This window comes from Podarcis raffonei, chromosome 1, assembly GCF_027172205.1.
Source record: "Podarcis raffonei isolate rPodRaf1 chromosome 1, rPodRaf1.pri, whole genome shotgun sequence".
Classification (NCBI taxonomy): Eukaryota; Metazoa; Chordata; class Lepidosauria; order Squamata; family Lacertidae; genus Podarcis; species Podarcis raffonei.
Window position 1 is genome coordinate 6,783,694 of NC_070602.1, and position 229,571 is coordinate 7,013,264.

The 229,571-nt window shown below is 46.8% G+C and overlaps 1 protein-coding gene and 1 long non-coding RNA gene across 5 annotated transcripts; one reads left to right on the forward strand and one right to left on the reverse strand.

Moving 5' to 3' along the window:
- Positions 1-42,024: 42,024 nt before the first annotated feature.
- On the reverse strand, positions 42,025-128,835 carry LOC128416038 (uncharacterized). Of its 2 annotated transcripts, XR_008331123.1 has the most exons (5): positions 128,515-128,835; positions 72,670-72,888; positions 71,553-71,641; positions 44,261-44,347; positions 42,025-42,532 (listed from the first exon to the last, which is right to left on the reverse strand). It is a non-coding gene; the product is annotated as an uncharacterized LOC128416038 (long non-coding RNA). The 2 variants fall into 2 exon arrangements; XR_008331124.1 differs by lacking the exon at positions 72,670-72,888.
- Positions 128,836-132,805: 3,970 nt separating this feature from the next.
- On the forward strand, positions 132,806-154,918 carry OTX2 (orthodenticle homeobox 2). Of its 3 annotated transcripts, none has more exons than XM_053393264.1 (5): positions 132,806-133,046; positions 133,181-133,281; positions 141,708-141,959; positions 143,436-143,587; positions 152,880-154,918. In XM_053393264.1, exons 3-5 carry the CDS (start codon positions 141,863-141,865, stop codon positions 153,498-153,500), a joined length of 870 nt encoding a protein of 289 aa, XP_053249239.1. In that variant the 5' UTR covers positions 132,806-133,046; positions 133,181-133,281; positions 141,708-141,862; the 3' UTR covers positions 153,501-154,918. The 3 variants fall into 3 exon arrangements, with proteins under 3 accessions (XP_053249239.1, XP_053249328.1, XP_053249420.1); XM_053393353.1 differs by having other exon boundaries at positions 133,181-133,277; XM_053393445.1 differs by lacking the exons at positions 132,806-133,046; positions 133,181-133,281 and adding an exon at positions 136,829-136,900.
- The last annotated feature ends 74,653 nt before the right edge of the window (positions 154,919-229,571 follow it).

Genomic DNA, 229,571 nt, shown 5'->3' on the forward strand with positions numbered 1-229,571 from the left:
AATGTGCAACCACACCCTGTCTTGCTCCAGTGGCGAGGACTGAGCTGGTATCCTCCCCACCTGCTGTGTGCTTGCCCTGGGCACCGACAACCACTGCTATGCCACTGATCACGGGAGTAGTTTTCTTTAATCCAGCACTGTAAATACACCCACAAAAGTTAGTAGCATGCTAAGGAGTGGGGTATGGGGAGCTACTAGCCTTCTACCAAATGGGTTGGTCACAAGCCCTGGGCCACGCTCTATATGGGGGTGAGGAGTCAGGATCCTTGGACAAGGCCAAAGAGGGCTGTGGGCTCTCCCATGGGTGAATTCATCCAAACAAGCAGGGAGCTCAAAGGGGAGGTGGCATCTTGGATGCCAGGCAGAAAATGCGAGATGGAGACTCATCCCATCAGGAGAAGTGCCCAAGTGCAGGCAAAGACTCCTCAGTTATCAAGGTCTCCTCAAGAGTAACACACACAAGCACCCTTCTCAAGGAGACGTCCTGATGAGAACATCTAATAGGTTGTTGTTGTTTAGTCATTTAGTCATGTCCGACTCTTCGTGACCCCATGGACCAGAGCATGCCAGGCACTTCTGTCTTCCACTGCCTCCCGCAGTTTAGTCAAACTCATGCTGGTAGCTTTGAGAACACTGTCCAACCATCTCATCCTCTGTTGTCCCCTTCTCCTTGTGCCCTCCATCTTTTCCCAGCATCAGGGTCTTTTCCAGGGAGTCTTCTCTTCTCATGAGGTGGCCAAAGTATTGGAGCCTCAGCTTCACCATCTGTCCTTCCAGTGAGCACACCCATTTCTTTAAGAACTTGCCATAGTTTGCTGTGGTTGACACAGTCAAAGGCTTTTGCATAGTCAATGAAGCAGAAGTAGATGTCTTCTACTGCATAGTGAATGAAGCAGGAGTAGATGATCATAGTGCATGAATCACTGTGGCCAGACTATCCCTGCCCAAGAACAACTGCATATGCATACCAGCTGCAGCTGGTCAAAAGAAATCCTAGACCCTGATGCTTCTTCAGCCTCTGGTGACGAAGATGGATCCAAGCACACCCTCATATTCCAGGCCTGTTCTTTAAGAAAGAATGCGTCCCCGTATCTCCCTCGCTGATAACAAAAGAACTCGTGGACGTTTGATAAAGCTGGATGATGGAGATTCAGGACAGATAAAACAAGGGTGCCAGACACAGCCTTCAACGTGTAGCAAGGGTCTATGGGACTCTGGGCAAGGGCACAGGTGGCTTTTTCATCACAGCTTCCTGTTGAAGGTCATGGCCCCGGAAAAGAGAGTGAAATACTGGAAGTAAACCACTGGCTTCACCACACCCTGAACCCATCTGTGTGCTGGTCCCGTGGGTTATCCGCAAGGCGAGGTCCAAGTCCGGTCCATGGTCAAAGGTGCAACGAGGAGGCAGTCCATAGTAGCTGAAGCTGGGTGCAGGACAGGGAGTCGGGTGAAGTCAGGAACAGGCTTGCAATCAGGGAGCCAGGGCGGGTCAGGAGCTCAAGCAGGAACTAGCAACCAACAATGTTACTCCCGCAACTTGGGACTGGGGCTGGCCAGCTTTTATCTGCCCCGAGGCATAGGGCGGACCCGATCCTCCGGTGACTCGCTTCTCCTGGCCTGGAGGCAAGCACTCCTCCTGCAGGAACTTAGTTCCCTCCGCTTCTCTGCCCTGAGCCTCTGCAGCTCAGGAGAGGCTGGAGGGTCACCGGACCTAGAGGCAACCTCAGCTTCCTCTGACGGGGCTGAGAGTGGAGCACCTGCAGGCAATGGTTCATCCATCACCTCAGGAGCCAGAGCAGACTCTGCTGGTGCCTGCACCTGAGGATCCAGCACAGGTGAGGACCCTTCAGGCTCATGCCCCAGCCCCGGCTCAGCTGGTCCTGGAGGCGGGGAATCCTGTGCAGGCTGGGATCCCTCAGGTTCAGCATCCGAGTCCGAATCCCAGGCCATCACAATCTGGTCACCCTCTGTCCCCTGAGAAATCCCCCAGAGCATTCACAAATCCATCCGGTTCCATAAGTCTCCGGGGGCAGACCGTCCACATTGGTCCCTCACTTCAGTGTGGCAGGCCCTGCTCTGTGGAACATCTTGCAACAGGTGTTCAGAAGGAGTCTTTCCTGCTCTCTTCCAGATGTCTTTTAAAAACTATCTTGTTCAGACAGATCTTTGGAGTGCAATTTTTTTTTTACCAACAATATTTTATTGATATGTTACTGGTGTTCTTACTGTTGTTGCCATGGTATTGTGTTTTTTCTGTTGTAAAAATGTAAAGGTAAAGGAGCCCTGACAGTCTAGTCACGGATGACTCTGGGGATGTGGCGCTCATCTCGCTTTACTGGCCGAGGGAGCTGACGTTTGTCCACAGACAGTTTTTCCGGGTCATGTGGCCAGCATGACTAAGCCGCTTCTGGCAAACCAGAGCAGCGCATGGAAACGCCGTTTACCTTCCCACCAGAGCGGTACCTATTTATCTACTTGCACTTTGAGGTGCTTTTGAACTGCTAGGTTGGCAGGAGCAGGGACCGAGCAACGGGAGCTCACCCCATCACGGGGATTCGAACCGCTGACCTTCTGATCGGCGCCACAGTTCAAGAAGGACACTGACAAACTGGAACGTGTCCAGAGGAGGGCAACCAAAATGGTCAAAGGCCTGGAAACGATGCCTTATGAGGAACGGCTAAGGGAGCTGGACATGTTTAGCCTGGAGAAGAGGAGGTTAAGGGGTGATATGATAGCCATGTTCAAATATATAAAAGGATATCACATAGAGGAGGGAGAAAGGTTGTTTTCTGCTGCTCCAGAGAAGCGGACACGGAGCAATGGATCCAAACTACAAGAAAGAAGATTCCACCTAAACATTAGGAAGAACTTCCTGATAGTAAGAGCTGTTTGACAGTGGAATTTGCTGCCAAGGAGTGTGGTGGAGTCTCCTTCTTTGGAGGTCTTTAAGCAGAGGCTTGACAACCATATGTCAGGAGTGCTCTGATGGTGTTTCCTGCTTGGCAGGGGGTTGGACTCGATGGCCCTTGTGGTCTCTTCCAACTCTATGATTCTATGATTCTATAAGCCCTAGGCTCAGTGGTTTACACCACAGCGCCACCCACATCCCTTTTCTGTTGTAGATGCCTGTATTTTCCATGAAAGTGCTGCTTATAGATATAATATAATATATCCTTATCCTGATTTTGCTTTAACCATGAGTGCTCTCCATGCAGAAGGTTCCAGGTCCAATCCTTAGTATCACCAGTTAAAGCTCCTCCGTTTTCTAGATGAACCAAGAGTCTGTATAAGGCAGCTTTGTATGTTCCACTGATTCGCCAGTGAATTTGTTTTCCAATCTGAGGAGCACAGAACAGCTTTCAGCCTGGGCCGTGCCTTTCCACTATCTGTTTCCGAACGTTTGTTTGCACAGGGAAAGGGGTTAAACGAAGGCTCGCATGATGTCCCTCTAATATTCCCCTGCAAAGTTAGTACAAAAATATTCTGTGCCGCCAAAGCCCATTAAATATTCAAACTTTAATATATATTCCTCAGTAACAAATGTACAGTTAGATAACACATAAAGAATTATGAATGACTAATTATATTTTGCATATTTACAGCAAAGACAATTAGCAAATAGCTTTTATATGCAAAATAAATGAAAAAGTAATTAAGATGCACTAACTAGAGCAGCAGTATCAAGTCTGTTGTCTTGTGATTCACTCCTAACAAACATAATAATTATGCATTCATTGTCATATAATTAAAACAGCTCTGTCCTTTAGAAAACTGGTTATTTACTGTATAATAACCTGAAGAGATGCAGAAGTTCCTCATAATAGTGAGAAGGGTAATTAAAACATTTCTGCATGGAGTCTGCTTGCGCAGTCAAGTTTATTATCATAAACTTGAAGTAAGAGACCAATTTCCAATGAGATTCAAATGCCTCCCAAGCAAGCCCTGTGAGTTCTGGAGCACAAAAGTTGTTGACTTCATTGCATGGGTCATCGACAGGCCACCACCAGTGTGTGAACCAGCGTTCACCAACCTGGTGCTCCCCTGATGTTTTGGACTAGAATTCCCAGCAGCCCAAGCCAGCACAGCTAATGGTCAGGGAGGACGGGAGTTGCAGTCCCAGAATATCTGGAGGGCACCAGGTTGAAGAAGGCTGGCATGGACAACAAAGCTGTCATTCTACATGCATGTAGGAGACATTGTGGAGGGGTGCTCAGGTCAGGATGAGGGATGGGAGGAGCTGGAGAAGATAGAGAAAGATGATCCTAGGAGAACATCCAGCACAAAACATCTTAGTTGCCCAGGGATGGAGGGGACCTAGCAGATACAGAATCCAGTCCTGGAGAGGGACTCATTGGACTTTCACCCAGCTGATTCATGGAGGCCCAGCCCACAGCCCCGGTACTACCTTCCCTGCCGCCAGAACTGTTATGTACTGAAGTTCTCACCCTGGGCCAGCAGGGGGATACTGTAGATAGTTCAGGTCCACATATGCAAATAAGGGATCGAAAGTGACGTTCAGTGATTGGATAGTTACAGAAAATGGTTACTGTTGCGTTCTAGTGCAGCTCTATATAAGCAGGCTGGCTGAATCCTTCAGTTCAGTTCTGTTCTGGCCTCTGCATAAACAAGAGCTGTTTGAAGAATCGCTGTGTCGTCTGATATGTTCACCCACAACTTAACAAGAACTTACCCCTTCATCCAATCCTGATGCCAAGCTTCCACCTTCGGAGGAGGCCTTAGATACCAAGTCAGGTTCTGGTAGCCTCCTCCTTCATCACCTAGGTCAGGGGTCAGCAAACTAAGGCCCACGGGCCGGATCAGGCCCAATTGCCTTCAGGATCTGGCCTGCGGACTTTCTGTGGATCGGCGTGGGAATTCTGTTCGTTCGGGCTGCGCCATTTCCCCCCCTGCGCCATTCCATTCCCCCTTCCTCACACACACGGTGGTGATGGCGGCTCCTCCTCCCTCCCTCCTCCTGGCTTCTCCCCGCCCTGCCTAGAGGAGGCAGAGGACTGGGCTGAGCTGGCTGAGCGCCATTTTAAGCAGCGCCTCTCCGGAGCCTTTCACACTGCTCATCTTCCCTCCTCCGCCACTGCCCTGGTGCTCCAGTAGGCCAGAGAGTGGAGAGGACAAGCTCGCTTTGGCTACCACAAGAAACTAGAAAAATGCAACCTGTGCATAGAAGTCGTAGGATTCATGCAACATGTTGGCGACTAATATACACACAATAATTACCACATTCTTTATCAATCTTCTGAGAAAAATACAAAACCTTATGCAAAGCCACAGAGACTTGCGAACTACCCAACCTAAGATGAACTTATAATGTCTGGTTTCGATGGATCCATAGTCGCCAACGTGTTGCATGAGTCGTAATACCCACAAGAATGGCAGCCCCAGGGAAGGGAAGCACAGCATCTGGGGCTGGGGCTTGTGGGGTGTAAAACACAGGAGCAGTCAATGACAACATTCCTAGAGTGTACATGTTAGAACATGGGGAGGGATGTCTGTCCAGCAAGCAGGTAAACTTCCTGGGACAGACTTCCTCCGCATGTGACCAGAGGTGGGGGTGGCCTCACCTGTGCAGGTAAATGATAAAAGCACAGGGCAGGCAGCCATCTCTCTCTCTCATCTTCATCTTTCGAAGAAGCAGGATGCCCTCTTGGCTCTCAGCCAAGAGAAGAGGAAAGGACTATCTTCCTATAAGATAGATTCTGTATGTATTTTACCTTTTTAAGCCTGTCTGCCTTCTGGGATCATATTGTGAACAGAACGTGAGTAAACTCTTTTATACTTTTATAAAGACTGTGTCGTGTCTTGTATTTTAAGAGGGAACAAAAGGGGAAATTACCAGAGTGATTATTATAGAGGTTCTAGCGAACCTGTGCAGACGTTACCGTTGCAAACTTAAAGGGGAATGTTATAAACTCTGCTGATATTTTGGGAACTTGTTAGCACAAGTTGGATTAGGAGATAATCTCATAATACATCCTCTCCTGCACCCCTGAACATTCCCACAGGGCTGGGGGGTCAGGAGGAGAACTACTTGCCCCCTTGCTTCTTCTTCCAGCCTCCCCCCCCCCCCGGTGCTGCTTCTCTGGCCCACCACAAGGTCTAAGGGACAGTGGACTGGCCTGCAGCTAAAAAAAATTGCCGCCCCCTGACCTAGGTCATGGAGACGCCAGTGCTAGTGTGAACAGACAGCTCAAGCCCAACCCACTAGGAGGAGCTCCCGTTTGCTTCTCCAGTCCAAAGATGTGCAGAGGTTATATTTTCTGAGAATCCTCCGGAAAAACAATCTCTCAAAGAGAGCCAGTGTGGTGTAGTGGTTAAGAGCGGTAGTCACGTAATCTGGGGAACCGGGTTCGTGTCTCCGCTCCTCCACATGCAGCTGCTGGGTGACCTTGGGCTAGTCACACTTCTTTGAAGTCTCTCAGCCCCACTCACCTCACAGAGTGTTTGTTGTGGGGGAGGAAGGGAAAGGAGATTGTTAGCCACTTTGAGACTCCTTAGGGTAGTGATAAAGCAGGATATCAAATCCAAACTCTTCTTCTTCTTCTTCTTCTTCAAAGGACCTGTTGATGACATTTTAGCATTGTACTGTGGAGAGTGTATTCACTTATGGTCTGTGTATGTGGTTTGGGAGCTGCACGGTCAGGGGAAAAACAATGCTGTCCAGGGTTGTAAAGTCTGTGGAGAGAATAATTGGGTGCACTCTTCCCACCTTGGATCAAATCTACGCTTCCAGGTGCCATAAGAAACCTGCAGAGATGGTGCAGGATAGTGCGCACCCCGGAAATGATCTCTTTCAGCTTCTTCCTTCTGGAAGAAGGTACAGGGTTATAAAGACTAGGACTAGCCGTCTGAGGAACAGTCTTTATCCAAATGCGATTTTGGTTTTAAACACAGTGTAAGGAGTCTCTATGGGAGTATATTGTATTTAAAAATGGGGTATCAGAGTTTTTAGGGGGCTAACCAGGTTGGGATAGCTGGGGTAGCAGGCTTGTTGGGTTTTCAATGTTTTATGTAGATTTTTCAATTTCGTTGTTCTGTATGGGACAATGACAATAAAGATTATCGCATCGTATCGTATCTCACTTGCTGCACTGAAGCCATCCTTATAGCATGGAGTCTTGGGGGCACGTCAACCATTGGCTCAACATCTTAGCTTGCTTAGCCCTACCTTGCGCCTGTCATGCCTTTGACCTGTGCATTGACTACAGTATGTGCTGATTTGAGCATGGAAGTTTCTGGGAGAAACTGAAATCCAAGGTCAAGCTGGAAGCAGGACCAGGCCGCTGGTCACTTCTTGACGTCTGCCCAGCTGGCATGGCAACCTGCTCCATAAATGAGCATCATAATCCACAGAGAAGATCTGTAGCAATTGGATTTAAGTAACTTTAATCCTGTTGTTGTTGTTGTTGTTGTTGTTGTTGTTGTTGTTGTATTTATTTAAATCCTGAATTTTCCCCAGACTCAAGGTGGCTTACACAAATTAACACAACACAGATAAAATACACACACACACACACACACACACACACACACATATATATGAATTTTATTTATTAATTAAAGTTCTTATGTTACATCGGTAAACATTAAACATTACATGGGTAAATATTACATCACAAGGCTTATTATACTATAATTTTCAACATGTATACAAAGTTTTTATACTAAAAGAAAGAAAAAAGAAGGGGGGGAAAACAAGGGCAAAAAACTATTGCAAAATCATATGTATACTAACACTTTGGACTTCCTGTCTATCCCGTTGTATATTCTTTTTTTTACAAATGAATGTACTCTTATTATTGTATATTTCTTTACATTTTATCTAATACATTCCTATATCAATATGTACCCTTGGTCTTATTTCTCAACTCTCTCTCCAACGTCAATTGAATGCTAGCATTAAAAAGCTAAATATATATATAAGCCAATTGTTTAAAAGTAAGTCAACTGTAATAAAATCGAAGAAAGAAAAGAAAAAATCTCTTGAAATACAGTTAAGAAAAACAGTGCAGTGCTATTAAAAGCCCTTTCCTTAAAAATAGTCAGTTGTCTGTAGAAAACAGTTTTGGCATGCTGGTGGGAGGACAATAAGGAAGAATCCTGTCTGGTTTCTATAGGAAGGGAGTTCCAAAGTTTGGGAGCAGCCACTGAGAAGGCCCTGTTAACTTCAGTAAGAACAATTCATCTTCAATCCCAGTGTTACATTTTAACAGGGTTCCCCCCTCACACACACACAATGGACCTCAGTGGCTGAAGTGAAGAGCTGGTTTATAAAACTGGTTTGATGTGCTAGGTGTTACTAACTGCGACTGGGCTCTTTACATGATCACAGCGAGGAAGAAGAAGAAGAAGAAGAAGAAGAAGAAGAAGAAGAAGAAGAAGAAGAAGGAAGGAAGGAAGGAAGGAAGGAAGGAAGGAAGGAAGGAAGGAAGGAAGGAATTGGTGGTGACATGGCACCAGCTGTGAATTGTAAGAGCACTGCAACAATCCCATAACCACATCATGGGAAGCTCTGAAGTCAGTCATAAACTCAAACCCTGAAACGGTTCTGCGAATCAGTCTACATGGTATTTCTGAGCTGAAATCTCTGAAAGGACATTTCTGATAATTTTCTTTTCCTCACCTGTCCCCCCTCCTCCTCTGCTGCCATTTGTTGTGGTGGCTGCCATTTTGCTCCCATAAGAAAATAATAAGAAGCTACAGGACCAGGGCCTGGTCCATCCGGCTCAGCATCCTGTTCTCACAGTGGCCACCCAGATGCCTGTGGGAAACAAGCAAGCAGGATTTGAGCACAATAACAACTCTTCCCCATCAGCGAAGGTAATGCTCTTGGTAATAATGTTCTTGGTAATAATAATAATAATAAAATTGTTTGCTTGTTTGTTTGTTTCCTACCCATGTGGCTGGATTTCCCCAGCCATTCTGGGCGGCTCCCAACAGAAGATTAAAAACACAGTAAAACATCAAAAATTAAAAACTTCCCTAAATAGGGCTGCCTTCAGATGTCTTCTAAAAGTCAGATAGTTGTTTATTTCATTGACATCTGGTGGGAGGGTGTTCCACAGGGTGGGCGCCACTACCAAGAAGGCCCTCTGTCTGGTTCCCTGTAACCTAACTTCTCACAGTGAGGAAACCGCCAGAAGGCCCTTGGCGCTGGACCTCAATATCCGGGCTAAACGATGGGGGTAGAGATGCTCTTTCAGGTATACTGGACCGAGGCCGTTTAGGGCTTTCAAGGTCAGCACCAACACTTTGAATGTAATGTAAGCCAATGTAGGTCTTTCAGGACCGGTGTTATACGGTCTCGGCAGCCGCTCCCAGTCACCAGTCTGGCTGCTGCATTCTGGATTAGTAATAATAATAATAATAATAATAATAATAATAATAATAATAATAATAAATTATTTATACCCCAGCCATTCTGGGCGGCTTCCAACAGAATATTAAAATACAATAACCTATTAAACATTAAAAGCTTCCCTAAACAGGGCTGCCTTCAGATGTCTTCTAAAAGTCTGGTAGTTGTTTTTCTCTTTGACATCTGATGGGAGGGCGTTCCACAGGGCGGGTGCCCTACAAAACTACAGCAGTTGTAGTTTTGGTGATGGGATGGAGGTCAGCTGCTGTGGCTCTTCTTCCTCCAGCTGTCCAGCCTCCTCTCCTGGCCGCTTGACCTTCTCCTCTGTTGCTAAGGAATGTCTCCACTCCATGGATGGAGCCGGACAGGGAGCGAGTGGATGTCCTCCTTGCCCTCTTCTGACAGCTCATCTGACAGTACCTGCCTCCTCCAAGCCAGTTGGCATCATGGAGCCCACGATAAATGGTTCTTTACTTAGATGCCAACCAACCTTCTCCAGTAATCTCCTAAATGTCTTACTGGGGCTACAGACTGAGCAGACACACAGAGGACCTGCTCACAATCTTCCCCGTTATCCCGAGACATAGTGTTATTTCTATTTAAATGTAAGGAACCATTTCTGTGGACAGGCGGAGTCCCCCAAACCCTGGGCGCCCCCCCCCCCCGTGTGGAATAACGACTCAAAACAACGTGCTATGGGATTAAAATTGGCCACAACTTTATTAGATTTCAGATGTGGGTAGACCTTGGCTCAGGCATGGGGTGTTTATCCTTCCCAGTCCCCCACCGGGGATCTGGGGAACATCAGGGTTATCCAGGGGGGGGGGAGGATGGGCTGGCTCTGGAGAACATATGTTCAAGCTGAGAGAGTCCGCCCCCGTTACGCCGCCGTCACAGGGGAGAGCAATGACAACCTCTAGGCGTACAGCCAAAGCCTCCCCTCAAAACAACCCCTTTAACGGGGAACCCTGGTATCGCTGTCACAAAGAGAAGGGGGGCTACACGCCCACCCCCAATTTAGGGAAGATAGACTAAAGGATTCCACCCAAGGCCTGATACCGCCAAAGTTGTGACGTTTTGCTACGGGAAAGGCAAACCTGCCAATGCAGGAGAATTCCTTTCTGGACCTTCAACAGTGACCTTGACGTAGCAGCGCCCACGTACCTGTGGAGAAAAGGTTAACCTGCAAAAGAAGTCTTAACTGAGGGTGGGTAGGGTGGGAGAAGCTCTGGAGCCAACTGACGATTCCCAGGTAAGATCATCCCTCTATTGTGTGGGCAGGTAGTCCCTCCCCCTATGTGGCCTGGTCACCTTGGCAACGCCTCCCCAGGCGGGATTGGACAACTGGCTGAGGTAGGCGGAGACCTCCAGGTATCCCACCTGGGGAAGGCGAAGCCAAGCCTGTGCTAATGGAGCCGCATAGGGTGCAGGGGCTGTGCGCAACCACGCAAAGGGCGCCCCCCGTTTAATGTGGGGAGCGCTCATTTCAGTTTTGCATTTGTACATATAAATCAGCACCTGAAAAATTTATGCAAACAAGAATTATTTCCTTCGTTCCCTTTTCTGGCAAAGTTTGAATGGTCACCCTCTCGGCAATTGAGGCAGCTGGGCCTGATGGATCCACAGGTTTGACAGATGCAGAATGGCTTTTTTTAAAAAAATTAGAAAACCAGCAAGAATCTCAAGGGAATGACCTGCTATTTGCTATGGGAGATAGTGTTAGTGAGCATCTTAAGCATCCTGCCTCTTACTGAAAAATCGTGCCAGTGTTAAAACGGGCTTATGCAGCCCATTTTATAGGAAGACAGTGTAGCATCTGAAAGGGCCAATTTTAAAAAAGAAAAGTTTATTTCTGTTTTCGGTTGGCTTGCAGAAAGTTGTAGTGGATAACTCGATGAAGATGCTGACCCAGAGTCTGGCAGAAATCTGTGTTAGGGACCATTAGGGAAAGGACGGAAAATAAAACGACCAGTACCAGAATCTCTTTTATTCAAATCTATGGTGTAAATATTCTTAGAATACATGGTGCAGTCTGGGTTACCTCACCTCCAAAATGAAATTGAAGAGTTGGAAAAGGTTCAGATCTCCAGGGCCCGAGGAGCTGCGCCCAAGGTTGCGAAAGGAGCTTGAGGATGTAATCTCAGAGATTCAGCCTATATTCTCTGAGAATTCTTGAAGAACAAGTGAGGTCCCTGCAGACTGGAGGCAGGGAAATATTGTCCCCATCTTCAAAAAGGGGGAGGAGGAGAAAACACATGTATCTACCGACCATTGAGCTTGATATTGATACCAGAACAGACAATTAAACAGTCATAGAATCATAGAATCATAGAGTTGGAAGAGACCACAAGGGCCATCGAGTCCAACCCCCTGCCAAGCAGGAAACACCATCAGAGCACTCCTGACATATGGTTGTCAAGCCTCTGCTTAAAGACCTCCAAAGAAGGAGACTCCACCACACTCCTTGGCAGCAAATTCCACTGTCAAACAGCTCTTACTGTCAGGAAGTTCTTCCTAATGTTTAGGTGGAATCTTCTTTCCTGCAGTTTGGATCCATTGCTCCGTGTACGCTTCTCTGGAGCAGCAGAAAACAACCTTTCTCCCTCCTCTATGTGACATCCTTTTATATATTTGAACATGGCTATCATATCACCCCTTAACCTCCTCTTCTCCAGGCTAAACATGCCCAGCTCCCTTAGCCGTTCCTCATAAGGCATCGTTTCCAGGCCTTTGACCATTTTGGATGCCCTCCTCTGGACACGTTCCAGTTTGTCAGTGTCCTTCTTGAACTGTGGTGCCCAGAACTGGACACAGTACTCCAGGTGAGGTCTGACCAGAGCAGAATACAGTGGCACTATTACTTCCCTTGATCTAGATGCTATACTCCTATTGATGCAGCCCAGAATTGCATTGGCTTTTTTAGCTGCCGCGTCACACTGTTGGCTCATATCAAGTTTGTGGTCAACCAAGACTCCTAGATCCTTTTCACATGTACTGCTCAATCAATCTGTGAGCGCTTAGAAAATGAAGTTATGATTACTAAGACCTAGCACGGGTTTCTCAAAAACAAGTTATGCCAGACAACTCCCATTTCCTTTTTTGATAGAGCTACAAGCTGGTGGATCAGGGGAATGTGGACATAGTGTTTCTTGATTTCAGTAAGGCTTTTGACAAAGGCTCCCATTATGTTCTTGTGGAGAAGCTACTAAAATCTGAGTCGAATGGGATGACTGTTAGGTGGTATTTTTTAGCTGGTTGACAACTAATCCAGAATGCGGCAGCTAGAGTGGTGACTGGGAGCGGCCGCTGAGACCACATAACACCAGTCTTGAAAGACCTACATTGGCTCCCAGTACGTTTCCAAGCACAATTCAAAGTGTTGGTGCTGACCTTGAAAGCCCTAAATGACCTCAGTCGAGTATAACTGAAGGAGCATCTCCACCCCCATCGTTCAGCCCAGACGCTGAGGTCCAGCACCGAGGGCCTTCTGGTGGTTCCCTCATTGCAAGAAGCAAAGTTACAGGGAACCAGGCAGAGGGCCTTCTCGGTAGTGGCACCCGCCCTGTGGAACACCCTCTCATCAGATGTCAAAGAGAAGAACAACTACCTGACATTTAGAAGACATCTGAAGGCAGCCCTGTTCAGGGAAGTTTTTAATGTGTGACATTTTGATGTATTTTTAATCTTTGTTGGGAGACGCCCAGAGTGGCTGGGGAAACCCAGCCAGATGGGCGGGGTACAAATAATAAATTATTATTATTATTATTATTATTATTATTATTATTATTATTATTACTGTGCTGGGCCTGTTGCTGTTCGACATCTTGGATGAAGGAATTGGGGGGATGCTCGTCCAATTATGGCCAACTACAGAAGACTTCCCAGAGCATTTCCAGAGCCATGGAGCACCTTGTTGGTGTCAGTGGCGGAGCAGTTCATGGGGGAAATTCAGGCCCTACAAGAACTGCTGAAGGAGAAACTTGACGTGGCTAAAGCAAATAGGGACAAATGTAAGGTTCTGCACTTAGGCAGGAAGAACCAGCTGCACAAATCTAAGGTTCCATTCTTTGCCTTTCTTAGCTCCCAGCACATGGTCTGTCATGTATTGTATGCAAATCTGTGTTCTCTTCTGCTCTCTGGTGATCCATTTATTCCTTTTGGTGATATGTAAGCTGCCACCCAACTCATGCTGTGTGTCCGTAGTAAGAGTTTTAACGGATTGCAACCCTGGCTAGTTTCCACGGCTCCCAATAAAGGGGCTTTGGGAACTGTTCCTTCAGGGGGAGCGAACTACAAGAAAGAAGATTCCACCTAAACATAAGGAAGAACTTCCTGACAGTAAGAGCTGTTTGACAGTGGAATTTGCAGAGGCTTGACAACCATATGTCAGGAGTGCTCTGATGGTGTTTCCTGCTTGGCAGGGGGTTGGACTCGATGGCCCTTGTGGTCTATTCCAGCTCTATGATTCTATGATTCTATAATGCAGAACAGTGGCTGAGCAAATTTGCAACAGTTTGCAAATCAGGAAATCTCTAGCTCAAATCTTACCTCTGCCAAAAATTCACAAGGTGACCTTTGGGTACTTATTTTCTCCTCCGCCTCTGTCTGCAATAAAGGTAAAGGGACCCCTGACCATTAGGTCCAGTTGTGGACGACTCTGGGGTTGTGGCGCTCATCTCGCTTTATTGGCCGAGGGAGCCGGCGTACAGCTTCCGGGTCGTGGCCAGCATGACTAAGCCGCTTCTGGCGAACCAGAGCAGCACACAGAAACGCCATTTACCTTCCCGCTGGAGCGGTACCTATTTATCTACTTGCACTTTGTGCTTTTGAACTGCTAGGTTGGCAGGAGCTGGGACTGAGCAACGGGAGCTCACCCTGTCACGCGGATTCGAACCGCCGACCTTCTGATTGGCAAGTCCTAGGCTATGTGGTTTAACCCACAGCGCCACCCGCATACTAATACAGACCTACCTTGCAGGGCTATTGTAAGGTGATGTAACCCTCTAAATGTGTTATATGAATTAATCTGGCCTGAAATTGAGGCAAATAATTTTGTTTGTCCGTAAGCATACTGACCTTATTCCCACCTCCTTATTCCCACAGAGCAGAACATTCTTATCCTTTGTATTTTCCACTTCTGTGAAAGGAAATGCATGAAAGAAATGCACTTGGTGGAAGAAAATGCCCATTTAAATTCAAATTTCATGATAAAATACAATGGCAGGTTGATGTGCAACAAACAGGACAAAATGGACTTATGAACCTGGGAATATGCCCTGGAACAGAAACAGCCTTCTCGGCCCATCTGTATTTGAAACCAGCTTGAAATCTGAGATTTCAGATGCTGTGCTGCTCCTTCTTCACTGGGAAGACCCAGAGGGACCCAGAGGTGGTGCCGGTTGTAGAAGCACTTCGCTGATCTAGAATCATAGAATCATAGAAGAGTTGGAAGAGACCACAAGGGCCATCGAGTCCAACCCCCTGCCAAGCAGGAAACACCATCAGAGCACTCCTGACATATGGTTGTCAAGCCTCTGCTTAAATACCTCCAAAGAAGGAGACTCCACCACACTCCTTGGCAGCAAATTCCACTGTCAAACAGCTCTTACTGTCAGGAAGTTCTTCCTAATGTTTAGGTGGAATCTTCTTTCTTGTAGTTTGAATCCATTGCTCCGTGTCCGCTTCTCTGGAGCAGCAGAAAACAACCTTTCTCCCTCCTCTATGTGACATCCTTTTATATATTTGAACATGGCTATCATATCGCCCCTTAACCTCCTCTTCTCCAGGCTAAACATGCCCAGCTCCCTTAGCCGTTCCTCATAAGGCATCGTTTCCAGGCCTTTGACCATTTTGGTTGCCCTCCTCTGGACACGTTCCAGTTTGTCAGTGTCCTTCTTGAACTGTGGCACCCAGAACTGGACACAGTACTCCAGGTGAGGTCTGACCAGAGCAGAATACAGTGGCACTATTACTTCCCTTGATCTAGATGCTATACTCCTATTGATGCAGCCCAGAATTGCATTGGCTTTTTTAGCTGCCGTGTCACACTGTTGGCTCATGTCAAGTTTGTGGTCAACCAAGACTCCTAGATCCTTTTCACATGTACTGCTCTCAAGCCAGGTGTCACCCATCTTGTATTTGTGCCTCTCATTTTTTTTTGCCCAAGTGCAATACTTTACATTTCTCCCTGTTAAAATTCATCTTGTTTGTTTTGGCCCAGTTCTCCAATCTGTCAAGGTCGTTTTGAAGTGTGATCCTGTCCTCTGGGGTGTTAGCCACCCCTCCCAGTTTGGTGTCATCTGCAAATTTGATCAGGATGCCCTTGAGTCCATCATCCAAGCCGTTGATAAAGATGTTGAATAAGACTGGGCCCAAGACAGATCCCTGTGGCACCCCACTAGTCACTAGATCCTAGCTCCTGGGCAGCCGAGAGATCCAGCACGGCGAATGCTCCCGGTTCACGAAACGAGAGTCGTGCGAGGGTGTGCGCCCCAAAGGAAGGTCTGGAAAGAAAAGCACGTTGTTGTCGACGAGAGGGAAAGGGGGCGACGCAAGGCCTTTCGAGAGAGCCTGGCACAAAGCGCCGGGAAGGCGGATATGTGTTTGTGCATGTGCGTGCGTATGTAGTGAAAGTGTCAGGATCAAACAAGCGTTGCCACAAGCCGGGCTTACGATCCCTCCCGCAATAATCCAGGAGCGAACACGGATTCTGAAGAAGTCGCTTCTTCAAACTTTCATGCAACAATTAAGTATTCCATTGTCACGGCTCAATTAAATGGTACGGCCTGAGAAAATTGGGGATTGTAAAGTGAGGACGGAATGCGCTTTGATCCTCCTTCCAGGGTTATTGTTTCATTAATAAATGAACATGTCATTTGTCTCACCAGAGGGAGCCCATGCCCTCCAGGCACTATTCCCTTTTTTGTTCAGGTTTTATAAAGATGAATTTCCAGTGCTCAGAAATACCATGGATTAGAAGTTAAGCCTGACAGCACTTCGGGGAGCTCTGAGCTTAAAGAGCCCCACACAGGTCTCCAAAGCAGTTGTTTACTAATAGAGGGAACTGGAGGCTGTCTGCAGCTGCTGATATCGTATTACCATTTGGAAAGACAGTAGCTGAGATAACAAATCACACAGTTTTAATAATTACTCCTGCTTTCCCTCTTTTTCAGGGGTTTCTTTCTCTCCCTCTCCCTCTCTCTCTCTCTTTTTTGTTTCCTGCGTGACTGCGGAGGCTGGACTCCATCCAAAAAAACAGATAAAAACAGTATGGAACTTTTATCTTTCCGCGATAATGACAACACATCATGTTCCGCGGAAAAGTTTCCTGCTGGATTACGTCTTCCTCTCCCCGCCCTCCCCTCTATTTCCCTCAAGTTTCAATAAAATGTAATTATACTTTATAATTCTGCTCTTTTAATCTTCCCTTTTTTTAAAAAAAGAAATAAATAAAAGGAACTTCACACCCACAACGTTCTTAGGTTTTGGGGGGGCTTTTTTGGGGTGGGGGTGGTGACACTGAATTGTCTTCCCCCCCATTGACAAAATGCAGAAAACACCCCTTCTTTGGGTAGACCTGCCATCAAAACTCCATGCACAAGCAGAGCTGTTTTGCATTCAAATTAATACCTACTTTAATTTGGATGCAAAATAGCTGCCCCATTATTTAAACACACACACACACATACACACAGAGAGAGTTAACTAAGTCATTTGGCAATGAATGGGTACTAAGATATGATATTTCTTCTTGTTGTTGTTGTTTTTAATCCTAAATTGAGCTGACATTAGGATTGGTATATTTTAATATCAATAGATTAGCCCTAAAGAGTGGAAGCCTTATTTAGAAAATCTGCATTTTTAATATGCTCTCCATGAATCTTTTTTTTTTTTTTTAAAGTGTCCATTTAGACGAACACTGGATTTGACTGGGGCTGTTTTTGCTTCTTCCTGGTGTTTCAGAGGAAATCGTGTATTGTTGCAGCAGCAATCTCCATTTGCCAGACAATGGCACCGGCTAATTTCTGGCAGTGGAGGAAAGAGATAAATGTCCTATAATTATATCTTCGCCGTGAAACCTGAGGTCTAGGAGCGTCAAGGTAACCTAAACTTTTCCCATAGCTTTCACTGCGCTTCTGATGAGGCCGTGTTCCATTGGATGATTAAAGGGGGCTAACACTCGCTCGCTCGCTCTCGCTTTTTCTTCTTCTTTTTCAAAAAAAAGGAAAAAGAGAGCATTATTTCAGAATAATCTTAATTGGCGAAAGGTTGAGGCCTTTCTAGGAGGGGAGGGAAAAGGTTGAATAGTCTTTTCAAGTCACATGAAAGTTTCTGGGATGAATGTACGGTAATTAGATTAATAAGTAGCTTAATTTATCACAGCTGAGGATTTCAGCAACCACACATTAGAGCAAGGAGGGGAGAAGGCTAGGGTGGTGGTTCGAGATTTTTTAAATTTTTGGGGGGGAGGGGTGGTGGTGAAAATGTGCGGAAACTTGTTTAACCTTACACATGCAGTGTAATTCTTTGTGTGTGTGTGTGTGTGTGTGTGTGCGCACGTGCGCAAATTCAGCAATTGCGGAAGAAATTAGCACACATCCACACAAATAACAGAATGAGGAAGGCCCTGTTCTGGCCCTTTGTGCTCTCTAGTTAGTAAGAGGTATTAAGATTTGTCAAAGAAACTTTCCCCTGTGAAGTTATTCCATACCCTCCGACATTTATCTGATGAAAATAGGGATGTCCTATATTATTATTATTATTATTATTATTATTATTATTATTATTATACCTCGCCCATCTGGCTGGGTTGCCCCAGCCACTCTGGGCTGCTTCCAACATATATAAAAACATCATAAAACATTAAAAATTTAAATTGGACAGGCTGCCTGGAGATGTCTTCTAAAGGTTGTATAGTTACTTATCTCCTTGGACCAGGGGTCAGATAATTCCATACCCTCCAACATTTCTCTGATGAAAACAGGGATGTCCTAAGGGAAAGAGGGACATTCTGGGATCAAATCAGAAACTGGGATGGCTTCTGTAAATCTGGGTCTGTCCCTGGAAAATAGGGACACTTGGAGTGTCTGTTATTTTGAGGGGAGGAGTGCAGGAACTGCTGGGTTAGAAAGGAACTCCACAGGGTCCTTGTTTGGGGCACCAAACGTTTCCATCGCAGAAGATGCGACGGGAGGTTCTGGTTACGTAGAGATCTTTGCTCAGCTCACGAGAGCCATGCAGAACTCTGCCAAGGGCAAAGCAGTCGGGCCCCGCAGGTATCGAATGTTGCCATGCGCTGGCTTCTGCGTGCCAATGGAACAGATGTACAACATCACCGTGATGTGGGGTGTTTCGTGTGCCGAGAAGGCCGGACCAATGGGCAGCAGTCACCCCGCAGCAAGAGGCAGCGCATGTACACCGTTGCAGAACTACGGCCGACCTCTTTACAATGCAGAACAAACAGGGTTTCTTTTCCATCGCCTTGCGGGGTCTACATCTTTCTATTGTTAATGGGGCACAGCTTTTCTTCAAAACAGGCTGCTTCTTGGCTACGCAGAACTGGATGGCACACAGTTTGTGGGCTCACGGTGGCATCGGGAATGTTCTGGTCCCTCCCTCTGCCCGCCTGCCCGCCCCCCAGGTCTGAGTTTTATTGTGTTTTCGGAGGACAATTCTTCCCCAGAATTTTGATCCGCCTGTGCCGTTTTGATGTTGCCATCCTGGAAAGAGAAAGCTTTGTGTCTTGTCATTATTTATCAGCCCGGATGCCTGATCTCATTAAACTAACTCCTTAACTCTTGTGTTCCTATAAATGGGGGGTGGCAGGCAGGGAGATTCCCAGTGCCTCTTCATGAAAGCTCTGGCACTGGTGCAAAGGAAATCCGGCGCTTGTGTCTCGCAGCCCTAGTGCGACAGTAGCTGTCAGGGCTCTGCAGCCGTCGTCATCTTGAGGAGGCCCTAATGAAAACCCAGCAGTCAAGAGAGCCTCTTCCGCTTGTGTCGCCTGGTTCTCTGCAAGTATTGCCTCTTTGAAACGGGATGATAAAGCCAACTCTCGATATTGCTTTCAGCCATCTCCAGCGTGGCATCAGCTCCCTGTCGCCTAGAGGGGAGAGGAGGCGAAAGAACCCAAATCGGAGCACCCAAACACTGTCATGAAAAGGGGAACGACACAGCAAACTGTTGCTTGCTCTCTCTTTTTAACGAGAAGAAGAAAATATATTATCTGACACTTAAGAGAGGCCTGTTGGAAAAGGAGGCATGGGTGGGGAACTGTAATTATGGCGCAGATAACCCGTCCATAAAGCACGGCTGTGTCTGAGAGGGCGGCTTTGGGAAAGGGAGAGAGGATCAAAATGCTGGGAGTGGTTTTTGGATCACGCCGGCACTCGCCAGCTTGATAAGACTGATAAGTATAACCAGTGGCTTAGGACGATCGATTCCTCTCCATAGGAGATCTCTCGGAAAGCTCACATCTTCTCCTCTGTTTATATGAAAGCAGTGCTTTCAAGATGTTTTATCATCTAGTAGCAAATATGACGTGAATGGACGAACGGAACCTTTCTTCTTCTTTTAATCTTGAAGGGGAGAGACTGAGGAAAAAATTAAACAGGACAGCATTTAATTATGCCTATCGAACAAACCCGTAGAGATGAGGAGAAACTTGGGTTCCCCGCGCATGTGCGGGTTTTCCGCTTTTTCTTCTGATGAACCCAAGTGTCTGACTCTAATCTGAAATGGATATCTAATTATTGTTTAACATTATTTGTTTAGTTGGCATTAACGACCTCTAATTTGCCTTTAAATGATTCATTTGGTGTTTAAATAAAGCTCCTTTTACTTAATAATGTTTTCTTTAACCAATCTTTGCTAATGTCAATACGCTCTTTGTTTAACCTTCTTAAAGGAAACATTTTCTCGGCTCCAAGACAATTAGGAATTATTACAGCAGTATTGCAGCGGGGGTGGGGGGGGGGAGAGAGCCACGCAATCAACAAATGGTATTGTGATGATGAGGCTAAAATCAAAATATTCCCTCCAAATCACAAAATCAGGAAGAAGCGGTTCCTCAAATTTGCCTTTGAAGCAACCCCAAGGTGGAACTATGTGTGCGGGACAAAAAAATCTCTTTGAGGTTTCAGGATCAGTGTTTCCTCTATGAAACCAAGGCATGCATATCTTAGTACATCATGCACAGTGGAGAATCAGCGAGCGTGGGACCAGCCCTACTATTGACCAACCTGAGGCGTCTGACAATATTCAGAGCTGTGGGAGTGACAGCAGATTTTGATGAGGGTCCGTCTTCTGAAAATGATTATGAGGGTGCACCTAAGATCACATGGGGTGGTCGTTTGCCCAGGTGACTGCTCACTGTCCTAGTAATGTTGCATGGCAGGTGGGGGCACCATTTTCTGGCTCACCTCAGGTGGCAAAATGTCTTGGGCTGGCCCAGCTTGAGCAAGAGAGAGTGCTTGACCCCTGCCACCCCGATGATTCTTTCCTGCAAATAACCCCCCCCCCCCGTGTAGCTTTTAATTGTGCCCCCTTCAAGCTGGTGTAGGACACTAGAAACTTTTCTGCGGTATGCATCTGGCTCCCGGTGGAGTACAGGGTCAGATTTAAAGTGCTGGTTTTGACCTTTAAAGCCCTTCATGGCCTAGGACCCTCGTACCTATGGGACTGCCTCTCCCGGTATGCCCCACGGAGGACCTTAAGGTCCATAAATAGCAATACCCTAGTGGTCCTGGGCCTCAAGGAAGTCAGATTAGCCTCAACCAGAGCCAGGGCCTTTTCAACACTGGCCCCGGCCTGATGGAACGCTCTGTCTCATGAGACCAGGGCCCTGCAGGATCTGATTTCTTTCCGCAGGGCCTGTAAGATGGAGTTGTTCTGCCTGGCCTTTGGCTTGGAATCAACTTGATCCCCTTCCCCTCTTTCCTTTTTCCTTTCTTTTTCTGTGATGGAACTCCTATTTGGGGACTTCCCTGGCTTTTTTCTGGCCCACATAGGACCAGTCTGGAAAGTTAGCCTTGGTGAAGACTTGACGTTTTCATCCCCCCAAAAGTTTTTGATTTGAGTTTCCACTGAAATGAGGCTGTATTTTAATGTTGTAATGTTGTATTTTAATCTTGTTTTTAAGTTGTATTTCAATCAATTGTTTTTATATCGGGTGTTAGCTGCCCTGAGCCCGGCCTTGGCTGGGGAGGGCAGAGTCTAAATAAAATTTATTATTTTTATTATTAAACAAACAAATCAGTACGTAAGTACGAATGCCTCCCTGGGAAACATTTCAGGGAGGAAACTGTTGGTGGGGAAGGGGTTAAGCACCCTCTTCCCCTTCTTGCTGGCATGCCTCTTCAAACACCTCCACATCCATCCCTTTTCAGCACAGCACAGGTTTGGGACCAAACAAACAGGTGTAATTTTCCCCAAGGTTATTTTAGGGCAGGGGTGTGTGGTTTTTTCCTGAGCTAGAGGGTCCATGCCCTTCTAAGCAACCTCCCAGGGGCCGCATACCAGGGGTGGGCAGGGCTAGGGGGAAGTGGGTGGGGCAAGAAATGTTCATTTTTCCTTGGTACGGTAGGCTTGCTCTTCACACACGCCTCTCCAGCCTCCATTCAGGCAAGCGAGAAGCATGATCAGAGCTCACAGACACATTCAAGTCAGTCAAAAGCTTTCAGGAGTGGGAAGGGGTGTGGCCTGGGGAGAAGGGGTTTGGCTAATGAGGTGGGATGGCCTGTGTCGAGTCCTCGGGACCAGAGAGACTAGCTTGCAGGCAGGAGCAGCCAGCCAGGGCAATGTGTGGGGACAGTGTTACTTCCCCATATTGAAATCACTCTGATAACCAGGAGGTGACAGCAGCCACGAAATTAAAAGACACCTGCTTCTTGGGAGAAAAGCAATGACAAACCTAGGCAGCATCTTAAAAAGCAGAGACATCACCTTGCCAACAAAGGTCTGTATAGTAAAAGCTATGGTTTTCCCAGTACAGTGGTACCTCGGGTTAAGTACTTAATTCGTTCCGGAGGCCCGTTCTTAACCTGAAACTGTTCTTAACCTGAAGCACCACTTTAGCTAATGGGGCCTCCTGCTGCCGCTGCACCGCCGGAGCCCGATTTCAGTTCTTATCCTGAAGCAAAGTTCTTAACCTGAAGCACTATTTCTGGGTTAGTGGAGTGTGTAACCTGAAGCGTATGTAACCCGAGGTATTACTGTAGTGATGTATGGAAGTGAGAGCTGGACCATAAAGAAGGCTGATCGCCGAAGAATTGATGCTTTTGAATTATGGTGCTGGAGGAGACTCTTGAGAGTCCCATGGACTGCAAGAAGATCCAACCTATCCATTCTGAAGGAAATCAGCCCTGAGTGCTCACTGGAAGGACAGATCCTGAAGCTGAGGCTCCAGTATTTTGGCCACCTCATGAGAAGAGAAGACTCCCTGGAAAAGACCCTGATGCTGGGAAAGATGGAGGGCACAAGAAGGGGACAACAGAGGACGAGATGGTGGGACAGTGTTCTCGAAGCTACCAGCATGAGTTTGACCAAACTGCGGAAGGCAGGGGAAGACAGGAGTGCCTGGCGTCCTCTGGTCCATGGGGTCACGAAGAGTCGGACACGACTAAACGACTAAACAACAACAACCAGGAGGAGGAGGAAGGAAGCAGTGGGGAGGTCAGGACAGCGCAGGCACAGTAGGAACACTGCTGGCTGCTGCCTTTGGCCCTTGAGACTGAGCCTTCCCTTGAGCAGAAGGTCTCAAATTCAAGTGAGGAATCTCCAGGTAGTGATGGGAAAGACCCCTGCCTGAAACCTGGAGAGCTGCTGCCAGTCTGTGTAGGCAATGCAGAGCTAGATGTGTGGCAGGGGTTATAATAGGTTTATTGATTTATCCCTCCTGGCCCCCACATCCATGAGTTGAACACAGTTTTAAAAATTCCCCTCCTTAACCTTGTTTTGAGCAAGTCCATCTACAAAGAAAGCTGACTTCTCCCTTTGTAACAAAGAATCAGCCAACAACTTGTGAAGCAAATTTAAACATGAGATTTACTTGCTTTATAATCGTGCATTGGTTCACAGCAACAGTAGCAGTAAAGAACTATGCAGGTGAAATACTTATATTTACAGTATAACCAGCTTCAGGAGCGGAAGCAAATGGAGGCATGTCTGCATCCAATGCTGGTCAGAGGAAAAGAGGTAGTAACAGGAAGTACTCTATGTTCCTTCCTCTCCAGGAGGGGGAAGGGAAATGACGTCACACAGAGCCCTCTCTATCAATTGTATTTCTATGGTCTGAGTATCTGTTTACCAGCAATACAGTTGCATGGACTTAGCCCCTTCTCATGCTAACTAGCAAGAATATGCATTTGTTAGGTTTGTCTGCTCATCTCCCATAAGATGGACTAATGGTCTGACTCATTTTATGGCAACTTCTGATGTTCCTAAAATGACATGGCCAAATCATGTGACTACTCTCATCCAATGTGGGGAGAACCTGAATTCACCCTTGGGAGGAAGGACCACAGCTCAGCGGTAGAACATCTGCTTTGCATGCAGAAGGTCTAACATTTAATAATAATAATAATAATAATAATAATAATAATAATAATAATAATAATTTATTGATTTATACCCCACCCATCTGGCTGGGTTTCCCCAGCCACTCTGAGCAGCTCCCAACAGAATATTAAAAATATGACAAAACTTCAGACATTAAAAACTTCCCTAAAAAGGGCTGCCTTCATATGTCTTCTGAAAGTCAGGTAGTTGTTTATGTCCTTGACATCTGATGGGAGGGTGTTCCACAGGATGGGTGCCACCACCGAGAAGGCCCTCTGCCTGGTTTCCTGTAACCTCACGTCTCGCAGTGAGGGAACCACCAGAAGGCCCTCAGAGCTGGATCTCAGTGTCCAGGCTGAACGATGGGCGTGGAGACCCTCCTTCAATCCTCGGTAGTGTTTGTAGCTGCATAGCGGAAGATTCAGGAAAGAACAAAGAAAGCGCTTCTTCAAGTGCAGTGCCAAGTTAAACTCTGGAACTCGCTTACATTGCAGGCAGTGATGTCCACCAACCAGGGTGGTTTTAAAAGTAGATTCGACAAATTGATGGAGGAGGTGACTGTTGATGGCTACTCAGCATGAGGCTTATGCTTGACCTCCGCAACTGGAGGCAGTAATGGGAAGGGAGAGGGTTCTGGTGCTCATATGCCCTGGCTTCCAACAAGCCACTGTGAGAACAGGATGCTGGACTAGATGGGCCACTGGCCTGATTCATCAGGCTTGTCTCATGTTCTTATGCCATCCCTAGGAAGGGTAGGAAATGGTCCTTGTCTGAAACATCATCACCATCATCATCATCATCATCATCATCATATATTATTTATATCCTGCCCATCTGGCTGGGTTTCCCCAGTCACTCTGGGCAGCTCCCAGCAGAATATTAAAAACATGATAAAAACGTCAAATATTAAAAACCTCCCTAAACAGGGCTGCCTTCAGATGTCTTCCAAAAGTCAGGTAGTTGTTTATTTCCCAGGAAGAGACGACAATGAATTTAAGGAAGAATGGAAGGTGTTTATTGCACACATACAGAAACATTGTACACAGATTAATACATTAGCAGGGTTTTAGGATCCCTTGTAATTTTGTTATGAATGGACTTAAATGATTTTCAAAGTTAACAATGGGCATGCGGTACATTGACAAATAATTGAGCCAAGGAAGGGACTAGGGGGGAGTCAATTTGTTGTGGATTATTTTGATTTCGTGTTGTTGTTGTTTCTATTTTTTGGGGGGGGGTAATAAATTGCTATAAAAACCCCAGATAGTTGTTTATTTCCTTGACATCTGACGGGAGGGCATTCTGCAGAATGGGTGCCACCACCAAGAAGGCCCTCTGCCTGGTTCCCTGTAACCGCACATCTCGCAGTGATGTGAGGTTACAGGGAACCGCCAGAAGGCCCTCGATGCTGGACCTCAGTGTCCGGGCAGGACGATGGGGATAGAGACCATAGAGAGCTGCTGCCAGTCCGTGGAGACAACACTGAGTTAGATGGACTAATGTTCCACCTTCCTTGAAATGGCCGCATGTGCTTGAGCACACAACGCCTGAAATAAATGGAAGAGGCTGAAAGTCTGTTGAAGGGTATGGAGTTGCAAAAGAAAAACCTTAGGATATTAATTGGCCTGGAAAATCTTGAACAAAGGAGCCTCAATTTCAGCTTGATTTGTGTTGCCATTACGAGTGCAAGGGTACCAACTTGAATACAATATTGGGGGGAGAGGCTGCATAATCAATCACATGATGCAGGGCAATGCCCATCAACTTTGATGTGGTCCAGCCCCCTTAAATATTTTATGTTTGTTTGTTTAGTCATTTAGTCGTGTCCGACTCTTTGTGACCCCATGGACCAAAGCATGCCAGGCACTCCTGCCTTCCACTGCCTCCCGCAGTTTGGTCAAACTCATGCTGGTAGCTTCGAGAACACTGTCCCACCATCTCATCCTCTGTCGTCCCCTTCTCCTTGTGCCCTCCATCTTTCCCAACATCAGGGTCTTTTCCAGGGAGTCTTCTCTTCTCGTGAGGTGGCCAAAGTATTGGAGCCTCGGCTTCACCATCTGTCCTTCCAGTGAGCACTCAGTGCTGATTTCCATCAGAATATTTTATAGGAGAATATTTTATAGGAAGGAGAAACCCCCTCAGCATCTAGGAGTTGTCTTCTGTAGTCCTGCGAGTTTCCCCGATCTACAACCTTCCCTTCCTGCTTACTTTCAGCAGGATCTGTGCTCATTTTCCTCCATCTCTGTGCGTGTTTTGTGTGTGGCAGCAGCCCACAGGGTGAAAGCTGTGGGTCACACATCTGACTCGATGTTGTTCAGCCTCCTGATGGTGCTTTATGTACAAAACAAATCCCTTCTCCCCCTCCCCACCTTGATTTATTGGAAGAGCTTCGGGGGAAAACCAAACACACACACAAAAAACCATCTAGTACTAGAAACACATTCTTCCCCCCACAGGGATAAGCGAGAGTTTCGACAAGCAAAGTTGGAAGCTAATGTGTTGTATTAGGTCGATCTGCACGTGTGTTTTAGGGGCGAGTGTGACTGACACTTTCTGAGATAAGGGAGCTCGATTGCAATTGCCTTCATTTACAAGAGGCTGGGAAGTTCATAATTAAGGTCAGAAAGGAATACGAGGGAGGAAAATACAGAGAAACTGCGATCCCCCTTAAGCACAGACAAGGCCTGGGGAGAGAGGCAGTTGACCCAGGCAACTGCATAGGGGACACCGGCTACTGGGTTGGTTTTACTGAACGCTCCTGTGTGTCGCCTGTTTACTGCGCTTGAGAATTCCTGTTCTGACTGCATCTACTTATAAAAAAATAAGTGCATTGGCTGCACCCACTTTATGCCCCTGAACCAGGGTTTGCCATGGGCCAATGGGGCCCTTAGTACAATAAAGGGGATTCCGAAATCTTTCTGGCAGTAAGAGCTGTTTGGCAGTAGAACGGTCTCCCTCGGGAGGCGGTGAACTGTCCTTCCTTGGAGTCCTTTAAGCAGAGGTTGGAAGGCCATCTGTCATGGGTGCTTTAGCTGAGATGCCTGCATTACAGGGGGTTGGACTAGATGACCCCTGGGTCCCTTCCAACTCTATGATGCAAGTCTAGCCATCTCTGATTCATGCCATTAGGCTGCATACACGCTATACAGTAGTACCTCGGGTTACTGACGCTTCAGATTACAGACTCCGTTAGCCCAGAAATAGTACCTCGGGTTAAGAATTTTGCTTCAGGATGAGAACAGAAATCATGCGGCGGCAGCAGGAGGCCCCATTAACTAAAGTGGTGTTTCAGGTTAAGAATGAACCTCCAGAACAAATTAAGTTCTTAACCTGAGGTACCACTGTATATCTACTTAAAGGTAAAGGTAAAGGTACCTCTGACCATTAGGTCCAGTCGCGGACAACTCTGGGGTCACGGCGCTCATCTCGCTCTATAGGCCGAGGGAGCCGGCGTTTGTCCGCAGACAGCTTCCGGTTCATATGGCCACCATGACAAAGCCGCTACTGGAGAACCAGAGCAGCACACAAAAACGCCGTTTACCTTCCTGCCAGAGTGGTACCTATTTATCTACTTGCACTTTGACATGCTTTCAAACTGCTAGGTTGGCAGGAGCAGGGACCGAACAACAGGAGCTCACCCCATTGCGGGGATTCGAACTGCCGACCTTTCGATCGGCAAGCACTAGGCTCTGTGGTTTAGACTACAGCACCACCCGTGTCCCTTATATATCTACTTACATTTATGTATATCCCGAGGGGCTCAAGGAGGCGTACATGGTTCTCCCCTCCTACTTCAATCCCCGCAACAACCCTGTGAGGTCGGCTCAGCTGAGAAAAGGCAGTGACTGGCCCAAGGTCATGATCATAATTTTATATTTATTATTTATACCCCGCCCATCTGGCTGGGTTTCCCCAGCCACTCTGCGTGGCTCTCATCAGAATATTAAAAACACGATAAAACACCCAACACTAAAAACTTCCCTGAACTGGGCTGCCATCCGATGTCTTCTTAAAGTCAGATCGTTGTTTATTTCCTTGACATCGGATGGGAGGGCATTCCACAGGGCGGGTGCCACCACCGAGAAGGCCCTCTGCCTGGCTCCCTGCAGCCTCACTTCTTGCAGTGAGGGAACCACCAGAAGGCCCTCGGAGCTGGACCTCAGTGTCTGAGCGTGGGGATTTGAACCCTGGTTTCCCAGGGTCCTAATCCGACACTCTAAGCGCTACGCAACCGCTGGGTCTCACTAGCTAAGTCTAAGGCAGGTGGTTAGGCCTTTCCCTGCCCGAGAGAAAATCCTGTTTTTATTCCTCCCCTCACAGCACCTCAACCTGCACCATCCCCGGACCCACCTCCATGTGTGGCCCCCACTGCCTGTGGAGAGGCTCCCCCACCCCAATGCTAATTTTCACTCTCTGCTGTGGCAATTAGAAATGTGTGCTTAATAGAGTGTCATGTTAATTGTTGCCGAGTTAACCAATTTCTCCCTTTAATTGGTGATTGATTAACCTATTGAAATGTTAAGTGACTCAGTTTCCTTCCAGAGTAAAGTGGCGGGGGGGGGGGGGGAGAGACTTCATCTGCAGCCACAGTCAGGCTCTCTCTCTCTCTCTCTCTCTCTCTGGGAGTCTGTTGGTGTGTTTTTTTTCTTCCCTCCTCCTCCTCCTTCTCCCCACCTTCCCCCAGCTTTCTAATTAGATGAGCCAATTTGACATGCATTTGTCTGCTGGAAAGGTTATCAGCTCTGGAGGTGACCTGCGGAGGCAAGGTTGCACAGAGCATCCTCGCCAGAAAAGGTTTTAAGGGAGATGGTGGCTGTAGTCAGTTGCATTGTGATGGTAATTAACCAGATTTTTTGCCTCCCCTCCATGGAAGGAGATGATTCCTGGGCCACATATAGGCACTTTTTAAACCCTCATTGGCTTCCCATAAGCGTGCAAGCGATCAATAATTTCTTAAGACGGATCTCTTCGTTCACTTGTTATTAATTGCGTTTTTATCCCACGTTTTCCTCCAAGAACTCAAGGCAGTTTACGTGGTTCTTCCCCGCTTTGTTTAATCACAACAACAACCCTGCGAGGTTGGTAGGGCTGAGAGGGAGTGACTGGTTCAAGGCACTTCATGGCCGAATGAGGATTTGAACCCTGGTCTCCCAGGCCCTGGCCCAACACTCTCCTCCTCCTCCTCCTCCTCCTCCTCCTCCTCCTCCTCCTCGGCAATCACTTGTAGCCAATTGTCTTCCATGAACACAGTCTTAACAGTGAGTCCATAAGTGACTGTGGAGGCCAATTCTGGATCCACACGTCCATCCACAGTGGGGACATGGGTTTCCAGGCAGGAGTTGATCATGGTGAGGGTTTGCCAAGCGTGCCTTCCTCTCAGCACGTTTCTCCCTTGCGTCCTGAGTTCGAGTGTCTTCAAAGCCCGTGACACCTTTAGTAAAGGCTGTTCTCCAACTGGAGCGCTCGCAGTCCTGTGTTCCCCATTTGTCAGTGTTTATACTACATTTTTTAAAGATTTGCCTTGAGAGAGTCTTTAAACCTCTTTTGTTGACCACCAGCATTACGATTTCCATTTTTCAGTTCGGAATAGAGTTGTTGCTTTGGAAGACGATCATCAGGCATCCACACAACATGACCAGTCCAATGAAGTTGATGTTGAAGAATCATTGCTTTGACACTGGTGATTTTTGCTTCTTCCAGTACACTGGCCTTAGTTCCCCTGTCTTCCCAAGTGATGTGTAACATTTTTCGGAGACACCGTTGATGGAATCTTTCGAGGAGTTGGAGATGGTGGTCCACGTTTCACAAGCATACAGTAAGGCTGGTAGTACAATAGCTTTGTAAACAAGCATTTTGATTTCCCTGTGAATGTCCTGGTTCTCAAACCTTCTAACCACTATGCCACACTGGCTTTATGGAGGTGGATGACCATCTGGTTGCTATGAAGTCAGTGTCTAGCAGAATTTCTAAAATATGGCCCATGCAATGCACTGTCAAACATCTCTAACTGCCAGCAAGTTCTTCCTAATGTTTAATTGAAATCTACTGTCTTACCATTTGACTTCATTGGTTCAGGCCAGGCCCTACTCTCCAGACAAGCAGAAAACAATCTGGCTCCATCTTCCACTTGCAGCCACCACGTCCACCAATGGCAGAGAAGCACCATTGCCATCAGCGCCAATTTCAGGCAAGAATGTGCAGATTTGGGGTGAGATATCACACAAAATGGGCGCAACCTTGCCCATAATGCAGCCTGGGACCCACGTACCTACGGGACCACCTCTCCTGTTAAGCCCCGCGGAGGACGTTAAGATCCACAAATGACAACATTTTGGAGGTTCCAAGTCGCAAGGTGGTTAGGTTGGTCTCAACTAGGGCCAGGGCCTTTTCAGTACTGGCCCCGACTTGGTGGAACGTTCTGTCACAAGAGACCAAGGCCCTGCGGGTCGTGACATCTTTCCGCAGGGCCTGCAAGACAGAGCTGTTCCGCCTGGCCTTTGGTTTGGACTCAGTCTGGCCCTTATGTTTCCCTCCCCTTATGGTTTTGATGAGGCTGCATTTTAAATTGCATTTTAACATGTATTTTAAATTGGTTTTTTCCCCCTATTATGTTTTTACTGTAATTTTACTGATATTAGCTGCCCTGAGCCCAGCTCTGGCTGGGGGGGTATTATTAATTATTATTAATTATCATCATCATCATTATCATTATTATTGGTGCCAGCAGTGGTAACGCTTCTTTGCCAGAGGTGAGGCATGCCTAATGACTGGGCCAGCTCTGTGACACATGGCCACCCCAGTCTTGAGTACAGCCTTTCTCACACCCAGGTTGGCAGATGTTCTTGGACTACAGATCCCATCATCTCTGACCACTGGCGATGCTAGCTAGGAATGATGGGAGTTGTAGTCCAACAACATCTTGGAGCCCAGGTTTGAGATCAGCAGCTGTAGTGTCTGTGTCTAGACCCCATAAAACAAGGGACATATCTACCTCCCTGGGAGTGAGTTCTACATATGGGGGCCCCTGCATAATAGGCCCTGCAAGAGTTGGAGGGGGCTATCCTGTAAATATAAGCCATACAAAGACCACTCACTTATACGGTAAGGGCATTGGCTCAATGGCAAGAAGATAAGAAGAGCCTGCTGGATTGGGCAAATAATCTGTCTTCTCTCAGATAATCCCAATCTCAATCCCCAACTAGGAGTGGAAGAATGCATCTATCTGAAACCTTGGAGAGCCTCTGCCAGCCAGTGTAGACAATATTGAGCTATAATAATAATATTCATGCATTCATTCATTTATACATAATCCCGCTCATCTGGCTGGGTTTCCCCAGCCACTCTGGGCGGCTCCCAATAGAATATTAAAAACACGATAAAACATCAAACATTAAAAACTTCCCGAAACAGGGTTGCCTTCAGATGTTTTCTAAAAGTCAGATAGTTGTTTATGTCTTTGACATCTGATGGGAGGGCATTCCACAGGGCAGGTGCCACTACCGAGAAGGCCCTCTGCCTGGTTCCCTGTAACCTTGCTTCTCGCAGTGAGGGAACCACCAGAAGGCCCTCAGAGCTGGACCTCAGTGTCCGGGCTGAACGATGGGAGTGGAGATGCTCCTTCAGGTATACTGGGCTGAGGCTGTTTAGGGCTTTAAAGGTCAGCACCAACACTTTGAATTGTGCCCGGAAACGTAGTGGGAGCCAATGTAGGTCTTTCAGGACCGGTGTTATGTGGTCTCGGCGGCCGCTCCCAGTCACCAGTCTAGCTGCCGCATTCTGGATTAGTTGTAGTTTCCAGGTTACCTTCAAAGGTAGCCCCAGAGAGCGGTGGCCTGACTCAGTATAACACATCTTCCCTGTTCCCTGAGCTTTGCAAAAGCGTCCGGCTGTCTCCCTGGCATTAGTCCTGTGCTGCCCATACAGCATTTGGGACTTGTCTGTGTTTTAATAACTGACAACCCCCCCCCCGCCCCAAAAAAAGGCCCACCGCATGCAATCGAACAATCGAACATAGGCAGGCACGGAAAACGCTGGTCGCCGGCGAAGGAAACAATGAGATTACCCAACAATATTGTGCTTTGCGGTCACTGCAGAGGATTTCCCAAGTGGTGGGGGGCTTGTAATAGTTTTGGTGATTCATGTGACGCGCAGGGTGTTTGTCCTTTAAAAAGAGGTGTAGATTAGGAGACGTTCGGGGTTAGGCCAATAATTCGGGGCTGAAAATGGCCGCTCGCCATTGTGCCAGCGTGTTCCCGTTGCCGCCTGCCTCCTCTTCTCCCCCCTCGCCTCCCTGGCACTGGGGGCAGCTTTGGCCCCGGTTGGTAAACAGCTTAAGGCCAGGCTTCTTTACAGTCTTTTAAAATGACGCCTCGAAATTATAAAAAAAAAAGGTGTGGGGGGATTGCACACCCCCACAAAACACATCTAAGTGGCGACTGCTTGGCGATCCCCTCACAAAAGCCAGGGGCATTATGCAAGGGTATTTACATAGGCCTTAGCGGAGGAGAGGGGGACAATTAATGATTTGTGGGGGGGGGGCACACACATATCAGGAAAGTTTGTTCAACCCATTCTCCGGTAATAGAGCTTTTTGTAAAAAAAAAAAAAAAAAAGTCTATGGAAACTCATCAAGTTCCCTCCCTCCCTCCCCACACAAATCACTCCAATTCCCCCGACCCACCCCCAAAAGAGAGATTAAGGGCTGGAACTTAGCAAGAAATCCTATGTTTCCTCTCCCCGCCCCCTCCCCGAACTTACTTTCTTTCTCTCTTTTTTGACACCTTACACTGGAAGGGCAAAAATTGGTGAAACTTTCTTTTAAAAATAAACATTCGTTATTCTATATTTAGATTTGAAAGGAATTGAAAACAGGACGGGGGAGGGGGGGAGAGAAGGATGCGGAATCTATTTTATACCGCTTTGTTGGACCAGAAAGCCTTCATAAAAGAATCCACCCCCTGGCAGTCCAGCCTGCCGGACACGGGGGGCGGGGGGGGCTGGAAATAAAAGGGCGCTTGCAAGGTCTGACTAGTCTCTTTTAGGACAGAAGGCTGAAATTTAAGCTGATTTGTAAGTGTGGGGCAGGGAGGGGGTGTGCTAATTCCCTTTGTGGTTGGCCCAACTCTGCCAAAGTTACCCCATGGTTTTGCAAAAGCAGCCGAGATGGTGTGAAGGATTCTTCCGTAATCTTTGCGGCCTCACTGTGCACCAGAACCATTTTAAACCATGTTAATAATAATTGTGATTGTGCCTTTCCATGCACTCACCTGTCCGGAATTCCTGGTCGCCTATGGCTACCAAGGGTGTTGATAAACGCAAGGCTGAACTGTAGGCTTCTCACTCTTGAACAACAATTGTGTCTTTGGTTGCGGAGCAGATTTCCAAAATCTTCAAGTTTAATTTCAAGTTTTTGCGGAGGGCAGCTCTTTGCCAAATATTCCCTGCACTTCTTCAATTAAGATCATTTTGGAAAACTGAAAACAATAATAGTTGTGATGGTGCTGAATACTTAATGTTCCACCTCAGGGAATCTTCCTCACAACAGGTTCAAAGTTTTGTGAAGCGTTTCTGAAAGCTAAGAAGCCAGTGTGGTGTAGTGGTTAAGAGCGGTGGACTCGTAATCTGGGGAACCGGGTTCGCTTCCCCGCTCCTCCACATGCAGCTGCTGGGTGACCTTGGGCCAGTCACACTTCTCTGAAGTCTCTCAGCCTCACTCGTCTCAGAGTATTTGTTATGGGGGAGGAAGGGAAAGGAGATTGTTAGCCGCTTTGAGACTCCTGAAGGGGAGTGATAAAGCGGGATATCAAATCCAAACTCTTCTTCTTCTTCCTTTTAACCCAGTCAGGCCAGTGTTCCAGCTAGCTCAGCACTGCCTGTTCAGCAGCTCTTCAGGGTTTCAGACAGGGTACATTTTCTTCCCTACCTGAAGATGCTGATGGCTGAACCTACGGCAATTGAACCTAGGTGCTCTGCAACTGAGCCACAGCCTTTTCCCAAAATGGGAGATCTGTTGTGCTGGTCCCAGGGGCTAACCGAGAGGCAAAGTCTGAGTCCAGTCCGAGGTTGAGGGTGCGGTATGGAGGCTGTCCATCAGAGCTGAAGCTGGGTCCAAGGCAGGGAGTTGGGTGAGGTCAGGAACTCTGGCAGGAGAGCAGGACAAGGTGCAGGCAGGAACAGGCTACCAACAACGTTGCTCCCACAACCTGGGACTGGGCTGGCTGGCTTTTATCTCTCCCGAGGCATAGAGCGGCCCCAGTCCACAGGTGACTCACCTCTCCTGGCCTGGAGGCGAGCACTCCTCCTGCGGGAACTTAGTTCCCTCTGCCTCTCTGCCCTGAGCCTCTGCAGCTCAGGAGAGATTGGAGGGTTACCGGACCCAGAAGCAACCTCAGCTTCCCCTGACGGGGCTGAGAGTGGAGCACCTGCAGGCAATGGGTCCTCCATCAGCTCATGAGTCAGAGCAAACTCAGCTGGTGCCTGCACCTGAGGATCCAGCACAAGTGAGGACCCTTTGGGCTCAGGCCGCAGCCCTGGCTCAGCTGGTTCTGGCGGCGGGGACTCCTGTGCAGGCTGGGATTCCTCAGGTTCAGCCTCTGAGTCCGAATCCCAGGCCATCACACCTGTGCTCAACAGTAGTATATAAGTAAGAAAAAAACAAACTATTGTAGGCTGTAAGTTTCAGTCTTGTAGACCCATCCTTGGGTTAACCAGGTCCACTGGACCGCACCTCTCCATTCTGACCACTTTGAAAAGAAACAAGTCTTAATGCACCTTTGAACACAGGTACAAGGGTCGTTCAATCTTCAGACTTGAAGCATAGACCATGGACACATAATTGTTTACTCTGATTCCTGCGTATTAACGTTTAATACTTCAATGTGCATTTAAGTAATACATCTTTAAAAAAAACATTTGTCTCAATGTATGGGCAGATGGGCTCATCAACCTGGGAAGGTAGACCATTTAGGAGAGGGAAAACTCTGATCCTAAACCTCCACTGGCTTGCAAGATATCTTCAGGAGAAGAAAAGGCCAAGGAGTCAGTGGAACCTCGGTTCTTGAATGTCTCCGTTGATGAACGATTCAGAACCTGAACGTCGAAAACCCAGAAGTAATTGTTTCTGTTTTCGAACGTGCCTCGGAAGTCGAACGGCTTCTGCTGTGTGTTTTTCCATTTTTAAGTAGATTTTGCCGACTGCCCATTGATCCTTGGTTTTTGAACATTTCAGAAGTCTTCCAGAATGGGTTACGTTCGAAAACCGAAGTTCCACTGTACTCCCTAAGATGGTTGGATCCTGAGACACCTCCTTCTGGCAAATCCTGCAGCCAAGATGACACCAAACATATTGCTCTGCTTTCCTTTGGATCACATCAGTGAGGCTGAGAGGGGGTTCTTATCATCTGGGCAGCCCAGGACCCCCAATACACACTTCCCAGGCCTGTGCCTCAGGGAGGTTGCTTCAGTGTTGATATTGTAGCAGTTTGGCTTCACCCCTGGAGACGCACTCCATTGTCTCTCAGGACAGATGGATGCCAACATCAAATGCATTTCCAGATTCATTTTATTCCAAAATACGCAATTTGCAATGCACTTCCGCACACTGTTTGATCTCAGAACTGTATTGCAAAATTCAGAGGCGTGTGAAGTCCAAAGGAGAATTACCGCTCAAAGCAGACTTTTACTCCAGAAGGTGTAAGTCAGAATTCAGAGGAACGTGAATGACTCAGGTTCCCACAGGTCACGTGGTGCCTGGTTCTTCAGGTGAGCTTCTCTTGGCTGACTGGGGTACTGAGTAGAGCCAGGGCAATTGATGGAGACTGCATCAGGTAAGCATGTATTTATTGGGAGCGTTTAAGCCTGTAGCCCAGTCCAAGAAGTATAGGCAGGTACATATCTAGTGACTGGTTGAACTTCTTCTTCTTTGTAGTTTCAGTTTGTGGGGATGAGATCCAGTTTTGGGGGTTCAGTTGGGGCTGATAGGAGTTGTAATCCAAAACAGCTGGAGAACCCCAAGTTGGCCAAACCTTGTACTCTACCACAAAGTTCCTGACCTTCTTGTTATTTCTTTTTCTAACTACCCTCAAGCTGAACCTTAGCATTGCCCTTGCAATGTAAAGATAAGAATTTTGCTTACTTTGAAATCGTTATATTTTTCCGAAAACCTTTTTTCCCCAACTGTTGCATTTCCTTCTGACTGTGAGGCCAACATCGCCAGGTATTTAAAAGCAAGAAAAGAGCAAAGAGGTTGTTGGATCCAAGGGCTAGCAATCATAGTAGTTTGGAGGAAATGTCTATTTTAAAAAGAATGCTCTAGCTGTGGATATCTTTAAAAAGGAAAAAGATGATATTCCCACACCTAGAAGGCAGTTCTGGGCCAGGAACAAAGAACACTAATAATTTGAAATTTACTCCTCTGCTCTACGTTCAACTTCCACACCCACCCGAGTTTGAGGAATACATTGAAAGGTGAGCAGTATGAAACACCTTAGCAGCAAGAACCCTTTTAGAAAAAATAAAATAAGGGCAAAGCAGAGAGTGCATAATTCTTTCCCACTTCCTTGAGAGGAAGAGGGGAGGGGGGAATTAAACCTCCAGAAATCAATGCCTCATTCAAGGGTATTGATCAGGACTAAATTAATTAGACTTCAAGGCTTATAGTAGTTGATAAGACAACTTGTTTATTTAGTCAATGCGGGAGTTTTCCCTACAGCAGCAAATACCCTCTTCCTTGGAAAAGACATTCGGAACGCAAGATATGTCCGTGTGTCTGTGTGTAAAGGAGAGGGAGGCAGCACTCCCAAGAACCTAGTTTGGGTATAAATGAAGGCAGAAGTAGCCAAAATGACACACACACACACACACACACACACACACACACACACACACCAGGTGTATTGGGCTAAAATTATCTACTTCCAAGATTTTTTGCCGTTCCACTTGAATTAAAATTGTGCCACCTGACCCTTATGCCTTACTCTATGCTGAGCTGTAAAATGTAGACCGATGATGAATAGCTGCTAGGAGGCCGCTGCCCACTCTCTCCAAATGCATAAGCTGCAGCTCCCCCTCCAAGACAATTATAAGTTATTCTGCTAAGATATCTGTCCTGCCTTTCTCCTGTCATGAAGCCCAAGGGTGCTGCAGACCCTCCAAGTTTGAAAGACTTTGAATTGTGCTCCTGGTGGCCGCTCCCAGTCACCAGTCTGGCTGCCGCATTCTGGATTAGTTGTAGTTTCTGAGTCACCTTCAAAGGTAGCCCCACATAGAGCGCATTGCATTAGTCCAAGCAGGAGATAACCAGGGCATGCACCACTCTGGCCGGAGAGTCTGCGGGCAGGTAGGGTCTCAGCTGGAGTACCAGATGGAGCTGGTAGACAACCACCATGGACAGAGAATTTATCTGTGCCTCCATGGATGGCTGAGAATCCAATATGACTCCCAGACTGCACACCTGGTTCTTCAGGGACACAGGTTCATTCAGGACCAGGGAGTCCTCCACACCTGCCTGCCCCCTGTTCCCCAGAAACAGTACTTCCGTCTTTTCAGGATTCAATCTCAATCCGTTAGTCACCATCCACCCTCCCCCAACCACCTCCAGTCACTCACAGAGGCTCTGGCGGGATCCTAGAGCCCTCCCACCTCCTTCCCAAAGTCGGGAAAGTGCTAACTAAGCTTTAGGAAGGAGGCATAAGGACTTGAGGGCCCTGTCAGAGACCTCTCACCTCCTTCCCAAAGCCCAGTGCGTCACTTACCTGGAAGATGGTGTGAGGGCTTGGGCATCAAATGTTGGACCACCCTCTTCTAGTCAGTTGCATGGTTGCCTCTGTAGCTGATCCACAGAGATGGATGGGCAATTTTGTCAATTTCAGTTTTCCCCAGTCTCTTATTTTTCCATAGTTCAGTTCTTCGCATCAGTGTGTGATTGTGTAAGAAAAAAGTCCTTATGTAATTCATCAGCTTTTACATGGAGATTTCTCCTAATCAGTAGCGGCCACTGAGGTGGGACACCATTGTTCTCCTGGCTTCCCAAGGCAGGTCACTGGTGGCAAGAGTGAGGCCCTGTGCGGTGCAGTTCAGACAAGCCAACGCTCCTGCCATGATGTGCCACGGAGGCTCCCCGCAAAACACGCCTAACTCTACCATCACCGCTGCCACTGGAGATTTAACTTCTGTAAATCCTAGAGCGGAGCAGACCCACCTTGCAGCTCATGCTCACAATATTTTAACCAGGGTTCCTCAAAGACAAAAACAGAAGCAGATGCAGAAGGCATCAGAACCAATTTCAAGCCAAGTGGCCCTGCTAGTAAAGGCCCCTACCCAAGCCCCTGGACGGCAAAGATTCTTGTTGTTGTTTAGTCGTTTAGTCGTGTCCAACTCTTCATGACCCCATGGACCAGAGCACGCCAGGCACTCCTGTCTTCCACTTCCTCCCGCAGTTTGGTCAAACTCATGCTGGTAGCTTTGAGAACACTGTCCAACCATCTCGTCCTCTGCCGTCCCCTTCTCCTTGTGCCCTCCATCTTTCCCAACATCAGGGTCTTTTCCAGGGAGTCTTCTCTTCTCATGAGGTGGCCAAAGTCTTGGAGCCTCAGCTTCAGGATCTGTCCTTCCAGTGAGCCCTCAGGGCTGATTTCCTTCAGAATGGAGAAGTTTGATCTTCTTGCAGTCCATGGGACTCTCCAGAGTCTCCTCCAGCACCATAATTCAAAAGCATCCATTCTTCGGCGATCAGCCTTCTTTATGGTCCAGCTCTCACTTCCATACATCACTACTGCGGAAACCATAGCTTTAACTATACGGACCTTTGTCGGCAAGGTGATGTCTCTGCTTTTTAAGATGCTGTCTAGCTTTGTCGGCAAAGATTCTAGTGAGGGCCATTTCCCCTTGCGGTTAATCCCTTGGGGGCTGCATGCTGGCAACGGGTAGGACACGAGGGTGACGTTTTGCTGCTGGTAGACAAAGAGGATGGGAGCCTGTCGATCAGGCAAAGTGTTGATGCGATGAAGGTATCCCAGAAGGCTTTGGACATGGGGCAGAACTTCCTGCTGGCTGGAATAGGGGGGCTGGGAAGGACAAAGGCCGGACGAGGGTGGCGAGGATCCCACCAACAGTTTCCGAAGGCAACAGTCTGCTATCAGCTGTACTCCAACCCTGCGAGAATGCTAATAAGCCGGTGAAGAGCCTGGCTTCCCCGCCATAATTCTATAGAGGAGCTGAGTACCCCATAGTGTTCACCAAATAAAGACAACTAATTGAGAATTTTTTGCACATTTGGCTGGGGGGGCCGGTGGACTCGTTCACACAGCTCGTTGTGGGAGAATGCAGACCCTCGCCCGTGAGAGGGGGACGGCTGCTCCAAGGACAGGATCCCCGTTAGCTTTACTCCCCCCAGACTTTCAAAGTATGACAAAAATGTCTAATTTAATTTCGAGGCCATTTCTCCCTCCTCCTCAGCAACACACTCTCAGCTGCATTGCCAAGAACCGTTTCGGCGTCTCTGCCAGAGAGTCGATTCGTCTAGTGTTTGTATTAATATCATATTCGTTATTATTATTTTCTTTTTTTAAAAAAAAAATGCTGACGCTTATTTTTTCTTTTATTTTCTCAGAATTAAATGCTTTCTCTCTCCAACCCCCCCACCCCCTTTTGCTGTTATGTTTGGAGGCGAAGTCTGCATTTTTGTGTCTGCAGGTGACACGCTTTGATTGAAACTAAAATTAATAAATCAGCGGAAAAGCACACACCTAGGGTTCACAGCGGGGCCCACAAACACGTTCATAAAAGGAGCTTTATGCCCTTGTACAAAGCAGGAATAAATTACGGGAACACTTGTTGCCTTTGGTCTCCGTTTTGCTCCACAGACCGGTATCTTATTTTCGAAGGCTTATTCGTAATCAACAGGTTCCTTGGCGCTTTAGCAGGTGACTTTGTCATTAATCTCTCATTTGACCATTCTGGCATATTAATGAGGCAGGCTCCTCTCTCTCTCTCTCTCTCTCTCTCTCTCATTCTGGCATAAGGAATTAGTTTAAAAGGTGCACTTGTGTCTAAATTGCTTACAGCTCGCGAGAAGTGCCGCCGCCGACCAAATGCAAAAGAGCATTTTTTCCCCCAGCTTGGGCTGCGCTAAAGCACATTTGACTAACATTATCTTCCTTGCTGTGCTTTTCTTAAACCACATACTTATTTCTTCACCATGGTGCAACTATTACCCGGCTGTGTCAATCATTTTTCCTTTGTCCCCCCTTCTCTTTCGGAGGGGGTGGAAATCTCTATATATTATTACATATTTCCCTCGACCTTTCCCAAACAAAAAATCCAGATTTTATATCCATGTCGCGCAATAATATCCTTTCTGATTAACGGCGTGCCTCTCCCTCCCCTGCCCCCCACCCCTTCCTCTGTTAATTAAACAGTTCCAGCCCTTTTGGGGAGAGGTTTTTGGTGCGCGGTTTTGGGTCTCAATGGAACACCGATGCTCGTTCGTTTCAACATTTCTTTTCAGAGCGACTTTAATAAATATCATTATATTTAAAAAGTGCTGGAATCCACCTGGTATTTGGGGTCTGCCGGAAAGCCCAAAGTGAGAATTCCTATGGGGCCATTTAAGAGCATTTAAGGAAGGGGGGGGGCAAGGGAAATGCTTAAGATTTAAGTCTCACATTTGTGATTACTACGATCTGCCAAAATATATAATATTATGACTTTAGGCTGATTTGGGGGAAAGGAGCCGCCAACCACCACCAGAACAACAGCACTAAAAAAAAAGCCTTTCTGACACTGCGATAAAAACAGTTTTGTGGCAATACAATAATTTGCGCATTTCCAAAGAAAGCGCCTGCCAATAAATCTGTTTTGTTGCAGGGTTAGGATTTTGTGTGTGTGTGTTTCCTAACTCCGAGACAAGCAAACAGGCTCCCAACCAAGGGCATGTCTGTTTAAATTTCTGAAAAGTGACGCGTTTACATATTCATATTTTCAGTATGTGTGTGTGTGTTTTAAAACCTGACACCACAAGCCAAGCTGCTTTTGCATCAGGGGTGTCTTTCCGCAATGTTTTCGACATCTTTTTTTTTAGTCTTAATAGCCAAGTGTCTGTCTTTCATGGATTACAGTCAAAGCCATCACGTCATTTGCGGCCTGTCGCACGGAGAGGTTGCCTCGCTTGTACCACTGTAGTGTTTAAAAAAGAGAGAGACAGGCGAGAATGGAGATAAACCAAATCTGGAGTTTGATGGAGAGGTTACTTAGATAGCCAGCTGGGGCTGTCTGAGTATTCGTGTTGAGGCGGACTCTTAAAGCATCAGCCAGCCCAGCTCTGGAAGGAAAAAATAAACTCTGGGATGGGGTGGCTGGTCCATTGCCTGCCATCTGACTTAAAAACTTGCCAGGGCCACAGTCACCTCATACATCTAAGGCTTCCTGTACTGGAACCTGGACTAGATTTCCCGCAGGGTCTCTTCCAACTCTACAGTTCTATGATTCTGAAGCACTATTAAACAGTCATGGCTTCCCCCAAAGCAGTACTTTTTCTGGAAAAAAAGACGGGGAAACTCATCACAAAGTTTGTTTATTGGGGACCCGGTTGCAGTGCCACAACCAGCCATCCCACAAGATGTGATTAATAAACTCAAGCAGACAATGGTCTGGATTAGAAATGGTCACAACTTTATAGATTACGGAAACAGGAGGATTTTTGGCTCGGGAATTGGGTGTACCGTATTTTTCTGTGTATAAGACGATGCTTTTTGCTTTAAAAAAAGGCAAAAAAAATGGGTGTTGTCTTATACACGGATAGTGAATGCACGGGGGGAATGTGCAATTAATGGCAGCAGCAAGCAGGACATTGGCAGCGGTGATTGGACAGGCGATTGGCGGCTGTGGCAAGGGGGCGGGTGGGCTGGTGGTGGTGGCGAGCGGACAGAAAATAGGCGGCTGTAGCGAGGTGTGTGATCAGCAATGGCTGTGGCAAGCGATCGGCAGTGGCAGGCAGGCGGGCGAGCGATTGGCAGAAGTGACCTCCCCCACCCACCCCAAAAAAGCTAAACAACTTAATTTCTTAATTTTGGGTTAAAAGGGGGGGGGCGTCTTATACATGGGAGCGTCTTATACACGGAAAAATATGGTATATCCGTTCCAGAGCCCCATGCACACACAAATATTTGATTTTTAAAAGGTAAGAGAACTCAGCTGCCAACATTTCTCTGATGAAAGTAGGGACATCCTATTGCATAATAATAATTGTATTATTTCTACCCCGCTCATCTGACTGGGTTGCCCCAGCCACTCTGGGCAGCTTTCAACATATATAAAAACATAATAAAACATTAAACATTTTTTAAAAAAACTTCCCTATACAGGGCTGCCGTCAGGTGTCTTCTGTTTTTGTTTTGTTAAATATTAATTTTTCCTTGATATTAATCCAACGCATGCCACATTAATACAATACCAAATCACAATACAATTAAGAAAACCAATTCTCCAATTCCAAATTAAACATTCCTTCAGATGTCTTCTATAGGTTGCTTAGTTACTTTTCTCCTTGGCTTGAGGGTCGCATAACTTCATACCCTCCAACATTTCTCCGATAGAAATCGGGACGTCCTAAGGAAAAGTGAGACATTCCAGGATTAAATCAGAAATTGGGCCGGCATCTGTAAATCCAGGACTGTCCCTGGAAAATAGGGACACTTGGAGGCTCTGCTGGGAGACTCCTGTTCTCCTCAGAGTCTGTCTCCATTTTAAAAAATTGTAGTTTCTAGTGTGTATTGGTCATATTTCTTTCTTGCTCGTCCTTCAAGGGAGCTCAGGGCTTTCTGTATCTGTTTTATTCCCCCCATTTCATCCTCACAGCAACTATCCCGATGTCTTGAAGCTGAGAGATGGCGACTAGCCCAAAGTGACTCTGGGCAAATATAATTATCTGTGCTCTGTGTTCATCAAAACGACTTGGGAAGACAAGGAAAGCGTTGATCTGGAGAATAAAATGTAAAAGTGAGGGTGCCCTGCTGGGTGACTCTATCTGAGAAGGCTATGCCACAACCAGGGCCTTTCCTCTAGGACAGCCTTTCTCAGCCTTGGGTCCCCAGATGTTTTTGGCCTACAAGTCCCATCATCCCTGACCACTGGTCCTGTGAGCTAGGGATCATGGGAGTTGTAGGTCAAAAACATCTGGGGACCCAAGGTTGAGAAAGGCTGCTCTAGGAAGTCCCTTTCCAGCTTCCATTGGCCTTGCCTCTGAAGGCCCTTGCGGAAAAGTGCCTCTGCTGCCATTCTCAGCTCTCAGGTACGTTCGTGCGGAAGAAAGTAAGTTTTGGGCATGGTTAGTCTGGAGAAACGGGTGCTTTCATTTTGAGTTTGTTGTTGTTTAGTCGTTTAGTCGTGTCCGACTCTTCGTGACCCCATGGACCAGAGCACGCCAGGCACTCCTGTCTTCCACTGCCTCCCGCAGTTTGGTCAAACTCATGCTGGTAGCTTCAAGAACACTGTCCCACCATCTCGTCCTCTGTCGTCCCCTTCTCCTTGTGCCCTCCATCTTTCCCAACATCAGGGTCTTTTCCAGGGAGTCTTCTCTTCTCATGAGGTGGCCAAAGTCTTGGAGCCTCAGCTTCAGGATCTGTCCTTCCAGTGAGCACTCAGGGCTGATTTCCTTAAGAATGGAGAGGTTTGATCTTCTTGCAGTCCATGGGACTCTCCAGAGTCTCCTCCAGCACCATAATTCAAAAGCATCAATTCTTCGGCAATCAGCCTTACTTATGGTCCAGCTTTCATCCCTGGAAATAGGACACTAAATCTGGAGAAGTGGATTGCTGTGTTTTGCTTTCTTCCCCTTCCTGCAAACAGGTATGGTTTAAACCAGGGATGTGGCCCTCCAGATGTGGTTGGACCTCAACTCCCATCAGGTTCCGGCCAGCAAGGCCAGTGGCCAGGGATGATGGGAGCTGGAGTCCCAACAGCATCTAGACAGCCTCTGATTTCAGCAATTTTCCTTCTATTCATTCCCAGGGTGTAGCCTCTTCCTTCCTTCTCCCATTAAACAATGCTTGTGATTTTTGTTTCTCTTTTTTTAGGAGTGCAATGTTAATATTTGAGCGTCTATAATGTGTCTCTTGAGCAAAGGCTTAAACTTTTGGTGTTCTCTCCCACATGGCCCCTGTTTTAGCATGGATGGATATCTTGAAGCCAGCCAGAAGTTGCTTTATCTTTACCTTTCGAGGTTAAAAAGAAAGAATTTTTTAGTCTAGTTGGTTTTTTTTATTATAACGGCTTGGCAATTAGCTAATAATAATAATAAGTTTTACAATTATAATTTTTCCTTCTCAAATCACTCACCAACTGAATCTGTGGCCTTGTCTATCAAGGACTGGCCCATAATGATTTTGTTGTTTCTGTTGTTTTATTTGGCTGGCTCCGCGGTCCCTGAAATGCAAGATTTATCATTAAAATACTGGCAGGTACTTCACTGAAGTGGCACTAGCAACGGTTGTCCTAATGCGTATTTATAAGGAGTGACAGCCAGTTGAGGGTTTGTTGAAATGAGGCCCTTCCCCCCCCCTCTCTCTCCTCCCTTCCTCCCTTCTTCCTTGAACAACTTGGAAGGTTTCGACTCATTTTGTCTTTTCAGGACTTAGCTAAGATCAGACACAATTCTGCAATGCATATGCAGATTTTGCCTCTTGTTACTTTCTCTAATGAGCCTTCACTTAATCAATTTGACAGTAGCCTTTGTTTTTCCCCCTCCCCAACACCTCCTTTCTGACACATACATTTACCAAGGAAAGTATTTCAGGAAAGAGTTTGAGGAGTTTCAGGGGGTATTAGGAAAAACGACGTCGTGAGGGAGCCATTTTTAGGGAGGCTGGTGGAGTGTTTCTTTTTAAAAGGGAGGGAAGGGAGGGCAAAGTTAAAACCGAGGAGTGGCAATAACCATGAAGGTATGACTTGCAAAAGCATTAAAATAAGGACATGATTTGAGTTTAATTAAACAGCCACCCACATAAAGCAGCTCTCTAGGAATGGTTAAATCCTTGTTTCCGTTACGGGCCAGTTGAGGCATGTGTCCTAATCATGGAGCACCAACAAACTTGGGGGGGGGTCTACGCATGAGAAATGGGGTTATATCAGCAGGACATTGCTTATGAGAGCACACTGGGGCATGTTCAGACTTGGATCACAGCCACAATTTTGCTCCATCATTCGGCACATCCTCTTGCCAGTGGTCCACAAGGTGCAGCCTCCCTGGGTGCCTGCACTTTAAATCCCGAGGGAAGATATAGTGATGTAATTCCACACGTGCAGCTGTCTCAGATCAGGAAGAACAGGGCAGCCAGGGAGGCTTCAGTGTGCTCGAGATACATTTACTGGGAGAAAACACACACACATAAACTCCCATCAGTCCCAGGTGAACTCCCAAAAGTGGATCTCGTTCTCAAACATTGGGACCTCAAAGAGGAAGAAATGCAAGAAGTCACCAGATACCTGCCTGTACCTCTTTGACTGTGTCTCAGACTTAAAATACTCCCGATAAATACTTGCTTACCTGAGGCAGTCTCCATTAATTGTCCTGACTCTACTTAGTGCCCAACCAGCCAAGAGAAACTCACTTATAAAGAACCAGGCACCATGTGCACTATGGGGGCCTGAGTCATGCGGTTTATCTGAATTTTAAAGTATAGTGGTACCTCAGGTTAAGAACTGGAGGTCCGCTCTTAACCTGAAACTGTTCTTAACCTGAGGTACCACTTTAGCTAATGGGGCCTCCCGCTGCTGCCACGCAATTTCTGTTCTCATCCTGAAGCAAAGTACTTAACACGAGGTACTATTTCTGGGTTAGCAGAGTCTGTAACCTGAAGCATCTGTAACCCGAGGCACCACTGTAAACTGATCTGATTTACACCTTCTGCAGTAAAAGTCTGTTTCAAACGATAATGCTCCTTTGGATTTCACATTCCTCAGATCAGATAGTGCGCCAAAGCACATTACAAATCATGTATTTTAGAATAAAATGCATCTGGAGATGCCTGCATTGGATGGAATGTTATTTAAATATGTATTATTCAGATACATAGCTAGGTATTCCAAAATACTATGAAATATTACTCAAGTATCTGCATTTTCATGCTTCTCTTTTTAAAAAACAAAATAGGAGATTAATGCAGAACAAAACAGAGATGTGAATGAACACGTGTCACTGAGGCACACTGGAAATAGAATGATTTGTCCATTCTTAGTATCTGCTGTCTCCTCTGCCCATTTGGGGAGTTTTGGAACTGAGATCCATTTCACTTGTCTGATGCGATTGCCCAACAGCCATTTGTGATAGGAATGGGTGTTGTCATGTAGGTTTGCTTCCTTTCCCATTTTTTTGATTCCCGATATAAACCATGAGGAATTCAGATGAACTCGGCCTAGAAGGACTCAGAATCCCTGGAAGCATTTGTCCAGACAAAGGCAAGCGAAAACAGCAGCAGGAGCCACAGTAAGGGAAACACTGGGTGACAACAACAACAACAACAACAACAACAACAACAACAACAATAATAATAATAATAATTTATTATTTATACCCCGCCCATCTGGCTGAGTTTCCCCAGCCACGATGTGTCGAGAACTGGCAGGAGAGTTTCAGAGTTTTTTTTAAGTGCTTCATTTGCATTCCTTCACCCTGGGCCACCTTGGACCTCTTCGGAGGAGAAAGAGAAATCTTTGCAGACATGCTCTGCTCTTCATACACCCAGCAGCCAAACTCTTGTTTTGCAGCCAACCGTTTGGAAGATGGGGCCTTTGCCACCGTGGTGAAGACGGGACTTCACACCACGACAACTAGGGTGTGCTTCCAGCAGCTCCTGGTTTTGCTGTGACCAAGGCGCAACCATCCCATGGGGGAAATGACCTTTCCCGTTCTGGAGTCACAGGCAACCCGGAGAGAATTTGCTGCCATCCTTATTCCCCCCTCTCTCCCCTCCCCTGAAGCAGAGAGCTGCTCCTTCTCTCCCTCTTTTGCCCCCTTCCGTCTGCACCCAGAAACCTGTGGGCTCCATGCAATCACAAATACGACATTCCCCACATCCTTTCCCCCACATCAAGTTTCTTGGTCTTGGGACCATTCCTGCAGCCATTTTTGTTTTTATTTCCGCGGGTGACTATCCGTGATATATGCGGGCTATTTTAAGAATGTAGGACAGAGCGGAGGATTAACATCCTCCTTCTCTTCTCTGTGTATCAGAGCTTCTTAGCCGTAATTAATTGGGACACAGGGTTTTGTACTTTGCGATCAGGTCATTTGACTACGAGCTGCCCAGATAGATTTTCTTATTGTGTTGTTTTCTGGGGGGATATTTTTTTTTTGGTCTGTTTCACGAAAGCACATGTTTCCTGCGTTCCTGGGTATATTTCTACGGGGAGATTTAAACTTGCCATTTGAATAAGTCTTTGCCACAAGTGTTTGGCCCCCGGGCAAGAAAGCAAAAGGAAAGGAAGGGGGAGGGTTGGGAAGAGAGAAAGGGAGAGGGAGAGAATCCGGTTTGCTTCGTGCAACCATAGCCCAGAGGCTCCCGTCTTTCCGAGTTTGATGCAACTGGCCTCACACCGTCACATGGCTGTGATGTCAGCGCAGGAGGGCCTTGTGTCAGACAAATCTGGATTTAGGGGAATTATAGCAGATGTTGCAAAATGGCAACAGTTTAGCGAGTCCCTTTCATCCCACCGGCGAGGAGGCAGGTCCGCTAAGTGTACCAGACAGAAAAGAATGTTATCTTTGATCCCTAACACTCGTGGGGGAAAGGGGGCGATGGTGGGGCTTTGCTCGTCAAAAAGAGAAAAAAACCGCACAGAAGCGCTCAGAGTAATGTTGATGTGGAGGAGGCGATGGGCGGCAGATGCGAAGGAAGAAAGGGCTTCTTCTACACAGGCCGGGTACAGGGCTTCAAGTGGGAATCCTGATTTGTGGAGTGTCTGCCCTGATTATAATATTTAATGAAGAAGAAGAAGAAGAAGAAGAAGAAGAAGAAGAAGAAGAAGAAGAACAACAACAACAACAACAACAACAACAACAACAACAACAACAACAACAACAACGTGTGGGGATATATTAAACAATCCAGACTTAGCTAGATCAAAAAGCAGAAAAAGATGGCCTCCTACTTTCTGAAGATGTGTTGACAAGCGTTTTAAGGAGGGTGGCTGGAAGGAGTGGAGGAGAGCAAATCTTTGAGTTCAGTGACTCTCCGCCCAACTGCCATGATTTTTTAACATATAGGTATCAGGGACTGGCTATCTTCTCCAGTTCTGTTAGCTTCCTTTGGCACATAAAATTGGACCCTCTTGGTGAGAGGAAAATGATGAGGTGGGATTTTGATTTGATTCATCAAGGCTGCTCAACACTTATGTTTAGCTCCTGTCAAATTCACCCCAGATCCACTCAACCCCTGCCCTTGGGTGTTTGCAGCGGCTGTGAATCGGACCTTCGTCTGGACTTTAATTTGTGTTTGGGCATACCTGCATAGATAATAGAATGAAGTAGTGTGTGTTGGTGTATGTGTTTTTACAGAACGGACTGTACTACTTCAGAATGCAACCAGGGAATGCAGTTTTTTTTTATTTTTAAAAAATGTTCTCCTTGCATATATATATATATATATATATATATATATATATATTCTCCTTGCAATTAAAAGATTAGCAACTGCAGAGTAACACCCTGGAGGGCTGATGCCCATCGAAGCATACAACACTGGGCTAGGAGGATAAATAGTTTTACTTGGCATAAAGTAGGAATGGATCAGTCTCTCTCCTGCCCACGCCCATTCACACGTCTGTTCCATCCTGCTTTCACCTTAATCAATGGACTTTTCAAACATCTGTTCAAAAAGTTGTATTTAAATATGCATTTTATCACACAATCTCTATTAAGTGTACATTTTATCTCGGTGTAAACATTCCTACATTTCATCCGAACATATGTATTCTGGGACATACCTGAGCCAATCTATGCTTAATAAAATTTGGAGAAGAGTGAGATCCAATGGATAATTATGTTCCTATCTGCACATTAGTCCAGAGAGCATAAATCAATTAACGTTAGAAGTCACAGAAAGCAAATTCCTCAAATTCCTTTCTCTCGGTTTTTGCTTGGAGGCAGTTAGGTTTCCCCTCTGTCCCAATAACTGCATCACCCATCTGTTATCAGATGGGGTTTTTTACATCCTCGGGATTACATCAGCTCTCTCTCTCATGGATGTGCAGGCCAGACCTTTTTGCTGAATTTGTTTAGCAATCTAGTCCATTAGAAGAGTTCTGTTATGTGCACCCCACTTCTCTGAACAGTGAGAACTTGCAGGGGCCCAGGACTTACCCAGATTTGGTTTCCTTTGGAAGGAGGCCACTAGAGGCTTATTTGCAGTTTTGTAATATTTGCTTTTATTTACAAATACACAGGTTGAGCATGGAAGGGAGCACAGCTCAAGTGTGTCATCAGACAGCCATAATCTACTGCTCTCACGTCAGATCTCCAGGGAGATAGGCAGCCTCCTCTTTGCAAAAATGCTGTTAGCTTCCAGAGCCTACGAACTGAGATCTTTGTATTTTTCTCAGCCTCTCTCTCTCTCAACCTGTAGTCTATTGTTCTTTCCACAGGCAAGACACCTGGATGCTTTCATCTTTAGCTGTGAGAGGGGAAGGTCAGACCATTCTGCCAAATGATCCTGTACCAAGAAGCAATCGGCCAACTATTTAATTCCCATAGCAACATATCATCACTAGTTTACCTAACAAAGAATATGCCAGGCCAGACCTGCAACTCTCCTCTCCCCAAAGCTTACAACAGTTCCCCCATCATACCTTTTCTCACTGAGGTAGTCAACCTGTGCTTGGTCTGTACCACTTCAGACACAGATGATAATAATAATAATAATAATAATAATAATAATAATAATAATAATAATAATAATAATAATTTATTATTTATACCCCGCCCATCTGGCTGAGTTTCCCCAGCCACTCTGGGCAGCTCCCAATCAAGTGTTAAAAACAGTACAGCATTAAATATTAAAAACTTCCCTGAACAGGGCTGCCTTCAGATGTCTTTTAAAGATAGGATAGCTGCTTATTTCCTTCACATCTGAAGGGAGGGTGTTCCACAGGGTGGGCGCCACTACTGAGAAGGCCCTCTGTCTGGTTCCCTGTAACCTCACTTTTCACAATGAGGGAACCGCCAGAAGGCCCTTGCCGCTGGATCTCAGTGTCCAGGCTGAACGATGGGGGTGGAGACGCTCCTTCAGGTATACAGGACCAAGGCCGTTTAAGGTCAGCACCAACACTTTGAACTGTGCTCGGAAATGTACTGGGACCAATGCAGATCTCTCAGAACTGGTGTTATGTGGTCCTGGCGGCCACTCCCAGTCAACAGTCTAGCTGCCACATTCTGGATTAATTGCAGTTTCCGGGTCACCTTCAAAGGTAGCCCCACGTAGCGCGCGTTGCAGTAGTCCAAGCGGGAGATAACTAGAGCATGCACCACTCTGGTGAGAGTCTGCGGGCAGGTAGGGTCTTAGCCTGCGTACCAGGTGGAGCTGGTAGACAGCTGCCCTGGACACAGAATTAACCTGTGCCTCCATGCACAGCTGTGAGTCCAAAATGAGGTGTTGGAGGTGTGGGGACTTACATGGTCAGTGGTTCCTTTATGTGAATGAATGCTCCTCTGAACCGAGGAGGAATAGGAAGAAGAAGGGGGGAGGGGAGAGGGAGGAGGCTAGCCTAGAACCTTTGCTCTGACATACTAGTTTTCATACAGACATCCATCCATGTTTGTTCGTGTAGATGAGATGTGGGGAAACGTTGGCCCTCCAGATGCAGCTGAACTACAACTCCCAAAAGCCTTACCAGGCATGGCCAATGGCCAGGGATGAGGTTGGGAGTTGTAGTTCGTGTGGGGAGCCAAAGGTTCCCTACACCTGACGAAGATAATCATTCAGTCATGCGAATGCCACTAGCAGTCGGAAGTGGTACAGTCCCAGCCCAGTGGTACAGCCTGGGCCTGAGTCTCATTAGGACTTCAAAGACCAACATTAACAAGTGGCCGAACTGAACACACTGAAGCAGAATTTCTAGCCTAACCCAAAATACTGGGGCAGCAAAAACATCTGAGTTCATCTCCTCTCTGTCTGCCTGTTGCTGTGCCCACTTTCTCTTTCCAGCGTGGGTCCAGTGAGGTGTAGTGGTTAAGAACAGTGGACTCGTAATCTGGTGAACTGGGTTCGCTTCCCCACTCCTCCACATGCAGCTTCTGGGTGACTTTGGGCCAGTCACACTTCTCTGAAGTCTCTCAGCCCCACTCACCTCACAGAGTGTTTGTTGTGGGGGAGGAAGGGAAAGGAGAATGTTAGCCGCTTTGAGACCCCTTAGGGTAGTGATAAAGCGGGATATCAAATCCAAACTCCTCCTCCTCCTCTTCTTCTTCTTCTTCTTCTTCTTCTTCTTCTTCTTCTTCTTCTTCTTCCTTTTCTTCCTGATTTCATGCAGGGAACATTAGACCCAAGAGCCAAGCATGGACCTCCAAACTTCTCCATCTGGCCCTTGAGACTCTTTCCCAGGCCACACCCCTCCCCAGCCCTACTTCGTACTCTTCCTTGGGTGTTTTTGCCGGACTGGAATGTGTCCTTGAACAAAGCCCCTTGCTAGGTCAGGTGGATGAATGGAGAGTGGGGTGTGCAGAAATGCCCACTGTGCAAATGTGCATTTTCTGTTGGGATACTGCCAGGGAGGCAAAGTCCATCATAGCGCTCAAGCCGGCTGCCGGACGATCCAGCGATCTCCCGTAGACACGCAGTATCAGCAATTAGCAACACGAAGCCTCAGAAAATAGATTGCCACATTCTTAGGCTGGTGCACACTCTATCAGCAGAATTCACACAGCAAAAGATGCACAGCAGGAGAGCATATTTACAGTTTATTTAGCGTTGGTCAGAACAAAGAAAACCATGACCGCCTGCATCGGTATGCTCAGGCAAGAAGGAATAAAACGAAAGCAACTGAAAACATAAACATCCTGTGAACAGGAAATACGCAGACTCTGTGACTCACAAAGCCTGCTCCCTTTTAAGGTGGAAGGGAAATATCCTAACATTTTCAACCGCTTATTCCACTTAGGATTGCCTCTAGCCCCATGCACCATTGGGACATGGCCACCAGAAGGTAACCCAGATGGGAATGAGACCCCTGGACTAAAAGAAAGATTCCCCACCCTTGACCTAGTGTAATAATAATAATAATAATAATAATAATAATAATAATAATAATAATAATAATAATTATTTATATCCCGCCCTCCCCAGTCAAAGCCAGGTTCAGAGCGGCTAACAACAATAAAAATAGCACAATTTACATAAAATCACAGTCAATTAATTGAAATACATTCTAAAATCAATTCAGAATCAAATTAATGGCAACCATTGGAACAGCTCTGTCTTGCAGGCCCTGCGGAAAGATGTCAAGTCCCGCAGGGCCCTGGTCTCTTGTGCCAGAGTGTTCCACCAGATCGGGGCCACAGCTGAAAAAGCCCTGGCTCTAGTTGAGGCCAGCCTAACCTCCCTGTGGCCTGGGATCTCAAAGATGTTTTTGTTTGAAGACTGTAAGGTCCTCCATGGGACATACCAGGAGAGGCGGTCCCATAGGTACGAGGGTCCTAGGCCGTATAGGACTTTAAAGGTTAAAACCAGCACCTTAAACCTGATCCTGTATTCCTGTACTTGCAAACCGTTGCTGGTTGGAGAATTGCATTGCAAAATTCAGATAAGCATGAATTTTGAGGGAAGGTACAAATTTGATAAATGCAGCTCTTAATGTGAACTGAATACAAATTCTCTTAGTTCTGGAAGCCAAGGCCATTTAATAGCAGCAAGTGTTCTTCCTCTGTTTGATGATCTGCATTCAGGTTGGTAGCTGTGTTAGTCTGACGCAGTCGAAATAAATTTTAAAAATACACACACAAAAAAAAATCCAGTAGCACCTTAGAGACCAACTAAGTTTGTTCTGGGATTTGCAGTTTGCCAAACTACTAGGATGCACATTGCACCATAGCCAGTTAAGGGAAAGTGTTTGTGTCAGAGTGTTTGTGTGTGTGTCATAATTGTTGCTCTCTGCAAGGTATTTGGGGGGGGGGGGAATGATTCATTAAGCCAAACATACCTAATTCCTGCTTTCTGAAACAATACGTGAACCAAAACTCAAGTCATTGTTCAAAATTTTCACTTTGAATTTTTCAGTGCACCTCTCCAGCCAATTAATACATACAACATTGTAAGTGTGCTGTAGAATGAAGGTATTGGTGAGGACAGCATGCAGGAATGCATTTCAACAAGGGAGATGACTTTGTAAGAATGAAAAAAAGGACACAGACAAAATTGCACACATATTAGAAAAAACTATCCGCAAAATGCCAATGAATGTGCACGAGGACTTTCTTTTAAAAATTGTGAACTTCTGAAAATGTGGAGAACTGAACTTTTGCAGAATATTTTATTATTTTTGTAGCAGGGTGTGGAGAACTGAATTTAAGATTGGAAAAATAAGGAACTGGGAGGAACCGAAATGAGGAAGTTCGCCTGCACTTATTCCCTGCACACTCAGATACTGAATTCAGCTGACAGCATGTTATTCCTTTGTCAGACGTTTGTCACCTTAAGATAGGTGTGTGTTACTTTCGCTGAGCATCCAGTCTGAAGAAGACTTCTAGAGAACCTGCACGCTTGCTCGCAACCTGGGGATATTTCACCTGGTCCTTAATAAAGGGAGCTCTACCCGCAATGTATTGACACAGCCTAGCAGCCTACTAATAGAGTAATTGCTTATTAATACTTGCCAGCAGTTACGTGTGAATCTGGTCTTTTGTGTAAGCATCTTCAGTTACATCTATTCATTTTATTTATTAATTAAATTTCAATGCCGCCCCCTCACCCGAGGATCTATAGGGAGGCAAATATCTAATATAGGAGCAAACTTGAAGAGGGAGGCGTTCTATCTCTTGCCCCCCCCTTCCCCTTCCTCGGACCCCCACCAGCAACTCTGCCACCACCACCCCACCCCACATTTGTCCAAGCGCACCCTTGTCTTAATTGGAAACGCAACAATTGTTTAAAAAATGGCATTGTCCCTGAAAAGATTTAGTGAGGGATGAAGAAATCTCTTGAACCGAAGGCCATAATCTGCTGCTCCAGTTCCCTTGGCTGGGTTGATTCCTGAGGAGCACCATTCCCCCTCTGGCAATCCTCCCCGGCAACTTACGTCCCACCTAGAAAATCTCCTGGGATCCCTATATTATTCCCTGCTTTTCTCTCCCCGCACCCACCCTTCCTCCATTCAGCCCGAACAGAAGAACAAGGGACCAGGTTCCAAAAGGGCAGGGAGACATCAGGAGCCAGAAAAAACGCTTGAGAATAAGGTCAGGGCCTGACTCCTTCTGCCAACAGTTACCGGGGAGGGGGCTGCGGCCCCCCTCAACAGTGTTCAAAGGCTTTAGTGGGCTTTGTTCAACTGTGTAGGGATTAGGCCGGGCGGTCTGAGAATTTGCCTTCTAATTAAAAAGGATAAAAGATAGAAGTAGCATTAGAACTAAAACACCGCAATGATACTTCACAAGGTTGAGCTCCCTCTCTCTCTCTCTCTCTCTTTTTTAAACACACGCACACAAAACACTGTTAGTCACAAGACAATGTAAGAAGTCACCATCAGGCTTGCTTCATCCTTTTTTGTTTTCTGCTCAAATTTAAACAAGGGTGGGGGGAGAAAGAGAGAGAGAGAGAGAGAGAGAGAGAGAGAGAGAGAGAGAGAGAGAAGGGGAGGAAGAGAGAAAGCGGGGAAGGAAAAGTTTGGAAACTCTTCCCAGCTGTTCCTGTGTGAGGACAGAAGACTAATTGTATGGAAATGATCTGTTTACAGTGCGGGGTTTTTTTGTTCTTAAAACCTCTAGCGGGGTTAGGCGGGAGGGGGCATTTGCACCCCAGACGCTGCATTTAACGGGACGCACCTCAAAGGGAGACGGGGGCCCGTCAAAATGGGCTCACTACGAATTTAATTTGATTCGATTTACCTCCCTCTTAAATAATACATTCTCTGCACTTCTGCTGTGTGAACAGGCGCCAGCTCTCATTAACATCTTTGCCCAAATTGTGTCTGTGCCATATGGAATATGGGCTACGAGGTTTGGATGAACTGTTGTTTTGGGATCCTCTAGTTAGCTGTGAGCATTTTTTTGCCGGCGGGGGGTGGGGTGGGGCAGAGAGGGAACCAGGAGATCTTGGGCTTGAAGAGATGAAGATCTGGCCTCGGTCCTCCTGCTCGTTCATGTGACTGACCCCGACCTCAGGCTGATAAGATGCCCAGCTGAATTCAAGGCAGACCTATATGACTTTATGTATGGATTTATTTGTCTTTTTTGGACCAGGAAACAGGCCTGAAGAAGACAAACAGAGATGGTCGCTGGAATGTGAGCAACTGACACATAAAAACTGTTTATTTGTATGTCGTTTTTTCCATGTTCAAGGCAGCTCCCAACATAAGAAAGCTTACATTATTCACTCATGGCAAAATTTAAATAAGCTAATGAGAACATCTCCAGCCATTGAAGAGACAATAACATAAATCCATCTATGGATAATTCAGAATGAGGTCTAACAATAGAAATTCAAGAATGTAGTCTGGATTTATGTCAGGTTCCCAGGTTCCCAGCTTGATAACACAGTAAGCGTAGATAATAAAAAAGGAGGATTTATTGCAAAAACAAACAGATAGCTTCGGACGGCTCTAATGAAGCAGCATTACTCAAGATGACCCTTCTGAAGACTCCTTCCGGCCTCGCCAGCAGATATTGAACTTACAAACCTTACGTCTCTTGCTTTGCTTCCTATCTATCAGCCCTCCCATTCGCTTGCTCTTAGGACTGAGTGGATCAGCTCCCACCTCTTCCTTTTCTGAGAGGCTGTCTCTGAGTTCATTTGCTCCTGTTTGTGCTTCCTGCAAGCTTTGGCTGCGTTCTAGCCTGCTCTCAGCTACTACCTTATCTGCCGGCCCGTCAAGGTCAGGAAGTCTGCAGCTGCCAGCTCTCTCCTGCCTAACATCAAAGCCCCTGTTCTTGGCTGCTTTCTGCAGTTGGCTGCAAACCTTTGCTTTGAGCTGGCTCATTCCTGACAATTTACATCCAAAATAATGCATCTGCAAATCTTGACCCCCATCAACAGCCCCTAAAGAGTACCACACTCTGCTGTCCTCTAGACATCCTGAGGAGTAGAAGCCTGGAGTCAGACTTGTCCTTATCTTTCCAGGTCAGGTTCCGATAGTTTAGGCTTAGCAAGGAGCAGGTCTTGCAAGATGATAGTCTCTTCCCAATGCCATAGCTGTCAACTTACAGATTTGAAAATAAGGGACCAGCAGTCAAAATAAGGGACCTGCAGCCTCACCTGTTCCAAGCACTCCAGTCTTCCTGTCCTCCTGCAGTCTGGTCAAACTCATGCTGGGTAGCTTCGAGAACACTGTCCAACCAACTTTGTAACCAGAGGTTCAACTGAATAGAATCTGAATCACATGCACCACAAGGCCTATGCAGCCTCAACTTAAGATGGCTCCCCGGCCTGGCTTTGCACTGCAAAGTTTGCAGCAGCACGTGCAACAAAATGGCGTCCAGCATTCAAAAACCCCCTCAGCTTGCATTAACTAGCCACAGACAAGGCATCCAAGCTCCACCCCCCAGTCGTTCTTAGACTTCTTATTGGGTGAGCAACACAGCCAGGCAACACAGTTGGAGCCTCCCTCCTCCCTGGCCGGCAGGGAGGGAGGGAGAGGAGCTGCTTCCTTTGAAATTTAAGGGACATCATTTAAGGGACATTTAAGGGACATCCATCAATAAGGGACAGCAGCGGGACATGGCACTGGAATAAGGGACTGTCCCTTCAAATAAGGGACACTTGACAGCTATGCCCAATGCCCCCTTGGCTGTGGAACTGGGTCGCAGACTCCAAAAATCTATGCTAGAACTCTGTATAAGCCATTGGTGATGTTGTCCCAGGTACTATGGTTAAGCCCTGTGGTGCAGTTCTTTTGTGGGGAGAGGGCAAGGAACCCCAGAGTTGGCACAGCAGCCTAGGGCACTGAATTTTCCAGCTTTCAAATTCCAAAAATGAGGGGGGCCAAAAAGTTGTAACGTAACTTGGGGATTCAAAAATATTTTGGTTAAATTGATAGGTTAGTTTTGCTTGGTAAGTAAAATGTGCGTAAAATTGCACAGAAATCATTACAAATGGTTTCCAAGTTCATGCAGTTATTATACATTAATATCATTATTTACTACTACTACTACTACTATTATTATTATTATTATTATTATTATTATTATTATTATTATTTTGCATTACCTGACACTTTCAGAAGGTAGAATTAAAATCATTTGGTTTTTCTGAAAGCAGTTTATGTGCTTATTTGTCAAACATAGACTTACCAAGCTAAATGTTGCCCAGGCGCAAAAATAACAGCAGATTTAAATTCTTCATACCCAAAAACTTATTTTTAAGACCCTTAAGTGAAGAAATTTCACCCCCTAAAATGACACACCCTACTACGGCATCCCAAGGGCTGTCAGAGCAACCCTTGATCCCTGGTAGCTGTCCAGAATTTCATGGGCAAAGTGATGGAGAACATCAAGATAGCTGAGGAACTTCTCTAACACATAGAAATCTGGAGTTTGGTTCATATATTCTCCAACAGCCCCTGAAGACTGGACTTCCTTACACCTCCCTTTGCCCAGAAAAGGAGACCAAGGGCAGGGGAACTTTGTGCACCGCATGACTTTTCCTCATGAGGAACATCTGTTATCTGTTTTGAATAATTTCTTTTATGTAGGACAGGTGGGAAGTCAGAAGTCTTTCTTATCTTTCTCTTTCTTCTTCTTTCTCCCCCTCTTTCTGTTCTTTCCTTCTTTTGATTTCTTCTTTTTCTTCTTCTTCTTCTCCTCCTCCTCCTTCTCCTCCTCTCTCTCTTTGTTTTGTTTTCATTGGTGTTGTCTGCTCTGGGGTCCAAGGATCACGCACACATGAAGGTGATGGATGGTTGGTGAAGGACCCTGAGAGAGAGGCAGAGAATGGAAGATCTCCATGGGTGAGAGGCTGGGAGAAGAAAGGAGAGGTCCCAAGTGAGAGATGGGAGGGCCCATCTCTTTATGTGCATGACAAGGGTGAAGAGCAGGCTTCCTCAACCTTGGCCCTCCAGATGTTTTGAGACTACAATTCCCATCATCCCTGACCACTGGTCCTGCTAGCTAGGGATCATGGGGAGTTGTAGGCCAAAAACATCTGGAGGACCAAGTTTGAGGAAACCTAGTGAAGAGGTACCTTTGAGTGAGGACTCTGCCGTTTCTTTTCCTTTTCCTGTTTTTGTTTAGTTTCTTCTGTTCTATTGAGCACTCACACTTTACATTGTGGGTGCCCTTTGCAGGATCGCACGAGCTGCTTTGGACCTCAAGGAAGTTACCGGTTGTACGGGCTGGCCTGCCTCTCAGTGTTATTCTTTGGAGGTTCACACCCAGCCTCCGTTAGTCAATCTACACTGCTGGGAGGTGGGGCCAGTCCCATAAGTAGGGGGTGGAGTCAGCAGCAGCCAGGCAGTCGGCAGTCGTAGCTTCACCCACCCACCCTCCCACCCCTCCCTTTGTTTAATGTTTCTTGTTTGCAAGCTAACCTTTCTTCTTCCTGTTTAGCGGGCGCTGCTACGGTCTTTGACTGGTTGCTGTTGAAGAACCAGGAAGAAATTTTCCTGCATTGGCAGGTTTCGTCTTCCCCGTAGCAATTCATCACAACTTTGGCAGTTTAAGGCCTTGGGCGGAATCCTTTCGTCTTCCCTAAAATGGGGGGGGGCATGAAGTGGTGACTCAACCCCTCCCCCCTGTGGCAGCGATTCCAGGGTCCCCCTTAAAGGGGTTGTAATATGGGTGCCACTGGCCATACACTGAAAGGTTGTCAGTGAACTACCCTGCGTGCGGGGATATGGGGGGACTGCGTGCATACACATGCATCTTGCAGGTCACCCCCATATACCATTTACCCTGGGGAGCCCCCAGTTCCCCCAGTTGGGGGCTGGGAGGGATACACGCCCAATGCCTAAGCCAAGGTCTTCCTACATTTGAAAGTTTAATAAAGTTGTGGCCAAATTTTAATTCCATAACACGTTGCCACGAGTCATTATTCCTTTCTGGTGGTCCCTAGGGGCTGGGGCGGTCGCCGCCTGGTCACGCAATGTATTATGGGAAAGCTTTAATGAAATATTATGGGGAATGAAAGGAACAGCATCCTGCACTCACGGTCGCCAAGCAGTTTCTTCAATGGGAAGCCCTCAAGGAGAACATGAGCACAACAGGGTTTGTTTAGCAGCCTCTTTTAACATTGATTAATTCTCTGAGTTATAGTTGATTGCGTTTAAATTAAATTGGTTAATTGAATTGTGTGCATTATGGTTTATGACTGCATTCGAATTTAGCGGATCAGATGAATTCTCTGTCACAGTTGATTAATTGATTGCACTTGACTATACAGTCATGCCTCATGTTATGTTTGCATCATGATACGTTTTTTCAGGTTACGTCCCGCAGTGACCCAGAAGTACCGGAAAGGGTTACTTCCGGGTTTCGCCGCATGCGCAGAAGCGCAAATGACATCACGCGCATGCGCAGAAGCACTGAATCGCAACCCGCGCATGCGCAGACGCGCCGCTGCGGGTTGCTCTCTTTTCATGTTGTGAACGGGCCTCCTGAATGGATCCCGTTCGCAACCAGAGGTACCACTGTAGTTGATTAACTGAATTTGCATTTATAAAAAAACTAAACTAAACTAAAACAAAGGTGCTTATCTTCTTTGCTTTTAGGTGATGTACACATTTGTCGCAGCAGACATCGACCTAGAAAAGAGAGAAGGGGCAAATGCCGCTTTTGAAATGGTTCAGGCTGTCAGCAGCTTTTATAAATACTTGCAAAAAAGAATAATAGTTAAGTAAAAATAACGTAACCTATTAATCTAGACTTTTAATCAATTCATAAAGTGAATATTGCCATGGATGTCCATAGAAATTTCTTTTCTTTTGAGGGGGAATAAAACCCAGAAAGAGGAGAAGGATTAGTTTCTCTCACACACAAACAAAAAATGAGAAGAATTGTGTTTGTACATTTTTGCCTCATATCTCAGGTTCTAATAACTTTCTCTTTTTAAAAACTGAAAAGCTAGGACTCTGGGGATTATGGTTCATCCGGGCGGAGAGGGGAGAGTACTGCCCCCATTGCGGATGTCCATGAGCCCTACTTGCTATTAATGGATGCTATTGCTTTTTTATCACCACTTAGAAGCTCCAAGCTTGTAATCCATTTCCCCGCTTCTTCTTCTTTAGTTTAAAGGTGGGTTGTGTCTGCAAAGAGTGCGGAGCTCAACCTTCTGTGGGTGCCTGCAAAGCTGTTTCCGTGTCCCCCCCCCCCTGTGTGTTTTATGTATTTATTTATAAATGTCACTTACATCCTTCTCTTCCTCCGAAACCTTGCAAAGTGGTCCAAGCAACATCTTCCCATCCAAGAAGCCGACAGAGCCAGCCCTGTTTAGCCGCATCGTAGTTCTGAAGGTGATGCATGCAGACTCCAGCAAATTAGCAGCGGAACAACAGGATGGGAGGAAAGGAACCTGAGGAAGAAGAGGGGGGGGGGAGGAAAAACCAAACCGACCAGCTTCGTGACGTAACGTGAGACGTGTGAGAATGAAGAGGCCATTCCTTTTGCACTTGCATGTGCAACCAGAGCTACACTGCTCTGGAAGCTCGGAGGGCTGTGACACAACCCTCCCACCTTGGCCCCTCAAAGTGCAATTTCGATAATGCTGTCAGCCACTCATGGAGAAGTGTTCACCTCCAGGTCCTTCTTCAGAAAAGGTGGCTTGGGCTTATTGCCAAGAGCATAAGTAGGCAAACCAAGGCCCAGGGGCTGGATCCGGCCCAATCGCCTTCTAAATCCGGCCCGCGGACGGCCCGGGAATCAGTGTGTTTTTACATGAGTAGAATGTGTGCTTTTATTTAAAATGCATCTCTGGGTTATTGGTGGGGCATAGGAATTTTTTCATATATTTTTTTCGAAAATATAGTCCGCCCCCCACAAGGTCTGAGGGACAGTAGACTGGCCACCTGTGAAAACGTTTGCTGACCCCTCGCCAAGAGAAGAAGAAGAAGAGGAGGAGGAGGAGGAGGAGGAGGAGTTTGGATTTGATATCCCACTTTATCACTACCCAAAGGTGTCTCAAAGCAGCTAAAAATCTCCTTTCCCTTCCTCCACCACAACAAACACTCTGTGATGTGAGTGGGGCTGAGAGACTTCAGAGAAGTGTGACTAGCCCAAGGTCACCCAGCAGCTGCATGTGGAGGAGCGGGGAAGCGAACCCGGTTCACCAGATTACGAGTCCACCGCTCTTAACCACTACACCACACTGGCTGGAATTGTGAGGCCAAAACAAACACCTTATTCAGGGAGCAGGCAGGTCACAACTGCCTCTTCTTGACAAGGTTGGTCTCAATGGACATGTACCCTCCAACATTCCTCAGATGGAAATAGGGACATATTATAAATGCAATAAATAAATACATAAAGAGAGAGCATCCGAAATTAGGGCACTTCTTGGCTGCTGCTAATTTCAGGTAGGATTCTATTGTGCGCCAGCAAATTCAAGATGTGCAATTAGAGCTGGTTGGGTGTTCTGTCCCAGAAAGGTCTTCTCTGAAAGATCAGGAAAGAGATGAGGAAATGCCCAGGGAAACAGTTGGTGCTTGCTCTGATGCAACATCATCTCTTCTCCCCACAAACAAATCAGAGCGGATGCTGCTTTAAATAGCCAACATCCTCTAAGCTCCCTGCAAGCAAATCAGGGTGAGTGATGAATAATCAGGCTGCCTTTTTATTGCCTGGGGAAATAAAACGCTATTTGCCGGGTGTCGAAAGGATAATAATGAGTCACCGAGAAAGGCAGACAGGAGACAACTTTGCAAACGGTGAGGTGCCACCCCCGAAAAGGCCCTCTGCCATGTTGCCACCCAGGATACTTTAGAAAGTGGCAACATTTATGGGAGAGTGTCAGATAGTCAGTGGGGCAGTTAGGTAATTTTAGATGCCAGACCTAGGCCACATTCACACCACACATTTAAAGCACTTTAAACAGTCATGTCTTCCCCCAAATGATTTGGGGAGCTATAAGTTGTGAAGGGATACATTTAAATCAAAGCTAAAACCCTAACAAATGTACACTTGTGACAATGACCCAGTCACCCACCTGAGAAAGCCTGTTTGGCGGGGGGGGGATGTTTTCAGTTGCTTCCCTGGGGTGCAGATAGTGGGTATCTGTTGTATTTCTTGACGAATATTCCACAGAATAGGGGCCACCCCAAAGAGAGCCCTGCTCCAAGTTACTTTCTGGTATCTTTCGAATTTGCAGAAGAAGCTCTCCCTCAGACAGCACTCACCTACGGCATGGGCAGTGTTACATTCTGCTAGTAGTTCGCCCCTCCAAGCAATGTAGCCAACACATTCTGCACCAACAGCGACCTACGGACCATCCGCAAGGGGTGCATAGCCTTATATTCTCCTTTAATGAATCTTACAAACATTACGCTAATATGCATCTCCTATTTTTATTGGTTTTTGTGCACTCCTTCTTATAGTTTTGGAACTTTGACCATCCACGTTTGTGTTTGCGTGATTACCGTACTTCCACACATACACACAGGTGAGTGATGGGATAGCAAAGCGGCCTTTGAGGATACAGAGAAGTTTGCCATCTCCGAAATAAATCCCTGCTGCTTATCGGAGTTATTGAGAGATAATATGATCGCCGTAACACTTGTCCAGCAAATGGAAATCCTTGAAAGGCTTGTGTGTAATGTTTTCATTCTCCCCCTTCCCCTGTCCCCCCTTCTCTTTTTTTGGCCTTCAGAATATCATCTTGAAAACACACCAGCCCTCAAACAGATTCCTTTGTCTGTTCGCCAGGTTGGAGTCTTTCCACTGGCTCTGAATCGAAGGCACCTTGGTCTGATTTTGAACGCTGCCATCTCTCAGGATGGCAAGCAGAGATGGAACGTCGGCTCTGTGCCTTAACCTAACCCCGGATTTCTCCTTGGCAAAGGGATGCCAGGATTGCCAAATGACTTGGGAGAACAGGGGGTGGTGTAGGGGAATCAAGGATGGTGCTTTAGTGATACGGGCAACCGTCTCCCAGCGATTGAGTTGGGAAGGGCGCAAGTCTCCCCGTTCCTTTCGAGTCTCCAATTTGGGCAACGACCAAGGTCACAAGTTCAACAGTCAGGGCTTTATCCTCTCCGCCAAGCCCTTGCTAGAGTGCTTGGCTTTGATCTGAAGAACGAGACTCAGCTCCCTCTGAACTTGAGTCCAAGATGGTGACGGGCAAAGTCTTGGCTTTCACTCCGCCTTGGCTGGCCTGACTGGAGGTTAGATGAAATACTTGTCTGACCCAGACAACAACAACAAAAAAAGCCCAGTCCTTGCCAGTTGTGTTAATAAAAAATGGGAGGGGGAGATCAGAGACATTATCACCAGTAGCACTGCCATACATACACAATGTCTTCATTTCCACTTTAAACAGAGTCACCCCTTTGAACACACAGTTGCCTTGGACCGACCCTGCTTCAGTTAAAGTCAAGATCAAATTTTTCACATTGGCTTCCAGTGTGTGTGGCGGGGGGCGGGGGGGGCGGGGACTCAAACCACACACTTTCTTTTGAAACAACTCACTTGACTAGTTAGCACATGTGGCCTTTTATTCCAATGATGAACAAGGCTCCTGGCTCCCACATAAGAGCACTCCTGGCATGCCGTAAGAAAGTAAGGAGAGCTCTGCTGCTGGATCAGGCCAAAGGACCATCGAGCCCTGTATCCTGGTCTCACAGCAGCCAACCTGAATCGGGATAGGACTAAGCCAGAGAGATAGTCCCATCACTTCCTGGCAAATAGAAGGGGAAGAAATGGAGGCAGTGAGAGATTTTACTTTCTTGGGCTCCATGATCACTGCAGATGGTGACAGCAGCCACAAAATTAAAAGACGCCTGCTTCTTGGTAGAAAAGCAATGACAAACCTAGACAGCATCTTTAAAAGTAGAGACATCACCTTGCCAACAAAGGTCCGTATAGTTAAAGCTATGGTTTTCCCAGTAGTAATGTATGGAAGGGCTGGGCTGGATGAATCCCAAGCCGGAATTAAGATTGCCGGAAGAAATATCAACAACCTCAGATATGCAGATGACACAACCTTGATGGCAGAAAGTGAGGAGGAATTAAAGAACCTTTTAATGAGGGTGAAAGAGGAGAGCGCAAAATATGGTCTGAAGCTCAACATCAAAAAAACGAAGATCATGGCCACTGGGCCCATCACCTCCTGGCAAATAGAAGGGGAAGAAATGGAGGCAGTGAGAGATTTTACTTTCTTGGGCTCCATGATCACTGCAGATGGTGACAGCAGCCACGAAATTAAAAGACACCTGCTTCTTGGGAGAAGGGCAATGACAGGCCTAGACAGCATCTTGAGAAGTAGAGACGTCACCTTGCCAACAAAGGTCCGTATAGTTAAAGCCATGGTTTTCCCAGTAGTGATGTATGGAAGTGAGAGCTGGACCATAAAGAAGGCTGATCGCCAAAGAATTGATGCTTTTGAATTATGGTGCTGGAGAAGACTCTTGAAGACCCATGGACAGCAAGAAGATCAAACGCATCCATTCTTAAGGAAATCAGCCCTGAGTGCTCACTGGAAGGACAGATTGTGAAGCTGAGGCTCCAGTACTTTGGCCACCTCATGAGAAGAGAAGACTCCCTGGAGAAGACACTGATGCTGGGAAAGATGGAGGGCACAAGGAGAAGGGGGTGACAGAGGACGAGATGGTTGGATAGTGTTTTCAAGGTTACCAGCATGAGTTTGACCAAACTGCAGGAAGTAGTGGAGGACAGAGGTGCCTGGCGTGCTCTGGTCCATGGGGTCACGAAGAGTCGGACACGACTAAACGACTAAACAACAACAAATGTATGGAAGTGAGAGCTGGACCATAAAGAAGGCTGATCGCCGAAGAATTGATGCTTTTGAATTATGGTGCTGGAGGAGACTCTTGAGAGTCCCATGGACTGCAAGAAGTTCAAACCTCTCCATTCTTAAGGAAATCAGCCCTGAGTGCTTACTGGAAGGACAGATCCTGAAGCTGTGGCTGCAATACTTTGGCCACCTCATGAGAAGAGAGGACTCCCTGGAAAAGACCCTGATGTTGGGAAAGATGGAGGGCACAAGGAGAAGGGGACGACAGAGGACGAGATGGTTGGATAGTGTTCTTGAAGCTACCAGCATGAATTTGACCAAACTGCGGGAGGCTGTGGAAGACAGGAGTGCCTGGCGTGCTCTGGTCCATGGGGTCACAAAGAGTCGGACACGACTAAATGACTAAACAACAACAACAACAAGCCAGAGAGAACACCACATGCCTGTTGGATCAATCCATCAACCTCTGATGGGTGATTTAGGAGGATTGGGTCCGGCATCACTTTCGCTGCCCGGGTGTGCCATTATCCATTCTCAGCAGAGTTACATCTCAACTCAGCTCCTTCCTTGGAAGTGTCTTCAAGGTTGAAGGTACACACAGTTGTCAATAAACACTCACTGATGCCATAAAGATTCAGTCAAGTGTAGAGGTTTACTTGACAGGTATAAAAGCATATTGGTAGCCAATATACACAGTCATTCCTTGGTTTTCGAACAGCTCAGTTCTCGAACGTTTTGGCTCCCGAACGCCGCAAACCCAAAAGTGACTGTTCCGGTTTGCGAACTATTTTTGGAAGCCGAACGTCCGATGGGGCTTCCGATTGGCTGCATTAGCTTCCTGCAGCCAATCAGAAGGCGCGCTTTGGTTTCCGAATGTTTTGGAAGTCGAACAGACTTCCGGAACGGATTCCGTTCGGCTTTCAAGGTATGACTGTACAGACGTTCACCCCTGTCATGATCAAGGCATGCTTAGAATACAACAGGAGACCAAGACTCTCTCTCTCTCCACTTCTCTCGCCGCAAGAGACTCACAACAAGTTAGAACAAGTTGCACAGAAGCATTGTTATCAGTACTTCCTGTCATACTGCGCGCATCCAAAGAACAGTTCTCACAGAAAGCTTCATTGCACAGACAAAACAAACTCAGCCTTCTGCTGCTTCTTGAAACTTCTGCCCTGTTCTCTGTTTCTGGAACAAATTATTCTCACACACAGAGAGAATATCCAACTATGCCTGCCTACCCTCCAACATTCCTCAGATGACAGCAGGGACAATTCATTCTACATCAGTGTCCCCTCCCCTGGGTCATCTATTTACACCCACTGTCAATGAATATGGGGAAAGGGTGGGGCTGGCTGAGTTGGCCCCATGGCTGTTATCAAGAGGCGTATGTAACAATACCGTGCCGGCAGTTGTCTTGGTTATATGTGGGAGCCTTAGAATACCAAAACTGTGAGGCTTCCATCAGCCCACCTTGAGCATCAGAAGAGGCACCCATGCCAGATGTTTGCAATGTAGCACTTCTCCACCAGCAATGTGGTCTCTATGGTTGGTGGCTATGACTGCAGAAGGGCCCTGCCCCCTCCCCAAGGGTCCCACTATGCTACCGTGAGGGGCCGTGACGCCGACGCCACCTCCTCTTCCCCACTTGCAGAATTCGAGAAGACATCGTGAGAAGTCAGGATGGCTTAAGGGTTTTCATGACCCTGCTCTGGAGGATAGGACTCAAACCCATGGCTTCAAGTTACAAGAAAGGAGATTCTGACTAAACATCAGGGGAAATTTTCTGAGAGGAAGAGCAGTCTCCCTCAGGAGGTGGTGGACTCTCCTTCCTTAGAAGTTTTTAAGAAGAGGTTGGATGGTCATCTGTTGTGGATGTACGTTTCCGAGCACAATTCAAAGTGATAGTGCTGACCTTTAAAGCCCTAAATGGCCTCAGTCCAGTATACCTGAAGGAGCGTCTCCACCCCCATTGTTCTGCCCGGACACTGAGGTCCAGCTCTGAGGGCCTTCTGGCAGTTCCCTCACTGCAAGAAGCCAAGTTACAGGGAACCAGGCAGAGGGCCTTCTCGGTGGTGGCACCCGCCCTGTGGAACGCCCTCCCACCAGATATCAAAGAGAACAACAACTACCAGACTTTTAGAAGACATCTGAAGGCAGCCCTGTTTAGGGACGCCTTTAATGTTTGATATATTACTGTATTTTAATATTTGCTTGGAAGCCGCCCAGAGTGGCTGGGGAAGCCCAGCCAGATGGGCAGGGTATAAATAAATGATGATGATGATGATGATGATGATAATGTATTTATATCCCACCCTCCCCAGCCAAAGCGGGGCTCAGAGCAGCTAACAACAGTAAAATAATACAACATTCTAAAATCATTTCATTATAAAATCAGTTCAAATCAAATTCATGGGCTACAGTTCTGTGAGGATTGCCAAAGGAGGGGGTCAGGCTGTGCCCTGGCCAAAGGCCTGGTGGAACAGCTCTGTCTTGCAGGCCCTGCGGAAAGATGTCAAATCCCGCAGGGCCCTAGTCTTTTGTGACAGAGCGTTACACCAGATTGGGTCCACAGCCGAAAAAGCCCTGGCTCTGATTGAGGCCAGCCTAACCTCCCTGTGGCCCGGGATCTCCAAGATGTTTTTGTTTGAAGACTGTAAGGTCCTCCGTGGGACATACCAGGAGAGGTGATCCCATAGGTACGAGGGTCCTAGGCCGTATAGGGCTTTAAAGGTTAAAACCAGCACCTTAAACCAGATCCTGTACTCCACCAGGAGCCAGTGCAGCTGGTATAGCACTGGGTGAATGTGATCCCGCAGCAAAGACCCCGTAAGGAGTCTCGCTGCGGCATTCTGCACCCGCTGGAGTTTCTGATGATGCTCTAGCTGAGATTCCTGCATTGCAGGCGGTTGGACTGTGTGACTCTTGGAGTCATCAACAAGCTTGCTCCATCTTCCATGGTACAGCCCTTGAGATATTTGAAGATGGCTCTCATATCTCCTCTCTGTCTCCTTTTCCCCAGGCTAAACATACCCAGCTCCTTCAACCGCTCCTCATCCATCTGGGAGTCCAACAGTTATCTCAGTTGGTTAGAGCGTGATGCTGAGAATGCCGGGGTCGTGGGTTTGATCCCCGTACAGACCACCTGCATATTCCTGCCTTGCAGAGGGTTGGACTAGACGACCCTTGGGGTCCCTTCTACGATTCTGTGATCTGAAGGGCCCACAGCGTAGCCACCCCTGGGGTGATCCTGGGTTAGAACCGGAAAGCTTTGGCCTCCCCTTCTGTGGAACGGTTGCAAAGATCAAGCTGTTCACCTGGCATACAAACAAGGTATTAAAAGCAATTCTGGGTGTTTATTGCTGGCGTGGAAACTCTCCATGGTGAGGATCAGAAGGGATGGCATAGTAACCAGAGCTCTGTGCTACAGGAGAGCGAGAGAAAGCGTTATCGCAAGCAAAGGCCTGGGGAGGTGCAGATAAGCAAGAACATAGACTGCTCAGTCCCATTAAAGTTTGTCATGCACCAAATGTTTGTGGGGGGGGGGGAGAACTGAAGTAGAACAAGGGGATTTCTGGACGGCCTTAACTTCAAGGATGTAAAATGAAGCTGAAAGGAATTTGCTCCCCTTACCTTTCCCCCCCACCCCCCAAAAATAATAATAATCCAAATTTCATCTATATTTCTGAAAAGAATGTTTTTATTCATTTTTTCAAATAACCGTAACATGATGATACAGCCCATAGCAAACCAACAGAAAACAAACAAACCAAAATTGGGGCAGAGATTCCAGGAAAAGGGATAACAACCTGGGACATCGTAGGAGTGAGGACCTGACTTTACACTCACACATACGTTGGCTGAAGATGCCAGAGATCAGCTAAGCAAGTCTTTTGATATCCTTCTGGTCATCTTGGTGGTCTTTGATCTAAGGCATGGGTAGCGGGTGGCGCTGTGGGTTAAACCACAGAGCCTAGGACTTGCCAATCAGAAGGTCGGCGGTTCGAATCCCCGCGACAGGGTGAGCTCCCGTTGCTTGGTCCCTGCTCCTGCCAACCTAGCAGTTTGAAAGCACATCAAAGTGCAAGTAGATAAATAGGTACCGCTCCAGCAGGAAGGTAAACGGTGTTTCCGTGCGCTGCTCTGGTTCGCCAGAAGTGGCTTAGTCATGCTGGCCACATGACCTGGAAGCTGTACGCCGGCTCCCTCAGCCAATAAAGAGAGATGAGCGCCGCAACCCCAGAGGCGGTCAGAGACTGGACCTAATGGTCAGGCGTCACTTTACCTTTATGGGTAGGCAAACTAAGGCCTGGGGGCCGGATCCAGCCCAATCACCTTCTCAATCCGGCCCGCAAACGTTCCAGGAATCAGCGTGTTTTCACATGTGTAGAATGTGTCCTTTTATTTAAAATGCATCTCTGGGTTATTTGTGGGGCCATAGGAATTCGTTCTTTTTTCTTTCTTTCTTTTCAAAATATAGTCCGGCCCCCACACAAGGTCTGAGGGACAGTGGACCGGCCCCTTGCTCAAAACGTTTGCTGACCCCTGATCTACAAAATTAACTAACACAACAGAACTGTACCAAACTTTGTAAACTGAGTGATATGCACTGGACTCGTCAATTTCTCCACCAGGGCTTAAGAATATAAGATGAGCCTGCTGGGTCAGGGCCCATATAGTCTAGCATCTGACAATATTCCATACCCTGTTGAGTTATGCAGTCAATGAAAGACCACCCAATACTTGGCTATCTCTTTGAAGGTGAAATATTCTGCAAATATTCTCTGGATGTGTGGATAATATTAGATCCTTAGCATCTGCATTTGACAGCCACAGATTTCGTGGTAGCTCCTAGGTGGCTGCTGCAGTGGACATATAACAGTATCAGATCCATGACTTGCAGTAGAATTGCCTGGATTTTAGATTACCTTCATTCATCCATTCATTTAGCCAATCGAGAGAGCAGAAATTCACATTTTGAGAACTGCTTCTGACTCCAAAATGCGAATGCTGGATTTTGAGGCTAGCTTTCAACAACAAAAATATAGCTTGCAAAATTTGAAATGTCATAAAGTGGCTGGGGCAACCCTGCCAGATGGGCGGGGTATTATTATTATTATTATTATTATTATTATTATTATTATTATTACAGTGGTACCTCGGGTTACAGAATCTGCTTCAGGTTACAGAATCTGCTAACCCAGAAATAGTACCTCAGGTTAAGAACTTTGCTTCAGGATGAGAACAGAAATCGCGCGGCGGCGGCAGCAGGAGGCCCCATTAGCTAAAGTGGTACCTCAGGTTAAGAACAGTTTCAGGTTAAGAACGGACCTCCAGAACGAATTAAGTACTTAACCCGAGGTACCACTTTATTATTACTATTATTATACCACTTCTAAGAGGGGTCACCTGCATCTTCACCATCCCAGTTCTTCAGCAAATCTTGATTCTGTCTGGGCTGTCATTGGGCCCAAACTACGGTACATGTTAGATTTATATTGCATGTCTTTCACCAAAGAATTCTGGAAACTGTAGTTTGTTCTGGGTTCTGGGAACTGTAGCTCTGTGAGAGGTAAACTACATTTCCCAGGCTTCTTTTGGGGATGAAGTGTGCTTTAAATGTATGGTGTAGATGCAACTATAGTAACAAAAGCATCCAAAGGACATCAGGTTGGGGAAAGCCAGTGTGGTGTAGTGGTTAGAGGGTTGGACTATGACCTGGGAGACCAGGGTTTGAATCTGCACTCAGCCTTGAATCTCACAAGGATGACCTTGGGCCAGGCCTAGCCTACCTCACAGGGTAGTTGTGAAGATAAAATGTGGAGGAAGAGAACCATATGCACCATCTTGAGGAAAAAGGGGTATATTGATGTTGTGGTTGGCATTTCTCTGTCTCAAGAGACAATGAAATGGACTTCCAAGAGGCACCATCCAACCATCTTAGGGATTCCACTCTGGATTTATGTAAGGTTTACTCCTGAGCTTTTTCTTCTCTTGAAGGTGTCCCACAAGACAGTGGAGGTTCAGGATCAGAGTTTTCCTTCTCCTAGATGGGCTCCTAGATGGAGAGCCAGTGTGGCGTAGTGGTTAAGAACAGTGGACTCGTAATCTGGTGAACCGGGTTCGCTTCCCCGCTCCTCCACATGCAGCTGCTGGGTGACCTTGGGCCAGTCACACTTCTCTGAAGTCTCTTGGCCCCACTCACCTCACAGAGTGTTTGTTGTGGGAGAGGAAGGGAAAGGAGAATGTTAGCCGCTTTGAGACTCCTTAGGGTAGTGATAAAGCAGGATATCAAATCCAAACTCTTCTTCTTCTTCTCCCTTCCCAGGTGGAAGAGCCCCACCTGCCCCTATATAGATATAATAAATCATAAATAAATGAAGTCTTCTGTCTCGCACCCACAAATTTCGCTACAGGCCTATGAACGGTTCTCAGCTAGACTTGTTTTGGCCCTTCATGGATCTCTGTTGCTTATTTTATCGCCCCGTTTGTACAAATAACAGTATCAAGAGACAATGTCACCGTGGGCAACTCACCTTCCAACACAGTGCTCTTGGCTACTGCAAATAACCCTCCCCGTCGTCGGTTAAGATCAAGTTGTCTCTGTGTTTCTCCGCGCAGCTGTCTGAAACAAACATGAAGGGGAAAACACTCTTTGGCACACTGAAACCATGAAATGCATGCAAAAAAAACAACAACAACCCAGGACTTAATTAAAATTGCCTTTTCAAATTATGCTGCTGGAAGAGGGCAAAGTAACCGCATCCCGAATTGTTCCAACACTGCTGGAGCCCAGCGAAAACTCCATTCATCCTATGTATGGGATGCTACAACATCAAAGGGAAACATTTAGCCCCCTCCCCAACACACACACCAAAAAAAAAAAAAGGCATTTCTTGTCTTTTTGTGCTGTGTAAATCATCTCCAGCATTGGAGCCATTGTCTCCTCTCCCTACATCTGAAGCCTCCTGCGGGAAAGTAGCAGCGAATCGAATCTGAGCATGTAAATCAGGTGGCAGGGGGAAAGGGGGGGATTGGTCTTGCAGCTGGTGATGTCATGGTGGTGACATCATCCACAGGACCTATGGACCATGGAGTAGTGATGGTCTACTGAACTGGAGCGGGAGATGACCAAAAAACAATGAAGCCGTGGGCTTAAGCCAGGGCTGGGGAGATGAAGCAACATGAACCTGCCTGATGAGAATTAGTGCCCCTCCAGTCTAGGGATGGGGAGAAGTTTGGTTCTGCTTGCATTTTGCAGCGAAGTTACGAAATCCGAACTGTGTTTGGAAGGTTGAGGTACTTCCACCATAAAATGTGGAAGCTTTACTCTCGGTCTAGGAGATGCACCCGTTAGGTCCCTTCTGGCTTTCTGCCCTTTCCAGCACTGATATCCTCCTGCTGCTACCAATCTGGTATTTACCACCAACATATGACGGTAGAATAAGCCCTTGAAAAGGCTGGGCAAGAGGGGAGACCCACCCAGAGAGTAAATTCTCTTTTTCAGAAGGGATTGGTGGGTGGGTGTATGTTTTCACCCCCTGAAATAAATCTCCCAGAGCTTTCCAGCCTAGAGAAAGCTTAAAGACAGTCAATGGAGAACAGGGAGAGGAAATGACAAAACATTATGACAGGGGACACTGTAAAACAGACATTGTGGAAATCAGCCGAGAGCAGAACAGGTTTGATGTCAGTCACCGTGTGGGAGTTCATGTCAAGAATAAGATTATTTTCTTTCTAAAGGAAACGCCATTGTAACAGCTCAACTGAGATGGAGAAATCCCTCACCACGCTCCTGACTCAGAATTCTCAAATTCACGCGGAGGTTTTCAAACAGAAAAAGGTACGTCCAAGTGCAGTCCTGGAACCTGTCTAAAAACAGCAAGGGCAAGCCTGAAATCAATGAAGTGGAGAGCACCTCTGAGCATGCACAGAGGGCCGTTGCCTTCGCTGCTGGATTTGTCATGTCTAAGCCGAAGCAACGTTGCAGTTGCCTCCGCTTCGCCTGACCCCTTTCTCTGATACTCACTCTGCCATTGCAGTGGTACCTCGGGTTAAGTACTTAATTTGTTCCAGAGGTCCGTACTTAACCTGAGGTCTGTTCCTAACCTGAAACTGTTCTTAACCTGAAGCACCACTTTAGCTAATGGGGCCTCCTGCTGCCGCTGCGCTGCCGGAGCACGATTTCTGTTCTCATCCTGAAGCAAAGTTCTTAACCCGAGGTACTATTTCTGGGTTAGCGGAGTCTGTAACCTGAAGTGTATGTAACCTGAAGCGTATGTAACCCGAGGTACCACTGTACTCATTTAGAATTAGAAAAATTCCCTAAGTTATGTGATGGACAGGAACAAGAAAAGACAAGACAAGGTGACATGACAAGGAGTTTATAAAATAATGAAAGGCCCAGAGAAAGAGGACAGAGGGGAGTTTTTCTCTCTTTCTCTTAACACTAGAAGTCATAGGCATCCAATGAAACAGAATGTTGGACAATTCAGGCCAGATCAAAGAAAGTACTTCTTTGTGCATCATGTAGTTAAACTATGGAACTCACTTCCACTGGAGGCAGCAATGTTCACCAACCTGGTTGGCTTTCAAAGTGTTGGTTGGCAGGCTTCCCATAGGCATCTGATTTGCCACTGTGAAAACAGGATGCTGGACTGGATGAGCCATGGGCCTGATCTGGCAGCAGGTTCTTTTCCTGTTGTTATGGCAAATTGGGGAGTCTGTGCCCCTATGGGGCAGACATCTTCTCCCCCCACCAAAACAATTTCAAAGGAAGGAAATGCATGTTACAGTCACAGTACAGTCACTTCCTGGGATAATTTATCTATATATCATCTATCTATCTATCTATCATCTATCTATCATCTATCTATCATCTATCTATCAGAGCCAGTGTGGTGTAGTGGTTAAGAGCGGTAGTCACGTAATCTGGGGAACTGGGTTCGCTTCCCCGCTCCTCCACATGCAGCTGCTGGGTGACCTTGGGCCAGTCACACTTCTTTGAAGTCTCTCAGCCCCACTCACCTCACAGAGTGTTTGTTGTGGGGGAGGAAGGGAAAGGAGAATGTGAGCCGCTTTGAGACTCCTGAAGGGGAGTGAAAGGCGGGATATCAAATCCAAACTCTTCTTCTTCATCTATCTATCTATCTATATCTATCTATCTATCTATCTATCATCTATCTATCATCTATCATCTATCATCTATCTATCTATCTTCTATCATCTATATCTCCTGGCTGGCCAAAAAGCTGCTCTAAGGCGCTGCAAACAAAGGAAGCAGGCAGCCTTCAGACCAACTTCTAAGTGCAGAACAGTGGTTTCCTCACTGCAAGAAGCAAAGTTATAGGGAACCAGGCAGAGGGCCTTCTCAGTAGTGGCACCCTCCCAGTGGAACGCCCTCCCATCAGGTGTCAAGGAGATAGAGAATTACACAACTTTTAGAAGACATTTGAAGGCTGCCCTGTATGAGGAGGTTTTTAATGTTTGGTGTTTTTAGTATGTTTTTAGATATGCTGTACGCCACCCAGAGTGGCTGGGGAAACCCAGCCAGATGGGAGGGATATAAATAATAAAATTATTATTATTAATTGTTGTTGTTGTTGTACTTTAGCTGGACTTCCGTTCGACGCAACAAAGCAATTATATTCTGAGGGAAGAGCTGATACTTAGGATCACTTAACCCAGATTTATTATGCCTTATCTGCTGAGAGACCCTGAGTAGGCACTCTTATTTTATCAATTTACGTTAATAACACATCACTGAGCCGCAGGATTTCAGCAAAAAGGAGAGGAAAGGAAAACCAGCAAGACCACACAAGGCTGAAGCCTGCCTGCCCCGGCCTCTTTAACCCTAAAATGCAATGTTTCTATGATTTTAATTGACCTCCCAAGTTGCATTAAGGAATTCAAATAAGCCTCCCTTGCTCCCCTGCCTTCGTCTACATACCAATAAATGGAATGCAACCCAGGCAAAAACAAAACACCCGTATTTTTTGTGGTGTGTTCCCTTGTGTGTAAGGGATTTCCTTCGGAAAGAGAGACACTCTCCAGATAGGAGCTGTGTTAGGTCGCAAGCCTTGCAGTTAAAATAGTGGAGTGAGTTGGCAACCCAGATTCAGTGCTACAGCTGTGTCTGTGTGCCCGATTGCAATGGCAGGGTTAGTACTAATAACAATGATAATGATAATAATTTGGGGGGGGGGGTTTGTATCCCGCCCGTCTGACTGGGTTGCCCCAGCCACACCAACAGAATATAAAAGAGCACAACAAAACATCAAACATCAAAAGCTTTCTGATCCAGAGCTGCCTCCAGATGTCTTTTAAAGGTTGTGTATTTATTTGTCTCCTTGACACGGGGAGGGTGCCACTACCGAGAAGGCCCTCTGCCTGGTTCTCTGTAACTTCACTTCTTGCAATGAGGGAACCGCCGGAAGGCCCTCAGAGCTGGTCCTTGGGGTCTGGGTTGAACGATAGCGGTGGAGACGCCTTAAATGGGGTTTCCCATTGAGACATCTGCTTGGCCACTGTGGATGCTGCTTGGCCACAGGGTGCTGGATTACATGGGCCACCTTTGACCTGATCCAGCAGCCAGGATGTTCTTGTGTTCAATAAGTTATATTGGACAACGTAAGTAAGATCAATTTCTGGACACTGCAAAGAGGCAGCCGCTAAATTGTACCTCTGCTTCCCCTCATCCCAATGGGATCTCCATTGTTGTTGTTTAGTCATTTAGTCATGTCCGACTCTTCGTGACCCCCTGGACCAGAGCACGCCAGGCACTCCTGTCTTCCACTGCCTCCCGCAGTTTGGTCAAACTCATGCTGGTAGCTTCGAGAACACTGTCCAACTATCTCGTCCTCTGTCGTCCCCTTCTCCAATAGCCTCTTTTATTTCTCCCACATAAACAACAGCTGCCATTTGGTGATGCTGGAGAAGACTCTTGAGAGTCCCATGGACTGCAAGAAGATCAAGCCTCTCCATTCTTAAGGAAATCAGCCCTGAGTGCTTACTGGAAGGACAGATCCTGAAGCTGTGGCTGCAATACTTTGGCCACCTCATGAGAAGAGAGGACTCCCTGGAAAAGACCCTGATGTTGGGAAAGATGGAGGGCACAAGGAGAAGGGGACGACAGAGGATGAGATGGTTGGACAGTTTGAGTTTGCGAAGCTACCAGCATGAGTTTGACCAAACTTCGGGAGGCAGTGGAAGACAGGAGTGCCTGGCGTGCTCTGGTCCGTGGGGTCACGAAGAGTCGGACACGACTAAATGACTAAACAACGACAATGTTATGCTACTGAAGTGAGAGCAAGACTTGCCCTCAGTCCCCGATATTAAGGGTCTATCCATATCTCAGTTTAACACAGATTGTGAACTTACTGGGCCTCCTTTAATTCTGCCTCGTCTGTGCAGAATTCTTCTCCCAACTATTTCCTTCCCAGATTTTCTCCTCTCTAAATCTGAAAGTTCCCTATACTCCCCCCCCCCAATAATTTTTTATTGTTTTTCCTTTAAATACAGGAACAATGTATAATTACAGTAACTTGTCCAGTGGTTTCATCAGTGCCGGATTAAACCTGTGGAGGCCCCTAGGCAGTCGAAATCTCAGGTGGGCCCTCACAAACGATCTCCTAGTGCATTTTTGTTTTTACCAACCAACAGGATCAAGATCAAATCAATATTATTTTGTCGTGGGGCCCCGGTGCCTACTCTGCCCATTTGGTAATCCAGCACTGAGTTTATTTGTGCATTAGCAATTTAACTAGCCTCTCCACAGAGACTCTTGTGTTGAGGGTGGAATAAAAGTGTCTTCTGTCTCATTTATAAAGCAAAAGGACGGGAGTCCACATCTCACCCAAAGTGTCTATCCTTGAAGTACCTTTAATTACTCTTCTGTGGCAAGTAAGGCGTTTGGAGAGAGCCACATTCCAAATGTTATTTAACGAGATTTCAATACTTTGGAAATCCAAAAAGGAGAGCTACATCGGTTGCATAGAAAACCTCCAGAGTAAGGAGCAGAAATTGGGGGACAACATCAATTGGAGGAAAATGTTGCATGGATGAGAGGGAACCAAAAGAGACACAAATGATCCACATTCAGCCAAGGTCCCTAGATGGTCCCTCAGTGATCTCATCCCTGTTGTCAGGGATCTAGTTGTTGGGGTGCACTGTGTCCCTAACACAAGCTGCCTTGCTCCACGGGGTGGAGTGTGCAAACAGTCTGTCCGCAGCACCCTATAGCTGACTGCTAGTAAACACTGAACGGACCGTGCCAAATGGTAATCCTCTTTGAGCCATTTATTTCAACAAGGAAAAACTGAAGCCTGCGCTTTCATCTCTCTCCTGCCGAAACCAAAGAGGTTTAATTAAAAGTGCTCAACTTGGTCCAGGCCAGGCTCTTGGTAAATAAGCTGCCATATTTAGAAGCCTTCCCCCAACCTGATGCCATCCATATCTTGCTGGGACTACAGTTCCCATCCTCCTCCTGGCCATTAGCTTTGCCGGCGGGGGCTGATGGGAGTTGTTGTCTGACAACAAGCCTCTGATGCTAAAAGCAACTCCGGGCCCCTGCGGCTGCCACTGACCTTTCTTGCAATGTTGTCGGGGCATCACTGTTACCTGTTTATTCATTACGATACAATACGATACGATGATACGATACGATACGATAATCTTTATTGCCATTGTCCCATACAGAACAACAAAATCGAAAAAAATCTACACCAGACATTCAAAAACCAGCAAGCCTGCTATCCCAGCTATCCCAGCCTGGTTAGCCCCCCAAGAACTCTGATAAAAAGGTAAAGGTATTAGGTCCAGCCGTGGCCGACTCTGGGGTTGCGGCACTCATCTCGCTTTATTGGCCAAGGGAGCCGGTGTACAGCTTCCAGGTCATGTGGCCAGCAGGACTAAGCCGCTTCTGGCAAACCAGAGCAGCGCATGGAAACGCCGTTTACCTTCCTGCCAGAGCGGTACCTATTTATCTACTTGCACTTTGACGTGCTTTTGAACTGCTAGGTTGGCAGGAGCAGGGACTGAGCAACGGGACCTCACCCCGTTGCGGGGATTCGAACCGCCGACCTTCTGATCGGCAAACCCTAGGCTCTGTGGTTTAACCCACAGCACCACCCGCGTCAAAAACTCTGATACCCCATAATTAAATACAATATACTCCCATAGAGACTCCTTACACTGTTTTTAAAACCAAAATCGCATTTGAATAGAAACTGTTTCTCAGGCGGCTAGTCCTAGTCTTTATAACCCTGTACCTTCTTCCAGAAGGCAGAAGCTGAAAGAGATCATTTCCGGGGTGCGCACTATCCTGCGCTATCTCTGCAGCTTTCTTATGGCACCTGGAAGCGTAGATTTGATCCAAGGTGGGAAGAGTGCACCCAATTATTCTCTCCGCATTTATATCCTGCCTGTTCCTCCAAGGTGCTTGAGGCCTAACCTACCTCACAGGGTTGTTGTGGGGAATAAATGAGGAAGGGGAGAACCGTGCGTGCCACCCCCACCTCCACGTAGCAAAAATGCTTGCCTGTGCAGAGGCCACCGGGGGAAAAACACAGCCTGAGCTATATGGCATTTCAGGGCATTACAGAACACCCTGTATAGAGGCTTGCTTATACCAGTGCCACTAGAAAACCAGTCTGAAGGAAGATCTGGTGACAAGGCATCACAGGGGCCCCATGTCATTCTCAAGCCTGGTGGCAGCAGCGTCAGACCCTCCAAGTGTCCCTATTTTCCAGGGACGTCCCTGATTTAGAGAAGCCGTCCTGGTTTCCAATTTGATCCCGGAATGTCCCACTTTTCCTTAAAGGTAAAGGGACCCCTGACCATTAGGCCCAGTCGTGGCCGACTCTGGGGTTGCGGCGCTCATCTCACTTTATTGGCCAAGGGAGCCGGCATACAGCTTCCGGGTCATGTGGCCAGCATGACTAAGCCACTTCTGGCGAACCAGAGCAGCACACGGAAACACCATTTACCTTCCCGTTGGAGCGGTACCTATTGATCTACTTGCGCTTTGACGTGCTTTCGAGCTGCTAGGTTGGCAGGAGCAGGGACCGAGCAACGGGAGCTCACACCATCGCATGATTTCGAACCGCCGACCTTCTGATCGGCAAGTCCTAGGCTCTGTGGTTTAACCCACAGCGCCACCCGCGTCCCCACATCCCCACTTTTCCTTAGGACGTCCCTACTTTCATCGGAGGAATGTTGGAGGGTTTGCAGCGTACGAATTCTCTGTTAGGCATAGCACCCAGTATGTTATCCCGCAACTTTGCAAAGAAGGAAAAGTCTCCCTCCCCTTTCTCTCCCTTTCAGTCTCCTGACTACGCAAAGTCCTCCTGAGGCTATTCCAGTTTCTGGCAGACCCCATCCGACCTCTGCATTCCACCCGCCATCCATCACATGCCGCTGAAGTTTTGGCATGTTTGCAAATTGCATGGAGCGAGGCCCTTCCAGACCAAGGCCTCTGTCGCGGATTCCGAACCATCCCTGCCAAGCAAGCTTTGCCTCCTTTCTCTCCCTCTCTCCCCAGCCCCCCTCCCCCTTTGCAACTCCCTACTTCATCTTTTTCATTGAGTTCTGCGTGGCGACCAACACATTCTTTAGCCCAGGCTGTAGTAGGCATGGAAACTGCTTCCTAGCTGCAAGCTGACTTAAAAAAAAGAAAAGGGGAAAAAACCACACAACTGTGTTTCACACCCATCACCACGTCCTTCCTCCAGGGGCCCCCTCCTCCTCACCCCACCTTCCAGTCCCCCCCCCCCCGCAGCAATTTAAAATGCACCCAGTGTATCTTGTTTGGTGCATGGGCGAGGGATGCCTGCGACAAATTGCCCAGACACAACCAAGTTGCAATAGCCATTGCATTCAGAGACTCTCTGAATTCCTGGGCCGAGGGGGGGGGCGGTTCTGATAGCTGCGACTCTGCGACTCTGAGCTGTTCTCAAAACAGTTGCTGTGTTGACTTTGTCTAATTGCAGGGGAGGGGCTTTGGGGAGCTGTGATGGGCAGCCTTAAAGCCCCAGCAGGGTGGCTGGGAACACCACACAGAGCTGAACAATCTGACTGACAAAGCACTTGCTTGGTGGGGTGGTTTAAAAAAACAAAAAAACAAAACCAGCCAAATCCTCATTTTCCCTCCCTCCTTCCCCTGGCCAAAAAAAAAAAAAAAAGTAAGGAAAATCAAGGCTGCATAACTTTATCCCATGTTGAATTTTCAAATAACTAAGTGCCAACTTGTCTGTCAAAATTAATAGGGCATTGCTTCTTCATATAGGAGTGTGGGGAGGAGAAGGAGGGGGGGTGCTGGTTTCTCGCCTGTCTTATTCATTTATTCATTGCTAACCAATATGATGTGCCTGCTAAATTTTATTTAGGAAAAGAGCGATAGGATGCTAATGTTTGGATTTCAAAGGAGCAGCTACTCAAGCAGTACTAAGAGAGAGAGAGAGAAAGAACCGGGGTGGGGTGGGGTGGGGAGGGCGCCTCTTGCTCCAGAGGACGAAAAAAATGCAGAGCAATCTCAAAATGAGGCTGGTTTCCCCCCAAAAGGACTGGATTTTATCCCATCACACATGCACACCCATCTGTAGGATGTTCCACCCACCCACTCAGAATATTTCTAAACCAATCCACAGTCTAGTTGATCAAAATGGATGGTTTTAAATGTTGCATCCAATGGAGTCCCAGGCCTGGGTGTCTAGGCCATTTTATTACAACTGAGCCGTGAATCGGGCTCTTCCTTTCAAGCATTGATTAATTTGCAGCGTTTTTGTGGGGTGATATAGATCATCAGCTGCATCGATCATTAAATAGACCTGATGGCAATTATTGCTTCCTAATATTGACTGCATTTTAGCTGCCGTGACTGATACAGACGACTGCTGGTTTAGCCATTTTTATGTTTTTTATATGGAACTCTGCTCTCTTTGGGGGGGGAAATCAGATGCTGTATCTCCCATTACGATCTCACTGAAACGTCCCTGCCTCCGTTTCTGCAGATCTGCTTTTTTCCAGTGAATTTCACAAATGATTTTATACTTGCCTGCTGAATCCAGCACATTTCCATTTGCAACCAGTTGGAGCTGGAGGCAGCAATACTTTTGAATACCACCTTCTTCTTCTTCTTCTTCTTCTTCTTCTTCTTCTTCTTCGGCGATCACTTGTAGCCGAGTAAGATCGTCTTCCATAAACAAAATATTAACAGTGAATCCGTAAGTGACTGTGGAAGCCAGTTCTGGATCCACACGTCTTTCCACAGTGGGGACATTGGTTTCCGTTCAGGAGTTGCTCACAGTGAGTGTTTGCCAAACGTGCCTTCTTCTTAGCACATTTCTCCCTTGCGTCCTGAGTTCGAGTGTCTTCAAAGCCCATGACATCTTTGGTAAAGGCTGTTCTCCAATTGAAGTGCTCACAGGCCAGTGTTTCCCAGTTGTGGGTGTCTGTACTACATTTTTAAAGATTTGCCTTGAGAGAGTCTTTAAACCTCTTTTATTGACCAATAGTATTACACTTTCCATTTTTAAGTTCAGAAAAGAGTAGTTGCTTTGGAAGATGATAATCAGGCATCCACACAACATGACTAGTCGAACAAGTTGATGTTGAAGAATCATTGCTTCGACACTGGTGATTTTTGCAACCACAGGAGGGGACAATGCTCTTGTGCTTGAATCCTGCTTGTAGATTTCCGATAGGTACAGTATGTGATCAGGCACTATGAGAACAGGACTAAATGAGGCATGGACCTCATCCAGGAAGAACTTCTTCTTTACTTATTTGCATACCATTGTTTACTTATTTATCATTTATGTACCTCAAGCCTTTGTACACTTGAAATGTATAAAGTGGTACCTTGGGATGCGAACAGGATTCGTTCCGGAGCCCTGTTCGCATCCCGAAGCGAACGTAACCCGTGTCCGCACATCTGCGCATGCGCGGATCACGTTTCGACTGAGACAAGGGCCCTGCAGGACTTGACATCTTTCCACAGGGCCTGCAAGACAGAGCTGTTCCACCAGGCCTTTGGTCAGGGCGCAGCCTGACTCCCTCCTTTGGCAATCTTTACAAAACTTTAGTTTATGGTTACCATAAATTTTGATTTTAATTAATTTTTATAATGTTTTTATAATGTTGCAATGTTTTAGTGTTGTTAGCCGCCCTGAGCCCGGCTTCGGCTGGAGAGGGCGGGATATAAATAAAATTTATTATTATTATTATTATTATTATTTTCTGCGCATGCGCGTGATGTCATTTTGATGGTTTGCACATGCGCGCGCAGCGAAACCCGGAAGTAATGTGCTCTGTTACTTCCGGGTCACCGCGGAGCGCAACCCGAATTTGCCTAACCCAAAGCGTATTCATCCTGAGGTATGACTGTACTGGTAACTTGCATTTATGGACTGCACCAGAAAACATCACAAGGAAGATCAGACAATATATGAAAAAATAAAAATGAAATGCAAAACTTTAAATTCTACTAAGCAGGGTTTGACCTCTGCTCGTCCAAGACCCAGACAGGTACCCACAAACACGCCTTTCCCTCAATCATCCCACATGTGCTCATGTTCATCCACTTGTACACGCCAGCCTGAAGACACATCCTCTTTCTCCATAATTACCAGTTCCAACAATCTCCATGGCTAATATACAGGAAGACTGCGCTGCAATGCTGGCAGCCTAACATAATGAAGCTAGAACCAAATTTAATTGAGGACTTCTCCAACCCAAATAAAAACTTCATGGCATTCACCTGAACATTTGTTCACCTGGCTACTTGTTTCTGTTGGAAACACGCCCTGGACAGGCTACCAACTTCCCAAGTCTTCGGAGCGTCTCTCCGGTGGTCCTCTCTGGCTGTGCATCTCCCTCAGTCCAGAGAGACCAGTGACAAGCAACCCTTCTCTCCTGAGAAGAGCACGCTAATCTTCTGACTTACCATAGCAGAAGAAAGACTCAATCGTAGTTCTAAAACTACTTTTATTTACAGTCTATATACAGAGACTTCACCAGTACATCTGTGCTCTTTGAACACCAGTACAGTGGTACCTCAGGTTAAGTACTTAATTCGTTCCAGAGGTCCGTACTTAACCTGAAACTGTTCTTAACCTGAAGCACCACTTTAGCTTATGGGGCCTCCTGCTGCTTCCACGCCGCCGGAGCACAATTTCTGTTCTCATCCTGAAGCAAAGTTCTTAACCTGAAGCACTATTTCTGGGTTAGCGGAGTCTGTAACCTGAAGCGTCTGTAACCTGAAGCGTATGTAACCCGAGGTACCACTGTACAGAACTACGGCACAAACAGAAGTGAAACCAACTTCCAACAGTACAGGAAGAGATAATACAGACCTCCTTTCTCACGCTTTCTCAGACACTCACATGATGTACACAAATCATAGTACCACAGTACTCGCTGCAGCAGCTCGGATAGATAAAAATCCTAACAATTTTGTCCTTGAAGGTTACACAGCTTCAGTGATTGCCTCAGCTTCTTGCTGCTGTAGGTGCTTTCAGGAGATATTTGGTGTGTCCTGCAATGCTTGGCACCTGATCTCCGTAAATAATAATAATAATAATAATAATAATAATAATAATAATAATTTATTATTTATACCCCACCCATCTGGCTGAGTTTCCCCAGCCACTCTGGGCGGCTTCCAATTAAGTGTTAAAAACAATACAGCATTAAATATTAAAAAATTCCCTAAGCAGGGCTGCCTTCAGATGTCTTTTAAAGAGAAGATAGCTGCTTATTTTCTTCACATCTGAAGGGAGGGCTTTCCACAAGGCGGGTGCCACTACCGAGAAGGCCCTCTGTCTGGTTCCCTGTAACCTCACTTCTCGCAATGAGGGAACCGCCAGAAGGCCCTCGGAGCTGGATCTCAGTGTCCGGGCAGGTAAACAGGACCGAGGCCATTTAGGGCTTTTAAGGTCAGCACCAACACTTTGAATTGTGCTCGGAAACGTACTGGGAGCCAATGCAGATCTCTCAGGACCAGTGTTATGTGGTCCCGGCGGCCACTCCCAGTCACCAGTCTAGATGCCGCATTCTGGATTAATTGCAGTTTCCGGGTCACCTTCAAAGATAGCCCCACGTAGAGCGCATTGCAGTAGTCCAAGCGGGAGATAACTAGAGCATGCGCCACTCTGGCAAAACAGTCCGCAGGCAGGTAGCGACTCAGCCTGCATACCAGATGGAGCTGGTAGACAGCCACCCTGGACATAGAATTAACCTGCACCTCCATGGACAGCTGTGAGTCCAAAATGACTCCCAGGCTGCGCACCTGGTCCTTCAGGGGCACAGTTACCCCATTCAGGGCCAGGGAGTACCCCACACCCGCCCGTCCCCCCAAAAGGGTCCTTCTGTCTTGTCAGGATTCAACCTCAATCTGTTAGCCGCCATCCATCCTCCAACCGCCTCCAGGCACTCACACAGGACACCACTTTCTGGACACGGCCCAGGAGGAAGGAGCGGAACCACCGTATAACAGTGCCCCCAGCAAAGATACCATTGCAGAGCGTGCTCCTCCACACAGCACTATGGAACTTGCCCCTGCTGGAGGCAGTGATGGCCACCAGCTTTGATGATTTTAAAAGGTTGAACAATGGCCTCTAGCCATTGTCCAATCTCAGCTGGAGGCAGAAATGCTTCTGAATACCAGTTGCTGGCAACCACAGGAAGGTAGAGTGCTCTTGTGCCTGAATCCTTGTGGGTTCCTCACAGGAATCAGGTTACCCACTGTGAAAACAGGATACTCGACGAGATGGACCACTGGCCTGACCAGCAGATCTGCTAGGTTCTTGCGAGCAGTGAATGAGCAGCAATGAGACATCAGGTGGCAAAGCTGTGTGCGCTTCTCCTTCAACCTAAGGAAGCAAAATGTTCCAGACTATCTCTGAAAGAATGGTTTCAAGCCATGCTTGATTAAAAGACACTCCAAGTGCCCCAGTTTTCCAGGGACAGATTTACAGAAGCCATCCCAGTTTCTGACCTGATCCTGGAATGTCCCACTTTTAATACTAATATTACTACTACTAATAATAATTTATTAATTATACCACGTCCATCTGGCCAGGCCTCCCCAGCCACTCTGGGTGGTTTCTAACAGGATATTAAAAACACAAGAAAACATCAAACATTAAAACTTCCCTAAACAGGGCTGCCTTCTAAAAGTCAGATAGTTGTTTATTTCCTTGGCATCTGATGGGAGGGCGTTCCACAGGGCGGATGCCACTACCGAGAAGGCCCTCTGCCTGGTTCCCTGTAACCTCACTTCTCGCAATGAGGGAACCACCAGAAGGTCCTCGGAGCTGGACCTCAGTGTCCGGGCTGAGTAATGGGGGTGGAGACGCTCCTTCAGGTATACTGGACCCAGGCCATTTAGGGCTTTAAAGGTCAGGTCCATCACTTTGAATTGTTCTTGGAAACATACTGGGAGACAATGTAGGTCTTTCAGGACAATGTAGGTTTTTCTTTTCCTTGGGACAGGCATAGGCAACCTTCGGCCCTCCAGATGTTTTAGCCTACAACTCCCATGATCCCTAGCTAACAGGACCAGTGGTCAGAGATGATGGGAATTGTAGTCCAAAACATCTGGAGGGCCGAAGGCTGCCTATGCCTGCCTTAGGACATCCCTACTTTCACTGGATAAATTTTGGAGGGTCTGGAGTTATGTGACCCCTGATCCAAGAAGCTAAGTAACTATGCAGCCTTTAAATGACATCTGAAGGCAGCCCTGTATAGAGAAGCTTTTTAATGTTTAATGTTTTATTATGTTTTTATATAAATTGGAAGCCACCCAGAGTGGCTGGGGCTACCCAGTCAGATGGGTGGGGTAGAAAAAATATAATTATTATCATCATTACTATGGAATAGCAAGTCCCTGTTTTCATTGGAGAAATGTTGAAGGGTATGTTATTAACTTCTGGAATTCACTCCTGTAAGATGTAGTGATGGTTTTTGCCATGGAAATCTCTTAAGAATGAGCTGGTGAAATCTTTGGAGGGCAGGTCTATCAATGACTGAACCGCAGGAACAACATAGAGCGTTCAGGGTCAGGGGACAGTTCACCACCAAATGCCAAATTGCATGGAGCAATTGCTTCTGGACTTCCTGGGAGTATTATAGTCCCTCAGTAGCATGGGGGAGGTGCAAGGGGCAGTTGCCCCAGGTGCAAAATTGTTAGGGGCGCAAAATGTCAACACCCGGTGCTGCCTCAGTGCAGCTGGGAGCTTCCATCACCGGGCTCTGTTGAAAACGGCCTCTCCACGTGAACCAGGAAGTGACCTCTCCAGGCAAAGGAAGGACCCTTCTTTTCTTATCCCTGCGACTGCAATCTCCTGGGTGACACGGACACCATTAGGCAGTTGAATGCACATGCATACTCCGTTCCTGTCCCTCTTCCACCCCCTGGGATCTGGCAACCCACGCTATGCCACTGTAGTCCTTTGTTTTACAGATTCCCCACATCTGTTTCAGACTCGTTTTTCAAGACCACATCTGCTGAACTTAAAGCATCCTTCCCTGACTGGGGCTGATAAGAACTGTAGTCTAAAACATCTGGAAGACAGTTCACATCTAGTGAAGGCTGCCTTAAGGAATGGGAGTGCTCCTACAAAATGCCCACCTACACTTGTTACATATGTTATGCCACCTACATATTTACTCAGACACAGTGCTTTTTTCTTAAAAAAAAGTTTAGGGGTACTCTCATTTTGACTCAGGGAAATCACCATTTTATAGCTCAAATTGGGGGAAATAAATACAGTGGTACCTCGGGTTACAGACACTTCAGGTTACATATGCTTCAGGTTACAGACTCCGCTTACCCAGAAATAGTGCTTCAGGTTAAGAACTTTGCTTCAGGATGAGAACAGAAATCGTGCTCTGGCGGCGCGGCGGCAGCAGGAGGCCCCATTAGCTAAAGTGGTGCTTCAGGTTAAGAACAGTTTCGGGTTAAGAACGGACCTCCAGAACAAATTAAGTACTCAACCCCAGGTACCACTGTACAGTAAACACAACGAAACTAACCAATCGCCATGCTAGATTCCAACCCCTACTTCACACATTAAACCAGGCATAGGTAAACTCCGGCCCTCCAGATGTTTGGGACTACAATTCCCATCATCCCTGACCACTGGTCCTGTTAGCTAGGGATGATAGGAATTGTAGTCCCAAACATTTGGAGGGCCGCAGTTTGCCTATGCCTGTTTTACGCAATCAGCGGCAGCGCCCTGAACCTTCTTCCCACAACTCTTGTGCTGAGATTCCACTTTGGGGTTTCCCACAAGCGTCTGGTTTGGCCACTGAGGAAAGGATGTTGGACTATCCCTTTTTTATAAAGAATAATTGCAGCTTGGGGACAATTTGGGGGAGGGGAGGTACAGCTTGATAGGGGAGAGTTGCGGCGAGCAGTTGCTGCCCTTGGTGGTCGGTGTGGTTTGCAAATGGGCCCCCAAAATATCGGCACTCTCTGAAATTGACTGTCAGAGATATCCCGAAACAAGCGTCTTCGAATGCCCAGCACAGAGAATATTTGGCAAGAGTTTGACTCTTCCAGAGTACAACTGGGAAATATCTGACATCAAAATTCTTGGGGAAGCAAAAAATAATTTTCCGGCCCCCACCCAGACATGCCCTGCAAAGCCCCAGTCTGTTCTCCCCACAGCTCCCTGTGAACATTTGGTTCGCTCAGCTTGGCTCATTATTTCGGCCGGAAAAGCCACTATATGAATTAATAGAAAATTTCCCAACTGAAAATAAATGTTTACCAGTTTAATGGGTCCCCCCCCCAACTCCCCGTTTCTGTTTTGGCAGGGATCTGGCTTTTTGTCTGACTGATTCCCCTACCCTGTTCTCTCTTTTTTTTTACTTCCACATCCCTGAGGTGTGTAATTAAAGTGAAAGAATTTACACATAGTGCTTTAGGGGCCTAATGAATAGGAAACTCAGAATATTTCATTGATTTGGTGCGTGCTATACTATCAGGGTGATGCATTTCCTTTGTAAATTAAAAGGGGGAAACGGAGAACAGAGAAGGGAGCCGTAATAATATGTGCATTCAACCCAGTTCAAAGGGGTGGGGGTGGAGAGAGGGGGGGTGGAATAGGTTTTGTTTCGACATCCTCATTTAAATAAAACACACTGGAAAAGAGCAGTTCAGGGCTGAATCCAACTGGCCCTGCGGCTTCAACATGGTGCACAATGTAAGCCATGCCTTGTCACAGAACGGATTTCACTTATTGGAGGAGTGCGGCTCTCTGGCTATAAATCATTATCCATCGCATCAGTGGGATCTCAGATTTCTCTTCACTCTGAGCCCAGTAAGCTCTCCTTACCAAAAAGAAAAGGAAATTGTGTCTGCATGTTTTATGTCTAGATAAGCTGAACATTCGTGGCTGCGTTGCACACTGTACACTGAAAGCACATTTAAAGGATGTCCTCCACCTCCACACAAAAACAGGGGCAGGGAGAATCCTGGGATCTGTAGTTTGTTAAGGGTGCTTGGTGTGCTGGTCCCGAGGGTAACCGTGAGGCGAGGTCCGAGGTCAAGGGTGCAGTAGGGAGGCAGTGTGTCAAAGCTGAAGCTGGGTCCAAGGCAGGGAGTCAGGTGAGGTCAGGAGCTCCGGCAGAGAGGCAGGACAGGGTGCAGGCAGCAACAGGCTACCAACAACGTTGCTCCTGCAACTTGGGACTGGGGCTGGCCGGCTTTTATCTGCCCTGAGGCATAGGGCACTGAGACCACTGGTCCTGTTAGCTAGGGATGATGCGAATTGTAGTCCCAAACATCTGGAGGGCCGGAGTTTGCCTATGCCTGCTAAATGCTCACTTCTGTCTCAGACTCAGGAAACACCATGACAGGAAATGAGACCACCATCAGGGGTAGGAATGGAACTGATGATTCACCGTGCTAGAGAAGAAACTAAAAATTTGTTTTTTAAAAGTTTCTTCTCCTGTTAGATTCACAAAATGTTTAGGGTATGAGTACTTCTGCGTCCCCCCAGAAAAAAAGCACTGTTCAAAAATAAATTCCAGCAGGGTTGTATTGGACCACCATTTACAACCGCCAGGAATGATGTGTCAACACCTTCCACATCAGGAAAAATTTGAGCATCACATAGCACAGGGGTCGGCAAGGCTTACTGGGCATGGGCCGGATCACTCCCACGGAGATCCTCCGTGGGCTGGGCCAGCGCAGCACAAAGCCGGAAATCGCATCTGTGCATGTCCGCAGCACCGGAAATCGCTTCTGCACATGCCCAGACGCCAAAAATTGCACCTGTGCAGAAATGGTTTCTGGTGTCTGGGCATGCGCAGAAGCGATTTCCGGAGCCGTGGACATGCACAGACGTGATTTCCGGCATCTGCGCATGTACAGAAGTGATTTCTCCCGGTATGCCCCGCGGAGGACCTTAAGGTCCATAAATAGCAACACCCTAGAGGTCCTAGACAGCATCTTAAAAAGCAGAACAGGGAACACATGGAGACTTCTAAGGCTTGCTCCTGTCTAGATGAAGTCGTTGCCTAGACTGGCTTGCAACTCTCGCTTCACTCCCTATTCTTCTGTGTCAGGTCTGGGACGGGGAGGGGGGCTGCAGGCTGTTAGCAGAGAAGCTGGTGGAGCTGCCAAGTTTGATTCCTGTCTCTGTCCTGTGCTGGGGCACTTGCCTGCTTCTTCCTTTTCATCCTCCTCCAAGCTCCCAGCCTCCAGTACTTCCCAGCTCTTTCCCTTCTCTGGGGTTTGGCCAGTTTCCCACCACCAGGTTCCAAATACTCTCCCTCTTTGCTTTCCCTGGGGGGGTGGATATCTTGGTTGGCAGCTTCCACCACACCTCCTCAGCCTGCCAGCCCTGCCTGGAGACACCAGGGATCAAACCCGGGACTCTTGGCACACAGGGAATATGCCCTGCCACTGAGTTACAGCTTGCATAAGGCCCTCAGCCAACCTTCAAGGGGTGTTTGGCCAATTTCAGTGGTAGAAGACCTGTGGCCTTCCAGATGTTGCAGGACTCCAGCTCTCATCGTCCCTGATCTTTGGCCATGCAGGTTGGGGCTGAACGAAGCTGGAGACCAGCAACATCTGGAGGGTCATGGGGTTCCCCATCTCTGGAGTAATTTCATGCAGGTGGCAAGGAGTGGGGTAACAGGTGGAAAGGGGTTGACAGAGGGAGAAAAGTAGGTAGTTCCAGCCACTTTGGGGACTGGAAGCCCTGCCCACTTTCAGCTTTTGCAACTGCCCCCCCCCACAGATATGTGACCCATAACAGCAAAGCAAAAAGGTTGCCCAGTCCCATTGCCAGAGCTGGGTTGTGTACAGACCATACATTTGCACAATACTATTTTTAGGAACCTAGAAATATTGTGATTTTTAAATGGGTACTGTAATTTGTAAGTCTGGGCCCATCACATCAATAATTGGGACAACATGAAGGTCACAGTTCAATCCACCATTGAGATTCAAAATGGTGCCAGGTATTGGCTGGGGAAACCCAGCCAGATGGATGGGGTATAATAATAATAATACAAATGGCAATGAATGAAGACCACCGAACCCCTCTCGGGAACCCTTGGGCTGAGTTGATGACGATATCTCTAAGGTAAAGGTAAAGGGACCCCTGACCATTAGGTCCAGTCGTGGCCGACTCTGGGGTTGCGACAGTTTTTCCGGGTCATGTGGCCAGCATGACTAAGCCGCTTCTGGCAAACCAGAGCAGTGCACGGAAACGCCATTTACCTTCCTGCCAGAGTGGTACCTATTTATCTACTTGCACTTTGATGTGCTTTCGAACTGCTAGGTTGGCAGGAGCAGGGACCGAGCAACGGGAGCTCACCCCATCGTGGGGATTCGAACCGGCGACCTTCTGATCGGCAAGTCCTAGGCTCTGTGGTTTAACCCACAGCGCCACCCGCGTCTAGAGGTGGCCAAACCTATGTCATAAAATTAGTGCAGTCATGCCCAAATAACATTTTGGTTGCCATCTTGATTCAAAATGGCACCCGGTATCCAAACAGCAACAAAGGCTGCTGCCCACCTCAACTCAGTAACCCTTGTGATGAGTTTGGCAATGATATCTTGATAGTTGGGCAAACCAATGCCGAAGAACATTTCAGTTGCCATCTTGACTCAAAATGGCGCCTGGTGTCCCTACAGTGGCAAAAAGCACCCTTATGTTGGGGACCCTCTTGCCAAACCTGGCGACGTCATATCGAGAATTGGCAGATGAGAGACAGACAAACTATGGTACTTTCCAAAGTGTTGTTGTTGTTGTTGTTTAGTCGTTTAGTCGTGTCCGACTCTTCGTGACCCCATGGACCAGAGAACGCCAGGCACCTCTGTCCTCCACTGCCTCCCGCAGTTTGGTCAAACTCATGCTGGTAACCTCGAAAACACTATCCAACTATCTCGTCCTCTGTCGCCCCCTTCTCCTTGTGCCCTCCATCTTTCCCAACATCAGGGTCTTCTCCAGGGAGTCTTCTCTTCTCATGAGGTGGCCAAAGTACTGGAGCCTCAGCTTCACAATCTGTCCTTCCAGTGAGCACTCAGGGCTGATTTCCTTCAGAATGGAGAGGTTTGATCTTCTTGCAGTCCATGGGACTCTCAAGAGTCTCCTCCAGCACCATAATTCAAAAGTATATACTGGATTTAAAGGGCATCTCTTCACAAGAATCCTGGGAATTATAATTTACCTCTCACAACAACATTTCCAAGTGTGATGGCCTGGGATTCGGACTCGGATGCTGAACCTGAGGGATCCCAGCCTGCACAGGATTCCCCGCCTCCGGAACCAGCTGAGCCGGGGCTGGGGCTTGAGCCTGAAGGGTCCTCACCTGTGCTGGATCCTCAGGTGCAGGCACCAGCTGAGTCTGCTCTGGATCCTGAGGTGATGGAGGAACCATTGCCTGCAGGTGCTCCACTCTCAGCCGCGTCAGAGGAAGAGAAGGTTGCCTCTGGGTCCGGTAACCCTCCAGCCTCTCCTGAGCTGCAGAGGCTCAGGGCAGAGAAGCGGAAGGAACTAAGTTCCCACAGGGGAAGTGCTCGCCTCCAGGCCAGGAGAGGCGAGTCACCTGAGGATCGGGGCTGCCCTATGCCTCGGGGCAGATAAAAGCCAGCCAGCCCCAAGGTGTAGGTGGCAGAAAAAAACATTTTGTAGGAGCGCTCCCATTTCTTAAGGCAGCCTTCACTAGATGTGAACTATCTTCCAGATCTTTTAGACTACAGTTCTTATCAGCCCCAGTCAGGGAAGGATGCTTTAAGTTCAGCAGATGTGGCCTTGAAAAACGAGTCTGAAACAGATGTGGGGAATCTGAGCCGCCACTCCCTCAAGGTTCATTGAGATTCACATATCATTCATTGAGGCGAGAGCTGGGCTTGATGTTCCTTCTGCCCCTTCCAGCTCTATGGTACTCTAACACGTCTTCACTGTGGAATGCCTCCTTATCTGAAACCCCAGGTAACCACTGCCAGTTAGTGTAGGCCAAGGTTTCCCAAACTTTGGTCTGCAGCTCTTTCTGGACTACAGTTCCCATCATCCCTGACCACTGGTCCTGCTAGCTCGGGATGATGGGAGTTGTAGTCCAAACCCCCCCCCCACACACACACACTGAAAACCCATATTGGGGAAACCCTGGGGTAGACAATCCTGAATGTTCTAAGCTCCCCATGGTATTTGCAGAAGGTTCTGAAATTCCCTTTCATCCAAGACAAACAAAACCCCAACTCGCATTGTTCATGCAATGGCTTCGCAGTTTGCTGCTGGAAATCTGCAAGCGCTCCGTGCGTTCCCAAATCCCTGTTCCTGATCTGTTCCAAATGCTGTTGATGTAGCTGAGTGCATCCCTTTCTCTTTCACACCACAGCCTCCCTCCTCTGTAGCTCCGGTTCTGATGCTTGTATAATATGACCAAATATATGGAGATCAGTAGGTCTGTGCGCATGTGGGAGAATCAGAAGCGGCAGAAGGGGATTTTGTGAAGCGGAACGAAATAGTCAGCATTGAAATGGGACTCAGGCAGGAGTTTTCTGCTTGCATGTATAAAACATCGCGCCCACCAACAGCCTTCTGTCTTGTGCCTTCTGTGCTACTTTGGCGCTCAAGTGTTAAGAGGACATCCTCAAAGGAAAGCAGTTTTGTGTCCAAGGGGAAATAGATGGGGAGTTTTCTCCAATGGAAAACCAGAGTGTGGGGGGAGGGGCAAATCTGTCACTTTCACCTGGGTATCTTTTCATTTTTCCAATATTAAGTTCAGTTCTCCAAATTTCCATATCAGTGGCTTATTTATTTATTTATTATACAAAAATCCTCATGAAAATTCACCAGAATGTTAGTGTGATTTTCTCCCAACATACACATTTTTATTTTTATTTTGCAAGGCTGTTTCCCCGTATATCTTCACTAATTATATGCATTTTAATGCACACTTTACCCCAATAAATGCATTTTTGGATACATCGCTTGGCCGGACAACGGCATTGCAAAATTCGTAGAAGTGAAAATTTCAAAGGATGACTGTGTCTTGGGGGTTTGCGTATTGGTTCAGAAAGCACAAATTTTGTGAAGCTCAGGCTCCAAGACTTTGGCCACCTCATGAGAGGCCGGGGCCAGTGTTGAAAAGGCTCTGGCTCTGGTTGAGGCTAATCTGACTTCCTTAGGGCCTCTTTGTTTAGTCGTTTAGTCGTGTCCGACTCTTCGTGACCCCTTGGACCAGAGCACACCAGGCACTTCTGCCTTCCACTGCCTCCCGCAGTTTGGTCAAACTCATGCTCGAGAGCATGTAGCGAGAGCACTATCCAACCGTCTCATCCTCTGTTGTCCCCTTCTCCTTGTGCCCTCCATCTTTCCCAACATCAGGGTCTTTTCCAGGGAGTCTTCTCTTCTCATGAGGTGGCCAAAGTATTGGAGCCTCAGCTTCACGATCTGTCCTTCCAAGTGAGCACTCAGGGCTGATTTCCTTCAGAATGGAGAGGTTGGATCTTCTTGCATCAATACTTCGGCGATCAGCTTTCTTTATGGTCCAGCTCTCACTTCCATACATCACTACTGGGAAAACCATAGCTTTAACTATACGGACCTTTGTCAGCAAGGTGATGTCTCTGCTGGGTTCCTTAGGCACTGCCTTTTCCTCTATGTTCCTCCCTGTGTGAACATACTGGGAATGTGTCTTGGGAGAGCACACCTTTGTCTGAAACTTCATTCCACCATGTGATAACCAAAATCTTCCTGAGGCAGCGCAGGTAAATGACTACACTTAGGAGCACCATCATGGTGGAGGCAACACTGCCCCCCAGGACAGCGGTGGCATTTATTGAGAGGGATCCCATTGAGGGATGTGGGTAACCAGTATCATATAACCAACACGCTTAAGTCTAATAATGCAAGAAGGGGTTAATACCATAGAGTAAGCTGTTCTGCTAGGCTTAGCTATGTCCACTTCCCTTCATCTTGGGAGGAACTAGGTAATCAAGTCTTTGTTCTCCCCCAGTCCACCTGAGAAGCTCAATTCAGAGGTTTGAGCTTGTTCCTCCAGCTCAACCGCATGGCTCTCAGCAGCCCTTCCTGGCTTCCTATACCAATAATTTAGAAGCTTTCGCCACGTGGGAAGTAAACTAAGTTTTGCTGTCTGTGCGACCTTTCTGACTGATGCATGGAAAAGCACATGAATGTGGCCTTTGAAGAATTTGTAAGTAAATCAATTCTTAACTTTCCTGAAGGAAGAGAGACTATTTTGGAACTCACAGGGGCATATTTATAAGGTCTAACAACCTATATTTCCATGCATATTTTGTGATTTAAAATTTCTTACCAAAGACTGCTTGCCCCAAACTTGAATCTTGGCATCCAGGAATTATCCTTTTATAGCTCTTTTTTACTTGAACCAACATAAAACAGCTTTCAACTTTCACAGAGAGGGCAAGTTGACTTGAGACTTCAAAAGTCTAACATATATCATTAATTTTCAATCTCCTCTATGATCATGAAGACTAGAAACCCACCCAAGAAAGCTGGGTGGTTTTTCTTTCAGGGAACTCTTCTTCTTGCCTACTCCCAATATTAAGGTGAAGCAGAAGTTCAGTGTCCTGGCCTCTGTTCTTTTTAAGGGAACATTCCCTTGCAACCAATTCTGCATCTGCAGCCTAAAATTGCAAGGATTTGTTCCAAACACTGCAACTCTAACAGTGCACAACATGTTAGGGCTGTGTGTGTGGCCGGGAACCAATCATGACATTCCCTTGTGGTTAGACAGGGAAAAAACTGTGTTATTCAAAGGAGCTTGGCCAATTTAACAGAGATTCCCTCTTTGCTTATGGGTATATACAATGGGCATTATGTTTAAGGATCAGTGAATCTCAGCGGGCCAAGGAACACAAACCTGGGTGTGCAGCTTTGTCAGAGGACTCCCGCCTCTCCTTGCCAACAATTCCCTATTAAATTCAAATACTGAAATATTGCAAATCGGTGCAAAACCGTGTTTCAGGTCTTGCTGGATTTGTAGCAGATGTGCTAGCTGACTTTCGAAGCTATAGTGAAATGTGTCCTACAGGTTGGAAACACACCTATGAAGCTTATTGATTCCTGCACTGTACATACAACATGAACTACCGTATTTTTCACCCTATAAGACGCACCAGACCACAAGACGCACCTAGTTTTGGAGGAGGAAAACAAGAAAAAAAAAATTCTGAATCTCAGAAGCCAGAACAGCAAGAGGTATCGCTGTGCAGTGAAAGCAGCAATCCCTCTTGCTGTTCTGGCTTCTAGGATAGCTGTGCAAGCCTGCATTCGCTCCATAAGATGCACAGACATTTCCCCTTCCTTTTTAGGAGGGAAAAAGTGAGTCTTATAGAGCAAAAAATACGGTATGTTTATATCAATGGCTGCGAGCCACAATGGCTATGTTCTGCCTCCACAGCTGGAAGCAGCAATGCTTCTGGAAACCAGTTGCTGGAAACCACAGGAGGAAAGAGGACTCTTGAACTCGGGTCCTGCTTGCAGGCTTCCCGCAGACATCTCTGAGAACTGGATTCTGGACTAGATGGGCCTTTGCCTCGATCCAGCAGGGCGATCTTGTGCACTCCCACCTGAAGGAGCGTCTCCACTCCCGTCGTTCTGCCCGGACACTGAGGTCCAGTACCGAGGGCCTTCTGGCGGTTCCCTCACTGTGAGAAGCCAAGTTACAGTGAACCAGACAGAGGGCCTTCTCGGTGGTGGCACCCGCCCTGTGGAACGCCCTCCCATCAGATGTCAAAGAGACAAACAGCTAGCAGACTTTTAGAAGACATCTGAAGGCAGCCTTGTTTAGGGAAGCTTTTAATGTTTAATAGGTTTTGTATTTTAATATTCTGTTGGGAGCCGCCCAGAGTGGCTGGGGAAACTCAGCCAAATGGGCGGGGTATAAATAAATTAGTAGTAGTAGTAGTAGTAGTAGTAGTAGTAGTAGTTATGGAGCAAACGGCAGAGGTTATGACAGGTGGATTCCTGATCCATGGCTCGCTATATCACGTGGAAGATGGCGCCAGCTTGTTTTCTCCTGCTCGGGAGGGCAGGACTCGACCCCATGGCTTCAAGTTACAAGAAAGGAGATTCCAACCAAATCTATCAGTGATTCTTTAACTGAGATTCCTGCATTGCCGGGGGTTAGAGTAATGGATCCTTGGGTCCCTTCCAACTCTACAATTCTATGATTCTAAAGATCAGACCCCAGGGACGCTCGTGGCACTGTGGGTTAAACCACAGAGCCTAGGACTTGCCGATCAGAAGGTCGGCAGTTCGAATCCCCGCAACGGGGTGAGCTCCCGTTGCTCAGTCCCTGCTCCTGCCCACCTAGCAGTTCGAAAGTACATCAGAGTGCAAGTAGATAAATAGGTACCACTCCGGCGGGAAGGTAAACGGCGTTTCCGTGAGCTGCTCTGGTTCACCAGAAGCGGCTTAGTCATGCTGGCCACATGACCCAGAAGCTGTACGCCGGCTCCCTCGGCCAATAAAGCGAGATGAGCGCTGCAACCCCAGAGTCGGCCACGACTGGACCTAATGGTCAGGGGTCCCTTTACCTTTACCTTTTTAAAGATCAGACACAGGTTGAGATTGCTCAGGTAAGTTGCCCTCCCCTCCTCCACTCCCATTTCCCAAAAGGATATGCCAGGAGGAAGGAAACAGAGGGTACTTAATGAAACAGTTAATGCTATTTGCTGATAATGATTATTCAACTAAAAGGCTTTGAAGCAGCCCAATTAGCACTTCACTACAGTAAACAAGATCTTGAGATATGCCCGATAGGGAAAATAATGTATGCCAGTTTGGGCTCTGATGAGAAATATTTATTGAACAGCTCAGTGTCCTTCCCTGCCATATCGGCACATGGTGTTTAGATTCCGTCACAGCTATTGTTCTGTGGTCATGATGGCCAAAAGAAGTTTGCAGGAAAGGTGATGGCAAACCTAGACAGCATCTTAAAAAGCAGAGACATCACCTTGCCAACAAATGTCCGTATAGTTAAAGCCATGGTTTTCCCAGTAGTGTGTTGAATGGTTTCTTTAAATGTAAAGGTTCATCATTGTTCCACCCGATGTGTATGTCTTTAAGGGGCCAGAGCAAGGGCCAGAGCAAGATAACGAGACCCAGCTTTACAGCTGTGAAACATAGCAGGTGCTGCTGTGTTGTATTTGATTAAGGTGTGTCAGCATTTGGGTGTAGTATATAAGGAGCAGCACCTAGCTCTCCCATTACCCTGGGGGATGGGTTGGTGGTTGGGTCTGGTTTGTTGATGTATTTAGTGTAAATGGAGTTTTTGTTTTTCTTATTAAAACCTTCTTTAAGTACTTTTTGAGTCCCTTTTTAATGCATGGTCTCCCCAGCAAGCTCTCTGCAGCGTTACTATACTGCAAACAGCCAACATAGTGATGTATGGAAGTGAGAGCTGGACCATCAAGAAGGCTGATCACCGAAGAATGGATGCTTTTGAATTCTGGTGGTGGAGGAAACTCGTGAGAGTCCCATGGACTGCAAGAAGATCAAACCTATCCGTTCTGAAGGAAATCAGACCTGAAGGCTCACTGGAAGGACAGATCGTGAAGTTGAGGCTCCAAGACGTTGGCCACCTCATGAGAAGTGAAGACTCCCTGGAAAAGACCCTGATGTTGGGAAAGATGGAGGGCACAAGGAGAAGGGGATGACAGAGGATGAGATGGTTGGACAGTGTTCTCGAAGCTACAAACATGAGCCTGACCAAACTGCGGGAGGCAGTGGAAGACAGGAGTGCCTGGCGTGCTCTGGTCCATGGGGTCATGAAGAATCGGACACGACTAAACGACTAAACAATAACAGGGATCCTATCATTGCAAAAGGTGGAGGTGGGGAATACCCTTCGGAGTAAGCCCGGTTTGTTGGGATGCATTGGCCGCAAGTCACAAGGGGGCCGGTCCAGGTGTTCAAAACTCCAAAGCAGAAGAGAGGGGGACCCTTGTTCACCCAGGGTCAGAGCTCCTTCTGAACAACATGCCTGTGGTGGGCGGGGCCAGAGGCAAAAGTAGGCGGAGCAACAAATGTCAGTGTTCCCTTTGTACAGTGGGCTAGTTTCTATCCAAAGCGATGGGCCACCGTAACTTAGCTTTGATGAGCTGCAATTCCTGCATTGCGTTGGACTAGATGACTGCTTGGGTTCCAGACCCTCCAGTTGTCCCTATTTTCCAGTCCCAGATTTAGAAAAGCCGTCCTGGTTTCCGATTTGATGCCGGAATGTCCCACATTTCCTTAGGACATCCCTATTTTCATCAGGCTATGGAGTTATGTGACCCTGAAGCCAAGAAGATGTGTAAATATACAGTGGTACCTCGGGTTACAGACGCTTCAGGTTACAGACACTTCAGGTTACAGACTCCGCTAACGCAGATATAGTACCTTGGGTTAAGAACTTGGCTTCAGGATGAGAACAGAAATTGCGGGGCGGCAGCAGCAGCAGGAGGCCCCATTAGCTAAAGTGGTGCTTCAGGTTAAGAACAGTTTCAGGTTAAGAACAGACCTCCGGAACAAATTAAGTTCTTAACCCGAGGTACCACTGTACTACTTTAGAAGATATCTGCAGCCAGCCCTGAATAGGGAAGTTTTTTTAATAAAAGTTTCATGTTTCATTATGTTTTAAAATATGTATTGGAAGCCTTCCTGAATGGCTGGGGCAGTCCTGTCAAATGGGTGGGGTATAAATATTATTATTATTATTATTCATTATCCCTATAAACATCAGAGAAATGCTGTAGGGTATATGCCAGTCCCTTCCAACTCTCCAATTCTATTACAGTGGTACCTCGGGTTAAGAACTTAATTCGTTCTGGAGGTCCGTTCTTAACCTAAAACTGTTCTTAACCTGAGGTACTACTTTAGCTAATGGGGCCTCCCGCTGCGATTTCTGTTCTCATCCTGAAGCAAAGTTCTTAACCCAAGGTAATATTTCTGGGTTAGCGGAGTCTGCAACCTGAAGTATCTGTAACCTGAAGCATCTGTAACCCGAGGTACCGCTGTATTCTAATTTACCCACTCTGCCTTCTACTGAACTGTTTACCTACATTATGTCTCTGAGCACTCCCCTATTGCTGCCTCATGGTGCCTCAGTGAAATGGGGGAAACCCTGTAGCTAACCCAGCTAGAAAACCCTGTGACATTTCCTCTTTTTTTATGCAGTCATCTAGGTGTTAAAATGCCAGGATCACAGGGTAGGGGGAATAATAGGAAAGGGGAGAAGAAGAAAGGAAGGAAGGATGGAATCGTGACTTATCTGAAAGGCTGTACACAGAGCAGGTCCTTCCCCCCCCCTCCATTCCTTCCCTTTGTTCCCATGTAATTCTACTTTTTAGTGAAATTATTAAAGCTAATTGCATTATTTAATCCCCATCACATGCAATTCTCCAGTGTTTCCCTAATCAGTGTAATCAAGCCAATCGAAACAGATAAAGGAGATCTTTTTAGCGGGCCTTGATGAGATTTTATCATCAGTCTCCGTGTATATTGCAAAGCCGGGACACACTCAGAAGAAATAAAAGGAACTTGGGAATAGAGGGGTGCAGATGTGGCAGCCAGGAAGGGATCAGAGAAAGGCTGGAGACCCTTTCGCCTGTCGTACTTCTGGGGAAGGAAGGAAGGAAGGAGGGAGGGAGGGAGGGAGGGAGGGAGGGAAGGAAGGAAGGAAGGAAGGAAGGAAGGAAGGAGGGAGGGAAGGAAGGAAGGAAGGAAGGAAGGAAGGGAGGGAGGGAGGGAGGAAGGAAGGAAGGAAGGAAGGAAGGAAGGAAGAAGGGCCGGAAAGAAGGAAGGAAGGAGAAGAGAAGGAGGGAAGGAAGGAAGGAAGGAGGGAGGGAAGGAAGGAAGGAAGGAAGGAAGGAAGGAAGGAAGGAAGGAAGACTAGCTATACAGTTGCCAAGTCTCAGGGTTTGGCCTTAGGTTTCATTATTATTACAGACCCCCCCCCCCCGTGTCCCTATTTTCCAGGGACAGTCCCAGAGCTACAGAAGCCTTCCCAGTTTCTAATTTGATCTTGGAATGTCCTACTTCTCCTTAGGATGTCTGTATTTTCATCAGAGAAATGTTGGAGGGTATGAAGTTATGTGACCCAGAGCCAAGGAGATCAGTAACTATACAGCCTTTAGAAGACATCTGCAGCCAGCACTGGATAGGGAATTTTTGTAATGCTTCATGTTTTGTTACGTTTTTATATGTGCCGGAAGCCGCCCAGAGTGGCTGGGGCAACCCAGTCAGATGGGTGGGGTATTATTATTATTATTATTATTATTATTGACGTCAGAGAAATGTTGGAGGGTATGCAGTACTCCATGTGCAGAAGCGCTTGTCTGGGCCTCCGTCCTTCTGCACTGAACGCCCCAGAGATCACAGTGTGGGAGGTTCTGCAGCCTTGGTCCTGCCGTTGCCAATTCTGGTGCTTCGAAAAGCCCCATTAGGTGTTCACAATAACAGACCCACAGACTCTAATGAAAGAGGAGGATCTTTCCATTTTCTTCCTTGTTGCAAACAAGGCAGCGCGGAAACACTTGATTACTCAGAAAGCAGCTGAACCGTGTGTGTGTGTGTGTTTGTAGCTGTCCGACTGCAGCAACATCTATTACACGCTGCAATTTCGCCTTGTGCTGTCCTTTCTTAGACCATGTTGTGGGATCTTTTAAATGGAATTTACCAAGGCTTCGTTCAAAAAGAAAGCTTTGCTCTCTCTCTCTCTCCCTTTCTTTTATGTACTCACACTTTTCCCACCCTCCCCCATCTACTCCATCCTTGTTTCTCTCCTCACACATCCCAATTCCTTTACAGCAGAATTCTGTTTCTGTATTCAGGGTGGACAGGCAAGAGCTGGAAACACTCAGTGGCTCCTGGCCCTTTAGTTAATACATTAAAAAAAAAAAATTACTATATGTTCTGGAAAGTGGTTTGTCTGTTTGTTTGCTCTCTATAGCTTTGGCTGCCTCTTGAGGGTGCCATCATCAAACTGAGGTATTGGCTGGCAGTAATAATGGCAAGTTTCCTGCTGGGCCCCATTTTCATTCAAGATGGCGGACCAAAACACGACTTCGATGTGACTTCTCCCATTTCTTGGCATAGGTTCATCCGCTTCTTGAGATATCGTCACAAATTTGGTCCACAAGATGTGGGTGGCAGTCTTCATCACTGTGTGGACACCATTTTGAATCAAGTCAGGTAGACCAAAACATGACTTTGGCGTGACTTCACCTGTGGTTTTTTAAAGGCATAGATTTGGCCACCTCTCAAGATACTGCCGTCGTCAAACTTGACACGAGGTTTTCCTGAGCTGGGGGAGGCAGTCTTAGTCCATTTTTGGAAACAATAAACCATTTTCTGAATCAAGATGGCAGACTGGAACATCACTTTGGCATGCCTGTTTTTTGTCATAGGGTCATGTGCCTCCTGAGATATTACCATCAAACTTGGCACAAGGGTTCTCAGGTGGGGGTTGCAGTCTTCATCAACATCTGGGTGCTTGGTGCCATTTTGAATCAAGATGGCAGAGCAAAATGTGCTTTCACCCAATTTATGGTGAAGCGTCCATTTCAAAATCTCTATCTATCGATCTATCTTGGTTCGAAAAATTCCTGGACTGGCCCTGATAGTTGGCGGGGGGCCAGTACACATACCCATAAACTTCTTAGCAGCCCAATGTGTATGTTGACTTTGAACCATTTCTCTTTGTAGAAGGGAGAATCAGCCCCCTTAAGAAGCTGCCAGGATCCTTTTAAGCTTTGCCTTTTCTCTAAGTTAAAAAGCCCCAAACATTGCAAACTTCCTTTCATAGGGCATTTGCTTGTGGTGTTTGCTTGGAAAATGCTGGGCATTCGAGTCTTCCTGTCTCTGTGGCACATGCCCAAACACCCACTCCTGCCAAATCATCCTTACACTTAGTTTCTGTGACTTTGGGTGCCAACTGAGCAGGACATAACCCTGTAGCGCACGTCCATGGGGGTCCTGTCACCTTCCATTCTGCCGACATGGCCAAGCTGGTGTAGATGTCGCTGAGACAGGAGTGCAAACATGCTGGGAGTGTAGACATGGGAGAGCACATCTTTGTTTGAGGCTCTGTCCTACCATGTGATGCCCAAAATCTTCCCGATGCAGCACATGTTGACACATCACTGGTGGTGGTTGTAAGTTGCCTACGACTCACTTCCACAAAGCAGCATACTCAAAACGCAAGCCTGGTAGGTCTTGGTCTTGGCTGTCAGCATCACATTCTCCCAGAACTTTTTGTAGAGGCGAGAGCCATTGCCGTAGCTGCCTTGCCAATAGTCCTGTCCAGCAAGTTCTCTGCTGACTTTCATTCCAAGGAAACCAAACCCTGAGTAACCTCTGGAATTGCTCACTACTTGGAGATTTGGGTGGCCAGTGACATAACATAATAAGCAATATCTCTGTACTTTCTGTGTTTCCCTTCACAATCCCACCCACACACAATGTGTGTACAGAGGAACCTCGATTTTCAAACTTAATCCATTCCGGAAGACCTTTTGGCTTCTGAAAAGTTCGAAAACCGAGGATCAATGGGCTGGCTGCAAAATAAATGGGGGGGGGGATAAAAACACGGCTCGGAAGCCGTTTAGCTTCTGAAAATCGTTCAAAAACGAAAGCAGTTACTTCCGGGTTTGGGGCATTTGGGAACTGAGACGTTCCAAAATGGAGGCGTTTGGGAACCAAGCTTTGACTATAATATATCCTTGCAGCTCAACTGCAAACGTACACTGTAGCTGATGAAAACCTATGAGAATACATGCATTAATAGTTAAGGTGCTGCAAAACTCAGAGCAGGGCCAGTAGAATTAAAGAGAATGACCAACTTCGGCTCATTCATTGCAATGGGTCTATTTTGAGCAGAACCTCATGGGCAAGAACTTTTTGTGGGTTTTGCTGCAGCAGACTGACACAGCTATCCTGCCCTGCAATTAAATATACCCACTGTCCACTTTTCCAAAGCCAAACTGTTGCGGAATAAGCACATCCGTTGCAAAGGGGGGAAATGAGTTTTGCATTCAGTTTTGGGTGTTTTAGGTTGTTGTTTTTTAAAAAAATAAATTGATTTGATTGCCCAGTACACACACACACAGAGAGGGAGAGAGAGAGAGAGAGAGAGAGAGAGATCCTTTCTAAGCCCCCTTTTCAAATCTGAAATGTTAGCAGGAGGAGGGAGTCATTGTAATGGGGTGCTGGCATCCCCTTCATCTCGGCAGGCTCCACCGCTGCTTTTTGGAAGGCGCTCACAGGGCCTGGACATCAAGCTGTGGAAGACTCGTCCTGAGCAACCGGCAGCATCTGGCTTATTGGCAAGCCGCAACAAGCAGCCGAGGACTGTGGCAGCGGTGCTGGATTTTGCCGTTGCTTCTGGGGCCGCCATGCAGTTTGGACGCCGTGCTCTTCTCTGAACTGCTTTGGCTGGTGTTTTTGGCTTTTTTGTTTTTATATATAAAAAAAAATAAAACAGTTCTTTTTGATGAACACACATATACACACCCCCATGGCACAAAATCCGTCTTCTGCTCTCGCCGATTGCAGGCACCAAAACGGCCGTGTCTAGCCCAGATTCAGCAATCGAGTGACAAGTCTATTTCTCCCTCATCTCTGTGTAGTGTTGCCACCTGTGTTATTGGCCCAGCTCCTGAGTCTTTTGAGGAGAGAAACGTATCAGGTAAAATACATATTTTTTAAAATTCTCTTGGAAAAGCTTTAGTTCGATATTTCTAATTTTTAAAAAAACAACAACTTTTAAAACAAAGGTTTTTGTGGGTATATTTGTGGTTTTCACTCTGATCTGGTGTGTTCAGCCTTGCTATGTTTCTATGAAAGTGTGGGTTATGCATTTGTAAACAAATAAGTTAAATAAATAGTTTGGTACTCGTGTGTGTGTGTGTGTGTCAGGATTACTGTTAAATGCTGTATTAAAATTAGAAAAATTGGGCCCTGTTTTGTTTTCCACACTCTCTTGAAATGTCCTCTGGATACACATGCAGGAATCACATTTCACAAAAGGGGATAGTTTTTTTCCTACACCAGCAACCCTCCCTTTTCCAAATTTTAGGTGGGACTTAGACATGTATAGGGACGCGGGTGGTGCTGTGGGTTAAACCACAGAGCCTAGGACTTGCCGATCAGAAGGTCGCCGGTTCGAATCCCCACGACGGGGTGAGCTCCAATTGTTCAGTCCCTGCTCCTGCCAACCTAGCAGTTCGAAAGCACGTCAAAGTGCAAGTAGATAAATAGGTACCGCTCCAGTGGGAAGGTAAACTGCGTTTCTGTGAGCTGCTCTGGTTTGCCAGAAGCGACTTAGTCATGCTGGCCACATAACCCGGAAGCTGTACGCCGGCTCCCTCGGCCAATAAAGCGAGATGAGCGCCACAACCCCAGAGTCGGCCACAACTGGACTTAATGGTCAGGGGTCCCTTTACCTTCAGACATGTATGGGAATGAGGTATCAGAGTCATAGAATCATAGAACTGAAGGAATTTCAAGGGCCCCCTAGTCCAACTCTCTGAAATGCAAGAAAAGTCAATGTAGTAGAATGGGCTGTATCAGTTTGTGATGCGGGGGGGGGGGGATATGTTTTTGGAATGCTTCCCCACCCCTCAAAATATATCCCTGCAAGTAGAATACTAGTGCATAAGTGATAAAGGTCCTAGCCCACCTCTTTGCCTTCTGTGCTGGTTTGCTATTTTCAGAGAGGGTTTTTTCCCCCATGCAGAAGGCCATTCAAATAACTTCTAGAGTGTACCCAATCTCAGAGAAGCCCCCATAGGAAAAAGGCATTCTGGTCGCTATGGAAGTGGAAATAGCAACTAGATTCCTACAACTAGAAAATAAGACAGAAGCAGGGAAATTGCACCCGGGGATTCCTAGTGCCTGTTATCCAAAGAACTCACTCAGACTTTGTTCATTGGCTAAAAACACTGAATGGCCGTCTAATCTCTCAGAAATCACTTCGAAGGGTTCCTCCACATTTTGCTTCATAACTGTCTTTCTGGGAGGGCTAGAGACTTGCTTTTTAAAAAAAGAAAAAGAATGAAAGCTCAGAGTTTGGGGCCTCTGTTATTCATGGGCCCTGTATAACAGTACCGCCCTCACAATGGCCCTCATTCTGCATAAAGCTCTTTCGTACTGTTAAATTGCTTTTGGGTTTCTCATGTGAACCAATCCATAAACTACTATTGCTAATTATGATGATGAAGATGAATGATGTCAAGCTGGAACATGTGCCAGGGAGGGCAATCAAGATGATCAAGGGTCTGGAAATCAAGCCTTATGAGGAACGGTTGAAGGAGCTAGGTATGTTTAGCCTGGAAAAGAGGAGACTGAGAGGAGATATGAGAGCCATCTTCAAATATCTCAAGGGTTGCCACATGGAAGGGCGAACAAGCTTGTTTTCTCCTGCTCTGGACTTGAACCAAAGGCTTCAAGTTACAAGAAAGGAAATTCCAACATCAGGAAGAACTTTCGGACAGCAAGAGCTGTTCAACAGTGGAACGGTCTCCCTTAGGAGGTTGTGGGCTCTCCTTCCTTGAAGATTTTTAAAGCAGAATTTGGATGCCCCACCTTGTCCCTCATACCCTTTAACACCAGCATGAAAATAAAATGCCTGGGGAAGAGGGTCTGGACATTTCCCCTGTGTTCTAGGCACATTAGGCCACTCTCTTGCTGAAGCTACGCAGATCTGGACCTTGTCAGTGATTGGATAGAGCCACATGTTCACCTCCTTGGGTTTCATAATGACTGGAAGGCATGATAGAAATGTAATAATAATAATAATAATAATAATAATAATAATAATAATAATAATTTTATTTATACCACACCCTCCCCAGCCAAGGCCAGGCTCAGGGCGGCTAACAAGCAATAATAAAAACAAGTTGAATAAATACAACTTAAAAACAAGATTAAAATACAACATTAAAATATTGAAACATTAAAATAGAAAAGAAATAGACAAAACAACTTTTCCCATCTCCTCTCCATTTGATTCCAGGGACATCCTGAGCTGTTCTCGAACCATTTCCTGGGCACTTGATGTGGACTAAGGACGCTAAATCTTGATCCAAGATAGAATCATAGAATTGTAGGGTTGGAAGGGACCCCGAAGCTCATCTAGTCCAACCCCCTGCAATCTTTCACCCAACGTGGGTCTCGAACCCACAACCTTGAGATTAAGGGCCTGGTGGTTCTGGTCAGCAACAATGCTGCCCAGAAGTAGGTGTGCAGCTTCGTGGAGCAGGTGTTCCCCTTTGAAGAATCCAGTTGAGAGTGGTTGTGGAATTATGGAACTCCCGGTTTTAATCTCAGAAAAACCGCAAAAGCGCAGAATGGTGGCACCATTGGGTTAGGACTCTGGGACAGAGGTTTGGGGCCCCACTAAATGGAAGAAGCAGGAAAGGCCAGAAACATAGCAGAGCTGGCCTAACAGAACTGAAATAAAACAGATTGACATCGAAACGTGTGGGGCTGCTATCAGGCCATTAAGTCCAGAGTCTCCCCAACATACATTTTAACCACATGGCTTCTTCCTCCAAAAGAATCCTGGGAACTGTAGTTTGCTAAGGGTGCTGGGGTTAATAATAATAATAGTAATAGTAATAGTAATAGTAATTTATTATTTGTTCCCCAGCCATTCTGGGCGGCTTCCAACAAAGATTAAAAATACATTAAAATGTCACACATTAAAAACTTCCCTGAACAGGGCTGCCTTAAGATGTCTTCTGAATGTCAGGTAGTTGTTTATCTGCCTTCAGATGTCTTCTAAATGGCAGGTAGTTGTTTTTCTCTTTGACATCTGGTGGGAGGGCGTTCCACAGGCTGGGCGCCACCACCGAGAAGGCCCTCTGCCTGGTTCCCTGTAGCTTTGCTTCTCGCAGGGAGGGAACCACCAGAAGGCCCTCGGCGCTGGATCTCAGTGTCCGGGCAGAACGATGGAGGTGGAGACGCTCCTTCAGGTATACTGGGCCGAGGCACTGGGTGAGGTGAACTACAATTCCCAGGGTTCTTTGAGGGAACCCATTGGCTTTAAATATTTATGTACTTATTTCCTGCATCTATATCCCACCTGCTTCTCCAAGAAAGGCTCAAATTGGCATACATGGGTCTTCCCTCCACCCCACTCCTCGTTTAATTTTCACAACAACCCTGTGAGGCAGGTTAAGTCAAGAAGCAGGGACCAACCCAAGGTTGTAGCCTCCCATGTTGTAGTCCGACACTCTAACCACTGCACTGGTCACACATATGGATGTGAGCTCAAATTATCCGCCTGCCCTATTGAACCTGAGGCAAGATTTCCCGTATTTTTTGCTCTATAAGACTCACTTTTCCCCTCCTAAAAAGTAAGGGGAAATGTGTGTGTGCGTCTTATGGAGCGAATGCAGGCTGCACAGCTATCCCAGAAGCCAGAACAGCAAGAGGGATTGCTGCTTTCACTGCGCAGTGATCCCTCTTGCTGTTCTGGCTTCTGAGATTCAGAATACAGTGGTACTTTGGGTTAAGTACTTAATTCGTTCTGGAGGTCCGTTCTTAACCTGAAACTATTCTTAACCTGAAGCACCACTTTAGCTAATGGGGCCTCCCGCTGCCGCCGTGCCGCCGGACCCTGATTTCTGTTCTCATCCTGAAGCAAAGTTCTTAACCTGAAGCACTATTTCTGGGTTAGCAGAGTCTGTAACCTGAAACGTATGTAACCTGAAGCATATGTAACCTGAGGTACCACTGTATTTTTTCTCATGCTTTCCTCCTCCAAAAACTAGGTGCGTCTTGTGGTCTGGTGCGTCTTATAGAGCGAAAAATACGGTACTTGTGTGGTAATCACGCATCATGTAGGGGGATAAAAATGTACCCAGCTTCCCTTTCTTTCTTTTTTAAAAAAATGCACCCCTTTGAAAGAGGGCTCAGACCACCTAGAGAACAGCCATCTCACCCCTTGCCAATGTTGTGTTCATACAAGCACACTCCAAAATATCAATTTTGGGTATCAGTTCCCCAGCAGGTTGTCTGAATGAACCCACAGCCGGCCTGGTTGTGTCAGCTTCTGTCACAGCCTGAGAGGAACCCTTTCTCTGCCTAGGGTTGCCATACGTCTGATTTTACTCAAATAACATTTCTGTCCGGATTTTCACTTTTAGAACTATGGCAACCCGAGCCTCTCTGACAAGGTCCTGCCTTAGAGCAGCGTCCATCTGTACGTGAAAAGAAACTGATAATGGAACAATTCTCAGCCTGTTTGTCCGTCTGTGCTGTGGAAACCAGCTTAGCCCTTCTCCCTGTCTCTGAGGAGCAGGTGGCTTACAGCTTGTCTCTCTGACAAAGGCAGAGATATTAATTGGGGCAATATACATCTGCCCGCTTGGCGGTCCATTTCTGGAGGGTGAGTGGCCAGGCGGCGGAAGTGTCGCCCCTTTTTTTCCTCTCCCCGCCCCCAACTCTCCAAAAAGAAACGGGGTTCCTATCTCTTTTATAGCAGCTGGCAGGAATTCTTTATAGACTGGCGGAAATTCACCGGGTGAAGCTTTTCCCTTCCCCCAAAGCAAAGCTGCACCGGCTGAACGTCCGCCTGCCGCGCCGCAAAAAAACAAAGGCAAAAGTTGCCATTCCACCTGGCTGGGGCCCCGTCTGCTTGTCTGAAAAGACAGCTCGGGAAGAATAAAATAACGCCGTTTCCGTCTCTATCCGACTTAATCCGTGAGACAAAGCTGGTTCTAGCCTTCTGTCTGCGAGGAGGGCTGCCCGTCTTTGCTTCGCCGGAGGGCCAAGGCTGCCTCTGCCTTTGCCCCGGGGTCTGGGGAGAGGTGGAGAGGCGGGCGGCTGGGCCTGGCATCCAAATCTGCTGGGAAGAGACCTTGCTTGCTACTCTAGGGATGCTTGCCCAGGCAGCTGGGCAAGGTTTGCAGGCAAGGAGGAAAGGAGGGAGGGAGGGAAACAGGGGCAGAGGTCTCTCTGCTCCTGCCTCCCCTCAGAGATTAGCCTGGCTGGAATCTGGCTTGGCAAAGGCTGGGAGGAGGCCGCCGTCGCCTTTGTGCGGCAAGCGGTGGGGAGGAAAGCTCAGGAGCCAGCATTGTCGACTCCAGACCCGACACATGGCTTCCTCCCTCACTCTGGCGTCAACAAGATGAGAACAAGGGATCCCAGTGGCGGGCTAGAAGCCGAGAGGGCCAGGAGCCTGGCCAGCTGGGTCCCAATCCCGGCAGGGGAGATGAGAAGACCGCCCTCCCCATCCCTGGGGATCCATAGGCCTCAGATGTGAACCCAACTCCGTGGCCTCCAACATTTCTACGACGAAACTAGGGGCATCCTGGTCTACACCAGGAAGTTTCTCCCGATCTCACAGCAAACATGGACGTCATGTGCACATCGACATCAGTCGCCTTGAGTCAAGGGCAACCTTTCCGCCTCTCCTACCTCACAGGGTTGTTGTCAAGGGTTGTCTGAGAGAAGGGATTGTGCTCAACACGTTCCACGGATAAGTGGAATGAAGTGGAATTTTAGCGGCAAGCTGCCTTGAAACCCTGTCAGGGGAAATGGCAGGGTATAATAATAATAATAATAATAATAATAATAATAATAATAATGGAGACTGTGAAAATGATCAAGAACATACCAGAGAGTAAATCCTATTGAACTCAGTAGGACTTGCTTCTGAGTAAAAATCCTTAAGACTTCAGTGTAAGGTTGCCTGGGCTCCACTGAATACAGCGAGACTTACTTCTGAGTAGACAGTGTAAGGCTCAATTTACATAACAACAGAATCAACACACCCCACGTTTCCTAAGAAATTGCTAGGTGCCGAAGCATTGCAATTAAAGAATTTAAAGCGGACTGGTGACCTTTTCCTTCAAAATTATAGAAAGGGCGTTATACACCAGTTTCACCATTTGCTTCATTTGGTGCAGGTATTTTATTTTCAGTCTAAACAGAGCTCCATTTTTCACAACTGCACGCACACACCACGTTTATAATTGTTTTCCAAGATGTGGAGGGGAGATGGAACTGGGATGGCTTCTGTAATTCCCAGGCTGTCCCTGGAAAATCGGGACAGTTGGAGGGTATGCATCACCGACAACTGGGAAACACTGGCCTGCGAGCGCTCCAGTTGGAGAACAGCCTTTACCAAAGGTGTCATGGGCTTTGAAGACACTCGAACGCAGGACGCAAGGGAGAAACGTGCTGAGAGGAAGGCACGCTTGGCAAACCCTCACCATGATCAACTCCTGCCCAGGAACCAATGTCCCCACTGTGGGAGGACGTGTGGATCCAGAATTGGCCTCCACAGTCACTTATGGTCTCACTGTTAATCCTTTGTTTATGGAAGACAATCTTACTCGGCTATGAGGGATCGCCAAAGAAGGTATTCAAAAGCATTGCTGCCTCCAGCTCCAACTGGTTACAAATGGAAATGTGCTGGATTCAGTAGGAAAGCATAAAATCATTTGTGAAACTCACTGGGGGAAAAGCAGAAAAAAGCAGAAACGGAGGCATGGACGTTTCAGTGAGATCGTAATGGATGATACCTTATCGGCTACGAGTGATCACCAAAGAATGCATCCTTACTCATGCTCTGCTGACCCAAACTCCTCCTTTCATGCCTCTGTCTAGTCTTTATGCATTTAGCTCCTCCTGGGAGCACCCAGGACCTGCCCACACAAGGAATCCCTACAATATCTCACCTAAAAGTAAAGGTAAAGGGACTCCTGACCAATAGGTCCAGTTGTGCCCGACTCTGGGGTTGCTGCGCTCATCTCGCTTTACTGGCCAAGGGAGCCGGCGTATAGCTTCCGGGTCATGTGGCCAGCATGACTAAGCTGCTTCTGGCGAACCAGAGCAGCGCACGGAAACACCGTTTACCTTCCTGCTGGAACGGTACCTATTTACCTACTTGCACTTTGACGTGCTTTCAAACTGCTAGGTTGGCAGGAGCAGGGACTGAGCAACGGGAGCTCACCCCATCGTGGGGATTCGAACCGGCGACCTTCTGATCAGCAAGTCCTAGGCTCTGTGGTTTAACCCACAGCGCCACCCGCGTCCCATAATATCTCACCTACTCCATCCCAAAACTGATTTGGGTGTAGCATCACTCGCGTCATCAGTCCTCTTGCATGAGGTACATGGCAGGGTGACCACCAACTCCCACAAGTTTCACGCCAGACGGTAGCACTCTCTCGCACACAGGATTAGCTCCCCCCCCCCACAGAGAGAGAGAGAGAGAGAGAGAGAGAGAGAGAGAGAGAGAGAGAGAGAGAGAGAAATATGGAACATCTGTTTTACACTGTCATGCAAAAAATTTGAATCCTGCATTGCAGAGGGTTGAACCAGATGACACTGGGTCATTTCCAACTCCGCAATTCCAAGATCACATATTTTAAAAGAAAACTTTATGTCTGTCTGTTTAAAATTTTGCATACCAGTGCTGTTAACGTCTTTGTGGGCCATGTATCCAACCAGGCAGTTCCCACAGCTAAAAAGCCAAGCCACCATTTCAGCTGAATGGCAGCTTGTTTCTTCAGCAGTGGGGGATTGCTGTAGCACAAAAGGGAAGCGAAACTCTGGCTTCGCCTACAACCAAGGAACTCTGTAACTCATGATCATAACTGTTAACAGTGCATGGAAGGTGACTGCAATGTGGTTATAAGAACCAGAGTTGTATATTCCTTTCTGTGGAGAAGACATTTTTGTTGAGGGGGAAAAGCAACGAGAAATAAATCTGGGTGATGCTGTTAGAAAACTGGCAGAGGAGCATCGCTGAAGAATCAATGAAAAACAAACGGTTTGTGGGGATTTTGGCACAGCCTCACTCTCAAATGCCATGACTCACAGTGCTATAATTCCTGCATTGCAGGGGCCTGGACTAGATTACCCTAGAAGTCCCCTCCAACTCTACTACAATTTGATGAATCTACAAGGTGTGGCAATGTTTATCCATGAAGTCCAGGATTGTCTATTCTGGCTAACAGTGGCTCTGCATGATTTGTGAAGAGGGTACTTCCATTATAGGCTTGCCATGTCATGAAAACTCCTGACATGTCCTGGTTTGCGGGTGTAAAAATGGCGTCAGGGGGGGATTTTGCTGAATCGGCAAAATGTCGGGGGAAACCCAGATGTGTGGCAACGTGATGGAAAAAGCAGTGGAAACAGCTCAGAAAGCTTAAAAAGCACTATTTTGGAGGTTAAGCTTTCCCAAAAAGCTCAACAACTTTGTGGGTGTCAGGAATTTTACTTTTGAAATATGGCAACCCTATTCCATTACCTCCTACCTACATGTTTTCACTGGACATGCCTAGGGTTGAACCTCAGACTCCTATTATTATTATTATTATTATTATTATTATTATTATTATTATTATTATTTTATACCCCGCCCATCTGGCCGCCCAGCCACTCTGGTCGGTTCCCATGATAAAACATTAGACATTAACAATTTCCCAATACAGGGCTTCCTTCAGATGTCTTCTAAAAGTCTGATAGCTGTTTATTTCCTTGACATCTGATGGGAGGGTGTTCCACAGGGTGGGTGCCACCACCGAGAAGGCCCTCTGCCTGATTCCCTGTAACCTCACATTTCGTAGGGAGGGAACCACCAGCAGGCCCTCGGCGCTGGACCTCAGTGTCTGGGCTGAACAATGGGGGTGGAGACGCTCCTTCAGATATACATGGTTATGTGCTCTACCGCTGAGCCTTGAACCCCCTTTTGCTATATTCGGTGTGGTACATTGAAAAGAAGACACAGATTCTCTATAACCAAAGGCGGGCACATATCACAGTGTGCTCAAGCAATAGCATGGAACACAGGACACTTCCATAGACTTGCATCAGACCATCTCTCTCAGGGTTACCAACACTGACAGGCAGCAGCTCTTCAGGGTTTCAGGTACGGATGTTTTCTGGCGCTACCTGGAGTTGCCAGAGATTGGCATCTGGGACATTCTGCTTGCAAAGCAGATGGGTTTCCTTTAGAGTTTATAAAATGGGTTAAAGTAATGCAAGAAGCAGCTACATTTTGCTTATTTCGAAACCTCAGTCTGGTATTCCCTCCTTGATGCAAACAGTAAATGCTTTTGGTACAATATCTGATTACTCTATTGATTGGTCCAAATTGGAAATGATGCCAATAGATCAAAATCTGATCACACATTCATTTAAGGAATATCAATTCCCAATTTGTTCCGAATATGTTCAACATCTAGGTGCGTAAATACCAAGAGATATAGCAGAGTTAGTCACAGATAATATAAATACCGTATTTTTTGCTCTATAAGACCCACTTTTTCCCTCCTAAAAAGTAAGGGGAAATGTGTGTGCGTCTTATGGAGCAAATGCAGGCTGCGCGGCTATCCCAGAAGCCAGAACAGAAGGGGGATTGCTGCTTTCACTGCGCAGCGATCCCTCTTGCTGTTCTGGCTTCTGAGATTCAGAATATTTTTTTTCTTGGTTTCCTCCTCCAAAATCTAGGTGCGTCTTGTGGTCTGGTGCGTCTTATAGAGCGAAAAATACGGTAAATTAATAAAAAGAGGTGGATATTGACAGGTGGGAGTCATTGAACCTGAAAAGAGTGAATGCTCTCAAAATGAATATTATTCCCAGGTTTATTTATATTCTACAAAGCAGGGGCTCTATTACTGAGCTACAAGCTTTCCTTTAAGACACAGGGACACTGAAGAAGAGTTTGGATTTGATATCCCGCTTTATCACTACCCTAAGGAGTCTCAAAGCGGCTAACATTCTCCTTTCCCTTCCTCCCCCACAACAAACACTCTGTGAGGTGAGTGAGGCTGAGAGACTTCAGAGAAGTGTGACTAGCCCAAGGTCACCCAGCAGCTGCATGTGGAGGAGCGGGGAAGCGAACCCGGTTCACCAGATTACGAGCCCACCGCTCTTAACCACTACGCCACACTGGCTCTCAATCTAGGAGCCCATCTAGGAGAAGGAAAACTCTGATCCTGAACCTCCACTGTCTTGTGGAACACCTTCGGGAGAAGAAGAAGCTCAGGAGTAAACCTTACATAAATCCAGAGTGGAATCCCTAAGATGGTTGGATGGTGCCTCTTGCAAGTCCATTTCATTGTCTCTTGAGACAGAGAAATGCCAACCACAACATCAATATACCCCTTTTTCCTCAAGATGGTGCATTTGGTTCTCTTCCTCCACATTTTATCTTCACAACTACCCTGTGAGGTAGGCTAGGCCTGGCCCAAGGTCATCCTTGTGAGATTCAAGGCTGAGTGCAGATTCAAACCCTGGTCTCCCAAGTCATAGCCCAAGGTCACCCAGCAGCTGCATGTGGAGGAGCGGGGAATCGAACCTGGTTCACCAGATTACAAGACTACGGCTCTTAACCGCTACACCACACTGGCTCTCTAACTCTCTAACTTGGAGTCCAAGTCAAGAGTTTGGGTCCACCCAGTTCAGAGCTGTCTGCACAGTCTGCACTAACAGCGTCTCTCCAGGATTCCAGCTCCTAGCTAAAGTTTTTGGGGAGTGAATCTGCATGCAAAGCAGATGCTCTACCACTGACCTAACAATTTCCCTCCTAACAAACATTATTTGGTATTACCAGGCAGACGGCCTCCTTGGTAGTGTTGCCCTCCCTGTGGAACGCCCTCCCTTCAGATGTCAAGGAGAAAAAGAATTACACAACTTTTAGAAGACATCTGAAGGCAGCCCTGTATCGGGAGGTTTTTAATGTTTGATATTTTTATTATGTTTTTATTATGTAAGCAGCCCTGAGTGGCTGGGAAAACCCACCCGGATGGGCAGGATATAGATAATAAAATTATTATTCTTCTTCTTCTTCTTCTTCTTCTTCTTCTTCTTCTTCTTCTTCTTCTTCTTCTTCTTCTTCTCCTCCTCCTCCTCCTCCTCCTCCTCCTCCTCTTCCTCTTCCTCTTCCTCTTCCTCCTCCTCGTCTTCTTCCTCCTCCTCCACCTCCTCCTCCTCTTCTTCTTCTTCCTCTTCTTCTTCCTCCTCTTCTTCTTCTTCGTTATCTGTTGTAAGTGATTTTCTTCCCCTTATATTCTGGACTGTTGCTGATTGAGATGCCTTATACCAGGGGTCAGCAAACTTTTTAAGTAGGGGGTCGGTCCGTTGTCCCTCAGACCTTGTGGGGGGACGGACTATATTTTGAAGAAGAAAAAATGAACAAATTCCTATGCCCCACAAGTAACCCAGAGATGCATTTTAAATAAAAGGACACATTCTACTCATGTAAAAACACGCTGATTCCTGGACTGTCTGCACACCAGATTGAGAAGGTGATTGAGCTGGATCCGTCCCCCGGGCCTTAGTTTGCCTACCCATGCCTTATACTTTATAGTTGCACCTAAGATGGGTAGGTAGTAACTTACTTTCAGTGTTAGAAACTCAGATATAAAAGCTATGGCTCCTTAAACCAAGATTACAGGCGCCAAAACAAAATGTCCAGTTGCCATTTTGGGCCAAGCCAGCTCTAAAGTCTTATTTTCCAAATGATGGACTGACTGCGGTTGATCTGAGGTTAAATATCTGACTAGTTCAGATGACAACCTTGAGCTAGGTTAAGAGCTTAGAGAACTGAAAGAAGAAAAGTCCCTTGATCCAGAAAAAAGTCCACATATATATTGGTCCATCTCAACCTCTTTTTCTTAACGGTGACTGCTCCTGCTCAGGCTGCACAGAAAAAGCAGTTTGGTTCCAGAAATTCATTCCGGTTGCACAGATCAAAAATAACTGATAGAATTCTACAGGATGGGGTATTAGTGTGTAAAAACAGTAACAAAGAACATGGTCCCAATTCCCTGATTAAATTGCTGCATGCACTTCAGGCACAGACCAAGTTTCCCTATTTTCCAGGGACGTCCCTGATTTAGAGAAGCCGCCCCGTTTCTGATTTGACCCCAGAATGTCTCAGTTTTCCATAGGATGTCCCTATTTTCATTGGAGAAATGTTGGAGGGGATGGAGTTATCCGACCCCTGAACCATCTGAAGCCATAGGGAAGGTTTTAAAATGCTGAATGTTTTATTATGTTTTTATATATGTTGGAAGTTGCTCAGAGTGGCCGGGGCAACCCAGTCAGATGTGTGGGGTATATATAGTAAAATCGTCATTATGGAATGAGACGCCCCTATTTTCATTGGAGAGAACTTTGGCACCCCCAAAAAGCTCAACAACTTTCTTTTCTGTCCGGAACTTTCACTGTTTGAAATATGGTAACCCTACAGGGTACTTGGGACGCGGGTGGCGCTGTGAGTTAAACCAAAGAGCCTAGGACTTGCCAATGAGAAGGTCGGCGGTTCGAATCCCCGCAACGGGGTGTGATCCTGTTGCTCAGTCCCTGCTCCTGCCAACCTAGCAGTTCGAAAGCACATCAAAGTGCAAGTAGATAAATAGGTACCGCTCCGGCGGGAAGGTAAACGGTATTTCTGTGCACTGCTGTGGTTCGCCAGAAGCAGCTTAGTCATGCTGGCCACATGACCCGGAAGCTGTACGCGGGCTCCATCGGCCAATAAAGCGAGATGAGCGCCGCAACCCCAGAGTCGTCCGTGACTGGACCTAATGGTCAGGGGTCCTTTTACCTTTACCTTTAACAAAAATCCTGGCTGTGCTCATGCTCTAACCTCTGCCATGTGAAATCATGCAGGTAGAACCAGCCTTTCTACACCCACATTCCAACACCCCTGAGGGATGCTAACATATCAGTCGGTCCTCTCATGTGCCTTATGCCCCACTCTAATATGCAGTATTTTTCACTCCATAAGACGCATCTGAATACAAGACGCACCTTGTTTTTAGAGGAGGAAAACAAGAAAATAAATATTCTGAACGAAACAGTGGATGTATGGTTTTTGTGGTTCATGCTGTGGCCACAGACATGACATTTGATTTGACGGTGAGTTTGGGGTAGTCCAATGCAAAAATCCTGAGAATCCATGTGGATCTGTGCTTTGTAACCATGTTTTTGCGCCATTGCGGCCCCACGAAACAGTGGGTGTATGATTTTTTTGGGTGCAGGCTGTAGCCATGGACATGCTATGTGATCTGATGGTGAATTTGGCTCCAGGGACCACGCATTTGCTTCATAAGACGCACACATATTTCCCCTTACTTTTTAGGAGGAAAAAAGTGTGACTTATGGAGCGAAAAATACAGTATGCAGTGGTATCAGGCAGAATGCTTTTCCCAGACTGTTTACACTCCAGTAGTTTGGAGGAGGTGTAAATACTATCCTGTGGGAGGAAATGACTGCCCACAGAAAGCTAGCATGTCAGGGACAGGGTTTCAGCTTTACTAGTCTTCTATGTTTATTTTCTGGAGGAATAGCTGGACATGCACACAGGGCAGCAGCGGCCAGAGTTTGAATCCACATGTTGCTTCCTGGGTGGCCCAGAGTCATCAGCTCTTAGCCTGTCCTCCCTCACAGAGTTGTTGTGTGAGGATGTTGTGTGATGATGAGAGGGGGAGAACCGTATACTTGAACTTCTTGGAAAAGTGGGGTGGGAATGGGTTGAATGAGTGAATATATGCGCAGTCTGAAATGGTACAGTTCGAGGAAGAGTTTGACCACTTGATTCTGCTGATTGTATAAACCAAGGTTTCTCAAACTTAGGCCTCCAGCGGTTTGTGGACTACAATTCCTATCATCCCTGACCACTGGTCCTGCTAGCTAGGGATGATGGGAGTTGTAGTCCAACAATAGCTAGAGACCCAAGTTTAGGAAACCCTTGTATGTTGTTGTTTAGTCGTTTAGCCGTGTCCGACTCTTCATGACCCCATGGACCAGAGCACGCCAGGCACTCCTGTCTTCCACTGCCTCCCGCAGTTTGGTCAAACTCATGCTGGTAGCTTTGAGAACACTGTCCCACCATCTCGTCCTCTGTTGTCCCCCTCTCCTTGTGCCCTCCATCTTTCCCAACGTCAGGGTCTTTTCCAGGGAGTCTTCTCTTCTCATGAGGTGGCCAAAGTATTGGAGCCTCAGCTTCACAATCTGTCCTTCCAGTGAGCACTCAGGGCTGATTTCCTTAAGAATGGAGAGGTTTGTTCTTCTTGCAGTCCATGGGACTCTCAAGAGTCTCCTCCGGCACCAGAATTCAAAAGCATCAATTCTTCGGCGATCAGCCTTCTTTATGGTCCAGCTCTCACTTCCATACATCACTACTGGGGAAACCATAGCTTGAACTATACGGACCTTTGTTGGCAAGGTGATGTCTCTGCTTTTTAAGATGCTGTCTAGGTTTGTCATTGCTTTTCTCCAAACGGTTCCAAACAAAGCAAGAGGGGTGTGGGCTGTGGCTGAGGAGGAACAGAAGCAATTGTAGCCTAAGAACAAGACTTTAGAGTAGCCTTTCCCAGCCTGGTGCTCTACAGCTATTTCCCCCAAGCAGGTTGGAGGAGGCAGCTGTAGAGCAGGCATGCGGCAAACTCTTAGAAGCCTTCAAGTAATCAGCTTGGAAGTGGTGAATGAAGTTGGTTGTTTTTTTAAGAAATTGCACCATCATCATCATCACTTTTAATTTGTATACCACCTTTCTGTCTTGTAAACTCAAGGCGGTTTACAAGCTGAAGAAACAAGGAATGTAGACCTTATAACAATCTAATGCAATACAAAAATGTGATAATAAAACAGCTTCGAAATAAGCAATCTACATCAAATAAAGTAACATTCAACAATCATTAGACTAGTATAGAACAATAATATCAGCATATAAAAATTAAACAGAAACCCACTCTTAACAATTACAATTTCGAAACTACAATCAATAAAACAATGGCAAGCCACAGTTCATAAAATAACACAATACAAATTGAGAAGCAGAGACTGGAGGGTGGGGCAAGGCAGGTGGAAGAAGACCTTTCCTGATGGAGTCTCTCCCCATGGCTTAATGGGAGATCACATGTTGCACTTGCAGAAGGTCCCGTGTTCAAATCCTACCATCTCTAGTTAGCAGGATTTCAGGTTCCCAGGTCAGGGAGAGCATCTTCCTGAAAGCCATTTCCCCATCAGAACAGGTAGCGACAGACTACACCAAGGTTTCCCGAATTTGGGGCTCCAGCTGATTTTGGACTACAATTCCCATCACCCCTGACCACTGGTCCTGCTAGCTAGGGGTGATGGGAGTTGTAGTCCAAAAGCAGCAAGTTTGGGAACCCTGGGCTAGACTAACCAATAAGAGAGCTTCTCATGAGATATCCCTTTCACATCTGCAGGAAGGGGTTTCCTCCCTTTCCCTTCTCCCTTTCACCTATTCCTCAAATTAGATCTGGGGGCTCAGAAGGGTTCTCTCCTCCCCTCTAGACCATAAAGTGCCACAGGCAAAAGTAGAAGTCTCCTGGAGTGTGTGTGTGTTGTACTTTTAAGAAAGGCCAGAAATGGCTAATGTCTCCCAGCTCTCTCCTAATTCTCTTAAAATATCTGCCTGAGATAATATTGGTTGGGGAGTGGAACTGGTGTGTGTGCATGTAAGAGGGAGGGATAAACTCATTCATGCATTTTATTGCATCTGCCTCCCACTTTTTTCTCCAAGGTGGTCACATGGTCTTCCCCATCCCCTTCCTCATTTAATCTCCACAACAACCCTGTGAGGTTGGTTAGGCTGAGAGGCAGCAACTGCGGCCCAAGGTTATCCAGTGAGCTTCGGGGCCAAGTGGGGTTTAAGACCACGGTCTCCCAGGTCTTGGGACGCGGGTAGCGCTGTGGGTTAAACCACAGAGCCAAGGACTTGCCGATCAGAAGGTTGGTGGTTCGAATTGTTGGCTATCTGCAGGTTAGTAGCGCTGCAGAGAGCTTGCTGGGGAGACCATGCATGACAAGGAACTCAAAAATAACTTTAACAAGGTTTTAATAGAAGAAGAGTTTGGATTTGATATCCCACCTTTCACTCCCCTTAAGGAGTCTCGAAGCGGCTAACATTCTCCTTTCCCTTCCTCCCCCACAACAAACACTCTGTGAGGTGAGTGGGGCTGAGAGACTTCAAAGAAGTGTGACTGGCCCAAGGTCACCCAGCAGCTGCATGTGGAGGAGCGGGGAAGCGAACCCGGTTCCCCAGATTACGAGACTACCGCTCTTAACCACTACACCACGCTGGCTAACAAAATAATAACTAATAACAAAACAAAAACTCCTTTTACACTAAACAAACGTGACCCGACCCATCCCCTAGGGTGAGGAGAGAGCTAGGTGCTGCTCCTTATATACTACACCCAATTGCTGACACAGCTTAATTAACTCAACTTAGCAGCACCTGCTATGTTTCACAGCTGCAAGACTGGGTCTGGTTATCTGCCCTGGCCCTTCACAACTTGTGAAACAATAATGAACCTTCACATTTTAAAGTGACCATTCAACACGAATCCCCACGACGGGGTGAACTCCCATTGCTCGGTCCCTGCTCCTGCCAACCTAGCAGTTTGAAAGCACATCAAAGTGCAAGTAGATAAATAGGTACCACTCCGGCGGGAAGGTAAACGGTGTTTCTGTGCGCTGCTCTGGTTCGCCAGAAGCGGCTTAGTCATGCTGGCCACATGACCCAGAAGCTGTACACCGGCTCCCTCGGCCAATAAAGCGAGATGAGCGCCGCAACCCCAGAGTCGGCCACGACTGGACCTAATGGTCAGGGGCCTCCCAGGTCTTAGTCCAACACGCTAACCACCATGCCACCCTGGCCTCTATGGGGCTTAAGTGGGGTGACAGGAACTGGGCATATGAAGAGCAACAAAACTGATCCCCTCAGTTCACGCCTGCTCTTTCTCTGAAGGCCCACCCTTGGCTGACATCACCGCAGTCTTCATCTGTTACATTTAACCTCGATTCATGCAATGAAAGGGTAGTTCAATGCTGTACTCTCCAGATCTTGTTGGAGTCTTATTGACCACAGCTAGCAAAGCTAATGGTTTTTTGGGGGGGGTGAAGGTCAGAGCATCTGAAGGGTGTATTGTTGGCTACCCCCACCTTACAGTAACTTAAAGTAGAACCTATTAAAACAAAAAACATTTAATGCATCATCCAAAATAAAACACCTCAAGGTCGCATGGAAACCAGTGGGACCTAAAGGTGTTTCCATTTGCTTGAATTGTTTTATAACCAGTGTGGTGTAGTGGTTAAGAGCGGTAGTCTCGTAATCTGGGAAACCGGGTTCACGTCTCCGCTCCTCCACATGCAGCTGCTGGGTGACCTTGGGCCAGTCACACTTCTCTGAAGTCTCTCAGCCCCACTCACCTCACAGAGTGTTTGTTGTGGGGGAGGAAGGGAAAGGAGAATGTTAGCCGCTTTGAGACTCCTTAAAGGGAGTGAAAGGCGGGATATCAAATCCAAACTCTTCTTCTTCTTCTAACGTGTGCCTAACTTTTGAGGCCTATTTTAAACAAAGGATAAGCAAACCTAACCCTGTATAAAGAGTAAAGGGACCCCTGACCGTTAGTCCAGTCGCGGACGACTCTGGGGTTGCAGCGCTCATCTCACTTTACTGGCTGAGGGAGCAAGTGTACAGCTTCCGGGTCTTGTGGCTACCATGACTAAGACGCTTCTGGCGAACCAGAGCAGCGCACGGAAACACCGTTTACCTTCCCGCCAGAGCGGTCCCTATTTATCTACTTGCACTTCATGCTTTTGAACTGCTAGGTTGGCAGGAGCAGGGACCGAGCAACGGGAGCTCACCCCGTCGCGGGGATTCGAACCACCGACCTTCTGATCGGCAAGCCCTAGGCTCTGTGGTTTAACTCACAGCGCCACATCCCCAACACTATATAGTGCTGAAGAAATACAACCTGTGCCGCTGTATTTCTTCAACCCATATATGCAACCCATATAGCACATAGGCAAGAATTATTCACGCAATTAATATTCCTGTTCAAAAACAATTTTTCACTATTTATCAAATTTGTGAGAATAAGACAACTACTCACAAAGTGCCACGAAAACTTATAAGCTTTCTAAAATAAAATGAGCTTGCAGTGTCCGATTTTACTAAGTTCTTAAAACTTCTTGACTCTTTTTTTGTTTTTTCTTGTTTTTTAGGTAAGTTCAAGAAGGTAGGTTCCCGGGAACGTCGTTGAGCTTTCCTACCTTCTTCTTAGTAAAATCGGACACTGCAAGTTCATTTTATTTTAGAAAACTTATAAGTTTTCATAAGCCTATATAGTGGCAGGGGTATGAAAGCAGATCTCTCTGCTTCGCCCTCCCTCCCTTCTCCTCTCCCCCCTTCCCAATTTCTGTATCACCTTCCCCACAAATCTCTCCCGTGACTGACCCACGGGCAAGATGTTTGGTCTAAAGTCAATTGCTCCCTATTGGACTGAACCGGATTGGTCCTCCAATTCTCTGTTAGCCCATATTTACAGTAATATGCAAACGTTAAAAATTTGGTGGAGAGGGAAGGCTTGCTTAGGGGGGCGGCGGGGAAAGTCTGCTGTCTAGCATGTTACCCGGTTTCGGCGGATCTGGGCTAGGGAATCCGGAGTGTATCAAAGCCGATTTGACTCGACCCGGATTTCCACTGATTCTCACCTCGTCGCCTTGAAGTTTCTAATAAACACGCAGTAGAAGCCGCAAAGACCCATAGGGCAAAATGGCAAGGCGTCGGCGAGGTTTCTGGGGAAGTATAAATGGACCCTAAGGCCTGGGGGGGGGGGGGTTGGGGGACGACTTCTAGTGATCCGGATCCAGATCGCCTCAAAGCATCCCCAAACAAACTTGAAATCAAGTGCCCTTCTGGAAGCGCCTTTGGAGTCCAGAAACAGAGGTTTCATTGGTTTGTGTTTTATTCCTCCCCCAGGGAAGAAGTTAGATATTCTCTCAGAAATATGATTTGCATTGCTGTGTTGGTGCGAAAAGCGTCGGGCAAAGTTTGGGGGATGAAATGGGTTGTGAAATAAATAAAAAATAAATAAATAACAGGTGTAACTCATTTGTAAAAGCAAAATCTCGGAACGCCACAGGATGGGACTTCTCGTAAGAAATGTGCGGCCCCAACCTAAATCTTGTGTGTCCATTCTTTTTCACTATCAAGGCAGGTCTCTGCCCCAAGGAGGCCCCAGATTGCAATATTCATTTTATTTGGAAAAAATGGGGGGGGGTATTTTACTGGAATATTTATAATGGGGCTTACTCACAAATTATTGTAATCCGAGTTGGGAATCCGGAGCGTGCCAAATCCAGTTTGGTTTAACCCACGTTCAGTCCAGACCCGGGAGCAGCGAAGAGAGTTTTGCTGCTTTCTATTTGCTCCTTTCCAGCTTTTCAGAACCGCCTTGTCGAAAGAGCCATTTCTAAATCTGTCCTCAGATCCAATCCGTTGCCTCTCCCCTACCCCGCTTTAAGACCCAACACGAAAGCTTTGCCCGCGCACCCATCCTTTGGTGGCTGAAGTCGATGGGATTTTTGCGCAGCCCCGGAGCGCATAGGATTGCAGCCAAAAGGAAACTCCCGCTGATGGGATAGCAAGGAGTCCTTTCTGAAGGGATCTTGAGCCTGCAATCCTACAACGCGCAGCTTCTTTGAGGCTTATTTCAAGAACAAAAACGCAACACAGGATCCTGCTGCAAGTGCGCTTAGAACTGAGGTCTAAAGTTTGCGCGGAGCACTGGTGTGGAAAATGTCGATACACGTAGTCGCTTGTCTGAACGTTTCAGGAGACTGATGTTATATTTACTCCGGCAAAGGTGGGATTTTTTAAAAAAAATATATATTTTTATATATTTGGCTTAAGAAGGCACATTGCTTTTGCCCAGTGGAGCGATCTCAGTGTGTGGCTGCCGTTGGGCGAATGTAGGATACCATTCCCCGTTGCTTGTTGATTGAAAATGCCCTGTGTATTTAAAGCACGCGCAGCGCGATCCTAAGCAGGTTTGAATGCAAGAGCAAAACAAAACAAAACTCTGAAGCAAGCTTTCCCCCCCGCCCCTTGCCGGCAATACAGTCTTTATAATTTACACTGCCCTAGGAAAGAGCTCCGTTGAACCCAGTGGGACTTACTTCAGAGTAAAGCCGGGCGCGAGGGATCGGTGCCCTCCCTGCCTTGGGCTCCAAAAGAACCCTCTAGATGTCTCCCCAAGCTGATCCCAGAGTTTGATGTACCCTCCTGCGAGGTGGGGGGAGGAGATAGCCTTTAGGGTCTGGGATGAATTTTGAGGGAAAGAGCAAATTTATCCCCGCCTTGAGCTATACTTCACTCGGGGGGGGGGAGAAAGAAAGAAAGAAAGAAAGAAAGAAAGAAAGAAAGAAAGAAAGAAAGAAAAAGAAAGAAAGAAAGAAAGAAAGAAAGAAAGAAAGAAAGAAAGAAAGAAAGAAATGGAGCGAGACAATAAAAGGACCCTGCTAACCTTTTCTTGGCGGGGGGGGGGGAATTGACCATATGCTCAAAATGAGTGGACGTGGATTGCAGAGTGTGTGTGCGGGGGGGGGGGTGCGCATCGCTTCCCCGAGGGCTCAGGTAGGAGCTTCCCTGCCTCCCCCCCGACGGCTGACACCGATGTATCTGCATTAGGGTTAATGCCCCCCCCCGCCCAGCCCTTATTAATTGACTCCGTGTTTGGCTAAAGTCTGTAATCTTCTCCTCCGCCGCACCATTAAAAACAGGTTGCCTTTTTCAATTAAGAGCTGCCTTCAGCCCCACAGTCAATTCTCCTAATGACAATACATTATATTTTCACTGTTCTCTCCCCCCCCCCACCCCCAACTACACGCACAACCCCCAACTCCGAAAGAATTGGAAATCCTACGTTTTCATTAGACGTGATTAGCGAGAAAGTCCAAGAGGGATGGAGATGATTTTTTTAAAAAAGGGGGGGTCTTGTCTGAACTAAATACCGGGGCCTTCTTCTTGTGTATTATTATTAAACCACCACGCTTTTAAATAAATTGGGATTTCGTACAGAAAGCCGGAGGGGCGGGGAGACTGGCCGATGTGGCTCTCTTCAGATTAAATGCAGAATATTGCATGGCATCTATTGCACAGCGATGGTCATTTAACCGACCTGATCAGATCCGGTGTTTGGGGCGAGGGAATTGGACGAGAGGATGATTATGATTTTTTTTTAACCAACTTTCCTCCACTCTTAGCTGCAATTATTCGGGTAAACTTTTTTAAAAAATAAAAAAAATAAAAATTTCCCTCACTTCTCCTTCCCCAAACCCCAATTTAGTTCGCATACATTAAAAGCGCGGAGATCAAGTTTTGAAATGGCCTCTCACTTTTGGATAATGCTCAGCTTTGGAGAACAAATAAACCGGTTTAATCAGGCAGAAACGCGGGATAAATGGGGAGAGCGATCTAGATTTACACATTAGGGGTTCGGGGAGAGGTGGTTGTTGTTGTTGTTTTGATTTTCGCTCAACCACTCCAGGTTGAAGCATTTTGGGGAGAAAGTCCGTTTTTGGCCGACTTCGCCGGCATCCTGAACTCCCTTCCCAGTCTTGCGGTTTTGGAAGCAGCGGACCCTGCGTGACGGCAAAGGGGGGGAAACTCCTGAAAGTCGAGACATTTCTTCGCATGGGATTTAAAGAGCTTCGAAAGACATCTCCTAAGCATTCCTCTTTGCTTTCTTTTCCATTTTCAGGTTTTGAAGGATAGGAGAAGGAACACACGTTGGAAAGAGTTTTAGCTTTTCCCCGGGAGCCGGCATTGTAAATATTTAATTCAAAATTCACCTCTCGACTTTTAATATTATTTTCGACGGGGTGGGAGAGAGTTTCAAATAATTTACAATTGTTGGTGGTTGGGAGAGGATTTGGAAATTGGCAAGAGGTCAGCTCGGAATAGCAGCCCGGGGGGGAAAGGTGAAGAAAAAATAAAACCTCTCTTCTGGCAAAAAAAGAAAAAGGCAAAATTAATTATATAGATATAGAAATTCATTTTGTTTTGGGGTTGTTGCTTTTTACAAACAGCTCTCCCTCCTTCGTTTACTTCTATAAAATAGTGTTTTGTTAGATTAAAAATAAGAAGAAACCTAAACTGAACAGTCCCCTATGCTATCAAGCAGAGGCTACAAAAAAGTTTTGCTCCCCCCCCCAATTTAGTTTTCTGTTTCCCTCCGATTAAACTCTTTCTCATCTGCATTATATGATATCGATTCTCCAAATAAATGATGGGTTGTAATTAGAAAAATAAATAAATTCAAGGATAGAGAGAGAAAGTTTTGGGGGGGCGTTTGTGGGAGACGCGCCTTATAAAGAAACTTTTCTTCGACGTGGAAATAAAGGTTCTGTTTTGGCGGGGAGGGGGAGGTTACAAACGAAAAAGATTAGAGATTGTCTCGAACTGCTTTAAAAGCCTCTCTGGGGTAGCCTTTTCTTCTTCCTCGCAGCCTCCCCCCCACCCCCCTCTCGCTTTGGGCTGGTTAGATCCTTCTCTCCCCTTCCCCCACCCGCTTCCTCTCCCTCTCTTTTCTATAAAGTTTGCCAACACACGCAAATATATTGGACTGTAATGGTTGTTTTATATGGAGACTGGATTATTGAAGGCTGTGGCTGCGCGGAGCCAGACGGGCAGAGGAATCAGGCGAGGCGGGGGTGGGTAAAATAAAATAGAGTAAAGTCCACGCTAAGGGGAATTGCCACCTCCCGCGCGCCCCTCCAAGTCCCGCGCGCAGCCTCCGCCCGATCCACATCTCACTTCAGAGGTGTGCAGAGGAAGGATGCGCTCAGCGGGGCGCGCTCCCGTCTCCAGCCAAAGGGACTTCTTTAATTCGGTCCGAGCGGCGCCCGTCGAGGCACCAGGCTTGGAAGCGAAGCGCGCTGCTCTCAGATCCCAAGAGGAAACAGGAGAATGGGATGCGGCTAAGAACTTCGATCTGCTGTGCTTAGGATCGCGGGGTGTTTTAGGAGGGCTGAGGATTTGCCGGGTCGAGTTAAAAAACAAGGGCACTTGACGAGGAGCGCATGAGCGCACATCCCATCGCTTGAGCTGAGGGGGTTTGTGGGGGGGGGGTCAGCGGTGTGTGTGTGTGTGTGCCAGTCACTGCTTTGCCTCAGCTACTCCTCACAGGTTTTGCACACTCCCTTCCAGTGTGCCTGGAGCATCCGAGGCGCGCACGTGCTTCTGCGGGAAGACCTTTGCATCCCTCGGCCAACGCAAAGCGATTTTCTGATATTAAAAGCGAAGCGAAAGATCGCGACAACTTTCACAGTTGCTTCGGAGTTCATAACTGAAGCGGTAGGAGCAGGCGCTCCGGAAAAGAGACGGTGAGAATCTAAATAATGCCTCTAGCCTTGTCTACACACATATGCTTAGGAAGAGGAAATCCGTGCAAATCTGGGCATCATCTTTGGCACACTGAATTCAAACACACACACACACACTGGCCCCATTCACCCACATCCCACATTTTCCCTGCAGAAGATAGCAATAATAATAATAATAATAATAATAATAATAATAATAATAATAATAAAATAATTAGAACATTCGATGCGCGCTAAAGCTGGACTAGATCTCCTGGGAAATTGACTAGACGCCGCCTCCTCTCTCTCTCTCTCTCCACCACCTTAACCTCAATTTACTGTGGTCGGAAGGCAAGCCGAGAGAGAGTCAAGGGTTAAAAAGAAGAAGTGAGAAAATCTCTGCTCATCTTCAAAGAAAGTTTGGGGAGAGTTTGGGAGGACGAGGTGCGGAGCGAGGCTCTGGACCGCGGAAGGGAAGAGATGCCTTTCGGAGGAGGGTGCGCTCAGAAAGGGGTCTGGGGTGGTGGAAACGGCTCCTGTGGCTGGGGGGCGGGTAATGTGGGGGCGGCTATGTGCTAGAGATGCTGGCTTGAGTTACGTTCCTTCCCTCCTCCAAATAAAAAACACCCCCCTTCCTACTGGACCACTTTTTCCTTCGCCAATATGAGCAGCACTTGACAGGTTAAGTCAGTTAAACTTACAATAAAAGAAAACAAAGACCGGGGCATCATTTGGAGGCGCGCTGAAAAGTCCAAACCGGGGTGGGGCTGGGTAAGATGGGGTTGGGGGGTAGGGAGAAAGAGAGAGGGTGGGGGGAGGAATCCGGATCTTAAAACAGAGACTCGCAAAAGTAACTTACTGCGCGCTAGGAGTGAGCTTTTCTCTCGCCTCCTAGAAGGAGCTGGAACAGCCAAGTTTCCACGGCGCCTTATCCCGAGCTGATCCCGGCTTTGGGGCTGTAAAGATTCCCAACTGGACCAGGAAAAAAATATAGAGAAACTTGCGGAGAGAGGAGGAAACGCTGGCTTTTTCTTCCCCCACTAAAACAAAAAAAAAGCGCGACCCACTTTTTTTCCAGATGAGGAAGACCTGCACCCCCCCACCCCACCCTTTCACCCAACTTTTCCATCAGTTGCAAAAAAAAGCCTTGCCGGTACCAGGCGCTGATCTCCCCAAACCCTGTGCAGATTCTATTCCACACACTAAAAAGTCCCCCCTCGCTTCCCCCTTCTCCCCCCTTTTCAGATCCAATCTTTCCCTTTTCCCTTTTACTTTTCTCTCTCCTGCACTCCTTAATTTATTTATTTTTGTAAGAGTCGTCTGGGCATCCGTATAGCTAAGCCTAAAGGAAAGGGCTGAAATTCTCTTTTGATAAAGCAGTGTTCTCTCAGCGACCCGGTTTTAAAACCTAAATCTATATTCAAATCTGGCTGAAGGTGTGTTCTGGGATTTATGAAAGCCTCTTAAAGGGGTAAATTTACCAAACCGTGACAAAATCACGGCGATCTTGCTTTTTTAGACATCTGAAGTGGATGGAGAATTTTAAAGAGCGAGGGAGAGCGGGCTGTTTATTTAAGGCGCCCAACACACAGCAGCCAGTGCCCATTTCGGGCCAGTTGATTTTATTAATGGCCGCGAGATTATGCCAAAGTTATTGGACCAGGGGGCAAAGGGGGCAAAGCGGCGGAGGGGAGAGGGGGGCGGAGAGGGAGAAAAGAGAGACTGGGAGCAGGGAGAAGGCAGGGAGAGCGTCGATTCTCCCGAGCTGGCCAGCTCGCTCTGAACGCAGCGACAGGAGAAGACCGAGCCAGTTCCAGAAAGCAGGTCCATTTCAGAAGCGCATCTTCGACCCCCGAAAACTGCTCATTACCAGGCTGGGGATGTGAAGTGGGAACCTTCTCTATTTCCCTGCTTGGTTTGTTCATTGTCCAGATCTTCTTCCCAGTCCTCTTTCCCAACTCCCAAATTTCCCCGCTCTCCGCTAACCTGCCCAAACTTTGTCCTGAGGTTCGCACGATTTGGATAGTGTTGTGTTGTCTTGTGTTTTGGTTTGTTTGTTTGTTTGTTTAAACCCCATTTTGGTTTCAACAGAGCAGGCATTCCTTTCCAGGAAGAGCTTGGGAATAGGATGGAGTGTTTGTTGTAAGTAGAATTGGGGCACAGGAGTGCAATCCGGTCAGGGCTACGGCGGAGTCCGGAGAAGGAGAGGGGGCGGGCGCCCATATGCCAGGGTTGTTCTACCATAATGCACATTGCCATCTAAAGAGCGGGGGGTGGACACGCAGGGCCCCCACCCCACCCACAATAAGACCATTAAGTCCAGAGTCTAAAATTACCTAACTGCTGCACCGGTGTCGAAGGTCTTACACATGCACAGCAGCAACGCACGCGCGCACGTATTTGCAAAGAACTGTCGAGGGATGGTTGTGGATATTAATTCTTTGCTGGCTCGTTAAAAGGAGTTCTGTGGGGGCGACAAGGGTGGCGAGAGAAGGACTGGAGGCTTTTTATCTCCTCTCTGCTTGAACAGGGCCCCGCGGAACTCAAAAGTCGGAGGCAGCCAGACCCACACACAGCAGCTTCTCAGTCCTTTCCAGATTTCCGCAGCCACCAAAGGGCGACAACTCTTGAACACAATCTAGAGAGGGTGTCCGGATTGTCTCCTTCCAGACTGCTCCCTGTGTACAGCCAGGCCACCTCGCCCCCATCGGAAAGGACAACGTTGGGTAGAAATGAATAAAGTTGAAATAAACCCACGACCAGCAAAAATAAAATAAAATAAGAAATAGAAATGAGTTTCCAAAGGCAATCCAGCCGGAGATTGTTGGAGAGGAGGGAGAGGAAAGTCATGGGTTGAAAATCGTTGGCTGGGATGCTTTGCAATAATTCGTTAATTGCAGTGGGAAACGCATTTGATTGCAACACATCCCCCGTCAGAAAGCGACATAAAGAGGCGATTTAATTGGAAGGACATCAATAGCGCAAAATGCCACATTCCACTAGCGTTACAGAGCCCGAAAAGTTATAATAATAATAATAATAATAATAATAATAATAATAATAATAATAATAATAATTTCTCGCGTGCAAATATGCACATCCTGTTGATGAGACATTCAGTTTGCTAGCTTCAGGATCGCCCGCAAAACCGACGGCGGCTGTCCAAGGGAGAGCACCCAAATTATTTTGTGCAGCGCCGAGCATACATCGGTGAGGCAGTTGGAAGAGATCGCCCCAGTTCCCCAGCCCTGACGTGAAGCGGTTTGTGACGAAAAATTTCAGTTTAATCTGATTCCGTTTCATCCTGTTCCAGCTGCATATTGGATGGGAGGCCTGGCTTTCGAAGGCCTTTCAAAATAAAATAAATCGTACTGCTTTGCTACCCGGCTCCAGACTTCGGAATGCGGCGGGTGATCTTCCTCTTTCGCTTGGTGGACTTTTTCAAGAAGGTCCACCGGGGGAGGGGGACACCCACCCCACCCCCATCCCCAAATAATGTGAACAGTTCCTGGACAGTTCCTTGCAAAGTAGAGATATGTGTCTGCGTGGGAATTGAGAGGAGGAGGATCATAGAATCTTAGAGTTGGAAGGGACCCCAAAGGTCATCCAGTCCAGCCCCCTGCAATGCAGGAATCTCAGCTAAAGCATCCATGAGTGATGGCCATCCGACCTCTGCTTAGAAACCTCCAAGGAAGGAGAGTCCGCCACGGTATTCCAGGTGTAGTCCAACTAAGGCAGAATAGAGTGGTACTATTACTTCCCTTGAGCACTATACTTCTTTTGATGCAGCATAGAATAGCATTGGCCTTTTTTGCTGCTGCACCACACTGTGGACTCATGTTGAGCTTGTGGTCCACCAAAACCCCTAGATCCTTTTCACACGCACTGCTACTAAGCCAAATGTCCCCTATCAATATTGGTATCCACGGAAATCTGCAGCTTTAGAATACAGTGGTACCTCGGGTTACAGACGCTTCAGGTTACAGACTCCGCTCACCCAGAAATAGTACCTCGGGTTAAGAACTTTGCTTCAGGATGAGAACAGAAATCGTGCGGCGGTGGTGTGGTGGCAGCGGGAGGCCCCATTAGCTACATTGGTGCTTCAGGTTAAGAACAGTTTCAGGTTAAGAACGGACCTCCAGAACGAATTAAGTTCTTAACCCGAGGTACCACTGGAATGAAGTCAAATGGAACTGCGGCTTGACTCGGACCTGTGGGGCCTTTAATAATTTTAATAATTTTATTATTTCTACCCTGAATCATCTGACTGGGTTTCCCCAGCCACTCTTTCGGCCTCCAGAGTTGCTCTCTCCACTCTGGAAATACTTGCAGGGCCTAAACTCAGTGTCCACACACACACACACACACACACACACACACACACACAATTTTTCCTGATATGCACAGACCCCTTCCTTCCTTCCTTCCTTCCTTCCTTCCTTCCTTCCTTCCTTCCTTCCTTCTTTCTTTCTTTCTTTCTTTCTTTCTTTCTTTCCTTCTTCCTTCACATCCCTTATGTTACTGTTTCTTTGTATGCCGCCTTTCCCCCCAAAGGCCCCAAGGCGGTTCACAAAGAATAAACAAATGCATGCGAATAAACCGATACGATTATTTTGGTGGTTTTCGATGTTGCACTTTCTTCTGCCTTTTTGGGTTTTTTGCCAGCTAGATTCCTTCCCACACACCTCACGTTCTGATATTTACTTACATTACCAAGGTGCTAATAGTCCCCATCTCCCTCGCCCCCCTCCCTTTCTCTGCCCCATTGCAATAGGGTAACTCGAGCCTGGTTCGCCCACCCTGGGAAATGCAAGGTCCTTTGACTTCTTCTCCCCAGAATATGTGCATGTGTGTTTTAGAATGGGGGGGGGGTAGCATTTCTCATATATATATGACACACACACACACACACATATTTTGTGTGTGTGTGTGTGTGTGTGTGTGTGTGTGTCTTTTTTAAAAGTAACTGCTATTTGTTGTCTGATTGCCCCCCTGGCGACGCTGTGCCCTGTTTTTCCTCTTCCCCCTCTTGTCTGTTTTTATTCTCTTCCCTCTGGCTTAGATGTGTCAATCATTCCCTGCTTGCCATTGGTTGGAGAGCCCGCGTCAAAAAAGTTGCCCGACAGGCGCTTTCGCAGCAAACCAACCCGGGAGAGGGAACGAGGGAGAGAGAGAGAGAGAGAGAAAGAGAGAGAGAGAGAGAGAGAGCAAGGGAGAGAGAGAGAGAGAGAGCCCTTCCAGCGTTCCGCCACCATTATTCAAAAAGTCAAATCTTACTCCAGCGCAACCTGCCACGACGCCCCTCCACTGTCCAGAGGGGGGGTTGTGGGGGTGCTTGAGGGTGCTTTTTAATTTTTTTCCAAAAATATATATATATTGTTTAAGAATCAGGTAGCATATTTTGCAAACCCTCCCCTTCCTTCCCCCCAATAATCACAATAATAACTAAATTTAAAATACAGCTTTTTTACTTCTGGAAGAAGGCGGAAGGTGTCTAACGCTCTTCCTTGTGGTCTCTTTTGTAGGACGAACAAACTCTGGCTTTGACGAACTCGGATAACTCGGCCGCGTTGTTTTGCCCCTGCTTTTTTTTAAACGTGCAGATTTTCTTGAAGCTTTAAGGTAAGTGAGAAATCTATCTGTTACCTTTTTTTAAAAAAAGGATTGATGTTTTATATCTTGTTAATTTCATTTTAAAAGAACGCTTTAACCGGAACGTTAAGAGTTTCCTCCCTTTTAAAACCTCGAAGCGTTAAAAAAAAGTAAGTTGCATTTTAATTTAAGGGGACTTTATCACTCCTTAGAGAAAAGGACATGTGTATATGTTTGTTCTTTTTTTAAAGAAGCGGTTAGCTCTTTTCCCTGGAATTACAACAGTACCAAACGTATCTCGGCGATAGAGTTCTAGAGATATTTTGTTTGTTTTCCTAAAAAGTCGTTAAAATGTCACCTTATTATTTCGATTCCGTTTTGCAGAACGACTTGAAACGAGCACATCGTGTTTATTCTATTTTTGTTTTCTTTTTTAAGCCTCTTCTGCTCCGCCTGGGCCTTCTGGGTTAATTGCTTTTCTTGTCTCGGGGGCGGTGGAAATGAAAAAATAAACCAGAATTTTCATTCCGAATGAAAATTTTGCAAACCCTCCCCTTCCTTCCCCCCCAATAACCACAATAATAACTAAATTTAAAATACAGCCCAATGAAAATTCAAGAGGTATAAAGCGGGGGGTTTTGGGGGGAAGGGGGGCGCGGGGCGGACAGTTAATCCAAAGGTAACTTCTCAGCAAGCACTTAGGTTTACTCACGCCTCAGACCAATGCTGCCCTTGTTTACCCAGAAGTAAATCCCCCTGAATTCAATAGGCTTCTCTCCCAGTCAGTGTACACAAAATAGATTTGCGACCACCGTCCCTCCGGAGTAAGGGGTGGGGTGCGAAAACGGTTTCGCTGTAAAGTTTGCGGCTTAGCTGGCATGTTGTGAATCCAATATTTATTTTTCTTCCTTTCTTTGGGAATTAAACCCACCCGGCTCCCGGGTTACTGAGAAGCCGGTTTCTCCCTGAGACTCCGATCGCTAGACGGGGGTGGAGGGAGCGGGGGTCGTTTGGCAAACTCGGCGCTGGGTCTTCGAAACGCGCGAAGGAGACTCTAAGAATGGAGAGTTGGGTTAAATGAGAGAGAGTTGAGCTAGAAAGTGGTAGCTGGGAAGGGGGCGGGTAAAGTTCAGAGGGGTGGGGGCTGGCCAGGTAGGAACCAACGTGGTGGAGAGACTCCCCCCTCCCCGTTTTATCTTTCGTGCCTTCGTTGGTTTCATGGGCTACGGGTGTTGCTAAGGTAGCAAGCTTTGGGGGCGCACAACACTCTGAAGCAGGCAAGACAAGGCGCGCATGGGAGAAATGGAGACCCCTTAAGCCTGACTTTCTCTCTTTCTCTTTCTTATGGTGGGTGGGGAAAGATATTCCATGCGGACCAGAAAAGCCGTTTTGATTTCGCTTGTGCAAAACAACAACACCCTTCGCTGCGCCTGGTTTAGCCCTGAGAAAGCGCTCGTGATAACGGACCCAGATTCTTTCTCCTGGGGAACCTCAGGCAACCGTTCCTCATCCCACCCGGATCCAGTTTGGTTTGCTTAGAAGGAAGCCCCCTTGGCGTCGGTGGGGTGGAGTCGCGGGGATCGTCTCCCTTGTGTGGGGCTGGGGAGGCGCTGCGGCGGAGTAAACGCGCGAAGGATCGCGGGCGCCTCCTGCCCTGCTTGGCCTGCGCCTACCACTGGTCTCCGAGCAATACACGCGCGCGTAACGCGCTTTTGAGACACAGGCAGCCGATGCAGCATTTCCTTAAAAAATCACCGAATAGGTCTAAATGTTTTCCTAGAAGTAGCTCCTGAACGTGTGAGCAGGGAGATATTTCCTCCTCCTCCTTTTTAATTAAAAAAATAGGAACTTTAGAGTATGGAATGGGCAAAATATTTTTGTTGCCCGAAGGCTTATTTGTGTTTTCTATTTTAAAGCAAACACGCTCTTAAGCGCGCAGCTCCGTTGCTTCCACTTAAGTCTTGGGTTTGCAATCTCAATGCGCGCTTCCTTGGGAGTAACTCCCACTGAATTCAGTTGGGCTTCCTTCTGAGTCAGCGTCCAGAGGATTGGGCTAGAAAGTATTTCAGGCTTGTGTTGGATGTGTGCAATCGGACGCACGCATCCATGCAAAAATATCGGAGTCGTATATGTTTACCTTAAATGAAAGCTTATTTTTTTGTAATCGGTTTGTCTTGTAAATTGTCGCGTTCATTGGCACAGCTATAAGGTTGAATATAAATACATGGATTGGGCAGATAAACTTCTCTCTTTTGTAAAGGAAAAATAAAATATTCTCTGTGCTCTTAGGTGCTTCAACTTTTTTTTTTAAAGCAGTATATCCTATTGGAAACTTCCACGGTTCTAAGCATCATTCCCCGGAGAGCCCGCCCATTTCAGCTTGGTTCTTATTGCAGGGAGAGCATGAGAGGCGTTTGGGATCGTGGCCCGCGCCTTCTGCGCCCTAGTGGGATTCGACTTTCCAAATCTTGGGTGGTGTTTTAAGTCCTAATGCAAAGGGCCCGAGGGAGGCCGAGCCTACTCACGTTTACTCGGAGGTAAAAGCAATGGGACTTCCTCTCGTTGTGAGAGCGTGGGTCAGCCACGTCCTCCGAAATCCACGTCCTAGTTAAGCGAGCAGAGAGACCCACTTTCGGGTTCGATCCACGTCTCCTCTGTTCCCATCAACAAGCGGATCTTGGGATTATTTGAGGACCGAAGGATCTAAGATGTGCATCTTCTCGCTCGGAGTTCAGTGGAGTTTACTCCCAAGAAAGTGAATAAACAGAGCTTTGCAGTCTACGCCGAAATAAGCCTCCTTTAGCAAATAGGAGGAACGCCCTAGAGAAAAACCGAATTGACTAATTCGGAACGACGCTCTGTGTAGGTCAGAGCGCCCACCCTCCCGCTTGGGGCTTCCCAGATTTTCAGCCCGAAGGGCTTTCGAAGTCCCCAAACAATTTTTTTTTGGGGGGGTAGGGAACTTCTGGCGCCTTCTTCCTCTTCCTCCCCACCCCAGGAAAGAAGTGCGAAAGTGGTTGCGCGGAATCCAAAACTATGGGAAGGCCCAGGGTTAGGAATATTCGCGCGGTGGAAATTCGGTTTTGAGAAAAAGATCGGTGTGTGCATTTGTGAAAGGAGTGAAGAGCAGATAGGTGGGGGAGGGGGAGAGAGGACTTTGCATTCATATGCTGTTTTTTGTTTTGTTGTTGTTTTCCTTCTGGGAAGTATTTGCGTCTGCAAAGAGGCAGGGAGGGGAACGCGGGGTCTCCAACTGCTTACGGCCCTGGTGCGCTCTCGGCTCGCCCCTCTGCCAGTCTATATAATGTTTTCTTTCATCGTCACCATGCAGAAAATTAATCAACCCAAATGATCCTGAGAGCTGTTGCAGGCGTCCCGTAATTAAGGAACGTGTGCCGCCCGGATTATCTCGTTAGTTTATCAAGAAAACATTTATTATAATTAATTCTTGGACGGGGTAATTATAATTGAGCAGGGACAGAGCAACTGGTACATGGGGTCCTTGAGGGGGGGTCTGGAGAGGGGGGTGAGGAGAGGGAGAGGCTGAAGCGACAGATTGCACGGAACAGCCGTTAGATCCACGTCTTCAGTGGACAAGGCCAGACGAGCCAGCTCACTCGTCCTTTGCTTAAACGGGCTTGACTTCGGATCAGGTAGGGAAGGCGAGGGAAAAGTTTTCCCTCCCGAAAGCTTTGCAAAACTGAGAGCGTCTCTTTGTCTCCATTAGTTTTAGCCGCGCCAGCCGAAGGGTGATTACTCAGAAGTAAGAATCCTGGGTGTCAAGGAGGCTTGCTCGAGAGTAAGGTGTACTTGGGGGTCGCAGCCTCGGCGCGCAAAAGCAAGTGTCTTCTTTCCACTCCGTGGGGAAAATGTATGCGCGTGTCTGGTTACCAGAGGAAAGGATTCCTCTTTAAAAGGAAATCACTTCTTTAGGTGAAATCTAGTGGATTTCTGGAGCACGTGGTTCTCTCCCATCCCCCGGTGAAATAAATGGTGCTTCAACACGCTTGACTGGGGGCTGGATCGGGTCCATGGAAGGTTTGCATGCTGTTTCTAAAGGAAACTTGAGGAGAGTTTGGAGGCGGTGAAAACAGGATCTGACTTTAAAAAAAATAGCGACCCAACATGATTGGCACTTCAAAACTTATCCTGTATATCTCTCTCTAACCAGCCTTTGCTTAAAAAAAAGTATTGGGTTTGGGGAGCGGCGGACCCGAAAGACCCAAAGGGGATGTCCACCCGATGCATATTTACTCAGAAGTTAGCCCCACCTAGTTCAATGGGGCTTACTCCCGAGCAAGCGCGGCTAGGATTGCAGCGCAAACATATCCATGCTTACTCAGAAGTAAGTCCTGCTGTGTTCCTTGTCAAGTGTGCATAGAATCTCAGCCTTAAACTGCACCCCTAAGACGCACTTACAAGGGAGTAAACGCAGTTGGACTGGGTGGGACAGATTTCCGAGTAAACACTGAGAGGATTGCGCCGATTAGTAGCGATTAATGCGGCTTCAACGCGCTTCCTTTGAGCTGATCCTGGGCGCTGTAATAATTGTGTAGCTGACACAAGCTCAGCTGCCGATGACTGACTTTCCTTAATAATAATACAGTGATAATAATAATAAAATATTGCACCCCGATCTCTGGGCATGTTTACTCAGAGGTTTACTCCGTTCAGTAGGGTTTACTCCCGGGTACGTGTACTAAGGTGTTAAATCACTGAAATTAATTGTAAAACTGAGATTGACTTAAATGGATCTGGATAGCTATAAAATAAATGAACAACAGCGCAGGTGTCCTAAATATGTGCTCTAATGTTCTTTGGAGATCAGCGTTAAATACCTTAACTTTCTCAAGTATTGTTGGTTTTTTTAAAAAAAGAATTATATCTGTTTAATTTAAAAAAGGGAGGGAGAAGTTGATTTTACAAGCACTTTACCACCCTAAAGACATTTTCCTTACTTATAAATAAAACTAACTTCCAAATGAATTTAGATTTTATAACAAGTATGGGATTGGACTCCCTAGTAAGCTCAGATATCTCCATTGGGCATTGTGGAGCTTCTGAATAACAGAAGTAGAATTTGTAAAATGCGTATTAAGGCAAATGCACTTGCTCGGCCAGGCAAAATTGTTGCAAAATTAAGCTGGGAACTTTCTCTCCCCCTCCCCCGCCCAAAAACTTGCCCTTTTGATTTCAGTGGGGAAACTTAAACGCCTGCCGAATTCTTTCCCACTGATTGGAGGACTCTTAGTTTTAGCTGGCTTGGCCCCTATATATTTAGAAACAATTGCCATTTATCCTCTCTCTCTCTCATTTTTAATTCTTAAGACAAAAAGAAAATGCGCGTCTTCCTTTATGCTTAGGTATATATTTTTAAATCCACATTAGAAGCTAATGCCTTTATTAGGTCGACCAAAATATCACAAAGCAGTGTCTAATATGGCTTTTGGATTTTTTAAAATGGGCCAACAGTTTGCCTATACTAGCTTAATAGGTTCTGGTAAAATTAATACACCGCAGGCAATCGGATGCTAAGCATTTCCCTATATATATTCCTGCAGAACTCTAAGCCGCATTTCCCCACATCCTGGCTCCCTGAGACCTGAGCTTCCAATTAATACTTCTTTCAGGGCTCGCAGCGATCTTTTTCACTTTAAATTTGAGCGAATTGCTTAACATCTCCTCCATTAATGAAACTTGAGGGGGCGGGGAGGCAATTATTTAATCGACGGTTCCCCTCCAGCCTGGGTTCTCCAGTGCAGAGTTGGTCGACTGAATGGGTCCCTCACGCGTTTAACCTGATGAAACCTCTGGTGGATGAATGGGGACTCCTAGCCACAGGAGTGCGTGTGGAGGACCGCGTTGCGCCAGGATTTCGGAAGAACCTTCCTTGGATATAAGGGGGGCATTCCTTCCAAGTAAGGCTGCGATATCTTGCCCCTCCCTACGTGAGAATCAGCCCCGCCACAGCGTGGATGCGGGAAACCATTTTAGCGCCTCACGCGTCTGATGTGCGGCTGCCGCAAAAGACCCCTTTGGTTTGTGGGCCGGAGCATACGGACGTGCACGTTCCCCCAGAGAGAATTTCCTTTGGGATTCTTGTGGTCGTCTGTATGGGCCCGCGTCCCTTCGAATAAACACGCGTGGACTCGGGTCCGGTGCATGTTCAGAACGACGCGCAGGTTGGGGCGTTGATTCTGTGGCTTGGGTGTGTGCGTGCGTGCGCGTTTCGTGACGTCATCGGCCTAAGTTCCAGGCTTCGCTTTCCCAGAGATGGCGTCATTATCCAGTTCCTCGCGGGGGTTTCGTTTGAGTCTAATGAGGCTTTTGCGAGTCCTCCGCCTGGGAAGGAGCAGAAATGGATTTGCCTCTGTATAAATGGATCGGGGCTGTAAGGAAGGGCGGTGGCAGACTCGAATAGATGTGCAGCCCAAGCCTCTGCATCCTTACTCCGAAGTAAGTCCCGTAAACCTCGGGCGGAGGTAAGGAATGTAGCTTTCCCTTCCAAGGAAGTTTTACGAAATGCATTAAACTCATCTTAGGCGTAAACGCCTGCTATTCTAGTCACGCTTAACTTGGAGATCAATGTCATTGAGGTCAAAGGGCTTTTGCTCCTGAGTAAACGTTCCTTATGGCTGGCCTACATAGCTCGAAACGGGCTTGGGGTTGGGGGACAGAAACGAGGTAGGATTTCCATTTGGAATCTGGACCTCCTGTTAAAGTGGGAACAATTTAGGGTGGCTGTAAACTCCCAGTAATGGAAGCGGTTTTTATAAGATTGTCTTGGGAAGGGTTGGAGCAAGTTCATCAAGTCTGCTAAACTTGGGGTGGGTGGGAGAGATTGTGGTGATAATTTGGGGAGATCTGAGTTCAAAACTCAACTCTCTCCGCCTAACCTCGGAGGGCTGGGCAGGTGAGAATGAAATAACCTCGCCTTTCCCCCAAAGAGAAACGAAAATACAGAAATTAGATAAGAACGATTTATTAACAGCAAGCCATCCACACAATTCTTTATTTCCTGGACGAGCGGAGAGCGGGGGGGGGGGGGTAACCGGTCCAACCTCCTCCTTCTCCTCAAATTTCGAGCTCATTAGATCCTTGCAGTCACCGATCTCCTTCCTTCAAATGCTCAAGGACTGGATCTGTCAGGAACGGTTAGCATCACCTTTCGGAATCCTGAGACGCTTTAGCGGCGGGGGGACGGAATCAATCGGACTTTGCGGGGAGGGCGGTTCAAAGGGCGGCTGACATCCAAATAGGTGTTAAAACGAATAAACACACACACCTCCGAAAGGCCGCTGGAGGGCGGGGAGAGAATGGGGGGGGGGCGAAGGAACGGACAATGCAACGGTGCAAGTTCCCTTATCTTTGTGGATTGGTCTCCAAACCGAAATTGGGAAGAGGGAGGGCGCCCGGGATCTCTGATTTCCTGCTTCTCACACACAGGTTCTAATCCTCCCAATTAAGGTAACCCCCTTCGCCAAAGATAACTGGAGGGGAAAGAAAAGAAAAAGATTTTCCCACTTCTTGCAAAAGTTAATTACTTGTTTGTTTAGCTTGCGACAAGCTCCCCTCCCCCCTCGCAGTATTTCCAAAAGTCTTCGAAAACGGGGGTCTTTTTTTTCTTTTTTTTCTTTTTGCCTCTAAATCTAATTAGCCCAAGTGCTAATTAGGGGGAAATTGCTGAAAGAAATCACTTCAGGCATGCAATGATAGAGGGGCTGGTGGTGCAGGGGAGGCGTCCGTCCCCCCCTTGCTTTTCAACCCCAGCTTAGATCTTCTCTTAAAGTGGGCATTTTAATTCTAAACTTTTTTGGGGGGGGGGTTGCTTCTTGCCTTGCAATTGCAAAATCCGGGGTAATTAAAAAGCTTGTGGGGGGGAGGTGGGGGTCCGGACAACAGATACGCTCTTTTGTCGTCGAGGAAAACGTGGAAAGGGTGGGGGCTGGGGGCTGGAGAGAGGCTTTGTTAGCGGCCTTATTTATTTAGCCAAGGAGTTCTTTGTGTCTGCGAAATGGGCCCCAACCAAGTTTGGTCGGAGACAATGAACTACTTGCTAAGCCCGGGGAAACGCAGGCGAATGCCCCCCCCCCGGATAGCAATCCGGTGTAGCCATGAGTTGTGTGTGTGTGTGTGTGTGTGTGTATGAGTAGGGGGTGTTCCTAAAGAAGGAGGCAATTACTGTATATATGCACTGTAACTTTTGCGCGCGGGGGGGGGGGGGAGGACCGCTGGGCAGCCACGCCGAGGGATGCGCCCGCAGTGCGCATCTGGCGGTTTTGCAAGCAGTTCTCCTCGACGGCGCCTCCTTTCAATCCATCTCGCAAGAGATCCTTAAAGGGACCTTTTCTTTCCTCCCCGCGCTAGCAGCCCCTTCATCTCGCTCACTTTCTTTCTATTTATTTATTTATTTCGTTCTTTCTTTCCTTCTCCCCTCTTCCCCCTCTTTTTGAAAACCAGTAGACCCGGGAGCTCCAGTCTTCCTTCCGAGGACTTCTCCGCCCGCCAGTCTCCTGAAGAAAAGCCAGAAGGCGGGAGAGGAGGATCCGGTCCCCTCTTCCCATCCCCACCCCGGAATTTTGGCCATCTTTCCTCCACCCAGCCCCAACTTTAGCATGATGTCTTATCTTAAGCAACCACCTTACGCTGTCAACGGGCTGAGCCTCACCACCTCCGGGATGGATCTTCTGCATCCGTCCGTCGGGTACCCAGGTAAGCAAAAAACCAAACCGGGGGCTTCCATTCAGGGAACCGGGCCAGGGAATGATGGAGAGAAATTCTGGAAAGCATGTCGGAGTTTCCAGAGGGTACTTTGGGCTGGGGGATCCCGGCTAGATTCTGGAGTTGTGGCTGCCTGCAATCTTCGATGGATACTTTCCAGGCGTCCGAAATGACTTCCGACGGCACATACGTTTAAGCGCCCTAGGAAAAAGACCAAAGGAGAATCGCCCCACTCCATCCCATCTCCCCAAAATTAGCATTCCATTTCCCCTAGGTGCGACAACTTTTGCGTAACTTGGCGGCTTTCCCCGGAGACTTATCAGGGATTTATTTATGTTTTTATTTTGATTCTGACAGCTTGCTTGGGGAGGAAGGGGGCTCCAAACTTAAGGACCTGGAGATGGTGACCCTGCGCGGGGTGGGGGTCTTCTATTTGGATGGAGAAGGGCTGAGGGCTTGTTTCGGGTAGAGAAGGGCCTAAGAGAATCTGCAGCCGCGGTGATAGGATCCGTCACCCGCGAATGCCTCTCAGCCCGAATGGACGCTTCCTCCAAATGAGAGTCCCGTCTTGCGCTCAAGTTTGTTTACTCTCGGGGCGGCAGGATCGTAGCCTAAGTTCTGAGCTCTAGCGCAAGGCCGGAGGTTGCCCCGATCCCAATGATTGGTGGGATTTTCCCCCTTTCCTTCGCTCCAAGACTGCTTTGGGCTCCACTGAAATCCGCGCGGTTTACTTATGCGTAAGGCGCTCGGCGTCGCTCATCAAGGCTCCTCGGGTCTGCCGAAATCAGGGTGCAATCCCCTACACCTGGGAGTAAATTTCATTAAACTCAACAGGACATACTTCCGAGTAGACGCGCACCTCCTCTGTTCACCAGGCCCACTTAACAGGACCTTAGGAGTTAAGGTTAGACTTGTGCTAGAACCCCATCTCCCGGGCATGTTTACTCGGGAGTAAGTCCCGTTCCCTTAAGTAGGGCTTTCTCTCCCCGGGTTGGCCGCGCAGCCCGATCCTATTTAGCGGAGGAGAGTCCCTACTTTTCTCCAGGGATTCCCACCCACCCTGGGGAACGTAGTTTTCCTCTCTGTGCGCGCAGATCTGCGAGGAAGCCGAGCGCCTCCCCTTGAAAGCCAGGGGGACACGCGTAAGGATCGCGACGGCATGATGCGGTCCTAGGCGCCCTTACTTGGGAGGAAATCCTAGTGAATTCCCTGGAGCTTACCCCTGAGTAGACGTGCAGTTGGAGCCCTTACGTCGTGTTTACTCTAGAAGAAGCCTCCTGGCGTTCCGGGTGGGGACTCGTTCCCGTGGGAAACGTGTTTGGCCTCGGGATTGCCCAAAGCCTCCGGCTTAACGGTCTTGTGGATGGGCGCGCGCGCGCGCACGAGGCGAGTTTGCCAGTCGGGTGGCGTGGGGGTGATCTCGCTGGCTTCTTCCCCTGAACCCCTGCGGTCCTTTTCTTTCCCCAGCCACCCCTCGGAAGCAGCGGAGGGAGCGCACCACTTTCACCCGGGCGCAGCTGGACGTCCTGGAGGCCCTCTTCGCCAAGACCCGCTACCCGGACATCTTCATGCGAGAGGAGGTTGCGCTCAAAATCAATCTCCCCGAGTCCAGAGTCCAGGTAAGCCGAGGAGGTGGCGGCGGTGGCGGCGCTGCTGCTGCTTGTGGGGTTAGGGCTCTCCCTGTGTGAAGGGCCGTAGCTCAGAGGTAGAGCATCTGCCTTGCTTGTGAGAAGTCCCAGGTTCAAATCCCGGCACCTCCAGGGGGGAGAGAGACTCCTGCGTGAAACTGCCTCCACCGGTCAGTGCAGTAGACAATTTTCCACTTCTCTAGCACCCCAAAGGCATGGGTAGAACAAAGCCAGGAAGCATAGGATGTCGTCTTATACGGAATCAGACCACTGGTCCATCTAGCTCCATATTGTCTACACTGACTGGCAGCAGCTCTCCAGGGTTTCAGGCAGGAGACACTCCCAGCCCTGTCTGGGGATGCCTGAACCTGGGACCTTCTGCATATAGCTCAGATGCTGTACCACTGGGCTGTGGACCATCCCCAATAGTCCTTGCTTCCAGTGTAACACCCCCCCCCAAAAAAAAGTGAAGGCAGATTAAACAGTGGACACACACACCCATTTCAGATTAATGTGGTGGGCAGCAGTCAAGAGGTTTGAATTGGGGAGAGATAAATTTGATAGGCCTTCGTCTCTCATCCTGTCTCTACCTCCTCACACACAACAGTCCTGTGCAGCAGGACAAGTGCTTACCATTCAGGAGAACTTGTGTGGCTTGTGTGGGTCTTCAGGGTGGCTTGAGTTTGATATACCAGGGTGCCGTGTCTGATTTCCAGGAGGGCCAGGTGGAAGAGTCTCAGCAAAGGCTTTAACCAGATATACCATATTTTTCGCTCTATAAGACGCACCAGACCACAAGACGCACCTAGTTTTTGGAGGAGGAAAACAAGAAAAAAATATTCTGAATCTCAGAAGCCAGAACAGCAAGAGGGATTGCTGCGCAGTGAAAGCAGCAATCCCTCTTGCTGTTCCGGCTTCTGGGATCACTGCGCAGCCTGCATTCGCTCCATAAGACGCACACACATTTCCCCTTACTTTTTCGGAGGGAAAAAGTGAGTCTTATAGAGCAAAAAATATGGTACACACAATCTGAAGGCACACGAGGTCACGGTTTTGCTTTGCTGTAACTAAGCAGATCTGTGGCTGGTCAGTGCCTGCCTGGGAACCACATCAATATGCCACCTTGCATTCCACAACGAAGGAAAAGCAGGATATAAAAGTTAAAATACAGCAACAAAAAATAAATACATTTTGGAATCTTTGATTGCTTTCCCAAATCTCATACAACTCACAGCAGGGTTACTCATTCACGTTTTGTAACCTGCCTGTTTTTAGAAAAAGAAAACGCACGCATTTAATTGATTATAAGAGAAGGGAGCTAAGTAGCCATTAATCCTGAAACACGGGGTGCGGAAGGAGCACCCATCAAGTCTCCCCAGATGATGCCCCTAAAATGTAGACCTTGAAAGTACAAACCTAGCATGCTCTCCCTCCCCCCTCCTCCTGCCCCCCAAAGCTCCTCATTTTATTCCCACCTCTTAAGACACTACATTTTAAAAAAAAAAGAGTTTAAATCTAGGATGATTTCTGCACATATTGAAAGGAGTAGTGGGTTGGAGTGATTTGCAAATGACTGGAAATGTATATCACCTATAGATGAACTTGTTGTTGCAGCAGGAGCCAGGGTTGGTTCTGCGCTCTCTGTCCAGAGCCAGGAGCTGGCCCTACCATGAGACAAGGAGAGGCAACTGCTACAGGTGGCAGGTTCTGGTGGGCTTGGGGCAGCGAGAGCAGCCTCCTGGCTGTTCTTCATAAGCCCTAGGGAACAGGGCAGGCATAGACAAACTCGGCCCTCCAGATGTTTTGAAACTGCAATTCCCATCATCCCTGACCGCTGGTCCTGTTATCTATGGATGATGGGAGTTGTAGTCCCAAAACATCTGGAGGGCCGAGTTTGCCTATCAGGGTCATTTCCTTCTGCTGGAGGACAGAGCTGTGTGTTCCATACAGTCTGTTGGTACCTTGGAGACTGCTGTCCCATTGCATATGCTGAAGGGAGATCCATGCTTTGGTCCTATGCTTTGAGGTCCAAAATTTTTTGGGCTGGGCCTGTCCAGGGCACTCAGTGTTAAATCTGGTGGTCCACTTCTGCCACCATGTGCTCTGGGCAGTGGGACATGCAGGTCCTTCGGAGATGGCGGTGGGGAAGGGATTTGCAGACCAGAGATCACAGTTTGAAATGAATTTATTAGGTTGCAAGGTTAAAATTCTTTCTAAAATGTACAAACTATTACTGGATAGGAAATGAAGGAGGAGTTGGTCAAGTCATCAATGATTTAGTTGGGCTAGGGATATGGAACACAATATTGATTTAAACTTATGGGAACATCTATGGACAAACAACTTCAAATTCATGGCATGCTATACTTTAAAGGAAAACCATCTAAAGATGGTCCACAGGTGGTATTTAACACCAAATAGGCTGGCAAAGATGTTTAAATCATAGAGTGATAAATGCTGGATTACACTGAGCGGATGTGGGAGGCAATTCCTAGGCCCTCTGTGGCTTTCTATATTTTATTTTCATCTTATGTTTATGCCACTCCTTTCTTCCATCATGGAGCGAGTGGTTCCCAGGTAGTTCTCCCACCCAGGTACAGCCTGGACCCAGGTGGCTGCTGCAACACATGCCCTCGACTCTCTAGTTGGCCTCGCCAGCTGTTTTGATCAGAATTGAGCCCAATCGCCTTTAGTCCCTCAACCCATTGGCCCTTGAGAGGCCCCTGTATCTGTTCCGTCATATAAAAGAAGGAGACCCTAATGCTAAATTATTGACTCCCACCCCAAATGACTACACACATTGTGTATTCCACTTTGAGTTCACACCAGATTCCTGAACCATCAGAGAGAGAGAGAGAGAGAGAGAGAGAGAGAGAAGAAAATATATCCCTCCACCGTTCACTTCACAGGGTTGATTGAAACTAGATGAAATCCAGCTCTATTAAAACCAAATTGGGTGGGCTGTTTTGTCATTGGCTACAGTGGAGTGTGTCTGCCGCTGGATGAAATAGGTGCAAAAATGGATCCGTGTAGTCTGACCCCAAAGCTGAACTATGTGGCAGGTGTCATTTGGGAGCTGTCCTGGGAGAAATGCAAACTCTGTAATGGAGGAAAGCTTTCTCCCCGCAGTTGACCATAAATGCAAAAATGATCCACACATAACAAAATGTTATATGAAGAAGAAATTTAAGTCTAGATCCAGATTACAGTGTAGTGTTACACTATAGCTGGGGTTGCCATATGTCCTCTTCTTCCAGGACAAGTCCTCTTTTTCAGAGATAAAATGTCTGTCTGGGTGGATTTTTCAAATTTGCCAAAATGTTTACGGCTCTGCTTTCTGGATGAGACAGAGACATAACTGGTGGCTGAAGTCTTGCTTTCCTCTTCTCTTCTCCTGCCCTGCTCAGCAATATATCACAGCTTCTATAGCCCACATATAGTAGAGGGTAAAATGAGAGTCGTCATAGCGCCCTCTTTTTTGCTTTTCAAAATCTGGCAAGCCTATCACATGTGTGCTCACTTTCTGTATGCATGCTTTGAAGATGTATTTTTGTCTGCGGTGTCATACTTGTGCATAGGATATATGTGCAATATATAGAGAGAGGGCTGTATGGACACACGCACCCCCAAAAATTCCCTCCTCCCCAACACCAGCCATCTGCAAGCCCCTGGATCATAACATGATTCAATTTAGATACAAGTTTCCCGTGACTTTCATGTATACATTTTTCCCCTTTGAAAGGGCTCTGAATTTTGAAGCAAAGACCACTTAGTTCAATGAAGCTTGCTTTCCAGTAGTTATGGGCTCAGCTGCCTAGTTGTTTGCAAGAAAGGGTGTGTGGTAGACACGTCAAAAGATATGTGCTTTCATCCCTAAGAGACACTTGATGACATCACCTCTCTCACTAATAGTGTATTCTAAGCAACAGGAAGCAGCAAGGCGAATTTACACCATAGACTTAAACTGGTATAATAGCCTCTCACTCTCTCTGGGAAAGCCTGGGAACTGGAATACAGATATGTGTGAAAAAGGACCCTTAGTATCCCTATTAAACACAGTTACCATATTTTTTGCTCTATAAGACTCACTTTTTCCCTCCTAAAAAGTAAGGTGAAATGTGTGTGCGTCTTATGGAGCGAATGCAGGAGCACAGCTATCACAGAAGCCAGGACAGCAAGAGGGATTGCTGCTTTCACTGCGCAGCGATCCCTCTTGTTGTTCTGGCTTCTGAGATTCAGAATATATTTTTTCTTGCTTTCCTCCTACAAAAACTAGGTGCGTCTTGTGGTCTGGTGCGTCTTATAGAACGAAAAATACGGTAACTGCCACGTTCAACAGGTGTATAAACAATATGTTTGTAGTAGAAATCTGCCCATACTGGGAGGTAGAGGAATCAGTTCTACTAAAAACCTTTATTCATGCTTTCATTTTTAATACCTATTCCAGCCTTCGTCAACCTGGTGCCCTCCAAATATTTTGGGCTACAACTCCCATCAGCCCCAGCCAGCACCTCATTGATGGCAATTGTAGTCCAACTCAACTGGAGGGCACCAGCTTGACTTTTTCAAAATATATTTCTTGGAATATATTTGATGGCTGCTTCACTTTCACACATGTGCCCTCCAACCAAAGTGCAGCTAGTTGTAGCTTTCCAACAACTCTGCCTGCATGACTGACGTGCATGCTGCAATTCTGTTTTACATTTTAAAAAAATGTGCCGAAGGTTTACCATATTTTTTGCTCTATAAGACTCACTTTTTCCCTCCGAAAAAGTAAGGGGAAATGTGTGTGCGTCTTATGGAGCGAATGCAGGCTGTGCAGCTATCCCAGAAGCCAGAACAGCAAGAAGGATTGCTGCTTTCACTGCACAGCGATCCCTCTTGCTGTTCTGGCTTCTGAGATTCAGAATATTTTTTTTCTTGTTTTCCTCCTCCAAAAACTAGGTGCGTCTTGTGGTCTGGTGCGTCTTATAGAGCGAAAAATACGGTAATTAATATGAAGAGGCCACTAGTCCTCATTGTGATTAAGCAGACTTGGGGGTCTTTTCGCATTATGCGCAGCAAACCTCATGGCACCTGAGACGGAGAGCTAGGAGCCATGACAGCTTTTTGGCACACGTGTTCGTAAAATGCATTACCCTCGAAACGCGTGCTTGCCACCCACAACATGATACAGAGACAACCTGTAGAAGTCTTCCCCCACCATCTGTACTGTAGGATCAGAGAAAGACCCACTTCCTTCCCTGCTGGAGGGGAAGGGAGATGTCTGTGTGTGCGGTTCAGTTTCTACTAACTGCGGAGGGAAGCTCCCTTCTGCAAATGGCTGTTCTCCATGCCTTGCGGAAGTTCCACTTGGTGGAAATGCTCAAGGCTTTCTGACTGCTAAGAGAGGCGATCTCTTGCAACAGAGGACCCTTCTCTTCAATGCTCTCTCATAGATGAAGCAGCAAAGAGCAGTCCTGTTACACTCAGGGCTTGTCTACGCTTCTGTTTTTTAGCACTAGATCAGAACAGACGGCACTCTGCGGAATAAATTGCCATTTATTCTAATTCAGCTCTGAAGTTCGGGTTTCCTGGGAGAAAGTGGGGGGGGGGGAGACAGAGGATGAGCCCTTAGTGAGAAATTTGGGGAGTAAGGTGGCCAAGCAGATAGGCATCTCTCCTTAGTACTGTAGCTCTGAAGCCACTGTGGTCTAGTGGCTGTGGAATATCATCTGCTCCGAACGGTTGACCACAAATCAGCACGCTTTTCATTCTGTGTATTTTTGCCTAGATGCTATTTTTGTATTAGGTGGCTGAGCAATCAAAGAGATAAGGAAGAGGTTAATGGGATGTGGCTGCTTTCTTTAAAGACAAATCTGCCTAACATTTGCAACATTAGTAGGACTTACATTTATTTATTTTGGGGTTTTCTATTTAGAACTGATTAGTGTGGACAACAATATACCATATTTTTCGCTCTATGAGATGCACCAGACCACAAGACACACCTAGTTTTTGGAGGAGGAAAATAAGAAAAAAAATATTCTGAATCTCAGAAGCCAGAACATCAAGAGGGATTGCTGTGCAGTGAAAGCAGCAATCCCTCTTGCTGTTCTGGCTTCTGTGATAGCTGCATAGCCTGCATTCGCTCCATAAGACGCACACACATTTCTCCTTTTTAGAAGGGAAAAAGTGAGTCTTATAGAGCAAAAAATACGGTAAATCACACAATGAGTAAAGCAAACTTAGCATGATTATGCACCACCAAATTTATTTCTTTTTAAAAAGCAGCAGTGCCTCAGTAGGCTATGATGCCAAACATTTAAAATGCTTGCAGCCCAGAACAATATTAAGAAGCAACATTTACTTTGCTATTCAAAAGCAATATTTAGCAGAGGAAAAAGCAGGAAGGATATAACACATTCCTCGGCTGCTTCTTTCCTTCCTCTCCCCCCCCCCCCCCGCTTCCTCCTCCTCCTTTTTCCTGATAAGCAAAACTTTTAGTATTCAAAATTAAAACAAGCAGAAACCACTGTGAAGCAGCTGGTGGGCAATGGCCTGGGGTACCATGACCCGACCCAGACCCCGTGATCATCACCTGAGGCCCTTCCTTGTGTGCTTCCTCTGTGAGAGGACTGGAGGGTGGGAATACAATAATGGGCCTTTTCTGTGGTGGCTCCCCATTTGTGGAATGCTCTCTTCTGACGCCTTTGTTACATATCTTAGGGGTCAGGCAGAAGCATGCCTCTTCTCCCAGGTACCAATGTGGCAGCATGAAACAGCGGTGGTGTTGAACCATCCTGCCCACGATTTGGATTCTGTCATAGAACCCTTTTGCTTCTGCCATCACTAAACAAAATCGGTGACTCCGCAACTTACAATAAATAGGACCTTCTGGGGAAGGAGACACACTGGCTGTGGAATATTTTTCCTACTGAACCTAGGCAGGTACCCACAGGGGTTAGATTTTGGAGCTAGCTAAACTGTCAGGGGTCCTTTACCTTTACCTTTAAAAGCATTCCACTAGGCTTTTTGAGCTGGCCTAGGCTTGGGAAGGACAGATGGAGGAATGTTATATACGAAACTGAGTTGGGATTTTTTATTTTATCTGCTGGTGTGGGTGCGTTAATGGCTGTTAGTGATGTAGAGTTATACCTCGCGACCACCCTTTAATCAGGTTACGATGAAGGGTGGAATTAACTGGGGAGGGAAAGAAGGAAGTTGTGTGTGTGTGTGTGTGTGTGTGTGAGAGAGAGAGAGAGAGAGAGAGAGAGAGAGAGAGAGAGAGAGAGAGAGAGAGCGCTTTTCATTATACAGGGGAAAGTGTTAGAATTCTTCCATCAAATAATGGGCTACTCCACTGCCCATCACCCTAAATAATAATAATAAATAATAATAATAATAATAATAATAATAATAATAATAATAATTTATTCTTTATTATTTGTACCCCGCCCATCTGGCTGGGTTTCCCCAGCCACTCTGGGCGGCTTCCAACAAAGACGAAAAATACACTAAAATATCACACATTAAAAACTTTCCTGAAGTTATCCCTATGGAAGCTATCCTATTTGCAGTAAGTTCTATTAACTTGGGGTACATTTAAAAAGAGCACCCCTCTCCCCGTAGTCTAAAATGGTACAATCCTGTCCAACCGCTCACAGCTGCCCTGCACAAACCTAGCCTCCATCTTATAACTTTGAGCGGTAGAAAGTCATGACCTAGCCTTGGGAAGTCAGGGAGTCCAGAACATCATGGAGACTCAGGGTGGCCGTTCAGAGGACTGCGCCTCTTGGATGGTGCAAGGGTGTTGTGTTCGAGGGAGGAAAAGCTGGAACTGGCACACACACAAGCACACGCCCCATTTGAAACCAGGCTGTTTGAAAGCAACTCCCATTGATTCCACTGGAGAATGCTCTCCCTTGCATGCGCCTCGGATGGAGGCCTTTAATGTCAGTCCAACCCTACTGTGACTCTGAACAGGAAGCAGGGAGAGGGTTACTCAGCTTCCTAGCTGACTGCTCCCCATTCAAAGACCTGATCCTGTAGGTGGGCTGGAAGAGGAAAGAATATGCAGCTCATTTAAAAGAACAAGCTTGCTTCCCTCCCACCCAATTGCTCCCTTAATTGTTAAAACCCCCCTCCCTTTCTAATACTCTGTTCTTTTTAATTAAGGGCTTGACTTCAATAGGACTTAAGTGGAGGTCCTTGGGGTACCCTAAGCTGGCAAGCTCACAGGCTTGGGAGGGGCTTCTCTCCTCTCCCCCACCCACCCACCCTTTCCCCAAAGTGGCCTTCTTAAGCAATTGGGTTTGCTTAGTTCTACATGTGAAATCACTGGTCGGAATCCCCTGAGGTCAAGCTGGTGCCATATAGGAGCTTCCAACTCTTACATTCCTTTTAGTGGTCTGAGATACAAGCGTTGGTGATGATCCCTTGCTGCATTAAGGCTGTAGAGTCTCTCTTGCCCGGTACAGGAAACCAGTTATCAGGGAGTCTCAAATATGAGGAAGCTGAGAGAAGGGAGAGTACGATGGAACAGTCAAATCATATCTGGCTGCTGAGGACTCAAATCTCATGGTGACCATCCTTGGTCACCTTGACTCAAACCGCAGCTCTTGGCTCCCATTGACCAGTCGCAGGTGATAAACCATCACAGAAGCCTCCAAGCTAGACATGTGTTGGCTTTGCTTCCATGTTGCCACACTACCGTCAGAGCTATCACCATATTTTTCTCCTTCAGCTGAATAAATAAATAAATATCCTGCTTAAGTAAAAACAAAAAAATACCCAAGGAATTTTGATGGGAGCAAAGAAATTGGGAAGACTAACTGAAAAGTTCACCCAAAAAATATTAAGGCAGGTTATTCGTCGGGTTGAATTGTAGGTGTTGTCTGCCTCTCACCAGAGGCTGCTGTGCTTTGGGGAGTCCAGGGTATGCTAAAGGTAATCTTTCCATTCAATGAGCAAAGCTGATCAGATTTAGGATTAGAGTTGTCATGAAAAGCAAAGTTTTGAAACAAATATGCTCCTTGCTCCCTGAAACCTGCCGTTCAAACCACGCACTGCGTTGTGGTGAGCCAACGTTGACTCTTGACCTGCTTGAAGAAAGCACACAAGGAATTTTGAAGGAAGGAAAAAGATTTGATAAGAGCGGTGGTCTTTATCCATGGAATTCCTCCTGCCCTTAAATTCTACCTTGAAATCAGAGCCATTGTTGCGTACGACTTTGCAGCGATTTACATGACTAACAAGCGTTCTTCTTCTGTTCCACTTTTCCTTTTTCCTATTGGTTTTCCAGGTGTGGTTCAAAAACCGGCGCGCCAAGTGTCGCCAACAGCAGCAGCAGCAGCAGAATGGGGGCCAGAACAAAGTGAGGCCCGCGAAGAAGAAGAGCTCTCCAGCCCGAGAAGTGAGTTCAGAGAGTGGGACCAGTGGGCAGTTTACGCCTCCAACCAGCACCTCAGTCCCTACCATCTCCAGCAGCAGTGCCCCAGTGTCCATCTGGAGCCCTGCCTCCATCTCCCCACTCTCTGACCCCCTGTCCACCTCTTCTTCATGCATGCAGAGGTCTTACCCTATGACCTACACTCAGGCTTCTGGCTACAGCCAAGGGTACGCTGGCTCAACCTCCTATTTTGGAGGGATGGACTGTGGATCTTATCTAACCCCTATGCACCACCAGCTCCCCGGACCAGGGGCTGCCCTTAGCCCCATGGGCACCAATGCCGTTGCCAGCCATCTCAACCAGTCTCCGGCTTCACTCTCCACCCAGGGCTATGGGGCTTCAAGTTTGGGGTTTAACTCGACCACCGATTGCTTGGATTATAAGGACCAAACGGCCTCCTGGAAGCTAAACTTCAATGCTGACTGCTTGGATTATAAAGACCAGACGTCCTCCTGGAAGTTCCAGGTTTTGTGAAGACCTGTTAGGAACCCTTTTGCGCTCGATGGTGACGGTTGATAACAATAAGGATCGTGAAGATGTTGTCGGGACAGACGAGACAGTGCCCATGGCAGGTCGAACATTCCAACTTGTAGTCAGGTCTTTTGGTTTTAAATTAAAAGAGAAACGCGAGCAGGACGCAAGTAAATAAACAACTGAAAAGACAAGAAAGACAGTGTGCCGTGATCTATTCTGCTGATTTAATCTCTCGCTCAGAAGCTCTGGAAAGGAAGAGAAGAAGGAAGGACACCTTATGGGGACAGACTCACAGCCCACTATGTTCTTCATAGTTTTAGCCTATTTGTTGAGTTCCTTTGTCTGAATGGGATGGGAGATCTTTCCAACTATGGGCCAAGTTTTCCGTGGGGTGGGCTGGGTTGGTTGTGTGTGTGTGTGTGGTTTGTTTTTTTAAAGGAAAATGTCTAGATTTTTTTCTTTTTTCTTTCTTTTTTTGTGTGTATGGGGAAGAAAACACACCCCTTCCTCTCTCCTCCTCCCCAGTTTGTCATCCAACCCTTTGGTTCAAAACATTTTTAAAAAACAACAACAAAAAAAGGACAATGTCTATATCTCTCTCTCTCTTGAGCTCCTTTAATTGCTTCCGAGCCAGCGTTTGGCAAAGTTGGCCACAGGAGAATCCAGGAAACAACACAAAGAAAGAACTCGGTTCAGAGCAATGTGGGGTTGTGAGTCTGATTGTCTTAGCTGCACTACTTTATTTAAGAGGGGGGAAAAATAAGAATAATGTCCATAAGGAGTCAATATGTAGTTTTTAAGAGACAATCAGTGTGTGTCTTATATAAATGGTACATATGTGGTTTTTAATCTGTGCTAGACTTTAAAACTGTGATCTCCTGTATTGTATGCAACCATAGACCCCGTGCCAGCAGGGGGTTCTGCTGTGATTTTAAATAGGTTATAATTAACAGTGAAATTTGAGCAAGTGAATTACATATGACCACTTCTCTTTCTCTCTCTTTTCTTTCTTTCTTCCTTTCTCTCTCTCTTTTTTAAAAAAATTGCCTTTCACCAGAGGTAAACTGCACTGAAAAAAAACAAAACAAAAACCTTTTTACAACAAACTGTCTCTGAATGAAAGAATGAACCACGAGATTTGGAAAACAAACCCTGTCAATAGATCAAAAATACACAAGGACTTTTAAAATTCATCTGCTTAACAATAGCTTACTGTTGGGGGAGGGGGTAAGGAGACAAATATTTAAGACATTGGTCAATTGCTCTGACCTTGAATTTCCAAAAAGAGAAATTCATTGTTGTTTTTAATGCTTGCAGATGTGCAATTGAAAAAAAAAGAGAAATATATGCATAAACCTTTTCTTTTCTGGATTTGGCAGATATGTATAATTATATTAAAATGGTTCTAGCACAAGCAATGGTCGTGTCTTCCGGTTTCCTTGCAAAGGCACTTTTTGAAATCTGGATTCACTTTTTTGGAGGGGAGGAGGGGGATCCAGGAAGGGAGAGAATTGGGTGATGGGTTAGGTAGGTCAAGGTGTCACTTGCTAGGCTGTAATGCCAGGAAAGATATATATATTCAGATAAGCTCCCTGTGATTGGTTTTGGGAACATTTGTGGGTTGCCAAACCAACAAACTGATCTCTCCGCACCGGAGCCAGGAGCCAGATCTTTGATTCGGGGCTGTTGGGTATTTTTGTGTGGTTAGGTTAGCAAATGAACTGGACTTCTGTAAACGTCTTTTTTTGTGGTGGGGTGATATTTGTTAGGGCAGGGTAGAAAGCTGTGGTGTATCTGCGAGTGGGACTTTTTTGTAGATTAATTTAGGGGGGTTGAAAGGGAAAGGAGGGGAGATAAAGGAGGGATCCTGAGGAGGGGAGGGGAGGAGGGGGGCGAAAAGGGTGTTTGAGCAGCTCCTATAAACTTTCTAAGAAGGGATAGGATGTACTCGGAACAGGAGAACCAGTCACGCAGAAGTGATGTCCGCACAAAGGAGTTTGGGAAAAGTTTTTGAAAGCTATGATTTCTACAGCTGGACACAAAAGACCCTCCAGCGCTCCCCACCGCCGCTCCCCGCCTCCCCCCACCCCAAACTGCTAGGAAAATCGTTTCCTCTTCAGGGCTGAGAAATTGTCTTCCCGGGTTTCTCATTTAAATTAAGTTTCAACGAGTTTCCAGCTTTCCTTTCTTGTTTGCTTAAAAAAGACCGGGGGGGGGGAGAGAACCCTTCAAAAATATCCCCCACCTCCATCCTAAGAACCGCGATCTTCTCGCCATCTTTCATCCGCGTCCTGTTTCCGGGGTGGACGCCCAGTGCAATTTATTAAGAGGGCAAAGTGATGGCGATGGAATCAATGCCGAGTTTAGATCTTTTATTTTGATTTTTATTAAAGGGCAAATGAGCTGCTAAGCAGGGAGGGCACCGAATGAATAGGATGAAATCCGAGCAGGTTAGCTTTTTATTATGGGCTGTGGATTGCGCTGGGATATATAATACATTTAAAGAGTTAGCTCATTTTAATGCCTTCAAAAAGAGAAGAGAGAGAGAGAGAGAGAAGAGAAAATCCACAGAAAGGGCCCAGTGGCGTGATGCGCTGCTCCTAAATGCGTTCACACGAGGCAGAGTTCCCGTGGATTATTATTTTTTTTATTAAAAAAAACTGGCTTCCAAGTTAACATGAGTTTAGACTTCCTGATCTCTTTCAATCCATTATTGTTAATATCAGTAGGGACTAACCTCTTGCCGAAGTTATTTATCAAATTGTTTATTTGCTATTCCCACACTCCACACCCATCGTACCCATTGCATTCCGCGCGCGCCCCCCAGGAAAAACTCTTGCAACCATTTTATATTCCTAGAATCTCGACCTATTAGGTGGGTAGATTTTTGGGAAATGTGGGGGGTTGAGAGAGAGGGGGGGGCAGGCATTGGAAACGATTCCTTTTCTTCCAAGCAATAGGAATTTATCCTTTGGGCTGGTGCGTGCCCCGTGCATCCCAAGTCAGATTATCCTTTCCAAATAAACAAAGCCCGAACAATCAGATCGCAAATAAACGGAGGTGCGCGAGGGCTTCCCTCCCCCAGTCGAGGGTGTGTGTGGATGTTAGTTGATGGCACTGGCTGGGGAGGAAAGCGTCCTTTTTGATATTATCTATCTGGGAAACGTAAAGATAGAAAACGTACGTCAGCTGGCGCAGCTCAGAATCCCCTTTTAATTTTTGCTTTTCGCTAACCATTTCGGTTAGATTTTAACGCGCGAGGAAGACGTCGGGTGGAGTTCTCTAGCAATTTAAGAACGGTTGCAAATCACCTGGGAAAGAGAGAGAATTTATTTTTAAAGTCTAAAAGGTGGTGAAGAATTCAGAGCTGCTTAGTAAAAGTTATCCAAAGAACCCGCGCTGTAGGCGATCCTCAGCCACCCCGAATATTTTACTACTTGCATTTCTCACCCAGAGGGGTTTATTTCCCCAAATAGTTGTGCATACCGGATTAAAGTAAGACTGGTTCGGCGTCTTGCTTGTAATTTCTGTTTTGTTTTTAACGATTTAAAGCAAAAGTTTGCAGTTAGCAACAGTAAATTAGCCTCGGGTTAACCTGTCCGAATTTAAGGCTATCATCCCGGGCAGCGGCGCTCAGTGAATTCCGTGAGATTTACTTCCGAGTAACCCTAGGCCACGGCCACTTACTTGGAAGGGAAGTGCTAAATGCCAGGGAAATAGATGGAGCGCCAAATACACCCAGCAGACTTTTTTGGCTCCCAAAAGCTGCCCTGATTAACCTCTTAAGTCTTTTTCTTGCTTTTGCTGCAGAATTCTAACCCCTCTGGAAATCGAATCGAACAGGTGACCATCAATTGCCTTTGTGTGTGTGTGTGTGTGTGTGTGTGTGTGTGTGTGTGTGTTGGTAATTAATTTCATTTTTAGGGTTATTTCCCTTCTCTCTCCACCCTGCCCAGACCCCCAGGAAAAGGCTATATCCCCTTTCTCTCTTCTCTCCCCCCGACTCATCCTTCGTGTATAATGTATATTATAGTCAACCCTCCTGCGGATTCGACGGCTGAAATTTGGTAAAATATATCATCTGAATAGTTGGGGGAGCGAGAGAGATTCGAAGGAGTTTGAGCCTGGGGATTAGGCTATTGATTCCCGCTCACTTCGGCACGTTTCCTTGTTCCACGTTTCTTTGCCTTTTCCCTTGGATTCCAAAATGACAAGTTGCCGAACGCGGAGAGTTGATTTTAAAACACGCGCATATATATATATACACACGATTGTATTAGGTTTCTGCTGGAAAAAGAAGGGGGGAAAGATGGATTTGGGGAGGGGGCGCGTGGAAAGGCCCGCTGGATCACGCGGCCCCATGATTACTTGGGAGTAAAACCCCATGAAATACAGCGTGAGTTCCTCCCGAGCAAGCTTTCATATGTTTGTGGCTGAACAGATATTTCATTTCTGAATCACCATCATTATTTGAGTAGTTACATGAGCGATCTCATACTGTTATAAGCATGCATTTCCTCTGTAAACAGGGATAATAAGATCGAGTAGAAGAATTGAAGTGTGAAGCAAATGGTCTCTCTTTGAAACGCACCTCCTCTGGGCACTTTTATTTTTGTATTATTATTATTTTTTTAAAAAACCAACCAAACAAATACCACACGCCACCTGTGTTTTATTAAAATCTACCCCCCTTGCATTGCTCTCTTCCCCCGCCTCCCAGCCCCCCCCAAAAAAAACTTGGCCAGAATAACTTTTTTCTCTTTTTGCGCAAGCTAATGCGGAAACGTGAAATTCACCTTCAGCCTGGTCAATTTCAAACTGCAGGCTAGCTTTTCAAATCTAAAAAGGGGATTGCCTTTAAATCCGTTGGGCGAAAAGTGTGTGGAGGGGGGAGGCGGCAGAAGAGAAATACCCCCCTCTCTAAGCTCTGCTAGAGCCTGTGGAGGGATTTCCCTGCCCCCAGCCCCCTCGCCGACTCCCGCTCTTTCTCTCTCCCCCTCTCCAGTTCCTTAATATCATTTGTTTTCGTTTGAAACAAAAGAGACATAAATCCCTTCTCCCCACCAAGCGCTAAGGAGTATTGCCCGTTTCCAAGGAGACGCAAAGAACAGCTATTTATTTATTTTAAATCCGGTGTTATTTACTCCTCGCTGCTGTTGCCTTCTTGTATTTATCCTTCTGATTTCAGAAATTTGAGTTCAGGGCATTCCTGAATCAGTAAAGCGACGCGAGTTTGATTCCACGCACATTCACTTTCTCTCCATGAGAATCTTTCTTTCTTTCTTTCTTTCTTTCTTTCTTTCTTTCTTTCTTTCTTTCTTTCTTTCTTTCTTTCTTAGATGGCGGACTAGGACGGAGGAGAGAAATCTGTGAAATGAAAGAATCAGGCATCGGAAAGAATTCCAGAGAGGCGGCAGAAGAAATAAAACAGAGTGGCGCCTAGAGCAATAGGGAATGGATGTCCTACGGATGCGCCTTTTTGCAGAAATGGCACAACATCTTATCTTCTTGGAAGTTTCATAGGATACATACAATGCAATGCAAAATATGTCTGTGTGAAATATAGAGGTGCACACACACACATGCACAAACTATATTATGTTGTTGTTTAGTCGTGTCCGACTCTTCCATTTGTTAATTTAGATAGATCGAATCCTCACTGGATTCACTGGACCAGTCCCTGCGTCTCCGACTAGCCTACCTAACAGGGTTGTTGAGAGGAATAACATGGGGAGGGGACAACCATGCGCACCACCTTGAGCTTCTGGGAGGAAAAGTTGACACACAGGGAGTCAGGAACACCCTCCCAGAGCCCTTCGGATTTAGCCTCTGCCTTGAGTTCCGTAGGGGACCTTAGCTAAGGCACAGCGTATGGGAATCGTGCGACTGATCTACATTACACGATTGTTGTACGGACTGCGGGAAAGCGCTTTGGATTATTTGAAAGCGCAACCCGGATTCCAAGGTTCCTGACTGTCCTCTGCCCTCAGCCTTTAGTCTGCTAGAGAGGCTTTGCCAATTGCACCACCGTAGTTCGAGGACTCCGGTCTCCTTCTCGCCGGAAGAAGTTGCTGGGAAACAGTGGGAGACGCCCAAGTGCTGAATTTCTCGCTCACTCCATCTCCCCGCAGCGTCCACCCCTGGTATGGTGTCATCTCTGAGCCCACCCTTGTGGGGATGTGGGGGGGCGACCCCCTGAAACTACACCACGCTCTCGTGCATGTGGTTGCTGAGAAAAGAGGGGAGGGGCACCCGGACCAGTGGATTATAAAAACGAGAAAATTAAAGGCTTGGGAAAGGTAGAACGACAGAGCTCAAATGGACCAAGGGTGGTTATTGCAGGCTGCTTTTACGCACAGGCGCACACACGCTTCGGTGCTGTGAAGATCAGCGGGCTGTTGCTAAGGAGCGCATATTCTTCCCAAGTACACTGGACTTGGTGCCATCCTAAGCACATCAGGGCTTGCTCCGTGTTTAGGACTGCAAGCTGTTTTTGGCAGGGGTGGGGAGCGGCTGGCGTCATTCCGAGGGTTTGGTAAGCCGCCTTGAGAGTCAAGTGAGCCAGAAAGGCGACATACAAAGTTATAAAGAAGCAAATAAATTAATTTAGGCGAAGACAATGCAATGCAATGCAATCTACTATACTATACTATACTATACTATACTATACTATACTATACTATACTATACAGCAATGGAGATTATTTTATCCCTTTGCTTTCCCAACATCTCCACGCTTTAAGCACCACGATCTTAAGAGGAGCACAAATCTAAGATAAAGCCCCAGCGAGAAAAACCTTCTAAGAGCGAACAGGTGCTGAGTGTTGATGGCTGTATAGCCATAACCTGAAAAACAAGACGGGGCGGGCGGGGTCAGCATCTTCAAGGAAGACCAGGGTTTGCAGAATTGCAGTTTAGGAGGGAAGCCATAAAACATGCCCCACACATACACAGTGAGGACTGACTGTGTTCAATGGTCATGGGAATTGTAGGGGGGTTAGGCTACATGACCCCTGGGGTCCCTTCCAGCTGGACAAGTTATGCATGTGGGCTGACTGTTGGGGGTGAGGCAGAAAAGGAACGGGAGAGAAGAGGGGATGATCCTGCTTGGAGAAAACCGCTTGCCTGGAGCCCTTTGCAGGAGCGCTCCTCTACGGCGGGAGGAACCACTGCAACAATTTGTTGCAGGTTCCGCTGCTCCTTTCCTGGCAAAGGGAACCCGCAATCGTTCGATCCGCTCCAGGAGGGTTCAGCGGAGGGAGTTGCAGCCATTGCAAACCCGCATCGGTGCACACCCTTGTTTCCAACAGGGACAGAGGCGCGGCAAGATCTTTCCGGACCTTTCACTGGTATCTGACTCTGGCTTCTGAATCTTACTTTTCAGGTCTTTCCACTTTCCATACCCGCCCATGGCAAAAAACTCTGAAAAGCAGCAAGGCCTGTTTTGTGCCCATTATACAGATGGGGCAAAGAAACTGAGGGTGGCAGAACGCCAGGAAGAAAGACTGGAACCAGAGACTGTGCGCAGAATGGAGGGGTGTTGGGTCAATATCGAAGACCTGAGGTCCTTTCCTACTGTCCCCTCCCCCCAGGATGGCAACATTACAAAGCCCTCCTCCCCAATTCAAGGTCACACACAGCCAAGCACAGGTATGCTTGCAATGGGTCCATACATTTTTGTTTATGGAGCAGGAAAACAGTGGGGGCTCTTGAGCGCTCGGTAACTTTGTCGGTAGGCTCTTAATCTCAGGGTTATGGGTTCGAGTCCCCTGTTCAGCCAAAGATTCCTGCATTGCAGGAGGTTGGACTAGATGACCCTTGGAGTCCCCTTCCAACTCCACAATTTTAGGATTCTCAAACCCGCAGCCACAGCCACACCCAACAAGAAGAGCATCCAAGACTTCTCCCGTTCTTGTATATGTTATCTGAACAATGAAATCTAGTGGATTTGGTCCTGAATACAGTTAAAGCATTTCTCCGAAGGTGCTTTTCCAGTGCCTGGCTAGATCAGTCGGTAAAACGTCGGACACTTAATCCCAGGGTGCTGGGTTCGAGTTCCATGTGTTGGGGTTTTTTTCCGGGAAGGACTGTAATTCTATGGTAGAACATCTTCTTTGCACACACAAAGTCTCACATTCAATTTTCGGCATCTCCAGGTAGGTCTGGGAGGAGGAGACTCCCTGCCTGAAGCCCTGGAGAGTCACTGCCAGTCAGTGTAGACAATACTGAATCAGATGGATCAATGGTCTGATTCAGTATAAGGTGGCCTCTTCTGTTTTTTTAGAAACATCCTAGTAGTGATGTATGGAAGTGAGAGCTGGACCATAAAGAAGGCTGATCACCCAAGAATGGATGGTTTTGAATTATGGTGCTGGAGGAGACTCTTGAGAGTCCCATGGACTGCAAGAAGATCAAACCTATCCATTCTGAAGGAAATCAGCCCTGAGTGCTCACTGGAAGGACAGATCATGAAGCTGAGGCTCCAATACTTTGGCCACCTCATGAGAAGAGAAGACTCCCTGGAAAAGACCCTGATGTTGGGAAAGATGGAGGGCACAAGGAGAAGGGGATGGCAGAGGACGAGATGGTTGGACAGTGTTCTCGAAGCTACCAGCATGAGTTTGACCAAACTGCGGGAGGCAGTGGAAGACAGGAGTGCCTGGCGTGCTCTGGTCCAGGGGGTCAGGAAGAGTCGGACACGACTAAACGACAACAACACGATTCATTTGCAAAGAGGCAATTGTGAAAAATTCCGTTGTTTTCAATGAGCTGGCGAGTCCCTTGCTTAAATGTCCCATTTGAATTCAGCGGCACTGAAAAGCACTAAATCTGGGGCGCTAGAACTTCTTCTCCATTACTCCCAGGGAAAGGACAATGGCATTCACTCAAATTTCTCTTAGATGGTCCTCTGGATGAATATGTGTTGCTTTGTTGGAGAGTTGCTCCTAATTCTGTAATAACACGACTTAGGAACAGCAGTACCCATTCTCATGTGCACACGGGTATGGATTTCCTTGGCCGATGATGCCCACGAACCAGTCACCCCAATATGTATTCAATTTACAAACCGCTCCTCGTGAAAATCAACCCCAGGCGACCACACAATAAATCTATTTATTTATTTATTAGAAGCATTCTTTCACAAAATACCAAGAATCCACAGCAAAACAAATACTTTTGTTTTTTGTTTTTTGAAAAAAGGAACTATTAAAAGCAATATAAAACAATGATTAGAATGACTGGGCGCTCAAGGGAAAAAATAATCAAACAACAGCATAAAATCAAGGGCTGTAACTCAGTGGTAAAGCATGATCCGGACCTCCCATGTAGGGTTGGGGATTCGAGATCCCTGTGTGAAACCCTGGAAAGCTGCTGCCAGCCCGTGTAGACAATATTGAGCTAGATGGACCAAGCGTCTGTCTTGGTTAGGGCGGCTCCCCCAGTTTTTAAGTGAGAAGTTTCTTCAGAATCTTGTTTTTAAAGCAAGGGCATAGTTCAGCGATAGACCACTTGCTTCGCACGCAGAAAGTTCTGCGTTCAAGCCCCATCCCAGCTCCTGCTGGGAATGTCCTTTGCCTGAAACCTTGGAGTGCTGCTGCCAGTCCGTGTGGACAGTACTGAGCTAGATGAACCAGCCGTCTGACCCCGTATAAGGCCGTTTCTTTTGTTCCTGGGTGTTCTTGCTCCGCCCATGCGGAGCTGGACGGAGTACCTGCGAAGCGTTTCGCGCTTGCCGGCACCGCTGAGTTTCGCGGATTCCGACGGAGCAAGAGGGATGGCTCATCACCCGGCCCTATAGGGCTGTGTCTCTAAATCTCGCCTCCGTCGCCGGCCCACTTTTACCCTCTGCTGGCTGAGCCACAAAACGTCTACCCTGTCTTAATTCCAGCTTTATTCTGTGCCACGTGGATCGCTTTGTCAGCTGCGACTGGAGTGAATCAACTTTTTTTTTTAAAGTTACAGTTGATTAATCGATGGCAGCTGTTAGACGTTAACGAAGCGGGCACCTTGCTCGTTTTGGGAGCTGACTTTGCTTCCTCGGCAATTTATCGACATTGCCTTACTTTTCAACCCACTCATCGTCTCAAGAAGCAAGGGATCCGCTTTATTTCCCCGAGATCCACCAACGGAAGCGTGGGGCGAAAGGTTTGGGGGGTACCGGTTCCCTGTCTTCCCCTTCAAACAGCTACTGGCTTACCCCCAAACCTTCTTCGTTTCAGCATTTGGAGAAGAGAGAGAAGGCATTTCACTGCTACGGTTGGGAGTCACAGAAATCCACTTAGCTGCAGATCCTAGCCAGAGATCTACCAATAGAAATCTGCCTTCTGGTAATGATCTCCACAAGATGAAATTTTTTAAAACTACTTTAAAAAAAAAAAAAGACTTCCTCTCTGCAGGACATCTAACCAACGGGAAATGACGTTGATGTTTGTTTGTTTGTTTGTTTGTTGTTATTTAATAGTAATAATAATATCTCGAGAAAATCCACATTTCTAACGGTATCTATTCCCCAGGCAGTGAAAACGGGTTACGGGCGGGTGAAATATCCACGCACGCAAAGCCCACTTATTTACTGGAATGAATAATTTGGGCTCCGGCGCCCTGCGCGCAGCTCCTGGCAAGAAGTCCAGCCGCTCTCTCCAAAACACGCGACGGCCAAGTCGTCCAGAAGGAGAAGGGAAGCTTGTCAGTCAAGCCCAGAATACTCGGTTGGGTGTGGCGTGGATGGAAGGCCGAGTAGACAAATCAGGAGTTACCTTCCAGTTATTTCAACACGAATGCAAAAAGAGGGCCCCGATCCACACAATATTTTTAAAGCACATCCAACGCGCATTTGAAGGCTCCCTTTAAGAACCTTGGGAACTGTAGCTTTAGGTGCGTTGAAGGGATGGAAACTATAGTTTCAGTGATTCTATTGGGGGAAGCTTTAAATGCGCCTTGAATGTTTTAAATGTGTGGCGTGACCAACCTTCCGCACGCACGTGTTGGGCCTCCACGGGCAAGCTGCGGGAGATCTCTCTTGTTTCCGGAAGTGAAAATGGGGAATCGAGACTTGATCTAGATAGGTAAATGTCTGGCACGGGTGTTTAAACACGCGCGCGCGCTTTCCCGGATGACATTTAGAGATGGGGTTCTCCCGTGGAGTTCTTACCCAGCAAGGCTGCTCTCACGAGCGCTACGAGAGCGGAAAACAAGCGGGTCCCCTTTTCCTGAAAACATTTATTTATGTAAACTGGTTAGGAACGTTCTCTGCGATCAGCTGTTGACTGAGACCCAAGTCACTGAGTGTTAGAGGGCGTGATAATTCTCCGTCGCTGTTGCCTCTATCAGATTCAAGGAGAGCGTGCTTGTGTGTTAAAATGTGTGTGCGTGAAAACCATCCAGCCCAGTTCTCAAACAACAGAGAGAGAGAGAAATACCCTTGAAATGTATATATACACTGGGATCCTGATATGCCTGGCTCAGAGCAGAGGCACGTCGGGGCAGGGCTTAGAATTGCTTGCAAGAAGGAAGGAAGGAAGGAAGGAAGGAAGGAAGGAAGGAAGGAAGGAAGGAAGCGCGGGGGGATGAGAGAGAGGAAAGAGGCATGAAATGAAAGTCCTTGGACGCAGTTAGAAATGAGCGGAAGGTCCGTAGCTCAGTGGTTGAAAGTCTGCTTTCCATGCAGAGGGTCTCAAGTTCAATCCCCAGTGTCTCCAGGCAGAACTCAAGAGAGAGACCCACTGCCTGGCAATTCTGAACTAGATGCCATGGATGCGTTCAACTGAGATTCCTGCATCCCAGGGGGTTGGACTAGAGGACCTTTGGGTACCTCCCAACTTCATGATTCTTACTTTTATGGGAAGGGATGTGGGCCAGTTGCAAGGCATCTGCTTTGCTTGCAGAAGATCCCCAGCATCTCTAGGTAGGGCTGAGACAGACCCTCAAATCCTGGAGAGCTGCTGCCAGCCAGGGTGGGCATTGTTGAGCTAGATAGACCCAATGTTCTAGCTCAGTATAGCATACTTTCCCATGTTCCTTCCACCTAACAAGGCCCAAAAATAAATAAATCACTTTCACCTGAGCTCAGGTTCCCTGACAGGTTATTTTTTGTTGTTTTTAAAAGCAGATTTCCCAACTGTACAGATTCCCCACCAGAAACACCACAATACAAAGAAAAGAAGTCAAATGAGCACCAAGTATGCTATGCTGCTTTGCTTACGCCAAATATCCATGTTGGTTTCTCCACAGGAGTCCCTAGTTCTTGTCTGCTGTACAGTTACTAAGGGATGCAGGTGGCGCTGTGGGTTAAACCACAGAGCCTAGGGCTTGCCGATCAGAAGGTCGGCGGTTCAAATCCCCACGATGGAGTGAGCTCCCGTTGCTCGATCCCTGCTCCTGCCAACCTAGCAGTTCGAAAGCACATCAAAGTGCAAGTAGATTAATAGATACTGCTCCGGCGGGAAGGTAAATGGCGTTTCCATGCGCTGCTCTGGTTCACCAGAAGCGGCTTAGTCATGCTGGCCACATGACCCGGAAGCTGTAGGTCGGCTCCCTCAGCCAGTAAAGCGAGATGAGCGCCGCAACCCCAGAGTCGGCCACGACTGGACCTAATGGTCAGGGGTCCCTTTACCTTTACCTTTTTATACAGTTACTAAGAAGAGAATCCAATGGCCTTTGCACAAAGATAAAAATCCTAATTCAGTGACCCTAAATGGCCTCGGCCCAGTATACCTGAAGGAATGTCTCCACCCCCATCGTTCAGCCCTGACACTGAGGTCCAGCTCCGAGGGCCTTCTTGCGGTTCCCTCACTGCAAGATCTGAGGTTACAGGTAAGCAGGCAGAGGGCCTTCTTGGTAGTGGTGCCAAACCTGTGGAACGCCCTCCCACCAGATGTCAAGGAAATAAACAACTATCTGACTTTTAGAAGACATCTGAAGGCAGCCCTGTATTTGGAAATTGTTAGTGACTAATGTTTTACCATTTTTATGTGCTGTAAGCCACCCAGAGTGGCTGGGGAAACACAGCCAGATGGGTGGGTTATTAATAATAAAATTATTATTATTATTATTATTATTATTATTATTATTACTACTACTACTACTACTACTACTACTGTGGTACCTCGGGTTAAGAACTTAATTTGTTCTGGAGGTCCGTTCTTAACCTGAAACTGTTCTTAACCTGAGGTACCACTTTAGCTAATGGGGCCTGCCGCGTCACTGGAGCACGATTTTTGTTCTCATCCTGAAGCAAAGTTCTTAACCCGAGGTACTATTTCTGGGTCAGCGGAGTCTGTAACCTGAAGCGTCTGTAACCCAAGGTACCACTGTATTATTATTATTATTGCTTGCCCCTGTGCAAGGGCCATTGGGTCATCCTGAAAGTTATTTCTTTATTCCTATTGCTTCATCAAACAAGCGCTGCCAAAATGGCTTTTTAAGCACCACTCGGCTGGTGGCTTAAGCTGGCCTGTTCTACACTGGAGTCAGTAGAGTACTGTTCAGTACTGGCTGCTGTTGGCTCAAATGAAACAAGACAACTGCTGGCACCATATGATGTTATAGTTTGGGTGTTGGTGGGCTCAGGGGTGAGGGGCATATATATCAGTTAAGAAAGCAAGCAAGCAAGCAAGCAAGCAAGCAGGAAAACCACTCTCTCTTGCTGTCCCCCACCCTGGTTGCTAACTAAAAACAAGCCCTGTACAGTGTCAGATCTAGACTTTGGCATGTGCTTATGACAGCCAGCAAGGAACCCCAAAAACTGTCTCCAGCAGCTACAGTTGCCCCTGCTGTTGGGTGTCTTCCTGCTCAGCTCTTCAGTTCAGGTTCTGCTAAGTTCTTTAAGTTCTTACAGCGACGATTCCCTATTCTCCATGCTTAATTGGTAGAACATTATCGTAATCTCAAGGTTGTGGGTTTGAGCTCCATGTTGGGCAAAAGATTCCTGCATTCCAGGGAGTTGGACTACCAGATGATCTCGTGGTCGCTTCCAACTCTACAATTCCTTGATTCTTGTAGTTCCCTTTGTTTAGAAAAATATCACAGGACAGGCTCCAGGTCTTCATTCATGGCTTCTAGGTTTGTCGTCCTTTCCCAGTAGTGATGTATGGAAGTGAGAGCTGGACCATAAAGAAGGCTGATCGCCAAAGAATGGATGGTTTTGAATTCTGGGGCTGGAGGAGACTCTTGAGAGTCCCATGGACTGCAAGAAGATCCAACCTCTCCATTCTGAAGGAAATCAGCCCTGAGTGCTTACTGGAAGGACAGATCCTAAAGCTGAGGCTCCAATACTTTGGCCACCTCATGAGAAGAGAAGACTCCCTGGAAAAGACCCTGATGTTGGGAAAGATGGAGGGCACAAGGAGAAGGGGACGACAGAGGATGAGATGGTTGGACAGTGTTCTTGAAGCTAAGCTACCAGCATGAGTCTGACCAAACTGCGGGAGGCAGTGGAAGACAGGAGTGCCTGGCGTGCTCTGGTCCAGGGGGTCACAAAGAGTTGGACACGACTAAACGACCAAACAACAACAACAAAGCACCTGCAATACAAGCTCAGGGATGCTCCCAGGCTGACAGCTATTAGGCCCTGAACAGTCTGAACTAGGTAAACTGAGGCACACAAGGCCTCCATATACACTGAAGGACAGTTTGTGCCCTGCAATTATTCCAGTACAGTGGTACCTCGGGTTAAGTACTTAAATCGTTCCAGAGGTCCGTACTTAACCTGAAACTGTTCTTAACCTGAAGCACCACTTTAGCTAATGGGGCCTCCAGCTGCTGCTGCGCCGCTGGAGCCCAATTTCTGTTCTTATCCTGAAGCAAAGTTCTTAACCTGAAGCACTATTTCTGGGTTAGCGGAGTCTGTAACCTGAAGCGTATGTAACCTGAAGCGTATGTAACCCAAGGTACCACTGTATTGCCAGGTCTACTAAAAAATATCAGTAGATCTAATGAAATGTGTGCTCATCTACCGACTGTCTGAAAAAATACATTCGGATGAGACAAATCTACTAATATTCGGCTTTGCATTTTTCAACGAACTCTGCTGGTTGCTCCCTCAACCTGATGACCCCTGGAGTCAAAACAGAACCGGAGTCAGATTGGCAGTTGTGCTCAGAGTGTTCTGCAGAATCGTCCCCTCCTTTCTCCTCTACCCACTACGTGCGTCAGGGAGGCCAGAATCCGGGGACTCCCCCCAGCCTAAAGATCTCCGGGTTGGGGGGTGGGGGGTGGGCGGGGGAGGGCAGCTGGCTGGGCAAGAGAGGAGGGGATTACTGGTCGCGGCTTTGTCATCGCCCCCCTGTCAGAGGATGAAAGTTCTTTTCAAAAGTACCGACCGAGAAGAAAGGAGGCGCCGCGCTTTGGTCCCAGCCGCGGCAACAAAAGCTGGCAATGAGGTCACCGAAAGCCGCGCTCCGGTTTCGCGAATCTCCCCACGAAACGCCTCAAAAGGACACGCAGGGCTTTCGTGCCTCATCGGACGCCAGCGAGGAGGTCCTGTCTTATTGATTGATTGATTGATTGATTGATTGCATTTATATCCCACTTTTTTTCTCTCCCAGGAGCTCAAAAAGTGGGCTCGACGGTTCTTATCTCCCCCCCCCCCACTGAACCCCACAAAAACCCTGCGAAGTAACGCTGAGAGGCAGGGACTGGCCCAAGATCACCCAGGGAGCTTGGTTGCGGAGGCTGGATTCGAACCCAAGTCTTCGTCGGACACTAATCACACTGGCTCCACGCTGTCCCGGGGCGCTGCAATAGTTTCTACCGCCACCGCCTTCCTTTTTTTTGCAGTCCACCCCCCCCTCTCAGGACCTTGTTCTATAGTCAAGAAACACAAGGTATTTTCTTGGGTGGGGGGACATTGCGGCTGATGCGCGACGTGCCCGGAATGCTGCGAATAGAATTGGGGTGGGGACCCCTGGAACCCAAACGCGGCAAACAAAGGCGGACGTTCCAGCGCTGCTGGAGGTATTTCCCCTTTAGGGATTGGACTATCCATCCATTCATTCTCCATCTTTCCTCCAAGGTCCTCAAGGCTGGCTCCATCTTTGTCTTCCTCCCCATTTTGTCCCCTTTCTCCCCATTTTGTTGCTACCCTGTGAGGGAGGTTAGGCTGAGAGATTGTGACCCGCCCTAGAGAGTGTCATGGCAGAGCAAGGATTTGAACCCGGGTCTCCCAGGATGTGGGTGGCGCTGTGGTCTAAACCACAGAGCCTAGGGCTTGCCGATCGAAAGGTCGGTGGTTCGAATCCCCGCGACGGGGTGAGCTCCCGTTGCTCGGTCCCTGCTCCTGCCAACCTTGCATTTCGAAAGCGCGTCAAAGTGCAAGTAGATAAATAGGTACCGCTCTGTCGGGAAGGTAAACGGTGTTTCTGTGTGCTGATCTGGTTTCGTCAGAAGCGGCTTAGTCATGCTGGCCACATGACCCGGAAAAACTGTCTGCAGACAAACGTTGGCTCCCTCGGCCAGTAAAGCAAGATGAGCGCCACAATCCCAGTCGTCCGCAACTGGACATAATGGTCAGGGGAACCTTTACCTTTACCTCCCAGGTCCTAGTCCAACACTAATCACTAGAGCATGCAGGAGTAATTTTTTTTAAAAAATGCTTTTGTTACATATCTGGTATTTTAAAAATTGGTAATTTAAAAAATGGTATTGTTACAACACCAAAAGGGGCCTTTTCTGCGGTGGCCCCCTGCATGTGGAATGCCTTTAGGTGCCAGATGAAAACATTCTGCTTTACCCAGACCTTCGGCCATTATACAGTCTATGGAATTTTAAATGTAGGGAGACAGTTATTATGGTTTTTCTGTGATTGTTTGTCATTTATTATATGCTATGTAAATTATGTTTCTAATGTTGTACACAGCCCTGGGACCTTTGGATAAATGGCAGAATATAACAACAACAACAACAACAACAACAACAACAATTTTGTCACCCCTCAAGGAGCTCAGGGCAGTGTTCCTCTCCCCATCCATTTTAACCTCACACCAAGCTTGCAAGGTAGGGTGAGATTCACCAGATGGTTCTCAAACACTCCCAAGAAGCAGATCACAGCAGCCTCTTTACGGAAACTTCGTTTGATCAAATAGTGTTTCCAGCAAGGAAAAGTTCAAGGAGGGGAGGAGTGGAGGGCAGGGGCAGCTGCTTCTGACTTTGCTTGACTGCTGCTAAGCACTTCTCCTGGGGCAGATTTCTAAAGAAAAAGCTTTGGAGAGAAACAGGCGAACAGAAAGGTGTCCCCGTCCTTTATCCAGACAGATGTGCAAGACAGCAGCATATGGTTCATAGCGGGGTGGAAGGGGTTAATATAGAGAGGAAATTCATCATAATTGGGCCATGTTGTTTAGGGCAGTAGATGTAGCAATGGGGAATATTTTTATTTTTTTTTTAATAAAAAAAATAGCCCCTCCATATGGCACACACAAACCTATATCGACACAGACCTACACACACACACCATGTCTCTTCCACCTTCAGCAACACAAACTGACTTTGATCACCTGCCCTCAATTCCAGAATTGAATCAGAGCTATTTGGTGAGAAATCACAGGCATTTTCTGCCATTTCGTTACCTTTCTTTTGCTGGGCGAGTTCAATTGTGGACCTGCTTTCAGGTGTGTGCTCGTGTTATTCTTCCACTCCCCCCCCACTCCTTTATTTTATTTTATTTTTTTACAAAACTCTATTCACAACAACCCAGAAAAGCCAAACAGCATGGATTTAAACCTGGAGCTTCAGTCCTAAACTCATGTATTGATTCACACTTTTCTAAAGCTGTGCAAAGTTTATGTGCAGCCCCCGCAATTGCAGCAAAGGGAAGTCTTTTAGCTGCAGCCCTAAGGACAAGCCATTGGGAATGGCTGGAAGGGTCATATGGCAGGATTCTGCCAAATGGGGGTGTCTCATAGGTCATCTGTATGTTGCTAGGTAATTAAATGTTGCGTGTGCTAATTTGTAGAGTGTGAGAGGTGGTTGTTTTTCTTCGGCCTGTTCAAGCAGTGCTCTTCTTAAGTTCTTTTGACATATGAAATTGTATCTAGTGAATATATTCCAGTAGAATCTCCTTAAGGAACAAATATAGAGTCTTTATACGTGGGGCTACCTTTGAAGGTGACCCGGAAACTACAACTAATCCAGAACACAGCAGCCAGACTGGTGACTGGGAGCGGCTGCCGAGACCATATAACACCGGTCTTGAAAGACCTAAACTGGCTCCCAGTACGTTTCCGAGCACAATTCAAAGTGTTGGTGCTGACCTTTAAAGCCCTAAACGGCCTCGGTCCAGTATATCTGAAGGAGCGTCTCCACCCTCATCGTGCTACCCGGACACTGAGGTCCAGTGCCGAGGGCCTTCTGGCAGTTCCCTCCCTGCGAGAAGGGAAGTTCCAGGGAAACAGGCAGAGCACCTTCTCGGTAGTGGCGCCCTCCCTGTGGAATACTCTCCCACCAGATGTCAAAGAGAACAACAACTACCAGACTTTTAGAATACATCTGAAGGCAGCCCTGTTTAGGGAAGCTTTTAATGTTTGATGTATTACAGTATTTTAATATTTTTTTGGAAGCTGCCCAGAGTGGCTGGGGAAGCCCAGCCAGATGGGCGGGGTATAAATAATAAATTATTATTATTATTATTATTATTATTATTATTATTATTATTATTACTACTACTACTACTACTACTACTTTAATTATCCTTATTGCATATCCAGGTATACTGATGGGAATGCGAAGTGTGTCCAAGAACATCACACATTTTATACTGTGGTTTTCTTTTTTCTTTCATTTCTGTGCATGTTCCTAGATCAGTGTTGACAATAAATAAAGATTTAAAACGAAACGAAACAGGAAAATCGCTCCAAGGGACACCTGCACCTGTGGAGATTCAGCTATTCTTCCATTCTTCGGGGGGGGGGAGGACTTTCTGCAACCTGAAAAAAAGAAATAAGAGCCACAAGGGAAATGTAGGATGGCCATGATTTGTGTCATGTGCACACCCTGTGAACAGCGAGTGAACATAGCAAAAGTTCCATATTAAATGCAAGGGTGCTTTCAGAATGGTGCTATTTTCATGTGGAATTCAATCACATACTGGCAAATTCAGATTGCGGTATTAATGTGGATTTGGTGCTCATGTGCAATAAACCTGCCATTTCTACAAAATGAAAATGTTTGCTGTAAGGAAAGTGGTAGAGAGATGCATTGGAAAGTGTGGGATAACATCTGCTTGACCTGACATTGCAGAACCTCCATGCAATGCGCTCTACGTGGGGCTACCTTTGAAGGTGACCTGGAAACTACAACTAATCCAGAATGAAGCAGCTAGACTGGTGACTGGGGGCGGCCGCCAAGACCATATAACACCAGTCCTGAAAGACCTTCATTGGCTCCTAGTACATTTGGGAGCACAATTCAATGTCTTGGTGGTGACCTTTAAAGCCTTAAATGGCCTTGGTCCAGTAGGCCTGAAGGAGCGTCTCCACCCCCATTGTTCTGCCCGGACTCCGACGGCCTTCTGGCAGTTCCCTCCCTGTGAGAAGTAAGGTTACAGGGAACCAGGCAGAGGGCCTTCTTGGTGGTGGCGCCCGCCCTGTCAGATGTCAAGGAAATAAACAACTCCCTGACTTTTAGAAGATATCCGAAGGCAGCCCTGTTTAGGGAAGTTTTTAATGTTTGATGTTTTATCGTGTTTTTAATATTCTATTGGGAGCCCCCCAGAGTGGCTGGGTGGGGTATAAATAAAAAATATATTATTATTATATTATATAAAAGGAATAAATGCTCATAAATAGGCAACATAATGTAATTTAGGAACATAGAAAACTGCATTATACTGAATCCATCTAGTTCTCTATTATCGATACTAACTGGCAGGGTTTCAGACAGGGGTTGTCTCTCAGCCCTGCCTAGAGATTATCTAGATGAGGGGTCAGCAAACTTTTTCAGCAGGGGGCCGGTCCACTGTCCCTCAGACCTTGTGGGGGGCCGGACTATATATTTTTTTGTGGGGTGAACGAATTCCTATGCCCCACAAATAACCCAGAGATGCATTTTAAATAAAAAGACACATTCTACTCATGTAAAAACACACTGATTCCTGGATCATTCGTGGGCAGGATTTAAAAGGCAATTGGGCTGGATCCGGCCACCTCGCCTTAGTTTGCCTACCCCTGATCTAGATGATGTACCTCAATATTGCCTGAACTGTCTGTCAGCAGTTCTCCAGGATTTCAGGCAGGGGTCTCTCCTAGGGTTAATGCTTGGGAGAAGAAATGCCCCCCCACTCCACCTAGCTCAGAGGGTCCTCCAGCGTTTCACAACTGGCCCCAGAGTGATGGACCACCTTGTTCTGCGTCATTTTAGAGTTGTAGGGATGTGTATAGATCAGGCATAGGCAAAATCTGCCCTCCAGATGTTTTGGGACTACAATTCCCATCACCCCTGACCACTGGTCCTGTTAGGGATCATGGGAGTTGTAGTCCCAAAATATCTGAAGGGCCGACTTTGCCTGGTATAGATGCCACGAGAGGATATATTTATTAGATACAGTTGCCTTTGAAATTATTCAACCCCCCCCCCCAATTACAAAGTGGATTTATTATCAACATTTACAGACTTTCAGCTGTTTGCATTGAGCAAATCATACAAAAGCAATTGAGATACAGTGGTACCTCTGGTTAAGAACTTAATCTGTTCTGGAGGTCCGTTCTTAACCTGAAACTGTTCTTAAACTGAGGTGCCACTTTAGCTAATGGGGCCTCCCACTGCTGCTGCGCCGCTGCACAATTTCTGTTCTCAACCTGAAGCAGAGTTCTTAACCCGAGGTACTATTTCTGGGTTAGCAAAGTCTATAACCTGAAGCATATGTAACCCGAGGTACCACTGTAGCTCAGCACAAGGGATGCTTCAAGTGTTTTCCCCAAATTCAGCTGAAAATGCAATCTGCACTGGCGCCACCTACTGTTGGCCTCCTTGCCTGCCACCCTACCAGAGCCAATGGGACCAACTGATGGAAGGGGAAGCAGAAGAAGATGAAACCATCCCCCCATATACTTCTCTCCTTTTCCGTTACAGGTTGCTTCCCTTCCCATTCTGCAAGCTCATGAGCAAACTGCTCCAGGCAGTTATTAAGGGGCAATGCGTGGCGCGCAGTATTCGAAATAACAGGCTCCATTCAGGATCTCAGCACCCAGGGTAAACATGTGTTCATTGGCTCGGAATACCTTTCAGTGACACCCGCCATTTACCACGATGGAATCATTGTATGTAATGGATAATTGCTCGGCAATTAAACAATTTGGAAGCCATGAGGCAGGCTCATTAGAGTAGAAACAAATGGAAGGCGGATTGGCCTTTGTGAGCACAGCCGACACCTCGAGAGAGTTGCTCTGTGAAAACACACAGATTTCTCTCTCTCTCTTCGATCTAGGGGGTTTTTTTGGAGAAGGGGAGATCGTCTCCCACCACCTCCAGACTCCGGATCCCAGTTTCCAATCTGATTTGGGAAGTGGCCAGGGCCTCCAGGCCTATCTGAAGGAACACCATTTTATATCACAGCCAAAGAAACAGAGAATTGTGGAGTTTGAAGGGACCCTGAGGGTCATCTAGTCCAACCCCCTGCAGTGCAGGAATCTCAGCTGAAACATCCATGGCAGATGGCCACCCAACCTTTGCATAAAAACGTCCAGTGAAGGAGAGCCCTCAACCTCCAGAGGAAGATCGTTCCACAGTCTGTTATTTTAGTCTCCCTGTATGTTTGGGTGGAATGTTGCATCACCACCTCGAATGGGGTTGCCACCAAAAAGGAGAGCCCTGAGTCCAGTTCTTCCCTCCTCCTCCTCCACAATGTCCTCCTTCAGTGTACCTCACCCTGTTGTCATCATAATGTCCATTTCTCCAACCTCATTGGCTGCGGCTAGAGGGGATACAGTCAAGCCAAGAACATGAAGTAAACTGAATGAGTTGCAATCCAACCAGGGGCTGCCATTTTGGGTAGCACCCCTCCATTCTTGGGAATATGACATTTTCTTGGGAATATTCCTTCTTTGTACTGCTTTGGTTCAGTTCTCCCACTCATTTAATCCCCACAAGAACCCTGTGAGTTAGGGCAGGCTGAGAAGAAGAAGAAGAAGAAGAAGAAGAAGAAGAAGAAGAAGAAGAAGAAGAAGAAGAATAGTAGTAGTAGTAGTAGTAGTTTGGATTTGATATCCCACTTTATCACTACCCTAAGGAGTCTCAAAGCAGCTAACATTCTCCTTTCCCTTCCTCCCCCACAACAAACACTCTGTGAGGTGAGTGGGGCTGAGAGACTTCAGAGAAGTGTGACTGGCCCAAGGTCACCCAGCAGCTGCATGTGGAGGAGCGGAGATGCGAACCTGGTTCACCAGATTACGAGTCCACCGCTCTTAACCACTACACTACACTGGCTCTGAGAGCAAGCAGCTGGCCCGTGGAAGCAGGAAGAACTACCGACTCTTGAGGAATGGAGAATGAAGTTAACGGACTATGCAGAACTGGACAAACTAACTGGAAAAATAAGATACCAACGAGATCACAAGTTCATAGAGGACTGGGGAAAATTTTCTGAGTATTTGAAGAGTGTGTGTGATGAACAAACAACGCTAGTGGGTTTTAAAGAAGCTTTGTGAAAGAATAAGGAATATTGCAAGAATGCAAATATGTTTGTAAAGGTATTTTAAAAGGCAATATTAATTTTGGGAATGCGTAGATAATAAATTTAAATGCGAATGATTGTCAGAGAAGCTGAGGGAAGTCCAAAAGAGAAAAATATGTTAATTGGGAGTTGTTAATTGGAGATATTTGTGTAAAATTTAATAAAAATTTATTTTTTAAAAAAGAGAGCAAGCAGCTGGCCCAAGGTCACCCAGTGAGCTTCGTGTCCAAGTGGAGATTTGAGCCTTGGTCTTGCAGGCTGTTGTCTGGCTCCCGAACCACAACACCGCATTGGCTGTTCGAAGTTGTCAGGGTGGTTCTCAAAGCACGATCATGTCCGCATCCCTCAAGTATCTGCAGTCCTCCCCGCATTGAAACCAGATCACTGAACAATGTTGAAAGAATGTATTGGAGTTTTATTCACCTCCCTCTTCCACCCCCACCTTCTCCTTCTTCCTCTCTCCTCCTCTGGTGCTGCTATCCTAATTGCCATGACATTGAGAAGTCCTCATTGCCAGGTGTGTAAACTCCCCCCCTCTCTCTCCTGACACATCCTTGGCAGGACACACTGAGAACACAGCAAGCGAGGTCAAGGTCACGACTGAGGAAAAACCAAACAACATCGCAAACATGCCAAGGTGAGTTTTCTCTTCCTGGTCACCTTGGCCAGATTAACCGCAGCCTTCCTTAAGGCTGAGAGCAAACTCTCAACTGTTTTAATCAGCTCCTAGCCGCAGCTCCTTAATTGGTCAGCACCCATGTTCAGTCTGTGGTGGAAAGCAGAAAAACTAACCTTAATCCATCTCAACACGATCTTGACAGCGAGCCTGTTCATTTATAAAGGCTGTTTTGCTCCCGAGGTGTTACTGGAAGAGGGAACATAAAATGAAAAAATTGTAGAAGTGGCTATTCCTTCTCAAAACGATAGCTTTTACTTATGAAACGGTTAGCGATCTTGCACATTCAGTTTGTCAGACAAACAAATGAAAATGCATGCTTTGGTTTTTTTTGGCAATACACACACTTATTTAAAGGCCATTGTCTGTTTTAAGATAAACAGACACACACCAAATATAATTAGATTACACACCAGTATTGGGTTGAAGGGAAACCCCCTAGAATTCATATTTTAAATCAGAGCTTTCCAAACTGTTTGTCATGACACGTTAGTGTGTAGGTGTGTCACACGAATGCTCCCTGTGCTCCTCCCAGGGCTGGAAAGGGGTTCGTCTCCTAGGAAATCTGAATTACTGTGTCATGAAATGATGCATGTCTGAAAAGTGTGTCACCAACATGAAAAGTTTGGAGAACTTTGTTTTAAATGCTGGCTTTAATATAGAGCAGGTATCCCCAAACTTGGCCCTCCAGATGTTTTGGGACTACAGTTCCCATCATCCCTGACCACTGGTCCTGTTAGCTAGGGATGATGGGAGTTGTAGTCCCAAAACATCTGGAGGGCTGAGTTTGGGGGTGCCTGATATAGAGATAGGTAGATAATTCAGTCAGTTGAGCATGAGACTCTTAACCTTAGGGTTGTGGTTTGAAGCCCCACATTGGGGAAAAGTTTCCAGAATTGCAGGGGTTTGGACTAACTGATCCTTGAGATCCTTTTCAACTCAACAGTTCTATGATTCTATGAAGTTGCATTGATTTCACAGGTGGAATATGCTACGTGTTCCAAGTCTTTCCTACTCAAATGCAACTTCGGGTCCCCTCCTAACCTCAATTTTGAGTCACGCAAGGCACTGGTGGGTTCCCCAAAATGGGGAAAGACTGAATTAAAAACTTACTTCTGCCTTGATTTATAATGTGAGCTTAGGGCAGCTATTTGTTCTCATTGTCCGTCTCAACATTTTTGCATAAGGGAATTTATTGTTGTTGTTTAGTCATTTAGTCGTGTCCGACTCTTCGTGACCCCATGGACCAGAGCACGCCAGGCACTCCTGTCTTCCACTGCCTCCCACAGTTTGGTCAAACTCATGCTGGTAGCTTCGAGAACACTGTCCCACCATCTCGTCCTCTGTCATCCCCTTCTCCTTGTGGCCTCAATCTTTCCCAACATCAGGGTCTTTTCCAGGAAGTCTTCTCTTCTCATGAGGTGGCCAAAGTCTTGGAGCCTCAGCTTCATGATCCGTCCTTCCAGTGAGCACTCAGGGCTGATTTCCTTCAGAATGGAGAGGTTGAATCTTCTTGAAGTCCATGGGACTCTTGAGTCTCCTCCAGCACCATAATTCAAAAGCATCAATTCTTCGGCGACCAGCCTTCTTTATGGTCCAGCTCTCAAAGTTACAACTATGTGCTAAGATTCCGACTTGCCATCCACCCTGACCTTGGGAAAGTGGGATAAGCCTGGAGTCAATTGGGATGTTTGTGTGTGATGGAAAAAAAATCACACTGCATGTGCTCATAAGAATCCAAGAAGAATCCTGCTAGATCATACACAAAGTCTGGGAAGCCCTCCAGCAAGGTGTGGAAGCAAACAAAGCCTCTCATGTGGTTTGTCCAGGAATTTAGAGGCATACTGGTCCTGAACATGGGTGCTCCATACAGTAATCATGACCAACACCTGCCCTAATTCTCTGCCAATGTGTCTAATCATATGAAAATCCATTGCAGCCTGGTGCCATCACTCCCCACAAATGGCTCAAAGGCATTTTGCCCCTTTATCATTCCTTTGCATAGTTGAAGAATTGGCCCTGGTACTGAAAGCAGGAATGCAGCTCCAGTCTGAGTAATGAGAGAGAGAGAGAGAGAGAGAGAGAAGGAGGAGGAGGAGGAGGAGGAGGAGGAGGACAGGTGAGTCTTTATGGGAAGGGGTGTAGGGAAAGGTAGGATGGAAATTGTGAAGTCTGCAGGCAATAAGTGCTCTCCATTAATATCTCTCGAGATAATCCTATTATTTTAATATAGCATAGGGTGGGAAGAGGGGCAGAATTTTGAGTGCCAACAATCCAATAATTGGCATGTTAGGGGATCGGCTGTGAACAGCTGGAACAGCTGGAGAGGACTCAGATGGTGTCCTGTATGCAGAGCAACAGCCTCAGAGGCAGCAGTCCTTCTGGGTTTCCAGAAGAGGTCTTCCTCATCGTCTGCTATCAGGAGAGGCCAGGGACTGAACTCGAAACCCACTGGGTGCGTTGCATGTGCACTGCCATGGGTCTACATGTGATCCCTTCCTGCGGCACTGAACCAGGTGTCAGGGTTGCTGTTTGGAAGCCCAGATACAAAGTAGCACTTCTCAGGTGATCAGTGTGAACTTTATCCAGGTGTCTCCAGTTCACTGTAGTAGTAATAATAATAAAAAATAATAAAAGAGATATCACCTTGCCAACAAAGGTTTGTATAGTTAAAGCTATGGTTTTCCCAGTAGTGATGTATGGAAGTGAGAGCTGGACTAAAAAGAAGGCTGATTGCCGAAGAATTGATGCTTTTGAATTATGGTGCTGGAGGAGACTCTTGAGAGTCCCATGGACTGCAAGAAGATCAAACCTCTCCATTCTGAAGGAAATCAGCCCTGAGTGCTCACTGGAAGGACAGATCCTGAAGCTGAGGCTCCAAGACTTTGGCCACCTCATGAGAAGAGAAGACTCCCTGGAAAAGACCCTGATGTTGGGAAAGATGGAGGGCACAAGGAGAAGGGGACGACAGAGGACGAGATGGTTGGATAGTGTTCTCGAAGCTACCAGCATGAGTTTGTGCAAACTGCGGGAGGCAGTGGAAGACAGGAGGGCCTGGCGTGCTCTGGTCCAGGGGGTCATGAAGAGTCGGACACGACTAAACGACTAAACAACAACAACAAAATTAAAATACATCCCAGTACGGCTTCATAGATATGCAGCTGGATGCAATGTACAGGGACCCCGAAAAGTGCTTCATAATAAAGAGTTTGAGAATGTTGACTCCTCCTGTGCATACAAGCGCAGGCAAAGTGAATAGCTGAGGTTTGGGGTGTGGCATTAAGACCTTTGTTCAAACCTCCTTGAAAAGAACACTGCGGGGTCACCTTACACAACACCTGAGTAACCCACAGCCAGACCCACCGTTCCCACGTTCCTCAGACGGGAAGATCTCTGGAGGGATCGAATTGCCCACCTGTTTCCTTTGCATGCTCATTTCATAATAATGACGGTGTGGCAGGCATGAGTCTTGAGATACAGCCGTCAGGTCCTGATTATGTTACAGCGCAGGACAATGCTTAACGAGGAAGCTGTAGTGCAAAGGGAGCAATTAGTGCATTCTTAGCCATGGGCACGCCTTCAGATAAGGAAGGTTCCTTCAGCATGAAAGACGGGGAGGTTTATATAAAAGGGGAAGTCCAATTCTAAGCAGGTGGGGGATATTTACTCGCTTTTGGAATTTTACTTGGCCGAATCATAAAGAGACTGAGAAGCTCCTTGCTGCGAGGAAAGCATCCTTCTAGGCACTACCTCGCTCTATGATCGGTCACTCTATGCAATGACACACACAAAGGATGGTATCCAGTGGTGGCTTTGCAGTAGCAGAAAACACTTGAACTTGCAAAAGGCAAGGCATCCAATTTCCAACTCCTATATAAGCTCCCCCATAAAGAAGGCTGATCGCCGAAGAATTGATGCTTTGGAATTATGGTGCTGGAGGAGACTCTTGAGAGTCCCATGGACTGCAAGAAGATCCAACCTCTCCATTCTGAAGGAAATCAGCCCCGAGTGCTCACTGGAAGGACAGATCCTGAAGCTGAGGCTCCAATACTTTGGCCACCTCATGACTCCCTGGAAAAGACCCCGATGTTGGGAAAGATGGAGGGCACAAGGAGAAGTGGACGACAGAGGACAAGATGGTTGGATAGTGTTGTCGAAGCTATCAGCATGAGTTTGACCAAACTGTGGGAGGCAGTGGAAGACAGGAGTGCCTGGCGTGCTCTGATCCATGGGGTCACGAAGAGTCGGACACGACTAAACAACTAAAGAACAACATCTAAGCTCCCAGCCCGTTGATTCATTGCTGAAGCAACAGTTCTCATCCCAGTTCCTGCCTTGCCTTTCCGCCTCCAACATACCACAAACTAAACAGTAGCCAACCTCCACAAGCTGTTTCTCTGCTCAAAATTATATCCCAAAGAGCAAGAACAGCCAGACTTGGGCATTCCACTTAGGAAATTTTTAGAGAGCTATGGGCACCACCCACTCACCCCAGTCACAGACTAGAGCTTACGCGCACTTCCCCCCTGCCAGTCCATTTTCCTGCCTCACCAAATCCTAGCTTCTCAATCACTTCCCTTTCAGCTACTGGTCTCATCCTTTGAAAGTGCATAGAGCTGAAAGAGGAAGAGAGTGGCACTTTTGCAACTTCCTGCTTTACCTCTATGTACTTTCCAAGGAGGGGTAGTAGGGGAGACCGTGAGGCTTCATGGGTCCTCAAGGTCCCATGGGGGCACCATCTTGGTAGCCCCAGGGAGAGGGGTTTTGTTTACATGCATTTGTGTGTAATGCATGTTGTGGTTTAGTCGTTTAGTCGTGTCCGACTCTTCATGACCCCCTGGACCAGAGCACGCCAGGCACTTCTGTCTTCCACTGCCTCCCACAATTTGGTCAAACTCATGCTGGTAGCTTCGAGAACATGAGGTGGCCAAAGTCTTGGAGCCTCAGCTTCAGGATCTGTCCTTCCAGTGAGCACTCAGGCTGATTTCCTTCAGAATGGATAGGTTTGATCTTCTTGCAGTCCATGGGACTCTCAAGAGTCTCCTCCAGCACCATAATTCAAAAGCATCAATTCTTCGGCGATCAGCCTTCTTTATGGTCCAGCTCTCACTTCCATACACCACTACTGAGAAAACCATAGCTTTAACTATACGGACCTTTGTTGGCAAGGTGATGTCTCTGCTTTTCAAGATGTTGTCTAGGTTTCTCATTGCTTTTCTCCCAAGAAGCAGGCGTCTTTTAATTTTGTGACTGCTGTCACCATCTGCAGTGATCATGTAGCCCAAGAAAGTAAAATCTCTCACTGCCTCCATTTCTTCCCCTTCTATTTGCCAGGAGGTGATGGGACCAGTGGCCATGATCTTCGTTTTTTTGATGTTGAGCTTCAGACCATATTTTGTGCTCTCCTCTTTCACCCTCATTAAAAGGTTCTTTAATTCCTCCTCACTTTCTGCCATCAAGGTTGTGTCATCTGTATATCTGAGGTTGTTGATATTTCTTCTGGCAATCTTAATTCCGGCTTGGGATTCATCCAGCCCAGCCTTTCATAGTTTGCTCCTAATCGATTTTGAAAAGGTTAGCGAGCAGAGACTTTCTCATCACAGAAGGTGCCCAGGACCTTTCTTAGCAGGTAATGTCACCATGATCTTTTTCTGAGAAACCTACACAATTGCAGGACTTGAATAGTGAACCCATCCTTTCGAAAACTCTTCCCTAGATTTCCTGAACAGCCACAGATGAAGTCTACAGGGAGTCTTGGAGAACACTGCTTTAAACAAAGGCCCACAGAGAGTCGTCATTAACCCAATTAAGCAGGTGGGTGGAGAGGGTCTCTACGATCATTTACACCTTGCTAATGAAGTGTGTGACGGTTCATCTCTTCCAAACAAGATACACTCAAGAAATGTCCTGGCACAGGGGAAGTGGAAATTAATTAATTGAAGGAAGGAGGTGGCGGCGGCAACAACAGCGATGAGATTATAACGGGGGAATCTGAACAAGGCAACAATAACCTGGTGCTGATGATTAGTCCCTAAAGGGTGTCTCGTCCTTCCAAACCAATGGCTGAGATATCAAGTTACAGGAGACCAAACATGGCTTCAAACCACAAAGCATCTTTGCAACACAAGTGCAGCCAAGATCTTATCAGAAACACATTTTTTTAAAAAATTGCTCTGCACTCCTCCTGTTCAAATCCAGCCTTGAAATCTGTTAAATAAAAGTGAACAATGTAGGTGGAGATCTTCAAATTCATAACATACAAAGAGTATGAAGATTGCCACACTGCAACGTGGAGGATTGGCACGGGGCTTTGAATGAAGATGAGGAAGGAGAAGGTTCTGTGCCTGTTTTCTGACCCTTATTCCGGCTCGGTTTGGGGACAATGCCAAGGGTCATAGGTCAGTGGTAGAACATAAGCTTTACCTTCAGAAGTTCCCAGGTTCAATCAATTGGGCTAGACTGACCAATGGTCTGGCTCAGTATAAGGCATCTTCCTACGTTCTTAGGGTCAAGTTGTTGTTGTTGTTTAGTCATTTAGTCGTGTCCGACTCTTTGTGACCCCATGGACCAGAGCACGCCAGGCACTCCTGTCTTCCACTGCCTCCCACAGTTTGGTCAAACTCATGCTGGTAGCTTCGAGAACACTGTCCAACCATCTCGTCCTCTGTCGTCCCCTTCTCCTTGTGCCCTCCATCTTTCCCAACATCAGGATCTTTTCCAGGGAGTCTTCTCTTCTCATGAGGTGGCCAAAGTATTGGAGTCTCAGCTTCAGGATCTGTCCTTCCAGTGAGCACTCAGGGCTGATTTCCTTCAGAATGGAGAGGTTTGATCTTCTTGCACTCCATGGGACTCTCCAGAGTCTCCTCCAGCACCATAATTCAAAAGCATCAATTCTTCGGCAATCAGCCTTCTTTATGGTCCAGCTCTCACTTCCATACCATAGCTTCAACTATACAGACCTTTGTCGGCAAGGTGATGTCTCTGCTTTTTAAGATGCTGTCTAGGTTTGTCATTGCTTTTCTCCGAAGAAGCAGGCGTCTTTTAATTTCGTGACTGCTGTCACCATCTGCAGTGACCATGGAGCCCAAGAAAGTAAAATCTCTCATTGCCTCCATTTCTTTCCAAATAGATGTTATTTATCATATCTCTGTATCTGGAATTTCCAGCATAACTTGCTTTTTCTAGAAGCAGGCATGCAATGGGAGGGGCTATTGGATTAGGACCATGACATGATGGGAGGGGCATCTAACCCTTCCCCACACCTGCTCTATGGCCCCAATCCAGGTTTTCCCATGAAGCTGCTATTAGAGGTGGTGGAAGCTTCCAAGTACACATCTTTCAGTGGAGTGACCTGGACTGTGGCTGTGACACAGAAGGAAAGTCTTGGGAACACATGCACCCACTGTAGTTCTGATCCTAACTGGTGACTTTTAAAAAGCAAATATTAACATTGAGAGCTCCAGCAAAATATGTAGCTTGACCTGAAGCCTTAATGCTTGAGGGCCTTTAAGCAGATACACCAGGAACTGAACCCAAGATCTTCTGCGCACTGAGAACTGAGGACATATGAGGTCACCACCAGAGGTGCTGCTTTGGACAAAGATGTCAGTATATCCTGCAACCAATTTAGGTCCTGAACAATTTAGGTCTATGATAACTTAGGGACCGCTTGAACTCTTGTATCCCAGCTTGATCACTGAGGTCACTTGTAGGACCATCTTTGGCTGTCCCCTGAGTTGGTGAGGCACACCTGATGTCAACATGAAACTGAGCCTTCCCTGTTATTGGTCCAAACTTGTGGAATGCTTAGAATCATAGAATAGCAGAGCTGGAAGGAACCCAACAGAGGATCAGCAGGGGTCTTCAGTTCCTAAATGCTGGCTGAAAACTTTTCTATTCCACTAGGCTTTTAGAAAGAAAGAAAGAAAGAAAGAAAGAAAGAAAGAAAGAAAGAAAGAAAGAAAGAAAGAAATTTGTTAGTGGCTTATCTGTGGGGTTTTTTACAAGGCTGTTCATTATTTCTTGTACACAGCTTTGATATATTTTATGAAATTGTGGAAATTAAGGGTGGAACTCAGTGTGGTGCTGAGAGGGGCTTGCACACAAGCAATTGAGCAATGAAACTTCTTGTCCTCCTCCTTGCATGTGCGGTGGGGGATTCTCCCAACACTCCAGAGCAGTGGGGGGAGAAGAGGGAGTGAAAGCCCCACAGAATCATAGAATCATAGAATCATAGAGTTGGAAGAGACCACAAGGGCCATCGAGTCCAACCCCCTGCCAAGCAGGAAACACTATCAGAGCACTCCTGACATATGGTTGTCAAGCCTCTGCTTAAAGACCTCCAAAGAAGGAGACTCCACCACACTCCTTGGCAGCAAATTCCACTGTCCAACAGCTCTTACTGTCAGGAAGTTCTTCCTAATGTTTAGGTGGAATCTTCTTTCTTGTAGTTTGAATCCATTGCTCCGTGTCTGCTTCTCTGGAGCAGCAGAAAACAACCTTTCTCCCTCCTCTATGTGACATCCTTTTATATATTTGAACATGGCTATCATATCACCCCTTAACCTCCTCTTCTCCAGGCTAAACATGCCCAGCTCCCTTAGCCGTTCCTCATAAGGCATCGTTTCCAGGCCTTTGACCATTTTGGTTGCCCTCCTCTGGACACGTTCCAGCTTGTCAGCGTCCTTCTTGAACTGTGGTGCCCAGAACTGGACACAGTACTCCAGGTGAGGTCTGACCAGAGCAGAATACAGTGGCACTATTACTTCCCTTGATCTAGATGCTATACTCCTATTGATGCAGCCCAGAATTGCATTGGCTTTTTTAGCTGCTGCGTCACACTGTTGGCTCATGTCAAGTTTGTGGTCAACTGTATGATCAGACCTTGTTCCACACAAGCAACAACTTAGTCGACTGGTTAGGTGACTGGGAGCGGCCGCCGAGACCATATAACACCGGTCCTGAAAGACCTTCATTGGCTCCCAGTACGTTTCTCAGCACAATTCAAAGTGTTGGTGCTGACCTTGAAAGCCCAACACGGCCTCAGCCCAGTATACCTGAAAGAGCGTCTCCAACCCCATCATTCTGCCCGGACACTGAGGTCCAGTGCCAAGGGCCTTCTTGCGGTTCCCTCACTGCGAGAAGCCAAGTTACAGGGAACCAGGCAGAGGGCCTTCTTGGTAGTGGCACCCGCACTGTGGAACGCCCTCCCTTCAGATGGGAAGGAAATAAGCAGCTGTCTTATCTTTAAAAGACATCTGAAGGCAGCCCTGTTTAGGGAAGTCTTTAATGTTTGAAATTTTATTTTGTTTTTAATCTGTTGAGAGCTGCCCAGAGTGGCTGGGGAAACCCAGCTGGATGGGCGGGATATTAATATTAATAATAATAATAATAATAATAATAATAATAATAATAATAGTTGTTCTTGTTGTTGAATCCTGCCCTCAGCATTTTTTAAAAAAACAAATAAACAAACTAGGAAACCGTCACATTTTTTTTTTACGCTAAACAGTCGGGGGAAAATCCTTGTGATGTCTCGCTGGCTTCTCCTTCATCAGAATCCACCTGGAACCATTCCGAAAGTTATTAGCGGTGTTTGTACAATAATAATCCCCCAGTCCTTTGAGGAGCCGATTCTTAGAGCGAAGCCACTCCATACAACTTTCTGAAGAGCGAAAAGCTCAACCAGAAGCAGAACTGTCGTCAAACTTGTTTATCTAATCCTACTGCAAAATGGAGCTCAATTCACTTTCCCCCGCCAGGGGTAATTTGTGGTTTCACACAGTGCTTTTGACTGTCGAGGCCACCACACATAAAAAGAGTCGAGGAAATCAAGAAGCACATACAAAGGATATTTCTAACTTCTTCTTCTTCAAATCACAATCACCGGTTTTGCCCTAGAGCAGCAATCCTAGAAAACTGAAATCTGAAAGCTGTGGTGAGGAGAGAGGGAGGGAGACAGAGAGGAAATAAATTATGTGCCGACTGAAGAAACAGAGGGATCTTGTACAATTTGGCTTGATGATTTTATTTGCACAAAGAACTCCTCGTGGGTTTCCTGCACAGAAACATATTAATAATGCCACCCCTGAATCGGAGGGGTTTCTTAAGGTCTAGCAACATGAAATTAAAATTGGGCAAACCAAGGTTAAAGGAGAAATTTGATCCAGTTTTAATTTAAAAGCAAATTTATCTAATTTGCACTTTGCTCAGTTGGTTAGAGTATGCTGCTGATACCGCCAAGGTTGCAAGTTCGAAGGGGGCAGCTACATATTCCTGCATTGTAGGGGGTTGGACTAGATCAGTCCCAGGGGCCTAATCCGGCCCGCCGGTTGGTTTAATGTGGCCCCTGTGGCAGTTTATTTTCTGGGGTAAAATCCTAAAAAAGGCCAACAACTTTGGGAGAAAGCTCAACAACTTCAATCCTAAAAATAGGTCAACAACTTTGGTCGGCCCTCGCGCATGTTCACTTCATCAAATCTGGCCCTCTTTGAAAAAAGTTTGGACACACCTGGACTACATGGGATGGAAAGGGACACTCAGGGTCTCTCCCAACACGAATCTATGATTCTATGAGAACTGAAGCACAGCCGTCTTTTGAAATTCACATTTCTCCAAATTTTGCAGTGCCATTCTCCAGCCAAGTAATGTGTATAAAAATGCACTGACCTGGACAGAAAGATGCATATGTTGGTGAGTGTGCAAAATAATTATTATTATTATTATTATTATTATTATTATTATTATTATTATTATTATTATTATTATTATTACCGCACCCATCTGGCTGGGCTTCCCCAGCTACTCTGGGTGGCTTCAAACAAAATATTAAAATACAGTAATGCATCAAACATTAAAAGCTTCCCTAAACAGGGCTGCCTTCAGATGTCTTCTAAAAGTCTGGTAGTTGTTTTTCTCTTTGACATCTGGTGGGAGGGCATTCCACAGGGCGGGTGCCACTACCGAGAAGGCCCTCTGCCTGGTTCCCTGTAACTTGGCTTCTCTCAGTGAGGGAACCACCAGAAGGCCCTCGGCGCTGGACCTCAGTGTCCAGGTAGAATGATGGGGGTGGAGACGCTCCTTCAGATATACTGGACCGAGGCCGTTTAGGGCTTTCAAGGTCAACACCAATACTTTAAATTGTGCTCGGAAATGAATTGTATTAGGAAAATTGCTTTGCAACCATGGGTAGACGAGGGAAAATTGCATACAGAAACATTAGGAGGTATTCACACAAAAAGGCTAATGAGTTTTCACAAGGACTTTTAATTACAGTGGTACCTCTGGTTAAGTACTTAATTCGTTCCGGAGGTCCGTTCTTAACCTGAAACTGTTCTTAACCTGAAGCACCACCTGGGGCCTCCCGCTGCCACCGCACGATTTCTGTTCTCATCCTGAAGCAAAGTTCTTAACCCGAGGTACTATTTCTGGGTTAGCGGAGTCTGTAACCTGAAGCGTATGTAACCTGAAGGGTATGTAACCCGAGGTACCACTGTATTATTATTTTAAAACAATTTTGGGGAGCAAATCCATGTTTGGCTTGCGACAAGCACACAGAGAGAAAGTGTACCATAATCCTCCTTCCCTCCCTGAATGAATCCTGTTGTTTCTGTGGTTGGAGAATGTGGGGGGGGGGGACGGGGACAGTAGGCCAACAGATTAAGGCTGCATTCTGTGGTCCTCGTGGCACAGCAGGATTCGGGGTGTTCGCATCAATCCTATCAGTTCCTGGCATCGTTTTGCCCTTACTCCTGGTAATTAATCTTTTCATGAATCGCTGTCACATTTGCAGCCATTTCATTAAGTTCCTCTCCATTTTACGTAACCAATTGCTGCATTTCACATCTGCTCCAACAAGGGGGAAAGGTCACACCAAGGGGGATGGCCTCAGCCCCCCCTCCCCGCGAACCCCCCCCCACTTGTTTTTCTCATTGCCGGACACAGATACAGATAAACATGCTTACGTAACTGTTGCCTGCATGTCAGGAGAGCTACGGCTTCCAAAGCTGTCGGCGGTGGGGAGTGGGGGTTAGAAATCCTGAATCAGTTTCTGTACATACCCAGGATAATTCCTGTGAATGATTCCTGATGCAATCGTTGTTTTCACTCTGTCTTCTGTAGAAGGGACACCGTTCATTCATTATTATTATTTTTTTTAAAAAAAATAGAAAATCCAGATTACGTGGCTGCCAAACTGTTCCATCCCAGTGGTAACCATTTTGTCCTTTTTCCCCCCTGGAACTCTCTGTGGCTTTTAATATATATATATATATATATATATATATATATATATATATATATATATACACCGTATTTTTTGCTCTATAAGACTCACTTTTTCCCTCCTAAAAAGTAAGGGGAAATGTGTGTGTGTCTTATGGAGCGAATGCAGGCTGCGCAGCTATCCCAGAAGCCAGAACAGCAAGAGGGATTGCTGCTTTCAGTGTGTAGTGATCCCTCTTGCTGTTCTGGCTTCTGAGATTCAGAATATTTCTTTTCTTGTTTTCCTCCTCCAAAAACTAGGTGCGTCTTGTGGTCTGGTGCGTCTTATAGAGCGAAAAATATGGTGTGTGTATATATATATATATATATATATATATATATATATAGCCTTACAGTGCAATTGCAGCACCAGCTATTGAGGCTTGCCAGGGCTGCTGTCCCTTTCATTTCCCTCCTTATCCTTTTCTTTTGAAATCTGCTTCTGCTCCTTTAATTAGTGGCTTCCTGTTCACTCATGTGGCCAAGGCTTTGGTGAGGCGGGTTCCAGACGGGGAGATTTTATCACAGCCCACTCCTCGTTTTCCTCACTATATAGCTTTTCCAAAGTTGCACCTTCCTATTTCCCACCGTGCCGCTTTCTGCTCACCTTGAACGGGGAAAAGAAAATCCAGCGTGGAAGTGCGCCATGTCAGTTCCTGTTCCTTGCAGTGGGGAGAAGCTCTGCTTACTGCCTTCCTCTTCACAGTCAAAGCAATTGTTCATTCATTTCTATCCCCCCCCTATTTTTTTTTTTTATAAAATAATTAAATGGCTGTGCTAGATGGGGCTGATGGGAGTTATAGTCGAAAACATCTGGAGGGCACCAGGTTGGCAAAGTCTGTTTTATGTGGAATGGAACCAGGAAGGAAAGGTCCACGAAAGGACTGCTTTCTGCTATGCAAACACCACTGTTCCTTAAGCACGTCTTTATTTCGTTTAACTCCATCTCATGTTTCATTTGTACGCCGCCTTTCTACATCAGTGTGCTCAAGACGGTTTACAATAAGGTTACCAGATTTTTTCAATGAATCCGGGGACACTTTAATTAATTAATTAAGCATTTGAGACGTTGATGCTGCAGCGATGGTGGTGGCAGAGGGGTGGCCACCGCCTTGACCTCAACCACCACGTTTCCCCTTCCTCCGAGGCTTCTATCTCCTTTCTCCATGAGCCTGGACAGCCCCTGAGTTGTTGGTTCTGCGGTGATGGTGGGGAAGCGGTGCTCGATGGGTCAGGCATGGAGGGCGGAGAAGGAGGGCAGAGAGCGGCAGCGGCAGCGAGGCTCGGGCAGCGCGATGCCTCCCTTCTCATCGGAGCAGCCCCAATCCCATTCCTACTTGCGTGCAAGCTGGAGGGGGCAGGGATCTCTCAGGCAGCTCCTGAAGCCAGCCAGCGCCAACTGCTCTGGGCTGCTGAGTCTGCCGCTGCTGCATTTCCCGGGGACATTAGATGAAATCCGGGGACATTCCGGGGATGGAATTTGTCCAGGGACTTATTCACAAATCTGGGGACTGTCCCTGGGAAATGGGGACGTCTGGTAACCCTGGTTAACAAGCTATAGTTTTGGGTTTTCAAGGACAGCCCACAAACAAGACAAGCAATAAAGTAAACAAAGAGCAACAGCTGTTTGGAGATGGAATGAAAGGGACAGAAGGTTCAGTACCCTTTTGCAGACATCGTGGTAAAATAGATTCCACAAAGGGATTCTGGAAGTGAGAGGCACATATTGATAAGGTAACCTCAACACAGAGAGGCATGTATCTCTGGGCATCAGTGAAGGCCACTATGGGACTTGTCCACCTGGGAAGGTAATAATAATAATAATAATAATAATAATAATAATAATAATAATAATAATAATATTTTTTATTTATACCCCGCCCTCCCCAGCCAAGGGCGGCTCAGGGCGGCTAACAAGCAATAATAAAAACAAGTTGAATGAATACAACTTAAAAACAAGATTAAAATATAACATTAAAATATTGAAACATTAAAATATTAAAATGCAGCCTCATCACAGGAGGAGAAAGGAAAAGAAAAAAGAAAGAGGGGGAGGGAATCAAATTGGCTCCACGCCAAAGGCCAGGCGGAACAACTCTGTCTTACAGGCCCTGCGGAAAGAAATCAGATCCTGCAGGGCCCTGGTCTCAGGAGACAGAGCGTTCCACCAGGCCGGGGCCAGTGTTGAAAAGGCCCTGGCTCTGGTTGAAACTAATCTAACTTCCTTATGGCCTGGGACCACTAGGGTGTTGCTGTTTATGGACCTTGAGGCTCTCTGTGGGGCATACCAGGAGAGGCGGTCCCGTAGGTACGAGGGTAGCCCATCTAGGAGAAGGAAAACTCTGATCCTAAACCCCAGCTGCCCTGTAGCTATACTCATTCGTGAGAAAGCCTTCAGGTGTTCCTCAATCCCTACCCATTGCCTTGTGGGACATCTTTGGGAGAAGAAAAGGCCAAGGAGCAAAGCCTACACAAATCTGGAGTCCCTAAGACGGTTGGATGGGGCCTTGTACGCCTCCTTCCAGCAACTCCTGCAGCCACTATATGGTGCCAGACATCTTGCTCTGCTTTCCTATGGACCACATCAGCCAGGCCAAGAGGGAGTTATTGTCGTCTAAGGAGTCCAGGACCTCCATACACACTACGCTGCCCAGGCCTGCACCCTGGAGAGGTCACTTCAGTGCTGCAAACACAGGCAGGCAGCAGTTATGAGCTATAGAAGCAGAAGCCATACAACATCAAAATGTTCTCATTTCATAGCTTTTCTCAGAAGCCTCATAGAACCGGGGCTTTCAGCCAGAACTCACCAGAACTGAGTTCTGGCACCTCTCAGGTGGGCACCCTTGCCATGATAAGATAACAAGGGAGGCGTTCATGGTGAGTTCCGGCACCTCTTTTTCCAGAAAAATAGCGCTGCATAGAAACCTCCTGAGATGGGGTGTGCATATGCAGTGTGCCTATCTCACATTCTTAAGGACTAGAAACCTGCTCTTATTTTTAAAAAACCCCTGAGATCCTTAGAAAATGCATTTCTTAATTTTAATTTTTTAAATTATTTTGCACTTGGGCAGGCTTGCATTTAGGGATTCTCATTTCTGAATGGCTATTCTTTTGACAAAGTAACCCACTGCCTTTCATTTGGCATTATTACAATTGTACAGAGATACGTTCCACTGAATTGTGTGCGCTAGGTGTTTGGTAGGGTCGTTCCCCCCAGAATTCTCCCCCCCCCTTTGGCTCAGTGCCCTTCCCTGTTGCGAGTGGGGAGGTAAAATATTTTCATTACCTTCTCCCCTAGAAGGAAGGGAACTTCAAAGAGGATGTGGGAAGGAGGTGGGCTTCTTAACCCTAATTTCCCTACCACCAGTGTGGTTTTGGCTGCGCATCATAAAATTAGTTTGCACTTGCTCCTTCAGAAAAAAAAATGGGGGGGGCAATTGGATGGTTGCAGGTTTTTTGCTTGGTGGGTTTGGTGCAGCTTGTGTGTGTTTCTTTAAAAAAAAATCATATTGTAAACCTAGTGATTATTTCATGCTGTTTAAACTATATTTATAGCCTTTGATCATACATTAGAAGACCCGAGTAAAGTGCGGATACGCTGGGGATACTGGATGCTTTGAAAGCTGCATCTCTCTTTGTTCGAAGATTTATGGCTGGCGTAACATTTCTGCACAGACGTTCCACCTTTGTTTTTGGATGGTTTCAGGGTGTGACAACCATATGACACGGGGCAGCTCATCCGCAAGCAGGGGCGTTAGCGGCACCGTTTGTCAATGGAGGTGAAGCATTTACACAGAAGGAGAGCTTGCGGGTCCATGGAGAGCCAGCGCGGTGGAGCGGATTGTGTCTTGGAACTGGGTTTGGGATTCAGATCCCTGCCCAACCACGAAACCCTTTGGAGGATATTGGGCCTCTTGCTACCTCTCTCGGTTTTCCCAGGGTTGTTGTGAAGATAAAATGGCAGGAGGAGGAACTGTGTAGGCTGACAGCTGATTGGTGGTGCTTGCACAACCCTCTGCAAAGCGCTTTGCAAGAGCTCTTTCAGAAGCTCCTTTCAAAGTGCTATTTTGTGCTGAATCTCTGTTGGAAGAGGGCTCTGTTGGTACAGGAGATTGCAGTCAGGTAGAACTAGCAAGCATAAGGGATAGTTAGTGAATGAAGGGGTAAAGGACCACAGAGTTGTACTGCTAGATAGACTCAGCTAGGTCATGCCCACCCTCTCTCTGCATCATGTAACCAGTAAAGGAGGGTGTGTGTAATTTTGCTCCCAAGCTTGCAGCACATGTTCGGAACTATATTCTTTATTTTCTACCCAAGAGTATTTTGCCTGTATTATCCTTGCTGCCACATGGAACAATGCCTGACTGAGGCCTTGAATCTGTAAGTAAAGCATTTTAAACTTACTTAGCAGTGTGTCATCTGCTCGTTGCAAGATGGGTAGAAAGAGGTCAGCTGTCGTATGCAGCTGAACAGGATAAAAAGGTTTAACAACCTAAATTCCTAACGCTAACTGTTGCTTAACGTTTGTGAATTCAATCTCTGCTGCTGGGGCTCTGGTGCGCAAAGCTCCACATTTCGAATCCAGGCACCCAGCCACTTTCTTTTGCTGCTCCCCACACACGTCATTTAATTTCCTCCCACAATAAGAGCTATGAGGTGCATCTGGTAAATGTGCAGAGGCAATGGATGGAACCAGAGCAGGGGCGAGGAAACTCAGGTCTGGGACCAAATGCGGCCCTCCAAACCTTTCTAACTAATCTTTAGGACTCTTGCCCCTTCTGTTATACCCCTTAAAGGTAAAGGGACCCCTGACCATTAGGACCAGTCATGACCGTCTCTGGGGTTGTGACGCTCATTTCACTTTATAGGCCGAGGGAGCCGGCGTCCAGCTTCCGGGTCATGTGGCCAGCATGACTAAGCCGCTTCTGGCGAACCAGAGCAGCACACGGAAACACCACTTACCTTCCCGCAGGAGTGGTACCTATTTATCTACTTGCACTTTGACGTGCTTTCGAACTGCTAGGTTGGCAGGAGCAGGGACCGAGCAACGGGAGCTCACCCCGTCGCGGGGATTCGAACCGCCGACCTTCTGATTGGCAAGCCCTAGGCTCTGTGGTTTAACCCACAGCGCCACCTGCATCCCTGTTATACTCCTTACTTTGCCCTCAAATTGAGTGCTTTTGCCTGGCTGTAATGTCTCCTTGAATTCAGTGGTCTCTGCATGCCTGGATGGAGGAAAGAGATGTGTGAGAAGCTAGGCTACTGTACAAAAGCAGCTCTGTTGCTCTGCTCACTTTTGCTTTTGGCCATGCCCACCAATGGCACATGGCCCTCGGAAGGTTGCCCAGGAGGGAATATGGCCCCTGGGCTGGATAGCGAAGGTTTCCCAACCTCTGAGCAAGAAGGAATGATCTGTACTCCACTTTGGTCCTTGGTTTTGCTGTCTGTGCAGGGCTCGTATGGACCATCGCTTTGGTTGCGCAGGATCACGGCAGGCGCCCTGGGAGGCTCAGTTGTCCTATTCCTCCATGGATAACACCGGAAGCACGTGTGGATCAGGGCCCTCATATCTAGGCTAAGATTGATTGCTTTGCTTTGCTCTGCTTTGCTCCAAACACACAAACATCGAAATGGGTAACAAGATTAACAGATTAAGGAGCCACAGAACAGCCTGCTAAGTCTATGCTTTCATCTCAAACATGTGTATTTCCCCCCTCCTCTTACGTTTAAAAACCCTCTTTAAAAACATTGAATAATATGTTTATATAGTAATAGAAATATACTGCCACACTGAATACAAGCTTGCTTTTTTTAAAGAGAGACCAGATATGCATTTTAGGTCCAAAATCTGCACGGAACAAAAAGCATGTAGTAAAATGAATCATGTCCCTTTGTGGGGGAAAGTGGGTGGCCATGATCCGTGATTGCTGCAGCGATAGATAGATATTAGAGTCCTATTTAAATCTTAGAGGGCTGGAGAGGCCCCTTTTTGGCTAAGAAAGTCAAACCTCTCAGATTTCTGTCTTCTTTAAGGGAGAAAAGTGTGTCTCTGTCTGTTGAGAAGGGCAAATAATTGTCCCCGGAGACTTCACACCTCCCCCTCCTGAATTTGCATCTGCTTAAATTATTATTGACATTGAAGATGACTCTTGAACAGATTGCGTAACTGTTGCCCAGCTAACGTGCCCAAGTGTGGCACTAATTTAATTTTAATTTTACAGTACGGGTTTGCCTCAGATCTACCCCAGCTGGCTGGTGCCCATCAGCTGTCAACAGAACTATCACTAAGCCATGCTGGGCTAAGTCAGGATTATAAATGAAGAGCTGCCATGTGCTCTAAATCTTCTTATTTGACTAGCCTGGAAGGTATGCGGTCGCAAAATTTGATTGGCAGCCCGCTTCATTCTGTCAATCGACTTGGAAGGCCCTGCGCCCGATTGGTCCTTTCAGCGGCTGTATTGACTGTCACCTGCTGACTCCAGCACGTGCCTGACCTTCGACCCCTCCCCTCCCCGGCTTCTCCCCCCTCCCCTCCCCTCGTTCGGTTACTAGCTCCCGAGGCTGCCTGGCTAACTGTGTCGCTCTGGTGGCACGTGGATCCTATAGGGCATATGGCTGGCTAGCTGTATGCGGAACCAACCGAAGCCAAACAGCCTCGCGCTGTTATCACAGCAGATGGGGGGAAGCGTGGCATTCAATATTTAGACAGATGCCGCCTCTTTATTCCACCTGTCTGGAACTTGGACGTTGTACAGCATGAACTGTCTGCCTCATTATCAAAGGAGACAAAGGGGGCCTTCATGGAGAGCAAAGCAGAGCATCATATCGGCAAGGCATGCACAGATATTAATTGCTGACCCCTCTCAATGAAGGGGGAGGGGGGGAAATAAGGCTCGGAAGCATCTTTGCAATAACGGCGGGACGAGGACTGCAGTCTCTCCAGCTGCTTTTTCCAGCTCTTTAGCTAGGTTGGCTTGCTGCATTAAATCAGACGAGGAGGAAAGGGTGGTGGTTTTTTTAATGTTTTCAGGATTATTATTATTATTATCATCATCGCTACCATCACGGGTTATTATTATTATTATTACAATTATAAAATCACATTTGAAAAATGACTGCAAAGTTCCTTCCATTAAAGAGCCCAACCTTTCCATCTAACAATCAGGGCTCTATTGTGTCCTACCCTTTCTCGCAAATTTTCTCTTTGCCTCGCAGTAGTCAACAGTTCTTTTAAACAGCCAGACACTGGAAAAACACTCTTTGCGAGGGTGCTTATTATATTCCGCATATTTTTACACAACAATTTATACCTCCCCCTCCCCTCCTCTTTTTCTTTCTTTCTTTGGCTTTGTTTAAAAAGGGAAGGAAGAGAATGGGAACATGATTCAAAAGAAATGGGGGGGGGGTGGAGGGAGAGATAACAAAGTTCCCATTACCTGCTTCGGTTTCATACTTTTTTATACTGGGAAAAGTGTCTGGTGATTGGGAATCGTGGCGGGCGGCAGTGGGGAGTGGGGAGTAGATAGAACACCGTTTGCGGCAATCAGTTTATATAGAAATCAAGCACTGGTGCGATTTATTTCTCGCCACTCTTCCTCCCGAGGGCTCCAGTTATCTCTCCTGGGAGACCCGACGTCCCAGCAGGTTAGAGTCCAGAACCGTTTGACTTCGGTAATAGAAGAACTGTGCTTTTTACTGAAGGAAAAGGCTATCAGTGGCTAACAGCCGTGACGTCTATCCGCTCTGAGCAGTAGGTCTCCCCAAGCACAAGTGAGGAATAATAGAACTATAGAATTGCAGAGTTGGAAGGGACCCCAGGGTCATCCAATCCAACCCCCTGCAATGTAGGAATCTCAGCTGAAACATCCATGGCAGATGGCCACCCAACCTCTGCTTAAAAACTTCCAAGGAAGGAGAGTCTACCACCTCCCTAGGGAGACCTTTCCACTATCAAACAGCTCTTACTGCCAGAAAGTTTTTCCTGATGTTTAGTCGGAATCCCCTTTCTTGTAGATCATGGGTAGGCAAATTAAGGCCTGGGGGCTGGATCCGGCCCAATCGCCTTCTAAATCCAGCCCATGGACGGTCCGGGAATCAGCGTGTTTTCACATGAGTAGAATGTGTCCTTTTATTTAAAATGAATCTCTGGGTTATTTGCGGGGCATAGGAATTCGTTCATCCCCCCCCCAAAAAAAACCCCCGTATTTTTCGCTCTATAAGACGCACCAGACCACAAGACGCACCTAGTTTTTGGAGGAGGAAAACAAGAAAAGAAATATTCTGAATCTCAGAAGCCATAACAGCAAGAGGGATCGCTGCGCAGTGAAAGCAGCAATCCCTCTTGCTGTTCTGGCTTCTGGGATAGCTGCGCAGCCTGCATTCGCTCCATAAGACGCACAAACATTTTCCCTTACTTTTTAGGAGGGAAAAAGTGAGTCTTATAGAGCAAAAAATATGGTAATCCAGCCCCCCACAAGGTCTGAGGGACAGCAGACGGCCCCCTGCTGAAAAAGTTTGCTGACCCCTGTTGTAGATCCATTGGTTTGGGTTCCACCTTCCAGAGTAGGAGGAGAGCGCTGTTGCACTCAGATTCTGACGATGGGCTTCCGATAGCAGCACCTGTTTAGCTACTGTGAGAGCAGGACGCTGGATTAGATGGGCCTTGGACCCGATCCAGCAGCCGTCTTCCTCAAGAGCACACATCTAAGCTCTGCTTGCAAATGTTTAGATCCGAGCTCTACAGCGGCCCAGCAAACCTGCGACCTTATCATAGTGTGGATTGGACCACGTTCCACTCATGTCTTGTTGGCTGGCTTCCCACAGGGACATCTGGTTGGTCACTATGAGAATCTGAGCTAGATTAGGGAGACCTTTGGCCGGTGCAGGCAGTATGCCTCTGACTCACTCGCTGGATCATCACCTTGTTGTGGCGAGTGGGCTTGTACACTCCTATGACCCTTGTGAGTGAAGCTGTTGGGAGTCTTGTACTCCCAGCAGGGTCACCCAAGGAGGTAAGGTTAAAGAGGAGGAGCTAGACAAAGAATGATCCAAGAAGTTCTCAGTGGTAGAACAAGTAGAAGATAACAACCAGTATGTTACAACAGCTGTGAAGGCGGATGAAGGCTGCAGCAGATAAGACGCTATCGGTGGTCGTGATACTCATGCCATTGGAACACAGTCAAACCTCGTTGTCAAATGTAATTCATTCCGGAAGCCGGTTCAGCTTCCGAAACATTCAGCAACCGAGGCGCAGCTTCCGATTGGTTGCAAGAGCTTCCTGTACTCAAGCAGAAGCCGCGGCAGATGTTCAGCTTTCAAAAATTGTTCAAAAACCAGAGCATTTATTTCTGGGTTTTCATCGTCCGGGGCCGAAATGTTTGAAAACAGAGCTGTTCAGAAACTGAGGTTTGACTGTAGAGACTTACTGCGAAGACTGGTCACCATGCACTGATCTACACAAATAAAACAAATTCACTCACAGGCGTCTTCCAAAAACCCATCCCAAACCCAAAGCTGTGGAAGGATGTGTGGATCCAGAATTGGCCTCCACAGTCACTTACGGACTCACTGTTAAAACCGTGTTCATGGAAAGCAATCTTACTCGGCTATGAGTGATCGCCAAAGAAGAAGAATACTTCTCAATACCCCTACCCTCCAAGAGTCCCAAATTTCCAGGGGCAGTCCCGGAATTATGAAAGGTCATGTGGCTTCTGATCTGATCCTGGAATGTCCCTATTTTCTCTGCCAGGGCTGCCGCTGCTGAGCCCAGGGAGGAGGATGAGCCAGGGCTGGTCCTGAGCGGTGGCGAAGAAGGGAGCACCCCGTGGCCTCTCCATGGCCTCTCCATGGCCACTGCTGCCAGCCTCCTCCATTAGGCAGCTCATAGTGGCTGCTGGAGAGCGGGCAGGGAGAAGAAGAAGAAGAGTTTGGATCTGATATCCCGCTTTGTCACTACCCTAAGGAGTCTCAAAAGCGGCTAACGTTCTCCTTTCCCTTCCTCCCCCACAACAAACACTCTGTGAGGCGAGTGGGGCTGAGAGACTTCAGAGAAGTGTGACTGGCCCAAAGTCACCCAGCAGCTGCATGTGGAGGAGCGGGGAAGCGAACCCGGTTCACCAGATTACGAGACTACCGCTCTTAACCACTACACCACACTGGCTCCTGGAGGAGAAGAGGCTGCAGCCACCGAGGCCCAGTCTGGTGGGATACACCAGCTCTGAGGGGCAGGCAGAGGGTAGGGCCGCCCTGGGCAGGAAGAAAGTGGGAGCGAAGCAGAGCGGAAAGAGTCTTGATTAAAAAAAAAAAATGCTTTGGCCATCTGCGTCTAATCTTGCCCCTTTTTAAAACTGATTTATTGGTGTCTGTGGGTTTTTTTTTAAATTACCAAAGAATAAAATAAAATAGGGATTAAGGGTCTTTTTCAGGATGGTGGAGAGTGTTTGTGCTGTGTCCCATTGTTGTTGTGTGTCAGGAGCTCATCCTACACTCGTCCTCAGAGGCACACTTAGTGGGGACATGGCAGAGGGCCTTTTTGGTGGTGGCTCCCAGGAGCTCCCTCCCTGGAGAAGCCAGATCTGGCTCCTTCCTTGGTGCCCTTCAACTTGCAGGTGGTGAAGAAGAAGAAGAAGAAGAAGAGTTTGGATTTGATATCCCGCCTTTCACTCCCTTTAAGGAGTCTCAAAGCGGCTAACATTCTCCTTTTACTTCCTCCCCCACAACAAACACTCTGTGAGGTGAGTGAGGCTGAGAAACTTCAGAGAAGTGTGACTGGCCCAAGGTCACCCAGCAGCTGCATGTGGAGGAGCAGAGATGCGAACCCGGTTCCTCAGATTACAAGACTACTGCTCTTAACCACTACACCACACTGGCTCTCCAGGTGAAGACGGTTCTGTTCCAACAGGCCTTTGGGAACTGACTGTTATTCACAGAAAGGGCATTTAATAGTTTCCTCAACCTCCTGGGTCATTCAGACCCTGCACCTGTCACACATGATCTACACAGGGGTGTCATGATCTCTCCCTGCTCCCTGTACAAATCGAACATGTAGAAGGGTCCAGAGGCAGAGGTGGTGTTTTAAGAAGTGGAGCTCGTGTCTTCTCAGATGATGATCATTTTGGAAAGATCCCACAGTATATGTTACAGAGAGCTTTCTTGATCTTTTAAAACATAGAATGATCATGTCATGCTGCTGGTGGCAGCGATGAATTAATATCTCTTTACTAAATAGCCCAGGAGACATGCACCCGGCTGCAGCCTTGGGGAAGGGTCTCCTGCGTACATCTGTAGAATTTTTAAAGCTAATATTTGTTCGTTGCCCCCCCCAACCATTATTTCACATTAAAAGGCCATCTGACAAAAGGCATATGGATGGTAAGGCTTTGGGGGGGAGTCGACCCTAATTGAACAGCCCAGGACTCGCGAGGTTAATTACAGATATTAACGCTGTTTTCCCCTGGCTTCTTGCCCTCACACAGGCTTCAGGAGCCTCCAAATGATCTGGCCCCAACAATAAGTTGCTCTTTAGCCTGTTAACTAATTGATAAAAATGTAAGTGTTTAGAATGAGTCTAATTAAATCGCCAAGCCTTACAATTACAAACCCATTTGATAGCGGCTGGAAGATGGGTAACCTCAGCTGGCATTTTGGAGTGAATAACAGTCCGTTCTCTCTCCCTCTGTCTCTTTCTCTTTCTTTCTCTCTCTCTCCCCCAATAAATAAAATAAATAAATAAGCGGCAGCTTAATCAAAGAGCTTTTGAAAAGCTGTTCATTTGTAGGCTAAGTCTACATTGGCTTGAAATGTATCCATTGTGTTTAAATACCACCTTCACCAACAGTCAATTCTCTGGCCGGCACAATCTCTTAAAAAGAAGAGGGTTTTTTTAGGGGAAACAACAGCACTCAGCAGCACAGATTTTGATTTCCGTTTCTCTCTCCTGCAGCCGGAGCGTGGCTGGAAGTTCTCTGCGATGGAATGAGACACTCATTCCGAGGGGTTCTGCATTGCTTGTGGAAAGATCTCTTGGGCTCCAAATGGCTGAGCTGCCAGAATGGTTGGGCAAGGTCCATGTCAATGTAGGAACAGGATAGAAATTTGATCCAGTTTGGGTTCGAAAGCGAATCGATGCAGCTCACAGTTTCCGAAGCAGTACGCAACCCAAAAACACAGCCCTCTTTTGAAACCCACCTTGCTCCCAATTTTGCAGGGGCAGTTCTCTAGCTGAGTAAGGTGTACAGAAATTACTAAGGCGATTCTACATGAAAAGACAAATGCATACGTTGATGAAAATACCATACAGAAAGTTGTTTTATTGGGGGAAAGCACTTGCAGTCAGAAACATGGCCGGTGCAGTGTAGGAGTCAGAGCGTAACATTAGGACCTGGGAGACCAGGGTTCAAATCCCTACTCAGCCATGGAGCTCACTGGGTGACATTGGGCTAGTCGCAGTATCTCAGCCTAACCTACTGTTATGTACTGAAGTTCTCACCCTGGGCCAGCAGGGGGATACAGTAGATGGTTTTCACTCAGGTACACGTATGCAAAGAAGGGATTGAAAGTGATGTTCAGTGATTGGATAGTTACAGAAAATGGTTACTGTTGCGTTCTAGTGGAGCTCTATATAAGCAGGCTGGCTGAATCCTTCAGTTCAGTTCTGTTCTGGCTTGTGAATAAACAAGAGCTGTTTGAAGAATCGCTGTGTCGTCTGATATGTTCACCCACAACTTAACACCTACCTCACAGGGTTGTAAAGTAAAGGTAAAGGGACCCCTGACCATTAGGTCCAGTCATGGCCAACTGTCTCCTTATGAGATAGTTTCCAGGTGTATGTTACTTTTCTAAGCTAAATCAGCCTTCTGGGATCCGAATGTGAACAGAATGTGAGTAAACTCTTTTTATACTTTTATAGAAGACTGTGTGATGTCTTATGTCTTATCTTTTATAAGGGAATAAGGGGGAAATACCAGAACAGTTATTACAGAGGCTTTAGCGAGTCTGAGCTAACGCATCCACTGCAAGTTTAAAAAGGGGAATGTTACTCTGCTAAATTGTGTGTGGGAATGTTCAGGGATGCAGGAGAGGATATATTGACTGATTATATCCTTATCCAACTTGTGCTAACAAGTTCCCAAAATATCAGCAGAGTAAGACATTCCCCTTTATTTAAGTTCGCAACGGTAACGTGTACTCAGGTTCGCTAGAACCTCTATAATAATTACTGTGGTAATTTCCCCTTTGTTCCCTCTTAAAATACAAGACACGACACAGTCCTTTACAAAAGTATAAAAAGAGTTTACTCACATTCTGTTCACAATCGGATCCCAGAAGGCAGACAGCTTAATAAAGTAATATACATTTAGAATCTATCTTATAACAAAATAGTCCCTTTCTCCTCTCTTGGCTGGGAGCCAAGAGGGCATCTTTTAGCTTAGCAGATGTTGCTTCTTCGAAGGAAGAGAAGAGAGAGAGAGATGGCTGCCCCTGCCCTGTGCTTTTGTCATTACCTGCACAGGTGAGGCCACCCCCACCTCTGGTCACATGCGGAGGAAGTCTGTCCCAGGAAGTTTACCTGCTGGCTGGACAAACATCCCTCCCCATGTCTAAACATGTACACTCTAGGAATGTTGTAATTGACTGCTCCTGTGTTTTACATCCCACATTGTGAACTTGTTAACACAAGTTGGAAAGGCTGCAGTCAAACAATATATCCTCTCCTGCATCCCTGAATATTCCCACAACCATCAGCCCTGGTCAGTATAACACTAGCCAGTGGTGGTGAAGTGAGTACCCTCTGAAGAAAGCTTGCAAAGTTTGGGGCTTTCTAAGTTTAGGGAAGGGGAGAGTAAGAGGCAACGTGATTGGAGTTTATAAAATTATGCAGGACATGGTGGAAGTGGACAGAGAATAGGTTCTCTCCCTCTCTCCTAACACTAGACCTCATCTACACCCAATGAAGCTGACAGAAGCCCTGACGGCCACCAACTTGGATGGCTTTGAAAGGGGATTGGACAAATTCATGGAGGATAACGCTATCAATCTCCACCAGCCATGACGGCTAAGCTTTGCTTCCATGTTTGGAGGAAGTGATTTTGAATACCAATCGCTGGAAACCGCAAGAGGGGACCGTGCTCACGGGCTCGGATCCTGCTCGAAGTTTTCCCACAGGCATCTGGTTGGCCACAGGATGCTGGACTAGATGGGCAATTGGCCTGATCCAGCAGGCTCTTCTTACAATCCAGCAATGTCTACAACTCCCTGTGAAGCACGCAGTGTTTGAAATAGCTCCCAGAGGAGGAACTCAAAGGTAGCTTACGCCTCTTACCCCAGTGTGCCATTTGCGCATGGGTGGCACTGTGGGTTAAACCACAGAGCCTAGGACTTGCCGAACAAAAGGTCAGCAGTTCGAATCCCCGCGATGGGGTGAGCTCCCGTTGCTCGGTCCCTGCTCCTGCCAACCTAGCAGTTCAAAAGCACATCAAAGTGCAAATAGATAAATAGGTACCACTACGGCCAGAAGCGTATAGTAAAAGCCATGGTTTTCCCAGTAGTGATGTATGGAAGTGAGAGCTGGACCATAAAGAAGGCTGATCGCCAAAGAATGGATGCTTTTGAATTATGGTGCTGGAGGAGACTCTTGAGAGTCCCATGGACTGCAAGAAGATCCAACTTATCCATTCTGAAGGAAATCAGCCCTGAGTGCTCACTGGAAGGACAGATCCTGAAGCTGAGGCTCCAATACTTTGGCCACCTCATGAGAAGAGAAGACTCCCTGGAAAAGACCCTGATGTTGGGAAAGATGGAGGGCACAAGGAGAAGGGGACGACAGAGGACGAGATGGTTGGACGGTGTTCTCGAAGCTACAAACATGAGTCTGACCAAACTGCGGGAGGCAGTGGAAGACAGGAGTGCCTGGCGTTCTCTGGTCCAGGGGGTCACGAAGAGTCGGACACGACTAAATGACTAAACAACAACAACGGCGGGAAGGTAAACGGTGTTTCCTTGCGCTGCTCTGGCTCTTAGTCATGCCAGCCACATGACCCGGAAGCTGTACGCCGGTTCCCTCGGCCACTAAAGCGAGATGAGCGCCGCAACCCCAGAGTCGGCCACGACTGGACCTAATGGTCAGGGGTCCCTTTACCCTTTACCTTAAAATGCCATTTAATCAGTTGCAGCCAAGTCTAACACACCTGGATTTTGAAGGCATTGCAAATAATGATGATGATGAAGATGTGGGGGTTTTTTTGGGGGGGTGATGGGGACACTTAGGAAGCAGTCTTATGGTTCTGTATGGACCCAGCCATGTAGCAACAGTTAGAAAGAGTAGTACCAGCTCATACATAGGAGTTGGCAAGACGCAGGTCTTGGGGAAGTGGAGAAGAGCTAAAGCATTTGGCCATCATTAATTTTAAAAAATGGCCTGCAGCAAACGTTTGTGGGCCAAGGAAAAAACATATGCACCGTATATTGATTTTTTTTCAAGGGAAGAGATCGTTTTGTGAGGCTGGTGTATTAGTCAAGCGGAGCAGATGGGATTCTGGCACAAACATGCCAAATACAAGATGTGCAGTTTTACCCAAGCGAGCTGATAAATTATCATAAACCACTAATGGATATCCCTCAACCATGATGTCTGATAGTGAAATTAAATTAAACAAGAAACTTCCAACGTGACTGTATGGAAAAGCTGGTGGGAGGAATGTCTCAGGAATGGAGGGGCCAGCTGGGGTGGGGGGTTCATCCTTCTTGATTGCTTTTGGGGGGGCAAGCACATATTTTTTTAAAGGACCCACTGTTTTCTGCAAACGTTTTGCAGAATTCTGCTAATTTTTCAGTGATCGCTTGGAAAACTTCTGCCTGTTCAGGAAGCATTGCCCTTTCTCAGTGATGTCGTCGCACAGCCAAAGTGAATGGACTTCATAGTGTCACAGAGCGTCACCCTGTTCAGTGCACAATCTCTGATTGGCTGGGATCGCCTGAATGGTTAATCCAGAAAGAAGATGAAGGGGAATGGTCAAGGGGAAACGAGGGCCCAAACAGCAACAGAAAAGTTCAACAAGAGCAATATTTTGGGAAATACTTCTGCCCCCTAGGAAAGCATGACTTTTGGTCCAAAACATGAAATGTGAGAATGGGAGTGGCCACCGGCACCACATAACACTGGTCCTGAGAGATCTGCATTGGCTCCCAGTACGTTTCCGAGCACAATTCAAAGTGTTGGTGCTGACCTTTAAAGCCCTAAACGGCCTCGGTCCTGTATACCTGAAGGAGCGTCTCCACCCCCATCGTTCTGCCCAGACACTGAGATCCAGCGCTGAGGACCTTCTGGTGGTTCCCTCCCTGCAAGAAGTGAGGTTACAGGGAACCAGGCATAGGGCCTTCTCGGTAGTGGCACCCGCCCTGTGGAACGCCCACGCTTCAGATGTGAAGGAAATAAGTATCTGTCCTATCTTTAAAAGACATCTGAAGGCAGCCCAGTTCAGGGAAGTTTTTAATATTTAATGCTGTATTGTTTTTAACACCTGATTGGGAGCCGCCCAGAGTGGTTGGGGAAACTCAGCCAGATGGGCGGGGTATAAATAAATTATTATTATTATTATTATTATTATTATTATTATTATTATTATTATTATTATTTTGGTACAATCCTATTCTCCTCCACCCCAATGGGCAAAGTATTCAAAGCATTCCATAGAACTAGTGTCTCTTTCAATGTGCTTGATAATTCACTGGTTCATACACATGTAGCATCAATGTGCCAGAGGTACAACTGCTCAGTGTACTAATTGTTCATATATAATTGCTGTATTTGTATGGCAATTACTAACAGGTGAATCGGTCGATTTTGGTTCCCCCCAATTTCCCATTTTTCCAGTCCAGTTCCAGGAAGTTTCGACTGGCTGGACCAAGCATTCCCTCGCTTGTCTTCTCTAGCATTACAAGGAATGTTGTACTTGACTGCTCCCAGTGGATTACACCCACAGCTCTAACCAGCTGAACTATCCAGGCATGCTGGACTAGGTGGGCCATTGGCCTGATCCAGCAGGCTCTTCTTATGTCCTTGTGGTATGAGGAGCCGCAGGATCACATTCACCCAGTGCTATTCCAGCTGCACTGGCTCCCGGTGGAGTACAGGATCAGGTTTAAGGTGCTGGTTTTAACCTTTAAAGCCCTATACGGCCTAGGACCCTCGTACCTATGGGACCGCCTCTCCTGGTATGCCTCGCGGAGGATCTTAAGGTCCACAAAGAACAACATTTTGGAGGTCCCAAGTCGCAAGGTGGTTAGATTGGCCTCAACTAGGGCCAGGGCCTTTTCAGTACTGGCCCCGACTTGGTGGAACAAGAGACTAGGGCCCTGCGGGACTTGACATCTTTCCTGCAAGACGGAGCTGCAAGACAGAGCTGTTCCACCAGGCCTTTGGCCAAGACACAGTCTGACCCCCTCCTTTGGTAATCCTCATAGAACTCTAGCCCAATGGTTGCCATTAATTTGATTCTGAATTGATTTTAGAATGAATTGATTTTAGAATGTATTTCAATTAATTGATTGTGATTTTATGTAAACTGTGTTATTTCTATTGTTGTTAGCCGCTCTGAGCCCGGCTTTGGCTGGGGAGGGCGGGATATAAATAAAAAATTATTATTATTATTATTATTATTATTATTATTATTATTATTAGTCAACCTGAAGCGACTGTAACCTGAGGTATGACTGTACCCCTAAACATTTTTTTAAGAAAAAAAGCATTGGATATAAGTGAGGTTACCTGGCAAAAGCAAGCTCACACCTCTCATTTAGTCTGTATTCATAACTTAAGTTACGTATATAAAAAGGTAAAAGATAAAGGACCCCTGGACGGTTAAGTCCAGTCAAAGGCGACTAAGGGGTTGCAGCGCTCATCTCGCTTTCAGGCTGAGGGAGCTGGCATTTGTCCACAGACAGCTTTTACAGGTCATGTGGCCAGCAGGACTAAGCCGCTTCTGGTGCAACGGAAAAACCATGACGGAAACCAGAGCACACAGAAACGCTGTTTACCTTCCCACCGGAGTGGTACCTATTTATCTACTTGCACTTTAACGTGCTTTCAAACTGCTAGGTGGGCAGGAGCCGGGATATAGCAATGGGAGCTGGGACAGAGCTCACTCCGTTGCGGGGATTTGAACCGCCGACCTTCTGATCGGCAAACCCAAGAGGCTCAGTGGTTTAGACCGCAGCACCACCCTCATCCCATATATAAGAGGCTCGTTTGTAATTATATTTTGGGAATGATTCATTTTTTTCTCATTTTTTTATACTTTCTGGATGTCCCACGATCCTATAATAATTTAATAATTTATTATTTATATCCTGCCCATCTGGCTGGGTTTCCCCAGCCACTCATATTATAAAGTGGTTGTGTTCTGTGTTATAAATAAAGCACTGCTAGGAGTTGTTTCTTTTTGTTTTCCAATGTATTTCTTATCAATAAAAAAAAACCATATGGTGTGGCACGAGCACATTTTTATTCTGAAAGTGTGGCCAGAGAAAGAACTCTGAGAAGCACTGTGTTAGCAGGATACAGGTGAATAAGCAATCAGGCTGCAGCAGGGAAAAGTTGTACATGTTCTAAGTTGCTTCGAGATCCTCGTGGGAAGCGATGCATAAATGAAATAAACAATAATAACCATGATTTGGCCACCGCTCCTGCGGAAAACATGACCCCACCGAGAAGCCTGCGTTTTGAAACAAAACCCAAACATCGCAGCAAATGCGAGTGCGGACCCGGGCTACAGCTCTTAGTTGCAAATCCCTCTCGTTCAGGACTTTCCAAGAAAAGCAATTTCCTTCGACGGCGCTCCCTCCAATTCTCTCCCCAAGACTCAGAGCAGCTTGCAATAAATAATTTATCATAAGAGAAATAAAATATTCATTCTGGAAAATAAGGCTGTCTTCTCCTGATAGTGGATGTTCTTCCTGGGCTTCTTCTTTCAACAATTTCCCCCCTTCTCACCTGCTGCCAATTTCATTAGCCATAGGCTGATAGCCTTCGGAGGTTCCTATGGGCCTTCATAGCAAGTAGCTGTGAAGCCCTGGCATTCAAGAGGACCAGTTTTTGACCTCTTCCTCCAAGATAAGAGTAGGAAGAGGAAGATCCTTTTATGGTCAGAAGTACAGGAAGGAAGATCCTTTTATGGTTGAGAATACCAGAGCAGGAACATACCGTATGTGATGTCAACCTGCGTACATAGGCTGACGTGGTTGGGTTCCCAGGGAAGGAGGGAGAGGGTGCCTGGAGGATATATATAAAACTTCTCATTTCTTTGGACTTGCTGTGGACTCACCACGCAAGTGCCTTCTGCTATCCGGAGAGCAGAATAAACTCTTTCTTGGAGTCAACCTCGGTGTCATTTGACTTCCTTCCTCCCGTCCGGAGCAACACAGACCCAATCAGTGAACTCCAATAAGGCTACAACTCAGAAGGATACCGTGGTCAATGGTATCGAAAGCCACTGAGAGGTCAAGGAGAATTAACAAGGACATGGTTCCCTTGTCTCTCTCTTGACAGAGGTCATCATACAGGGCGATCAAACCGGACCTAAACCCCGATTGAAACAGATCCAGAAAATCAGTTTCTTCCAAAAGTGGCTAGATATGCCTACATAGTCTACAGTGTTAGGAAGCAGCAATCCAAGACTCCAGGCTGTGGACATTCCCAGACTTGCCTGGATCTTCTCCCACTATGCTGCTCCCATCCATGGCGTGCAAGTGGGCATTTTGTGTGTACGTGTGTGTAATCTGGAAGGCAGGGAAGGGGGAATGTCATTGACAAACACAGAGGAGATATATATATATGAATGAGAGAGGGGGGAAATAGATAACCCAAGTGCAACCTAATTGGTTTCTATTATGAATCTGTTCTCCAGGGACAGATCGCCTGTGTGCCAAAGTAATAGCTAACACACGTAAGCTCAAGGAGAGTGATGGCAAGGGAAGTATCCCCAACGGATTGGGTGAAGGCTTAGTTTCAGGATTATGTGGAGTTGGTGGGTAATTATTGAGTGGCATTGCTTTAGGACTGATTAGGATCTGCAAGCGTGTTCCTTCCCTTCGGAGGAAAGCGTTGATAAAGATAAACCGGGCTGCTCCATGTCCTTCATGCTGCAGATAGAAGAGAACACATTGCAATCTCACTGGATCAGGTCTCCCTTTCTCTCCCCCCCCTCCTCACAGCACCCCCTGCCTCGCCTCGCCTCCCCTCCCGATTTGATCACAATCTGTTACCTAGATGCCTTGGCAAATTAATCAGGCCTTGCTTGTTTAGCCCCAGTCAAGTTTGTACTGCTGAATTAATAAATGTAGCAGGAGCAACAGGATGCATAATTAAATTCTACCGTTTAATCTCCCCATAATAATTCTGACCTTCGTTTGGCTGCAGCCAGCCACGCGCCGAAGAGATACGGACCTTGCAAGGCAGCTTACGCCAACCATCTACCTTGAATGATTACTCGGGGGGGGGCACGGTGATCGGAAGCTGTGGAGAAACTGGAGAGGCGGAGGACGAGAGAGAGAGAGAGAGAGAGAGAGAGAGAGAGAGAGAGAGAGAGAGAGATGCTATTGCTAGGGTTGGCAGCTGGGGATGTGGGGGTGAGAAAGGTTGTTTTCTGCTGCTCCAGAGAAGCGGACACGGAGCAATGGATCCAAACTATAAGAAAGAAGATTCCACCTAAACATTAGGAAGAACTTCCTGACAGTGAGAGCTGTTCGACAATGGAATTTGCTGCCAAGGAGTGTGGTGGAGTCTCCTACCTAGCAGTTCGAAAGCACCCCCAGGTGCAAGTAGATAAACAGGGACCGCTTACTGGCGGGAAGGTAAATGGCGTTTCCGTGTGCTGCGCTGGCTCGCCAGATGCAGCTTTGTCACGCTGGCCACGTGACCCGGAAGTGGCTTCGGACAGCGCTGGCCCCCGGCCTCTTAAGTGAGATGGGCGCACAACCCTAGAGTCTGTCAAGACTGGCCCGTACAGGCAGGGGTACCTTTACCTTTAAGCAGAGGCTTGACAACCATATGTCAGGAGTGCTCTGATGGTGTTTCCTGCTTGGCAGGGGGTTGGACTCGATGACCCTTGTGGTCTATTCCAACTCTATGATTCTATGATTCTATGATTCTAATTAAGCTGCAATAAACCAGCATGAGTTCTTAAATTTATTATTTATTTGCAGAACTTTTAACCAGCAGCAAAACAAAGGGGGAAAAGAAGAACTACCAGAACAGCTTATAGATATCAGTTAGACCATCCCTGCCCTCAAACTTACAATTTAGAAGACATGGCACAAAAGGAAAGGGAGTTAGGAGGGAGAAGAGGAGAAAAGCAAAGTCGCGGACGACTCTTAGGTCCAGTCGCGGATGACTCTGGGGTTGCAGTGCTCATCTCGCTTTATTGGCCAAGGGAGCCAGCGTACAGCTTCCGGGTCATGTTGCCAGCATGACTAAGCTGCTTCTGGTGAACCAGAGCAGTGCACGGAAATGCCGTTTACCTTCCCGCCAGAGCAGTACCTATTTATCTACTTGCACTTTGTTGTGCTTTCAAACTGCTAGGTGGGCAGGAGCAGGGACCGAACAACAGGAGCTCACCCCATCGCGGGGATTTGAACTGCCGACCTTCCGATCGGCAAGCACTAGGCTCTGTGGTTTAACCCACAGCGCCACCCGCGCCACACACACACACACACACACACGCACCACTGTTTCATAAAAATAAATCACAGCATTTACAACAAATATAAATACAGTAAAATCCTAAAAAGTTAAAAGTAAGTTAAAAGCAAAAGATATATTTTTTTAAAAAAACCAAGCATCAATAGACCACTGTTGTGCTCTTAATTACCTGCATAGGTCTGATCAGGGCGGAAAAGTTTTCGGCAGGTTGTGTCCAATGAAGTCATTGTGTGAGTGGAAGGACTTCTGCTTCCACAATGGAACCTTTCCAACTTTTTTGTGTCTTAGAACCAGGGCCGGCTCTCTAATGAGACAGAGTGAGGCAGCCGTCTCAGGCGGCAGATGCTGAGGTGGCAGAGCATGTGGCCTGCCCCGTATCCCCTATGCTAGCCTTCTGTCCTCAAGTGCAATGCAGGATACGGTCCTTTCACCAGTACTGGAGTAAGATTCAACTGCCAGCCCAATTGGCTTCTGCATGTGTCTCTGAAGAGGGCGCCATCTTGTCCTTTGCCTCATGCAGCTAAATGTCTTGAGCTGGGCCTCGTCGTTACAGTATACCTGGTCTTTCAGAAGCCACAGTAGGTGTTGTCCTCATAATACATAGGCCCATGTTCAAAATCCCCCAGTGTGTTGTGTCGATTTGAGGTGGCTTCCCTCTGGCCGACCAACAGGAATACAAGGTGTAAAGCGCCAGCAGTCATCGTCCTATGGCATCAGGCCCTGTCATGGTGCTGAGAGGCCTGTTTTGATCAGATGTTAGCGACGGGCTTCCCTTGTTCATTAGCATCACCATCCTTCTGTGATTGGCCCCTCTCCCTTGACCAATCAGATCCTGGCCATTCCGAGGTCTACATTTATTTGCAGAAAAGATATACACATGGGCAAACATTATACATCATAAAATAATAGAATTGCAGAGTTGGTAGGGATCACAGGAGTCATCTAGTCTGCAATGCAGGAATCACAGCTAAAGAATCCCTGACACTCAACCTCTGCTTTAACAACAACAACAACAACAACAACAACAACAACAACAATTTATTATTTATACCCCACCCATCTGACTGAGTTTCCCCAGCCACTCTGGGCGGCTTCCAATCAAGTGTTAAAAACAATACAGAATTAAATATTAAAAACTTCCCTAAACAGGGCTGCCTTCAGATGTCTTTTAAAGAGAAGATAGCTGCTTATTTCCTTCACATCTGAAGGGAGGGCGTTCCACAGGGCGGGCGCCACTACTGAGAAGGCCCTCTGTCTGGTTCCCTGTAGCCTCACTTCTCACGATGAGGGAACCGCCAGAAGGCCCTCGGCGCTGGATCTCAGTGTCCGGGCTGAACGATGGGAGTGGAGACGCTCCTTCAGGTATATAGGACCGAGGCCGTTTAGGGCTTTTAAGGTCAGCACCAACATTTTGAATTGTTCTCGGAAACGTACTGGGAGCCAATGCAGATCTCTCAGGACCGGTGTTATGTTGTCTCGGCGGCCACTTCCAGTCACCAGTCTAGCTGCCGCATTCTGGATTAATTAAAACATAGAGCGCATTGCAGTAGTCCAAGCGGGAGATAACTAGAGCATGCACCACTCTGGCGAGACAGTCTGCGAGCAGGTAGGTGTCTCATCCTACATACCAGGTGGAGCTGGTTGACAGCTGCCCTGGACACAGAATTGACCTGTGCCTCCATGGACAGCTGTGAGTCCAGAATGACTCCCAGGCTGCACACCTGGAGACTCCACAACCTTCCAAAGAAGCTTAAGCCCATCTCACCATTGCCTTCAAGGAACTCAAGTCAACTTTCGATATTTGAAGCCTGGTTAAGAAATACTTTAAGCTAGTTGGGTTTACATTTTTTCTTTGCTTTGCGGGTTGGCACCTAAGATCTCCAAACCAGATTAGGCAAGAAAACTTGGGAATCAATCGGAATACCGTAGTATATTTGGATATTCCGGATATAATTGTGCAGTCGTCATCCCCCGCCCTGCCTTTCCCTTGAAACACCCCGTAAATGCAAGCCTTTTTGCAATCAAACTAATTACAGCATTGTCCAGTATGCTATTAGCTGCAGCTGTTGGCTTAGGCTCTGCAGGTGTGGTTCTCTCTAGAGCAATGATGCTCAGGTGAAAGATGGAGGGAGCTGTCGCTGCATCCCTGTTGCCATGGAGATGCATAGTTAGGCCGCTAAGTGCCCCTGCCCCCACATAACCATAGCAGATTATGTTTCCAGTATGTTGCGCTTACAGGTGGACAATATTTGGCAGCAAACGAAAAGTTCAAAGCGGTTGGATCGAAGAGCAGAAATGCCCCAATGAATTATTTTGGACGGCACAAGTTTATAAGATTTGTCCTGGGTTTGGTAGGTACAGCCTTACTGGTACCCAGGAAGAAGCGCACCTATGAACGTGAATTTATTGTTGTTGTTGTTTAGCCGTTTAGTCGTGTCCGACTCTTCGTGACCCCCTGGAGCAAAGCACGCCAGGCACTCCTGTCTCCCACTGCCTCCCGCAGTTTGGTCAAACTCATGCTGGTAGCTTCGAGAACACTATGCAACCATCTCGTCCTCTGTCGTCCCCTTCTCCTTGTGCCCTCCATCTTTCCCAACATCAGGGTCTTTTCCAGGGAGTCTTCTCTTCTCATGAGGTGGCCAAAGTATTGGAGCCTTAGCTTCAGGATCTGTCCTTCCAGTGAGCACTCAGGGCTGATTTCATTAAGAATGGATGCGTTTGATCTTCTTGCAGTCCATAGGACTCTCAAGAGTCTCCTCCAGCACCAGAATTCAAAAGCATCAATTCTTCAGCGATCAGCCTTCTTTGTGGTCCAGCTCTCACTTCCATAAATCACTACTGTATGGATTTGGCCCTAAATTTCATTCCCAGTAGTGGTGAACGTGAATAGCAGCTCATATTTTTTAATTTAAAATAGCGCTAGGGCCAAGGGTTGGTGTGATTGGGCACCTGGCAAGTGGCCACACCTCAGCGAAGAGTCGCTTGGACCTGCTCCTTCTTCTGGAGCCAGCCCAAGACAAGAATCATCCGCCCTCCCATTCCAGGTACAATACCTAACTTGAGCAGCAATTGGCTCTTATTTCAACACTGGTGATGAGTCAACATCCTCCCAGTATACCTGAAGGAGCGTCTCCACCCCCATCGTTCAGCCTGGACACTGAGGTCCAGCTCCGAGGGCCTTCTGGCGGTTCCCTCACTGTAAGAAGTGAGGTCACAGGGAACCAGGAAGAGGGCCTTTTCGGTGGTGGCACCCGCCCTGTGGAATACCCTCCCATCAGATGTCAAGGGGATAAACAACTATCTGACTTTTAGAAGACATCTGAAGGCAGCCCTCTTTAGGGAATTTTTTAATGTCTGATGTTTTATTGTGCTTTTAATTCTGTTGGGAGCCACCCAAAGTGGCTGGGGAAACCCAGCCAGATGGGTGGGGTTTAAACAATAAATTATTATTATTATTATTATTATTATTATTATTATTATTATTATTACCCCCTGTCATGGCACACATAGCTCTGCTGTTCAGCTCCTTGCTCCCACTTCTCAGTGTCTGCCGCCTGAGGCAGCCGCTTCATTCCACCTAATGGTGGGGCCGGCCCTACTTCTTCTTCGCCATGGTAACCAGCTTGTTCACTTGCTCTAGGCCAGAGAGGCTGAGCGAGCAAATAATGGTGGCTGTGAGGAGGATAAAGAGCTGCTTTCTCCTCCTCCTCCTCTTCCTCCTCCTCCTTCTTCAAATTTATATATCACCCTACGCTCAGAGGTCTCATTGTCTTCTTCTGTCAAGCAAAGGTTCCCCCCCAAACCGGAACTGATTAGGAATGTTCTGAGTCAGGCCATTGGTCCACCTAGTTCAACACAGTCCACAGTGACTGCCAGCAGCACTCCAAGATTTCAGGCAGGAGTCTCTCCCAACCGTACCCGGGGTTTGAACCTGCGGCCTTCTGCTTGCAAGGCACGCGCTCTGCCAATGAGCTAAGGCCCTTCCTCCTTGCCAGCTTGTCCACAATCCCGCCAGCATGTTCCACTCGTTTCCCTAAGAGGCACTTGCTACTGCCTCTCCCCTTGAACTCAATGGGAATGGGGAATGCTCTAATGTGGCGAGTCTGAGCCACACATGCGCACACAGACACACTATCCGTAGCATCCTTTTGAGCAAGACGCGAGTGGTCCAAGTTCCATCTCCAGAGGTCCAATTTTCCCAACAGGTGAGACTGGATTCGAGCATTGTGTCTTGACAATATGGCGGTCATCTGAAATGCATCTCATTTGTGTGTGTCCCCCCCCCAGACTATTCTAAAGGGTGAAAGGGCCACCATTTTTTAAAAATGTAATTTGCAGGGTATACGCTCTATCTGTCAGGAACAGGAGGAAGCAGACCTTGTCCTAGTATTTATCAGACACATGCCTCCCATCTGCTAGAGCTGGGGTCGAGGAGGATTTGCGCTTAATCCTCCGGACCCATCTGCAGGGGGTTCAAAATGCTGACCACAAAGCTAGACAGGATGAAGTTTATTTAATTAAAAAAAAAAAAACCCCTACTCTGGAGGTTGCTGGAAATTACTCTGAAGAAGAAATCGCTTTTGATTGTGTCATTTCTTGAGAGTGGAGGGCGGGGTCACTTTTGTGTCGAAATGAGATTGCTCCTAAAAATAAAACAAGCATGCAACCTGTGTGCGTTTGTGTGTGTGTGTGTGCAAAGGGAGGTGTACAAGGCCAGCGGTCCACCTGTGGCATCCAATAACCTGAAGTAAACAATGAAGTCGAGTCACACGCATTTCACAAAGTGCTACAGATGACTTGACCTTAAAAATCTAGGGCAGGGCTGGAGGGGATGGAAGTGGGCTAAGGATGTACACACCTAACCTGTGCAAAGACCTTTTTTTTAAAAAAAAGTAAGTCACACATGGTCTAGATTTTCTGCTGCAACAGTGAAGAACTTGTGAAACCTTGGAGCTCAGCTCAGTAGATCTAGATCAGGGGTCAGCAAACTTTTTCAGCAGATGGCAGGCCCACTGTTCCTCAGACCTTGGGGGGGGGCGGACTATTTTTTTTGGGGGGGGGGAATGTACAAATTCCTATGCTCCACAAATAACCCAGAGATGCATTTTAAATAAAAGCACATATTCTACTCATGTAAAAACATGCTGATTCCCAGACCAGGCTGGATTTAGAAGGCGATTGGGCCGGATCTGGCCCCCAGGCCTTAGGTTGCCTACCCATAATCTAGATTATAGGGCTGCCATACGTCCAGGTTTTCCCGGACATTACCGGGATTTCAAAGGCGGAATTGATGTCCAGGGGGAATTTCCGAAAGGCAGTGCTTTGTCCTGGATCAATCAGAAAATCATGGGGGTTTTTTTGGCGTTTTTGTAAAAAAAAAACAGCTCAACAACTTCTGGGGTGTCCTGGTTTTTACTTTCTGAAATATGGCAACCCTACTAGATCATGTCCTGGAGAAACGGGACCTGTTTGGCATAAATTTGTTTGTGGACCAATAAAGCTACATTCATGCAATTATATTGAAGCGGAAGAGAAAGTGTTTGCCTTCCAACTCTGCCACCCTCAAATGTTTTCTTAAATGGTTCATCCCATTCTCCCTTCCTGTCTCCGATGCCCGCAATGTCCTCTCAGAAGAACAGCCTGGTGCCTCCTTTTCTCCTTCTAAATCCCTCCTTAAAACGTAACTCTTCTTCTTTGGCGATCCCTTGTAGCTGAGTAAGATTGTCTTCCATAAACAAGGAGTCCGTAAGTGACTGTGCAGGCCAATTCTGGATCCACACGTCCTTCCACAGTGGGGACATGGGTTTCCAGGCGGGAGTTGATCACGGTGTGGATTTGCCAAGCGTGCCTTTCTCTTAGCACATTTCTCCCTTGCGTTCTGAGTTTGAGTGTCTTCAAAGCCCATGACACCTTTGGTAAAGGCTGTTCTCCAACTGGAGCGCTCGCAGGCCAGTGTTTCCCAGTTGTCAGTGTTTATACTACATTTTTAAAGATTTGCCTTGAAACAAGATGAACTTTAACAGGGAGAAATGTAAAGTATTGCACTTGGGCAAAAAAAATGAGAGGCACAAATACAAGATGGGTGACACCTAGCTTGAGAGCAGTACATGTGAAAAGGATCTAGGAGTCTTGGTTGACCACAAACTTGACATGATCCAACAGTGTGACGCAGCAGCTAAAAAAGCCAATGCAATTCTGGGCTGCATCAATAGGAGTATAGCATCTAGATCAAGGGAAGTAATTGTGCCACTGTATTCTGCTCTGGTCAGACCTCACCTGGAGTACTGCGTCCAGTTCTGGGCACCACAGTTCAAGACGGACACTGACAAACTGGAACGTGTCCAGAGGAGGGCAACCAAAATGGTCAAAGGTCTGGAAACGATGCCTTATGAGGAACGGCTAAGGGAGCTGGGCATGTTTAGCCTGGAGAAGAGGAGGTTAAGGGGTGATATGATAGCCATGTTCAAATATATAAAAGGATGTCATATAGAGGAGGGAGAAAGGTTGTTTTCTGCTGCTCCAGAGAAGCGGACACGGAGCAATGGATCCAAACCAGAAGAAAGAAACATTAGGAAGAACTTCCTGACAGTGAGAGCTGTTCGACAGTGGAATTTGCTGCCAAGGAGTGTGGTGGAGTCTCCTCCTTTGGAGGTCTTTAAGCAGAGGGTTGACAACCATATGTCAGGAGTGCTCTGATGGTGTTTCCTGCTTGGCAGGGGGTTGGACTCGATGGCCCTTGTGGTCTATTCCAACTCTATGATTCTATGATTCTAGTCTTTAAACCTCTTTTGTTGACCACCAACATTACACTTTCCATTTTTAAGTTCGGAATAGAGCAGTTGCTTTGGAAGACGATCATCAGGCATGCGCACAACATGACCAGGGAACGAAGTTGATGTTGAAGAATCATTGCTTCGACACTGGCGATCTTTGCTTCTTCCAGTACACTGATCTTAGTTCGCCTGTCTTCCCAAGTGATGTGTAATTTTTTTCGGAGACACCGTTGATGGAATCTTTTGAGGAGTTGGAGATGGTGTTTATAAGTGGTCCATGTTTCACAAGCATATAGTAAGGTTGGTAGTACAATAGCTTTGTAAACAAGCATTTTGGTTTCCCTGTTAATGCCTTGGGTGACCCTGCTGGGAGTTTGAGATTCCCAACGGCTTCGCTCACAAGGGTCATAGGAACATGCAAGCCCGCTCACCACGACAAGGTGATAGAATCATAGAATCATAGAGTTGGAATAGACCACAAGGGCCATCGAGTCCAACCCCCTGCCAAGCAGGAAACACCATCAGAGCACTCCTGACATATGGTTGTCAAGCCTCTGCTTAAAGACCTCCAAAGAAGGAGACTCCACCACACTCCTTGGCAGCAAATTCCACTGTCGAACAGCTCTTACTGTCAGGAAGTTCTTCCTAATATTTAGGTGGAATCTTCTTTCTTGTAGTTTGGATCCATTGCTCCATTGATGATCCACCGAGTGGGAAATGTAACTCTGCTGGCAATAACACACATACACACACCCCACTTTTGAAACAAAGCATGACCACAGTTGTCTATGTGTCGGTAACCTCAAAACTGGAGTTCTACAGAATGATTCCTAATTGCAACTGACCAAAATGATCAAAGGGGCGGAGGAACTCTTCTATGAGGAAATGTTACAGTGTTGGGAAATTCTAAGTTTAAGGGGGGGGGGAATGACATGATACAAATTTATAAATTTATGGATGTCATGGAGAAAGTGAAAAAATTCCTTCCAGTAGCACCTTAGAGACCAACTAAGTTTGTTATTGGTATGAGCTTTCGTGTGTATGCATACTTCTTCGGATACACTGAAACAGAAGTCACCAGACCCTGTTTGCCAAACCCTACGCCAAAGGATAAATGAACATAAATCTGATATCAGGAATCACAAGACAGAGAAACCAGTAGGAGAACACTTCAATTTCCCAGGACATTCAATACAAGATCTCAAAGTAGCTGTCTTATTACAAAAGAATTTCAGAAATAGACTGGAAAGGGAAGTTGCTGAATTGCAACTTATTACCAAACTTAAAACCATGGAGAGACCTGGTCTGAATAGAGACATTGGATTCTTATCTCATTATACATGATAAAGCTATTTTTAGCCATCTCACCCCTTGCTTTTTCCTGTAAGACCAATTGCAGCCGTTAACAGTCGTCAACAGGCTTACCACACCTATCAGTCAATCACCAATTCCCACCACCCTTCTGAGTAATACCCCTCCCCACCCTCTCACTATATATAAGGGTCCGGTATCTTCTGTTTCAGTGTATCTGAAGAAGTGTGCATGCACACAAAAGCTCATACCAATAGCTAACTTAGTTGGCCTCTAAGGTGCTACTGGAAGGAATTTTTTTATTCTGTTTTGACTATGGCAGACCAACACGGCTACCTACCTGCATGGAGAAAGTGGCTAGAGAAAAGCTTTCCTCCCTCTCGCATAAAACTAGAATACTTGGACACCCAAGATTCTGGAAAGACAAATGAAAGCACACATAGTTAAACGATGGAATTAGCTCCAACAGGAGTGAAGACCATCAACTTGGAAGGCTTTTAAAGGTGGCTGGACAAATTCCTGGAGGAGAAGGCTATTCATGTCTACTAGCCATCGTGGATAAACTTTGCCTCCATGTTTCAAAGCAATAAATGATTCCAAATGATGGACCAATGGCCTGATCCAATAGGCTCTTTTTATGATCTTATGTCTCTCTCTGTGCGTCTACTGAATCCACGCTGTATGGAAAGTTTTAAAGCCATCAGTTTCTGCAAGCTGCAGCCAGCATGGCCGCAACTAGACAGATGGGGACAGCCGAGAGCATAATTAACCGAGTCTTCAGGAAAGCTTACAGCCGGACACTCTAGATTAATTCACAGAGGGAGTAAATACGGTGGAGCAAGTGGGGGCGGGGGGGGGCAGTCCTGCAAATAAATGAAGAGCTAGATTTCCAATTTCAAGGAACACCCTGACCTGAAGCCCCAAGTTGAAGTTACAATCGCTGGCATCTCCACTAAGGGGTGGGAAGGACTGCCTATCTGAAGCCTTGGAAAGCTGCTTCCAGCCAGTGCAAGCAATGCTAAGTTAGATGGCCCAACGGTTTGGCGCAGTATGAAGTTGTTTGCTGTGATTCTGAAGCCTGGTGTACGGATGGGGAGAAATTTGATTCGGTTCACTTTCAAATGAGAACTTACTGAATTTTCACTTTCCAAAGCAATGCATGAACAGAAACACAGTCGTCCTTCAAAATTTGTGTTTCTCTGAAATTCTCCGGATTCCGCAACACAATGGTGCGTCCAAGTCGTGTTCACAAAAATGCATATACTAGTGCATATAATTTATCAGTGAAAATACAAAAGGGCATAATATTAAGGAAAAGTGCTTTGCAAAAAAGTATGTTCGGCAAAATAGCATACAAACGCAGGTATTTTATTTTGGAGGTGTTAATTTTGCTGTTATTTGTATTAAAAATTGCTATCTATTTTTAGATCTTATCATGACTTGTGGAGGGATTGTTTAATTTCATTGTGAAAATTTGGATATGTTATTATTTATCGCTTGTGACTGCTTTTGTTATATTTTTGTAATTATGTAAATCGGTTCTTCTTGCAAGCCACCTTGGGCATGGCTTTAACTTTGGGAAGGTGGCATACAAATAAATGATGGTCCTGTTTTAGGAAAAAAATGCACTTAAATGGGGGGTGAATCTTCAAAAACAATAACATTTCAAATTGATGTAAAAGAGCTTATAACTGAATATAAAACTGGGAAAATGATAAATCGAGAGAAACCAAAACTAAAAGGTTTGCCCATTACTACCCCAGACACAGGGACTGGTTAAAAAGATAAAAGTAAAGGACCTCTGGATGATTAAGTCCACTCAAGGGCAACTATGGTGTTGCGGAGCTCATCTCGCTTTCAGGCCAAGGGAGCCGGCGTTTGTCCACAGACAGCTTTCCAGGTCATGTGGCCAGCAGGACTAAACCGCTTCTGGCACAACGGGACACTGTGACGGAAGCCAGAGAGTACGGAAACACCGTTTACCTTCCTGTTGCAGTGGTACCTATTTATCTACTTGCACTGGTCTGCTTTCAAACTGCTAGGTTGGCAGGAGCTGGGACAGAGCAATGGGAGCTCATGGAGATTTGAACCTCTGCCCTTCCGATCAGCAAGCCCAAGAGGTTCAATGGTTTAGACCCCAGTGCCACCCATGTCCTTTACCTTACCAGGGACTGGTTATGGGCCCTCTAAACTTTCTATCAGTCACTCTTGTCTGGAAGGCCAAGCGCATTTTGACCACCTGCCCTGATGCCACTGGGCAAGTGGAGCTGCGAGGGTGCACCAGTAAGCTTGACAAGCAACTAGCTGCGAGCCCACCCAGCAGAGTGGCCCAGCCCTTACTGGGTGGCCCAGCCCTTATTTGCATGGATTCAAAATAACATAAGGGCTGCTGGATCAGGCCAATGGCCCATCCAGTCCAGCATCCTGTTCTCAAAGGAGCCAATCGGATGCCTTTGGGAAACCAGCAAGCAGGATTTGTACACAAGAGCACTCTTCCCGTCCTGTGGTTTCTAGCAACTGGTGTTCAGTGTGCTGGGCCCGGGGGTTAACCCAAGCAGAGCAGTCCAGGTCTGGTCCCAAATCCAAGGATTCTATGAGGAGTCAGTCCGACAGGGCCAAGGCAGGATACAAGGCAGGAAACCAGGCTAGGTCAGGCACAGGGTCTCAGGCAGGTTCTAGCAAACAGCAATGTTGCTCCCGCAACCTGGGGTGGGGTCCGACAGCCTTTTATCTTTGTTGCGGTAACGGCTGGTCCTGATGCCCCGGTGACTCACCTCCCTGTCTTGCCTGAAGGCGAGCACTCCTCCTGCGAGTACTCAGGTCTCTCCTTCTCTCAGACCTCAGTCTCTGCAGCTCAGGAGATGTCAGTGGGTTACTAGATGCAGAGGCCGCCTCAACCTCTCCTGACCCAACTGGTAGTGGAGCAGCTGTAAGTGATGGCCCAGCTGAAGGCAACGAGGGAATCCCCGCATCTGGAGCCAGGGCAGGCTCAGGCCCCTGACTCGGCCCAGCTGGTGCTTGTTGCAGGGGAACCTGTGCAGACTGGGACTCTTCAGGATCAGGCCCCAGACTCGGTTCAGATGCCGCCTAAGGCAAAGGATCCGGTGCGGACTAAGACTCCTCTGGTTCCGAGTCCGAGCCCGAGTCCCAGGCCATCACATTCAGAAGTATTTCTGCCTCCATCATGTTGTTGTTGTTTAGTCGTGTCCGACTCTTCATGACCCCATGGACCAGAGCACGCCAGGCACTTCTGTCTTCCACTGCCTCCCGCAGTTTAGTCAAACTCATGCTGGTAGCTTCGAGAACACTGTCCAACCATCTCGTCCTCTGTCGTCCCCTTCTCCTTGTGCCCTCCATCTTTCCCAACATCAGGGTCTTTTCCAGGGAGTAATGAGGTGGCCAAAGTATTGGAGCCTCAGCTTCAGGATCTGTCCTTCCAGTGAGCACTCAGGGCTGATTTCCTTCAGAATGGAGAGGTTTGATCTTCTTGCAGTCCATGGGACTCTCCAAAGTCTCCTCCAGCACCATAATTCAAAAGCATCAATTCTTTGGCGATCAGCCTTCTTTATGGTCCAGCTCTCCCTTCCATACATCACTACTGGGAAAACCATAGCTTTAACTAGACGGACCTTTGTTGGCAAGGTGATGTCTCTGCTTTTTAAGATGCTGTCTTGGTTTGTCATTGCTTTTCTCCCAAGAAGCAGGCGTCTTTTAATTTCATGACTGCTGTCACCATCTACAGTGATCATGCCTCCATCATAGCTAGTAGCAATCCGTTCCCCTCCCCCCCCCCATTTTTCTAATCCTCTTTTAAAGCCATCCACGTTGTTGGCCATCATTGCCTCCTGCAGGAGAGAGTTCCATAGTTCTACTCTTCCGTGTGAAATCAGAACTTCAAAGCACCAAGAAAAGAGCACTGTTGATAAATAAAGGAAATTCGATCTTTTTGTTGGGGAGGGGATCCCTAATAGAATTCAGTTGACCTGTGAAGTCTTGCCAGGGATTGGGCATAATGTTTGCTTTCAGATTAGCAGGTGAGGACCCCGCTGACAGTCACACTAAATGGAAACATTGCAAAAACACATCCATCACATCTGTCTTCTGACAAGCGACTTGGACGCTCCATTCCTGACATGACCTTGGATTCTGAATCTTCGCACTTCTTCCTTTGAACGCCTTTGAACTGGGTTACATAAACATTATGGAAATGTTCCCTCCAGTGCAATCATTCCACCCCAAACACTTCCCAAGTCAAGCTGAAACATTCCTACTCTTGGGCCTGAGTAGCAAAATGAGCAAGGAAAATCTAATCTAGTTAAGTCAGGAAAAGCTACCTCCAAAATGAGAGATGCAGAAGGAATTTGATTTATTTCACAGTTATAGCTGGACTTTCCTAATTCACACATCCTGAAAAAATATGGAAACCAAAACACAACCATCTTTCGAAGTTCAAACTTCTCTGAATTTTGCAATGCCAAGTAACATGTACAAAATTCATATACTAGGGTACACTGAGGTAAAGTGTGCTTACTTTTTTGTGTATTTCATATATTTGAAATCACTTAGCATTTCACAAACCTCTAAGCGGTCTTAGAGATGTGTGTAGCATTGAGAATAACATACAGGTGAAGGATATTTGTTTACTTCTATATTTCTTCTGTATTACAGTATACGCAGAAAAGGAAATTTAATATAAAAACACAGTTTAGCATTGAGTGTCTGGATGAAAAGCCACCTGTGAAGACTGTGTAAGCCCCTTTGGGTTGCATGACAGCTGAGGCAGTTGTTTAGAATGTGAATAATAATAATAATAATAATAATAATAATAATAATAATTCGTCAGGCAAATACACTCCAAGATGGTCAGAGCAGGGTCAGTGAAAGGTGTGGCCTGAGGAGAGCCAAGGGCCAGGAATATAGGCCCTGAGGGCCCCATTTGAGGTTCCTCGCTCTTGCCGTAAGAGGTCCACGATCCAGGCACTGACCAGACCCAAATTTCCTTTGTTTCGGCAAGCTGCTTGCTCTCTGTGCCTTCAGACCCTGCCCTTGGACCAGGGCAGAGGTCCTCTCCTTCCACTACGGCCACAAGAATGCTGGGCAAAGCCGTACAAACCCACAGAAGGGAATTATGCAAACAACATATGCCTAGCTTCTCGTCATTTGCTTGATTTATACAAGCCACAGGACGGAGCTTTTCTTGGGGAGAACTGAGAATATCCCAGCTTCTAATTTTGCAGAGTCAATACAGCTCTTTCAGCGGTCGGTGTAGCTTAAGGGGTGAATCCAAGACTGATTGAGGTTGACCAGTTATTGAGTTGTTCAATTGATTTCTCCCCTCCCTGCGCCACCCTTTGTGAAGCAAGTGTAAGTTTGCCTAAGTCGAAGCTAACACCAATTTCCCGCAAAAACATTAACCAAACACACAGAGAAACGGTCCATGTAACTCTATCTACTGCTTCAATACAATTAATAGAGGCAGATATTGACACTGCTTGCCTGACTCATATTTCCACCCATTGCACTCCAAACAATGAGCTGACACTAAATTCCTTTCAAGCAAATGTGTGGTATTGTCACTTTAAACAATACCTAATTTAATTTTGGTGTTTGGAATGCAGCAATTGGAAATTATTAATGCTCTCGCCTAATGCTGGAAACAGATCATTCGACTATAAATTATTAGCATAATCAAGCCTTCCCCATCCTCAAGAGCCCGATGCTCTGACACTGACATTTGCCTGAAAATGGGGAAAACCACCCAGATTTGTTAGGATGAAATGGAATGCCTGAAAAACTTAATTTCAGATGCATCTATAGAATCTGGTACACTGCTTAGCTCTTCTCAGGCTCATTTCATAATGTAGGGAAAATACAATCGCTTAGGACAACTGAACACCTCTCAGCTCACATGTTTATAAGGGTTGAAGACGGGTTTCTAAAAACTGCATGTTTTCCCCACGCTTCTGAAAAGAGTATGAAAAGATGGTGACAAGTATACAACAACGGAGAGTTTGGTGTGTTGCTGTGCAACTCAAATCTAAATTTTTGCAAGCAGAACGTATCTATGACCACTCAAGCTTTCCATAAAAACACAAGAAGAGCTCTCCATCTAGTGGCCCGTCTAGTCCAGAGTCCTGTTCTCACAGTGGCCAACCAGATGTCTCTTGAAAGAAGTATGTCGCGTTACAGCTTCCTGCCAAGGCAGACAAAGGAAGTGATCTCACAGAGTTCTCTCTAGGAAATTTTACAGGAAAGCTCTGGGAGCTTCAGTCCCTTCGTGTGCCCATCTGGCAAAGCAAGAATTGTTGGTTAAACTGTACTAAAGTCCCAAAACGAAGTTTTCCCCTGAGCTTTAATTGAAGCGTGGGAAGTTGAGGAGGTTGGCTGCAAAACATAAGAGATGCATCAATTTGCTGGCTTTCTTCCTTTTACTCTAATTTCCTCTCTCTGCTTCAGTTTGCAGGCTTCCATTATTATTATTATTATTATTATTATTATTATTATTATTATTATTATTTATTTGTACCCCGCCCTCCCCGGCCGGAGCCGGGCTCAGAGCAGCTAACATCATAGAAATAATATAATATGCATAAAAACAAGCAATCAATTGATTAATATGCACCCCAAAATTAATTCAAATAAGTTAAAGTTAAAGTTAAAACTGGACACATAACAATCCTCAAGTTAAAATTGAAAGCGGTTAATACTCGCCAGGACCAACTGTTTCTACTGATATTATAAGGACCTGTTAACAGGCTAGGAAACCTCCTTCGTGCTTGTTCTTATACAAAGAGAAAATGTGTCAGACTGGACCCTGACCAAGGCCTGGCAGAACAGCTCCATCTTGCAGGCCCTACAGAAGGATGTCAAATCTTGCAAATGTAGCTGATTGACCACTGGACTAGAATGCTGGATGAGACAGGCCTTTAAGCCTGATCCAGTAGGAGTCTTCAGTATGCTATTGTCATTGCCTTCCGAAATTAAAGATGGTGGCCATCAGAAGTGGAACTCAGAGGTGCCCTGGTGAGTTTTGCACACATGCGCACAGTTACTCAGAATTTACCACTCCTTGAAAGCTGAAATGCCCTTCCTTTACTGTGCTGTCCATGGCAACATAGGATGGGGTGTTTCAGTTCAGTCATAATACACACAGATCCTATGATCAGCAGGTGAGGCTGGCTGGTGGTTTTGAACTGTAATTGTTTTTAGAATGGTGGAATCTAGACACATATAAAAACACTGTGGAAATGCTTTTTTAAAAAACGCTTTGAAAAATATATTGAATTTGCCATAGCTCACCATCGCCATCTAGTGTCACATTTGTATACTGCACTTCATAACACACTTAAAACATTTTATTTGCAGCTGTATAGCTGAGTCCAATGTTTTTGGTCTGTTTTAGAATGTTTGCTATGATTCTGTTTCTGTATGATTCTGTTTCTATGATTCTGTATGATTTGGAGGGCAACCAAAATGGTCAAAGGCCTGGAAACGATGCCTTATGAGGAACGGCTAAGGGAGCTGGGCATGTTTAGCCTGGAGAAGAGGAGGTTAAGGGGTGATATGATAGCCATGTTCAAATATATAAAAGAATGTCACATAGAGGAGGGAGAAAGGTAGTTTTCTGCTGCTCCAGAGAAGCGGACACGGAGCAATGGATCCAAACTGCAGGAAAGAAGATTCCACCTAAACATTAGGAAGAACTTCCTGACAGTAAGAGCTGTTTGACAGTGGAATTTGCTGCCAAGGAGTGTGGTGGAGTCTCCTTGTTTGGAGGTCTTTAAGCAGAGGCTTGACAACCATATGTCAGGAGTGCTCTGATGGTGTTTCCTGCTTGGCAGGGGGTTGGACTCGATGGCCCTTGTGGTCTCTTCCAACTCTATGATTCTATGTTTTAAATGGTGCATCTGGGGAGAAAGGCCCCAGGCTATCTGAAGGACCATATTCTCCCACACAAACCTGCCCAGGCTTTGAGATCCCCAGAAGAGGCTCACTTGGTGGGGATGCAGGAAAGGGCCTTCTTGGTGGCTGCTCCCTAGCAACTTTGGAATTCCCTCCCTGGAGAATCCAGACTGGTTTCCTCCTTGTTGTCCTTCCATTGGCAAGTGAAGACTGTTTTATTCTGACAGACCCTTTGAGAATGACTTTTTAAAAAATAAAAGGAATGGGATTTTAATAGCGAAGAGCTGTTTTACTATCTGTATTTCAATAGATTCTTCTTTATGTTGTTTTAAATTTAATTTGTTGTTGTTGTTGTTTAGTCGTTTAGTTGTGTCCGACTCTTCGTGACTCCCTGGACCAGAGCACGCCAGGCACTCCTGTCTTCCACTGCCTCCCGCAGACTCATGTTTGTATCTTTGAGAACACTGTCCAACCATCTCGTCCTCTGTCGTCCCCTTCTCCTTGTGCCCTCCATCTTTCCCAACATCAGGGTCTTTTCCAGGGAGTCTTCTCTTCTCATGAGGTGGCCAAAGTCTTGGAGCCTCAGCTTCAGGATCTGTCCTTCCAGTGAGCACTCAGGGCTGATTTCCTTCCGAATGGAGAGGTTGGATCTTCTTGCAGTCCATGGGACTCTCCAGAGTCTCCTCCAGCACCATAATTCAAAAGCTTCAATTCTTCGGCGATCAGCCTTCTTTATGGTCCAGCTCTCCCTTCCATACATCACTACTGGGAAAACCATAGCTTTAACTAGATGGACCTTTGTTGGCAAGGTGATGTCTCTGCTTTTTAGGATACGGTCTAGGTTTGTCATTGCTTTTCTCCCAAGAGAAATTACCTTTTAACAATTATCTTTTATATGAGTTTAGCTTTTGGGTATTTAATCTGTGTTGTTTTAAACTTGCGTAAGCCGCCTTGAGTCCTGGCCTGAAAAAAGGCGGGATACAAATAAATAAAAGAATATTAATAACAACAAACAAACTCACAGATATGAAGCCATCAATAACCCGGTTAACCTGTAGTTGCTGTTCCTTTTCATGTCACAAATGGTTACCTGTCCCAATTGAGATGGGACAGGACCACACTTAGAACCTGCCCTTCCAGTCGCACAGGAGATCCTCCGTCGCATTTATTTCCCCCTGTCTTCTTCTTCTTCTTTTAAAAAACGTTCTGGCGCAGCAAGGCCTTGGATTGGGCCATTAAGGGGCTAACCAGGGAACACTTGCAATGTTTTGATCGGGTGCGTCTCGGCGCCGCTGCGCCTCTGAATGGCTTGATTGCCTGCAGAAGGCTTAAGGATCTAAGTCACGCCCTGAATCAACATGAAGGGTTTTTAATCGTAAACTTGGTGACATAAAGACAAATGTCGAAATCTCAGGACCAAATTATGTCTAATTGCTGTTCGACGGGAGACGCGCCGCTGAACTGCCAATTTGCATATGGGGGGAGGGACACATGCTGCATTGTTTTAAACAAGTTTACCAAACATATCATTAGCGGCAAGCACCAGGAACCCTTTTTTTCGTTTTGTTTTTAATTCTTAATTAGAGCTCCACTCAGCGTTGAACGGGCCAACTTCATCCTCTTCCAGTAAGTGCTTCTTTATCAGAAGATTATATTGAGCACACCGTCCACAGGGGGTAAAGATCAAATGTAAGTGAAGGCAGCCAGTTTGGGCAGAAGGGATGGAGATCAGAGAAAATGAAGTTGGAAGCCTCTGCTTATGAATCCCCAACAACGTTTAAAGGCCCGGGAACTAGAAGGGAGCGGACTACCCCAAGCCAAATTTGCATCTCTGGTGTTTTAAGAGATCTGGAGGGCTGGAAACGAAATCTTTCCTAACCTGGCAAAGCAATCCTTGCGTGTGCTTTGTAGTCTGCAGTGGGGATGAGAGAGTTCAGCAACCCCCAAATCATGTTCAGTTATTGTTGCTTTCGTTTGCTCTGTCTTGCGTTCCGCTCCGCGTCAACTTGAAGCTTAGACAGAAGTTCTAAAGCTGATTCCAAGATTTGCAACATCCCCATCAGTGTTCAGTTCCTATCAGTCCTTCCAGTACAAACTCCTGCTTGGACTACTGCAATGCGCTCTACGTGGGGCTACCTTTGAAGGTGACTCAGAAACTACAACTAACCGAGAATGCGACTGCTGGACTGGTGACTGGGAGCGGCCGCCGAGACCATATAACACCAGACCTAAAGGATCTACACTGGCTTCCAGTACATTTCCCTGCACAATTCAAAGTGTTGGTGCTGACCTTTAAAGCCCTAAACCGCCTCACCCCAGTATACCCGAAGGAGCATCTCCACCCCCATCGTTCAGCCCAGACATTGAGATCCAGCACTGAGGGCCTTCTGGAGGTTCCCTCCCTGCGAGAAGTGAGGTTACAGGGAACCAGGCAGAGGGCATTCTCGGTAGTGGTGCCTGCCCTGCGGAATGCCCTCCCATCAGTTGTCAATGAAATAAACAGGTATATGACTTTTAGAAGACATCTGAAGGCAACTCTGTATAGAGAAACTTTTTAGTGTTTAATGTTTTATTAAGTTTTTGTATATGCTGGAAGCCACCTAGAGTGGCTGTTGGGTCAGCCCAGTTAGATGGGTATTATTATTATTCCCTACCTCCAGGTTATAGGTGCATAAAAACTCGCTGCAAAAATGACAATCTGCTTGGGATAATAGTATGATCTTTTCTGTGTGCTCCTGGATATTCTGTTATTGCAATGCACTTTACATGGGACTTCCCTTAGGTCTGGTCT

Coding starts and splice junctions, on each gene's coding strand:
- OTX2 (XM_053393264.1), top strand. CDS start 141,863: ATGATGTCTTATCTTAAGCAACCACCTTACGCTGTCAACGGGCTGAGC. Junction 141,960..143,435: donor TCCGTCCGTCGGGTACCCAG/GTAAGCAAAAAA, acceptor TTCTTTCCCCAG/CCACCCCTCGGAAGCAGCGG. Junction 143,588..152,879: donor TCCCCGAGTCCAGAGTCCAG/GTAAGCCGAGGA, acceptor TTGGTTTTCCAG/GTGTGGTTCAAAAACCGGCG.